Genomic DNA, 287,057 nt, shown 5'->3' on the forward strand with positions numbered 1-287,057 from the left:
TTGTAGCACTACAAAGTCGTGCGACTTTGTAGCACCACACGTGAGGTTTTTTTTGGGGGGGGGGGCTTGAAATATAAGCCCTGCTCTGAAAATAAATCCTAACTGCAGGGGAAAAAAAGTATACTTAACCTAGAAGCACTGTCCGGGGCTTCGCTGCAGCTTCTTCCTGGTCCCTGGCAAAGGTGTTCCTCATGTATTCTGGCCGGGGATTGAAAAATCCCTGCCTCCTGGAAGCGCTGGCTGTGATTGGCTGACACTTAGCCAATCAGAGCCAGCACTCAATAAATGGCTGATTGGTTCATCGAGTGCTGGCTGTGATTGGCTAAGCGTCGGCCAATCAGAGGCAGCGCTTCCAGGAGGCGGAGATTTTTCAATCTCCGTCCAGAAGAGATGAAGGAGAATAGTGTCGGAGAACAGGGAGAAGATGCAGCCGAGCTGACAGCGCTTCTAAGGTGAAGTATACTGTTATTTTTTCCTGGAGCAAGGGCTTAGATTAGAGCTTTGACAGTAGGATTTCCTACTGTCAAAGTTGCATCGCACCGCACGAAAATCACGTTTTCGTGTGATGCGATGCAACAGAGAGGAAGGCTCCATAGGGAAACATGGGCTACAAAACCTCACGAGTCGCGGACATGTCACAGGACCCGCAAGGTTTTTGTGTTGGGATGTCGAATGCCAGGTGCCATCTGCAACCAGCAGGGAGAGGGGGGGAAAGGATGGTGCCATAGCAATTATATTTTTAAAATTTGGATTGAAGATCCTGTATCACGTCGTGACGCCACCGTTCCCACACACCATTAATCTATGCGGCGGATTACAAACACAGAGACTTGTGTGTCGTATCTCGGGTCCTCAGGAATGGTTGAGGCCCAGTAAAACTTTACTTAAGGATAAACTTGAAATAACAGGCAGTTACAGGTATTCACTTGCATAAAATCACAGGCAGAAGCTCGGAGGTTGGGAGGAAATCACAGGAACAATATGGCTCTATAGTCCATGTTATCTATATGTTACCGATCCTGGAAATTTGGTATACTCCGGAGCAGGTAAAAGGTCACTCCACATACACTCTGGCAGACAATTATTGAAGAAAGGCTTAGCCTAGATGCACCCTGCACAACATCCGCGTGGGTGTCACAATTACGTACCTCTGTGTGGTGATCGGTATTATTGTATCTTGACGCCACCGGAACTGGTGGGTGTCCACCAGGGCAAGGCTGTTTGACAGCTAGGTGATGCTCCCTGTTTCTGATTGGCTGGAGGGCTGGCTGCACATCCTCGCCCTAACAGGTCCTGAGCACTGCGGTTTGCAGATGTCCCCTCCTGAGGCGGCTGCCATTCTCCCCGCTATACCTTGCATGAGGTGCGGCGACGGTCCTCCTGCCCCTAATGTCACTGTAGCCTGCGGCACCCTCGTAGTGCACTTCTCCCAGGCACACCAAAGTTATTTAGAGCCCGTCGTCCTGCCCCGATGTCACTGTAGCTGGCAGCACCCTGCCAGCACCATTCTCCCGCCATACCAAAGTAGTTTTGAGGCGGCTGTGATGCTGCCCCCACTGTAACTGTAGCCGGCTACAGCTTTTATGTACTGCGCAGGCCATGTTCCTGCCCCCACTCTTAGCGGTCGCCGCTGCCATTCTCCCCGCTGGAGCTCCTATATGCTGTGGTGAGGCAACCCCGCTCGTGCTGCCACTGTCAGTGAATCTGCTGACCTTGTCCCCGCAGGAGCTCACATGTGTTGTGCTTTGGCCAAGCCTGCCCCGGTGGAGCTCACATGTGCTGTGCTTTGGGCGACCCTGCTCCTGCCCCCACTGTCAGTGTAGCCGCCTCCCTGCCAGCTGCACCGTGACTGTGGGTGACGGCGGCTTCCCATCTCCCCTTAGCTGCCAGGACCTGCAGGGGGAGCACGCCCTGCAGCCAATCACAAAAAGGGGGCATCAGCTGGCTGTCCAACAGCCTTCCCCTGGTGGACACCCACCAGTTCCAGTGGCGTCAACATACAATAATACCGGTGATCGTAAGGGCTTTTATCCACTGGAAGTTTTTTTTTACGCTGTGATGTCGCTGCGTTTTTTTCAATGGGACTTTCTAGTGTTAAAATCGCATTGCACAAAAATCTCAAGTTTGTGCTTTTACGATTTTCGCGCGATGCGATTTTAACATTAGAGAGTCCCATTGAAAAAAACACAGTGATATCGCAGTGTTTAAAAAAAATGCTAGTGGGTAAAAGCCCTAATGGTGGAAGGCCACACAGGAAAAATGATGCCTGTAGTGTGAACGGGTACCTGTTTTAGTGAACTAGGGTAACGCGCTCTCTTGCTCTCTCTCTCTGGAAGGGACTCACTCCTATTACATCCATTCTCCAGACGCTACAGGTAGTCGTTCATCTTCCTTCATCTTTACCAAAATGGAAGCTAAAGGTGCTTCCATGCGGCTTTGTGTAAGCCCTCAGTAGCAGGTAAGATGGAACACTACTGTAAGGGCTCCTACCCACTTGCATTTTTTTAACCCTGCGATATCGCTGCGTTTTTTAACGCAATTGTCAATGGAATTTTCTAATGTTAAAACGCATCGCACAAAAATTACAAAGCACAAACTTGTGATGCGTTTTTAACATTAGAAAGTCCAATTGATAATCGCGTAAAAAAAAATGCAACGTTAAAAAAACGCAAGTGGGTCAGAGCCCTAAAACAGATTGAAGAAGAAGCCCCTTCCCGCTCTCAGACACTCACTTTTGTAACCTCACTTGTACCACATGACACTATAAGATAGATACATTCAGCAGCAGGGCTGACAGGCAATGATTTTATGGGAGTTAACCCTTCAGACGCTGCAGCTGTGCAACACACATACAGAAAATTCACATGACAGTTTTGCACAGTGCATCCACATGAGACAACACATGTATGACATCTATGGAGGGGTCCAGAATGTGGTTCTGGGACACTACACATCTCCTCCAGGTCCTCTACATTTTTGGCTACATAGAGGGGTCGGTCAGGGGCATAACTACAAGGGATGCAGAGGATGCAGTTGCATCCGGGCCTAGGAGCCTTGGGGGACCCATAATGCCTCTCTTCTTTATATAGGGAGCCTAGTACTAGGAAAAAAACATTATATTTGGGGACCCTGTTACAAATTTTGCATTGGGGCTGAGAAGCTTCAGGTTATGCCCCTGGGGTCGGTACTTGGTTAAATGGGCAGTTCTTTTTATAATTGGTCTCCAGTCAGAGCAGTAGAATCCCTGATCACCTCTCAGGTGGAATGCCCACACAATGTATGTGCATTCTGGCCTTAGCTTCATGCGATCAATGCAGTCACACAGGGTACCAGTCATCAGCTTGCGTAGATGACATCGGGAGAACATAGGCTGGGGGCGATCACCCCCCTTTAAGTCCGCCTAGCCAAATGATCTTTTTCTGCTGTACAACATCGTCTTATGGAGCTACATGAATCATCCCCCTCCTGGCTCTGGCTCTTCCCCTCTGATGTTTCGAGGAGCCTATCGGCGATCCCTCAGCATAGTTCTTCTACTGTATTTATGTTATGAGCTTGTTTATAGTACTGTATTTTAACTGTATTCTGAGCTTGGTTCTGGCGCTGCATTCATGTTATAAGCTTTGTTCTAGTGCTGTATTTATGTTAAGAGCCTTAATTTGATGTTGTAATTAGTTGCTAAGCTAGGTTCTACTGTTCTGTTTATGTCCTGAGCACCTTCTGGTATTGTATTTACATATTGATACTGACTTCGGTGCTGTAGTTATGTACTGAGCTTGATTCTGGTGCCGTATTTATGTTATGAGTTTGATTCTTCTACTGTATTTATGTTACAAGATTTGCACTGGTGCTGTATTTATATATTAAGCTGTTCTAGTGCTGTGTTTATGTTATAAGCTTTGTATTGGTGCTATATTTATTCTATGAGCTTGGTTCTGGTACAGTATTTATTCACTGAGCTGTTCTGGTATGGGTATGCTGCTATCTTGCTCCTTTTTGCATTTGCATAATAAGGCAGACTGCTTATCAGTGCAATATATATTTTTCTTAAACCGGGGGGTTTGGAGGAAGCAAAAAACAAAATCTGCATTGAGAGCCATCTATCTTAAGATGGGAACTGTGTATGTGAATAGCACTTTCAGTTTGACCCTATTTCCATTCAATTAGGAAATCTGTGTCTGACTCTGAACCCCACGTATATTTATGATGCAAATACCGTGTGGATCTTTGGAGTAATCTTTTCAGAAGTGTCCTTCCATTTCTTCTTTGCTGGATGATGCGGTATTAGTGTACCTTGACACCACCGGAAGCTAGGGGTTTGACAGCAGGAACGCCCCTCTCACACCCCCAGCTCCCGATTGGGTTAAGGCACACAGGTCCTAGCAGGACAGTGTGCATAAATGCTGGCATGTTACGGCTATAACATGCCAGCATTAAAATGTAATACTGTTAGCCTAACAAGTTATCTTACCCTCACCCTAAGGTCACCCGCTCACAGCATGTCGCCCTCACTGCTTATGTTCCACCGCCAGAACAGTCTGCTCCCTGTTGCATACTGCGCTGCTCACAGCTCCCGCTCTCAGAGGTTCTGCTGCTCCGGCGTGGCTCTCTGCTCTGTTGACGCCGCTCCCCCGCTGACAGCTGGAGCACTAAGCGCTTGTGCTCCGGCGGCGGCACACTGAGATCCCTGCCACCTGGTCCTCCACTGAGAGCTACTGCTCGGCCACCGGGAAAGCCGGCTGAGGTCTGGGGGGAAGCCCGCCCACATGTGCTCCTGCATAGCAGTCTCTGTTCCCACTGTGCCTGCAGTGGCCGTCGGCCGCGGGGAAAGCTGCCTGCAGTTGTGGGGTGAAGGGGGTGGAGAGGCTGACGCTGTGTGCACCTGCATAACTGTCTGTGTCCCCCCAACCATGCTGCGGCCAGTATGTGAAACTCAATGTGGTGCTGCGCCGCTGGGTGCCCTGAAAAAGCCACATCACACTGTATGTCTTTTCCCTGCAGTTTTAGTGGCCTAACAGGACCTATTTGCAGGCTGCTGTGCAGCCAATCAGGTACAGGGAGCGTTACTCCCCTGTCAATCTTGCCTCCACCCAGACTTCCTGGTGGCGTCAAGATACACTAATACCATATGATGCTTCGTGTTGCATTTTGTTTTTGCAGATAGTGAATGGGAGCTGTGGTTGGATTCAGTCCACTATGTATCTGACAAGGTGTGAACATGAATTCATGAATTCAGACTGTATTCTGGGGTCTTGGCTCTGAGCTATCATCTCAGTAATCACACTAAGGGCAATGTGGGCTCTCTGTTTATTGCTGTGCTGATGGAATGCGACGATCTGGCAGGTGTCAATATTGATCCTGGAGGATAATACATCATTTCATCATCTCTGTTATAAGTCTTTCAGATGTATAGAGGCTGGAGAAAGACCAGGAGCAGCAGCCAGCGAGCCAATTAGCATTATCAATATATGCGTTACCAAAATACCCACAATTGAGGCAAAAGGGGGGGAAAGTATAAATCACAATTTTGTAACAAATGTCTCATCTCATTATGAAAATAACCAAATAGTGTTCACAAATGTATCTGATCATGGGTTACAGACAGCTTTATATTTAATAGCTGATGGTTATTATTGGAAACAGTAGCTGAGCTACTATAATCTGAGTGGGGTGCGGAAAGAAACACCATGTTAACAAAAATATTGGGAGCCCCACCAATCCTGTATTGTCAGGTGTAGGCAATATGCAAATTGGATGTGTGAGCATTAGATATAAAGGAGAGGATCACACATCATATCCCAGTACAGAAACCATCAGATGCCCCCAGATGTAGTGCTGACAACGGGGTCTGGTGGTGGGATGTTACCAACAAATCAGTACGGGACATCGCAGCACTCTGGGACCTTCCAGAGTCCACTGTTGGCCATGTTATTGGGAAATGGAAGCCATCTGGTGTGTGTGGTGCAGCCACGTTCAGGGAGACCTCGTAGACTGACAGAACGTGGACAACAAAGCCTTGTACCAGCAGTGAAGACATCATGCACATCGTCTGCCCTCGTCGGGAGGTCTCACAGGACATTGGAACATCCATTAGCACTAGAACCATCCATAGGGAACTGCATGTAAAGGGTTACCATGGACGAGCAGCCAGACAGCATCACAGCACTGAATGCACAGTGGCACCTGTGATGGTGCTTGGAGCGTCGGACTGTAAATGAGTGGAAGCAAGTGTTGTGGCTGAATCACAGTACACTATCTTCCGATCAGATTGGTCCACTTGGGTGTGGGGATATTTCTGATAGGAAGGACTATAACCATTGGTTATAGTGAAGTCTACCCTCATCGACAACGGGTACAGAAACATTCCGGACAATGTGGCATCCCCTACCCTGTGATAATACTTTGGTACAGCTCCGTGTCTCTACCAAAATGACAGAGCACCATGTCATACAACATGCAGTATTGAGGCTTGGTTTGCTTGGTTTTGCAAACTTCATTGGTCAACCCAAAGTCCGGATCTCAATCCCATCAAGCATCATTGGGACGAACTAGAAAGCCATATCTGTGCACACCCAACACACCCATCATCTCCCACATTGCTATCTTAAGCTCTCCTTCAGGAATAGAGGCTACTCCCTCCACACATGTATGTGAATTTGGTGAAATGTGTGCCTAGGAGAGTTACCACAGTCATTGAGGTCAACGGCGGCCCAACACCGAACTGAAAGTAGAAATATCATCCAATTTCATCATCTTCTATGTGCTTCCAATACTTTTGTCAACATAGTGTAACTTTTTGTACATCTGATGACTATATAGAGTCTGTAAATCACCAGAACAAGCTCTGTGCAGTCACTGTACAAGCAAAGGCTGCTGGAAGATTTCAAACCCAACATGTCTGTACCTTTGTTCCCCCACATCTGCAGTTGGGGGCCCTCTCATACACAAGCTCTCTGTGAAATCAGTGGTTTGGCCACCTTTTGTCTCATGTGTCCGGCCATCTTCCAGGACAGTTTATCCTCTTCCTCCTGATGTTTTTGTGTATTTCCTGTCCGTGACATTTTCCTGCTCCATGCTGTGTTATCTGGGAAATCTTTCCCAGTGCCCAGACTCTTTTTGGTTCAGGATCTGCTTGGTGCGGTGCTCCACACTCAAAATGTGTATGCCGGGAGGCCTGACACATAATGACCTCATTTCCTGGCGCAGAGCTGCGCTGCTTTCGTCTTCTGCTGTGTCAGCACCTGCTAAATGTGACGGATGCCTCACTGCTTTATTATCACTTGGAAGGGGAAACGCCAAGCTCCCGAGACCCGGTAACCACATTATACGAGCGGCTGCTGATAAGTCTTTGGCTTTACCCAGAAAGAAACGAGATAGGAAGATGAAACTTTACATTTATTCCACATACTCTCCACTGATGTCAACACAATTCTTACATCAGTATTCCAAGTTCTGTAAGCCTTGCAGAAAGGATTTTGGTTGTGCCTCAAACCAGTGATCCGTATCAGCCATGGCATCAGAAATGGTGTGAAATTTGGTACCCTTGAGGTGTTTCTTTAGGTTTGGAAACAGATGATAGTCGGAGGGAGCTAGATCTTGTGAATAAGGTGGGTGGTCAACCAGCTGGAAGCCTAGCTCCACCAGTTTTGCCGTGGTCGCTTGTGCAGTGTGAGCGGAGGCGTTGTCTTGCAGGAACAAGATTCCTTTGGACAGCTTGCTGCGCCTTTTGGCCTTCAGAACTGCCTTCACTTGGTCCAAAAGTTCAATGTAATACCTTGCATTGATAATGAACTATTTTGAAGGTAGTCCACTAGTGGCACGCCCTTTTTATCCCAGAACGAAAACGCCATCACCTTAGTGGCTGAATTTTGCACCCTGAACTTCTTTGGGTGAGGAGAACCACTGTGCCTCCACTCTTTTGACTGCTCCTTGGTTTCAGGGTCATACAAATAAATACAGGTCTCATCAATAGTGACCAGTCAATCCAGGAAGTTCTTATCAGTCCGGAAACGCTGACAAATGGACCGGGAAGTTTTCACTCGCATGCTTTTCTGATCTCTTGTCAAACATTTGGGGACCCACTTTGCAGATAGCTTCTTCATGTTAAAATGTTCATGGATAATGACACAAACACGTTCACCAGAAATCCCCATGATGTCTGCTATTCCTTTAGCTGAAATTCGCCGATTCTCCATTATGAGTTTGTGCACAGCATCGACGATCTCCAGAACAACAACCTCTCTCGGTCGAATCTTTTCTCACGAGCGGACATGTACTCGAAAATGGCAATACTCGCTCGAGTATTTTGCCTTAACGAGTACGCTTGCTCATCTCTAATTATAACCAGAGACCTCCTGTCCTGTATAATCAAAGCTTTCATGTTCTGTATAACCAGAGCTCTCTAGTACTGTATATACAGACCTCTCCTGTAAAACCAGAGCTCATCTCTGCTATATAACCTGAACTCTCTTGTCATATACACTATAACCAGAGTTTCCTGTATAACCAGAGCTTTGTACATCCAAGTACATCCCTGTATATCTGCGTTTTGCTGTATAAACAGAGCTCTCTTGTCCTTTTTAAGCAGAGCTCTCCGGTTGTGTATATCCAGAGCTCTCCTAGTCCGTATAACCAGAGCTCTTCTGTCATTTATAATCAGAGATGTTCTGTCATTTCTGTCAATCAGAGATATTCTGTCCTGTATACCAGAGCTTTTCTTTATAACAAAAGCTCTCCTATATAACCAGAGCTTTTCTGTCCCATATAACCATAGCTCCAATGTTCTCTATAACCATAGCTCTCTTCTTTTTCTGTATAACCACAGTTCTCTTGTCCCATATAACCATAGCTGTTCTGTAAAACCAGAGCTTTCCTATCCTGTATAACCACAGCGTTCTGGTCCTGCATTACCAGAGCTGTCCTCTATAACCAGTGCTCTCTTCTTCTGTATAACCATAGCTTTCTTGTCCCATATAACCATAGCTGTTCTGTAAAACCAGAGCTTTCCTATCCTGTATAACCACAGCTATCCAGTCCTGTATTACCAGAGCTGTCCTCTATAACCAGTGTTCTCCTGTCCTGTATAACCAGAGCTGTGTTGCTCTGTATAACTAAAGCTGTTCTGTATAACTGGAGCTCTCCTGTATAACCAGAGCTCTCCTGTCGTGTATAGTCAGAGCTTTTCTGTTTGGTATTAGTGTATCATGACGCCACCGGAAGCTAGGGGTTTGATAGGGGGGAACGCCCCTCTCACACCCCCAGCTCCCCATAGGGCTAAGGATGGTAGGTCCTGTTGGCACAGTGTGCCTACATGTCTCATTTCTCTGCATTTCGCCTGAGATTATCAGCTTGAAATGCTGCCACGTTAGCGGTGTAACATGCCAGAATTAACATGTAATAATGTAAGGCTAAAAATTCAACTTACCCTCACCCTAAGGTCCCGCGCTCACAGGTGCCGTCCTCACAGCTACTGGTCCGCTGCCTGCACTCTCAGCTCGGTGTCGGCTGCTCCCCAACTCACTGCTGCTGCCCTCAGTGGTTGCGCTCCGCCGCCGGTACTATGAGATTGCTTGCGACGCCGATAAAGCCGCATCAGGTTGGGGTGGAACGCAACAGTTGTATGCTCGTCCACTCTGTGGGCGACACATAGCACTCTGTTTCCCGCCGATCGTCTGGCCTCCCTGCAGCCACCGCAATGTCAAAGTGACATCGGGTGGGGGTTAGCTCTTCTGAAGCGCCGACAGCGAAGCTGGACAAATCGCTTTGCCACTGTTTTGCCGCAGTGCTACTAGAGTTAGGCGGGTAGTGCCTTGTGCCTCGCTGGGCAGGCAGTGCGCTTGCACTACGGCCTGCTGGAAGTATTCCGTAACTTGTCGTGGGCATCCAGGACCTATTTGGCTGCCTGCTGTGCAGCCAATCAGGTACAGGGGGCGTCACCCCCTGTCAATCTTGACGCCACCAGGAGTTCCTGGTGGCGTCAAGATACACTAATACCTTCCTGTTCTGTATAGCCAGAGCTCTCTTGTCCTGTATATTCAGAGCTCTCCTCTTCTGTATAAGCAGAGCTCTTCTGTCCTATATAAGCAGAGCTTTCCTGTATAACCATAGTTCTTGTCCTGTATAACCAGAACTCCTTTGTATAACCAAAGCTCTCCTGTCTTGTATACCCAAAGCTTTCCTGTTAAACCAGAGTTTTCCTGCCCTGTATATCCAGAGCCCTCCAGTCCTGTAAAACTAGAGCTCGGTATTAGTGTATCTTGATGCCACTGGAAGCTAGTGGTTTGACAGGGAGAACTCCCCTGTCACACCCCCAGCTCCTGATAGGGTCAAGACACGAAGGTCCTAGTAGCACAGTGTACGTTGATGACTGGCTGGCTTGGTGCCTTAGGCTGACGCTTACTTCAATGTTACCGGTGTAAGCTGCCAGCATTAACATGTAATAATGAGAAGTAACCGTTAGGCTAAGACAGCAGGGCAGCCAGTCATCAATGTACACGCTGCAGCAAACATTGTCAACGGAGCGGCCGTCCCCGGCTCCCAGGCGGCCGCCGCCTCAGTGCTGCTCCATGGCAGCCACTCCCCCACTCACCGCAATGTTGCCGCTGGGCACGCATCTGTTCCGCCGGCAGGACGGGCGGCCGGCAGATGACTGCTTTGTCCCGGCAGCTGCCACTGGCTCTCTGTCCCCTGATGGCCGATCCACCTCCTCACCGCTGCAAAAGTACATGCTGCCCATGCTCCGGCGCATGAAGAGCCGACCACCCGTCCCCTCACTGCTGCATTCCGGCTACCGCTGCAGTCTCTGTTTTCTCAGCCGCATGCTCCCCCGCTCATCCAATGGCAACATTGCCGCTGGGCACAAATGTGCTGCTCCACCGGCAGGACAGCCAGCTGCGGGCCAAGCAGATAAGCAGCCAATTACTGACAAGGGGCGTCACCCCACTGTCAATCTTGACTCCACCAGGACTTTCTAGTGGCGTCAAGAAACACTAATACCCTAGAGCTCTCTTGTATAACCAGTGTAGTGGCCTGAAGTCTATATTTCAGGCCCCTCCATAATCGTCATATGTGTCATATCTTTTTTGTAGATGCACTGTGCGAAATCTCTTGTTATGTGTATTGCACAGTTACAGCAAATGAGAGGTTAATGTCTGAATGTGGCTGGGATATGTCTGCAAAAGTATCAATATATGTCCTGTCACGTGGTATGCTAGACACTATAAGTGTTTGCGAGCAAGATGTGGTCTTAGAGCTCCTGTTCTTCAACGGTTGAGTGGGGAGTGGTGTGTCGGCTACATGGGGGTACCTTCAACCCTCATGTGATGAAGTGATGGAGGAAGAGGAGAGGTTTCCTGATATCCCTATCTCAGGAACCTTGTAAGAGTGAGAGCTGAATGGAGAGAGCAGTGATGAGTCCGCCATGGAGAGATCCAAGTGGAGAGATCCTACCCCATCTTCCTCTGGAGAGTTTCCCCTTCCAGGAGTGGTAGCTGACAGATAACGTGGACTGCAGAACCGATATCATCCTGAGTTTCCTCCCTGACCTCGCGTTTACTGTCCTGTCTGCACTGGTGCGTAATTAAGCTGTAATCTGTCAAACTGCAAGTAAAGTTTTGCCAGGCCTTGACCATTCCCAGTGGCTAAGGTACTAAAAGTTAGTTGTGTGCGTGGATTTCCTTTATTTTTCCGCCGAGGGTCATCCTGTAAGTAAGGAACGGTGGTGTCACGCATGGCAAGTCTACTGTCCACCACACGTATGCAGGTGATCACTGCCCCAGCGTTGCCTGGAAGAGGCCTAGCAGTACTTGAGCCGAGCTTGTGTATGTCCCTCCAGGGAGGAGTCTGGTAAAAGCCACCGTGACAAGTGCCAGCTCTACCCTCCCAGCTCGCAGCGCAGGCCTGGTGTCTAGGTGGCAGCTGGGAAGCTGCACCAGCACTTTCCTGCCCTATATAACCAGAGCTCTCCAGTGCTGTATAACCAGAGTTCTGCTGTTCTGTGTAGACAAAGCTCTCCTGCATTGAGTTTTCCTACCCTGTATATTCAGAGCCTTCCTCTTCTGTAAAACCAAAACTCTTCTGTATAACCAGAGCTCTCCTGCCATGTATAACCAGAACTTTTCTCCATAACCAGAGCCCTCCAGCCCTATATAACCATAGCTCTGCTATTCTGTATAACCAGAGCTCTTGTGTCTTTTATTATGACAGCTCTCTTGTGTTGTATTACCAGAGATGTCCTGTATAATTAAAGCTGTCCTGTCCTGTATAACCATAGCTGTCCTATATAATCAGGAGCATCCTCTCTTGTATAATAAGAGTTCCGTGTTGTGTATATCCAGAGTTCTCCTGTCCTGTAAAACCAGAACTCTCCTATCCTGTATAACCAGAGCTCTCTTATCCTGTATAACCAGAGCTCTACTGTCCTGTGTAACCAGAGCTCTCCTGTCCTGTATAACCGAAACTCTCCTGTCCCATATAACCAGAGCTCTCCTATCCTGTATAACCAGAGCTCTACTATATAACCAGAGCTATCCTATCCTATATAGCCAGAGCTCTCCTATCCTGTATAACCAGAGCTCTAGTATATAACCAGAGCTATCCTATATAACCAGAGCTCTCCTATCCTGTATAACCAGAGCTATACGGTGCTGTATAACCAGAGCTCTGGTTATACTGGACAGGAGAGCTCTAGTTATACAGGATAGGAAAGCTCTGGTCATATAGGAGAGCTCTAGTTATACTGGACAGCAGAGCTCTGGTTATACAGGATAGGAGAGCTCTGGTTATACAGGATAGGAGAGTTATGGTTGTATAACAAGAGCTCTCCTGTCCAGTATAACCAGAACTCTCCTATCCTGTATAACCAAAGCTCTCCTTTCCTGTATAACCAAAGCTCTCCTTTCCTGTATAACCAGAGCTCTCCTATCCTGTATAACCAGAGCTCTCCTGTATAACCAGAGCTCTACTATCCTGTATAACCAGAGCTCTGCTGTCCAGTATAGAATTCTACTGTATAACCAGAGCTTTCCTATCCTGTATAACCAGAGCTCTCCTGTCCTGTATAACCAGAGCTCTTCTGTCCTGTGTAACCAAAACTCTCCTGTCCCATATAACCAGAGCTCTCCTATCCTGTATAACCAGAGCTCTACTATATAACCAGAGCTATCCTATCCTATATAGCCAGAGCTCTCCTATCCTGTATAACCAGAGCTCTAGTATATAACCAGAGCTATCCTATATAACCAGAGCTCTCCTATCCTGTATAACCAGAGCTATACGGTGCTGTATAACCAGAGCTCTGGTTATACTGGACAGGAGAGCTCTAGTTATACAGGATAGGAAAGCTCTGGTCATATAGGAGAGCTCTAGTTATACCGGACAGCAGAGCTCTGGTTATGCAGGATAGGAGAGTTATGGTTGTATAACAAGAGCTCTCCTGTCCAGTATAACCAGAACTCTCCTATCCTGTATAACCAAAGCTCTCCTTTCCTGTATAACCAGAGCTCTCCTATCCTGTATAACCAGAGCTCTCCTGTATAACCAGAGCTCTACTATCCTGTATAACCAGAGCTCTGCTGTCCAGTATAGAACTCTACTGTATAACCAGAGCTTTCCTATCCTGTATAACCAAAGCTCTCCTATCCTGTATGACCAGAGCTCTACGGTCCTGTATGACCAGAGCTCTCCTGTCCTGTATAACCAGAACTCTCCTGTTCTGTGTAACCAAAACTCTCCTGTTCTGTGTAACCAAAACTCTCCTGTTCTGTGTAACCAAAACTCTCCTATTCTGTATAACCAGAACTCTCCTATCTTGTATAACCAGAGCTCTCCTGCCCAGTATAACCAGAGCTCTCCTGTATAACCAGAGCTCTCCTATCCTGTATAACCAGAGCTCTCCTGCCCTTTATAACCAGAACTCTCCTGCCCTTTATAACCAGAACTCTCCTATCCTGTATAACCAGAACTCTCCTATCCGGTATAACCAGAACTTTCCTATCCTGTGTAACCAGAACTCTACTATCCTATATAACCAGAGCTCTCCTGTATAACCAGAGCTCTCCTATCCTGTATAACCAAAGCTCTACTGTCCTGTATAACCAGAGCTCTCCTATCCTGTATAACCAGAGCTCTCCTTTCCTGTATAACCAGAGCTCTCCTTTCCTGTATAACCAGAACTCTCCTGTCCTGTATAACTAGAACTCCCCTGTCCTTCATAACCGGAGCTCTCCTATCCTGTATAACCAGAACTCTCCTATCCTGTATAACCAGAGCTCTCCTGTCCTGTATAACCAGAGCTCTCCCATCCTGTATAGCCAGAGCTCTACTGTCCTGCATAACCAGAGCTGTCCTGTATAACCAGAGCTCTACTATCCTGTATAACCAGAGCTCTGCTGTCCAGTATAGAACTCTCCTGTATAACCAGAGCTTTCCTATCCTGTATAACCAGAGCGCTCCTATCCTGTATAACCAGAGCTCTCTTATCCTGTATAACCAGAGCTCTCTTATCCTGTATAACCAGAGCTCTCCTGTCCAGTATAACCAGAGCTCTCCTATTCTGTATAACCAGAACTCTGCTGTTCTGTATAACCAGAACTCTCATATCCTGTATAACCAGAGCACTCCTGTATAACCAGAGCTCTCCTGTCCTTTATAACCAGAGCTCTCCTGTCCCTTATAACCAAAGCTGTTCCTGTATAACCGGAGCTTTCCTATACTGTATAACCAGAGCTCTCCTATCGTGTATAACCAGATCTCCCATCCTGTATAACAAGAGCTCTACTGTCCTGTATATCCAGAGCTCTCCTGTTCTGGATAACCAGAGCTCTCATATCCTGTATAACCAGAACTCTCTTATCATGTATAACCAGAGCTCTCTTATCCTGTATAACCAGAGCTATCCTATCCTATATAACCAGAGCTCTCCTATCCTGTATAACCAGAGCTCTCCTATCCTGTATAACCAGAGCTCTCCTATCCTGTATAACCAGAGCTCTCTTATCCTGTATAACCAGAGCTATCCTATCCTATATAACCAGAGCTCTCCTATCCTGTATAACCAGATCTCCCATCCTGTATAACAAGAGCTCTACTGTCCTGTATATCCAGAGCTCTCCTGTTCTGGATAACCAGAACTCTTCTGTCCTGTATAACCAGAGCTCTCCTATCATGTATAACCAGAGCTCTCCCATCCTGTATAACCAGAATCTCCTGTCATGTATAACCAGAGCTCTCCTATCCTGTATAACCAGAACTCTCCTGTCGTGTATAACCAGAGCTCTCTTGTCCTGTATCACCAGAGCTCTCATATCCTGTATAACCAGAGCTCTCCTATCCTGTATAACCAGAGCTCTCAAATCCTGTATAACCAGAGCTCTCTTATCCTGTATAACCAGAGCTATCCTATCCTATATAACCAGAGCTCTCCTATCCTGTATAACCAGAGCTCTCATATCCTGTATAACCAGAGCTCTCTTATCCTGTATAACCAGAGCTATCCTATCCTATATAACCAGAGCTCTCCTATCCTGTATAACCAGAGCTTTCCAGTCCAGTATAATCAGAACTCTCCTATCCTGTATAACCAGAGCTCTCCCATCCTGTATAATCAGAGCTCTACTGTCCTGTATAACCAGAGCTGTCCTGTATAACCAGAGCTCTCCTATCCTGTATAACCAAAGCTCTCCTATCCTGTATGACCAGAGCTCTACGGTCCTGTATGACCAGAGCTCTCCTGTCCTGTATAACCAGAACTCTCCTGTTCTGTGTAACCAAAACTCTCCTGTTCTGTGTAACCAAAACTCTCCTGTTCTGTGTAACCAAAACTCTCCTATTCTGTATAACCAGAACTCTCCTATCTTGTATAACCAGAGCTCTCCTGCCCAGTATAACCAGAGCTCTCCTGTATAACTAGAGCTCCTATCCTGTATAACCAGAGCTCTCCTGCCCTTTATAACCAGAACTCTCCTATCCTGTATAACCAGAACTCTCCTATCCGGTATAACCAGAACTTTCCTATCCTGTGTAACCAGAACTCTACTATCCTATATGACCAGAGCTCTCCTGTATAACCAGAGCTCTCCTATCCTGTATAACCAAAGCTCTACTGTCCTGTATAACCAGAGCTCTCCTATCCTGTATAACCAGAGCTCTCCTTTCCTGTATAACCAGAACTCTCCTGTCCTGTATAACTAGAACTCCCCTGTCCTTCATAACCAGAGCTCTCCTATCCTGTATAACCAGAGCTCTCCTATCCTGTATAACCAGAGCTCTACTGTCCTGTATAACCAGAACTCTCCTGTCGTGTATAACCAGAGCTCTCCTGTCCTGTATCACCAGAGCTCTCATATCCTGTATAACCAGAGCTCTCCTATCCTGTATAACCAGAGCTCTCAAATCCTGTATAACCAGAACTCTCCTGTCCTGTATAACTAGAACTCCCCTGTCCTTCATAACCAGAGCTCTCCTATCCTGTATAACCAGAGCTCTCCTATCCTGTATAACCAGAGCTCTACTGTCCTGTATAACCAGAGCTCTCCTATCCTGTATAACCAGAGCTCACCTGTATAACCAGAGCTCTCCTATCCTGTATAACCAGAGTTCTCCTGTCCTGTATAACCAGAGCTCTCCCATCCTGTATAACCAGAGCTCTGCTGTCCAGTATAGAACTCTCCTGTATAACCAGAGCTTTCCTATCCTGTATAACCAGAGCTCTCTTATCCTGTATAACCAGAGCTCTCCTGTCCAGTATAACCAGAGCTCTCCTATTCTGTATAACCAGAACTCTGCTGTTCTGTATAACCAGAACTCTCATATCCTGTATAACCAGAACTCTCCTGTATAACCAGAACTCTCCTGTATAACCAGAGCTCTCCTGTCCCTTATAACCAAAGCTGTTCCTGTATAACCAGAGCTCTACTATCCTGTATAACCAGAGCTCTGCTGTCCAGTATAGAACTCTCCTGTATAACCAGAGCTTTCCTATCCTGTATAACCAGAGCTCTCTTATCCTGTATAACCAGAGCTCTCCTGTCCTTTATAACCAGAGCTCTCCTGTCCCTTATAACCAAAGCTGTTCCTGTATAACCGGAGCTTTCCTATACTGTATAACCAGAGCTCTCCTATCCTGTATAACCAGATCTCCCATCCTGTATAACAAGAGCTCTACTGTCCTGTAAATCCAGAGCTCTCCTGTTCTGGATAACCAGAACTCTTCTGTCCTGTATAACCAGAACTCTCCTATCATGTATAACCAGAGCTCTCCCATCCTGTATAACCAGAATCTCCTGTCATGTATAACCAGAGCTCTCCTATCCTGTATAACCAGAACTCTCCTGTCGTGTATAACCAGAGCTCTCCTATCATGTATAACCAGAGCTCTCCTGTCCTGTATCACCAGAGCTCTCATATCCTGTATAACCAGAACTCTCTTATCCTGTATAACCAGAACTCTCTAATCCTGTATAACCAGAGCTCTCATATCCTGTATAACCAGAGCTCTCTTATCCTGTATAACCAGAGCTATCCTATCCTATATAACCAGAGCTCTCCTATCCTGTATAACCAGAGCTCTCCAGTCCAGTATAATCAGAACTCTCCTATCCTGTATAACCAGAGCTCTCCCATCCTGTATAATCAGACCTCTACTGTCCTGTATAACCAGAGCTGTCCTGTATAACCAGAGCTCTCCTATCCTGTATAACCAAAGCTCTCCTATCCTGTATGACCAGAGCTCTCCTGTCCTGTATGACCAGAGCTCTCCTGTTCTGTGTAACTAAAACTCTCCTGTTCTGTGGTACCAAAACTCTCCTATTCTGTATAACCAGAACTCTCCTATCTTGTATAACCAGAGCTCTCCTATCCTGTATAACCACAGCTCTCCTGTATAACCAGAGCTCTCCAGCCCTTTATAACCAGAACTCTCCTATCCTGTTTAACCAGAACTCTCCTATCCGGTATAACCAGAACTTTCCTATCCTGTGTAACCAGAACTCTACTATCCTATATAACCAGAGCTCTCCTGTATAACCAGAGCTCTCCTATCCTGTATAACCAAAGCTCTACTGTCCTGTATAACGAGAGCTCTCCTACCTGTATAACCAGAGCTCTCCTTTCCTGTATAACCAGAACTCTCCTGTCCTTCATAACCAGAGCTCTACTATCCTGTATAACCAGAACTCTCCTATCCTGTATAACCAGAGTTCTCCTGTCCTGTATAACCAGAGCTCTCCTATCCTGTATAACTAGAACTCCCCTGTCCTTCATAACCAGAGCTCTCCTATCCTGTATAACCAGAACTCTCCTATCCTGTATAACCAGAGTTCTCCTGTCCTGTATAATCAGAGCTCTACTGTCCTGTATAACCAGAGCTGTCCTGTATAACCAGAGCTCTCCCATCCTGTATAACCAGAGCTCTGCTGTCCTGCATAACCAGAGCTCTACTATCCTGTATAACTAGAGCTCTGCTGTCCAGTATAGAACTCTCCTGTATAACCAGAGCTTTCCTATCCTGTATAACCAGAGCTCTCTTATCCTGTATAACCAGAGCTCTCTTATCCTGTATAACCAGAGCTCTCCTATTCTGTATAACCAGAACTCTGCTGTGATGTATAACCAGAACTCTCATATCCTGTATAACCAGAGCTCTCCTGTCCTGTATAACCGGAGCTCTCCTATCCTGTATAACCAGATCTCCCATCCTGTATAACCAGAGCTCTCTTATCCTGTATAACCAGAGCTCTCTTATCCTGTATAACCAGAGCTCTCCTATTCTGTATAACCAGAACTCTGCTGTGATGTATAACCAGAACTCTCATATCCTGTATAACCAGAGCTCTCCTGTCCTGTATAACCGGAGCTCTCCTATCCTGTATAACCAGATCTCCCATCCTGTATAACAAGAGCTCTACTGTCCTGTATATCCAGAGCTCTCCTGTTCTGGATAACCAGAACTCTTCTGTCCTGTATAACCAGAACTCTCCTATCATGTATAACCAGAGCTCTCCCATCCTGTATAACCAGAATCTCCTGTCATGTATAACCAGAGCTCTCCTATCCTGTATAACCAGAACTCTCCTGTCGTGTATAACCAGAGCTCTCCTGTCCTGTATCACCAGAGCTCTCATATCCTGTATAACCAGAGCTCTCCTATCCTGTATAACCAGAGCTCTCTTATCCTGTATAACCAGAGCTCTCTTATCCTGTATAACCAGAGCTATCCTATCCTGTATAACCAGAGCTCTCCTATCCTGTATAACCAGAGCTCTCCTATCCTGTATAACCAGAGCTCTACTGTCCTGTATAACCAGAGCTCTACTATCCTGTATAACCAGAGCTCTGCTGTCCAGTATAGAACTCTCCTGTATAACCAGAGCTTTCCTATCCTGTATAACCAGAGCTCTCCTGTCCTGTATAACCAGAGCTCTCCTGTCCTGTGTAACCAAAACTCTCCTGTTCTGTGTAACCAAAACTCTCCTGTTCTGTGTAACCAAAACTCTCCTGTTCTGTGTAACCAAAACTCTCCTGTTCTGTATAACCAGAACTCTCCTATCTTGTATAACGAGAGCTCTCCTGCCCAGTATAACCAGAGCTCTCCTATCCTGTATAACCAGAGCTCTCCTGCCCTTTATAACCAGAACTCTCCTATCCTGTATAACCAGAACTCTCCTATCCGGTATAACCAGAACTTTCCTATCCTGTGTAACCAGAACTCTACTATCCTATATAACCAGAGCTCTCCTATCCTGTATAACCAAAGCTCTACTGTCCTGTATAACCAGAGCTCTCCTATCCTGTATAACCAGAGCTCTCCTATCCTGTATAACCAGAACTCTCCTATCCTGTATAACCAGAACTCTCCTATCCTGTATAACCAGAGCTCTCCTATTCTGTATAACCAGAACTCTCCTATCATGTATAACCAGAGCTCTCCCATCCTGTATAACCAGAATCTCCTGTCGTGTATAACCAGAGCTCTCCTATCCTGTATAACCAGAACTCTCCTGTCCTGGATAACCAGAGCTCTCCTATCCTGTATGACCAGAGCTCTCATATCCTGTATAACCAGAACTCTCTTATCATGTATAACCAGAACTCTCTAATCCTGTATAACCAGAGCTATCCTATCCTATATAACCAAAGCTCTCCTATCCTGTATAAACAGAGCTCTCCAGTCCAGTATAATCAGAACTCTCCTATCCTGTATAACCAGAGCTCTCCCATCCTGTATAATCAGAGCTCTACTGTCCTGTATAACCAGAGCTGTCCTGTATAACCAGAGCTCTCTTATCCTGTATAACCAGAGCTCTCCTGTCCTGTATAAACAGAGCTCTCCTATTCTGTATAACCAGAACTCTGCTGTCTTGTATAACCAGAGCTCTCCTATTCTGTATAACCAGAGCTCTCCTGTCCTGTATAACCAGAGCTGTCCTGTATAACCAGAGCTCTCTTATCCTGTATAACCAGAGCTCTCCTGTCCTGTATAAACAGAGCTCTCCTATTCTGTATAACCAGAACTCTGCTGTCTTGTATAACCAGAGCTCTCCTATTCTGTATAACCAGAGCTCTCCTATCCTGTATAACCAGAGCTCTCATATCCTGTATAACCAGAGTTCTCCTATCCTGTATAACCAGAACTCTCCCATCCTGTATAACCAGAGCTCACCTGTATAACCAGAGCTCTCCTGTCCTGTATAACCAGAACTCTCTTATCATGTATATCCAGAACTCTCTAATCCTGTATAACCAGAGCTATCCTATCCTATATAACCAGAGCTCTCATATCCTGTATAACCAGAGCTATCCTATCCTATATAACCAAAGCTCTCCTATCCTGTATAACCAGAGCTCTCCAGTCCAGTATAATCAGAACTCTCCTATCCTGTATAACCAGAGCTCTCCCATCCTGTATAATCAGAGCTCTACTGTCCTGTATAACCAGAGCTGTCCTGTATAACCAGAGCTCTCTTATCCTGTATAACCAGAGCTCTCCTGTCCTGTATAAACAGAGCTCTCCTATTCTGTATAACCAGAACTCTGCTGTCTTGTATAACCAGAGCTCTCCTATTCTGTATAACCAGAGCTCTCCTGTCCTGTATAAGCAGAACTCTACTGTCCTGTATAACAAGTGCTCTCCTGTATAACCAGAGCTCTCATATCCTGTATAACCAGAGTTCTCCTATCCTGTATAACCAGAACTCTCCCATCCTGTATAACCAGAGCTCACCTGTATAACCAGAGCTCTCCTATCCTGTATAATCAGAGCTCTCCTATCCTGTATAACCAGAATCTCCTATCCTGTATAACCAGAGCTCACCTGTATAACCAGAGCTCTCCTATCCTGTATAACCAGAGCTCTCCTGTATAACCAGAGCTATTCTATCCTGTATAACCAGAGCTCTCCTGTATAACCAGAGCTCTCCTGTCCTGTATAACCAGAGCTCTCCTGTATAACCAGAGCTCCACTGTCCTGTATAACCAGAGCTCCACTGTCTTGTATAATCAGAGTTCTCCTGCCATGACTACAATTTCATTTTTAACTCCTTGGTCACCTGTCAGTGTGCAGGGTGGTGGGGTATGTTGTTTCTGGAGAGGTGCAGTAGAAGGGGTGAGGGACTGTATGAAGCTGCCAGTTCTGTCTACAGGTGGGTAGGAGCAGCTATTACGTGGGCAGCCTCTATGTACCTGAAGGGTACTCTTTGTGTAAGGCAAACTGGCAGTCTCTGTGTATAAGGAGGGCAGTACTGACAGCCTCCGCCACGTATTCGTAGCGGAGGCTGTCAGTATTTAGCAAGGCAGTCTATCTTAGGTGGGCAGTCTCTGTTTATATGGTGGGCAGTGTCTGGATGTAGGTTGGGCTGTCTCTAGCAATCTGTAGGGCTGGCAGTCTCTGGATATTTTCGGTGGGCAGTCTCTGTGCATGTAAGGTGGGAGGTCGCTCTGCGTGAAGGGGCAGTCTCTCTTTAACTCTCTGTGGTGGGCAGTCTCTGGGCATGTGAGGTGGGCAGTCTCTCTTAGGTGGATAGCCTCTCTCTGTGAGGGGTAGTCTCTGGGTATTTCAGGTGGTTAGTCTAACTCTATATTCTGACTAGTCTCTCTGAGGTAAACTGTCTCTGAATATGTGAGGTGGGCAGACTCTCTCTGTTGTGGGCAATCTCTGAGTATGTAGGCTGGGCAATGTCTCTAAAGTGGGCAGTGTCTTTCTTAGAAGTGGGCAGTCTCTCTGTGAGGTGGGCTGTCTCTGGGTATGTAGGGTTGGCCCTCTCTGTGAGGTGGGCTGTCTCTGGGTATGTAGGGTTGGCCGTCTCTGTGAGGTGGGCAGTCTCTGGGTATGTAGGGTGGGCTGCTCTTTTTCAGTGTGGTGGGCAGTCTCTCTGTGATAGGCAGTCTGTGGGTTCGTGGGGTGGGCTTTTTTCTCTCTCTCTGTGAGGTGGGCAGTCTCTGGGTAGATAGGGTGGGCATCTCTCTCTCTCGGTGTGGTGGGCAGTCTCTGGGCATGTAGTGTGGGCAGTCTCTCTCTGTGCGGTGGGCAGTCTCACATATAGGGCAGTCTCCGGGCTCTGCCTCCTCCCCGGTCCCCGGCAGTGTAGATCTCGGCTCCAGCCTCAGCATCTCGTCTCCGGCTCGGCAGGATGATGTGCCCGCTGCTCCCGGCCCTCTGCCTGCTCCACGCCGGCCTCTCCCTGCTCCCCGGGGCCGGAGGCTACAGCTTCCCGCAGCAGCACACGTGAGTAACCCGCAGAGCCTGTACGTTCCCGCTCGGGAGATGCCGTCATGTTACATGGTGTCCATCGTGCGCCCCCTGGCTGCTCCTCACCGGCCCCAGCGACCCCACAGGAGTCCTGTAATGGCCAGACCCAAAATAGCATCACCCTCAGAACCTGCCACCCCCTCCCCAGTACTGAACACCTGACACCCTCCTTCCCAGAACCTGCCAGCTGACATCCTCCTCCCCAGAACCTGCCACCCTCCTCAGACCCTGCCAGCTGACATCCTCCTCTCCAGAACCTGCCAGCCTTCTAAGAACCTGCCACCTTCCTCCCCAGAACCTGCCACCCTTCTAAGAACCTGCCACCCTCCTAAGGACCTGTCACCCTCTTCCCCAGAACCTGCCACCCTCTATCCCAGAACCTGCCACCCTCTATCCCAGAACCTGCCACCCTCTATCCCAGAACCTGCCACCCTCTTCCCCTGAACCTGCCACCCTCTATCCCAGAACCTGCCACCCTCTATCCCAGAACCTGCCACCCTGCCACCCTCTTCCCCAGAACCTGCTACTCTCCTTCGCATTACCTGCCACCTGACTCCTCTGCTCCCCATAACCTACCACCTGACACCCCTCGTCCCCAGAACCTGCCACATCACACTGTCCTCCCCAGAACTTGCCACACTCTCCTCTAGAACCTGCAACCCGATACTTCTCCTTCCCAGAACCTACACCTAATAGCCCTCCTCCCCAGAACCTACACCTGATAGCCCTCCTCCCCAGAACCTACCACCTGATAACCCTCCTCCCCAGAACCTACCACCTGATAGCCCTCCTCCCCAGAACCTACCACCTGATAGCCCTCCTCCCCAGAACTTACCACCTGATAGCCCTCCTCCCCAGAACCCGACACCCCTCCTCACCAGAACCTGCCACCTGACACCCCTCCTCCCCAGAACCTGCCACCTCACACTGTCCTCCCAGAACTTGGCACCCTCTTCCCCAGAACTTGCCACATGACACCCTCCTCCCCAGAATCTGACACCCTGTTCCCCAAACCTGACACCCCTCCTTCGCATAACCTGCCATCTGACACCCCTCCTTCGCATAACCTACTATCTGACACCCCTCGTCCCCAGAACCTACTATCTGACACCCCTCGTCCCCAGAACCTACCATCTGACACCCCTCCTCCCCAGAACCTGACACCCCTCCTCACCAGAATGTACCACCTGACACCCCTCCTCAACAGAATCTGCCTCCTCACACCGTCCTCCCCAGAACTTGCCACCCTCTTCCTCAGAACCTGCCACTTGACACCCTACTGTCTAGAATCTGACACTTTACACCCCCTCTCCAGAATGTGCCACCTGCCACCCTACTCCCCAGAACCTGCCACCCTTTCCATGGAGCCTGACACTCTACTTCACAGTCCTGAACACCTGACAGCCCTACCCCGGAACCTGACACCCTCCTCTACAGAACCTGTCACTAGACATCCCGCGCCACTGAACCTATCATCTGACACCCTCTGCCTACTGTAATACTGAACAGCAGACTCCCTGCCCCCCAGAACCTGCAACACCCAATACCAGTATCCCCCTCCTCGCCAGCACCTGTGGCCTGACGCCCCCCCAGCACCTGTGACGACCCACCTCCTCAGTGTACCTGTGACCCCCCCCCCACCCGGCCCCACTCTCACAAGCTGCAACTGCAGCCCCAACTCTTCCATGACCCCCCTTGACCTATTATCATCCCTACAATAACCTGAACCCCAGCAGCATCTGCCCAACAACCCCAGATGCCCCCAACACCCTGTAATTCCAGCTCCTGTGATTCTACCCTACTATGGCCCCCATTTGTGGTTTCTGACCCTATACCCTCCCCGTCACCCTAATCCTTATATAAAATAATCAGATTCTTCATTGAGACCCCAAGCTAATGTGGCCTCCTCAATCCTTCAGGGCGCCGCTTTATACCATGTGGGCTTCCCCTTCATGTTGCAATTTTAGGGCTCAGGCCTTGTGGGGTTTTTGCCTTCCTCTTGATCAGTAGGGGGCATTAACTTCTCCCTCGCCCTCCACTGATGGACATGCGTCTTTCTGGAGCCACTCTGACACTCCGAGTATGTGACTGTGTGCGGTGCCGTCTTATTTCAAGGTGTCAGGACTTGTTTTGGGTCTTCATCGTCTTTTTCATCCCATCCTGCTGTTATATATATATATATTCATGCCCCATGTACGCAGCGGTGGTCAGTATGTACCCGTGTCTCCACACTGGACCTACTTGATGCGCGGTCTTGGCTCTTGTTGTATTTTGGGGTCATTGATCCAATTCTGGAGGCTCTCGGCTTCTGGTCACTGAGATGGATTATTATAGATGTGGTAGATGTAGCAGAGTCGAACGTGTCCTCAAAGTCTGAGACTGTGATGTTACCAGCAGTCCTATGTAACACTACAGATAAGACACAGTGATATTTCTCTGAGTACCGATAATGTAGTAGATGTGATCAGCAGTCCTATGTAACCCCATAGATAACACAGTGATAACTGAGTACAGATGTAGTAGGTGACTCCACTTACAACTCTGCTACACTGACAGGCTCAGCTCTGCTACATCTGTCTGGCTGTGATGAATACATGTTGGATCTTCGCTGCTCGGATATTTGGCGTCTTTTCTTTGCTGCCATTAAATTTTAAAGCTGGAGTTGATAATTGCTCTGGGAGGGCAGGGGTTACGACGTTACTATGGGAGATGGAGCGGGTAGTGATGCTCTGTGTCTGCACTGGTGTGATGCTCTGCACAGACTCGGTTATGTAACGCCTCAAGTTCTCATTTCCTGGCTGCCATTTTTCCTTGGCTAATAGGGTGACAGGTGTTTCCAGGAGCCGATAAAAAATTGTCCTTCTGGGATGCAGCAGCCGGTTCTCCCTGAGGGAAAGGGCTCATCCCTGACCGGACGCAGCGGCTCCGTGCATCAGGGGTTGGGGGGGATGTGTGCAGCAATGGCGGCTAATTAGAAAAAAAAAGCCCCATAACACTACAAAGGGAAATATTAAAGTCAATTAAGATAATTATCGTCAGACGCTCTCCGGAGGATTGAGACTCCTGCAAAATGTGATAATGGAAGTTTAAGAGAGGAGAGAGACAACAGGAGGAAGAGAGTGTGACAAGGGGGAGAGAGTGCAGAGAGTTGGAGAGGGGGAGAGAGTGCAGAGAGAGGGAGAAAGTGCAGTGAGTGGGAGAAAGCTGGGCAGAGAGGGGGAAAAGATTGGGGAGAGAGTTCGAAGAGAGAGGGAAAGAAGGGGTGGAGAGTGCAGGTATAGAAAGGGGGAGAGAATGCAGAGAGATGGAGAAAGGAAGGAGAGAAAGTGCAGAGAGAGGGATAAAACTAGGGAGAGAGTGCAGAGAAGGGGAGAAAGCAGGGAGAGAGTTCCACGAGAGAGGGGGACAGAGTGCAGGGAGAAATAGAGAGGGAAAGAGTGCAGAGAGAGAGGGGGGGCGAGTTCAGAGTGATAGAGAAAGTGGGAAGACAGTTCTGAGAAGGGGAGAGGGTGCAGAGAGAGGAAGAGAAACGGGGGGGGGGGGGGGGGGAGATGGTGTAGAGAACAGGAGAGAAAGAGGGGAGGGAGTGCAGAGAAAATGAGAAGTAAGAGGGAGAGTGCAGAGAGGCAAAGAAAGAGGAGGGAGATTGTGGAGGGGGAAAGAATGCAGTAAGTGGGATAAAGCTGGGGAAAGATTGCAGAGAGAGTAAGAAAAGAGTGGGAGAGAGTGCAGAGTGAGAAAGGGAGGGGGAGTTCTGAGGAGTAAGAAAGTAGGGGAACAGAGTGCAGTGAGGGGTAGAAAGTGCCAAGAGAGAGGGAGAGAGTGCTAAGAAGGGGAGAGCAAGCTGGGAGAGCGTTCCAAGAGAAGAGGGGAAGGAGGGTGAGAGAGTCCAGGGAGAGGGGAAAAGAGTGCAGCAGAGGGTGTGTGTGTGTGTGTCTGGGGGGGGGGGGGTTCAGACTGGGGGAGAAAGCCTAGAAGAGAGTTTTGTGAAGAGAATAGAGTGCAGAAAAAGAGGGACAGAAAAAAGGGGGAGGGGGTGTAGAAAACAGGAGAGAAAGAGAGGGGAGAGTGCAGAGAGTGAGAAAGGAGGGAGAGATTATTGAGAGAGGGAGAAAGTGGGGGAGTGCAGTGAAGGGGATAAAGGTGGGAAGAGAGGGGGAGAGAAAGAGGGGAAGGGAGTTCTAGGAAGGGAAGAAAGATGGGGTAGAGAGTGCAGAGTGGGGGAGAAAGATGGGGTGAGAATGTAGAGTAGGGAGAGGTGGAGGATGCAAGAACAAGTGAAGAGAGAGCATAGAGAGACAATAGGAGAGGGAGTGCAGGGCTTCACTGATGTGTGATGGACAGTAGAAAACGTGGTGCCCATTACTAGTGAGTGCAGATGGGTAATATCCATGTTGCAGGAGGTGGATGAGCTTTGCTGGGTACGGCCCCTTGTTCAGCACTTATGAGCAAGAGGTGGCATAGAGGAGAGAGTGACCTGCAGTAAATACGGACATTTGGCCCCTGTTGGTGCCACCTGTGATCCTTTCTGAAGATGCGACGTAGAGACAGAGACTGCTGCTACTCTGCAGTATGACTGCTGTGCTGGTGCCCCCTCCCACACCCCAGCTAGGGTCACCCCCCTGCAGCTGCTGCTATGCTACAGGCTCCTGGATATGGCTGATGAAATTAGCAACATTGCCGAGGCATGAGGTCCAGTGAACCTCTCGTGCCTATGGTGGCAGTATATTGGTAGACCATATAGACAATTTTACAAGGTACACACGTCAAGCCTGAGAGTGGTCCCTCATCAGAAGATCACACAACAGAGTGGTGAAGCTGCATGAAAAGAGTCATGCTTGTTACACAGCTCATCCACAGCCAAACGAGGATCCAGTGCTTGTTTGTTGACTGATGCTGTCTGGTTTACATGTGGCAGTGATCAGGAGACTGGACATAGATGTCTATGGGGAGGTGAGGAGGACGAGCTGCTGGAGACACAGAGAGATGTTGCTCATGGCTATAAAGCTGGATTCATAGCTATAATAGTGCTCAGTACTGCTGTAAAATGTCCTGCATACTGCTGCTTCTGTGGATGCGCTACAAAAAGACAGGGGGCAGGATCTCCTCTTCTTTGTGTGTGCTGTGTATGAGAGAGAGATACGGGAACAGCATCCCCTCTTCTCTGTGTGTGCTGTGTATAGGAGAGCTGGAGGAGCAGGATCTCCTCTTCTTTGTGTGTGCTGTGTATGAGAGAGAGATACGGGAACAGCATCCCCTCTTCTCTGTGTGTGCTGTGTATAGGAGAGCTGGAGGAGCAGGATCTCCTCTTCTCTGTATGTGCTGTGTATGAGAGAGAGATACGGGAACAGCATCCCCTCTTCTCTGTGTGTGCTGTGTATAGGAGAGCTGGAGGAGCAGGATCTCCTCTTCTTTGTGTGTGCTGTGTATGAGAGAGAGATACGGGAACAGCATCCCCTCTTCTCTGTGTGTGCTGTGTATAGGAGAGCTGGAGGAGCAGGATCTCCTCTTCTTTGTGTGTGCTGTGTATGAGAGAGAGATACGGGAACAGCATCCCCTCTTCTCTGTGTGTGCTGTGTATAGGAGAGATGGGGGAGCAGGATCTCCTCCCCTCCTCTGTGTGTGCAGTGTATGGCTGCCTGCACACGGGCGGAAATCCCGCGGCGGTATTTCCCGCGGGATTTCCGCCACTGAAAGCCTGCATAGGAGTGCATTACAATACGCACTCCTATGCAGACGGCCGCGGTTTCGCCGCGCGAAATCTCGCACGGCAAACAAACCGCGGCATGTCCTATTTTTGTGCAGGGCTCGCACTCACCCGGCCGCCGGCTCCGGTCTGCGCATGGATCTCCTCTTCTTTGTGTGTGCTGTGTATGAGAGAGAGAGATATGGAAACAGCATCCCCTCTTCTCTGTGTGCACTGTGTATAGGATAGATGGGGGAGCAGGATCTGCTGTTCTCTGTGTGTACTGTATATAGCAGAGATGGGGGAGCAGCATCTCCTCTTCTATTGTGTGTGCTGTGTATAGGAGACATGGGGGAGCAGGATCTGCTCTTTTCTGTGTGTGCTGTGTATAGGAGAGATGGAGGAGCAGGATCTGCTCTTCTCTGTGTGTGCTGTGTATAGGAGAGATGGAGGAGCAGGATCTGCTCTTCTCTGTGTGTACTGTGAACAGCAGAGATGAGGAAGCAGGCTCTCCTCTTCTATTGTGTGTGCTGTCTATAGGAGAGATGGGGAGCAAGATCTTCTCTGTGTGTACTGTGTATAGGAGAGACGGGGGAGCAAGATCTGTGTATAGGAACATGTGATTGTTCCCGATAAGAGAAACCAAGTAATCTTGTAGATACCTTTTAATGGCTAACAAAAATAAATGATGTTAATGCAAGCTGTCTGACTTTTACTCTCATTCCTAATAAAGACATTGTGTATAGGAGAGATGGGGGAGCAGCATCTGCTCCTCTCTGTGTGTGTTGTGTATTAGGAGAGATGGAGGAGCAGGGTCTCCTCTTTTCTGTGTGTGCTGTGTATTGCAAAGATCGGGGAGCAGGGTCTCCTCTTCTCTGTGTGTGCTGTGTATAAGAGAAATGGGGGAGCAGGTACTGCTCTTCTCTGTGTACTGTGTATAGCAGAGATGGGGGAGCAGGATCTGCTCTTCTTCATTTCTGCGGGGAGTCCCTTTGTCACTGGAGACTGTGACAATGCTGTCACAGTGTTCAGTGACAAGGGGACTCCCCCGCGGAGATGAAGAAATCCTCTGCCACAGCTTTCACAGCTGTAGCAAAGGAGCTCAATGTTCTCCGTATGTCAATGGGGCCGCTGCAGCTGCCACAGGCCCTATTGACCACAGGATGCTGTCACATCCAGGGGCTTCACATCCAAGGAATCCCCTGCTGCAGCTGTCACAGCCGCAGCCGGGGATAGCGGGCTGCGCTCTTTTTAAACAGATAAATGTTGCTAGGTGTGGTTTTTCTGCTGTGGCGCCCTCTTCGGTCACGCAAATTTTTGAATGCATCAGTTATGCTTACAAACATTTGCGCGTCAAAACGCCCATGTGACTAAAAAAAAGGCTGCATGTCCTATCTTTTTCATGTTCCCTCAAAACGCATTGCCCATTGTTTTTAATGGGACAGTCAAAGACATCGCATGCTGTACGATGTGCACGCAAGTGTGAGGGGAAACGCCGATCCTATGATGCGCGTGAAACAAGCGCCGGAGGATCGCAAGCTCACAGAAGTGATGCACATCTGTGGGCAAAACACAAGTTGACAAGCGCAATATTGGGCCAGGTTTCTCGTTGATCCCCTCCCTGATGAGGTCCGCTCCGCAGGCATTCATAGCTGGTGAATACAAGCGGCGGTGATAGCTTCATCCATAGTTGTGGGGGCAGAAGCCGATGGGATATCCGGGGTTCAAGGGATCCGCTGGTGCTATAAAGTGAAGAACTATTTGGAGTGGAGTGGTTGCTGGCGAAGGGGCTCCATGTGCTGCTCTGGTGGGTGACAGGCTGTCTACAGAGAGGACAGCGGGGGTCCTGCTCTCTAGTCCTCAATCAATAAATCTGTGTATAACGAGAAGTTCTGGGACTTTCACATAGACTGAGTTTCCATCTGCTTGCTGTCTGGAAATAGAAACATTCATTTTTTACATCACTTGGTCCTGCTTACACAGCTGTTGAATTGTTACAATGTATCAGTGCAGCTAGGAGCCATCAGCCTGGCGTCTTTTTTGTTTGGCTCACCGAGAATTGTCTGCACTGTTACATTGTAACAAATCCTCAGCTGTGTCAGCACGCCTAAATCAGGATTGATGTTCAATATGCTTGCTGTTGAATAACTCCCCTGACTATATTATACATTTATATCGTATGCCATTTTAGTGTGGTAGCACGTTTACCTGCTGCGATCATGTAAAAGCAAAAAAAAGTTACAGTTTCACCTCCCATCACGGATCCGATCTGTGAGAGGAGGTAAAATTACTTACCTAAGGCCTCCAGCAATGTCCCCCAATGGGATCTTTTTCCGCGCACCTCTCCCCAGCTTTGGCGCATGCACTTATCGGCAAAATGGCGGACGCAAGCGCAGAATCTGGGGAGGGCCTGGGAAATGTAAAATCTTCTTGCTTCTGGTTACTAAGGGTAGGTGAGAGCCTGGAGCAGTGACCAAGGCCGTGGTCCCCGGTCACATGATTGCCGTTATCCAACGGATAATAACAATCACGTAAAAGTTAAAAACAGTTAAACTTTAATGCGCCTTTCAGTTTGTTCCCCGTTTTGCAGCCAGAAGATTAGGACCACAATGGGTATATTTATGAACATGGGGCAAACGGGGATATGTATGCTGTACAAAAAAAAACAAACACAAAAACTTATTTTAAAATGACACAATTGTCAAAAAAATGAAAATTATAGTTTTTTTTCCTTCTGCTTTACTTAGATTCATTAAAAAATGTTGGGGTCAAAATACGCAGTACACCCCGAGATGAATTTGTTAAGGGGTCTAGTTTTCAAAATGGGGTCTTTTTTGAGGGTTCTATATAGTTTTGGTGGCTCAAGGGCTCTACAACTGTGCTATGGGGCCTAAATCACCTTCAAGCAAAATGTCTGATCTGAAAGCCACCGGCTGTTCCTTTCGGTTTGGGCCTCATTGTGCATACAGATAGACGATTATGGACACAATGGGTATATTTCTGAACACGGGACAAACAGGGGTATCCATTTGGGGTTGCAAATCCTCATTATCATATGCACTATAGAAAAAAATCCTGTCTCTAAAATTACATATTTGCAAAAATATGACATTTTATTTTTTCTCCTCTAAATGGCATTAACTCCTGAAAAGAAACTCACGACCCCCCTCAGTGAATATATTAGGATGTGTATTTTTTTTAATGGGGTCATTTGTATTGGTATCTATCATTCTGACACCTATGAGCCTTTGCAATCTTGGCTTGGTGTAGGGAAACACAATGTTCTTCAAAATGTTAATAATTATTGTTAAATTTGTACGTCTCCTAAATGGTTAAAAAAAAACTACAGTTTTTGCAATGTGTGTCCAGAATAAAGTAAACAGATGGAAATATATATCTTTATCAAAAATGTGTACAGTATGTTTCCATATATTTGAGATATTGCAGTTGAAAATGTAAAAAAAACCCCACTTTTTCCTCATTTTCCCAATTTGGGTGCTTTTAATAAATATACATACATTTTTAATCGGTCTATTTTTACCACCTAAATGAAGTACAATATGTGGAGAAAAATCAATGTGAGAATCACAGGGATATGCAAAACCTTTACGGAGTTATTCTATGTTAAAGTGACACATGTCAGATTTCCAAAATTTGGCTCCATCACTAAGGCGCAAACAGACTTGGTCACTAAGCAGTTAAGACTAAGAAGGGGCTGCAATCTCTAGTCTGGATGTAAATTTGAATTAAAAGGGGCATTACCTTTAAGGATAAAAAGTGAAAGGGATGGCACATTCTGCAGAAAGACATCGGTACATGCAGCCTGAGGAGAATCTAACGCTCCACTATGCGTATACATATTTTATTCCTCAGTTCCTCTGAAATAACGACGACTTCAAAAAATTTTCCATGCGAACAAGACATAAACACCTGTACCAAATTAACTCGGGCGAAGCCGGCTATATCAGCTAGTTATCTTATATTGCATATCCGCCCAGCGTTCTCGTCCTCAGTTCTCGCAGTAAGATAGCAGCTGATGTAACATTCTTTATCATTCCAAAAGGTAAATGTTCGCCAGCAACCAGTATTGCTCCGCCCACAGCATAGAACTGTATAGTGTGCATTCCATATAAAGTGGTGGTTATCCCATGAATCCCTTTTGTACCATATTGATGCTTCTAATCTGTGCTACTGAGAGCTACTCTAGACAGAATCAGTCCCCTTCCCCCTCTGGCAATTGAAAATACTTTAACCTGCAGGGTCTTCTTCCCCTTCTGACAGCTGACAATACCTATGGGCTTATTCAGACGGGCGTATATCGGTTGGGTTTTAATGCCTGACCGATATACGCTGCCCCTCTCAGCAAGGGGAGGAGGCGGGACGGGGCAGAAGTTAGTGCACTGAGCTCCCGCGCCCTCTCTCTGCACTGTTTGCAATGGGAGGGGCAGGATGGGGGCGGGGCTAAGGGGAGAGTGGTTGAGCATGTGTACCCTGACTGAGCATGTGTGCCCTCCATCATGCAGCTTATTGGGAGGACTGCACATTGCTATACACTGTAAACACCAGGGGGTACTATACTATGGAAGTAAATGTCAGCACTCTATGGTAAAAAGAGACAGTTATTCCATGAAACTCTAATGTACCATATATGTCCATTTGTTCTCCTTGCTGCTATGGGCAGCTTTGAACAGAATTAGTCTTCTTTCCCTTCTGGCAGCTGACAATTTGCTATCCTGCAGAAGGACACTTTTCAACGACACCGTCATGTTCATTGGCTGCCCTGCAGAGGACAGAGGCTCACGATGTGGACAATGACTGAACTTGTGTGTCCTCAAGTTCAGTAGAATGGAAGAAGGCTCATTGCTATACATGGTGATTACCAGGAGACGCAATACTATAGCAGTAAGTCAGGACTCTATGATGAATATGAACCAGCTGTAGTCTCTCCTTATAGCTCACCACAGACACTAGAGTTTAGTGGGCACTCAATCATTGCCAACATGGACAACACGTCCCACCCAAAAACACCCTAAATGGCTGGAACGTCCTATTTTCTTCTGGACGTATCCCGTTATCTTCAGCGCAGTGGTTTCGATGTTGATTTCCTTATAATCATAGCTTCATTTCACAGTCCTGTACTCCAGGAGACAACAATACTCTAACAAGGTCTGTGGAGGCACTTGTGCTTGCACTTCTCCCTCCATGAGGCAATACAACACATCCTCAGATAAGAGATGGCGCACTAGCAGATTCCAAGCAGAAGTGAAGCTTTATTTTCAGTTTCAAGCTAAAAGTGTCCTGGAAGATCAAGAACTTGCAACGTTTTGGCCTACGACGGGTCCTTCCTCAGGCCCTAGTGCAGCACTCTGCTCCTTTCGACACGCAGCTTCACAGCCACTCAAGTCCTATGTTCATGAGGTTCAATCTGCGCAGAATGAGAAGTTCTACAACTTTCTAATAAACTTTGGGGCAGATTCACTAATGTGATGGTGCCTACAGCTGGTCGTAAAATTTGCCAAAACTTTGTGTATTTCTGGCGAATAAAATTTTATCAGATTTTAAACTTAATTATAGAGCAAATGCATCAAAAATAATAATCTGGTGCCTTGCTCGAAAGAGGGGTGTGGGTTAGTATAAAAAGGGGTGTGGCATAAAATATGGCATGCGTCAAAATTGTGGCAACATTTTGGTGGGTGTAAATTAAGCAGGTGCTATACAGCTAGATGAGTGTCTAAGGAGGTGCCAGGTGTTTCATCCAGCGCGAACCACTGTGATAAATTGGCGCATTTTTAGATTACCAGGTCTAAGTTTTACAGAAAATCTCCCCTTTGTGCTCCAATTAATCGCCATTTTCAATATTTCCACTTGATGTCCATGAATAAAATATTCTGGTTTACAAAATTGTAATTTATTAAAAATGAAAATATTAAAATAGTATTCAATAAAATACCAACGCCCTAGAGCAGCAAAGTAACCACACTGACCGCGGCGGGCGCTCGCAGCAGCTCAGCGTTATAAATGTATAATATAGCCGAGGTAGTTATTCAACAGCTGAAAACTAATCCTGATATAACCCTGGTCACACAGCTGAGGGTTTGTTACAATGTAGCAGTACAGATGATCCTCAGTGAGCCAAACACACAAGCGGCAGAAGTCTCTCCTGTCCAGGATGCCTGTGAGGATCAAGATACACCATGTTGACAAAAGTATTGGCCCCCCACCAATCCTAAGGAGAGGATCCCACAGTTAGATCCCAGTACAGAAACCATCAGATGCCCCCAGGTGTAGAGCCGACAATGGGGTCTGGTGATGGGATGTCACCAACCAATCAGTACAGGACATCGTAGCACTTTTGGACCTTCCAGAGTCCACTGTTGGCCATGTTATTGGGAGATGGAAGCCCTCTGGTGTGTGCGGTGCAGCCACGTTCAGGGAGACCTCGTAGACTGACAGAACGTGGACAACGAAGCCTTGTACCAGCTGTGAGGGCATCACACACATCGTCTGCCCTCGTCAGGAGGTCTCACATGCATTAGGGCTCCTACCACTAGCGATATGCTTTCTTGTGATCTGAGAACAAGTTAAAACGTATGATTATGAAACATATCATTCTCAATGGTTTCATACTTATTTGCGATTTTTCACTCAAGCCTAAGAAAAATCTGTGATGTCGCTCATTGTCTTCATAGGGAGTACATAGGGAAGACATCCCGGACTTCTGCCACAACTGTGACAGCTATGGCAGGGGATTCCTTTATCCTCACGATCCGGCAGGGAAATCTTTCATTCTTGCGGGGACTGCGGAGATGAAGGAACCCTCTGCCACAGCTGTTGCAGAAGTCCGCGATGCTATCCCATTGCTTTCAATGGGGCCGATGCTGTCGGGGCCAGAGAGAAGAGCTGGACTGCTCTTCTAGGTGAGTAAAAAAAAAGTTAAACCTTTTTTTACAGCTAGGGCTGATTTTCAGGGAAGGGCTTATATTTCATGCCCTTCCCCGAAAATCATTGCTGCTGGGGTTGCCTGCAAACCACTGCCTTTAATGGGGCAACAGCAGCGCCGGCCCCATTGAAAGCAATGGGATAGCATCGTGGACTTTTGCCAGAGCTGTCACAGCTGTGGCAGAGGATTCCTTCATCACCACGGTCCCCATGGGGATGAAGGAATCCCCTGCCATAGTTGTTACAGCTGTGGCAAAAGTCTTTGATGTACTCCCTGCCACCTACCCCATTGAAAACAATAAGCAATATCACAGATTTTTCTTAGCGCTGCGAGTGAAAAATCACAAATGAGTATGAAACCATTGAAAATCATTGGTTTCATAATCATCGCTCTCGCATCGTAAGAAAACCTATTGCAAGTGGTTAGGAGCCCTTAGCACCAGAACCGTCCATAGAGAACTGCATGTGAAGGGTTACTATGGACGAGCGGCTGCACACATCACAGCAGTGAATGCACAGCGGAGCCTGCGATGGTGCTTGGAGCGTCGGACCGCAAATGAGTGGAAGCAAGTGTTGTGGACGGCTGAATCACAGTACGCCATCTTCTGATCGGATGGCGGCATTTAGGTGTGGCTGTTGTCTGGAGAGCGGTTTCTACGTGACCTCATCGTTCCAACAGTGAAGTTTGGAGGAGGTTCTGTTATGGTGGGGGGGTTTTCTGCTGGGAAGGACTAGGGCCATTGGTTATAGTGATATCCACCCTCAACACCAATGGGTACAGAGACCTTCCGGACAATGTGGCATCATCTACCCTGTGGGTGAACTAGAAAGCCATATTCGTGCACGCCCAACACACCCATTATCCCCCACATCACTATCTGAAGCTCTCCTCCAGGAATGGATGTAAATCCCTCCACACATCTATGGGAATTTGAGGGAAAGCGGCCGAGGAGGGTTACTGCAGTCATTGAGGCCAAAGGCGGTCCAACACTGGACTGAAAAATGGGAATAAAATTGAATTTCCCCACCATCCATGTGCGTCCCAATACTTGTGTCAGCATTCAGTGGATATAAAAAGCCTACACACCCCAGTTACAATACCAGGTTTTGTCTCGTTATCTGTACAATTCCATTTAGGCCGGGTTCACGCGGGGCGGAATTGCCGTGGAATGTCCATGCGGACTTTCTGCATGGAAATTCCACCTGCGTTTTTAATCCCGGGATTAGCCAGCAAAGTGGACGATATTTGGAAAAATCTTGTCCACACACTGCGGCCGATCCGTTGAGGCCAAGCCGCGCTAAAATTGACATGTGCGGAAATCAAAGACGCAGCATGTCAATTCTTCCTCCGTTTCTGCCGCTCTCCCCTCTATGGGGAGAGAGGGCTGCAGCAGAATGCAGGCGGCGAAGCTGCTCCAAAACCTGCAGCTAAAGGCCGCGGGTTTTGAAGCTGCGCTTATCCCACAAGATTTCCGTGTGGTCGTTCCACGAGATTTCTGCAGGATTTCGGTAACAGAGCTGAAATAATGTGGTTGCATACGTGTGAGCACCCTCTTATATCTGGGGATGCCGTAGCCTTCAGTACAATCACATATAAACCCCTGATAACTAGCAGCACTCCGCTGCCTCTATGTACGGGGATTCGGATTTCCCCCATATAACGTTTGGCTCTTCTAGGAGGACTTTCGTGACATTTTCTTAGGCCACCTGCACACATGCAAATGTGATATTGGGCTGTTGAGGTATGTTTGGTGCAGAGCCAACACTGTTCATCACCAGAAGACCCCCATACCGCAGTGAAGATGGTGGGGGCAGCATTATGTGTGGGGCTGTTTATCTGCTGCTGGAACTGGGGCTTTAGTCAAGGTAGAGGGAATTAGTCCTAATGCGCACGGCCGTGATGGGCTCCGCAAGCGGAATACCACAGCAGAGACCGTCACGACGCCCCCCCCCCCCCCCCCCCCCCCCAGAGACCCCATACTTACCTCCGGATCCGCCACCCGACGTCCCGCAAGACGCTCCGGCGCGCATGCGCAGTCGAGCGTATGACGTGCCGGCCGTGCCACATGACACGCCCACTGCGTCATATGACGCAGCTGGTGGTAGGCGAGGAAGCGTTTTCACGCTATCTTCCGCTGTGCTACACAGCGGAAATTAGCGTTACGGACGGCTTCCATTGAGTGCAATGGAAGCCGTCCGCGCGTACACCCATGGCAAATAGAATATGCCACGGGTGAGTACAGAAGAATTCACGGGGCGGAATTCCACAGTGGAATTCCGCACCGTGAGCATTGTGCTATCAGGTTCAATAGAACCTAATAGCTGCGGGGCAATAGAAATCCGCCCGTGGGAATTAGCCCTTATGGACAGTTCCAAATATCAGTCATTATGGCACAAAACCTTCAGGCCTCGAGGAATTTCACCTTTCAGCACAACGACCGAAAGCAGACCTCCAAATCAACCAAAGAATAGCTCCACCAGAAGAAGATCAAAGTTTTGGAATGACCCAGCCAGAGCCCAGAACCGAATCCCACTGAAGATCTGTGGGTTGACCTGAAGAGGGCGCTGCACACGAGATGCCCTCATAATCTGACAAATATGGAGCGCTTTTGCAAGGAAGTGGGCAAAGATTGCCAAGTCAAAATGTGCCATGCTGATAGACCCCTACCCAAAAAGACTGAATGCTGTCATAAAGTCAAAGGGTACATCAACAAAGTATTAGTTTTAGGGGTGCAGATTAATGCAAACACATTATTTTAGCTTCTCTTTTTCCACCCTAGAAGGTTGGTTTTCCGCTGTGATGGTGCAGATAACGGGTCACACTGAAGGGGGAGATAAATCTGTAATGCTTCATGTGCGTTGATTCACACAGCACCGATCACATTAGTGTGTCGCAATTGCGTAACCTGTCAGCGGAAAAAAGAACGCAGCATGTTTCATTTTACCGCAGATATCAGCGACATAGAGCCCATTGTTCTCTATGGTTGTGGATATACGCACAGCCCATAGGTAATTACGTTGTGTGGGCTGCGGGTATCCATGTAATCGCTAAGCAATTTTTTTTTTAATGTGCGTGAAAAACGCATGAAACTTGCTTGTAGAGGAATGCAATGCACAAAATGCATCGCCATATCAGAAAATTCACGTTTGCAACTGGGACGGATATCGCTGTCTGTAAATACAGCATTAGGCCGGAATTACATGGGAGACTGCAGTATCGGTCCAAGAAACTCGGACTGTCATCGCTCTCAATGTTGTCTCAATAGGAAAAATTAAAAAATCGCATCGCAAGCAAGTTTTATGTGAATGCGATTTTTAACTCACCTATGGCAAATATTCGGCGAATGTGCTGCGATATTGCACACAGATCGGACACGCTGTAGTTTGTCCGTCTCGCAGCTTCGCACGTGTAAATAGATCCATGGCTTATATTTTTGTGTGTCTTGCAACGCACAAAGCTCGCACTGTAAAACTGCCCGCATAAATGGGAGTAGGAAAGCGGAATTCACTGGCTGAACGAATCAGTCACATGATGGAATCAAATGGCGCCCATTTAACCATTATGGGGTTCTGGCTGTTTTTGGATGTCCCTCCGGCATTTTACAGGATGAAATAGCGCTGCATTTGGCTCAGCGATGAAATTTCCGAATAGAACCTGCGACCCTGATGTGAACAGACCATGTGACATCCAGCAACTGTGTCCCCCCTGATCCCGGCCTTCGCGGCACAAAGGCTCCTGATCTGCCTGCGAATTCTCAGCCAAAGCTGAAGGCTGAACTGGAGAGGACAGTTTTAACGGTCGCATTGGTGGCGGCAGCGAGCACCGAACTGCCAGGGGCGCAGCCATGTGACCCCATGCTGCGTAGATAAAGGGCTCATTCACACCGCCGTGTTTTCGGTCCATAATACGGTCAACTTTAACCCCATTGACTTGCATTGCATACGTGAAAAAAAAATACCAGCATTTCCCATTTTGGCCCAAAATTGCCTGTGAAAAATTTGCATCAGAATTAAAAATACGCAGTACGAGCGCAAAAATATGTGCAGTTTCAGTCCGTGAAAACGCTACATATTTCCCAACTCGAAAGTGCATACGCCTGTGTTCACGAGCCTGAAGGTGGGGGACGGGGAACGCGTCCTATAAAATGATCTGCTTCGGTGGGACATTTGGCGATATTCTAGGTAAAGCTGCGCCCTTACATCGGGGGGAGGGATCCGCGGAGCCGCCGTTCCACAGATTTAGGGCCGGCCGAGGGGCAGAAGCCCTCATTCGCATGCAGGTCTCGTGTCTTGCCCATAACACTCATCCTTGGCCCCGGGGTTCGGGGGACTCGGTCTTAGATATATGTCTTGAGCCGGCAATTTGATCCTTAATTCGGGGAGGACGGCGGTGGCGGCGATTCTACAATCCAGAGATGATATGTGTCCTTCTGAGCCGGAATGTTCCTCTCCTGTAATAAAGCCCTTCACAAATAGGCAGCTTTTGCGGCGCATTGTTCCCCCGGCAAATTGTTTCTCTCTCTTGTGCCCGGGCTGAAGGTTTAATGACATTACTGGGGCAGCGTCGCGGTGACATTAACGGGGACGGGAGGGAGAAATGTTTTTATGGATTGCAGATGCATTTGGCGATTGTGTATGTGACTTGCGCTGACAGGCGGCACATTTTAACATCACAAGTAATAATAGGGGAGACTGGTCCGTCGCCCCCTCCCCCATCACCTGAGCCCAGGAGAAGGTGGGGGTGCAGGGGCACAAGCTACAGCCAAAAGCTACAACCTTCTGTTCTGCATCCCAGTAATTTTCTCGACTGCGGTAGATATCCTGACCCCCGCGAGATAAGAGTAGGCTGGAGCCATATTGGTGCCAATTAAAAATTGCCCTGTAAGTAGCGGCCTTAAAACGTTCCTCTCCGAGAGATAACAAAGGGCCTTTGTATCACGAAAATAAGAAATGGCCTCTATTATTCGCTGATTCTAATGCTCTTGTTTTTTCCTTCCATCTTAATGTTAACCTGTTTAGTGCCACAACCAGGGCTTAATGGAAGATGTAGCAGAGCCGAAGTTATCATTTCACTCTTTGAAGTTGTATTGGTAATGTAGTGCAGACAATGTTCACCTGCAGTCTTATGTAACAGAAAATAGAGTACATATAATCTGTGGGTATGACCTGCAGTCCTATGTAACATCACAGATAACACAGTAATAACTCTCTGGGGGCAAATAATGTAGTCAGTATCACCTGTAGTCCTATGTAACACCCCAGGTAACATAGTGGTAACTCTCTGTGTTACAGGTAATGTAATAGATGTTATCACAGTCCTATGTAACACCCCAGAAAGCAGAGTGATAACTCTCTGAGAACAGATAATGTAGTAGATGTGACCTGCAGTCCTATGTAACACCCCAGAAAGCACAGAGATAAGTCTGAGTACAGATAGGCCCCCTGCATACGGGCAGAAATTCCGTGGCGGGATTTCCCTCAGAATTTCCGCCCGTGCCCGCCTGCATAGGATTGCATTACAAAACGCAATCCTATGCAGACGGCCGCAATTTCTCCGCGTGAAAATACACGCGAAAAAACAAATCACAGCATGTTCTATTTCTGTGCGGGTCTCACAGAGGCCCGCACAGAAATATCACTCCCGGCGCGTCAACTCCGCTATGCGCACGCACCAGCTGGGCGGCAGCCGGCACATCACAGAGCCGGAGCCGCGGGAGCAGGTGAGAGCCGCACTGGTCGCTGCAGGGGCGCGGGTCGGATCCCACAGCGAGAATTCTCGCAGGGGATCTGACCCGGCAGTCTGCAGGCAGCTATAATGTAGTGGATGTGACATGCAGTCCTATGTAACACCTCAGATAATAAGTGATAACTTTCTGAATACAGATAATGTAGTAGATATAAGTTGCAGTCCTATGTAACACCTCAGATAATAAGTGATAACCCTCTGAATACAGACAATGTAGTAGATGTGACTCGCAGTCCTATGTAACAAGTGATAACTCACTGAGAACAGATAGTGTAGATGTGACCTGCAGTCCCATGTAACACCCCAGATAACACATTGGAGTATATTTACTGATAGTGGTAGAGATGTGTCTAGCTTGTGATCATTGCTTCTCTATGTCATTACTGTGAGTTGTGCCCCATGGCAACCTCAGCTCTACTACATCCGTGTAACATTTGACAAAGTATCAAAGACCTGGATGGACTACAACTCCCAGAATGCACTTTATAGTCCTTTCTTTTGCAGATGGTTGGACTTTCTTTAGCCGCTTCTTGATGGTCTTGTCACTCAGCGCTGCGCGGTTTTCATGCGGCGGCGGGGTAGTAGGGAGACGCAGTTGTCAGGTGTCTTTATTAGCCAGAAAGAGCATTTTATTACCGGATTAAGTGGCCCTTGCTCAGGAGCCGTGGACGGCGGGCTCTGCGGCGGGAGAGATAAAGCAGGAGACTGGCGCAGGATTCAGGCCGCCATACGCTTTAGTGGGCTATTAAACGGGAAGCGGCTCCAGTTTATGGCTCGGATGGCGGAGGGCGCAGGTGGGGGAGGGCTCCACCGATACAATTTCATTTCTCTTTTATCTCCTTAGTCTGCTGAATTATAATGTACAGCCGAACAACACGTTCTGCGCTGCGCATATTAAGAGACACATGGTGGTGCCGACCTGCTAGTACAACTGCGCACTGTGATGCCGTTTGATCTCTGCAGCAACAAAGTCACCGCTACACGACTCGTCAAACAGAAAGGTTTGCTCAGGATGTTACACATCCACGACTGGAGGTGCCGCAACGTCGGACCACAGGGGGCTGGCGGGAATTTGGCCCTCAGGGACTGAGAGTGGTGTGAATCTGGATCCCAGGGGCTATGGATGGCTTGATGGATCCCAGGGGCTATCAATGGCTCGATGTTGGACCCCAGGGGCTGTGGGGGACTCAATGTTGGACTCCAAGGTCTCTTGGAGGCTTGATGTTGGACTTGAGGGGCTCTGGGTGGCTTGATGTTGGACTTTAGGGGTTCTGGGTAGTTCGATGTTGGACTTCAGGAGCTCTGGGGGGCTCGATGTTGGACTCCCCGGGGGGTGTGGAGTGATACTTGATCCCAGGGGCTCTGTTGGAACGATTTCTAACGCTAGGGGCTCAGGGTGGAGCAGCGCTGCATGCCAGATGCTTGTGATTTGAGCAACATACATAAGAGGTCCGCAAGATGGCATTTTGTACAAAAGATTCTGTCGGTAGGTTTCGTTTGAGGTGTTCCAGACGGTGGCATAGTGTATGGCGGACCTTCTATTGGTAAGGATTGGCTGAGGCGGTCCAGAGGGTGGCTCAGTTTACAGTGAAGCTTCTATTGGTAGAGATCAGATGAGGCGGTCTGGAGAATAGCATAGTGTACATTGGGCATTCTGTTGATAGGATTTGTGTGAGGTGGGCCCTCTTACTGTAGGGATTGTCAGTAGGGATCGTGGGAAGTGGTCCAGAGGGGGGCATAGTGTTCATCAGGGTTTCTGTTGGTAGGAATCGTGTGAGGCGGTCTTGAGGGTGGAATAGTGTACATGGTGTCAGTAGGGGTTGTGTGAGGCGGTCTTGAGGGTGGAATAGTGTACATGGTATCGGTAGGGATTGTGTGAGGCGGTCTTGAGGGTGGCATAGTGTTCATCAGGGCTTCTTTCGGTAGGGATTGTGTGAGGCAGTCTTGAGGGTGGCATAATGTTCATCAGGGCTTCTTTCGGTAGGGATCGTGTGAGGCGGTCTTGAGAGTGGCATAGTGTTCATCAGGGCTTCTTTCGGTAGGGATCGTGTGAGGCGGTCTTGAGAGTGGCATAGTGTTCATCAGGGCTTCTTTCGGTAGGGATCGTGTGAGGCGGTCTTGAGGGTGGCATAGTGCACATGGTGTCAGTAGGGGTTGTGTATGGTGGTTCAAAGTGCGGCATAGGGTTCTGTGGCCATATGCTCGGAGCTGGTAGCCCAGCTTCTCTTTTTGGCTGTGGACTGATGTAGCGATGATCTGTGATGTGACCCGGCTCAGTGTTGGCACCTCCCTGGCAGTGTGATATGGAGGACAGAGGACAAGCAGTGCCAGAGTCTAATAGAGATTTCCTTAAAAGCTTTGTGCTGATGGTGACGGGGTGATACGTTATCTCTTCAGGTGCCCGCTGGACGAGCAGTGTCAGGCTGGAGAGTGGCAGCCATTGCTCCCTGCTAATTGAGTGCAGCGCGGCTCCCTCTTAGCATTCCTGCCACCTGTGCTGCGCACGCCGGAGAAAAACAAGACACAGGCAGAATGCAGAGAGTGACTGTCTACTCCGCTCCTTACATGGCTGCCACCTCGTCTCTCCTGACCTTGTGAGTCCTGAGCCGTTCCAAGCTGCAAGTCACAAGCGATGGAGACCCCAAATACTACTCCCAATGTAAACAGATCCATGGGGTGTAGGCTCTGTTATAAGAGCGGGCGACCAGGAGCTTACAGCATGTATTGCCCTTGTGTGAGGCCTCCTTGGAGAGGAGTGGGGTTGCTTTTAGGTTCCTCAAATGCCTGCAGACACAGATAGCTTATCCGGTGTCTTGGGAAGGGGTGACCACTTGTCCTTGGTTCTGGGGTTTAGGAAATATCTTGGGGACCCTCTCTTTTCTCCAAAAGGCTGATGTTTGATGTAAATTCTTAATATCCCACAGTGCACCACAGCAATGCATATAATCTACAGACACTGAACCAGCAGAGAGTGGATCTTGAGAGTTAACAGGAATGCAGCAGAATGGCAAAGACCTGTTGTAACAGGTGCAGAGTAGTGTGCATGATTGTACTACTCCAAGAAGTCTATTATAAACACTACATACCCCGCCATGGGGCCATGCAGAATCTGAACCAGCAGGGAGTAGATCTTGAGAGCTGACCGTAATCTAGCAGAATGGTAAAGACCTGATGTAACTGGTGCAAAGTAGTGTGCATGATTGTACTACTCCAAGAAGCCCATTATAAACACTACATGCCACACCATTGGGGCATGCAGAATCTGAACCAACAGGGAGTAGAGCTGGAGAGCTAACAGGAATCTAGCAGAATGGTGAAGACCTGATGTAATGTGTGCAAAGTAGTGTGCATGATTGTACTACTCTAAGAAGCCTATTATAAATGCTACATACCACACCATGGGGGCATACAGAATCTGAACTAGCAGGGAGCAGATCCTGAGAGCTAACAGGAATCTAGCAGAATGGTGAAGACCTGATGTAACCCGTGCAAAGTAGTGTGCATGATTGTACTACTCCAAGAAGCCTATTATAAATCCTACATACCACACCATGGGGTCATGCAGAATCTGAACCAACAGGGAGTAGAGCTGGAGAGCTAACAGGAATCTAGCAGAATGGTGAAGACCTGATGTAACAGGTGCAAAGTAGTGTGCATGATTGTACTACTCCAAGAAGTCTATTATAAACACTACATACCCCACCATGGGGGTATACAGAATCTGAACCAGCAGGGAGCAGATCCTGAGAGCTAACAGGAATCCAGCAGAATGGTGAAGACCTAATGTAATTGGTGCAGAGTAGTGTGCAGGATTGTACTACTCCAAGAAGACCCTTATAAACGTTACATACCACACGATGGGGGCATGCAGAATCTGAACCAGCAGGGAGCAGATCCTGAGAGCTAACAGGAATCTAGCAGAATAGTGAAGACCTGATGTAACCTGTGCAAAGTAGTGTGCAGGATTGTACTACTCCAAGAAGCCTATTATTAACACTACATCACCCACCATTGTGTGTACAGAATCTGGACTACTAAAGGGCAGTGATGACGTCCTGCAAGTGGGCGCTAAGACTGAGTTCACATACATCGGTTGCATCTGGCCATTTGTTTTATGCCAGAGCCAGACACAGGTGATGCTGAATTGGTGTATTTTGTACACCAGTCCAGCATCCACAACACAAAATGCATGCAATGTGCAGGGAGGCATCCAGCGTCAAACCCGTTGCGTCAGATGCCACGAACGTTCCCATAGGAAACTGTTTCACTACAATGCCGTTGGGCAAGAACATCGGACAGCCAGATAAATGGGAATCAGGTGATGTGCAACCACTGCTTTGCATGTTACCGGACTGTGAGACGCAATCAGTAGAGGATTTGTGAAGTTACTCAGTACTATCCAGAGATGTCCAGTTTTTCACCAGCACCCCCACCAACCATGAGAACAGCGGTGCCAGAGGAGAAGCGGCTGCATGTGTGATCAGCTCCATTCATATCAATAGCAGATAAGGCAACAGCTGAGGATCCACTGTGGCTTCACACAGTATACAGCTCACAAGCCTCGTGTACGCAGATGGGGCGGTTGTGGTGCTGCTAAACTACACGCGCTTTTTGCCGCAGCTTCCTCATATGGTTTGTGCAGTGAAAACTGCAGTAATTCCTATTAACCCTTTAATGACCAGCCAATTTTCACTATTGCATTGTAAAAGACATATAACATGTTGAGATAACTGTATGAGGACTCTTTTATTGGGGGACGAATACAAGGGAGGGTGGGGGGAATTGAAAAGAGGTCCAGAAATTTTGCAATGGTTTTTGGATTTTCATTTTACAGCGTTCATCATTGTGTAAAAATATCATGACAACTTTCTTATCTGGATCCACAGGATCGCTGTGATGCCAAGTTTACAGGGTTTGAATTTTTTAGTACTTTTGCACAATAAAAACATGTTTTTAAAAAAAAAAACAATTGACTCTGTATCGCCGTATTTTAAGACCCATTGCATTCTTACTTTTCTGACAACTGTGAGGGCTTGTTTTTTTGCGGGAAGAGTTGTAGTTTTTAATGGTACTGGTTTGAAATACTTAGAACTTTTAAATTGCTTTTTATTATGGTTTTTTGGGAGGCGAACCAAAAAAAAAGAGCAATTCTGGCCTTAATTTTAAAATGAATATTGTTACAGTGTTCACCACGCGCAATAAATAACTTATAAATAATACCTAAGAATTTTTTGGGGTATTTTATCCATTTGAGGGCGCATTCGGACGACCGTATATCGGCTGGGTATTCATGCTGGCCGATATATGGCATCTCTCTTTGCAGGGGGAGGAGGCTGGAAGAGCCAGGAGCAGTGATCTGAGCTCCCGCCGCCTCTCTGCCTCCTCTCCATCCTCTCTCCACTCCTCTGCACTATTTGCTAAGAGAGGGGCCGTGCGGGGCTAAGTGTCGGGAATTAGCTGCGCCCCCACCCCGTCTTTCCTCATTGAAAATAGTGCAGGGGAGTGGAGAGGGGGCGGGAGCTCAGCACTGCTCCCGGCTCTTCCAGCCTCCCCCCCTGCAGAGAGAGACGGCGTATATCGGCCGGCGTGAATACCCGGCCAATATACGGTCGTCTGAATGCGCCCTAAAATAGGTTTTTGTGGGAAAAATGCATTTGTTTTTAAACTGGATTTTACTTTCAATTAAACTTTGTATGAAACTTTTTTTGAGACTATTTTGGATTTGAAGATGTGGTTGTTCTATCGCTTGGATAGTACACTGCATTATTTATGTAGTGCATTCTACTAAGCCTTTGACAGCAGCCTGTTGGACTCTGCTGGAGGCGGGTCCTAATAGACTGAGTTACATGGCAGACATGGAGGCCTTTGTCAGGCTTCTGGCTGCCATGGGAACCCATTGGTACCTTGCAATCTTACCACGGGGCGCTGATGGATGACAGGAAGAGTTCACTCACCCTGTCATCTGCTTACATGCTCCAAACTTTTGATTGTGGCACGTAAGGGGTTAAACTGCCAGTATATGAGGTTTCTAGCAGTTGGAGCAGGAGCCTGGCTGTCTGTAGTTAGTCAAGCCACCACCTTAAAAAGATGTATGTGCAGGTTTAAAGCCCATTAGTGAGTTCAGCAAAAATGCGTATTGCGGTCACAAAGGGGTTAAAAACATGTGGGTTTTGGTGCAGTTTTAACCGAACTGTCTGAAAACATCCTTACGGTCTTCGGGTCTGTCTGTACATCATAGCACAGCGGCCCGTAGAGGAGATCTACACTGTTCATGCCCCTCAGAGCCCCCGAATCAGACAAATCTCCCCGTAGCTCCCTCTCCAATCAAAGACCCCTCGTCCGGAGAATTAGCCGCCGCTGATAATCCTTCGTCTCGGACTCTTGTGCCTTTTGTGGCCGCTTTCTTGTCCGCTATCTCTCGGATCTTAAAGAGGACCTCATTTCATAACAAGGTCCTTGATTTTCTTTTCAGCTCAGAAGTAGGTTAATTTCGGAACACCGCGTCTCGGCTTTATCTCAGCCTCTGCAGAACTTTCTTCGCACTCTTCTCGTCCTCTCCCTTCCGCCCCCCCCTCTCCTGCTTTTCCCTCTTGACAATTGGAGCTGCGGACAGATGAAAGCTGCATTCACTCTGCTGTCCTGGTCCATAAACCGCTAATCAGGTTCACAAGATCACTATCGCGTGCTGCGAACGCTGCGCTCCCCCTCGTTCTGCGCTCCCCCTTCTATGATATGAGCTGAGGGGTCATACATGGGTTAATGGAAACCTGGCTTAAGCCAAGAGCAGACTGGCAGCCTCTATACCCCGAGGACTGTTCACGGAATGTGGGCACAGAACATAAACCCTCCGTACAACGCCGAACTGGCACGTCTATAGGATTATGCAGGATGCCGCCAGCGCCATATACATAGTATTATATACCTATATAGTAATAAATCATTTACTAAGAGGTACATTGTAGCTGGCAGAGAGAGCGGACAGCAGAAACATACAATGTACTGGCAGCAGGAACCATCCACATGTCAGACGTAATGATATTAGATAGATTAAGTGGTATATATTCTGAATATCACTCCCATCATGCCTCAAAATGAAGCACAGATTCTCCATTCTCCTCTGGTCATTGTCAGCCCCTGCCGAATAATGTACTTCACCTGAAATCTGTAATACTGCCCCCTATGTACAAGATTATAACTACTATAATACTCCCACCGCATATAAGAATATACCTACTATAATGCTACTCCTATGTATAAACATATAACTACTATAATACTGCCCCCTATATACACGAATATAACTACTATAATACTGCCTCCTATGTACAATAATATAAGTACTATAATACAGCCCTCTATGTACAAGAATATAACTACTATAATACTGCCTACTATGTGCAAGAATAGAACTACTATAATACTGCTTCCTATGTACAAGAATATAACTACTATAATACTGCCCCTATGTACAAGACTATAACTACTATAATACTGCCTCCTATGTACAAGAATATAACTACTATAATACTGCCCCCTATGTACAAGAATATAACTACTATAATACTGCCTCCTATGTACAAGAATATAACTACTATAATTCTGCCCACTATCTACAAGAATAGAACTGCTATAATACTGCCCTCTATGTACAAGCATATAACTACTATAACATTGCCTCCTATGTACAAGAATATAACTACTATAATACTGTCCACTATGTACAAGAGTATAACTATTATAATACTGCTCCCTATGTACAAGAATATAACTACTATAATACTGCCTCCTTTATATATAGAATATAATTACTATAATACTGCCCCCTATGTACAATAGTATAACTACTATAATACTGCTTCCTATGTACAAGAATATAACTACTATAATACTGCCCCCTATGTGCAAGAATATAACTACTATAATACTGCCCCCTATGTGCAAGAATATAACTACTATAATACTGCCTCCTATGTAAAAGAATATAACTACTATAATACTGCCCACTATCTACAAGAATATAACTACTATAATACTGCCCTCTATGTATAAGAAAAAAAACTACTATAATACTACCTCCTATGTACAAGAATAGAACTACTATAATACTGCTCCCCATGTAAAAGAATATAACTACTATAATACTGCTCCCTATGTACAAGAATATAACTGCTATAATATTGCTCCCTATGTACAAGAATATAACTACTATAATATTGCCTCCTATGTACAAGAATAGAACTACTATAATACTGCCCACTATCTACAGGAATATAACTACTATAATACGTGCTCTATGTACAAGAATATAACTACTATAATACTGCCCCTATGTACAAGAATATAACTACTATAATACTGCCCCTATGTACAAGAATATAACTACTATAATACTGCCCCCTATGTGCAAGAGTATAACTACTATAATACTGCCCCCTATGTGCAAGAATATAACTACTATAATACTGCCTCCTATGTAAAAGAATATAACTACTATAATACTGCCCACTATCTACAAGAATAGAACTACTATAATACTGCCCTCTTTGTACAAGAATAGAACTACTATAATACTGCCCCCTATGTACAAGAATAGAACTACTATAATACTGCCTCCTATATACAAGAATATAACTACTATAATACTGCTCCTATGTACAAGAATATAACTACTATAATACTGCTCCTATGTACAAGAATATAACTACTATAATACTGCCCCCTATGTACAAGAATATAACTACTATAATACTGCCTCCTATGTAAAAGAATATAACTACTATAATACTGCCCACTATCTACAAGAATAGAACTACTATAATACTGCCCTCTTTGTACAAGAATAGAACTACTATAATACTGCCCTCTTTGTACAAGAATAGAACTACTATAATACTGCCCCTATGTACAAGAATAGAACTACTATAATACTGCCTCCTATATACAAGAATATAACTACTATAATACTGCTCCTATGTACAAGAATATAACTACTATAATACTGCCCCCTATGTACAAGAATATAACTACTATAATACTGCTCCTATGTAGAAGAATATAACTACTATAATACTGCCCCCTATGTACAAGAATAGAATTACTATAATACTGTCCCCTATGTACAAGAATATAACTACTATAATACTGCTCCCTATGTACAAGAATATAACTGCTATAATATTGCTCACTATGTACAAGAATATAACTACTATAATATTGCCTCCTATGTACAAGAATAGAACTACTATAATACTGCCCAATATCTACAGGAATATAACTACTATAATACGTGCTCTATGTACAAGAATATAACTACTATAATACTGCCCCTATGTACAAGAATATAACTACTATAATACTGCCCCCTATGTGCAAGAATATAACTACTATAATACTGACCCCTATGTGCAAGAATATAACTACTATAATACTGCCTCCTATGTAAAAGAATATAACTACTATAATACTGCCCACTATCTACAAGAATAGAACTACTATAATACTGCTCCCTATGTACAAGTGTATAACTACTATAATACTACCCCCTATGTACAAGAATATAACTACTATAATACTGCCTCCTATGTACAAGACTATAACTACTATAATACTGCCCCCTATATACAAGAATAGAACTACTATAATACTGCCCTCTTTGTACAAGAATAGAACTACTATAATACTGCCCCCTATGTACAAGAATAGAACTACTATAATACTGCCTCCTATATACAAGAATAGAACTACTATAATACTGCTCCTATGTACAAGAATATAACTACTATAATACTGCCCCCCTACGTACAAGAATATAACTACTATAATACTGCTCCTATGTACAAGAATATAACTACTATAATACTGCCCTATATGTATAAGAATACAAACTACTATAATACTGCCTCCTATGTACAAGAATATAACTACTATAATACTGCCCCCTGTGTACAAGAATAGAATTACTATAATACTGTCCCCTATGTACAAGAATATAACTACTATAATACTGCTCCCCATGTAAAAGAATATAACTACTATAATACTGCTCCCTATGTACAAGAATATAACTGCTATAATATTGCTCCCTATGTACAAGAATATAACTACTATAATATTGCCTCCTATGTACAAGAATAGAACTACTATAATACTGCTCCTATGTACAAGAATATAAGTACTATAATAGTGCCCACTATCTACAAGAATATAACTACTATAATACTGTCCCCCTATGTACAAGAATATAACTACTATAATACTGCCCCTCTATGTACAAGAATAGAACTACTATAATACTGCCCCCTACGTACAAGAATAGAACTACTATAATACTGCCCCCTATGTACAAGAAAAGAACTACCATAATATTGCTCCCTATGTACAAGAATATATCTACTATAATACTGCCCCCTATGTACAAATATATAACTACTATAATACTGCCTCCTATGTACAAGAATATAACTACTATAATACTTCCCCCAACGTACAAGAATATAACTACTATAATACTTCCCCCATCGTACAAGAATATAACTACTATAATACTGCCTCCTATGTACAAGAATATAGCTATTATAATACTGCTCCTTATGTACAAGACTATAACTACTATAATACTGCCCCTACATACAAGAATAGAACTACTATAATACTGCCCCCTATGTACAAGAATATAACTACTATAATACTGCTCCTATGTACAAGAATATTACTACTAGAATACTGCCCACTATCTACAAGAATATAACTACTATAATACTGCCCCTATGTACAAGAATATAACTACTCGAATAGTGTCCCCCTATGTACAAGAATACAACTACTATAATACTGCCCCCTATGTACAAGAATATAACTACTATAATACTGCCCCCTATGTACAAGAATATAACTACTATAATACTGCCCCCTTATGTACAAGAATGTAACTACTATAATACTGCCCCCTATGTACAAGAATATAACTACTATAATTCTGCTCCCTATGTACAAGAATATAACTACTATAATACTGCCCCCTTATGTACAGGAATAGTACTACTGTGCTGCTGCCTCCCATAATATCACATAGTGCACAGTGTACGCTGTGTTGTTTTGCGGGGTTCTGGGGGTCGTTGTACTTTGCACAGCGGTCAGTCGTTACATTGTCTGAATGACATTTGATAACGCCGTCTGCGTTTTTGTGCAGAATTACTTTCATTGATTGTAATGCGGATAATGAAGAGCGATAAGAATCCATTGTGGCTAATCCTCAGGACTCTGATCGGCTGCGCACTAGTGAAGATTGGCGCAGTCCACACACTGGCAGCTGCCATGTTGACCCATCCAGCTATATAGGACACGTATTGCCCAGGACAATAGTGCAGTAAATTTTCTGGTCGTACGCATTAAGAGCTGATAATGGAGAGCGTCGCTCACGTCGTCCTGTTATTCCTCGCGGTCGGGATCTGTTAACACTTTCTCATTTCAGCCTCGTGCGGATTCGACGTCTGATACATGAAATGATCTCTGTACAGGGAGCGATAATTACTCCGCAAATTGCTGTAATGTGTCAGTGGTATGAAAGAGCCTGATGAAGCTGCAGAGCATCGCGCCACGTGTTACTATGAGATACCCCCTGGTTATATATAGGATATCTACGTAAATCTTCATCTTCCTCTGTCGGACGTCACTTAGGGTGCGTTTACACCGGCGATTTTCATGTGAATGCAATATTGGCTCGAAAAACTAGGAACAATATCGCGATTGCATAGGTGTGATTGTCATCGAGGGGAAAACACATCGCAGCACTAGCGATTCTCTCACATATATATATATATATAGATATATATATATAGATATATATATATATAGATATATAGATATATATATATATATGTGATCCTATAGCGAAGAATATGCGATATCGCCCCAAAATAGGACATGCTGCAATTTCGCAGCAAAAATCGCAGGAAAAATCGCATTTCCAAACGCCTCCATTAAAAACAATGTCTTCTTTTCCCACGCAATTTCTGTAGCATGGTATGGAAGAGCGTTTTTTTTCCTGCCCACGAGCAGAAATCAGTTGCGATTTTCCGTTCACAGGAAAAAATCTCTGCATTCTCTATTTTCAAGTGGATTCCGTGCGGACGACTTCCATTGAAATCAATGGAAGCCTTTCAACGTACAGCGCTTCCGCAATCATCATTGCGGAAAGGTCGTGGGATCCACGTCATTGCTTAGCGACGGCGCGGCATAATTTATACTGCGCATGTACGCCGCACACCTGCAGTACAGAAGAGTGTGGACAGGTACGCAGGGGTCACCTGCTAGCACAGGGTCGGATACCGCTGCGGGATCCCACATGCGGAATGCAACCCGTCTGTGTACAGCCGGCCTAAGTGTCTACTGATCCGCTCCAGTTATATCCAAAGCTGCAGTCGCAATTCTGCTACACTTCTGTTAGCTCTCAGGGTGCAACACCTCCCATCTGACTACTATATCTTTCTGCTTCACTGTTTGTATCGAGCATTGTCTGTTGCGCTGCATTGTGGGAGATGCAGTGGTTACATCTTGCGTCATATCTTCCAAAGTTCTGTGCCTCTATTGATAGTTCCTAACAGAATTGTGAATGCAGCTCCAGATGTGACTGGAGTATAAATATTTTACATCTGAAAAGTAGAGCAAAAAGCATTAAACTATAATTAGTAGTAAAGGAAAGGACTACCACCCCCATCCACTGCCCTTTATGGATATTTATTAGTAGATCCTTTGGCCATTCTCACATGACCAGATTTGTATTGTGGATTCCGCAATTGTCGTCTGTACGTACGGGCTGCGGGTACCTGCGTCATGGCGGGAAATACACCTGTGTGCCTCCGCAGTTACTTGCCGCTCGCAGGCTCACTGGCCGGGCTCGCCGCATGTGTGATGTTAGCCGCTCGTGTGAGCCCGGCATTGTGCGCAGTGCTTTGCGATAGTATTCGCTCCCTTCCAGATGTCCCTTAATTGCATCTCTTCCAATATTAAACCTGATGAATATAACATCGTGCCTGAACTATCACTGCAATACTCTAATGTTCTCCAACCCCCATATTACCCACGTGCAAAAGTAAGTGCCCCCTACAGATAACATCTGGTTACTCAACCACTAGCAGCGAGTCCCATCCTAGATAGCCTTGCACATTCTTGTCTTATTTTTCAGCAATTTGGTAGAAAACTCTCCTATTGTTTCCTATTGGAGAGCGAAAAATCGCATCGCGCTCACGAGTTCAGTAGAATTTTTTTAAAATATTTTTTTTATTGAAAAAAATTCCATATTCAGCGATTTTCTTGTAAATCGCATCGCTCTCATATAGAAAATTGCTATTTTAGAAGCACAGGAGCGGTCCGCGTATCGCACATATCGCACTCGCCTTTGTAAACCCAACCTTCTGTTTCCAGATCGGGAATGGGTCAGTGTGACATAGACCGTAATAGAGGCCATCTAGGAGGGCGTGAATACTTTTGCGCTGTACATATCTGACCCAGTATACTAAGGGAATATTTAGCTTTCCGGTGACCGTCGTGCTTGATAGGATCAATAAGCACAGAACTTGGGGGTTTTCATTGATTATTGATCAATTATAGACGTCAGGAGATGCGGGATATCTGTAGACAGTGAATATCGTGTGACTGCAGCGCGGGCGAGGGGGCGCCTGTACTTGTCTCTTGGTGGGGGGGGCACCTGGGCCCTTCTCTGGGGGGACATACTACCGGTATTTAGGACGCAACTGATACGTAAACGGTTTTAAACTCCCAGCTGTTCCCACATGAGATGCAAATATTTACACGCCCTGCTATCTGCAGTCACATTACATAGCAGCGCTGGGGCCCTGCTTACCCCTCAGTCCAAAAATAACGACTTGCGTCCCGCCAGGAAAGAGGGCTGCGTGACAATTGGTAGCGTTTTTGGCTCGTTTTTCGCACCTAGCTCCAGTCTCTGGCCCAGTAATGTTAGGCAAGCACATGGCGGTCTAACACCCTTAGGGCTCATTCACGTGGGTGTAATTTGCACCGCGTATTACGCACGCTTATACTGTGCGCATAATATGTGGTGAACAGTCAGTGAAAATAAATGGATTTACATTGGTCCATTCACACCTGCGTATACTCATATGCTACGCAGGTGTGAATGTGTAAGAAAAGTTGCAACATGCTCTATTTTATCATATATTACACGCGTAAGAGCCCTATTGTTCTCTATGGGTGCGTATAATACGCAATATCCGCAAGTACTAGCGTAGCAGTTGCGCTTTTCACGTTGTTGGAAACATGCTAATGAATTTAAAGAAAACAAGGAAGAACATCATTCTGGGCTGTTTTCCCTGCTTGCGTTGTTTTTTGCGGGCGTAACATAGGTATGTGCACAAAAAAACATGCAGACGCGATCTTACACAGGGAAAATTGAACAATACGTATGTCAAACGCTGCGATGTTTACACGGCACTTTACACATACACCCGTGTAAATGAGCCCTAAGGCTATGGATACATGGCCGGTTTCGCTATGGGTTGGACACGGAATCTACACTGATTCTATGCGGATTCCGCATCAGATCCGGGTCATAAAGCGTATTAAAGGGCTTTTCCAGGACATTACAATATCAGATTTTTGTCCCTCCCTCGCTCACGCAGCGGATTTTGCGACGCATTTAAAGCAGAATTCCGCTGATTCTGCATGAAATCCTAAGTTTTCCATTGACTTTGACATCCGCCTGCGGAAATAGAGAGGAACACCTCTTTACGTGGATTCTACATCCTGAGACTCGCATGTGGATTGGCCAGCTGTAAACCGTGATATCCCTATGCAGAGTCGCGGTAAATGCAATTGTCAATCCATAGTTTATCCGCCAACGCCAGCACGGGGTTTTGAGGCAGAACAATCCACCATGTGAATGGCGCCAATAATCCGCAGCAGAAATTCAAGATTGAACCTCAGAATTCTGCAGCGGATTTGCATGTGTATCCACGTGCGGATTTGAAAAAACGTGTCAAGAGACTAAAAAAAAAACGCAACCCGAAGTGTTGTCCAATGGCCCTGATATCGTATTAAGCAGTCCGATAGGCTGCAGCGTGGCGGCAGGGAAAGGGTTACACTCCCCGCGGTCCTGCGGCAGTTCATAGCTTATTGATTGGGTATTAAGTTGTGTAGCGGTGGGATGTTGACACGAGCGGCTGTTAATGGTCTGCGGCGGATCGTTGTCTGTCTGATTGCGACACCCCCCCAGCTCCCCACACTTTAACCATTTCCTCTCCGGCTGCCACCAGTAGATCGTTCTCTCTCACCGCGCGGAGCTCCACGTATGTAAAGCCGGCAGTTCTATATTTGCAGGCAGCACGCGGCGCTTATTTATTTATAGCATACGGCGCCATACATCACTGTGACACGCTGTGCTCTCTATACATTCGTCGTATCTCTATGGCGTCCGCGGTAGATCTCAACCATCTCATATTCTCTCCTTCAGTCGGTGGAGCTGGACGCGGCTTATTATAATGATTATTCTTGGCCGCGTGGCGAGGACTCATTTGTTTTCCGAGCTGTTGCTTTGTTTCCCATTATGCGCTGCCCTTTCTGAGTGGTGACGCTTTCGGAATGTGGAGTGGCAGCGGCCGGGGTGGGCGGGGAACAAATCAGAGCACTTTTCGGATCGGGTTTTGGTTCTTAAAGATGTCGCCTTCTAGATCTTGGCGTTTTTAGTAGTAAAGGTAGTAACGAACATATATATTCGTCCGGTTCTCTTATGAATTGCGCAGAATTTATGAATTATTGAATCAACTGATTTCATGGGGTTTTTGGCAAATATCGAACAGAAACTTTTAGAATTCGCTTAACTTATTGTATTCTATGGATCGCTAAATTGGACATATGAGGGGAAGGGTCCCGGGATCGGCTGTAGAGAATCAAACGTATACAGGAAAACTAGACGATTGGGGGCAGTACGCTCCAGAAGAGACCCAATGCTGTGTGTCCTATTTGTAGAGGGGCTTCTCTCATTGTGGCGGACTCTACCGCCATAGATGCCACATCACGGTAATGCTTAAATGTTTCTGCTTTCCTCTGGCAATGACAGTTGATCATTGGAGGGGTCCCCATTATCAGCTCGCTTCAAAGGGGCTCTCAGGGACTATAAGGGTACAGCCACACAGGACCGCCAATAACCCAGCTAGCGTGCACTTTTACTGAAAGTCTGTGTTTTCAGATTAATTGGTGCACGGGTAAAACCGCCAAATCGTGGTCATCAACAACCGTTTATTTTAGAAATCAATTTAACACCGCTTACTGGCTGCATCTCGGAGATGTCGGACCTGAACATTGATGACCAAGCCTGAGAGTAAGAAGGTGAGAAAGGAAAAACTACTGGGGCGCAGCGCAACCTTCTAAGTATGGAGAGAAGCTGGGAGTCAAAAATGTAAACCCGACTTCTCTTTGTATTAGTAATACCATTTCACTGAAAATAAGACTGACCCCGAAAATAAACCCTAGCATGATTTTTCAGGATTTTTGAGGGTGCAGAATAATTTTTCAGGATTTTTGAGAATGCTTGAAATATAAGCTCTGCTCCAAAATTAAGCCCTAGTTACAATTAAAGGGGTTGTCCCGCGCCGAAACGGGTTGTTTTTTTTTTTCAACCCCCCCCCCCCGGTCGGCGCGAGACAACCCCGATGCAGGGAGGTAAAGAAAGCTTACCGGAGCGCTTACCTTAATCCCCGCGCTCCGGTGACTTCAATACTTACCGCTGAAGATGGCCGCCGGGATCCTCTGTCTCCGTGGACCGCAGCTCTTCTGTGCGGTCCATTGCCGATTCCAGCCTCCTGATTGGCTGGAATCGGCACGTGACGGGGCGGAGCTACACGGAGCCTGCATTCTGCACGAGCGGCTCCATAGAAGACTGCAGAAGACCCGGACTGCGCAAGCGCGGCTAATTTGGCCATCGGAGGGCGAAAATTAGTCGGCACCATGGAGACGAGGACGCCAGCAACGGAGCAGGTAAGTATAAAACTTTTTATAACTTCTGTATGGCTCATAATTAATGCACAATGTATATTACAAAGTGCATTAATATGGCCATACAGAAGTGCATACCCCCACTTGCTGCCGCGGGACAACCCCTTTAATAAAAAAGCCAATTTAAATAGTAATAGTGTCCAGGCAGCTTTATATGTAAAAAAGTGAAATCTTTTGGAGCAAAAATTAATATAAGACACTGCCTTATTTTTGGGGAAACTGGGTAGGAGCGCAATAGACATGTTTGGAGGCAACAGTCCACTTCTTCGGTAATGCTGGAGGTGGAAATATAGGCTCAAGGTGGAGACTGAGTGAAGCTTGCTACTCTGCCCGCGCTGTAACGCCACCGCCTCCACTTGTGGTTTTCTCCTCTAATCCTCACGGAGGCCCTGCCTGTGTGGCAGTAATGCCAGAGTCCTCACATGTGTGTCCTGGATCCTGAGATGTCTTGGAGACTCACATTTGAGGACTCCGGTATTACTGTTGCGCAGGCATATACCCTTCCCCAGCATTACTGGAACGTACCTTAGAGGTCTGAGGAACACCCATGGCATTACTGCTGCACGGGCATGTCCTAGTCACCGGTATTACTGCTGTGCGTGAACGTACCTAAGAGGTCTCAGGGATGCAATTGTGAGGATTCTGGAATTACTTTTGCGCAGACACGTCCCCTTCCCCGGTACTACTGCTGCACAGGCTTTTACCTGAGGGGTCTGAGGAAAACCCGTGTGAGGACTCCGGCATTACTGCTGCATGGACACTGACTGACCTGAGAGGTCTTATGTTTATATGCGGACTCGGGCATCACTTCCAGTATTACTGAGGAAGAGGATTGTTGCCTCGAAACGTTTTAGATTAATACATGTCACAGGTTTACATTTCTGACTCCATGCTTCTCTTCATGTTTAGATGGTTGTGCGTTACCCCAGTATTTCCTTCTTCGCCTTCTAGTCCTACCCTCCAGCCCCCCATAGCGTGGTGTATTTCTAGGCTGGCAGCACCTTCCATTACCCATATTGCGCTCCCTTTTTTTTACGAAAGTACCACACGTGGTACTTCACATCAAAACCATTTCTAGGTGCGCTCCACCCTCTTTTCGCTGCACAGATTCTAGCCATAGTCTTCTTTCATACGGAGCGCTAAATTGTTCCCACGAGCGAACGATGACAGTTTGCACGTTTGCTCTTGCAATCCGTTTACACAAGCAGATAAATTGTTCGGAAATGCATTCACAATTGTGTTCGCATATCATTCAGTCATTCATATTCACTATAGTGGTGAATGGGAACGACTCAACGACCGCTGCTAACACACAGAAAAGAGCGAACAATTATATTTACGCCTGTATGAAATGAACAACGAATGAGAAGTGAATGAATTCTCATTCGTCACTCCGTCCTTGGCCGTGTTTACACTGAACGATTATTGTTTAAATTCGCAATATCCGATGACCATTTTGTGTAAAATGGCTCTTAGAATTGTCCATAAATGTGTAGTTAGTGAGGGTCCGACGGTTGTCATAATGAAGGGTCCGTATCATCTAAATGGTCTAAAAGACAAAACAAAAACGGTTTTTGTTGCCCATCGTAACCAATCATGTGGCAACTTTAATTTTTTAAGAGCGTTATGAAAAATGAAAGTTGCGCTCTGATTGGCTGCTATGGGCACTATGAGAAATGAAAGCTGTGCTGTGATTGGTTGCTATGGGCACTATGAGAAATGAAAGCTGTGCTGTGATTGGTTGCTATGGGCACTATGAGAAATGAAAGCTGTGCTGTGATTGGTTGCTATGGGCACTATGAGAAATGAAAGCTGTGCTGTGATTGGTTGCTATGGGCACTATGAGAAATGAAATCTGTGCTGTGATTGGTTGCTATGGGCACTATGAGAAATGAAAGCTGTGCTGTGATTGGTTGCTATGGGCACTATGAGAAATGAAAGCTGTGCTGTGATTGGTTGCTATGGGCACTATGAGAAATGAAATCTGTGCTGTGATTGGTTGCTATGGGCACTATGAGAAATAAAAACTGTGCTGTGATTGGTTGCTATGGGCACTATGAGAAATGAAATCTGTGCTGTGATTGGTTGCTATGGGCACTATGAGAAATGAAAGCTGTGCTGTGATTGGTTGCTATGGGCACTATGAGAAATGAAATCTGTGCTGTGATTGGTTGCTATGGGCACTATGAGAAATGAAAGCTGTGCTGTGATTGGTTGCTATGGGCACTATGAGAAATAAAAGCTAATATTTGATAGGTCGCTATGTGAAATGAAAGCTGCATTGTGATTGGTGGCTATGGTCTCTATGAGAAATTGAAACTGTGATGTCATTGGTTTCTAAGAGCACTATGAGAAATTAAAGCTGTCATGCGACTGGTTGCTATGGGCAAAAAGAACCAACCTTTTCTTTAAGACGATATTATAAATCTTCCCTTATGGCATCTGGGAAAGCTGAATGCTGAGCTGTAATTGACATTGTTAGTCATCATCCAGCTTTCCGAAGAACAGATCTAACCAAGTAACATCCGATAAAACTAACTGGACACAACGGACGATAAGTTACTGAAATATGAGAAAAAAATTCCTTTCCATGGCGGAGGAGGGGAGGTAAATTCAGCCAAGAGTCTTGTGTCTGCCATCACCTTCTATATATAGCAGAGACTGAGCGGACACCGCTGTCCCCGACACCCGGCTCTGGAGGTGACAGCGTCCCATCACCCGCTTTATCCCATTGATAGGAGACTAAATAGAAAGTGTCGCTGCTGTGAGGACGGATCATGTGGGGACAAATCACGGCGGCTGCTTCACATAGATGGCATCCTCTCAGCCGGATACCAAGGCAGTGAAGCCACATGTAGAAGCTGGTGCCCGCGGGCCAATCGAACACAAACGAGGTGGCATCACTAGTCCGTAATATCTAGTACTGCGCCATAGTGTGACAGGAAAGAGGGAAAGGGAGGGGGAGACGTGGACGGAGAAAATGATCCAAGAGATCCGCACACCTTATACTACCGTAACAGCTATTCATTTATTACTGCTGACAACCAGCCTGTATATCATGTCTGAGAGGTAGTCACAACCACGCCCCCTTGTGATGACATGACTGATATATTTATGTGTGATCAGACATGAGATCCGCCCACCTTATACTGCAGTAACATCATCTATTACTGCTGACAGCCAGCCTGTATATCATGTCTGAGAGGTAGTCACAACCACGCCCCCTTGGGATGACATGACTGATATATTTATGTGTGATCAGACATGAGATCCGCCCACCTTATACTGCAGTAACATCATCTATTACTGCTGACAGCCAGCCTGTATATCATGTCTGAGAGGTAGTCACAGCCACGCCCCCTGGTGATGACATCACTGATATAATTACGTATGATCACACATGAGATCCGCCCACCTTATACTGCAGTAACATCATCTATTACTGCTGACATCCAGCATGTATATCATGTATGCCAGCATGTATATCATGTATGAGAGGTAGTCACAGCCCCGCCCCCTGGTGAAGACATCAGTAATATAAGTACATGTGATCAGACACCTTATCTTACAGCAAAAGCTAATAATCTCTTACTGCTAACAATCAGCCTGTATATGATGTCTGAGAGGTAGTCACAGCCCCGCCCCTGCTGATGACATCATATACCAAGTGTATATATGTACATATCTCTCCTTTATCTGCATGCTCTTATGTATCTGTCTCTTAGGTGATGTGTTGGCTGTAACGTTGAGGAATATATATATTATGTATACATTCGGAGCTCAGCTTAGGTACACAGGGAGATTCTGGGGTGCGGTTGCCATGGTGAAGGAGCGGTTTGGACGAGGCCTGGTCATCGCTGGTTTTTGATCTGCACGTGTTTTGTCAGGTTCCCATTTTGCTGTTATCCTGAGGTAATAAATGCCGGAGGAGGCCGGGGATGTGAGATTGCCTAAAGCTGTGCGGTGAGAGCGGACGACCACGTAACAAGCCGCCGCCATCTGCAGAGCAGTTTCCCTAAAAGGCTGATGCTGGGGGTTATTCACTGCATGACACAGCCATGGCAGCCGCACACATACATACAGCACAGCGGCCGCTCAGGACTGTGTAGGCCTCTTCAGGGTCCGTAATGTTGTGACCCCAAATCTAGACTGTTCTACTCTCCATATGTCCTGTGGCCCCAGCCGAATAACCTGCGATAGTTGGGGGCCCGTTGTTTCCCATTACACCTCCTGGTAGATTGTCTTCTAACATATACCACGTCCCTCTATATTACTGATGTAATCCCTCACCTCGTTTTACTGGTATGTATCCGTCGCCCTAAATGACTTGTGTATCCATCACCTCATATTACTGGAGTACCCGTCTGACAACCAGCCAGATATCATAGGATGAATGCGGAGCTGCTGTCGTATAATACACATTTGAGTGGTTGATGATGGGAGTTGTGATTCAGCAGTGGGAATACAGATCACAGGAGCCCAAAGGTTCTCAGTAAGAGCACCATTTCTGGGCAAGCTGGATGACATCACTTAAAGGGGTCAATCAATAACTCCTGTATTACTGGGGCATACGTCACATCCCTATTACTGGTGTATTCATCAGCTCTGTATTACCAGCGTATTTGTCACTGGCTTATTGGTGTATGCATCATCTCTATATTACTAGTGTATGCATCACCTCTATATTACAAGTGTATGAATCACCTCTATATTACTGGTGTATCCATCACCTCCTTATTACTGGTGTATCCATCGCCTCCTTATTACTGGTATATCCATCACCTCTATGTTACCAGTGTATCCATCACCTCTACATTACCAGTGTATCCATCACTTCTATCTTACCGGTGTGTCTATCCGCTCCACATTACCGATGTATCTGCCTCACCTCCACATTACTGGTATATCTGCCTCACCTCCACATTACTGGTGTATCTGCCTCACCTCCATATTATAGGTGTATCTGCCTCACCTCCATATTATAGGTGTATCTCCCTCACCTCCACATTACCGGTGTATCTGCCTCACCTCCACATTGCCGGTGTATCTGCCTCACCTCCACATTACTGGTGTATCTCCCTCGCCTCCACATTACCGGTGTATTGTGCTAGATCATATTTTCTCCAGCAGGCTTCGGGGTATTTCTGTAGCTTCCAAATTGTATAGTGTGCACACATCATCGACCAGATCAGACACAAATGCTGGTCTAAACCGGGAGAGTCTCTACAATGTGTAGAGCCTCAGGCTTTTTATTATAACACATAACACCTGCCCTTTAATGGGCGTGCAACAGATTACATCAGTAACATATAAGATTCTCATTTGTCGGATCATATAGAATCTTCCGCCTCTCTGCCCACCCTTCCTCAAGTCCGATGTAGCTTGGACTTTGTCTTCTTAGCATGCAGGCAACCTTAAGGAATTCCTGTGTACGTGACAACTCATTGTTTAAATAACTTCAGTGTGGGGGGTGGAAGAGGGCTAGGAAAACACTCAGTATTGAATACAGGTATGCGTATAACACTATGACCTTTAACTCTTAGAGGCTGCTTGTGCAACTTTATGTACTCAGCTAACATTACACCACACATCTTTCACCATGCCATTGTCCAACAAATACCATGATGAGATTGTGTGGCCATTAACCTCCACAAAGTTAAAAGTCATTACAATAGCATAATACATTTGGTTTATACAAATCAATAGACATTTTATACTAACTAATTATCATGTCTATCACAATCCCCCCTTAAAATGTCTATCCTCTAACTCTTCCCGTCAAATTTTCACAGTTCTCTGCGTGTGAGCCTATAATCGGAGCGCATTGAAGGTTCGTTTTAGAGTCTTCAAGGGGGTGTAGGACTTGTCCACTCCTTCTGGGGATGCATCCAGCGAACTCATTGTGGGAGTAGCTTTTCCAGCATCAGTTTCACAGGTCTCTCTGACACAGGGGATAACACAGCAGACTAGAACAGAAAAGGTAATCCTCAGTTCACATACAACAGCGACGCCCGTCTGTGCCAGGATCCTTTACCACCCGCTCATCCATGGCGAGTGCTGGTCCCAAAGGTTAGCTCTTTTTAGTTAGTGCGGTCAGCTTCTTAATGGCAACTGCGTCTTTACCTGCGGGTCACGTGTCGTCTGGGATGTAGGTACAACAAGTCTCCCCTATCATCTTACAGACACTCCCCTTTTTAGCCAAAATCATATCTAAGGGCCATTCTATTTTGAAAAGTTATAGTCGAGGTAGGTCCTATTGGTCGACTAGTCCCTAGGCGTCTCTAGTATAATTTATAAACCGCTGCTAATTATAATAAACATAATTAATCCAGTCAACATTTTATTTACCCTAATGATCAGGAAAATGGACTCGAATCTAGTTTTAACTTGGTCTCTAATTTTTAAAACTTGTAAGGTACCCCCCTTGGCTATCCTATGACGTCAATGTACACGTGTAGACCACAACTACTACCAGGGGTCTCTCTTCTCGCTCTAGTATAATGTTACAATACTAGTAGTGTGCACAGGTACGCATGGCCTGGGACTCCCTAATCTTCACCCACACCAATGTCCCTTCTGGAGATAGCCCAGATGGTGGACACGTCCAGGCCGCCTGCACTGACCCTACACTACCTAGTGACAAGACTGGAAGGAACCGCCGTACCTATGCGGAAAACAAGGATAGACCAACATGACAGGATAACCACAAAACACAGACTGAGTTGGATCGAGATAAATTAACTATTGGGGGTAACCTCATTATCCTCAATGCTGTCTGACAGGATGTGGAGGAGCATAAGGGCTTTACTAAGGCACACTCCCCTGTCCAATTACCCTCCAGGCGGGTCCTCTACCTCATGTCTCCACAAAGCCAGTAAACGTCTCCTAAGGACTGGACCTGATTCTGCATCCATTCCCCTCCTATCGTACCATAGGAGGAGCAATACCCGTTAGTGAGTTCCCCAAGAATCTCCCTCCACCCTGCCTATTTGCCTGGCAGGTGTAGTTTCCAGGGTAGTCAGTAATACTCTCTCCGGTGCAAAACACTTAAGTAGTTATAGAGTATTCCTTCTTCCACTTCTCACAAGCAGTGTAATTAGCGGAAATGTTCGTGAAGAGACTTATAAACCACTCTTCAGCATCTACCGGGAGATTTAGGGGGACCATCCCCGAGTGTAGTCGGGCACTACTGCACACGCAACAGTTAGACTTGTTGCTCCTGTTAGCATTATACCTCATCAACTCCAACCAGAGATTCTGGTCAGAGTAGCCAGTCGCTACTGTCAAGGTGTCCACAAAGGTAGGGTCGGCTATGATCATCATGTTCGTCAAGGTCTTTATCTTACGGCGGAGGGGGTTAATTATGGGCACGGGACTAAATGAAGGCTTCCATTCGGGTGCATCTACCATATCCCTTATTTTAAACTTCCCTAAGGGATCTGTCCTCCCGTACCGGTATGTCCCCAGACTGTACGTCCCCCCTGTCCCCCGGGCTTGGATCTCCCATGGTTAGTGTAAAAAACGCATTAAAACCAAGCAACATACTAAGTTCAGCCTTCCAATACCTGCTGTCCTTATTATTCTCAAGGAGGGTTATACGACTAATTAGGGATTTCCCGCTCTTATCTTTCTTATTTAAGGCACTTCGCGGTTTATAGGACTAGTCTGTTCCTGCGTTCCATCCCACTGATCCCCAATAACGGCAGTCTTCTCCCCAGACATTATCAGTGGCGCAAACATATTGTATTCCCCGGGTATATAAGTCATATAACCAGCTGGACTGAGCTAAATCTGGCCTACGGTGGGATCTTGCGCCTAGACACGGGACCACAGTACAATAGTCGAAGGAATATGCGGCTACTTGAGCATTGGACGAGTTATACCAGAAGGTAACCATACCCTCATATTCTTCCGACTAAGGATTCCAGTTGCCACCCTCCTCTCTCACTAGCCCTAACCAGAGTAATGTCCTTGGCACAACTAAGACTGGTCTCCCGGATCTGAAGCTTTCTTACAGTATGAAGCATGGATCCATGTAAGTCTTTCGGCTAGTTTCACAGCTGTGGCAGTAATCAGAAGCACTTGGTAGGGACCATCAAATCGGGGCTCAAGAGGGTGCTTCATGAGGAACTTCTTGACGCACACCCAATCCCCAGGCTGCAAGATATGTGTCCCAGTGTCTGCCTCTGAGTCTGGAAGAGAACACCTGTGCATAGACTTTGGTTAGTTCTTTAACAACGGAAATCACATACTTAGTCAACACATCAGATTGTAATTGTAACTACTGAGGATAGTAACGACCTAGCCTTGGGGCTAGCCCAAACAATCTCGTAGGGAGATAATGTATGATCCCCCCTGGGTTCATATCTAACACTGAATAGGGCTATTGGATGACAGTCTTTCCAAAGTGGCGTCATTTTTAAGTATCTTACTTTTTAGCGTGCCACTACGTCTCTCCACCTTTCCACTACTCTAAAGGTGGTAGAGTATGTAAAAGGCCTGGGATACACCCAGAGCAGACATGACATGTTACATTCACCTGCGAAGTTTGTACCTCTGTCTGACTCTGAATCACTTCTGGTACCCCATATTCACAGTTTACCTTGTTCATGAGCTTCTTTGCGGTTACCTACTTGTTTGCCTTGGTAACAGGGTCGGCCTCCAACCTGCAAAGACATCAACGACAACAAGCACGTATTCATACTTCCCAACAAGTGGGAGCTGAACGTAGTCAATTTGCAATCCCTGAAATGGGTAGAGTGGGCCCGGCAAGTGTGATGTGGCAAATTTACTTCTGCCCTGACTCACCTATGGCATAGATCATGCTAAACTGGACAAATGATGCAGCAGCTACAGAGAACCCAGAAGTCGCCCATCCTCTTTCAAGCGTCGTCGTCATTGCTGCTTTACTAGGTGGGTCTTTCCGTCCATCAGCTGGGCCATCATGGGATACAGGAACTGTGGTGGGCAAGTGCTGTTGACTGTTCACCATAAACGGTCCTGTTTCTGCTGCTCCCATATTAGTCCATTTATTCTTTCCTTCCTTGCTGGCTTGTAACTGTAAAAGTCTTTAGCATATCAAAGTCCACGTTTTTGTCAATGTCCAAAGTTTTTACCACTGACTCATGCTGTCAGTACCTTTCTTCTTTCTTCCACGGCTTGAGGGCCGCTGCCTTTGCTGCGCTGTTGGCGAGGGTGTCGTCTCTCGCTTCTCCAGTGTAGGAATCTGTGCAAACTCTCAGCTTTGTCAGGTAGAGGTAGGGCCTCCATGAGACTCTGCACCGCTGCACCATTCTCAATTGGTTGTCCTGCTAAAGTAAAAACTGTCTGGCCTTCCATATTGGGCCGTAATCATGAGCTATGTCAAATGCATACCAGGAGTCAGTGTAAAGGATTGCCGTCTTACCTCTCGCCACTCTACTCGCCTCAGTGAGGGCCTTCAATTCCACTTCTTGTGCTGAGACATGCGGAGGCAGAGCTTCTGCTTCTAGGACATCTTGTTGTGTGACCACTGCATATCCGATGTGGAGTCGTCAATCCTCACCCTGGTACCATCTGCAAAAAGCTCAACATATACATTATCAATAGAGGTTCCGGTACCTGCAGTTTCTTACTGTATTAGTACTAGATAATCGTGTTGATGTTCTATTTCACATGGCTCAGGATCTTGTAGCACAAAATCATTTATTTCCTTTTTATCTTATTTCATTCATTTATTTATTTATTTTTTTAAACCCAATAGCTGATCTACAACACCTAGATCATCTATGACCCAGATCACCTATGCCTCCCCCCTTTGTGAACCGGAATACTCAATGGAAAAAAGAGTAATTGCGTTCAAACTAGTACAAGTTGAAAAAGGAAACCAAGATGCACAAAAACAAGCACTTTGTAGGTCAAGGTGACATTGTATGCAGCGAAGTCTGAGCGAAAATATCCTTTAGATTTTTTTTTCCAGTTAGCATTTTTTAACACAAGGGGGTGCAACACAAGTAAAATTTTACGTCACCCAGTGTAATAGTATTTCAGGGAATGTCCAGCGTTTAACTTTCACTCTCCTGTCGGAATATAATTATAGCTTCAGTGTAGACTGACACTAGAATATACAAAAGACTTAAGGAAAACTAAAGAATACGGATGAATTAACATCCTACTCTGGGCAATTCAGTCCCTCTTTCTCACATAAAAAGTAAAATTACTTCATCAAATTGCGTGAAAAAGTTTGCTGGGTGACTATAGGGAAATTATTCCATCTGTAGGAGCCTTCCATAACATCATGTGTCTGAACATCCATTGGAGAAGCAGGCAGTGGAAAACGGAGCCCCTGGGAACACACCATGAGAAGGCGTCCCCTGTCAAGGATCGCTTGCCTCTGTCCCCCATGCATCAACTCCAATCTTCCATACACTATAAACCAGCTTAGTCGTCTACTATGTCCCAAGCTGCATCTTCACAAAGGTTTGTTTCCCTGAACTTATCACACATCCAAAGTGGCCACATCTTGGAGTGCAACAAAGTCCAGTCAAACAAGACCTTACTTCAGACAATCATGAGGTTAGCACTGGATACAGTGGCATTGGGGAATGTAGGCCTCCCAAGTGCAGCAAAATGGCCGCCAGAGGCAGAAAGGGGCGGGGCTACAAATCTCCCAGGTGAGGCAAGATGGCTGCCGGAGGAGGAAGGGGCGGGGCTTAGTCCTATCCCGGATTGGAATGGCCAGAAGTAACGTCACACACCCTGAAAGTGAGCACATGGGGGGAAGTAACTTCAGGGTGGGGGCAGGGCTCACCACATTTGCTGCAGAGTCACACTATGTGGGGTTTTAAACATTGCAAGTGCGGCCGCCATTACAGGGAGGGGCTGTAGTCAACACAAAGGCATTACATTGTTCATAAGCAATACACATCCCCCACTACACGCTTTCCCCTCTTGAATCTCTTTCCTACATTATACCACCTCCTAGCAAAAACTAGCTAAAACACCTTTCTTTCTGCTGGGCTTCCTGCTCATCTTCTGAAAACTTTCTACAGTCTATCTTACCATACTCATTTCTGCCACTTTTCCTGATCCTTTTCTTTGTAAAACGTTTCTACATGTTTTGCATATTCCAAAACATCCTGTACTGATCCCTCATTCTATTCTGCCTGCTTATTCTATCCTATTTGAACTTTCTAGACAAAGTAAAACTCCTTTACTAAATTCCACCTCTTATATCCCTCGTATATCACAATGCACATTAACACTACAAAACACAAGACAAAGGGAACAGAAGGGTTAATTGGGAAATGCTTTCAGTGGCTTAACTCCAGTCCACTCTCTTATCAGTAACCCTCCCCCAATAACAAACACTGCACATTAATTCTATAATACCGAACAGACGGGATTACTGGAGAATACCCACAACAGCTCAAGGTATATATCTCACCTACCTTTGCAACAACCCACCCTCTACTAGTAATCCCCAACAGCACTCCCTGCACACAATCTGGACAGGACATTTAGCTATACACAGAAACTGACGATTATTTTCAATGACCAAGACCTCAACAATATCTGGAGACTTCTGCCGTCACACCACGGCTATAATTCCCGCGTATATACCTTTCCACATATGAGAACATAACACGCTCAATCATACAGGTGCATACGCGTATCATAAATTTTCCTAACCTCACACTAGTTACCTAGGAGTAAGTGTCTCTCTCTGGCGTGTTCCCTCAGACTTAAACAGCCAAGTCCGCCCTTCTGACACATTAACCCTCACAGAATTTATCTCTTGGTCTTGTATACACAATCTTTAACCGTCTCAGACATATCATACCCAGCATACAGAATACCCCTTAGGCAGGTTAAAACGGTGTTTTTTTCCGAGTAGAAAGAACTATATTACCTGCCTTTCATTGATTTATCACTCTGGATCAGAAACAGGCAGATTAGCAGTTAGAAATCAGCTCACATCGGTAGATTTACATAAAACAATCTTACCGTGTTCTGTAGATTTTCGGACCCCTGAGTTCTGCGTGCTATCTGCCGATCTCTGTATTTTTCCAGAATGAAAGAAATCAAAAATCTCTACTCAGCCAACCCAGGGACGCCAGTTTGTGCTAAATCATATTTTCTCCAGCAGGCTTCGGGGTATTTCTGTAGCTTCCAAATTGTATAGTGTGCACACATCATCGACCAGATCAGACACAAATGCTGGTCTAAACCGGGAGAGTCTCTACAATGTGTAGAGCCTCAGGCTTTTTATTATAACACATAACACCTGCCATTTAATGGGCGTGCAACAGATTACATCAGTAACATATAAGATTCTCATTTGTCGGATCATATAGAATATCCCGCCTCTCTGCCCACCCTTCCTCAAGTCCGATGTAGCTTGGACTTTGTCTTCTTAGCATGCAGGCAACCTTAAGGAATTCCTGTGTACGTGACAACTCATTGTTTAAATAACTTCAGTGTGGGGGGTGGAAGAGGGCTAGGAAAACACTCAGTATTGAATACAGGTATGCGTATAACACTATGACCTTTAACTCTTAGAGGCTGCTTGTGCAACTTTATGTACTCAGCTAACATTACACCACACATCTTTCACCATGCCATTGTCCAACAAATACCATGATGAGATTGTGTGGCCATTAACCTCCACAAAGTTAAAAGGCATTACAATAGCATAATACATTTGGTTTATACAAATCAATAGACATTTTATACTAATTAATTATCATGTCTATCACAGTATCTCCCTCGCCTCCACATTACTGGTGTATCTGCCTCACCTCCACGTTACCAATGTATGTCCCTCACCTCCACGTTACCGGTGTATCTGCTTCACCTCCAAATTACCAGTGCATCTCCTTCACCTCTACATTACCGGTGTATCTCCCTCGCCTCCACATTACAGGTGTATCTCCCTCGCCTCAACATTACCGGTGTATCTGCCTCACCTCCACGTTACCAATGTATGTCCCTCACCTCCACATTACTGGTGTATCTGCCTCGCCTCCACGTTACCGGTGTATCTCCCGCACTTCCACATTACTGGTGTATCTCACCCCCACATTCCCAGTGTATCTGCCTCACCTCCACATTACCGATGTATTTGCCTCACCTCCACATTATAGGTGAATCTGCCTCACCTCCACATTACAGGTCTATCTACCTCACCTCCACATTACAGGTGTATCTGCCTCGCCTCCAACTTACCGATGTATCTGCCTCACCTCCACATTCCAGCTGTATCTGCCTCGCCTCCACATTACCGGTGTATCTCCCTCGACTCCACATTACCGGTGTATCTTTCTCGCCTCCACATTACCGGTGTATCTCCCTCACCTCCACGTTACAGGTGTATCTCCCTTGCCTCCACAGTACCGATGTATCTGCCTCACCTCCACATTACCGATGTGTCTCTCTCGGCTCCACATTAACGGTGTATCTCCCTCGCCTCCACATTACAGGTGTATCTCCCTCGCCTCCACATTACAGGTGTATCTCCCTCGCCTCCACATTACAGGTGTATCTCCCTCGCCTCCACATTACCGATGTATCTGCCTCGCCTCCATGTTACCGGTGTATCTCCCTCACCTCCACATTACCGGTGTATCTCCCTCACCTCCACATTACCGGTGCATCTTTCTGTTTCGTATTGTAAGTGTATCTGCTGCATACCATCAGCCTAGACCACCATCCTATTTTTGCCTTTGCGGACTCCTGCGGTTCTGGGGTTTAACGTTGCTGTATTTTAGGCCATAAAATCAGTAAACTGTTCGTGTGTCACAACCGGACAGAATTCTGGACGCCACAACCTAAAATGTGTGGAAATGCTGTAAAATGTAACGAGGTCACCGCTGAATATAGGAATGAGGGCGAACCGCCGCTGCTGAGGGAAGGGGGATGGGACGAATCCGGGACAGCAGGCTTCGGCCCATTCTCACCGGATTGCGCCTCTGGTCGGATTTCATTGTTTTTTTCCCCGCTTTCCTTACAATAAGGAGGGAAGAGACCCTGACAGGAACTTAGTGGGAGAAGAATTCCAGAGGCCATTAAACCGGGTAATTTATATGGCTGCCGATTGTGCGCCTGGGGAAATATATTTCACAGGTAATTTCCAATCTGTCGGCCTGTGAAGGAAGCCATTATTCTAACTAAAAAAGAGATCATGATGTCACGAGCGCCATTAACCCTTTCAGGGTCGGTGCCTCCCAGCACATGCCTGGTTAACGGAGGCACTGCCGCGGCGCACGGCTGGAGAATATCATGGATCTGGGAAGGCCGGAGGGTCTGACAACCATATCATAGGATGAATGCACAGCTGCTTTCATATCATACATAGTTGAATGGTTGATGATGGGAGCTGTTGTTCAGCTCACAGGAACCTGACCGTTCTCAGTAAACGCGCCATATCGATTGTTTCTGTGGGAACGCTGGGCGACAACATGGCTGCCATTGTAGCTGCCACAAAGGCTCCATGCCTACATCCTCTCTCCTCTACTACATACCAGATCTGCCAACCAGAACTATTGTAAAGCTGGGTGACAACCAAGATGGCCAACATAAGGCTTCTGCGGCTATATCCCTGCTCCTGTTTTACTATAGGCCACTCAGGCCTATGCTAAGTGATAGCCAACATGGCCGCCACAAAGGCTTTGGGGCTACATTCCACCTCCTGTACTACAGGCCATATCTGCCACTCAGGACTATTGTGAAGCTATGTGACAACCAACATGGCCGCCACAAGGGGTCTGTGCCTCAAGATGACTAGAAACCCGGGTAACAACAAACATGGCCGCCACAAGAGTTTTGGGACTACATTGCTACATCTATACTACAGGCCAGATCTTCCATTCAGGACAACTAACATGGCTGCCTCAAGAGCAGCAGGGCTATATCCCCAGTCCTCTACTACAGACCACATCTACCATTCAGGACTGTTGTAAAGCTGGGTGTCAGTCAGTTTTCTCAGAGTCCTCTTGCCATTTTGGGTAACAGGAAAGATGTGAAACCGTTGCTGGGAGCAGAAAGGCGGCCATATTGGCTGTCACCCTTGTGTGAGCTGCAATAGTGTTGGTTGTCACCCAGCTTTCTGATAGTAATGGTGAAACGACCAATAGAGACCTGACATGCTTGGACATGCTGGAGCTTGTAGTCCTACACTAATGAGAATGTCGGTGTGCCTCATCCTATCCTTATATCTGTATCACCCCCGCCTGTTTTTCACAGTGGATTCTAAGGGTTAATCTCATTACACGGTCCCTCCGTTGAGTGATGGAGACACGATGGGGACGCTGCCCTGTGGCGCAGATGCCGCCATTACATGCTGATAATACCGTATTGATTGAGTCGGATGTCCTAGTTTACATTGATAAAGAAGGCGCGCGGGGGACAGGTCCTGTGCTTAGTGTTTAATGACGGTGACTGCCGCCACCATTAATAGCACTTCATTATTAGCCGCGTGTTACGGCTCGCACCGGTACAGTCATTTATCATCGCCGCTCGTGACGCTTACATGATGGACGAGTTTTATGCTTTATTGATTATTATGTAAAAATATCAAATACTCTAAATGGGGAGATGCAGGTCTGTCTCCTGATTGGCTACGCTGAACGTTCCCTTCAATCATCTGTAAATAACGCAAAATGGTTGCGTGTTTGTTTTACTTGTGCGTACAAAAGTACAGTAAAACATGCACTTACATGTACAAGTATGCAGCGGCCATTGCATCAATGTGCCTACACCCGTGTGACACCCGTCATAGGGCTTCATCACATGATAGTGTTTGCGCTGGTATATGCGCACGCAAAATGTGCCCGCGCAAGGCACGTAATAGAACCCACTGAGTCCAATGAGCTTGTTCTGATTACCGTGTTTTGCGCGGAAAAAAAGGAAGACCTGATTCTCAATGGTTTCATATTCATTTGCGATGTTTTCACTCAAGCATCACAGCGCTAAGAAACCTCTGCGCTATCACCCATTGTTTTCAAAGGGGCCGGGGGCAGCAGCACTGGCCCCATTGAAAACATAGGGAGTACATCGCACTCCCCTGACACAGCTGTGATAGCTATGGCGGGGGATTCCTTCATCTCCATGGGGACCACACAGGGATGAAGGAATCCCCTGCCATAGCTGTCATAGCTCTGGCAGAGGTCCATGATGCTATCCCATTGCTTTCCCTGCAGCGATGATTTTCGGGGTGAGGGGTTGAAATATTAGACCTACCCTGAAAATCATCCATAGCCGTAAAAAAAAAAAAATGTAAAAAAAAACAATTAACTCACCTAGAAAAGCCGTCAGGCTCTTCTTTTCATTCGTCCCCGTCAGTCTTCATCTGTCTTCTGGTGGCCGGGGATTGAAAAATGATTGGTCACAGAGCTCAGCCAATCAGAGGCAGCGCTCAGCCATTCAGTGTGTAAAAAAGCAGAATTCTGAAACTAATTATTTTCAATTGTTTACCTCACATTAGCAACGTTTTCACTGACGCGATGTTGCGAGAGAAAAAAAATCGCGGCATGCCCTATCTTCTTTTTTTTTTTTTTAATCTCCTGTGTTTCCATATGGAGTCTCCTTTTCATCGCAGCGCAAAGCACAATTTGCGATTTTTGTGCAGTGCGTTTTTAACATTAGAAAGTCCTATTAAGTTTTGCGATAAAAAAAAAAAACGCACGATTTTATTGTAGGTGGCAGCAATGCCAGATTATTCTCAAGAAAAAGCATCGCTACCGGTCAAAAATCACGGGAACAAAGACGCAATTTTGCCACCTGTGTGAAACTAGCCTTAGATGTCCTTGTTGCTCATAACAGCCAATCACAATTACCTCAGCAGCTTGAGAAATGGAACGCTGCGCTGTGATTGGTTGCTATGGGAAACAAGGACCGTCTTACTGTCAAGACAGTTTTGCTAAATGAGGCTGTGGATCCGCTTGTGGATATGAGGGTTTCACACTGGGAAGAATCTTTGTAATTACCCTACAGGGCAGAATCTTTGCCTTGGGTGAAGCCAACGCCAACTATGTATACACCATTCACTGACAACAGGCAGAGGTCTTGGAAATAGTGAGGAATTCAAACACAAAAGGTGAAATAAACTTAGTCCATCATAAAGTTTGCCCATGTGTGGCCAGTCAAAAAGTCGCACATTTGTGACTTTAATACCAGAAAATTGGCATAAGTCAGTGCGTAAATTTTCTCCAAAGTGTGTTACCATGTTGCAAAACTTTGTACTGTGATGGTGCCTTATGAAAGTGTAAGACTTCTTTAAACTTTAAAGGGGTTGTCCAGTTGCAAACTATTGTTGGGCCTATCAACAGTAGATCAGTCTGGGCTTTGTCATCTCCACTTACCAGCTGTGCGCTGGGCCAATGCGCTCATACAATGACCTGATTTCTGCAGGACACAGACAGCTCTGTTCCCACTGCAGTGGCCAGACTTGGTATTGCAAATTTTTCACTTAAAAGGAAACTTTGTCTGTATTACCAAGCTTGGCCACTGCATTGGGAACAGAGGTGTCTGCTTCATGCACAAATGGAGGGGCCTGCCGAACAGCTGATCCCTACCAGATCTACTCTTGATGTTTACAAGTGGACAACCCCTTTAACCCTTACCTTTTATGTGACCCCTTTGCTTCTTACTGACCCCTCCTATTCTCTCTTGCAGGATGCAGTACTGGGCAACGCGGCTGGAGCGAGAATTTCACCAGGTTATGAGGAACTTCGCAGGTTCTCAGCAGTTACAGGGGGTAAGTACTACTGACCCATCAGGTTATCTCCGCCATTAGCCGTAAGGTCTGTGTGTTGGATTCCTTGGTCTGGGGACTCCGCATCACAACTGTGACTGAATTGTCAGATGTAGTCGGCGTTCTTTCTTTCCATACATCATCTGTCCAATTGGATTGTACTGTGAAGGATTGACTCCTGTGAATACGAATATCTCCAAATATCTCCTCTCTAGTTACATCATCATAATAATATATTGTGGATTTGGCGATTTTTTTATTTATTTTTTTTCTCGTCCCAGACATACGTGCGCTATTGTATGCTGCGCTTTTATCATGTTACATCACTGCTGCGCAACTACTCCCTGTACTGTGTAGCTCCCTGATAATCCATAAAGACTGGGCGTAGTGATATCAGGGTGGCAACCAATATGGCCGCCATTATAGTTCCTAATGCAGTTGTCATTCAGATGTCTTATTTTTTTCCTTTTCATCATACTACTAGATCTATTCGCCATCCGGGGTCCGGGAAAGCTGGATGTCACCTTCCCTCCTCCTCCGTGTCTCTCGCAGTGACGCCCACCTCTCCCCATTTAGGAGAAACATATGTTGTGGCTCTTAATGAATTTGCATAATGAGGCCGCCTCTCATGAATAATGTATATGCGTCCTGCCTGCGGTGGCCTCCTCCGGATAGTGTCACACTGTCACTGATACATTGTTTATTATTTTAATTAAGAGCAGCGTCTTAATGTCGCATCAGGAGGAGCCAGCCTGGCGCTATCTTGCTGATGAGCTATTCTCGTATCTGCTGTGAGCACGACAGCCGCGTACCGCTTATCTGCTCGACGGCTGGAAAAACCTGATTTTAGAAATGTACTCACTAAATTTACATTATCAATCTCGTACGGTGACTGAGGACGGGCGCACAATTGCCGTTTGTGCGTGTTGCGCCCAGGAGGTTCGGGTGCAACTTCCATTGGACAGCACATAGAAAACTGTATGATACACAGATGGCTCACGCATTGACATGTATTTGCATGTCCTAACCCTCGTTTTTTTTTTGCGAAGACCATTGAGCAACCATCAGTTTGCATAGTCCCATAGGCTATAATAGGTGCGCGTACTGTCTGTGAATAAAAATGGACCACACACGGACCCAAATACGCCTGTGTGTGGAGGCCCAAGCGTGATTTTACATCTGGGTCAGTTTTTATTTTCCATTTTTAATAAAAATGGAAGCAAGCTGATTAATAGCGGAACCCATAGAGAGCAATACATATTTTTGCTTTCACACGGGTTTCCATTTGAGTCCGTTTCGTTTGCTTTCTGTTTTTTTGGGGGTTTTTTTAGTGAAAATAATTGCTGCTTACAGCACTTTTTTCCCCAAAAACCTGAAACCGAATGCAAAGCATCTCTCCGTTTTTTCTTCTTGTTTGCATTGAAGTCTATGGCAGGCATAAGTAAGCAAACGTAAAGCCATAATTTGTTTCTGTCTGTCTTCCGTTTTGAATGGCGTTGTATCACAATTGCAGGCTATCCCCTCTCTACAGGGGTAACTTAACGATTGGTGGGGGGTCTCACCCCTGAGATCCCTGCCAATCTTGAAAATAAGGGTTCTGTGTCCCCAATTCTTATTGCGGGATTACTGCTTGCCCCACAATAAGCAGGAGACTGGAGCCTTGGTCGTGCAAGCGCACTAGTGTGCCATTCACTTCAGTGGGACCTCAGAAATATCCGTTTGGCTATTTCCATGAGCCCCATTGAAATGAGTGGAATGAAAGCTTTTCCAGCGCTACAGTGATGTCACTGCGGAAAAAGAAGCAACCCCCGCAGTGCAAGCAGAGCGGGACACGGGAGACCTGTTCTGCAGATCGGCAGGGGTATCAGCGGAGAGACCCCCATCGATCAGCAAGTTATCCCCTATCCTAAGGATATCCTGTAGATAGGACATAACTTGCAATTGTGGTACAGGTCCTTTAAGCAGACATGCACAGACAGGACTGGAGAACATGCATCAGGTGAACAGAGGAGGAGGGAGAAGCCTGCGGACCGACAAGTTAAAAAAACGGATCCATTTAAAGCTGACAAAAAGCGTATTGTAAACTGAAGTCAAACTGATCATCTTTTATATTTACGGAGCTGAGTTGTAGAATTAAAACGAGATAAGCGTTTCCCTTTTCCATCCCCATTCATTTAAATGGATTTTCAGAAAAACGGAAAGTGACCGGAAGCAAACTGAAAACTTTCCTTTTTTAAAAGACCATTTAAATAAATGGGGAAAAAAAACAGAAATATTAATTTTCATTTTAATTTAGCTTTTCTGCTCCAAAAAGGGACAGAGAGAGATAGAATTACAACTGACAGTCCTAACGGAAAAGCGATCGCACGCTTAGGATTATAGCAGGGGAACTACAAGTCTCAGAGATCACTAAGTGCAGCTGTCTCGCCTCCCTTCTGGTATGCAGCATCCTCCAAAAAAAACTGCATCGGTATTTGAGAAAGTAGGGTGACAACCAATATGGCTTTCGCTACAGCCCCCACATGGGTTGGCGACCAGCTTTTCGAGATTCAAATAATTTCATATGGGAAAGCCGGGTGCGGTGGCCATATTGTCACCCACAACCAGATGTGCGGAGTCTCTCCGTGCGGGATAACATTTGCTACAAGGATATGGTATACCATGGTGGTTCAGGATCCGCAGGATTCTTATAGCGAGGGCGTATATAGAGAACCGTAAAGGTTGTTTTAGTTGGCGCTGAAGTGCATATCTTGGTGCATCCCGACAGCAGCTGGGGAGGTGAGAGGTCAGCGCTGGGCGCATTCTGTGGAGCAATCAGGGAACATTATGCGCGGCGGAGAGAGGCCATTTTGGGAGAGGTTAAATGATAGCAGCACTTACAGGGAGTAATGCAGCCGTGTAGTTCTATTAAATCATGCGGGGTGGAATAATTTAGATGTTTCCCTCATATTCCCCCTCCCCCTTTCCAGCTTTGTGATTCGGAGAGCCGGTTCCAGCTATTGATGGTGCTGGTAGCATCGTATACGGCTTTCCACAAACACCCAGCACTCGTTCCACTAATGACATGCAAATGAGATGCTAATGTGTCTGCAATAAGTTATGTGGAGCGGCTTCTGACAAATGAATGTGGCTGGGACCTGTCCCCCCGGGTGGTGATTAATGTGCGCCAGGCGCTGCTAGCGGATTTTTTTTGGCAATCTGCGCCGTCCTTTGGGCTGCGAGCTTCCTCAAGACAGTGGCGGATCTTGATTGGATTTCTTGTCCCTGGAGGTGACACTTGTGGGTGACAGAGGCCGGGGAGGAGGCGGCCGCTTAATACTGTTATTAGCATTAAATCACTCGTTCTGCATCGTCCCCAGGGCGAGCGCTCTGCACTGATGGGCAAGTGACACAGCTCCGGGTGTCCAGAGATGAGTGAGTGGACTGAGAGCGCAGGAAATTGTCCCACCTGCCGTAATGCGGATACAAAATCCATAAACGACCTGACACAATGCACCGCACAGCAAATATATGCTTATTACTGCGAGATGCGGAGAAGGCGGCGTGGAGCTGATCTGTACAAATTCAGGAATTCTACACACAGAGGAGCAGATTTATCTACCCAGTGCAAGTCTAAGTCTCCCAATTCTAGAACTGATTTATGAAATGTTGATTTGACATTTTTATGCTTTAATTTTAGTCAATTTTGATAATTGATGAGATCACATAAAAAAATGTTCTTTTTCAGCCAACTTATCTATACTTAGAATGAAGTAGGATATGACTACTATAATACTGCCCACTATCTACAAGAATAGAACTACTCGAATAGTGTCCCCCTATGTACAAGAATATAACTACAATAATACTGCCCCCTATGTACAAGAATATAACTACTATAATACTGCCCCCTGTGTACAAGAATATAACTACTATAATACTGCCCCCTATGTACAAGAATACAACTACTGTGATACTGCTCCCTATGTATAAGAATATAACTACTATAATACTGCCCCCCATGTACAAGAATATAACTACTATAATACTGCCACTTAAGTACAAGAATATAACTACTATAATACTGCTCCCTATGTACAAGAATATAACTACTATAATACTGCCACTTAAGTACAAGAATATAACTACTATAATACTGCTCCCTATGTACAAGAATATAACTACTATAATACTGCCACTTAAGTACAAGAATATAACTACTATAATACTGCTCCCTATGTACACGAATATAACTACTATAATACTACCCCCTATGTAGAAGACTATAACTACTATAATACTGCCTCCTATGTACAAGAATATAACAACTATAATACTGCCTCCTATGTACAAGAACGTAACTACTATAGTACTGCTCCTATGTACAAGACTATAACTACTATAATACTGCCCCTATGTACAAGAATATAACTACTACAATACTGCCCCCTATGTACAAGAATATAACTACTATAATACTGCCTCCTATGTACAAGAATATAACAACTATAATACTGCCTCCTATGTACAAGAACGTAACTACTATAGTACTGCTCCTATGTACAAGACTATAACTACTATAATACTGCCCCTATGTACAAGAATATAACTACTACAATACTGCCCCCTATGTACAAGAATATAACTACTATAATACTGCCCCTATGTACAAGAATTTAACTACTATAATACTGCCCCCTATGTACAAGAATATAACTACTATAATACTGCTCCTATGTACAAGAATATACCTACTATAATACTGCCCCTATGTACAAGAGTATACCTACTATAATACTGCCCCCGTGTACAAGAATATACCTACTATAATACTGCCCCTATGTACAAGATTATACCTACTGTAATTCTGCTCCTATGTACAAAAATATAACTACTATAATACTGCTGTTACGCCTGTCAGCTCATTGTTATGTTTGCCAGCACACTTTGTTCTGTCCAGACGAGACAGGGTTAACAGCTCCTGTGCCTTCCAGTCAGGTTAATTACCCTGCTTGGTGTCTGAGAAGTGTGCTTGTGATTGACAGGTCTATCTACCTATCGGCTCCTCCCGCTTCCCTATAATATCCAGCTCTTGCTGCCTGGGAGTTGCCGATTATTGTTCACGTGCAGTTTTGCAGTGTCCTCTGTGTAGCCCGGTACTCTGACCTGCTAGTAGTCTGGCCTTGGTACCTTGTGCCTTTCCCTCAGTGTGCTAGCCAGTCTGCCTTTATTTTTATCCTGCTTCTGTCAGCTTGTCTGCTAGCCCTCGCTGTTATCAGCCAGGGTTTCCAGTCTGCGTCGTTTGGTATCCTGCTTCTGTCAGCTTGTCCGTTTGACCTTGTTATTGTCTGCTTTGCTTTCTGTTATCAGCCAGGCTTTTCCATCTGCCTCTGTCCTGTTTGTATTGTTCGTGTTGGTTAGTGTCATCTGCCTTTCCTGTCGGTGCTAGTGGGTAGTAGTCTCTTGCATAAGTAGAGCATCCCCCTGCCTGTCCCCCCTAGGAAGTGTAGGGTCAGAGTTGGCGGCCTGGACGTGTCCACCATCAGGGCTATCTCGAGGAAGGGACAGTGGCGTGCGTGAAGTTTAGGGAGCCCCGCGCCGTGAGTACCTAGGTAGCCCACTAGTATCGTAACAACTGCCCTCTATGTATAAGAATATAACTACTATAATACTGCCCCGTATGTACAAGACTATAACTACTATAATACTGCCCCCTATGTACAAGACTATAACTACTATAATACTGCCCCCTATGTACAAGACTATAACTACTATAATACTGCCCCCTATGTACAAGAATATAACTACTATAATACTGCCCCCTATGTACAAGAATATAACTACTATAATACTGCCTCCTATGTACAAGAATGTAACTACTATAATACTGCCTGCTATGTACAAGAATATAACTACTATAATACTGCCTCCAATGTACAAGAATATAACTACTATAATACTGCCTCCAATGTACAAGAATATAACTACTATAATACTGCCTCCAATGTACAAGAATATAACTACTATAATACTGCTCCCTATGTACAAGAATACAACTACTATAATACTTCCCCCTATGTACAAGAATATAACTACAATAATACTGCCTCCATGTACAAGAATATAACTGCAATAATACTGCCTCCAATGTACAAGAATATAACTACTATAATACTGCCCCCTATGTACAAGAATATAACTACTATAATACTGCCCCCTATATACAAGAATATAACTACTATAATACTGCTCCTGTGTACAAGAATATAAGTACTATAATACTGCTCCCGATTTACAAGAATATAACTACTATAATACTGCCTCCAATGTACAAGAATATAACTACTATAATACTGCCCCGTATGTACAAGACTATAACTACTATAATACTGCCCCCTATGTACAAGACTATAACTACTATAATACTGCCCCCTATGTACAAGACTATAACTACTATAATACTGCCCCCTATGTACAAGAATATAACTACTATAATACTGCCCCCTATGTACAAGAATATAACTACTATAATACTGCCTCCTATGTACAAGAATGTAACTACTATAATACTGCCTGCTATGTACAAGAATATAACTACTATAATACTGCCTTCAATGTACAAGAATATAACTACTATAATACTGCCTCCAATGTACAAGAATATAACTACTATAATACTGCCCCGTATGTACAAGACTATAACTACTATAATACTGCCCCCTATGTACAAGACTAAAACTACTATAATACTGCCCCCTATGTACAAGACTATAACTACTATAATACTGCCCCCTATGTACAAGAATATAACTACTATAATACTGCTCCCTATGTACAAGAATACAACTACTATAATACTTCCCCCTATGTACAAGAATATAACTACAATAATACTGCCCCCATGTACAAGAATATAACTGCAATAATACTGCCTCCAATGTACAAGAATATAACTACTATAATACTGCCCCCCATGTACAAGAATATAACTACTATAATACTGCCTCCTATGTACAAGTATATAACTATTATAATACTGCCTCCTATGTACAAGAATATAACTACTATAATACTGCCCCTATGTACAATAATAGAACTACTATAATATTGTCCCCTATGTACAGGAATATAACTACTAAAAGACTGCCTCTATGTACAATAATATAACTACTATAATACTGCCTCCTATGTACAAGAATATAACTACTATAATATTGTCCCCTATGTACAAGAATATAACTACTATAATACTGCCCTGTATGTACAAGAATATAACTACTATAATATTGTCCCCTATGTACAAGAATATAACTACTATAATACTGTCCCTATGTACAAGAATATAACTACCAAAATATTACCCCCTATGTACAAGAATATAACTAATATAATACTGCCTTCTATGTACAAGAATATAACTGCAATAATACTGCCTCCTATGTACAAGAATATAAGTACTATAATACTGTCCCCTATGTTCAAGAATATAACTACTATAATACTGCCTCCTATGTACAAGAATATAACTACTATAATAATGCCCCCTATGTACAAGAATATAACTACTATAATACTGCCCCCTATGTACAAGAATATAACTACTATAATACTGCCTCCTATGTACAAGTATATAACTATTATAATACTGCCTCCTATGTACAAGAATATAACTACTATAATACTGCCCCTATGTACAATAATAGAACTACTATAATACTGCCCCCTATGTACAAGAATATAACTACTATAATACTGCCTCCTATGTACAAGTATATAACTATTATAATACTGCCTCCTATGTACAAGAATATAACTACTATAATACTGCCCCTATGTACAATAATAGAACTACTATAATATTGTCCCCTATGTACAGGAATATAACTACTAAAAGACTGCCTCTATGTACAATAATATAACTACTATAATACTGCCTCCTATGTACAAGAATATAACTACTATAATATTGTCCCCTATGTACAAGAATATAACTACTATAATACTGCCCTGTATGTACAAGAATATAACTACTATAATACTGCCCCCTATGTACAAGAATATAACTGCTATAATACTGCCCCTATGTACAAGAATATAACTGCTATAATACGGACCCCTATGTACAAGAATGTGACTGTTATAATATGGCTCCTATGGATTACAGTAAGGTTATACACATGGGAGACTGTTTGCTTCTTCTCTGGTCCGTACATGATGACAGTCGGTTGTGGATGTCACGCTGTCTAGCGGTTAGCATGCATCTCGCCATCTCTGTGTTGGGTGTATGTTCCCCTCTGTCATGTTGCGGGGCTGTGTGTGTGTAACGTGTCCAGACACTGGCAGTTTTCTCGTAATGCCGTGGGTCTGAGCGGACACACCATTAATCAGGCTGGCTGCACACTGTGATTGGCTGATAAGCTTCACATCTTGGACAGATTGAGGCGCTCGGCGAGATAACGGAGTATTTCTGTGAACTGTATCTCGTCACATCTCATTGTCCTCATAGGGTTAATCTACAGCACCTCAGGTTGGATTTGTAGGTATTGCAGCCTATATAGTTCATTAACTGCTGCTACATTCCGGGGTAGATACACTGCGACTGGCATCTGGTCCGATAATAAGGACCATGGTTAATCTCTTAAAGCAACAGCAGGAAATATAATGCTCGGCATCAGCGCTGAAACATTATGACGAGTGATATCAGCGGACATTCCTGTACATTGGGCCTCATCCGTGTGGTCTCTGTGCTGCGGCTACTGCATGACTACTGGATGTGGTCATCTGGATGGGAAGCCACAGGGATGCCAGGTCACCTGGAGACCTGACTAATAGGGGAGAGGTTTGCTCAAGGCTTCATTCACACCGGCGATGCATTTTTACGCTGTCTGTGGAGAGCCCCGATCGAGTCCTGAGATTAATTAGTGTTTACTCGTCCATTCACACGGGTGTATTGCGTGAAAAATACACTGCAGCGTGGAATTCCGTCGGTTGGCAGAAATCCTCAGAATGCTTAAATAGAGCCCCCTAACTTTTTTCAGCTCCCATAAAAATCTATGGGAGCTTCCAGTGTTTTTCGTCAAAAGATGGGTCAAGAGCGATCTTTTGATGCAGCATGAAAAATCATGTTTGATTTCACGTTTTGACAATGCAATTTTTTTTCCACGCGCCCAAAAATCGCCCATGTGAATGAATCCAATGCTTCACATGTGCGCGATTTGGTTGATGTTTTATCGCTGCTAAATAGCTAGGTAAGAACCCCCCGTGTGAATGAGGCCTAACGCTGTTTCCATTCCTTACCTGTTTCAAGAGCTCTGCTTGCTGTCAGTCTGGGTTTATTCACACAAACAAGATTATTGCAGATTTTTCTTGCGATGCGATACACACAAAACTCATGAATGGATTTATTCACATGCTGCGAGGAAAACAAATCACAGCATGTTCTATATTTGTGCGTTTTTTCGGAACGCATTGCCCCTGGTTTTCAATGAGACCTTTCCCATTGCAGACCATTGTAAGCGGTCGCTATCTTTTCACGTGTGGCGATGCAGATTTTAAGCTGAGGGTTTGTTACAATGTACATTGCAGACAAACTTCTGTGAGATAAACACATGAGCAGCAGCACAGATCTCTGTTGTCCTGATAGTTTGTTACAATGTATCAGTGCAGGTAACATGTACACTATCAGCCTGGAGTCCAGGATGTTGCAATGTATCAGTGTGGAGTCCAGGATGTTACAATGTATCAGTGCAGGTAACATGTATCAGTGTGGAGTCTGGGATGTTACAATGTATCAGTGCAGGTAACATGTATTAGTGTGGAGTCCGGGATGTTACTATGTATCAGTGCAGGTAACATGTATCAGTGTGGAGTCCAGGATGTTACAATGTATCAGTGCAGGTAACGTGTATCAGTGTGGAGTCCGGGATGTTACAATGTATCAGTGCAGGTAACATGTATCAGTGTGGAGTCTGGGATGTTACAATGTATCAGTGCAGGTAACATGTATCAGTGTGGAGTCGGGATGTTACAATGTATCAGTGCAGGTAATATGTATCAGTGTGGAGTCTGGGATGTTACAATGTATCAGTGCAGGTAACATGTATCAGTGTGGAGTCTGGGATGTTACAATGTATCAGTGCAGGTAACATGTATCAGTGTGGAGTCTGGCATGTTACAATGTATCAGTGCAGGTAACATGTATCAGTGTGGAGTCTGGGATGTTACAATGTATCAGTGCAGGTAACATGTATCAGTGTGGAGTCCAGGATGTTACAATGTATCAGTGCAGGTAACATGTATCAGTGTGGAGTCCGGGATGTTACAATGTATCAGTGCAGGTAACATGTATCAGTGTGGAGTCCGGGATGTTACAATGTATCAGTGCAGATAACATGTATCAGTGTGGAGTCCGGGATGTTACAATGTATCAGTGCAGGTAACATGTATCAGTGTGGAGTCTGAGATGTTACAATGTATCAGTGCAGGTAACGTATCGGTGTGGAGTCCGGGATGTTACAATGTATCAGTGCAGGTAACATGTATCAGTCTGGAGTCCAGAATGTTTCAATGTATCAGTGCAGGTAACAGGTATCAGTGTGGAGTCCAGGATGTTACAATGTATCAGTGCAGGTAACATGTATCAGTGTGGAGTCCGGGATGTTACAATGTATCAGTGCAGGTAACAGGTATCAGTGTGGAGTCCGGGATGTTACAATGTATCAGTGCAGGTAACATGTATCAGTGTGGAGTCCAGGAGGTTACAATGTATCAGTGCAGGTAACATGTATCAGTGTGGAGTCCAGGATGTTACAATGTATCAGTGCAGGTAACATGTATCAGTGTGTAGTCCGGGATGTTACAGTGTAGCAGTGTGGAGTCCGGGATGTTACAATGTATCAGTGCAGGTAACATGTATCAGTGTGGAGTCCAGGATGTTACAATGTATCAGTGCAGGTAACATGTATCAGTGTGGAGTCTGGGATGTTACAATGTATCAGTGCAGGTAACATGTATCAGTGTGGAGTCGGGATGTTACAATGTATCAGTGCAGGTAACATGTATCAGTGTGGAGTCCAGGATGTTACAATGTATCAGTGCAGGTAACATGTATCAGTGTGGAGTCTGGGATGTTACAATGTATCAGTGCAGGTAACATGTATTAGTGTGGAGTCCGGGATGTTACTATGTATCAGTGCAGGTAACATGTATCAGTGTGGAGTCCAGGATGTTACAATGTATCAGTGCAGGTAACGTGTATCAGTGTGGAGTCCGGGATGTTACAATGTATCAGTGCAGGTAACATGTATCAGTGTGGAGTCTGGGATGTTACAATGTATCAGTGCAGGTAACATGTATCAGTGTGGAGTCCGGGATGTTACAATGTATCAGTGCAGGTAACATGTATCAGTGTGGAGTCCGGGATGTTACAATGTATCAGTGCAGATAACATGTATCAGTGTGGAGTCCGGGATGTTACAATGTATCAGTGCAGGTAACATGTATCAGTGTGGAGTCTGAGATGTTACAATGTATCAGTGCAGGTAACGTATCAGTGTGGAGTCCGGGATGTTACAATGTATCAGTGCAGGTAACATGTATCAGTCTGGAGTCCAGAATGTTTCAATGTATCAGTGCAGGTAACAGGTATCAGTGTGGAGTCCAGGATGTTACAATGTATCAGTGCAGGTAACATGTATCAGTGTGGAGTCCGGGATGTTACAATGTATCAGTGCAGGTAACAGGTATCAGTGTGGAGTCCGGGATGTTACAATGTATCAGTGCAGGTAACATGTATCAGTGTGGAGTCCAGGAGGTTACAATGTATCAGTGCAGGTAACATGTATCAGTGTGGAGTCCAGGATGTTACAATGTATCAGTGCAGGTAACATGTATCAGTGTGTAGTCCGGGATGTTACAGTGTAGCAGTGTGGAGTCCGGGATGTTACAATGTATCAGTGCAGGTAACATGTATCAGTGTGGAGTCCAGGATGTTACAATGTATCAGTGCAGGTAACATGTATCAGTGTGGAGTCTGGGATGTTACAATGTATCAGTGCAGGTAACATGTATCAGTGTGGAGTCGGGATGTTACAATGTATCAGTGCAGGTAATATGTATCAGTGTGGAGTCTGGGATGTTACAATGTATCAGTGCAGGTAACATGTATCAGTGTGGAGTCTGGGATGTTACAATGTATCAGTGCAGGTAACATGTATCAGTGTGGAGTCTGGCATGTTACAATGTATCAGTGCAGGTAACATGTATCAGTGTGGAGTCTGGGATGTTACAATGTATCAGTGCAGGTAACATGTATCAGTGTGGAGTCCAGGATGTTACAATGTATCAGTGCAGGTAACATGTATCAGTGTGGAGTCCGGGATGTTACAATGTATCAGTGCAGGTAACATGTATCAGTGTGGAGTCCGGGATGTTACAATGTATCAGTGCAGATAACATGTATCAGTGTGGAGTCCGGGATGTTACAATGTATCAGTGCAGGTAACATGTATCAGTGTGGAGTCTGAGATGTTACAATGTATCAGTGCAGGTAACGTATCAGTGTGGAGTCCGGGATGTTACAATGTATCAGTGCAGGTAACATGTATCAGTCTGGAGTCCAGGATGTTACAATGTATCAGTGCAGGTAACATGTATCAGTGTGGAGTCCGGGATGTTACAATGTATCAGTGCAGGTAACAGGTATCAGTGTGGAGTCCGGGATGTTACAATGTATCAGTGCAGGTAACATGTATCAGTGTGGAGTCCAGGAGGTTACAATGTATCAGTGCAGGTAACATGTATCAGTGTGGAGTCCAGGATGTTACAATGTATCAGTGCAGGTAACATGTATCAGTGTGTAGTCCGGGATGTTACAGTGTAGCAGTGTGGAGTCCGGGATGTTACAATGTATCAGTGCAGGTAACATGTATCAGTGTGGAGTCCAGGATGTTACAATGTATCAGTGCAGGTAACATGTATCAGTGTGGAGTCTGGGATGTTACAATGTATCAGTGCAGGTAACATGTATCAGTGTGGAGTCCAGGATGTTACAATGTATCAGTGCAGGTAACATGTATCAGTGTGGAGTCTGGGATGTTACAATGTATCAGTGCAGGTAACATGTATCAGTGTGGAGTCGGGATGTTACAATGTATCAGTGCAGGTAATATGTATCAGTGTGGAGTCTGGGATGTTACAATGTATCAGTGCAGGTAACATGTATCAGTGTGGAGTCTGGGATGTTACAATGTATCAGTGCAGGTAACATGTATCAGTGTGGAGTCTGGCATGTTACAATGTATCAGTGCAGGTAACATGTATCAGTGTGGAGTCTGGGATGTTACAATGTATCAGTGCAGGTAACATGTATCAGTGTGGAGTCCAGGATGTTACAATGTATCAGTGCAGGTAACATGTATCAGTGTGGAGTCCGGGATGTTACAATGTATCAGTGCAGGTAACATGTATCAGTGTGGAGTCCGGGATGTTACAATGTATCAGTGCAGATAACATGTATCAGTGTGGAGTCCGGGATGTTACAATGTATCAGTGCAGGTAACATGTATCAGTGTGGAGTCTGAGATGTTACAATGTATCAGTGCAGGTAACGTATCAGTGTGGAGTCCGGGATGTTACAATGTATCAGTGCAGGTAACATGTATCAGTCTGGAGTCCAGGATGTTACAATGTATCAGTGCAGGTAACATGTATCAGTGTGGAGTCCGGGATGTTACAATGTATCAGTGCAGGTAACAGGTATCAGTGTGGAGTCCGGGATGTTACAATGTATCAGTGCAGGTAACATGTATCAGTGTGGAGTCCAGGAGGTTACAATGTATCAGTGCAGGTAACATGTATCAGTGTGGAGTCCAGGATGTTACAATGTATCAGTGCAGGTAACATGTATCAGTGTGTAGTCCGGGATGTTACAGTGTAGCAGTGTGGAGTCCGGGATGTTACAATGTATCAGTGCAGGTAACATGTATCAGTGTGGAGTCCAGGATGTTACAATGTATCAGTGCAGGTAACATGTATCAGTGTGGAGTCTGGGATGTTACAATGTATCAGTGCAGGTAACATGTATCAGTGTGGAGTCCGGGATGTTACAATGTATCAGTGCAGGTAACATGTATCAGTGTGGAGTCTGGGATGTTACAATGTATCAGTGCAGGTAACATGTATCAGTGTGGAGTCCAGGATGTTACAATGTATCAGTGCAGGTAACATGTATCAGTGTGGAGTCCAGGATGTTACAATGTATCAGTGCAGGTAACATGTATCAGTGTGGAGTCTGGGATGTTACAATGTATCAGTGCACGTAACATGTATCAGTGTGGAGTCCAGGATGTTACAATGTATCAGTGCAGGTAACATGTATCAGTGTGGAGTCCAGGATGTTACAATGTATCAGTGCAGGTAACATGTATCAGTGTGGAGTCCGGGATGTTACAATGTATCAGTGCAGGTAACATGTATCAGTGTGGAGTCCGGGATGTTACACTGTATCAGTGCAGGTAACGTGTATCAGTGTGGAGTCCGGGATGTTACAATGTATCAGTGCAGGTAACATGCATCAGTGTGGAGTCCAGGATGTTACAATGTATCAGTGCAGGTAACATGTATCAGTGTGGAGTCCGGGATGTTACAATGTATCAGTGCAGGTAACATGTATCAGTGTGGAGTCCGGGATGTTACAATGTATCAGTGCAGGTAACATGTATCAGTGTGGAGTCCGGGATGTTACAATGTATCAGTGCAGGTAACATGTACCAGTGTAGAGTCTGGGATGTTACTATGTGTCAGTGCAGGTAACATGTATCAGTGTGGAGTCTGGGATGTTACTATGTATCAGTGCAGGTAACATGTATCAGTGTGGAGTCCGGGGATGTTACAATGTATCAGTGCAGGTAACATGTATCAGTGTGGAGTCTGGGATGTTACTATGTATCAGTGCAGGTAACATGTATCAGTCTGGAGTCCGGGATGTTACAATGTATCAGTGCAGGTAACATGTATCAGTGTGGAGTCCGGGATGTTACAATGTATCAGTGCAGGTAACATGTATCAGTGTGGAGTCTGGGATGTTACTATGTATCAGTGCAGGTAACATGTATCAGTGTGGAGTCCGGGGATGTTACAATGTATCAGTGCAGGCATCATGTATCAGGCCTCAGTCACACGGGCGATTTTTCGCGTGATTTGCGGATCACATAACGGATGCGCTCCAAAAAATCGCGTGATCGAGGCCAGCGTCACGGCTGAAAAAAACGCTGCTAGCAGCATTTATCAGCCGAAAGGGCTCGGTCACACAAGCGCTGCCCGCTATCCTCTGCCACAGCTGTGCCACAGCTGTGGCAGAGAAGAAGGATGTTCGCCCAGTGAATTCAATGGAGCCGGCAATACAGCCAGCTCCATTGAAAGCAATGGGCTGCTGGCAAGCGCTGTATTAATTTTCGGGGAAGGGCTTAAAATATAAGCCCTTCCCTGAAAACCATGCAAAAAAAGTGTTAAAAATCAACAAAAAATATATACTCACCGTTTTGCAGCTGCCGGAGTTCAGCCGCGTCCAGCCGGCAGTTCTCCTGAACTGCTTTCTGTAGTATTCAGCAGGCGGAGATTTAAAATCCCTGCCTGCTGAATGGGATGTCTCTGATTGGCTGAGGGCTGTGACCAATCAGAGGCAGCTCTCAACTGTCATATAATAGCTGAGAGCTGCCTCTGATTGGTCACAGTGCTCAGCCAATCAGAGGCAGCACTCCCTCACCCATTCATATATTCATGAATAGGTGAGTGAGAGCTGCCTCTGATTGGCTGAGGGCTGTGACCAATCAGAGGCAGCCCATTCAGCAGGCGGGGATTTTAAATCCCCGCCTGCTGAATACTACAGAAAGCAGTTCAGGAGAACTGCCGGCTGGATGTGGCTAAACTCCGGCAGCTGCAAAAAGGTGAGTATATTTTTTTTTTTTACACTTTTTTGCATGGTTTTCAGGGAAGGGCTTGTATTTTAAGCCCTTTCCTGAAAATTAATACAGTGCTTTCCGGCAGCCCATTGCTTTCAATGGGAGAACATTGTTCTTCTCTGCCACAGCTGTAGCAGAGGAGAACAATCTTTAGTATATGTTCTCAATGGGGTCTGCGCTGCTGCCGCCAGCCCCGTGAGCGCATATACAAGGACACCGATTTGCACAGAACGCAGTTACATGCGTTCTGCGAATCGGTGTGTCATATAATCATCGGCACATCTGCATCAAAAATGGCCATATGACCGATCCCATTGCTATGCAAGCGCGTCTGCAAATCGGACCAAAAAACGCCCGTGTGACTGAGCCCTCAGTGTTGAGTCCGGGATGTTACAATGTATCAGTGCAGGTAACATGTATCAGTGTGGAGTCCGGGATGTTACAGTATATCAGTGCAGGTAACATGTATCAGTGTGGAGTCCAGGATGTTACAGTATATCAGTGCAGGTAACATGTATCAGTGTGGAGTCCGGGATGTTACAATGTATCAGTGCAGGTAACATGTATCAGTGTGGAGTCCAGGATGTTACAGTATATCAGTGCAGGTAACATGTATCAGTGTGGAGTCCGGGATGTTACAATGTATCAGTGCAGGTAACATGTATCAGTGTGGAGTCCAGGATGTTACAATGTATCAGTGCAGGTAACATGTATCAGTCTGGAGTCCGGGATGTTGCAATGTATCAGTGCAGGTAACATGTATCAGTGTGGAGTCCAGGATGTTACAATGTATCAGTGCAGGTAACATGTATCAGTGTGGAGTCCGGGATGTTACAATGTATCAGTGCAGGCAACATGTATCGGTGTGGAGTCCGGGATGTTACAATGTATCAGTGCAGGTAACATGTATCAGTGTGGAGTCCAGGATGTTACAATGTATCAGTGCAGGTAACATGTATCAGTGTGGAGTCCGGGATGTTACAATGTATCAGTGCAGGTAACATGTATCAGTGTGGAGTCCAGGATGTTACAATGTATCAGTGCAGGTAACATGCATCAGTGTGGAGTCCGGGATGTTACAATGTATCAGTGCAGGCAACATGTATCAGTGTGGAGTCCGGCATGTTACAATGTATCAGTGCAGGTAACGTGTCAGTATGGAGTCGGGATGTTACAATGTATCAGTGTAGGTAACATGTATCAGTGTGGAGTCCGGGATGTTACAATGTATCAGTGCAGGTAGCATGTATCAGTGTGGGATGTTACAATGTATCAGTGCAGGTAACATGTATCAGTGTGGAGTCCGGGATGTTACAGTGTATCAGTGCAGGTAACATGTATCAGTGTGGAGTCCGGGATGTTACAATGTATCAGTGCAGGTAACATGTATCAGTGTGGAGTCCGGGATGTTACAATGTATCAGTGCAGGTAGCATGTATCAGTGTGGAGTCCGGGATGTTACAGTGTATCAGTGCAGGTAACATGTATCAGTGTGGAGTCCGGGATGTTACAATGTATCAGTGCAGGTAACATGTATCAGCGTGGGATGTTACAATGTATCAGTGCAGGTAACATGTATCAGTCTGGAGTCCAGGATGTTACAATGTATCAGTGCAGGTAACATGTATCAGTGTGGAGTCCAGGATGTTACATTGTATCAGTGCAGGTAACATGTATCAGTGTGGAGTCCGGGATGTTACAATGTATCAGTGCAGGTAACATGTATCAGTGTGGAGTCCGGGATGTTACAATGTATCAGTGCAGGTAACATGTATCAGTGTGGGATGTTACAATGTATCAGTGCAGGTAACATGTATCAGTGTGGAGTCCAGGATGTTACAATGCATCAGTGCAGGTAACATGTATCAGTGTGGAGTCCGGGATGTTACAATGTACCAGTGCAGGTAACATGTATCAGTGTGGAGTCCGGGATGTTACAATGTATCAGTGCAGGTAACATGTATCAGTGTGGAGTCTGGGATGTTACAATGTATCAGTGCAGGTAACGTGTATCCGTGTGGGATGTTACAATGTATCAGTGCAGGTAACATGTATCAGTGTGGAGTCCGGGATGTTACAATGTATCAGTGCAGGTAACATGTATCAGTGTGGGATGTTACAATGTATCAGTGCAGGTAACATGTATCAGTGGGGAGTCCAGGATGTTACAATGTATCAGTGCAGGTAACATGTATCAGTGTGGAGTCCGGGATGTTACAATGTATCAGTGCAGGTAACATGTATCAGTGTGGAGTCCAGGATGTTACAATGTATCAGTGCAGGTAACGTGTTTCAGTGTGGAGTCCGGGATGTTACAATGTATCAGTGCAGGTAACATGTATCAGTGTGGAGTCCGGGATGTTACAATGTATCAGTGCAGGTAACATGTATCAGTGTGGAGTCTGGGATGTTACTATGTATCAGTGCAGGTAACATGTATCAGTGTGGAGTCCGGGGATGTTACAATGTATCAGTGCAGGTAACATGTATCAGTGTGGGATGTTACAATGTATCAGTGCAGGTAACATGTATCAGTGTGGAGTCTGGGATGTTACAATGTATCAGTGCAGGTAACATGTATCAGTGTGGAGTCCGGGATGTTACAATGTATCAGTGCAGGTAACATGTATCAGTGTGGAGTCCAGGATGTTACATTGTATCAGTGCAGGTAACATGTATCAGTGTGGAGTCCGGGATGTTACAATGTATCAGTGCAGGTAACATGTATCAGTGTGGAGTCCGGGATGTTACAATGTATCAGTGCAGGTAACATGTATCAGTGTGGGATGTTACAATGTATCAGTGCAGGTAACATGTATCAGTGTGGAGTCCAGGATGTTACAATGCATCAGTGCAGGTAACATGTATCAGTGTGGAGTCCGGGATGTTACAATGTACCAGTGCAGGTAACATGTATCAGTGTGGAGTCCGGGATGTTACAATGTATCAGTGCAGGTAACATGTATCAGTGTGGAGTCTGGGATGTTACAATGTATCAGTGCAGGTAACGTGTATCCGTGTGGGATGTTACAATGTATCAGTGCAGGTAACATGTATCAGTGTGGAGTCCGGGATGTTACAATGTATCAGTGCAGGTAACATGTATCAGTGGGGAGTCCAGGATGTTACAATGTATCAGTGCAGGTAACATGTATCAGTGTGGAGTCCGGGATGTTACAATGTATCAGTGCAGGTAACATGTATCAGTGTGGAGTCCAGGATGTTACAATGTATCAGTGCAGGTAACATGTATCAGTGTGGAGTCCGGGATGTTACAATGTATCAGTGCAGGTAACATGTATCAGTGTGGAGTCCAGGATGTTACAATGTATCAGTGCAGGTAACGTGTTTCAGTGTGGAGTCCGGGATGTTACAATGTATCAGTGCAGGTAACATGTATCAGTGTGGAGTCCGGGATGTTACAATGTATCAGTGCAGGTAACATGTATCAGTGTGGAGTCTGGGATGTTACTATGTATCAGTGCAGGTAACATGTATCAGTGTGGAGTCCGGGGATGTTACAATGTATCAGTGCAGGCATCATGTATCAGGCCTCAGTCACACGGGCGATTTTTCGCGTGATTTGCGGATCACATAACGGATGCGCTCCAAAAAATCGCGTGATCGAGGCCAGCGTCACGGCTGAAAAAAACGCTGCTAGCAGCATTTATCAGCCGAAAGGGCTCGGTCACACAAGCGCTGCCCGCTATCCTCTGCCACAGCTGTGCCACAGCTGTGGCAGAGAAGAAGGATGTTCGCCCAGTGAATTCAATGGAGCCGGCAATACAGCCAGCTCCATTGAAAGCAATGGGTTGCTGGCAAGCGCTGTATTAATTTTCGGGGAAGGGCTTAAAATATAAGCCCTTCCCTGAAAACCATGCAAAAAAAGTGTTAAAAATCAACAAAAAATATATACTCACCGTTTTGCAGCTGCCGGAGTTCAGCCGCGTCCAGCCGGCAGTTCTCCTGAACTGCTTTCTGTAGTATTCAGCAGGCGGAGATTTAAAATCCCTGCCTGCTGAATGGGATGTCTCTGATTGGCTGAGGGCTGTGACCAATCAGAGGCAGCTCTCAACTGTCATATAATAGCTGAGAGCTGCCTCTGATTGGTCACAGTGCTCAGCCAATCAGAGGCAGCACTCCCTCACCCATTCATATATTCATGAATAGGTGAGTGAGAGCTGCCTCTGATTGGCTGAGGGCTGTGACCAATCAGAGGCAGCCCATTCAGCAGGCGGGGATTTTAAATCCCCGCCTGCTGAATACTACAGAAAGCAGTTCAGGAGAACTGCCGGCTGGATGTGGCTGAACTCCGGCAGCTGCAAAAAGGTGAGTATATATATTTTTTTTTTACACTTTTTTGCATGGTTTTCAGGGAAGGGCTTGTATTTTAAGCCCTTTCCTGAAAATTAATACAGTGCTTTCCGGCAGCCCATTGCTTTCAATGGGAGAACATTGTTCTTCTCTGCCACAGCTGTAGCAGAGGAGAACAATCTTTAGTATATGTTCTCAATGGGGTCTGCGCTGCTGCCGCCAGCCCCGTGAGCGCATATACAAGGACACCGATTTGCACAGAACGCAGTTACATGCGTTCTGCGAATCGGTGTGTCATATAATCATCGGCACATCTGCATCAAAAATGGCCATATGACCGATCCCATTGCTATGCAAGCGCGTCTGCAAATCGGACCAAAAAACGCCCGTGTGACTGAGCCCTCAGTGTTGAGTCCGGGATGTTACAATGTATCAGTGCAGGTAACATGTATCAGTGTGGAGTCCGGGATGTTACAATGTATCAGTGCAGGTAACATGTATCAGTGTGGAGTCCAGGATGTTACAATGTATCAGTGCAGGTAACATGTATCAGTGTGGAGTCCGGGATGTTACAGTATATCAGTGCAGGTAACATGTATCAGTGTGGAGTCCAGGATGTTACAGTATATCAGTGCAGGTAACATGTATCAGTGTGGAGTCCGGGATGTTACAATGTATCAGTGCAGGTAACATGTATCAGTGTGGAGTCCGGGATGTTACAGTGTATCAGTGCAGGTAACATGTATCGGTGTGGAGTCCGGGATGTTACAATGTATCAGTGTAGGTAACATGCATCAGTGTGGAGTCCGGGATGTTACAATGTATCAGTGCAGGTAACGTGTATCAGTGTGGAGTCCAGGATGTTACAATGTATCAGTGCAGGTAACATGTATCAGTGTGGAGTCCGGGATGTTACAATGTATCAGTGCAGGTAACATGTATCAGTGTGGAGTCCAGGATGTTACAATGTATCAGTGCAGGTAACATGTATCAGTGTGGAGTCCAGGATGTTACAATGTATCAGTGCAGGTAACATGTATCAGTGTGGAGTCCGGGATGTTACAGTGTATCAGTGCAGGTAACATGTATCGGTGTGGAGTCCGGGATGTTACAATGTATCAGTGCAGGTAACATGTATCAGTGTGGAGTCCGGGATGTTACAATGTATCAGTGCAGGCAACATGTATCGGTGTGGAGTCCGGGATGTTACAATGTATCAGTGCAGGTAACATGTATCAGTGTGGAGTCCGGGGATGTTACAATGTATCAGTGCAGGTAACATGTATCAGTCTGGAGTCCAGGATGTTACAATGTATCAGTGCAGGTAACATGTATCAGTGTGGAGTCCAGGATGTTACAATGTATCAGTGCAGGTAACATGCATCAGTGTGGAGTCCGGGATGTTACAATGTATCAGTGCAGGCAACATGTATCAGTGTGGAGTCCGGCATGTTACAATGTATCAGTGCAGGTAACGTGTCAGTATGGAGTCGGGATGTTACAATGTATCAGTGTAGGTAACATGTATCAGTGTGGAGTCCGGGATGTTACAGTGTATCAGTGCAGGTAACATGTATCAGTGTGGAGTCCGGGATGTTACAATGTATCAGTGCAGGTAACATGTATCAGCGTGGGATGTTACAATGTATCAGTGCAGGTAACATGTATCAGTGTGGAGTCCGGGATGTTACACTGTATCAGTGCAGGTAACATGTATCAGTGTGGAGTCCAGGATGTTACAATGTATCAGTGCAGGTAACATGTATCAGTGTGGAGTCCAGGATGTTACATTGTATCAGTGCAGGTAACATGTATCAGTGTGGAGTCCGGGATGTTACAATGTATCAGTGCAGGTAACATGTATCAGTGTGGAGTCCGGGATGTTACAATGTATCAGTGCAGGTAACATGTATCAGTGTGGGATGTTACAATGTATCAGTGCAGGTAACATGTATCAGTGTGGAGTCCAGGATGTTACAATGTATCAGTGCAGGTAACACGTATCAGTGTGGAGTCCAGGATGTTACAATGTATCAGTGCAGGTAACATGTATCAGTGTGGAGTCCGGGATGTTACAATGTATCAGTGCAGGTAACATGTATCAGTGTGGAGTCCGGGATGTTACAATGCATCAGTGCAGGTAACATGTGTCAGTGTGGGATGTTACAATGTATCAGTGCAGGTAACATGTATCAGTGTGGAGTCCAGGATGTTACAATGCATCAGTGCAGGTAACATGTATCAGTGTGGAGTCCGGGATGTTACAATGTACCAGTGCAGGTAACATGTATCAGTGTGGAGTCCGGGATGTTACAATGTATCAGTGCAGGTAACATGTATCAGTGTGGAGTCTGGGATGTTACAATGTATCAGTGCAGGTAACATGTATCAGTGTGGAGTCCGGGATGTTACAATGTATCAGTGCAGGTAACATGTATCAGTGTGGGATGTTACAATGTATCAGTGCAGGTAACATGTATCAGTGTGGAGTCCGGGATGTTACAATGTATCAGTGCAGGTAACGTGTATCCGTGTGGGATGTTACAATGTATCAGTGCAGGTAACATGTATCAGTGTGGAGTCCGGGATGTTACAATGTATCAGTGCAGGTAACATGTATCAGTGTGGGATGTTACAATGTATCAGTGCAGGTAACATGTATCAGTGGGGAGTCCAGGATGTTACAATGTATCAGTGCAGGTAACATGTATCAGTGTGGAGTCCAGGATGTTACAATGTATCAGTGCAGGTAACATGTATCAGTGTGGGATGTTACAATGTATCAGTGCAGGTAACATGTATCAGTCTGTAGTCCGGGATGTTACACTGTATCAGTGCAGGTAACATGTATCAGTGTGGAGTCCAGGATGTTACAATGTATCAGTGCAGGTAACATGTATCAGTGTGGAGTCCAGGATGTTACAATGTATCAGTGCAGGTAACGTGTATCAGTGTGGAGTCTGGGATGTTACAATGTATCAGTGCAGGTAACATGTATCATTGTGGGATGTTACAATGTATCAGTGCAGGTAACATGTATCAGTGTGGAGTCCAGGATGTTACAATGTATCAGTGCAGGTAACATGTATCAGTGTGTAGAGCGGGATGTTACAATGTATCAGTGCAGGTAACATGTATCAGTATGGAGTCCGGGATGTTACAATGTATCAGTGCAGATAACATGTATCAGTGTGGAGTCTGGGATGTTACAATGTATCAGTGCAGGTAACATGTATCAGTGTGGAGTCTGGGATGTTACAATGTATCAGTGCAGGTAACATGTATCAGTGTGGAGTCTGGGATGTTACAATGTATCAGTGCAGGTAACATGTATCAGTGTGGAGTCCGGGATGTTATAATGTATCAGTGCAGGTAACATGTATCAGTGTGGAGTCTGGGATGTTACAATGTATCAGTGCAGGTAACATGTATCAGTGTGGAGTTCCCTTCTACACTGGATACAGTTGTAAGGCCATATTTATATGGGCGAATATCACACAGGCGTATATATAAAACTCGCATGTGAAAATAACACATTAACTTAAATACGTTTGTGTACATGAGCGATTTTTCTCTCGGACTGATGCTTTGAGAGATAAAAATTGTAGGTTGTCCTGTTTTTGGGAGTTTCTGTCCAGGAATCACCCGTTTGTTTCTATAGGAGGAACAAAAAATAATCGCAGCACCCTCACATGTTAGTGTGAGTTTCACGTGACTGCTATGCGAATCGTGTACTTTTACTATTCAAACCACATTTGATTTTCACATTCGTTAATCACATGTGCAGCTATGAGATGCGATGAGGATTTTCTTGCAAAAAGCATTGCAATCGCAGGAAAAGAAATCACTGTTTAAAAGTGCGACATCTCCGGATTGCCAGGATAAGCATGGCCTACGGGCGCTTTCGCACGAGATAAAATATGGCGCAGATCTCTGCGCAGTATTTCCTCATGCAGAAAAATCCACACCAAAATCCGCCCGTCTAACGTACTTAATTTGATGCGTAATTTGTGTGACGGCACACTAACAAACCCTTAGGCGTAAGCAGTAGTAGGATCTGTTCCCACAGCGGATTTCGCCACGGAATCTACAGCAAATCCACATCACTGAATGGGAATCTACGCCGTAGTCTTTACAGCGTGAAATCCGTGACATGTTACTACTTCAGGGTAAAGTCACATATAGTGGAATTGGTTTTCCGCATCAAATTCTGCATCAAAATCCAAACATTAGGGACATTCACACAGCAGAATTATCCACCAATTTTTCAGCTTGAATTCCGCCTCTAAAAACCGTGGTTTAATCCGTGTCTTTCAGCCGCAGTTCTTGCCATGGATCTGCATGCAGATTCAGCCCCGTCAATGTGGGAGATCCGCGTACGAAATTATGATATGGAAAATAACATTTCTGCATCAAGAAGTGACATGTCAGTCGGTGATGCGCAAACAAGCGGAAACACGTCGGAATTCCGCACATGAATTTTACCCATTGACTGAGCTAAATCAGCATGCAGATCCGCAACAACAAATCGCGGCGGCAAGACGTGGTTTTTACAGGTGGAACTCATGCAGAAAATTCCGTGGTAAATTCTGCCATGTAAATGTACCCTGGAGGTGCCTCACATGTGGCGGAATTGGCACGGAAAATGTGCATCAAAACCCACAGCACAAGGGCTTATTTACACAGGCCAGAAAATTGCACGGGTTCTGTGCATCTGCGGGACTCGTACAACTCGTATTGATCCGTTGTTTCCAATGAGTTGATTTACTCGTGTAACTTAAGACGCTGGCGCACCGCCAGGAGCACGGATGGGTGCAGGTACACCGTAAGCAGCAATGGAAGGAAAACTCCGCCACTTCTGTGGATTGCAGAGTAAAAACATGCTGTTTGAAACGTGTGAGCGCAATTTTGGAAGATGGTTTTATTTGTTAAAGAAATGGAACATCAGGCAGACTAAGTAATGGCGTTGGCCAAGCCTTTTTCCTTAAAGAAAACCAACATCAAGCCTTTCTGGTTTCAGTAAGGCCTCATGTCCCCGGCTGTATCGGTAAAAGTCTTGGGGCCCCCCCCCGCAGTGGTTTACGGTGTTTGTAAATAGCAGATCTGCACATGTGCGTATCCACACACTCATGCGCACTGTGACTTTTTTTTTTAATTCCCCGCTTTGTTTCTTTGCACGGTTTCGTATGTATTGCGTCTGGACAGCGTTTCATACGCTGCCTATACGAATGTATAGGTACCACGCTGTGCGGTACGCAGAGCATGCTGCGATCTATTTTTCATATCTACATGCACACGCTTGCATGGATCATTGACAGTCCATTAACTCCATTCATCGTGTATCACGCGGTTGTGCAACGCATGCGTAATACATGGTGAAAAAACACCTGTGCGCATGAGCCCTGAGAGTCTGATTGGCGTCGGCCCTTTTTCGGTATTTAGACCACAGTCTATTTTGATACCGAATACATCAGAAACAAAGTAATACATCAAACGATTTGACATCACTGTGGCGTAAATGGCTCTCTACTAGAGATGAGCGAGCGTACTCGGAAAAGCACTACTCGCTCGAGTAATTTGCTTTATCCGAGTATCGCTGTGCTCGTCCCTGAAGATTCGGGTGCCGCTGCGGCTGACAGGTGAGTCGCAGCGGGGAGCAGGGGAGAGCGGGCGGGAGAGAGGGAGAGAAAGATCTCCCCTCCGTTCCTCCCCGCTCTCCCCTGCAGCTCCCCGCTCCGTGCCGGCACCCGAATCTTCAGGGACGAGCACAGCGATACTCGGATAAAGAAAATTACTCGAGCGAGCAGTGCTTTTCAGAGTACGCTTGCTCATCTCTACGCTCTACATCTAGAGGAAAGAAGGTTTCTACACCGACATAGAAGGGGGTTCTTTATGGTAAGAGCAGTGAGACTATGGAACTCTCGGCTTGAGGTAGTGGTGATGGGGAACTCGATAAAGGAGTATAAGAGGAGCCTGGAGTGAAATATTATTACATGTTATGTCACTGATTACTTCAGAAGGTATTGGTGATCCGGAGATTATTCTGATTGCCAGACTGGAATCGGGAAGCAGTTTTTCCTCTTAAATCTGGAAAATTGGATTTCACCTTGTGTTTTTTTTATGCCTTACTCTGGATCAACATTGGGGGGTAATAGGCTCAAATGGTTGGCCAGAGGCCTTTTTTTGGCCCACCAATCTATGTTACAGTTTTATGCGTGAAAAATGCATACGAAATTCACGTATTTAGTAATGTCGTTTACTCGCAAAACGCATAGCACTTGCAGTGAAAATCAAATTTTTACAAGCACGATATTGATCTGACTTTCTCACAGATATCATGCTTGTCCGTGTAAATACAGCCTTACTGCGGATTTTGACCCAGAACCACAACACACTTCACCACTTCAATTAAAAGGGTGGAAACTGCTGCGGATCTGCATGAAAAACTGCGCCAAAATCCGCTGTCAGTGAACATTCCCTGATGCATCAGGTTTTGCGCTCACATAGTATCCCCCCTTTAGAGTAATCTGCGTACGATTTTTTATGGCAGCCCTGAATGCAAATCTGTGGCATAAATATGCCGTTAAACGCGAGGAATTGTCAAGATTTGCCTTTGAAATCCGTATCCGTTTTTTTCCGCTGCGCAATCTTGTGTGAATGTACTCTTAGATCTGATGATCTTTCCTTCATTGGGAGCAAGCAGAGATCTTAAATATGATAACCCAGCGTGACAGAGACAAAGCGCGCCTCCGGCTGCGGACTGGTTCGCTGGAGCGGCTGCTCAGGTTATCCTAGTTTTCGGTGATGATGAGGGTTCTGCTCTCCAGAGGGCTCCTGCTGTGTCCGGGGTCAGTGCGGACGTCTGCCGGTCGCGGACACTAATTCTTTCAGTCTTTTCACCGCTGCTGGATTTGTCGCTGCCTGATGGTGAAATGAGCTGAAATAAACGGACAATGAAGCCATAATTGGAGTCGAGGAAGGTAAATGGGCAAAGAGGCCCCATAAACTCTGCCCGCCAGTTCTTGACCCGTGCCATTAGCACATCAGTCTGCTCCAGCACATGGCAGCGTGAAGACGCAGATCACTTCCTGATCATTGGCACTCAGCATGGCGCAGAGAGGCTGGTGCACGCCGGCTCCTTCCTCTCACGTGACCTGCAGGTGGGCAGCTAAATTTAACTAGCAGCTACTAATTTAGGGCCCATAAATAGCAGATCTTGGATTAGTGCGAGGCGTGCAAAATCCGAGCGACCACTTCAGCGCTGGAACCCGAGGAGAAAAAATGTGCCTATTATCCCCCGCAGGCGCAGTGTCAGGGTGATAGTCATCCTAGCAACTGACTGCAGACGTAACGCCGAGGAACAGCTGCCACATACAGAGAGGGGGCTATTCATATCCTGCTGGCTGAGGGCTGCCAGGGTGGGGACTACAAGTCTCAGCATGCCCAGCAGGCTCCCTTCACACCCCGTTTTCGTAGCGGGAAAATTTGCTGGTGGAGCTCAAGTTCTCAACGTGTCGCGAAAACTCCCTTGATGTAACCTTCTAGTGACACAAGTTTCACGGTGCAGCGTATGACAGGAGCTTTATAGATACACGGGACGCCATATTTCTCAGTGCATTTCTGCAAGAAAAATGGCGTAACACTTTAGGGTATCCACGTTTAATTTTCTCCGTATGTATTCGCCCTTGTAGTCCGCAGTAGAAATCTGTTGCCAAGATTCGTATTTCTGCCACCAGTTGGCACTTGCATGTAAAGTTAGCCCTTTCCAATGAGGCAAATTCGCATGTGGATTTTCCGACGCAGAACTCGCATCAACAAGTGTTGTTAATATTGGCGCGGCTTTGCTGTACAATGCGGGGACCATATTTGGTCGTGGATGCCGCTGTGGAATTTATCCTCATAAGCCCTCTTTTGTATACTTTTATCTTCACTTTCCTTTTACATGGCGATTATCAGGGGACAATTACTCCGTTGAGCGTCTTCACAACTCAGACAGATGATGGAAAGGACGTAAAACGCATCTCGCGTCTCCTAGTAACCGATGGGAACATCGTGAGGTACGCCAGCGCTCTCCAACAACTTGCTCTAGGGGACGGGTGGAGTTGTAGTATCACAACTGCAGGTCTGAGTATCCAGAAACGGGTCATGGCCAAACCGTTTTCTGAACCTCCTGCAGTCACATGATTCATGGTGACGGTCGTAGCATGTGAAATTTGCCATTCAAGCTGGAGAAAGGCTGACTGCCTGCGTTGTAGCAGCGGGCCGACCATTGACATCTCAGCTCTTCTGTGGCTTATATCTGCGTTCAGATCCTGGTTGTCCATCTAACAGCGTGTGGGCCGGACGCCGCGGCGCTCCAATTTTTTTTTGTCTCCCCAGCGTCCCAGAACTCATTATGATAATTAGGCCGAAAACTAGAACAGCAGATGAGGACTCCTCAGAATCCCATATCCAGGCACAGGCCGCCTTGAAAGCCGCTGGGGACTCATCCGCGGTCCTGAGGATCAATCCCATGATGGTGGGGGTTGGGAAGGGACAACCTGTTGACGATCTACGCCCTCCCATCGTATGTTTTGCTCTCTATTCTCTGTGATTCTACATAGTCATCTTGTTATCAGATCATTCAATATGGCAGCCAATTCAAACAAATGCTCCCAGAATAATTTGACTCGATTACAGTTTGGGCTCAAGTCACTAATTGTTTTCCCACCGCTTACAGATTGATAGGCCATTGTACCTTCTTACGGCTCCTTCCCACCGTCTCATTTTTTGCCGTTTTAAAACTTATGAAAAAATGCATTTTAAATGTTTTTTTCACATGTTTTTACAACGTTTTTAATTCCCTCTTTGTGGCATCCTGGGTTTTTTGACGTGTCTGGGTGTTTTCAGACACGGCAGAATATTCCACCATGGACAATCTGTTTGGGATTTTAAAGCAGAGTGGGTGTGAATTCACAAGGAAGTCATTCAGATTTTGGCGCGGACCAGAATTTACTACCATGTGTGAAACATCCAGTATTGAGAAGCCTTCGGGAAAAAAATACGCCATACCCAGAGCATACAGCATTTCAGGAAAAGTCATAAAACTTTCACAAACCAAAAACCCGTATGTAGTGCGTGTTTTGACCCTTCTGCGTGTTTTCTCTGTGCATAAATGCGTAGCACGTAAAGACATATGCAGATTGGACCTAGTTTTCATGTGCAAAGCAGTGAATTTTCAGGTTGAAATCGACGGCTTCTATTCAGTACGTATTATAGCCTCATTCGCACAAGCGCTTTTGCACGGCTAAGTTAGCCAATCAATAAAATCGCGACCAATAAGATCAATGGTTTCTCATGTGTTCATTCAGATGAATGAATACATTAGAATCAGACCGAAAAATATTGAGCGAATGAAATCAGCGAATGAAATTTCCTGCTGTCGAAAAATGTCGGTCTTGCCCTATCTTTGGATTGAAAAACGCGGGAGCCTCCATAGACTCCTATGGGAGCTGCAAAAAAAGAGAGGGGGAGGGAGTTTAGCTGCGTGCAATGCCAGAAATAGATGACAGGTGCCTCTATTTAAGTCATTTGGAGGATTTCTGGTGACCGAGGGAATTCCAATAAGAAGGGCATTTTTTGGCAAAAAACGCCTAAAAAGGACTTGTTTGCGGCAAATCATCCATTCACATGATTTTCAGCAGCAATGTTGGCGATTTTATTGCGCAGCTAACTTTGGCACAATATTAACGCTCGTGTAAATGAGGCCTGTGTAAAAGGTACACAGCATAAAATACACCTGCGTGAATGACCCCTAAATCCCATCGAAAGGGGCTAATCTATCTGCACGTCTGCGCAACAACATGTGCAAACTGTGGCAGAAAATGGCGGATTTTAAGGTATATTACATGGCCTAAATATCAACATAGACACAAGACAAGAGACTCCGTGAAAAACATTACTTTTTCTTAAAAACGCAGCGTTTGAAACCAGCCTTACACATCTACAGCGGGCCACGGAAAAGTATCTTGGCACCCCACTCAAGGCTGACAGAAAATCTGTTGCCCCTAGCAACCAATTACAGCGCAGCTTTCATGTCTTATACTGCTGAGGTAAAATGAAAGCTGCGCTGTGATTGGTTGCTAGGGGTGACAGATTTTCTTTCAGCTTTGAGTGCGGTTGCGGGACACCTTTCTTTGGCGCATCCTATGTAAGCGCTTAGGCGTTTTCTTTTCGTAGGTACAGGGTCGCAAAGTGCAGCTGAACACCTGATCCGATTCTTGACCGAGGAGCTTGCAGTCAGTCGTGGAACACGGCTCTTTTCGAGACGATTTTTCAGTTTCTGTACGTGAAATGATTTGTTTCTTGGGCGACATCCGCGCGACTATTAAGCACCAGGAAATCATCTAAAGGGACGTTTCAGCCAGGGATTAAGCAGTAGCAGGTTGGCCGCGCCTGGCATTGCCCCGCTGACCTTTGGCGGGTAGGAGAGATAAGGGAATTTGCCCAGCTGTGTTTAAGCCGGCCGCTGCTCGCTGCAAATACTTTGCATTTTGTATGTAATCTCGTGTGCAAGGAGGCTTGTCATTAGGCTGCACAATCTTCATCCTGCTCGACAGCAGCGGCGGCCATGTTTTTTTAATCTCAGCGATGATGGTTTGTGACCCCGCTTCTGTGGCGGCAGCTTGCTGCGTTTCATAATGCAGAGCGGGTACTTATTACACAGCCATAAAATTGCATTGTTTTCAATCTCGTTAGCGGTGAATGCCGGCGCGCTATTTTATTTTCTTCTAGGTCGCCTTAATGTGAAGCGATGAATCTGAGTCTCCCCGTTGCCGCAGCTGCACGGATCGGGGTAGAAGGCATCTGCAGCTTGCTGGGCTCGCACGTCGCCCGTCTCCAGGAGAGGAGGTGGGCGGCTGCTGACAGTCATAGGAATGAGGAGATTTTTTTCGCCTTCTGCAGAGTGTTACTATAAAGAGACGGCAGCGTGTGGCGGGCGTGTGCCAGCCAGGAGAGGGGGGGCACATAATTAGGCAGCAGATTAGTGGCACCTAGGTTAATACACTCATCATTAACGCCGACACTTAACAGACTAGAAAGCCATGAGATTGACTGCAGCGCGTCTCTCCTTCCTCCTCTTCCATCAGGTAGTGTTCAGGGATTACTGCGTCCTCAGGATCTCACAGATCACATCAGGGGCGCAAAAATGGCAAACCCGTAACAAAGCGTTTAACTGGGCCGCACTCCACCGAGGCGGGCTGCAGGCGCGTCTTCAGAACATGAAAAGCTGATGATTATTTTGGGCTCACACGGCCGTAAGCGTAAAACCATGTGGGGGTCCCGCTGTGGGGAGCCGGCCATGACCCTGCGTACTGCCGCGTATAGTGGTGAATTTGTACTCCGCATGACCGCGTACTCACACACACCGTCCTGCGCAGTACTATGTTTTTTTCTTGTTTAGATTTCTTGCACCATCGCTTAGTGATAACGCGTATACCCGCCGCCATACACAATGTTATTGCGTAAGGGCGCAGGTATATACGCGCCCATAGAGAGCAACGGGCCCTATCTCGTGTATATGCGTTCTATTTTGTGCTTACGTATTACGCAATTCCGACATGCTAATGTGAGCGGAACTAGATAAAGCAAGGTAATTGATTGCCTGCGAGTTACCGCCTATCAGACGGGCGTACAGAGCCTGCATAATACGTGGTAAATATACGACTGTGTGAGCCAGGCCTAAGGGATAATGCACATAGCCATGTCACAGTACAGGGAGAATACACACAGTGATGTCCCGGTACACAGAGAATGCACACAGTGATGTCACAGTATAGAAAGAATGCACACAGTGATGTCACAGTACAGGGAAAATGCATACAGTGATGTCACCGTATAGGGAGAATGCACAGAGTGATGTCACAGTATACAGAAAATGCACACAGTGATGTCACAGTACAGGGATAATGCACACAGTGATGTCACGGTACAGGGATAATGCACACAGTGATGTCACGGTACAGGGATAATGCACACAGTGATGTCACGGTACAGGGATAATGCACACAGTGATGTCACGGTACAGGGATAATGCACACAGTGATGTCACGGTACAGGGATAATGCACACAGTGATGTCACGGTACAGGGATAATGCACACAGTGATGTCACGGTACAGAGAGAATGCACACAGTGATGTCACGGTACAGAGAGAATGCACACAGTGATGTCACAGATGGAGAATGCACACGTCTGCTTCCCTGGCAGTAAGGGCTCTCTCACACGAGCAGTTTTTTACAGCGTACCGCGGGCGTATCTCCCACGCAGGAGCATACAGCAAGTATGCAATGACACACATATTTGCTATGTGTCAACAATCCTCATACGCTATCTTGGCATGTGCAATCTTTTTTCCGCGCTGTGTGTGAGAGGCACAATTGAAAGTCAGTGTAAAGAATGGTACCACGTATTACGTATGCTTGCGTAATATGCAGTAGCATACGCTCCTGTGAGAGAGCCCTATACCCATGGATCACATCATGGGTACCGGGACCAGTTACATGGTGACTAATATCTATGAGTATATCAACCATGAACCTACGGATGGAGTGGAGACTTCCCTGCTGTCTATGAGGGCGGGGGAGGGGAAGTGACAACTGCTCTGGGCACCTCTCCAGTAGTTTGGAGCCGACCTTGTTCTCCGTTTTCCTGATGCGTGGATTTGCCCCCCCAGGTGGATGAACCTCAGGGTGGGCTTGTCCTTGTGACTGCTGGGATAACAGGGGATCAGTGTTCGCGCCTCCTTTGTGCAGGATAATTAGGTTCAGTCTCAGCGTGTGAAATATTGATCACCATTAATTATTCAGTGAGAGAAGATGGAGAGAAAAGGGAAACCTCGGAGCAGGAGGGCGGGAGAAGGATCCAGTGACTGATCTCAGGACACGGCGTAAGGGGCCACACACGTGCTTTACGGCGCCTCCACGTGTCCGCTGGTCTCAGCTTGGAGAAGCCAGTCATCAGTTTGGCGCGGCTTCAGTACATTTTGGCAGGACGATAAATTTTTTTCTTTTTTTCGGGACCAAAAATCAATGAGCAGCCTTCTGTAAAAGAAAAACATCAATGGCCACCGGCGCGGACGTTATCAATACGCATTTTTTGTTTCATTCCCCGTAGGCTTGAATTGGGTTTCCTGTCCAAGTAAATAAAGCATAATCACCGTATAATGAAGCGTTCTGTGCGGCTGCATTCAATTGGTGTTATTTGCTGCAGAATTTGCGCCAATACCACATCTAATCTGCGTGCCTTAAAGGTGAGTTCAAACATGGCGGAAAAACACAACCCAGATTGCAACTGACTTCCGTGACGAACACGCGGCAAAATCTGAAGGGTGAATTTCACAGTGCAATCCGCCGCATTCTTGTTTTTTCGTACAGTCTCAAGAGCTTTGAATGGAAACAAACCCTCACAGCTGAAGGTTTGTTACAATGTGTCGGTGCAGACAATTTTCTGTGAGGTGAGCACAGCAGCAGCACAGATCTCTTCTTTCCTGATAGTTTGTTACAATGTATCAGTCTGGGGTCCGCAGAGGATTGTCTACACTGGATACATTGTAGCAAACCCTCAGCTGTTAGAAGTATGAGCTCAGAAAGGGGTTTTCCATCTGTTGATGTAAACAACAAATGTTTCCAGTCACTGACAGCAAGCAGAGATCTTGAAAAAGGCAAGGAGCTGAAGCAGTAAGGAATATTAGGAAGTTGTAGGACTTTTTTTTTTAGAATAAGTTTTAAAAAGTTGAATTAAACAATAAAACCGTAAGAACGCCGCAGAAAATGGCGATTCAGCTGACAGACATGACGGGAAATAACAGGATAGAAAAAGACGGTTGTCGCTGGAGATGTGGTGAGGCCGACGAGACGTCGGGATCAGTGAGAAGGAAGAGGGAAGAGCGCTGACAGGAACATGGAAGGTAGGATGGAGCGGGCACGCGTTGTCGGTTGTCAGGTGCAATTAGGCAGCGGACACGTAGACGGGCACAGCGGCTACAAGAGCCTGGGTCACGAGGAGAGCAGCAGGTGTCCGCAGTCAGGAGGAAGATGGAGACGTCCGCTGTCAACTGAGGAGGAAACTGGACAGTGACAGGGCTGTGGGGAGGGAAGGGTTAATGGGAGAGCAAGAAAGAGGGGGGGGGGGCGCAGTAAGGTCGGAGCCCAGTGTGTGAGGGGTGCAGAGCCATGAAAAGCAACCAATCACAGCGCTGCTTTCACTTTCAAAAGGGCCTCTGAAAAAATGAGAGCAGAACCTGATTGGCTGCTTAGGGCGACTGCTCTGCCCTATACCTGTCGTATATAACTAGCTGCCTGTTGTATAGGGCGGCCATGGAAAAGAAAATCTGTCACCCATAGCAACCAATCACAGCCCAGCTTTCATTGCTTATACTGCTGAGGTAAAATGAAAGCTGTGCTGTGATTGGTTGCTAGGGGCAACACAGATTTTCTCTTAGACATCTTTCATAAGAGTGCGGTGCCGGAGTAGTCTGTCGTGCACTCTTCCTGTATCTAGCTGTATTTATATCGGTCCAGTATAACTAGCTGTCTCTTAGATCTCTCATATACTGGGTCAGAGCCAGAATACTTGTCCTATATAACTGGCTGTCTCTTAAATCTTTTATATATTCTGTCTAACTAGCTGTCTCTTATTTCCATTCTATATAACCAGCTGTCTCTTATCTCTCACTCATCGTATATAACTAGCTGTCTCTTATATTGGCCCTTTATAACTATCTGTTTCTTATTGCTCTCATATACCTGTCCTGTCTAACTAGCTGTCTCTTAGCTCTTTTATACACGCATCCTATATAACTCGTTCTCCCTTATACCTGTCTTATATAACCAACTGTCTCTTATCTCACTCATCGTATATAACTAGCTGTCTCTTATATATTTCATATACCCTTAATATATAACTTGCTGTCTCATATCTCTCATATACCCTTCCTATATAACTAGCTGTCTCATATCTCTCCTATACCCTTCCTATATAACTAGCTGTCTCATATCTCTCATATACTCTTCCTATATAACTAGCTGTCTCATATCTCTCATATACCCTTCCTATATAACTAGCTGTCTCATATATCTCATATACCCTTCCTATATAACTAGCTGTCTCATATCTCTCATATACCCTTCCTATATAACTAGCTGTCTCATATCTCTCATATACCCTTCCTATATAACTCGCTCCCTCTTATACCTGTCTTATATCTCTCTCACTCATCGTATATAGCTATCTGTCTCCTATACCTCTCATATACCCTTCCTATATGACCTGCTGTCTCTTATATCTCTCATATACTCTTCATATATAACTAGCTGTCTCATATCTCTCATATACTCTTCCTATATAACTCGCTGTCTCTTATACCTGTCTTATATAACCAACTGTCTCTTATCTCTCTCACTCATCGTATATAGCTAGCTGTCTCTAATACCTCTCATATACGCTTCCTATATGACTTGCTGTCTCTTATATCTCTCATATACCCTTCCTATATGACCTGCTGTCTCTTATATCTCCCATATACCCTTCCTATATGACCTGCTGTCTCTTATATCTCCCATATACCCTTCCTATATGACCTGCTGTCTCTAATACCTCTCATATACGCTTCCTATATGACCTGCTGTCTCTTATATCTTTCATATACCCTTCCTATATGACCTGCTGTCTCTCATATACCCTTCCTATATGACTTGCTGTCTCTTATATCTCTCATATACCCTTCCTATATGACTTGCTGTCTCTTCTCCCCCTCACACATCGGTCCTGTATCATTATCCGTCTCCTATAACCGTCTCATGTGTCACTCTCTGTCTCTTCTGCCACGTCTTGTCCTTCTCTGTATACTTTGTGCCCGCTGGTAGCCCGGGGTCTGCCCCCTGTGCAGCTGGTGAGGACGCTGGTCTATTCTTAGCCCATTTGTTGGTGCGTCTTGTAGATGTCTGAACGTGGCTTGAAGTGGTGTGTGCTTGTCTTATCTGCAGGTTGTGGCGGCGGGGGCGCAGGAGCTCGCACTTCTCTCACTAATCTAATTCATCCAATGGGGCAGAGGAAAAAAATGTAATTTATTTTCTAATTATTCCTTGTCTGGCGGAGCCGCGTGTTACCGGAGTGTCGCTATTTAAAATATTTATCTCCGCGGTGCGTGGTCTGCCCAGGGCCCGTGGCACACGACGGATGGATGGGGAGGAGAGCGGCTCTTTGACGTCTGTGTGTACATACAATTATTTTTCATCGGGATGTCTCTCTCCCTGTCGGAGCCAACACTCGTCTGTCATATCCAGCGCGGCGATGCCGGAATCATAGGGCTGCAGGTGTTATTCACAGTCATGGATCGTCGCCCAGCTTTCCTAAAGCCCTGATTGGCAAATTGCTGTAGTTACGCAGCAGTTACTTCTCGTGAGTTCTTACAGGGGGCATTCGCTTTTTTTTTTTTATATCCCATTAACGTGATGGAGCGCGCTCACTCAGCTACACTCCGCCAAAAGCGGCAACAGGGACCCTCATGTTATAATGGGGGGAGGGAGGGGTCAAATCTGCTGACATATCACTACATAGCCAGGTAGATTTACCAATCAGGGACTCAGATTAGCTGGGTGACCACTACTGTACTGGTGGCCATATTGGTTGTCTTTACTGTTGACCCGACGAACCATTCAGGAGTCTAGGAAAGCAGGGTGAGGACCACCGTGGGAGCTGCAATCTCGTACAGAGCTGCAACCACTTTTCAATAGGTAGATGTATGGTTCTTATGTTTAGGAAAGCTGGATGATGACCGCTGAGGGGGCTGTGCTGGTGGCCATATTGGTTGTCATTCAGTTGGCACAACCTTTTCCGATGTCATTTTAGGAAAGCTGAATGTCGTCCATCTTGGTCACACAGTACATTGCTATATGGCTCTGGAGTTCAGAAGTCTAGGAAAGCTGGGTGACAGTGATGTGACAGTGTTTATACTGGTTGTCATCCAGCTTTCCGAGTAATAAGTGTAACTTTCAGGGGTACGCTGGGACTATCTCAGGATAGGTCTTAAATATTTCATTGGTGGGAGTCCACCACCAATTAGCTGATCTCCGGGCCCACTGTCAGTACAGACAGCACAGCAAGCAGATGGCGCTATCCTGTTGCAGTGGTACGGGTTGGTATTGCAGTAATTAGAATGGAAGCTGCACCTGCAGTACCCATGTGGGCCACTACAGTTTTGACAGCGCTATCTGCTTCCAGCTCTGTCCACACAGCGGGCCTGGGGATTGGCTGATCAGCGGGGATTCTGAACGTTGGATTTCCAACAATCAACTATGGATGACCCATAATAAAAGTCTCTGAAAACCCTGTTAAAACTGACCAGCGCAGAATGGACCTCATTGACTTTGATGCTGTCCGGCATTTATGAAGTGGAGCAGCGTGCTGCGCAATTTCCTCCAGAATTCTCAGATTGATCTGCGCTGGAGGCCCAGAACTGAACCCCGGGCGGAGATGTGAATGAACAGCGGTAATACCCATGTGACGGTGGCAGATGTCTATGTATGGGGGCTCCGGATACTTTGGGGGGGCGCTGCTTGTATCGGCAGATAAGAACTTTGTGGCTGTTTAAAAAGTTCCATTGCGTCCAAAAAAATAAAACAATTAAAACCTTTTTCCCATCGCCGACGCTTCTGAGGTCATGGAACAGTGTAATTAAATATAACCCGGGCGTACGGCGTCTCCGCATAGAAGGAAATGGGGTCTCAGTTATAAAGAGCAGTCGCATGGCGCTCGGCGACGACTAAACGCCGCTCTGCCTCTCATCCCGCTTACCCTCGGCTTTATCCTATTTATAGTTTAGTTTATTGGCTTCTTGACTTCTGGAGACGTTTCTTCTCTGAATATTAATGACCCCCCCCCCCCCCTTCGCATCGCCCCCCGCTATCCAGTCTGCTAAGCGCTAATCTGTCCAACCTGAGGATCCTGGGACACGAGTGCGGGATGCAGTGTGGAACGGCGGAAAATTACCTGCTCCTTGTCTGTGTGCACAGATTTCATGTGTGGGAGGGGAGGGCGAGCGGCGGTGGCGGCGGAGGGGCGACACAGCCTGGATTACACAGGCCACCTCCTCTCTGCAGCCTGGCTGTATGTGCCGATATAGTACTGTTAGCGAAGAGCGTTTCCATTTGACCATTGCGCCAATTCTCCAAGCTATAGAATAAAATGAGCAAGTTGACCAATTGTTCGCCAAAACCACAAATCCGCTGCCCATTCTAATGGCGGAATGATGGTCTGCGCTAGGATTTCCAGGATACCTTCTTTCATCAGTGGCGCTTTCTAGGAATGTAACTGCGGTGTATGGGGGAGCTGGCCGTATGCCGCTATGGAGGGTTGCGCTAGATTTGCATCCAGGCGCAGAAGGAGTATCAGAATCTTATACTTGGTTTTGCGTGTTTTGGTAAAGATGAATAAATTAAGCTGCCATTACTCTCCACCATTCCCAAAACCAGTTTGTGGTTTCCTCCCAGTTGGATACTACGTAACCAGTTTGTGTTTTGTTACTTTAAGGCCTCATTCACATTGTTATATTTTTACGCTGTCCGAAAACCGAAACAATGAAGAATAGTCGCGATCAAGTCCCGAGATTAATTCGCGTTTTCTTGGTCATTCACACGGACTTATCACGTGAAAAATACGCTGCAGCGTGGAATTCCATTGGTCGGCAGAAATCCTTAGCCTAGGGTCACACGGGGCGGATTGCCGTCGGAAATCTCGCGGTTTGGCCGCAGCAAAAACCGCGAGATCTCCGCCGGCAGAGCCGCCGCGGTTTAAGCCGCGGCGGCTTTGAAGCGGTCCGGCCGCTTGCTCTTCCGTTGCGGCCGGCGCTCCCATAGAGGAGAGCGCGGCCGCAGCGGAATGAAAAAAAGAATGAGCATGCTGCTTCTTTTGAAACTGCGGCTGCGGCCGCCGCAGCCGCGGTTTCAACCGGATTTACCGCAGCGGATTAGCCGTCCCGTGTGGACGAGATTTCTGAGAAACCTCGTCCACATGGCTGGCTAATCCCGGGCTTAGCGGCCGCGGGCGGTTTTGCCGCGGGCGGATCTGCTGCGGCAAAACCGCGGCAAATCCGCCCTGTGTGACCCCAGCCAACGGACGCAGGTAAACTCCCTCCCTTTGTTTTCAGCTCGCATAGGAGTCTATGGGAGCTTCAAGCGTTTTTCGATCAAGACCTATCTTTTGACGGTGTGTGAAACATCAGCAACCGAAAACCAGCGCCAATTTCACGTTTTGATGGTGCGATTTTTTTTTATTTTTTATTTTTTTTCCACATACCTGAAAATCTCCCGTGTGAAGGAATGCATCGGAATCCAGTACTTCACGGCAGTAATTTCCGAACAACGTTTTAAATAGCTGCGTAAAAACGTTCGTGTGAATGAAGGTTTAAACAAAGGAAGTGAAGGGATCCCTGCATGTTGTACGAGCCGCTGCGGTGGGTGCAGAACGCTCGCCTCAACTCTACAAATTAGAGTGTCTGAGGCGGACAGAGCTCGCACGGAACATGAACTCATTCATTTGAATGGGTTCATTCACATGAGCGATTTTTCACTCAGACCAATGGTCCGAGTTTGAAAAATCGCTGCACGTCCTATTTTGTGCAAGTCCCACACAAGGATGGGACATGTACTGTGTGGTCTCCCGTATATCACACAGTATACGGACGGGCCTCACACAGTATACGGACGGGCCTCACACAGTATACGGACGGGCCTCACACAGTATACGGACGGGCCTCACACAGTATACGGACGGGCCTCACACAGTATACGGACGGACCTCACACAGTATACGGACGGACCTCACACAGTATACGGACGGACCTCACACAGTATACGGACGGACCTCACACAGTATACGGACGGACCTCACACAGTATACGGAAGGACCTCACACAGTATACGGATGGACCTCACACAGTATACGGACCTCACATCACACAGTATACGGACCTCACACAGTATACGGACGGACCTCACACAGTATACGGATGGACCTCACACAGTATACGGATGGACCTCACACAGTATACGGACCTCACATCACACAGTATACGGACCTCACACAGTATACGGACGGACCTCACACAGTATACGTTCGAACATCACACAGTATACGGACGGACCTCACACAGTATACGGACCTCACATCTTATACGGACCTCACATCACACAGTATACGGACGGACCTCACACAGTATACGGACGGACCTCACACAGTATACGTTCGAACATCACACAGTATACGGACGGACCTCACACAGTATACGGACCTCACATCTTATACGGACCTCACATCACACAGTATACGGACGGACCTCACACAGTATACGTTCGAACATCACACAGTATACGGACGGACCTCACACAGTATACGGACGGACCTCACACTGTATACGGACGGACCTCACACTGTATACGGACCTCACACAGTATACGGACGGACCTCATACAGTATACGGACGGACATCACATAGTATACGTACCTCACATCACACAGTATACGGACGGACGTCACACGGTATACGGACGTACGTCACACGGTATACGGACGTACGTCACACGGTATACGGACGGACGTCACACGGTATACGGACGGACGTCACACGGTATACGGACGGACGTCACACGGTGTACGGACGGACGTCACACGGTGGACGGACGGACCTCACACGGTGGACGGACGGACCTCACACGGTATACGGACGGACCTCACACGGTATACGGACGGACCTCACACGGTATACGGACGGACCTCACACAGTGTCCGTGCGCTATGCGATGCAAGTTGTGCCTGAGACTCTCCGGAGCCGCCCGCTCTCGGCCGTGTAAATACGTAACGCTCTCCTCACAGCTGCATTCGTGTTACTGGATCCTTCTACAATCCCATTAACCAATTAAAAAGCCGACGCCAGATAGGAAGTAAGGTTCTAGTTCGGGTTCATTCCCAGGCGAGTTTACCGTTTCAGTGACCGAACTGTTAAAGTGAATGCGGCGATTTACAAGGGTCACTTTTATCACGGACCGAGGGTTTGTGTTACAATATTGCAGCATGTCCTGTTTTGGTGCGTCTTCATGCAACACAATCATAATGCGCGCGTGTGACATTTGCGCGCTCCTTTTTTCACGTACCTGTTAACTTTACTGGAAGTTTTAAATAACTACAATTGGGTCACCTTACGTTTTTTTTCTGATGCGCATGGAAAATGCATGAAGTTCTCGCATTAAGGGCTTATTCAGATGAGTAAAAAGCATGCGGCTGTTAGAACCAACGCTTTCCTATAGGAGCGCGCAGATGAAGGAATCTCAGCGTTCCCATAGGAAACCATTGGTTCTAATAGCCGCATGTTTTTTCAGCGTGTGATTCTTGTGCGCCTAGATGCCCGTGTGAAAGAGCCCTTAATCACGCTGGCGAGTGCGGTTTTGGTACGCTGTGAGCGTACATGCATTGTACATACGTTTTTGTTTTGTTTTTAGATTTTTTTACGCGGAAGTGTCATTCGTTATTCACATACATGGGTGTGAGAATTGCGCCATAATAAGACATACTGCAAATTTTTTCACACGGACAATCAGTCCATGAGAAAAATCGCACATGCGAATACGCACATTGACTTGAATGGATCTGCGTTCTCTCAGTTTCTGACTCGGACGCTAAAACTCTCCATGGGAATAAGTCCTAATAAATCTCGCACTCGCCTGTGTGAATAAGGCGGATGCGTTCAAAGACCGAGGCGCTCGCTTGTTTATACCCATTAGCATCCGGTTTAACGGATCCTGTATTTTACTGTAAAGCATTTTCTTTCTAGTTTCCCTCTAAGCCTGCGAAGAAGAAAAGCTGATGGATGCAGACGGAAGGCTTTCCATTCCATTTCCATCAGACAGATCTGATCGGAGACCAATTAAAGCCGTATTTACACGCCTGAGAATAACCCGCGAGTTCTGTGCGATTGCGCGACACACAGAAGTCCCGCATTCTAATAACTCATTATCCTAAATGTGAATATTTCCTTACATCGGCGATTTGCCTTTAGCATCGATGCTGCGAGATAAAAAAATCGCAGCATGTTCTATGCACTATTTTCTATGGGGACCAAAAAAATCGCATCACAACGCGCCTGCCAACGTCCGTTTCTCAATGGCGATGCAAAACATTTTTTATTAAAACCATATTGCATCACTACTATAAAACTGCGATCCGTGAATGGGAAACATCACATCACAAAGCTTGCAAATGCCATGCGATGTCTTTCAAGGGCCCATTGAAAGTAATGGGCGCTGGAACGCCCAAAAATGGAATATGCGAGGACAACATCATGTGACTACATCTATTCAAAGGAATGGATTTAATATTCACCAGAGTGTTGTTTGCATTGCGCAAGAATGTCACTCATGTGAATAAGCCCCAGAGTGCCCACCGAGGGCTCATTCACACCCACTTTCGGCTTTCCTGCACAATTCTGCCTTTTTGCTTCCTTTTTGGGAGCAGAAATTTTAAATTAAGCCTTTCAAGTTTTTCCCGATTGCTTTCAAACTGAAGGCTTTCACAGTCCATTCGCTTCTGTTCCGTTCGCTTTCCGTTATTTTACAGGATCTAGTAGTGCAGTCTACAGTGCCAGCCAAAATAGCAGAAACCTAAAGGTGCCTTTACAAACGGCGATTAATGCCCAAATTCTCACTGGAAACAGCGAATTCGGGCAATAATCGTCCCGTCTACATGCGGCCGCAGACAGCCACGAGAAACTGAATGTAAGAATCCAACTGTGAACTGTTCCTTTTTTGATGGAATCACTGAGCAGATCTGTAAAAAAAATCCCCCCAAACGTCCATCCAGCGTCTATTAGTGCGTTCTGCGCAGTTATTGTACACCGATCCATTAATATTGGACCATAAACACAGAAGTCAACGGGACATTAAGTGGAAAGGTTTGCCTCGGTTTTTGTGTCATTACGACGTAACAAAAAAGCGTAAACCATGAACGCGGATGTGAACAGAGGCTTAGATCACAAGCTCCGCTGTCAAGAGCCCAGCTGCCTGCTCCGGAGTCTCTTACTAAGGATGATGCTAATAACCGCGGCTTCTTCGCTTCAGGAAGTCCATGTCACATTTTTACCGATTTGCAGAATGTTTCTTCTTCCTGACACAAGTGAATGTGACCTAATTTTTAGTGACGGCTGCCGGGAGAGGTCCGCGGCCGCGCCATATATACCTACCATTAGATTTACATCTACACGCTCAATGTAGATGCCTATACAGAGTGATGGGGGGAGGATTCTGTGTATTTCGGGCAACCATTCCTGCTCCTTTATGTACGCGCTGCCTCGCATTTCATGGTAGCGGCTGTATGTAGAACACAATATAGACACTAGAGGCTGTATATAGAATGGAGGGGGTATATATCAACCAAATACCTTAAAGTACGCACCGCCTCACACTTCATTGATAGTAGGGGCTGTATATAGAATGGAGGGGGTATATATCAACCAAATACCTTAATGTACGCACAGCCTCACACTTCATTGATAGTAGGGACTGTAGATAGAATGAAGGGGCATATATCAACCAAATACCTTTTTGTATTCGCTGCCTCACACTTCATGTACAGTAGAGGCTTTACACATGAAATAAAGGATATATATGAACTGAATATATTTTTGTACTTGCTGCCTCACACTTGACTGACAATTGGAGCTGTATATAAATTGGAGGGGGTATGTATACATTACCTCATGCCTGGCTAACAGTAAGGGCCGTATATATAAAAGAGGAGTATCTGCCACCTCATGCTTAGCTGACCGTTATAGCAATATACAGAATGGAGGGAGGTATATGAACAGAATACCTCTCTGTGGCACACAAAGCAGTGTGTATATATCATACGGGGCAGATGGGCACCATGTATAGTCTACCAGTAACAGAGCGGTTAGCTGAGCATTGTGGGATATTTCGGCTCTGGTTGCAGATGTGTATGTGTTGGTAACGCTGCGATAGTGTGCTGTGACCTGTAGTTCCACCAATACTGCAGAGCTGTAGGTGTCGTGGTATTGCTGAGAGTTGTAGTTCCATTGCATTGCACATGCTATGGGTTTTGAAATATAATGGGCCTCATCGTTCTATGTCATCTCTTAGGCGTTGTGATACTTGTAGTTCCACAGGCACTGGCGGAGCCCGGGCTGCACACAGCAGAGGATATCACCGCACACATAGATCTGCAGCAGAAGCTGTCAAGTGGAAGGCATAGGAAATGTGACACGTTACAGCTCATTTAGCGGCTAAGTCCCTGACCGGCACGCCGTCTAAATGATCTGTCTAGTTCACACAGCAGAGACGCTAATCTGCGACTGACGTCTTTCCAGTGTTTCTGTGTGCAAAGGAAGCGTTCTGAGTGCGCCATTGATATATGTAGCGGATGTGAGGAGCGAACACGCAGAACGATGGCGCACGGATAATATACCCATCATCTGCATGTTCAGGACCCTAGCTGCTCTCTTACACTGAGGACCCATGCCGGGTGAAAACCACTAATGGATTGTGTCAGTCTTCACTGCAGTTCTGGCATTCCATTCATGACCCAGGAAACTCAAGTAGAACAGAGCTCTAGGTCTTGTCTACATTAGGGAGCTTGGTAAAGCAGGGAATTCTGGGAGCACAGTGTCACCACGGCTGCTGCTGGAAGAAATCTTTACCCTTTACCTTATGACAATGTTTGCACATGGGCCGGTGTATAACGAGGGCCACATTGGGGGCCAAGAGCTAGAACCCAACACAGCAGCTTCTACATACTGACTGTATGTTCTTTACATATGCCCCAACAACATACTGCTAGGTTAATTGGCTCCCTATGAAACTAACCGGGTATGTGTGCTAGTGCCCAAAGGCAGCACGACAGGTGGCACCGACTGATATTACCATCCTGTTTGAAGTCTTTGAAGTGATGTAAAATACATTATATAAATCAGGTAAGAGGTAGATGGAGCCTTTTACATGCTGTAGTACAGTCACTGTGTACATACATTACTTATCCTATATTATACTCCAGAGCGGCACTCACTATTCTGCTGATGGAGTCACTGTGTACATACGTTACTTATCCTATACTGATCCTGTGTTCCATCCTATATTATACTCCAGAGCTGCACTCACTATTCTGCTGGTGAGGTCACTGTGTATATACATTACTTATCCTGTACTGATCCTGAGTTCCATCCTATATTATACTCCAGAGCTGCAATCACTATTCTGCTGGTGAGGTCACTGTGTATATACATTACTTATCCTGTACTAATCCTGAGTTACATCCTGTATTACACTCCAGAGCTGCACTCGCTATTCTGCTGGTGGAGCCACTGTGTACATACATTACTTATCCTGTTCTGATCCTGAGTTACGTCTTGTATTATACTCCACAGCTGCACTCACTATTCTGCTGGTGGAGTCACTGTGTACATACATCACTTATCCTGTACTGATACTGAGTTACGTCTTGTATTATACTCCAGAGCTGCACTAATTCTTTGTAGGCTTCAAATCTGCAATCTCCCAGCATTCCCTGCTTGTTCAGGTTCCATACAGAGCTTGCTTGTGCTTTGCATTCTGCACTAAATCTCTAGTTATCACACATCTCCAGTGCTGAGAACCTTCTATATGTGAATGATATCAGCCTCTCCTCTTCACATGCTGCAGCACTGATATAAGCTGCGGACTATTGAGAGTTACCGGCCCTTTAAGAGCACGTTGTCCCCTTCCAGCTCGGCAATGCTTGTAGCTCAGGAGAAGGAGGAGTGAAGACTCGCTGATTAATTAGACACATCAAAGCCTTGAGTTAATTAGTCAGCAGCTTGTTTCCTGAGTGCCAGATCACTGCGCTGCGGATATTCAGCCGGATTGTGATGGAGTGTTAGCTCCTGCGCTCCATCGGTATTTGCCTACTGGAGCAATTAAGAGCCAAGTGCCTGGTTCATGGTGGCGGAGATAGGGGGGCAGTACTGGCATGGAAGCCCCGGAGTGTGCAGCGGTAGTATCTGGAGGATGTGCTGAGTGCAGCACTTTGGTTTGCCCAAGGCCCACCATGATGCCGCTTTAAATCACGTCACACAGATTCGCCCTATATATATATACCGGGTTATTACTAATGATCTTCCCGATGTGAAGCCCGCAGAAGTGACATTTAATGACACTCAGATACAGAGATATTATATCAATGGGAACAGAAACTCTAAAAGTTTTTTGCATAACATCAAAAATGTTTCCCCCTCAGAGGTGTCAGTGCGGCCCCCTTTGTCACTGCACACACATGGAGCCTGTAGTCAAGTTCCTGCCGTACACCTTGTAGCGGATCACCACTGACTGATGCAATGGCTTCTGGGATGCCGCGGATCATGGTGGGTGCTAAGGGGGCCATGTAGACTCTAACACCCCCCAGGGACACAAATCACAAGGTGTAAGGTCCGGGAACGTGGGGGCCAAGGAAGATGTTCACCATCGTCACCACCGGCACGGCCGATCCATCTGTGTGGTAGTCGCCGCTCACTTCTGACTTCATTCTGACAATGGGGAGGGGCCGTCCTGTTGGGATTTCCTGTTTGAGGTGCGGCAGATGCCATATCTGTAGGATGTTCAGGTACGAAATCCCTGGGATTCTTTCCTCATGGAGAATAAAGGGGCCGGACACTTTCCTTCAGGTTAAAGCGCAAAACACATTCACCTTGGGGCAGTCGCACATATGCTCCACATGTAGACCGGAGGCACATATGCGCGACTCCCGCAGTTTGTGAGGCTTGACACACGTGAGAACCGTTACTCTCCTCCATCTGCATGTGAGGAGGCTAGAATAAAGCTTTTGTTTTTCACTTCATATGTATGACTGCTGGAAGAAATGTTGTGTTTTGGAAGCAGAATCCCCCACACGGTCGGCTGCGGGACGTCCAATGCTCTGCTTCCTCTGATAATGGATTTCGGAGGGCTTTGTGCGACTCTTACACGGACGCGCTCCGCTATTTCCACACTTACTGGTGGACGGCCGGATGATTTTCGCTTACAGATGCAATCTTTTCCTTAAAATTGGAGTACAACTTATTAATTGTGCGCGCTGGGAGGAGCCTCACCAAACTTTATTCGAAATTGACGTTGCACGCTAATAACAGACCAGTAGACGTGAAAATCAAGGACACAAAAACGCTCTCCTGTCTTCGTTGGCAGCCATTTTGTCTCATATTCCCTTAGCAACAACTGTGGCAGAATAAATCCTTTTGGGCTTTATTTAGCAAAACTGTCTGACAGTAAGACGTCCTTGTTGCCCATAGCAACCAATCATAGAGCAACTTTCATTTTACCTCAGCAGCTTCAGAAATGAAAGCCGTGCTGTGATTGGTTGCTGTAGACAACACGGACGTCTTACTGTCAGACAGTTTTGTTAAATGAAAATCTTAGAGTTTCTGTTTCCATAGATATCAAATTTCTGCATCTGCATGTCATTAAAGATGAGTTATGAGGGGTCACACATCGGGAAGATCATGTGTAACAACTCGGTATGTATAAGCACATACAAGGGGCCACGGAAACGTAGGCCGGCACCACACTCTTATGAAAGCTGTCTGAAAGAAAATCTGGCTTTGTTGCCCATAGCAACCAATCACAGCGCAGCTTTCAGGTTACCTCAGTGGTACAAGGAATGAAAGCCGCGCTGTGATTGGTTGCTACGGGCAACACGGACGTCTTACTGTCAGACAGTTTTGCTAAATGAAAATTTTTGAGTTTCTGTTCCCATTGATATCGCACTTCTGCATCTGAGTGTCATTAAATGTGGGTTATGATGCTTTGTAATAACCCTGTATATCCCAGCTGATCCAGCATATATGGCCGCCATCTGTGTCACCTGTAGGGGGGTCATGTGCCACAGAAAATGGCGCTATATGTGCTATACTTCTTACATATTAGGTAGAATGTTACAAATGAGTCGCAACCCCAACAGAGGCGTTTGTCATGTTCAGTTTGTTGTACCTGGGCGCCATTTTGTTTTTGGCGTCCATAAGTGGCTAGTCATTTTCGTACATATGTTGCTATCCTGCCGCTTCCTAGCTACCCCATTTTTTTAAATGTTTCCAGTAAAATACACTATCTGCATTTCCAGCGCCATTTTCCTGTCACAGTTTGACGTATGAGCCGTGTTTTTCATCGCCTATCATCTGCTTTCGCCTTTGATTGTTCACTGTTAAGGATTTCTCGCCGCCGCTGTCCTGTAGTTGAGAGAAGATTCATTGCACTGGGAGATTGGATGGCCATGTCCTGATCTCTGGGGTCCCGGACCGTCATCGCTCAGTCCTGACAGCTGCGTAGAGTCCAGTAAATCTGTGTCTGACCATGGCGAAAGGGGGAGCCGCAGCAGGAACGGCGCTCGGCGGTCGCTGTTTATGATATTAAATATAAACTGACTTACAAAGAAACAAAGATGAAGAGATCTATGGAGAGAGTGAGCTATTGTCCTCAGTTATCAGGAAATTTAAACGCAACTCACATCACGCACCGTATAACACTGCAGTAATAGACACCGTAGGATACTAGTATAGTGTCTGCAGGTTAGATCAGAACAGGAGCAGCTTATATTAGTCACTTATATGATGTCTCTGGAGGTTATATCAGTACTACAGAGTTATAAGTTGAGTGGCTTATATCAGTCACTTGTGATACAAATGTCTCTGGAGGTTATATCGGTATTGGAGTGTTATAAGAGGAGCAGCTGATATTCATCACATATATGATGTAATGTCTCTGGAGGGTATATCAGCACTAAAGCGTTATAAGTGGAGCTGCTGATATCACATACAGTAGATGATGTAAATGTCTCTGGAGCTTATATACGGTAAGTACTGTAGTGTTATAAGATGAGAGGCTGATATTACATATATGATGCAATTGTCTCTGGAGGTTATATCAGTGCTGGAGTGCTATAAAATGAGAGAATGATATCGCATATATGATGTAAATGTCTCTGGAGGTTATATCCGTACTGAAGAGTTATCATAGAAGCTGCTGAAATCGGTCACATATATGATGTAATGTCTCTGGAGGTTCTCTCTGGAGTGTTGTAAGAGAAGCTGCTGCTATCAGTCACATTGTATATAATGTCAATGTCTCTGGGGGTTATATCAGTATTGGAGCGTTATAAGATGAGCTGCTGATATCACATATATGACGTAATGTCTGGTGGTTATATCAGTACTGCAGTGTTATAAGAGGAGAGGCTGATATCACATATATGATGTCTGTGGAGGTTATATCAGTGCTAGAATGTTATAAGAAGAGTGGCTGATATCAGTCACATAAATTATGTAATGTCTCTGGTGGTTATATCAGTACTGGAGCGTTATAAGAGGAGCTGCTGATATCACATATATGATGTCTGTGGCGGTTATATTAGTACTGGAGCATTATAAGAGTAGCAGCTGATATCACATATATGATGTAATGTCTCTGGAGGTTATTATCAGTACTGGAGTGTTATAAGAGGAGCGTCTGATATCATTTTTTGATGTAATGTCTCTGGTGGTTATATCAGTACTGGAGTGTTATAACAGGAGCATCTGATATCACATATATGATGTAATGTCTCTGGAGGTTATTATCAGTACTGGAGTGTTATAAGAGGAGTGTCTGATATCACATATATGATGTAATGTCTCTTGTTATATCAGTGCTGGAGTGCTATAACAGGAGCCACTGATATCACATATATGATGTAAGGTGTCTGGTGGTTATATCAGTACTGGAGTGTTATACGGAGCAGATATCATCACATATATGATGTAATGTCTTTGGTTATATGAGTGCTGGAGTGTTATAAGGAGCAGCTGATATCACATATATGATGTAAGGTCTCTAGTGGTTATATCAGTACTGGAGTGTTATACGGAGCAGATGATATCACATATATGATGTAATGTCTTTGGTTATATGAGTGCTGGAGTGTTATAAGGAGCAGCTGATATCACATATATGATGTAAGGTCTCTAGTGGTTATATCAGTACTGGAGTGTTATACGGAGCAGATGATATCACATATATGATGTAAGGTCTCTGGTGGTTATATCAGTACTGGAGTGTTATACGGAGCAGATGATATCACATATATGATGTAAGGTCTCTGGTGGTTATATCAGTACTGGAGTGTTATACGGAGCAGATGATATCACATATATGATGTAATGTCTTTGTTTATATAAGTGCTGGAGTGCTGTCATCATTGGCAGGCTGAGGGTTGTAGTCCAGCTCCCGCTTCCTTACAGTGACTGCTGTATCTCCCGCCTCGGCTATCTGCGGAGGATACAGTCCGTCTCTTCCCTAATAGGCCCGTTCATCTTTCTCAGAAGGATATTTCCCCGTGTCCGGCCCCCACGCCTCAGGACGCCATGTGAAATCAATACTCGGCTTATAGGAAAGGAAATCACCTCCATCTTCTATCCATCTTCGGCAGTTACCGCCGCCACCACCACGAAGATCAGACACCGAACAAGTTCAGTCAGGACCAGAGTCAAAGTTAAATCTGTGACCAGAAAAGCGGGGTGACAACCAATATGGCCGCGATCACAGCTTGCGTCTGTGCGCTGCCCAGCTCTGCGGTGTTAGTGGCGCAGTACCAAGTGGGGAGCAGGCAGTGCCCGGCGCAGCACACTGGATTATCGAAATGACCAGCAATGTACAATGATGGGTGCTCTGGAGGAGGCTGCTGCACTCCACATGGGTACCGGGTGGCACGTCTCACATCTCATTTACTTATCAAAAGCCACAGAGGAGCCGCGCCGCCTGTCATCAAATTAGCCGCACGTTAGCGCTGGTTATCAGGCAGGTAATGACGGATGAAGCGGCCGCTATACTCTGATCACGTGACCGATGCCCCCGGGAAGCAGGCACATCTAGAGCTCCAAGTGATACATTCTCTCCGGGAGGTATGAATGGCACTGCATGTTATAATGGCGTGTTCCTGAGTGCAGACATCATCGTGCCACTTCACCCAAACGCAAAGAAATCTGTCTGGCCAAATGTACCTCAGCAGACGGTGAATATAGTGGTCATTTGATCCGTTCACATGTCTAGTAATGACAGATCGCGGCTTCCTCCGCCCACAACGGGAAGTAGGGCTCACTCACACGGGTGTATGATGTCTGTGCTAGGACCCCGTTGATTTACATTGGCCCTTTCAGATCTGCGTTTTTCACACGTGTGATAATAGATACAGCATGTGCTATTTTGGTGCATATTACACACCACTATAGTCTGTAACTGCACATGCGTAAAATGTAGCCAAAACATGCTAAATGTAGCGCTGGACACTGGAAAGTCCTCAGCCATTGAGCAGGCCTTAAAATCCCCATCCCACTCCAAAGTACTGATCGCCCCCATGTGGATTTATCCAGACTATCCTCTATCAGCTACACACCGCAGTGCCGCAAATCTTTCTCCCATTGTGTGCTAATGCTGTTCACAGCTGAAGGTTTGTTACAACGCATGTCAAGATTGACAGGGGAGTGACGCCCCCTGTAGCTGATTGGCTGCACTGAGTGTTGGGCTGCAGGTCCTGCAAGGCCACTAGAGCTTCAGAGCTAAAGCATACAGTGGTCGCCGGCGCAAACCCCAGGGAGAAAGTGGTTTACCTGGTGGCGGCGGCACTGAAGTGCCAACATCGCCCCCCCCCCCCCCCCCCCCCCCCCCTCACAGTCCAAAGGGTGTGCGGCGTCGGCAAAAGGAAGTCCTACAGCTTCACCGGGACCGGTCGTCACACTCCAGTAATGTGGCCAGCGGAATAAAGCTCACAGCCTCTGGCGAGGAGACAGACAACGCCAAGGAGAGGTGAGCTTGCGGCAGCGTAGCCCTCGTGCCACAAATGGCGGGCGGGACGAAGCACAGAGGCTGCAGCATCTGCATACACTTGTCCCAGCGCTGCAGCCTTAGCCTGACCCTTACTACAGTTCTTTGGCTGACATTATCACATGTAAATGCTGCCATGTTACATCGCTAACATGGCAGCATTTACAGGTAATACTGTAACCCTCAGGCTAAGGCTGCAGCGCTGGGACAAATGTATGCACACTATGCTGCTAGGACCTTTGTGCCTTCACCCTATTGGGAGCTGGGGATGTGAGAGGTGCGTTCCTCCTGTCAAACTCCTAGCTTCCGGTGGCTTCAAGATACACTAATACCCAGTGTACCCAATCTAGAGATGTGATGTTGTCATCCTGGACTCTAGACTGATGCCGCAGATAAGCCCGTGTGAGGCAGGCCTTAGGGCTCCCTTAGCATAATCTATTTGCTCTATAAACGAGATTGATTCATTGTAATGCACTTTTTGCACACGCATATGTACATTTGTGTGCAGCAGACAAAGACGCCCTGAATTAAATGGCTATTAAGCATAATGAGGTCCAGATGTGTTCTTTCCCCCGCAGCATATTGCACATTTGCGCACCTCCGATAGACTTCTATGGGGAAGTGAAAATAGAGCAGGTCCTATTTTTTTGCACATGCAATAATGGGAGATGTGTACAAACCCCGTTGATGTCAATAGGTTCTATCTTCTGCGTATTGCGCATGCAGAAACGCACACATACGCCCGTGTGACAGAGCCTTTAACATGGAATCTACACGGATTCTGTATGAATTCACCATGTGAACATAACCGTACAGAACGTTTCATTATACTGTGATTACGCTTTATTTACTCACACTGATACATTGTATCAATCTGGAGTCCACAGAGGGTTGTCTAGACTGGGTACATTGTAACAAACACTCAGCTGTGAGAAGATGTCTGATTAGAACAACTTTTTAGCCTCTGCATGTAAATAGAACACTCTCTATTCATTGACAGCAAGCAGAGATCTGGTGCAGAGATGAAACCAAGGATACCAGGAAGCTGTCGGGTTCTGCATCCCTTATAGAGGCAGATTCCTGCTCAGTGACTACCTCTGCTGTCGCTGTGATGGTGGCCATATTGGTTGCCTCAAGGGGCACTGAAGTTGGCACCTAGCATTCCTGGACGTCTGGATGGCAAATCTTTCTCATCATAGGATAATCCGACTTGGACTGTATCATCGCATGACTAGGAAATTCAGTAAATTTGGAAAGGCACCCGCCATGGCCAAGTTGGTTGTCACTCAGCTCTGCCACAAGGAGCACAGAGGTTGGCACCCACCCTTACTCAATATCTGTTAGGCATATCTTCCTCATTATGTAATAATCCGTCCACATTGGTATCACCATACACCTAGGCAGATTTACCGCTCAATAACCTTGGAAAGCTGGGTACCGGCCCATCACCTTGGAAAGCTGGGTATCGGCTGTCACTGGACTTTCTCAGGAACAGATTTAAACGTGAAGCGGCTCATGAGGCAGATGGAGACGACTCGGGATTTGGTGATCTCTGGGGTTCACAATATGGCGGTCAAGTCTGCGCTCAGGCCCCCTCCCTCTCACTGTCTGCAAACAATATGTTCCGGCCCCGATGAGTCGTCCGCGGGAGATAAACCCATTAAATGAATATATTTATCGCCGGGAGAATTTGTGCAAATCTCGTCCGTACGAAGCAATCCTCTTAGATGAAGCCATGATAACAGATTAAAAGTAAACAAGCATGACCCCCGCGGCTGAGCCGGCCCGCCACGCAACCAGGGGGATTACTGCATGGCCGAGGCAGGGGAACTACCACTCCCAGCATCTCTCCATAGCGGGCTTTAGCTCCGGTGAATAGACAGACTCTGGGCTTCATTTATCAAACCGTCTCACAGTAAGGTTACATTCACACGGGCGAGCGCGATATCGGGAGAGAGACTCGGCGCAACATCCAGGCCTCGCATCACTTCTGTGCGCTAAAAGGTAGGTCTTGTCCTATCTGTGCACTGCAGAACGCAGGAGGCTCCATAGACGAAAAACGGAGGGAAGGGCGTATACACACTGACAGCTGCCTCTAGGGGAGGCATTTAAAAGTCATTGAAGTGGTTCTGCCGTCCGAGGGATTTCGTGGCTGCAGCGTTGTTTCACCGCAGCCAGCCTTGTGAATAGTCAATAACATTGTGAATAGCCATGACTTGGCTATTCTTCGTTCATGCGATTTTTGGCCAAGGTAGCCGCGATTTTTTAGCTTGGCTCACTTTGTCGAGAAATGACGCTTGTGTGAAAGAGGCTGAGGCCGGCTTCAGATGAGCGAGGGTTGTGCGTTGCACAAATCTCCCACGCATATGAACCGCATTTTGGTGTGGATTTGCTGCAGCGTCCGCATCCAGTCCACATCGTAGTGTGTCCCATTCTCTCTATCCACTATGGCGCAAATTGTAAAACCTCATCACAAAGACAAGTGAAACGTCATTTCTTGACTTGGATTTCATGTTGGCTTTTTTTAATGAGGCGTGCGGACCCGCAGCAGAGAAATGCCGATCCACTGGGGGAATTCGTCTTCGGGTCTGTTCACACGCTGATTTGCTGCAGACTTTGGCGCAGATCTGCTGCAGATTTTTACCATTTTCATTGAATTCAAATTGAAGGGTTGAAATCTGCTGCAGATCTGCACCAAAATCCCCAGCCACATGTGACCGCGACCCTCGATGCGCTGATTTCCATTGAAATCTACATCCATTTTCCCTCCCCCTGTACATTGGCGGACGTGCGTCACAAGATATATGCTGTATGGTGAATCTGCCGGTATTGCGGTGCACTATGAGACCTCACTCAGGAGTCATCTTGATCCTCCGCCTCGCCATATCATATATTGATGCTGTGATAGAGGCGTCGCTCAGCCGCTCTCTCTCCCTCCCCGTTTTAGCGCCTCTCGCCCCGTGTGTGCAATGTTCCTGTGATCTCCAGCTGTCCGGGGTCAGTTATGAAGCAATTAATTCCCGTGCAGAGCGCTGCAGATTGTAGCTTGAAACCGCGCTTTATTATCCACCGCGGCTGGGAAGCTGTAATTTCAACCATTTTCCAGCCTCATAATTTCTGTCTCTAAGTGGAGGGATGGCGAGACGTGGGGTTTTGGGGTCCTGATGCCCACCCATGTTTCCCGCTGTTTTTTTGGCATTTGATAAACCTGACATGAGCGGGGTGGGGGGTGGGAAGGGAGGCAGAAGGTACCTGCAGCCCCTCCTGTGCCGGCATCATGCCCAACTCCATGAAGGCTTGCTCTAGTCACTGCAAAGGCTGCGTCTACATGCAGATTTCTGACCTAAAGGTATAGCTGCATATTCATGGCACAGGGCAAAATCTGTAGCTGCATCTGGCGCTTCAGGGCCCCCTCTCCCCCTTGTGCTACCTCTGGCACCTCATGCCCTCTTCTATAATGCACCTTTGGACCCCCTTACCATGTGTTACCTCTGGCACCTTTGGACCCCCTTACCATGCGTTACCTCTGGCACCTCCAGGCCCCCCTTAGCATGTACTACCTCTGGCACCTCAAGGCCCCCCTTAGCATGTACTACCTCTGGACCCCCTTACCATGTGTTACCTCTGGCACCTCCAGGCCCCCCTTAGCATGTACTACCTCTGGACCCCCTCTACCATGTGTTACCTCTGGCACATCCAGGCCACCTTTACCATTTGTTACCTCTGGCACCTCCAGGCCCCCCTCTACCATGAACTACAACTGGCAGCATTTCATACGCTGCCCATACAGAAGTATAGGGCTCACACTGCGTGGTACATAGAGAAATAGAGCGAGCTGCCATCTTTTTCTAGCACTTGCCTCACGCAGTGTCTAGCCGCTCCTGTGACCGGATCAATGAAAGTCCTTTTACTTTCATTGACTCCATTCATCGCATGTCACGCTGCCGTAATATGCGCGAAAATCACAGCGGTGTGAATGAGCCCTTACAGTGACGTCTATGCTGCCATAGACACATATGTCTTCCAACCTCCCCTTCACCCCTTCATAGACGCAATACGCCTTTTTACTAACTCAGTAATAGGCATAAACCTGCCCATTCATCTTTTTATGGTGGTAGCTTGGATGACTCCAGACAGCCGGGCTCCTGCTCTAACCTCAACCTCAGATCCTGGCAGTATAACCCTTTACATGCCACAATCAATAGCTACTGCAGCCTGTAAGCAGATAACGGGGGGAATGGGTTCTTTCTGTCACCCATTGGCACCCCATAGTGCCATTGCCAACGCACCAATGGGCTCCCATGGCAGTCAAAAACCTGACAAAGGCCTCCATGTCTGCCATGTAACTCAGCTTATTAGGCTTCGCCTCCAGTCTCATAGGCTGCTGTCATAGGTTTAGTAGAATGCATTACCTAAGTAATGCAGTGTATTATCCTAGCGATTGAACAATCACATCTTCAAGTCCTTTGCAGTCCGAGAAAATTGTGCGAGATTAGTGTGTTGCAACACGCACAAATATGAACACGATTTTTGTATGAGTGGTGTTTTCCCGCATGTCACCGCGATGCGATGTGGGAAACATGTTCTGTCTGGTGGCGTGATCTCGCATCGCCGGCCCCGTTGAAAGCAATGGGAGAACTTTGCGATCCTCTGCTGCGGCAGTGTCCCTTCATCCCAGTGATGCCAGGCTGTTTTCCAATGAATACGCCAGGACTTTCACACGGTTAGCTGGTGCGATATGGGGGCGGGCGTCTCAGCCCCATACCATGCTCGCCATGTGAAGTTAGCCTCAGGGACTAAAAAATAGTGTCAAAAAAGTTCAGTAAAGTTTCATTAAAAGGATAAAAATCCAATTTAAAAAATACACTTATTTCCCCCCACAAAAACCCATTTTCAATCAATAACAACTCTTCCTGCTAAAAACAAGCTCTTTCAGCGCTCCGCTAATGGGAAACGAAAAATGTTCTGCAGCGATGCAGATTCAATTGTTTTTCTCTAAAAACATGTTTTTATTGTGGAAAAGTAGTTAAAATATCTGTCAAATTGGTATGGCAGCGACCGTGCTGATCCAGATAAGGAGGTTATCATGGGATTTGTTTCCATCCCCCCAAATGCTGTACCTTATACTGCACATTACATGCACCCCAGAGTGCTGCCCTATACGTATACAACTCACCCCCCTCATATGGCCATGCCAACCAGTTCTGGCTCTGGCAATGCAACAGTGCTTGTCACTAAGGGGTTAACCCCCATCAAATTTGGATCCTTCAGTGACTGCGGCAATCATGTGATCACATTTACAATCATTAATTGTGATGTCACAAAGTTGCGGAACCGAAGTCACTAAGTCACCCTGGCCTAAAATTGCAGCGGACTTGTAGACGGGTCCATTCTGAGGAATATGGGGGAGGGGGCGGTGATGAGAAAAGATGGGAGACTACTTCAGTCCTGATGACTTCTGTGAAATGTTTCTTCCGGCCGTTCAGCCGCAGCTATTAATATTCTGCCCGCTTTTGTGCCGTCTGACCCAGTGAAAAATCATTTTCTTCTGCTCATTAATTGCAGCAAGTATGTTAATAAGGTGACCACCTGTACCCTCCTGCTGGCCCTGCATCCCGTACCGTGGCATGGAGGTGGGCGCCGCTCCACGCTGCGGCTCTCCCCATTCTCTCCTCATGTGATCATGCAGAACAAATGCACTAATTATATTGAGCGCAGGTGCGGTGCCCACAGGGGCTGTGCCATCTTCCCATCTCTACAGGGATGACAAATGCCAACTACCCGCTCATCACATAATCTATACATTTATCATTCAGGCTGTGACGGTAACATACACGTGGTCTGAGCAGCCCCCACACCGGATGCAATAGGGAGCAGTATATACTAATGTGTGTGTGTGTGTGTGTAATATATATATAATGACACTTGCACGTATACTCCAGTTACATTCAAAGCTCATCTCTCTGCAGTCAGCATTAGGGGGAGCTCACTATATGCAGAGATATACAGTCACCACTAGGGGGAGCTCACTGTATCTAGATTTGTACAGCCACCGCTAGAGGGAGCTCACTACATACAGATATATATACAACTACCACTAGGAGAAGCTCACTGTATACTGATATATTCAGCCACCACTAGGGGGAGCTACCTGGATACAGATGCATACATGCAGTCACCATTTGGCCCTCATGTCCAATGGCACGCATGGATTCTGAGTGCAGAATCCCACCGTGGATTTCTGCCGTGCCCGCAGACATGAGGCAAAAAATACATGTCCAGACTCGGCGCGGTCCTCTTTCGTCGCAGCCAGATCTTATTTCTTCTGCACGGCAGATGCGTTCAGCACGCCGGCTGACATGCCGCGCACATGCGCTGTGCCTTTTTAAAAAAAATCTCCTGCTTTCCCCGGACTTACGGCACGTCCGTAGTGTCAGCTGCGGGTGTGCCGCAAACCGGACGGCTTCCATTGACTACAATAGAAGCCATCCTTGTGGGATCTGCAGAGAAATAGAGCATGCCCTGCAGATGCCAAATGATAGTATATGGGCATATTGAACTGCAGATCATCCATGCGGGAGACCCACGCGGATTCTGCAATTCAATTATACCCGTGGACATGAGGCCTTAGGGGGAGTTCACTGCATACTTATGTATATATAGTTATATTAATGTGTATATGTATATGTGTGTGTGTGTATGTATATAATGGCAACCTCAAACGGAATGGGCGGGCTAAAATACAAAGGGAGGTTATCAAAGTTGGGGTTATTTCATTTAGAGAACAGATAGCTGAGGGGCGACCTAATAGTTATGTATAAATATATAAGGGGACAATACAGAGATCTCTCCCATCATTTTATTCCCAGGACTGTGACTGTAACAAGGGGGCGCCCTCTATGTCTGGAGGAAAGAAGGTTTCTACACCAACATAGAAGGGGGTTCTTTACTGTAAGAGCAGTGAGACTATGGGACTCTCTGCCTGAGGACGTGGTTGGAATTATTGTATCTTGTCACCACCGGAAGTGTGGGTGGTGACAAGATAGTTGGTGCTTGACAGGGGGTGACGTCCTCTGTTCCTGATAGGATGCTCTGTGAGTTGGACTCACAGCAGGTCCTGGTACTCAGCACAGCAGTGTACTCATGTTAGTATACCGATTGTGCTGCAGGATCCCAGCAGCGCAGCATTAAAAACTGGACTCTCGTTACCAAAGGCGCTGTCACTCTCGCCGGCGGTGGACTCCTGTTACCCAAGCCGCTATCAGTCTCTCTGGCGGTGGACTTTGCTTAGCTAAGGCGTGGCCCCGCCGTGACTATACGCGGCAGACTCCTACCAGCAGCGCTGCAAGTACTCTGACTCTGCTTAGCGGGGCCGCTCTCACAGTCCCCCGCGTCAGTGTCGCCTGTAGTGTGACAGCTGCACTGGGGCTGCATGAAGGTGATCGCCTCCGCTCCCTTGTAGGCAGCCCGCTGTCACTGTCTGTGGCACCTCTTTTCTCCCAGCTTTGTTCCCATGAAGTTCTTCGGCAAGGACGAAGCGGATAGCTGTTGCTCCGCACAGTGATCAGTGGAGTACTTTGTCGCCAACACAGTAATTCCTCCCCCCCACATAAAGAAACTGTCTGCTCCCTGGCAAAACACTGCTGTGAATTGTGCCTTTGCCAGGACGGTTAGGGTTAGGGATGTTTAGGTGTTAGGCTTAGATAACTTCTTGGGTAACATGGAAGCCTAACACTAACCATGCACTCAAGGCAAAATACACTACACAGTCTGCTGCTAGGACCTTTAGCAAGTCACCAATCAGGAGCTAGGGGTGTGACAGGGGCGTTCCAGCATCCAAACCCTGTAAAACCTCTAGCTTCCTGGTGGTGACAAGATACAATAATACTGACGTGGTGATGGTGAATTCAATAAAAGTGTACTAGAGGAGCCTGGATGCATTTCTTGAGCGATACAGTATTACATGTTATAGTCACTGGTTACACCAGGAGGATCGGTGATCCGGGGATTATTTTGAATGTCAGATTGGAGTCAAAAAGGATTTTTTTTCTTTTAAATGAGGAAAATTGGCTTCTACCTCATTGGTTTTTTTTTGCCTTTGTCAGGATCAACATTGGGGGAGAAATAGGCTGAACCAAGTGCTCATTTTTTTCAGCCTAACATACTATATTACTACATATAGACTCCACTAGAAGGAGCTCTCTATATACAGATCTATACAGCCACCACTATGGGGAACTTACTGTATACAGATCTTTACAGCTACTGCTAGGGGAACATCACTGTACACAGCTACATACAGTCATCACTAGAGGGAGCTCACTATATACAGCCACCACTAGCGGGAGCTCACTGTATACATATATATATACAGCCACCACTAGAGTGTGCTCACTGTATACAGATATATACAGCCACCACTAAGGGAAATTCATTGTATACAGATATATACAGCCACCAATAAGGGGAGCTCACTGTATGCAGATATATACAGTCACCAATAAAGGGAGCTCACTGTATGCAGATATATACAGTCACCACTAGAAGAAGCTCACTGTATACAGATATATACAGCCATCACTAAGGAAAATTCATTGTTTACAGATTTATACAGCCACCACTAGGGGGAGCTCACTGTATATAGATCCATACAGTCCCAACTTAGTTCTTTTGTATATAAACAAGAATGCTCTGACTCGCTGACAGCAAGCAGAAATGGTAAAAAACATAAAAATAAAGTATATTAGAAGGTTGCAGACCGTTTCATTACAAATCAAGTAGTCTTTAGTTACAGATTATGGGACAGTTTTTTTAAAAATACATCTTCCTGTAGATAGTAAATTAGGCGCCATTTTTCTGGAACATAAAGCTTCCGTCAGCTGTTCTATCAGGAGGGGCAGTTTGGTAATTGGGGGGGAGCACTCTCCTCACCTACGCTTCTTTTTAACCAGTTGGGATCTCTGGTCTTTGGGGCATCAGACATACAGAAATTAGCGATGGAGCAGCTTTGGTTCTGAAATGGCATTGTGTTCCTGTGGTACCGCAGGTTGGGGGGGTGGGGTCTTTGATACTTGATATGAGAAGTGGGTTGTCGCTAATATGAAGGGCTGACATTGGGGCATGACTGTCACTGACATCCATTTACTGATAATCCAGAGCACCAGGAGTCATCACATTACATAGTTATCTTCATAGGAAAGTTGGGTGGTAACGAATATGGTTGCCCATTATTGTTACCCAGCTTTCCCAGAATCCTAAAGGGGAACATGTCATGTTGAAAGTTCTCACCAATCTGTACCCAGCAGGAAGGAACTGAGAAACTGAGCTGAGTGATATATAATCTTTGTGGGAAAGTTTTCTGCTCACTCTGGGTTTTGGAGTCCAGTGGGCGGTCCTACGGGGAGGAACCGCCCACTGGACTCCTTAACCCACAGCCAGCAGATATTTTGATCAGTTATAATAACTCTTTTCCTACAAACCTATTTACCAGTCTGCCTAGCTCCTCCGGCCCTGTAACATAATGGCCACAGATTGGACCGCGTTTTCAGCATGACTTGTTTCCTTTAAAAGACCTTTCCGCTATTAAAAGTGAGTAGGTAAGCTTTGAAAATAAAGACAAGAAAGTACTCCACCGTTAAATGTCCCCCAGCTGAAGTGCGGCCGCTCCGGTCCAGTCTGATGCCAGTAATTGCTGCAGCAGTCGCTCGCCGTTCATGCGGACAGTGATAGGCTGGAGCCGTCGCATGAATGATGAATAGCAGGTGACCGATGGAGCAGCTTCCAGCATCGCAGTGTACCGGAGCAGCAGCGCCAGGGAGGATTTAAGAAGGGAGTACAGGTTTGGGTTTGTTTTCTCTTTTTTTCTGCCAATTAACTTTTTTTGTTGTTGTTTTAATGTCAGAAAACCCCTTTAAATCCTCGCAGCTCCAGAATGTAAATCTACATCCTGTAGAGAAGGGTTCCCACAAATAGATGTCCAATGGATGGCACCAGCTCAGAAGCAATAAAAGTGCTCACAAAATGCCACATATACCCCAAAATAGTACCAAGACTACAGCTTGTCACACGAAATACAAAACCTCAGACCTCCATCCATGGAAAAATAAACTAAAAACTCTGGGAATCTGGATGCAGCGATGCAGGAAACAGAAGATTTTTCTTCTGCACAATAGAAACCCCCTTATTATGTTATTTATGCCGCATGACTAACCTGCTTAAAAAACCAACGGTAGAATTATTGTGTTTTTTTTCTCCTCGCCCTCCAAAAAAATGTATACAATACATTATATTGTACCAATAAAAGGTACAGCTCGCCACGCAGAAGAGAGCGCTCATACGGCCAGAATGGCAGAAAAATACTAGTTATGGCTTCTGATAAGTTGTAGATGGAAATCCCCCCCCAAAATGTCCTTAGGTCCTAAATAGGTTGTCACTAAGGGGTTAAAGGGGTGGGCTCATGACAAACCTTTATGGCATATCTACAGGATACCCACCTCTGGGACCTGCAGCTATCTCAAAAACTGCCCCCCAATAGTCACTGGGTATCTTATTATCTATAGAATGCCCCACAATAACCATCAGGCGTTGTATAGATAATGAGGTGATTATTGGGGGTGTTCTGTAGATAATCCACCTGGTGACTATTGGGGGGCATCTATAGATAAGCTGACCTGTGATTATTGGTGCATCATTCTGTAGATAATAAGCCGCCCAGTGATTATTAGTGGGACGTTCTGTAGGTAATGAGCTACCTGGTGATTATTGGGGGGACATTCTATAGGCAATGAGCCACCGTGTGATTATTGGGGGACGTTCTATTGATATGATAAGCCACCCGGTGACTATTGGGCGGCGGCAGTGACAATAAACCAGAAGTGACATCCATGAATCAGAAGCCTCCACTCTTCCTCGTCTTTCCCGCCGCGTCTCGTCTCAGAACGTCCCTTAAAATTTCCGGGAGTAATTGCCTCCATAAAAGCTGACAGATGTTCCGGAATAATAAATCGCAGCCGTGATGTGAGGTGCATGCTGGGGAGCGATGCTCTGCAGACCTCCGGGGAGGACGACGCCACAGATCGATGCCTTCCCTCCTCAGCATCTTGGAGTAATTGAGAGATTTGGGAATTAGAGATGCGTAGTGGGAGGAGCTTCAGGAACGCTGGATATGACAGGTGACTCCGTGGTATATACAGGATAACGTGCTCCCTATTACAGGCACTAATGGCTTCTGAGTGTGGAGCTGAGCGCTAATAGGCTTTATAATGGGGCAGAGATGTGACTGGTGGAATATATTTTGTTTTGGCGCCACCTAGACAAAAAAAAAGTTGCTTTAGAGTAAAACTAAGTCTGACATGTTTTCAGCACACCAATCATGACCTCTTATTCCTGGAAGTCTTAGTAAGCTGCCTCCACAGCCGTGCTTGCACTGAACTGGAATTACATGAGATTTCTCTGCTCTAGTCCTATCCGGAGCTGCGCTCACAATTCTGCTGTTACTTTCCATCTTGCACACTATTCACATGCAGAGCTGCACTCAAAATTCTGCTGTTGCTTTTATGTTGTACACTCCAACCACATCCTGAGCTGCACTCACAATTCTGCTTTTATGTCCTCTTATACTCCAGTCACAGCCAGAGCTGCTCTCGCAATTCTGCCATTGCTTTATGTCGTACACTGCAACCACATCCTCAGCTGTACTCGCAATTCTACTCTTTTGCACCATGTCTTATACCCCAGTCACATCCAGAGCTGCTCTCACAACTTTGCTCTTGCAGCATGTCTTGCACTCCAGTCACATACAGAGCTGCACTCACAATTCTGCTCTTACATCATCTTATTCTCCAGTCACATCCAGAGCTGCACTCACAATTCTGCTCTTGCATTATGTCTTACACTCCAGTTATATCCAGAGCTGCAGTTACACTTCTGTTCTTGCATCTTTTCACCACCAGAGCTTTATTCCTGGGTCAGCTGGTTTCCTATGAGCTCACAGGCCGTCGGACGCTCGATCTGCTACAGCTCTCTATTGGTTCATGTTCTGAAGTGCTACATTCTGGGAGATAAGTGGCGGGGATGCGGGCATGGCCTTTGCCCTGGATGCCAACAAGTCAGGGCTGGAGCAGTGAACTGAAACTGTGCTACCACTTTGTCCGAGAACACTCCAACTCCCGTTGTGCAATGCAGCAGCCAGCTGTCCTCTTGTCTGTATATATGACTCCTATGTGACTCTTTACTGGTCTTTGCTTGTGGGGGTCTCTATAAGGCCCTACTTATAGAGACCCCCGATATTGCGCTCTTAGACCCGCGATTTCTGTAATAAAATCACATCGCGGTTCATGCAATTTTCGCATGTGTGGAAATTGCATGTAGTTTAAATGGGAATAAATTACAAATGGCGTCGCAGTGGCGTATACATGCGGGGTTCATGCGAGCGCGACGTGATTTTTAACTCGCCTGTTGCGAATAGCGACTGGGTTTTATGCAATCTCACAGAAACGTAGAACATACTGCAGTTTTTCCATCTCGCAGCGTCGCTGCGGTCACACATGTACGGAACCCGTGGAAAGCAGTGGATTCTATTTCCGTGCGAGTTTTGTGCGTCTCGCATGGGAACATCTACTGTGTAAATAGACCCTAAGGGCTAACGCAGCCTCTGCAGCTGCGGACCCCCGCTGTCCCCACACTAGTGCATGGACTCTGCTGCGGCTCGGATCTCCCTGACTCAGCATACGGAAATCTGATTTAATATCTGCGGTTGTCAGATGCCGACTCAGCACAGCGCTGCGACATAGTGAGAGCTCAATCCCCTTCCCATAATCTTCTGGCGGTCAGCGATGAGTGCCGCAGCTGCGAGAGTCCGGAGGGAGCAGCAGAAAAAAGCAGCTGAACTCAGCAAAGCCAGGACTAGAGATGTACAGTGACGGGGAAGGGGAACAATATGGGGGCGTCATGGTGGGGAGCAGTGTAACATCTTATTTAAAGGGCCAGTTCAGTCATATGCGAATGGCCTTTCACCACTGTATGAGGCGTTCTGCAATTTTCTAATAGACTTTGTGTTTCAATTCCTCACCATTTTCAGGATCTCTGCTTGCTGTCAGTGAAAAGATATAATCACTTCCTTACATCCAGAAGCTAAAAGTCTGCTCTGACCTGATGAGTTTGTTACAATGTATCAGTGTTGGTTAAATGTACCTGCCTGGGCTGCTTAGATCATTACATCCGTTCCTGGGAAAGCCAAAGTGGCAACCAATATGGCCGCCATTATAAGGGGCGGTCACTCGGCTTTCCTAGAGCCTTGACTGCTAAATCTGTATATGTAGAGATGCATTGCTTGCGCCATTTGTGATGTCATCTAGGTGATGCCCGCCTTCCTGATGATTGTCTTTCTTCATTTCTGGCAGCTCTACAGAGAAAAGCGGAATCTCTTCGAGGTGAAGGAGAACGTTCCCCGCAAGCTGGTGGAGAAAGTGGCGGGCGACATCGAAACGCTGCTCGCTAAAAAAGTGCGAGCTCTGAAGGTGAGTGACCCACCGCTACAATGTGGACTGCTGTCAGCCATGTAAACATCTGTTTGGGGGTGTGGCTTAACTGGTTGCACGTGTGCGCCGTGTTTATAGAACGAACACGCGTGTAATTTTCCTCCCAAGAGATCACTATCAGGCGCACATGGCGGTCCAAGAAGCAGATGTCATGAATTTAGAGGAAGTCCAGGAAAAATTGCGCCATTTTTGCCACTAGAAAAATGCTATTTTTTAAACGTGCCCCAGGTGAGTTTGCCGGAGACGTCCCCAGAAGAGCAGGAGGACCCGGGGGACGTGATTACAGACACTGTGTAGCTCTTCCCGCAGTCATAATGCACGTCCGCCATAGAATGGCGCACATCCAGGGCTGATCTCATCTCGTTAGGAGGATTGTTAATGACGTCGGAGATTCTGTTTGTTGTTTCTTGGATCAATTGTTTGGGGACATTAAGAACGATTCAATTACCAGACTTATGTTGGGCGTTGTAATAAGCTGCGATAAGCCGGAGCGCGGCGAACCTCCGAGAGCGCTCTATCTGCGCCCGCCATCTATAGACTTCTCAGTGCGAACACAAGTGTAAAAAGGAAATCGCGGTGTTCAGAAAATTCCTAGAGGAAGCATTTAAAGGCGAACTAATCAAAACAATCATCCTCTTCCCAGTCTGACATGGCTGATAACAGGCAGCAGTAGATCCTATCCATCTGTCCTACAGTCAGCCTCTCCCCAGCCTGACATGGCTGATAACAGTAAGCAGTAGATTGTATTCCCCTGTCCTGCAGTCAGATTCATCCTGCAATGGCTGATAACAGGGAGCAGTAGATTGTACCCCCCTGTCCTGCAGTCAGCCTCTCCCCAGCCTAAAGGTCCATTTGGACACAACGATTATCGCCCAAAATTCGCTCAAATGCCGTCTTTTGAGCGATAATCGTTGTGTGTAACTGCACTAACATCGTGAAGTTTTCATTATGCCGTCGCTCAGTGGATTCACAGCGGGATACAGCTGATACTATTGTTTCAGCTGTATCCCGCTCTCTGAACACAGCTGGGTAGGAAGAAGAGAGTGGTCCAGCTCTATTCTCCATACCCTGCACGGAGCGCTCGGCTGTATAACAGCCAGGTGCTCCGTGCAGAGAACAGCTGGATGCAGAAGACAAGCGGGCATCCTCCGCCCGGAGCGCATGGTGAGCGGGCAACGTTTGAGCGATCATCTTACACTGTAAATGACAGCAATTATTGCTCAAAAGACATCTTTTGAGCGATAATCGTTGTGTCTAAATGGGGTTGTCCCGCGGCAGCAAGTGGGTCTATACACTTCTGTATGGCCATATTAATGCACTTTGTAATGTACATTGTGCATTAATTATGAGCCATACAGAAGTTATAAGAAGTTTTTCACTTACCTGCTCCGTTGCTAGCGTCCTCGTTTCCATGGAGCCCGTCTAATTTTCGGCGTCTAATGGCCAAATTAGACGCGCTTGCGCAGTCCGGGTCTTCTTCTTTTCTCAATGGGGCCGCTCGTGCAGGATGCCGGCTCCGTGTAGCTCCGCCCCGTCACGTGCCGATTCCAGCCAATCAGGAGGCTGGAATCGGCAATGGACCGCACAGAAGCCCTGCGGTCCACCGAGTGAGAAGATCCCCGCGGCCATCTTCATCAGGTAAGTAAGAAGTCACCGGAGCGCGGGGATTCAGGTAAGCGCTGTGCAGTTTTTTTTTTAAGTCCCTGCATCGGGGTTGTCTCACGCCGAACGGGGGGGGGGGGTTGAAAAAAAAAACAAAACAGGGGGTAATAGGTTGTGCTCACCGGTCCTGCAGTCAGTGTCTCTTTAGCCTGATATGACTGATAACAGAGAACAATAGATTGTATTCTCCTATCATACAGTCTCCCTTATCCTCCAATGGCTGATAACAGGGAACAAAAGATTGTCTTCCCCACCCTGCAGTCAACCTCTCCTCAGCATGAAATGGCAGATAACAGGAAGTTATAGCTTGTGTTGTCCTGTCCTACAGTTAGTCTCATCCTCCAATGGCTGATAACAGAGAACAATAAATTGTAATCAGCTGGCTGATGTAATCCCCCTGCTTTGGATATTTTGCTGTAGATTTAGCGGCCTCCTCGGTTTCGGCTCTGCTGCTCCGCCCCCCCCCCCTCAGGTCTCTTCTGCTCCGCTGGCTCCAGCGCTCCATCCATACCAGCGTTTTCTTTTCTCATTAGATTTCAAATGGGACGCAACGAGACAAATCCACCCGTGAAATACAGCGGCGAAAGGTCTCCTGACGGCTACGTCCCCTGTGTATTCCAGCCTGGAGCTGAGCGCCCAGTGTGTCATGTGACCTACACTATTCTGTAGGTAGCGAGATATACAAGACGAAAAGCAACACGCAGCGTAATGGCGCACAGCGCTCTCTCACACATCCACCGTTTTCATGCGCCACTTTGGATTTGCTGCAGTTCTCAATAGTTTTTATGCCATTTCCAGATATTGTATGCAGAACATAGAGACGAGTCGCTAACGCAAGGCACTGCTCAGAGGTGGAGCCTGATACTGGAAGCCTCTGATTGTATTTTTTCTTAAGACCCCGCCCCTGAGGAGCTGTCATAGAGGACTCTCTCTGTATCACTTTTGCATGGAGCGTTTCTTTACCCCATTCCCTCCCCAGGACGTAAATGTAAGTCCTGCCTGGGAAGTGGTTCCTGAAAATGGAAGTACACTTACATCTTATGGATGGTACCGGTGCAGTCTGAGCGCACGGCATCAGGAGCCTGACAGCTGCCTACTACAGTTAACTCCTTACATATCGCGATCAATGTTGGTTGCTGCCTGATTAACGCTGTAAAAATACTAACAAAAAATGTTTTCTTCCTGCCCGCCCCAAAAATTAAAGTCCTACAATACCTTATATGTACCCAAAAGTGGTGGCAATAAAAAAACTACAGCTCGCCACGCAAAAAACAGCCCTCTAACGGCCGCGCCAACGGAAAAATAAAAGTTATGGCTTTTGAAAAGTACTGATAAAAATTCTCAAAAAATCGTTGAGTCCTTAAGTCAAAACTAGCCAGCGTCATTAAGGGTTTAAGAGTCTGTTAAGAATGTCTTGCTTGTACAATATCATGTGCTGCTGTAGAACTACAAGTCGCAGGTGACTGCTTGGGGTCCATTGCACTATAAACTTCTCATCCCAATTGTTCTGTTTCCTCCCACAATTCCCTGCACTACAGCAACGTCAGAGGAGCCAATAGCTCAGTTTATCCTGAGCCTGCTGGTTGATGAACGGAATGCTAAAGCTACAGTGCAGACTGACACACAGGTGGAGTAGAGGATCTAGGCGGCTGTGCATTACAACCTCTATCTATCTATATATAATGACGGCATCCCAGGCTAGAGAGCGTGATATCTCAGAAATATCTGTCTAGAGAATGTCTCCGTTCTTGGCTCCTCCGCATTGCGGGCACCAGGCTGTTGTGGTCATGGTGCTGGTTGGCATCAGCGGGTGGCATCATCTGTATAGACTGATGCTCGAGTGCGTTAGATCAGTGGGGCTCTGTGCTGGGTCAGGTCGCTCTCCTGCGCCTCATTACCCCGGCGTCCGTCACCGATCAGCGGCGTCTGATCTCAATCACTCGCCGCTGACAGGTTTAATTGGATTAAAAATGTAGCAGTAAAGCAGATTAGCCAACGAAGACGTTAATCCCCGGGGGGGAGGGGCCCTGACCGCGGCGTGGTTGACGACTGCGATCATTATGATAATACACAGAATGTTTATAACTACCATCAACAACAATGGCATAATGGTTACCGGACATGTGGCGTGTTCACAGAGATGGCTGGAAGCGCCAAACAATTTGCAAATTACATGTTCGCGCCATTTTTGCAGACACTTACATGGCGTATCCAGCTCGAGCTGTTGCTGCTGACTGGAGGGAAGATGGCGGACATGATGCAGTACGGTGTTCACACGGGGCAGACTTTACTCCGACTGAAGATTCGATCCATCATCTGTGGCCGTTTCTGCGTGTGACTTGTATCAGGAAATCGCCCAACTTGCAGTTACATAATAAACTATTATTTGAAGTGGCCGCCATAAACTCCGCTGATGCCACTAAGGGGCGCTATCGGCACAATCCTATCCATCCTCGTTCAAGAATTACGCATTATTATATATTTACTTCGTTAGTATATTTTGAATACCGTGAATTGTTTATGTCCTTCATCTGCCCTGATTTATTCATCTGTGAAATGTCCCCATGACAACACTTCCTGGCAATTCATAGTTATTGTTGGGACATCAGGCCTTACAGCATCCAATCACAATCCTAGGTTTAATTTTCTAGCTCAGAGGAAGCATTAAACGAAGAGACCTATACTAAAACACACCTTGAGTTTTAGACCTCAAAAGAGCTGGTGTCCCCATGACAATTCTTTCTTCCCCTGAGTCCTGATAGGCCAGTGTGGATATAGGGAGAGTGGGCCTCCTCTGAGACTTGATTGTTTGCTATGAGACCACAGAGGAGGTTCTGTGCCTGTGTCCCCATGACAACACTTCCTGGCAACTCCGGTTATCATTGGGACACTGGGCTTCATCACAGCCAATCAGAATCCTGCTTTTACTTTTATAGCACTGAGGAAGCAATGAATGATGAGATCTGTACTAAATTTCACCTTGAGTTAGGCCACAGCTTCTATGTCTCTATGACAGCTCTTCCTGCCCCTGAGTTCTGACAGCTGAGTGTTGATACAGGGAGACTGGGCCTGGTAGTTCAGGCTTATCATTGGGGCGCCAAGCCTTATAGCAGCCAAATATAATTCAGCTTTCAGTTTTCTAGTACTTATGAAGCAATGAAAGATGAGGTCTGCAAATCACACCTCCTGTTAGTCCACAGAAGAGACAGTGTCCCCATGACAACTCTTCCTGCCTCTAAGTTCTGACAGCACAGTGTTGATATAAGGAGACTTGGTCTCATCTGAGATCTGATTGTTTGCTATGAGACCACAGAAGAGCTTTTTCTGCCTGTGCCCCCGTGACAACCCTTCCTGGTAACTCAGGTAGCATTGGGGCAGTAGGCCTTTTGGAAGCCAATTAGAATTTAGCTTTCAGTTTTTCTAGTACATATGAAGCAATGAAAGATGAGTTCTGTATTAAATGTCACCTTGAGTTAGACCACAGAACAGCTTCTGTGCCTGTGTCCCCATGACAATTCTTCTGTCTTCTGAGTTTTAACAGCTCAGTGTTAAATAGACATTGGGTGCCATAGCAAGGAATCAGATCTCGGGTGAGGCCCAGTCTCCCTATGGCAACACTGAGCTGTCAAAACTCAAGAACAGGAAGAGCTGTCATAGGGGCAAGGGCACATTAGCTCTTCTGAGGTCTACCTCAATTTAGGATTCAGTACAGATCTCGCCTTTCATTGCTTCATCTCTGCTGGGAAACTCAGAGCTGGATTCTGATTGGCTGCTATGACATTCGATGCCCCAATGACTAATCTGCCAAGAAGTGTTGTCATGGAAGCACAGGCTCTAAGTCGTGGTGCAACTCAAAATCACACTTTTCATGGCTTCATCTGTGCTAGAAAATTTAAAGGTGCATTCTGATTAGCTGCTATGAGGTCTGATACCCCAATGATAGCTCTAACCTGCCAAGAAGTGTTGTCATGGGGACACAGTCTTTACGTCAAGGTAGGATTTAGCAGAGATTTCATCTTTCATCACTTTCTCTGTGCTGGAAAATTGAAAGCTGCTTTTTAATTTGCTGCTGTTAGATGTAGTGCCACAATAATAACCTTAAGCTGCCAGGAAGTGTTGTCGTGGGGACACAGGGTCTAAGTAAAGATAGGATCTAATATGGCTCTTTCTTCTATCCGGAGCTCCTCTTTAACATCAGATTCTCCCTAGCTTTCTTCATTCCCGTGTCTGGCAGTTTCCGTGTTCTCAGCGGTCCGGCATGCTGCCTGTGACTGATTGACATTGACATTTGGTGGTGCCGTGCGCCCCCTTCCCCCCCTCCCCCCAGCACACACTTGATGGGTTTTGTGCAGCAGTTTTACCCCCCTGAAGCGAATGAATGGCGGCCGGCGCACAAATCCTTTGCAAAACTCCAAAGGCGGAGAGTTCAGTAAATCCTCTCAGGTCTAATCTGCGCGGGGTAATTAATAATGACAATGCGCCCCCTCCCCCGCTCGCTAATTACCCGTTAGGAGCTTTGTTTTAATTATAATTTTAATTCTTCAAATCCAGACGCGTTTTATTTATTTGTATTGTTTTGTGTCGGAGCCGCGTGTTTGTAGTGAGGAGCAGGCGGGAGACAGATACCAGAGACGCGGCGGGCGCAGCGGACGACCGACTCACTCTCATGTTTATGTTTTCATTTTCCTTCTCTGCAGACTTTTATTTTTTGCGCTTTCTTTTTAAAGGGCCGGCGTTTGTAAATAACTCAATCCTCGTGTGGGGAAGTTCTGCAACTTACTAATAAACTTTTGTTTCAGTTCCTCGGGATTTCCAGGACCTCTGCTTGCTGTCAGTTAATAGAGAGCATTTTATGGAAATTTTGTCCTGATGTACTGCTGCTCACCGCTGAGTGTTTGTTACAGTGTATTAGTCTTGATAATCCTCTGTGGACTTCAGACTGATACATGTTACCTGCACTGATACATTGTAACAAATCAGGATAGGAGAGGATTGTATAGACCAGGGGTACTCAACTACGTGACTGGGGTCTGATTCCGGACTGGGGTGCTATGTGACTGGACCTGCCATCAGGATCGGAAGTGAGGAAGACTCCGGAGGGGTAAGTACATATACATGTCTGGTCAGAAGGTCTGAATGAGTTTGGGGTTCTGGTCTGGGGTCTTAATGAGCTTTGGAGGTCCAGTCTGGGTCCTAAACATGTTTTGGGTCTGGTGTCTGAATGGGTTTAGTCGTCTGGGCTCTGAATGAGTTTAGTGGGTCCTGTCTGGGCTCTGGCCGAGTTTAGGATTCCTGTCTTGGCTCTGAACAAGTTTAGGGGTCCTGTCTGAGCTTTGAATTAGTTAAGGGGTCCTATCTGGGCACTAAATCAGTTTAAGGGTTCCTCTCTAGGCTCAGAGCGAATTTAGGGGGTCCTGTTTGAGCTTTGAATTAGTTTAAAGGTCCAGTCTGGGCACTTAATGAGTTTAACGGGTTCTGTCTGGGGTCTTACCTTGCCAGTTGGGTCTGGCAGCCTGAATGAGTTTAGGGGTCCATCTAGGGTTCAGACAAGTTTAGGGGTCCGGGGTCCTACTTTTGGGGTCTGGTCTTCTCATGAACAACTTATAAATCTTGATCTTCTACAAAGCTTGTAAAACATTAACAAGATGCCATCTTACCTGTTGGTGCCCACCTGACCACTCCCCCCCCCCCTCCTCCCCGGGTACATGAACCTTTACCGAAATTAGTTGAGTATCGCTGGTCAGACTGAATTCATAGTAACAAACCCTCAGCTATGAACAGTATTGGGTAGCTGTAGGATTTTAGCCTCTGAAGGTTTAGGCAGCAAGCAGAGATCTTGGACATGCGGAGGAAGAGTAATACAAAGTATATCAGGAAGCGGCACCTTCCTGGTTTCCTGTCATTTTGGAGGCGGTACCCTGGGTATCCAAGTCCCAGCTGTCGATGGCGCATTGACAGCCGCGGCCTTCTTTGGAGTTCCCAATAAATGTCCTTGGTGAATCTCGGGGTAGTGACCACGCTTCCTGCCTACCTTGTGTCATCGTGTCACCTTGCGTTTCCTCCTCACTTCCTCTCTTTTCGCTCTCTCCATCTTCTACAGTTTTTCACCTCTGTTCCGCTTTTCTGGCGCCCAGTTATCCCATCGTCGCTCTCCTGGCAGCGCCTGTTGTCACGCGTCAGGAGGTGACGACTTCATTCCCCGCTCAGGTCTCTGGTGCAGCTCCTGTTCCCCCACTTCTGCCACATTCAGCGTTGCCCCCCCACCATCTGTGCCTCCCCCGCTGCCCCCACGGGATCCGCTCCGGCCGGGTGAATGTCTTTTTAGGATCCATTATTGTGCATTAGCCGGTCTTGACCTATAATTTCTGTTTCTTGGAGAGTGAAGTGATGCTCCGAGAGCCAATTAGGAGTGAATGCTGAGGGCGAGGCAGCACTGCCAGGGCATTTCTGCTCCAAATGCTTCTGGTGATTGCAGTCCTCTGCATCCCCCTCCTCCCCCGCTGACAGTATTAATAGTGTAGTCCCCGGCTGCCCCATGGAGGGTGTACCACAGTGCGGTGCCGAGTGCCCAGTGCGCAGGTGCGATCACAGCTCCTTCTCTGCACGGATGATGGGTTTTGCAATATTATACTATAGTGCAGTATCCGGGTGGTGTAGTGCGTAATAGTGCCAAAAGTCCTGGGATAGCGGTATGTAAATTGATGATGAAGTGACGCTACCTCAGGCGATGCTCAGGAACGCCCTCACCTGTATACGTGGTGTGTGAGGGTGAACACTGGTCAACGCGCTGATGGCGAGGCAAAGTGAATTATCGGACTAGACATGATAGTGGCGCCAGACGGACGGGTCATTCCATTTTTCAAAGTTGTTCGGGCATTTACCATTTCTCGCTCCACAGTGGGACGTGTGTACCAGGAGGCATCACCACCCACAGGCCACCACATGGTCGACGGCGTCTGGCTAGATTTTTTGTGTGAACAGAAAATCCCGCAGGTCAGCGCAGCGGTCTTCAGCTTCCATGGGATATGGGAGCAGAAGACCCACCAGAGCGCCTCTGTTATTACTACCACACAGGGCATCACTGGGGCTGTTAAGCTGGCTCACTGGACCCTACAGGACCAGCAACATGTGGCGTGCTCTGAGGAATCACGGTACCAATAGTTTTGGCCTGATGGTAAGGTTCATGTTTGGCGCAGATCCCATGAAGCCACAGACCCCAGTTGTCAACCAGGCACTGTGCAGGCTGGTGGTGGCTCCATACTGGTGTGGGAGGTGGTTTTTATGGCATGGGTTAGGTCAACGGGCCCTCCTAAAAACTTTATTGACCGGTGCCCGTTACATTTCACTGCTTGGTGACCATTTGCAGCCCCTGATAGACATGTTCCCTACAATGATGGCACATTCCAGCAGGATAATGTACCATCGGGCCCAAGTTGTCCAGAATTGGTTGGAGGAGCATCCTGAAGAGTTCCTATGAAGGGTGCCGCCGGCACGTTCAACCAACATGAGCCCAATCCAGCATTTATAGGATGTGGTGGAGAGGCCCATTCACCCCCAAGATCCTGCACCCACAAATACCCCGGAGCTGTGGGGGTATCCAGATGACTCAACATCCCTCCAGACTTCTGTCCATTTGTGCAATGAATACCACATTAAGTTGCTGCACATCATTAGGCTGGAGTGCGTTCTCCACGGTATTAGTTCCTGTCCCATGACTTTTGGCACGTCCGTGTATTATCATCCATAGATTGCTGGGTTCATCGGTGGCATTTGAGACTTGACATGGATATTAGACATGAAGCCCATCATCCCACAGGACTACTGACCTGACTGAGGTATGAGGCAGCTGATGCCTCACCTTGAAGTGGGATAAAGTGCGCTCTTATGTGTCATGCTGAGACAATGACCGACTTTACGTTGGGTCCAATGGAGGCTGAAGAGGATCTTGATGTGGCGCGTTGCCTCATTTGCTGTCTGGCGGTGCGGCCAATTGTCTAACGCATTGAGTCGAGAGGTTCTAAGCGGCTCCTGCTGGTCTCTTTCTTGTCCCTCCAACTCGTGCATCCATTGTTTTCCTCCAGGAGAGGATTTCCTATGTCCAGACTGTGGCAGCGCAATTTCCCATCCTCCCCAGCACTCCAATCATTTCCGTCAGTGCTTTCTCTATGAACCACCCAGCAGTTGTTTTTGGAGGTGAATAAAGGGTTAATATTATGTCGTTTTGGCGCCGTCTGCTTTCTCGTGCCCATAGCGCAGGCTCTGCGTGGTTGGTCTTCGCTGTTACATGGGGTAGTCGGTATGGAGCTGATAACACTTCCCTGCTGGCTGCCAAGTTATCTCTTTGCCAAATGCTTGTCTCACTGGGAGTCCGGGCACTAAATGTGCCAGACGCGGGAGGAGGGCACCTTTCCATGGGTTTACCCACAATACCGTCTGGTGCAGCGGTGAGTGAGATTGTGTATATGTCAACACCATCTGCTATAGCATCTTGAGGAAGAGAACGTGGAGAGCGGGGAGGAGGGGGGGACCAGGGAAACTTTAGACAGTCGGAACCAGCCATGGGACCGCATTGTATGCGGCACACGATGCCACTGAAGAGATGGGGGGCATGCACTGGTCACAAATCTCATCGCCCAGTAATTTAGAAGATGTAGGAGGGGGATTATAGGTGCAGGACTGAGTGACAATGATGGGGGTAGTAGTCTCACGATGTTCAGAACACAAGAAGTAAGTGACCGGAGATGTCAGGTGACTATATAGAGACATGTAGGGAGAGATGATGGGGAGGTGGTCTGATAGCAGAGGTATGGACATAGAAGACTGTGTGGGACTTAGCGGCTGTGGGACTTAAAGAGGCCGTGCATTAATGAAGCCAAATTACGGCATCATGAAAAGTTCTACAACACGGATGGAAGCTTAATCATTGCATAAATAAATAGTTTTACAACTTTTTATTATACTTTCTGTTTCTGTGGCAAGTGCAGGGAAGGGGAGGAGGTGAGCTTTGACCTTCACATATTTAGTAATATGGGAGAGTGTTAAGGGCATACTCTGTGACCTGTGCAGGGAGAGGAGGGAATGAGCCACAGGGCTCCAGATAGCAACCGAATTGCTAGCCAAGGGACCTAGGATTTGCTGATGGCGACTTGAATTTACATCCTCATCTCTATTGGCGACTAGCTCCGCTGGCGCTGTCCCGCAGCTGCACTTACAGGGGAAAAAAATCAATTTCCAGTATTTTAACAGCAGGAAGGGACAGACCTGAAGTACTACAAATGGGGGAAGAAGTCAATCCGCAGCGGGGAGTCGTGTTCCAACCAATCAGTGTTATGCACCCAGACCACCAATCAGCATTCATCTAGTAACAGATGGCTCCGCCCACCCTGGTTCCTCCTGGGCTGTATCTGTGAGTTCGGCCTGTTCTGTGACAGAAGAGGTCAGATCCATATTGAGAGGAGGAACTGCATGCAGGCTGCGGGGTCGGGGACCTCTCACGCGGGACGCAATCACACTGCAGGACGCAGCCGTGGGATTACATACCACAAGCTGCAGGTCTGACTGTGGATTTTGATGCAGAATTGCAGGCAGGTTTTAAGCAGTTTTTAATTTTGTATTAAAATCCACAGGTAGCCGGCGGAGTTTGGTGCAGAATTTAATTTCGGCTTTCAGTGCGTAGTGCGGCCTATTTCGTCCTGTGTGGACGGTCCTTTGGCGTTCTGGACATTCGCCATCCTTACTACATTTGTAAAGATTTGTATGTCAAAATAAATTTATATTGCGTGTAGATATATATGTTATGTTATATCTCAAGAGGGTCAAATATACGGGGGTGGGTTATATGTATTCTGTTTAACCTCTTCTGACCTGTGTTGTCAGAGGGAAGGCATTCAGTGAGATCCCGGTCCTTGCTGATCTGTGCTTTAACCCCTTGCTGATCTCGGCTGTTTACAGAAAAAAAGGGTCTCCCTCTAAGGGCCCTTTTACACGGGCCGATAAATCGCTTAGATTCCAGTGTAAATGCCCCAACTGAACTATGAGCAAGAATTCATTCACTTCTCGTTCGGCATTCAGTTTCTGCATAAAGAAAACTGCACAACAGACCGATCACTTATGAACGACTCACTGCTTATTGTGAATGGAGGCGGGAGGGCCAGAACAATCCCCGGCTCCGTTCTGGCTTCATTCACTAGCAATCGTCGCCTGACAGGTCGTCCCTTGTAAAAGCACCATAACACTCCATGGCCACCATATGAATCAGTCACAGGGTGTCAGTGACTGCTATGGTAGCCCCGGACCTAACACTGCCCCCCTACGTCTGCCAACTTAGCACTTCTGGCGGGGCCTAATAAGATGCCCATCTGCATTATGTTGACGAGCCTAATACACTGCAATACAGAGGTATGGCAATGTATTATAAAAGGAATGAAAAACAAAATCACTCAGTCAAGGTCCCTCATGGGATAAAAAAAAAGTTTAATTAAATGTTAAATGTATTGAAAACAAGAACCCCCTTCTTTCCTACCTTGGGGCGCATTCACATGTAGCAGAAATGCTGCTGATTTTCCGCAGTATTAAAAACCATATCGATTCCGCATGATTTCAATCTGCACAAAAGTGTCCTCTCCCCTTGGAACGCCCCACACAATACCAGTCCCAAAGCCCGGCCCACACCGTCACCCCGCACCGCTAATTAGAGCCGCTGCTGCTCTTTAGAGGATGCCATTAGCAGTGTGGGGTGACCGTGAGCGATGGGCTTTGGCGATGGGACTGGTAGCTCATGAGGCACTTCAAAGTGAGAGGACGCTCTTCTGCAGGCTGAATACGCTGTGCCAATCTCCTATAGACGGTCAGGTTGCCCCTCACACAAATGAAAATATGTGCAAGAAAAATCACAGCATGTTCTATCTCGTCAGGTAATACACGCCAAGATAGTACATGGCGATGGGCGGAGCGCAGCAAGTGCGCAATGTCAGTGCGTACTCACTGTATGAGCCCGGCCTGAGTATAAAGAAACCCCTGGTATAGCCCTGTCCATAATGGCCTGAACTATAGTCTCATTATCTAAGGACTCCCTCACACCAGCGTAATACGCGGTTCCAATGCCCATTGATTTCTATTGGGCCACTCGCACCTGGGGTTTTTGGCACGTATTCGGCACCAGTATAGGCACTGGGCATTTAACATTCGCAGACCCACATGGTGAATCCAGTAACAAGAAAAATAAATGACAAAACAGATTTTCTTACTTGTCGTACCCCCCAAAAATGAATAAAAAGCAATAAAACAGTTGTAGGTACCAATAAAAACTACAACTCCTCCTGTAAATAACAAGTCCTCGCACAGCTCGGTCCCAGAATGTGGGGACATCATATTTTTAAAACTTTTTTTTATCTTGAAATAACAAAAACTGTATAAATTTAGTATCGCCATGATCATACCGACCTGCGAAACAAAGCCAACATATCATACCGGCCAGCGAACAGTGTGAACTAGAGAACGCCGGTAGATGATGACTGGGAGGGCTCTGGATGAGGAGTATTACACTGGGGGGCGCTCTACATGTGGATATACAGCTTACAGTAGAATGCTGCTCGTTTTTGTTATTTTAACATTAAAGGGCATCGGCCATCAAGTTTTTACAATGTCATCCACGATAAACCTTTAACAGCGCTGCTGATGAGATTTCCTTACCGCTAATTAGTTTTGCAGTTCATGCCCGGTACCTTTACAATCCGCTCTTGAAGTTTTCCCGCGCTGGATTAAAATAAATTGAAGACAGTCAGATTTCCCCCTCAGCGCTGCAGCGGGCACAACTCTGTTCTTCATTGGCATGCATACTCTCCTCCGCTGTAATCCTGCGCAGGCGCCGTAGCAAACCCCACCCCACTGCAGCTCTCCCTTACTTCCTGAGACTGCAGCGGGGTACTGCGCATGCGCCTTGAGGATTGTTACTCCTACAGTCATCTGACCTCAGACACAGAGGGAGTAACAATCCTCAAGGTGCATGCGTGGTATGTTGCTGCAGGTACAGATAGAAAAGGTTAGCTGCAGGTGCGGGTGGGGTTTGCTATGCGGGATTACAACGAAGAGAAATCAGTATATATGCCAATCATGATCAGGGGTGTGCCCGATGCGTCGATGAGGGAGAAATCTGACTCTTCAGCACATTAGTATACAGCACGGAAAACTTCAAGGAGCGGATTATGAAGGTATCGGGTCACGGATTACAGAACCAAATAGTGATAAGAAAATCCCGTTAGCAGTGCAGTTAAGGGTTTATCGGGGATCACATTGTACAAACTTGGTGACGGGTTCCCTTTTAAGTATGACTATTATTAAATTTGACAACTAAATATTTCATTTGGCTCCTAAATTTTGCAGTGTATGAGCCAATGGCTCCTAATTAATTTTTTTCTTTTTTAGCCTGGAGCCCTGAGCTGTGACTGTCACCTATTGTCTTCTATGGGAGAGTGTTGTAGAGAACATGCGCTTTGATCTGTGCAGGGAAGGAGAGGAGGTGATCTGTGACTAGCTCCTATTGTGAATGGTGGATCCTGTGTTATCTATATACAGGTGTAATCCTACCTGTGATGAGAATAGGAGGATTGCTGAGAAGTCTTCTACAGAACAGGAAGTGTCGGACTATTATTAGGCCTAGTGGTCAGTGTGAGATTTTAGTTTTTTTAATCTATATATAATATCAAAATGATATCAAAAAAATTTAAAATATTGCCAATATAAGAACCTGATTGATACAAGAGTTTGTTTCCTGGTGACGTATAATTTGGGTAGTTCTTCTCAGATGATAACTTTCGTATCACATGACATGATGGAGTGCTCCTTTAAGGAGACACATGATGGAGGATTTGCACAGGATGGATGGTGCTCAGATCTTGGAGGGTTTCTGCTGAGATCTTCTCACTCCACGATTATCTTGTACTCACCTCCTTTTCTTCGTCCCACACTTTTTGATGTTTTTTTTCCCCATACTGTTGGAGCAGAGGATTCTGGGAGTCATGTATATGAGCTAATTGAAGCGGTAGTGCTGGTGGGGGTCTGAGTGCTACAAATCACTGTATTTATTGTGTCACCAGAGTGGGGGTCTTAATATGGTGGTGAGTAATCTGCAGACGTATTAAAGAGCTGTTAACCCACTCTGTGCCGGGGATGCCTGGACAACTGCCACCAGAGAGGTGCTGCAAATAACTGCAGAGCCTGGTGCAGGCTCAGACTGTAGACCGGGGTACCCCTAGTGTGTCCTGAGCAAGGAGTCCTTATATACACCACCCCCACAGCCATATACTGGGGACTGCATGGAGGGCACCATGACTACACAGACTATTGAGTCACTGGAGAGCAGCGGTGACATCACTGGATGGGTGGCATTCTCAATCACTAACAAATAGCCGTAACATTACTGGGAAGATGGCTATCTATTCACTAGAGAGCAGTGGTGTCATTATTAGGATTGCCACCCATCCAACCACTAAAGAGTAGCCGTAACATCACCGAGAAAGCCGCCTATCCATTCACTAGAGGGCAACGGTGACATCACTGAGACTGTAGCCTATCCATCCACAAGAGATCGCTGGTGACCTCACTGAGAATGCAGTCTAACGAATCACTAGAGAACAGCAGGGACATCACTGAGAATACAGTCTAACCAATCGCTAGAGAGTGGCGGTGACACCACTGAGAGTGCTGCCTATCCAATTATTAAAGAGTAGCAGTAACATTACTGGGAAGCCACCTATCCATTCACTAGAGAGCAGCCGTAACATCACTGAGACTGTAGCCTATCCAATCACTAGAAAGCATCAGTGACATCACTGAGAATGCAGTCTATCCATCCACAAGAGAGCGCTGGTGACTTCACTGAGAATGCAGTCTAATGAATCACTAGAGAACAGTGGTGACATCACAGAGAATACAGCCTAACCAATCACTAGAGTGTTGGTGACCTCACTGAGAATGCTGCCCATCCAACTATTAAAGAGTAGCAGTAACATTACTGGGAAGCCACCTATCCATTCACTAGAGAGCATCAGTGACATCAGCCTATCCATGCTCTAGGGAGGTTGGCGACATCACTGAGGATTCCACGAAACCATTAAATAAAGAGCAGCAGTGACATCACGGAGAATGACATCTAACCAATCACTAAAGAGCGCCGATGACATCACTAAGAATGCAGTCTATCCATGCACTAGAGAGCAGCGGAGACATCACCGAGAATGCCGCTTATCCGTTTTATATTTTCCTTTTGTTTCCGTCTTATTATCAGACGTCTTATCTTTTCGCCTCCTCTGCGGTTTAGCGAGAACATAAGTTACTCTCTGGCTCCTCCACCCGGCGTCCCTTCTTTTCGTTGAGTCCTATGAAGTGACATTTCTATTTCCGGAGTTTCGGGCTCACAGCGGGATGAGCCTCATTACTGCAGCTGGCGCTGACATCTCCTGCGAGGATCATGATGGGGATAGTTGTTCCTCCCCTTCTATAGAACCCCAGTCACGTATAGGAATATTGTAGCAGCGGAGGGGACGTGGATGACAGTCTGTCACTAACATGTCACCATCGCTGGTCCGGCCCCCTCCTTCTTAGTGACAGGGATTTCTGGGTAATTCTGCGATACGGAGGGGAAGTTTTGTCTGCACTATGGAGCAATTATGCGACAATTAGACGTCAGTCACGTCTGAAAGGAGCTAATTTGTCCCTTTGTCACTTAATGAAGCTCGTGAGTCATAATGTCACTAAGCGAAAGACAAGCGTCGTGCTGTGTACTCATCTAACGCCTGCCTAATCATGTCAGCTCCGTGGAGTGTCAGCTTCGTGGACGAGGGCTCTCCCCGTACTGGGGATTTCTGGGTGACAATGGAGATTTACTACTTTTTGGGTCACTGATGCCGCTGATTAACAGTGAGATAAAGTCATGAGCCCGAGGTGTGCGGACGCAGCTGGTGGCATCGGCAGGTGGACGAGGAGTGTGGTGACAGCTGGTGTTGGGTGGCACAGGTGTCTGAGGAGAGAGTGACAGGTGTTAGTCACTGAGCGCCACAGTTGCCAGTGCCAGCCGATGACCTATTTGGAAAGGAAGGTGTCTGCTCACTTGTGTAATGTGACACATCGTTGGTATGGAGGGTGGCGCTCCCAGAAATGATTGATACAGGTGTGGTTGGCAGTGATAACATATAACCTGTAGTGCTCGGGCAACGTACATGGCATCCCTATAAATGGTTGGTAAAAATGGAAGGCCGTTATTAGAGCTAGTGACTGACAGGAAGTTACTGCTGGCAATGGCAAGGTGGCACAAGTAGTACAATGTGTTAGGGTGGCTATGGCATTACATTATGCCATGGTGACTCACGCATTATGTTGTGTCAAGTTGGTATCTGTATTACATTGTATCAAGGTGGTAAAAGCATTACAATGTGTCACGTTGACATAAGAATTCCAGTGTTAGGGTGGCACAGGCATTACAATGTGTCAGGGTGGCACAGGAAAATGACAATGTATCAGGGTGGTAGGGAAAGTCCAGTGTTAGGCTGGCACATGCATTTCATTGTGTCAGGGTGTCATAGGCAAAGTTTAGTGTTTCAGCGTGGTGCTGTATTCTAGTGTTTCAGGGTGGCAGTGCATTGGCATTACATAGTGTCAGGGTAGCATAGGTATTAGATTGTGTCAGGGTGGCACAGGCAAATTACAGTGTTTTAGGGTTGCACAGGTATTTTGGTATGTCAGGGTGCCACAGGTATTATACAGTGTAAGGATGGCAGAGTATTCCAGCGTGTTAGGGTGGCATCGGCATTGCATTCTCTCAGGGTGGCACAGTATTTCAGTATGTTAGATGACAGGCATTACAATGTGTCAGGTTAGAATAATCATTACATTGTGCAATGTGTCAGTGTGGCACAGGCATTGCAATGTGCCAGGTAGGTACAGGCATTACTGTTTGTCAGGGTAGCATGGGCATTGCAATGTGTCAGGATTTTATCAGCATTACATTGAGTCAAGGTTTTACAGACACATTATACTGTTTTGGGGTGGCATCGGCATTACATAATCAGGATGGCACCACACCTCTGTGGTAGGTGACAATAACCTAGTGCTAGACTGACACTTGTCTCTGGCACGGACAGATTGGCATGAGGATGGCACTGAGCTGCCAGTGACAGGGTGCCAGCCCTGAGAGACAAGCTACATCTGATAGAGTGAGTGGGTTAATGATTCCAGCCTTGCACCCATCCCTGCTTGTCTGATCTCTTTTCTTCTTGCTGCTGCTTGGATCGAAGCGGTCCGACCCCTCGGCACAATAGGCACGGAGCGGAGTGAGATATCGATCCGATGGGGGTTATTGTGTCACTATTGCTGCTCTTTTGGAAATGGGAAGATAATTACAAGATCAGAGGAGCTTCACTGAATGGAAACACATTAGACTGTGTGAAGGTGAAGGGCACTGGCGGGCATCGTGCGCGGTCACAGACACATTCCAGTGTGTGCACTTCTCCTGCCATCATGTCTATGGGGTGATGTATGCGTATGACTGGTGACTGTCAGTCAATGACGCCTAAGGGTACGTTCACATGTAGCGGCAAATACGCAGCATTTTCACATCATTTTGACTCTGACTCAGTCGCCAATCCGCAGGTGAATTCAGCGTACATATAACGCTCCTCTCACCTCTGCCAACACCAAGGAGGCAGCGCACACCGTCAGCCGCTACTGAGCGCCGCCAGTCAGGTAATGCGGCTGTAAGCTTCCCCCGGTGACAGGCAGCCCCCTTCCACATCACCTGACTGGCGGCGCTCAGTAGCGGTTTCCGGGTGACGGCGTGCGCTGCGCTCTTGGTGCACACTGAAATCCGCATCTGAATCCAAGTCAAAATCCTCACCAATGGTGCGGATTTTGGCGCGGTTTTTGATACGGAAATGCTGCGGATTTTGCCGTGGCGGAATATCCGCAGCATTTCCACTACGTGTGAACGTGGATAATCTCAAGGTCATCCGCCATTCACATCTGCGCCGCGGCTCCAGCTGATCTCCATTGTTTAAAGCCGAACAAGAAAATACCGGAAGCACCAGATCCGGCACATGCCTGAGCGAAATGGCCCTGACGGACGCCGCAGACTAGAATGGGTGCCCGTGGCTTCTGGCATGCCAACCGACATTATGGATGAAATAGTGCAGTCTGCTTCGCTGCCTCATGCGGGACTCTGCCAGGTCTGTGCCAGAGCCTGCAATGCAGATGTGTACGGGCATTCATCCCTCCAACTCCACGTCCAGGCTGCTCGGCGCATTCACACACGCGTATACAGCTTCGGTCCGTGAAATACATAGCGTTTTCCGGGCCAAAACTATGCGTATTTGGACCTTATTGTGTTTTGGTTTTTGTGTGCGCATATTCAATGCGGTTTTCCTGCTCACAAAAAACTGCAACAAGATCACATTGATTTCTCCTGCCGTAAATACGCAGTAAATACACGTATCGTACATATTTACACGATCCCACTGACTTTAATGCACAATTCCAGTCCATAATATGGACCAAAATAGGACTTGCCGCTATTTTTTTTTTCTTCTCCGTATTACTCGCGTAAAAGATCCACGCATAATACGATGAGTGAATACGCCCGTGCGAATAAGCCTTTACATTGTACTAAACTGTAAAGAACTAAACTGGATACATAGTAACAAACGGCATCTCTTGAAGGGGTTGTCCAATCAGAGTCAAATCAGAGTCAAAAGGGTTAAAACCATAAAACAAGCGGTACTTACCCGTCCTCAACCTTGCCGATCCAGCGCTCCAGCCCCGCGATCACTCTGGTCTCTATTGACAGCAGAAGTCAGGTGACCGCTGCCTGCCAATCAGAGCCCATAGCGGCGCCGCCCGTTCTCCTTATGACACATCCCGGACGCCACGTTGCTAGGAATTCAGAATAGTGACGCTGAAGCCTCTGATTGGCAGGCAACAGTCACCTGACTTCCATTGTCAACAGCCACCAGAGGAATTGTGGGGCTGCAGCGCTGGATTGCTGGGCGCAGAATGCTGTTTTAACCCTATTGGCTCTGATTTGAAAAAGTTAATTCTAACTGGACAACCCCTTTAACAGTATTGGGTTTGTCCAGGTTTTCACTAATGTTTCCATTCACTGACAGCAATTATGTATGAGGCCGTGTATCTGAGTCAGGTGACCATCTCGAATACCACGTCTTCGGTACAGGGGGTCACATTTACGGCGCCATGAAATATCTTTAGACCCGAGCGCAGAGAATCGGGCTGTGTGTAACGTCCCTACAAAGGACCCCATTAGCCCTTCTTCCCTGTAACCTCTCATTACCCGGCGGCCCCTCTCCCTACTATAAATCTCATTGAGTTGCGCCGCGGACGTCTGAAGTGGCGGCTCGGATGCTGCGAGGTATAATTTGCTATTAGAGTTAATTAGAGGTAACGGCTCTGTGCCGTAATGTGCCGCCTGGTCATCGTCCCTGTCGCGGGGCACCTTGTTCACCTGCTCGTCCTCCCTTCCCCCGTTTTGTGTGCTCGCGGTGATGGAGTCCCTCTTTCAGGGCCTGGGGGGGGGGTACTCTCGGGGCACTCTGGGTAATTGCATGCAAATTGCTGTACGCCAGCAGTAGCCGGCCTAGCTAACGGGCTGCACAGGCTGATTGCCTCTCTGACAATTTGCATAACATTAGGAGAGATTTTCTCGCTAACATTGAAGTGTTTTTTGTTAGAGGTCACCCCTGGCTAATTACATACCCGCGTGATCACCGAGTCACGGCTGTACCCCCCTGTGTACGCACGCACATACATGTAATAAGATCTGCACGCACCGAACATGTTAGAGCCCATTCATATGTTTTACTGCCAGCACACAGACCCGCTGAATTATTGGGTATGCAGAGGGGCGCTCTTTATATGGACCCATTAAAAAATCGCGGCATATCCTATTTTTGGATACAATGTGGCTCCCCGTCGCTGCATCCCAGGGGTGTCCGTCTAATAAAGGCATGTGTCTGCGGAGCTCTGGCTTCATGCTCAGTCCCAGCGATACAAAATATCCTATTTTGGTCCGTATTCGGCTTATTTTGGCGCTAAGGACGCAATGATTTTTGGGGGATCTTCATCTCCACTTTTCAAAAGCCATAGTGTTTTTCATTTTGTTGTCGACACGGTCCCATGGGGGCTGGATGTTTGTGTGGCGAGCTGCAGTTTTTATCGGTAGCATTTTGGGGTACATAATGTGTATTGTATAACTTTTAGTCATTTTTTTACGATGGCTGGGAGAAAAAAAACATCAGTTCTGCCCTTATGGTTTTCTTGGTTTTTGTCTTAACGTTAATGATGCAGCATAAATGCGGGTCGGTACTTTTACGACAATACCAAAATTATAGATTTTTTTTTTTTAAAGTTTTTACACTTTTGCACTATAAAAACCCGAGTTTTTTGGGCGGGGGGAAATATATTTTTTGCATCGCTGCATTCACAGTCCCACCATTTGTGTATGCCTCCATGGACGGAGCTCCTTGATGACCTGTTTATTGAGTGATGAGCTGCAGTTTCTATTGGTACCATTTTGGGATGCTTTTTATCACTTTTATTGTGGGAGGCAAAGTGAACAAAAAAGCCATTTGGCTCTTTTTTTGCCTTTTCTTTTTCTACAGCATTTGCCATACAGGTTAAGGGCTTTTTCACACAAGCGTAGGCGATTTTCAGACGGCAGTGTCACGAAAATCGCGTGAATGAGAGGCAGCTGTAACCAAGTCATGGCTGCATCTTCCGTTTGTGCAGCCGTTCAGACGGCCCGGGTCCGGCGAGTATAAATGGCGACCCATTGGCCCTTTGCGATTACATGGCCATCATCAGTCCCCCCGAAATAAGTGATAATTGAAGTAATGCAATGTTTTTGCAGAGCGATCATAGCATCCCAGGCTCAAGTCCCATACAAGTATATCAAAAAATAGATAACAATGGTAAAAAAAACAATAGTAAGAAAAACCCTTTTTCGCTCATTTCGCTTCCCAAAAAGGCAATAACAGTAATAAAATATGTACCCCAAAATGGAACCAATAAGAACTACAAAAAACCCATTTCATGGCCATGTCGACTGAAAAACAAAAAAGTTTTGGCTTTTGAAAAGTGGAGTTGAAAGTCCCTCAAAAAGCGTCATGTCCTTAGACCAAAATAAAGGGTTAATGCAGACAATAAGCAACTTTGCTTCACTCCTATATAAGATGCGCTGGAGCAAAAACACGGTTGCAAAATATGCAGACCCTATAGTAAAAGTGATGTCCCCTGACTGATGGAAGCGATACGGCTGGTGAAGGTGATGAGGCACGGGGCGCACGTCTAGTAATAGTACATATTATGGTAACGCCAGACAGTGCTGCTCACATCGCACCCGACCCTCCGAGGTCACCCCGTGCTGTGGCGTTATGGTAGGCGTTGTACCTTCTGTTCCCATAATATCGCCCACACCCCGAAGCAACCAGATTCCAACTCAGCCCAGGTAATGACATATATACATTCCGCCGCAGCGCGTATCTAAGCAACCATTGTACATGCCACCGCACAAAATCTCCACTGAGACCGGAGTATAAAGCATCGCAGGTCCTGACTGATACAACAGAACAATAGCGTCACGTCACCCGTAATTCATCTGGACTCTTCTACGGATTGTGTCTGATCCCGAGTATCATGGGAGCCAAAATACGTCAATTATATTCATAGGAGGAAGAGCTATTCTTCTATTACTGCTGACAACCAGCCCGTATGTCATGTCTGAGAGGTAGTCACTGCTCCGCCCCCTGGTGATGACATCACTGATATAATTACCTGTGATCAGACATGAGATCCGCACACCTTATACTAGAGGAAAGGCTGATTTACACGCAACGATTAACACTCTAAATTTGTTCAAATGACTGCTTTTGAGCGATAGCCGTTGTGTGTAAATGTGTGCCCAGCGTGCACTTACCGCGCACTCTTTGTCCATCGCTGAGTTCAGCTCAGCATAAAATCCGTCAACCCTGATAAGAGGGACTGCATGCTGTGTTCTTCGCGGGCAGCGCTGATAGCATTGTATACATCCTGCTGCCCACAGCAGAGCAAAAGTGATGCATTTAGAGAACAGACCACCTGCTGTTCTCTAAATACACACAAATGAAGCTAGTTAGCTACTAATGGGCTGATTGTAGCCAATGCAAAATGATCCCTCAAAACTGTCAGTTTCTGACAAAATTTGATCTATCATCTTTGCGTGTAAATGGGGCTTTACTGCTATTTATCTATTACTGCTGACAACCAGCCTGTCTGGGAGGTAGTCACAGCCCCGCCCCCTGGTGATGACATCACTTATCATGTATCTTCTATCCCTGTGTTGTGTATCACAGTTGGATCCCGCCATCTTTCACTCTGTTATACCCAGGTACTGCCCCACCTCTCTATCGGATCCCACCTTCGGTTGTGTTCAGGGTCCGGGCTCCATGTTGGCGTTTTCTGCTTCCTGAGCTTTTCCGTGCGCTCTGACGGTGCCTGGAGTTTAATCAGAGCTAATCAGAAAATTATGAGATGCTGATTGCTGATTAGACTCCTAATGTTAATATAGTCAAGGAGACTCTCATGTGGGATATTTTGGGAGTCGGGTCCCTGTGGGATCCAACACAGGACAGGACACGAGACGCCAAATCCCCCGCGACAGGACTCACCTTGGGGGGCAGCTGGAGGCAGCGGTGTATAGTGTGCTGTGGGGGTCCAAACTGCTTGCGTTATCTTTTGGTCGTGATCAGCCGGCAGCTCCCATAGGCTTCTATGAGAGCTACCAGCAAAGGGAGGGGGAGGGAGTTTAGCAGCGTCTAGCACTACTAAACTACGTCAGCTGGCGCTATTGAGACAGTGGAAGGATTTTTGAAGATTTCTCCCTGTCGAAGGAATTCCAGGCTGCGGTGTATGTACGCCATACCCAGCTGTGAGAATGAGCGAGAAAATGCTTTTTCTCGTTCATGCCATTTTTGGACACAATGCAGACGAACGAGAATTGCGCGCTTTTTTTTTTGTTCAGTTTCAGCGGCATAAAATCCAGCGCCGGCTCGGTCACTTAATATGCAGTTTAAACACTAATCGCTCACCGAGGAATGTGAAACACTGAATGACACGTGAGTGAAAACTGCGTACTTCTCAATTAAAATAATGCAGTCTAAGCAGGCTCCCGGGCGCGGGCGAGCTGGCGATGACATCACTGCCTTATTCACTTGGGCGAAGGAGAATCGGGAGAATCTCGTTCTGTCTAAGAGCGCCATTAGTCGTAGCAGGGGAAAGAAACCAAGACATTGTATTTAAAAGCACTAATTACAAACACCTGAACATAATTAGCTGGTCACATGATGACATGGCGAGGAACGTCACCCACAGAAACAAACTACCGTAATCCAAATACAACATATAGAAGTTTCCAGAACTGCGTCATGTACCAAAAACAATATAAAAGATAAGGAATGGGGTGCAGAAGATGAGATACTGATCCTTTGGTACATGACGCAGTTCTGGAAACTTCTATATGTTGTATTTGGATTACGGTAGTTTGTTTCTGTGGGTGACGTTCCTCGCCATGTCATCATGTGACCAGCTAATTATGTTCAGGTGTTTGTAATTAGTGCTTTTAAATACAATGTGTCGGTTTCTTTCCCCTGCTACGACTAATAGCGCTCTTAGACAGAACGCATTTTTACGTTCATGCTGTAAAATTGCTTGAATGACGAATTGCCGCGATCGAGTCCTGATCTTAATTAGAGTATTTTATTTTCTGCCGTTCAGACGGCCGGCTGCTGCGTATCAGCAAAAAGACCTGCTGCTGCGCGGAAATCCGTCGATCGGCGAAAATCCTCGGAATGACTATGCTTAAACAGAGGCAGCTGTCTTCTTTTTCCAGTGTTTGACCTTGTAGGGTACAGTTTGTTGTAGCGTATAGGGTATATTGGGTGGCTGCATCATGTGACTTTATGGTGTGGGTGGCTGCACTATGTTGGGTGTGGGTTGTTGTAACGTTTAAGATATGCTGGATGACTTTTTTATGCAAGGTGTGGTTTGTTGTACCGCGTAGGGTATGTTGGCTGGCTGTACTATGTTGGGTGTGGTTTGTTGCAGCGTATAGGGTATGTTGGCTGGCTGTACTATGTTGGGTGTGGTTTGTTGTAGCGTATAGGGTATGTTGGCTGGCTGTACTATGTTGGGTGTGGTTTGTTGTAGCGTATAGGGAATGTTGGGTGGCTGTTACATTGTTGGCTGTGGTTTGTTGTAGCGTATAGGGTATGTTGGGTGGCTGTAACATTGTTGGCTGTGGTTTGTTGTTTTTAGGGAATGTTGGGTGGCTGTACTATGCCGGGTGTGGTTTGTTGTAGCGTATAGGGTATATTGGGTGGCTGTACCATGTCGGATGTGGTTTGTTGTAGAGTATAGGGAATGTTGTCTGGCTGTACTATGTTGTGTTTTGTTGTGTTTAGGGTATGTTGAGTGGCTCTACAATGTTGGGTGTGGTTTGCTGTAGCGTATAGGGTATGTTGGCTGGCTGTACTATGTTGGGTGTGTTTTGTTGCGTTTATGGTATGTTGAGTGGCTGTACTATGTTGGGTGTGGTTTTTTGTAGCGTATAGGGTATATGGGGGGCTGTACTATGCCGGATGTGGTTTGTTGTAGAGTATAGGGAATGTTGGGTGGCTGTACCATGTTGGGTGTGGTTTGTTGTTTTTAGGGTATGTTGGGTGGCTGCACTATGTTGGGTGTGGTTTGTTGTAGTGTATAGGGTATGTTAAGTGGCTGTACTATGTCGGGTGTGGTTTGTTGTAGAGTATATGGAATGTTGGCTTGCTGTACTATGTTGGGTGTGTTGTGTTGCTTTTAGGGTATGTTGGGTGGCTGTACTATACCATGTGTGGTTTGTTGTAGCGTATAGGGTATGTTGGGTGGCTGTACCATGTCGAGTGTGGTTTATTGTGGTATATAGGGTATGTTGGGTGGCTGTACTATTTCGAATGTGGTTTGTTGTAGCATATAGGGTATGTTGGGTGGCTGTACTATGTTGTAGTTTGTTGTAGCGTATAGGATATGTGGGGGGGGGGGCTTTATTATGCCGTGTGTGGTTTGTTGTAGCTTATAGGGTATGGTGGGTGGCTGTGCCATGTTGGGTGTGGTTTGTTGTAGAGTATAGGGAATGTTGGGTGGCTGTACTATGTCGGATGTGGTTTGTTGTAGCATATAGGGTATGTTGGGTGGCTGTAACATTGTTGGGTGTGGTTTGTTGTTTTTAGGGTATGTTGGGTGGCTGTACTATGCCAGGTGTGGTTTTTTGTAGCGTATAGGGTATGTTGGGTGGCTGTACCATGTCGGGTGTGGTTTGTTGTAGCGTATAGGGTATTTTGTGTGGTTGTACCATGACGGGAGTGGTTTGTGGTACCATATTTTGTTGATGGCCTTATTTATTGCAGTGACAGGTTGTATACCGTGTATACACAGTGAGTGGTCCCATGTCCCATAGCACCGTATCGCCTCCAAGTACAGGCAGTGGAGATGCCAGTGCTGTCTGGGCAGCTGAAACCCACCACCAATGTCTGTAATTAGCTCTGCCCACATCAGTATCTTTCCCTGTTGTGTTGGGTGACAGATCCAGAGCCAACGCAGAACAACAATCATAGATTCCTTTCCATCTGTAGTCTGCCAATACCTCTGCCCATGGAGGTGCCCCTCCTCTTACCGCTGTCCACAGATACGTCCATACCGCTGCCCATGCATGTACCCATAGCAATGCCAATCATAGTCTTTCTCATTGCACTGCCCATATAAGTGCCCACAGTGCTCCGCACGGACTATAACCAATAACCTGCCCAATTTGATTTGCATGTTGCTGAGATCTGCCTGGCGTATTCGGAGGTGCCAGCATTGCTGCTTCTATCTGTGGGGGCACGGTACAGGGGAGGGGTACAATTACTCCATGGAAAGGTCTGATTCCTACAACCTGAGATTAGTTTTTGCCGTTTTCTCCGTGACCTTTTTCCCTTTAAATAAAATCTATTGTATTAATTTTTCCATCAGCGCGGCGACCGGAACACGGGAGATTGGGCTGGAAAAGGTCACATTCTGTGTAGCTGCAGAAACGCCAGCGACTTGATAGTTTGCGCCCGCGGCTGTTTGTATGATTTATTTTCTTTTTATTTATATATTTGGATTAAGAATATTATCTGCGCTGCTCCATGTACGGTCTGCAGAGCGCCGCGCGCCTCCACCTCGCTGTGTTAAGTCTGCTAACCCCTCACTGATCTCTTCTAAATGCTTTAATACAGCCGCAGAGCCAGAGATGAGGAGACGCGTGACGCCAGGCCGGAGCCGTGTGCCTGGAATGGAGAAGAACACGCGCCAACACTGCAGCACCATGTTATGCATGGAGATAATGGAGTAGATGTGACCTGCAGTCCTATGTAACACGATAGATAAAACACAGTGATAACACTTTAAGTACAAAATGATGTGGTAGATGTAACCTGCAGTCCTATGTAACACCAGAGATTACATGTACAGAGTGTAGTACGGGTGACTGTACCGTTTGGTTGTAAGTTCTTTGGCAGTGGAAGGGTTACCACTCCCATCAGTCACTGGAAGCTCCCGCTGCGCTCCGCCACTTATTACGCCCACAGAATATCCGCCTTTCAGGTAGAGCTTTTACTGTGCAGTTATTATATGAAACGCGCACACTGAGCATTCTCATTTATGTGCAACATGCTGCAGGGACGCTTGATGCACGCGACTATGTGTATGAATATCTGGGAGCACACAGGGAGGGTTGATGGATGCATGGAGGGTTGATGGATGGATGATGGATGGAGAGCTGATCTATGGACAGTTGATGGATGCATAGAGGGTTGATGGATGGATGGACAGTTGATGGAAGGATGGAAGGTGGATGGATGGACAGTTGACGAATGGACAATTGATGGGATGCATGGAGGGTTGATGGATGGATGTAGAGTTGATATATGGACAATTGATGGATGCATGGAGGGTGGATGGATGGACAGTTGACGAATGGACAGTTGATGGGATGCATGGAGGGTTGATAGATGGATGTAGAGTTGATATATGGACAGTTGATGGAAGCATGGAGGGTTGATGGAAGCATGGAGGGTTGATGGATGCATGGAGGGTTGATGGATGCATGGAGGGTTGATGGATGCATGGAGGGTTGATGGATGCATGGAGGGTTGATGGATGCATGGAGGGTTGATGGATGCATGGAGGGTTGATGGGTGGATGATGGATGGAGAGCTGATGGATGGACAGTTGATGGATACATAGAGGGTTTATGGAAGGATGGAGGGTGGATGGATAGACAGTTGACAAATGGACAATTGATGGGATGCATGGAGGGTTGATGGATGGATGTAGAGTTGATGTATGGACAATTAATGGATGCATGGAGGGTGGATGGATGGACAGTTGATGGAAGCATGGAGGGCGGATGGAAGCATGGAGGGCGGATGGAAGCATGGAGGGCGGATGGAAGCATGGAGGGCGGATGGATGCTTGGAGGGCGGATGGATGCTTGGAGGGCGGATGGATGCTTGGAGGGCGGATGGATGCTTGGAGGGCGGATGGATGCTTGGAGGGCGGATGGATGCTTGGAGGGCGGATGGATGCTTGGAGGGCGGATGGATGCTTGGAGGGCGGATGGATGCTTGGGGGGCTGATGGATGCTTGGGGGGCTGATGGATGCATGGAGGGCTTATGGATGCATGGAGGGCTTATGGATGCATGGAGGGCTGATGGATGCATGGAGGGCTGATGGATGCATGGAGGGCTGATGGATGCATGGAGGGCTTGAAGGATGGATGGACGGATGAGTGGATGGACGGGTGATGCATTGACAAATGCTTGATAGAGGGTTGATGGATGCATGCATGGGTGATGGATAGATGGAGGGTTGATGGATGGAGATTTGATGTGCGATTGATGGATGGAGGATGGGTGGATGGACAGTCGATGGATGAATGGAGGGTTGATGGATTGAAATTGGATGGGTGGGTGAACAGTCAATGGAGGGTTGATGGATGGACAGTTGATAGAGGATGGATGGACAGTTGATGGATGATGGATCTTTTCATACAGTGTTAGCCTGATGTAATTTTTTAAAATTTCTGTTCTACTCGAATACATGACTTCAAGCCTGTAGACTATGCTGGGAGTTGTAGTCCAGTTTCACCATGTGACTGTGTGATGATGATACATGGAGGATAGTGAGGCAGTGTTGCTCATTATTATGAGTATGTTTTATACAGATAAGCTGTGAGTTATGGGGGCTATGGACACACAGGGTGGTCTTAATCTGTGGCACAGATTTGAATTGCTTTTAGCCCCCATGTAAAGCTGTTGCAGCTGCTGTATCATCACTGATGATAACCGCATGAATTCTTCATGTTCTGCAGCGCCCCAATATCTGGAGGCACCAATGAATCATGTTCATCTTGGGATTCTTTGTTCTTTAATAGAATGCCAGAACTTCAGTGAAGACTGACATAGAGGGAGCATTGGAGATGTCACTAAAGAACAATGCAGATATATATTCCATTCAGGGTACTTGGAAAGCTGGATGACATTCCCTGTGGGTATAGTCGTAGCTGCCATAAGTGATTATCACACAGCATCTTTTTCATTATATCTCCAGCTCATGCTTAGATTTGAGCGGAGACGCCGCTGCCCGCTCTAAGATGTCGATTTTTTTTAGGGTGTAAAGGCCATAACTGACTATGGCGGCAGGGGGGCTGTTGTGGGTGTGATGTCTTCTAACATTGTGTCGCTCTGTTGTACTGATAACATCTTGTGGCTCTTGTCTTGCAGAGATTGGCACGCGCTGCAGAGGAGTTCCAGAAGAATCACCGCTGGCAGGATAACATCAGGGTGAGTGTTGTCTCCGTGCCCGGTCCTCCCTCACCACCCTTGTGTTTAGCTTCTCTGTCTGCACGCGGCAGGAGCCACAGACGTCTCCACGCCCACCGGAATGTATGTGAGTGCGGTTTATAGATATGGTTATATGCAGGGAGATAGGGATAATGCCATCATCTTCTAGATACTTCATCCAGTGTGGCACAGTGGGCATTGGATGTTGTCAGGCACTCTGCTCCACACCTGCCTGCACCTCCCACCCCGATCACATCTTCCTGAGTGCTCCTGAGGAGCTGATCTCTGGTCCGTCCCCTTCTTGCTGTATCTTCTCTGTTACCCCTGGACATCGCTTTTCTTCTGTTGTTCCTAGCTGCCTCCACTTATTCACCTTCTTTTCTGCTATTGCTATCTTTCTTCCTCTTCATTCATGATCCCATTATTCCTTGTCCTCCTCTTCATTTTTCTTCTCTTCTCCTTTTTCTTTACTGTTTTCGTCCCATCCCTCTTCTTTTTCAATCCGTTCCTTCACTTTCCTTTCTTCATCTTCCTCTTCATCTTTTTCACATTTTCCTCCCCTGCAGTTCTCTTCTTCTCCTATTTCTTCTCATTCTTCCCCTTCCTTCTCTTTTTTCCCCCTTCCTCCTATTTTTTCCCCTTCCTCCTCTTTTCTCCCCTTCCTCCTATTTTTTTCCCTTCTTACCCTTTTTTTCACCTTCCTCTTCTTTTTCTCATTTTTCTTTTTTTTCTCTTTTTCATATTCACATTCTGCTGCTTCTTTCTCCTTCCCCTGCTTCTCCCTTTATCCTTTCTTCTTCATTTTCTTCTCATTCTTCTCCTCTGTTCTTTTCTCCTTTTTCCTCTTCTTCACCTTTTTGTCTTTATCTTCTTCTTTTTCAAGTCTTAGTCTTTTATTTCATTTTTCTGCATCTTCTTCTAATTCATCTTAACTGTCCTCCTAATTCTTCTCCTTTTTTTCTACTTCACTTTATTATCCTTCCTTCTCTTTTTCTTTATCTTTCACCTTGTCTCTTTCTTATTCTTCCTCAACACTTTGTCCTTACTCATCCTTTTGTTCTCTTACTTCTTTCTCTTTCCCTCTCCTCTCCTTCACCTTCTGGTTCATTTTCTTCGCCTTCCTCTTCTTTCTACTTCCTCCTCATCTTCACTTACTCCTCCTCTTTATTTTCTTCTTCTTCCTCCTTTTCTCTCTTTTTTTCTCCCCCTCCTTCTCTTTTTCCTTCCTCCTTTTCTTCTTTCTCCTTCCTCCTGTTCTTCTTCTGTTTTCCCTTCTTTCTATTCACCTTCTGCTACTTCTCTCTCCTTTTCTCTTTCCTTTCCTTTTCATTTTTCTTCTTCTCCTTCCTCTTTTTTTCTATTCCTCTTTTCCTTCTTCCTTCCTCCAATTTTTCTAATTTCTCTTCATTCCCTTAGTTTTTTTCTTCTCCTCCATATTATCTTCTGTCTCCTCTTGTTCTCCTCTTCCTTTTCTCCTTCTGCTACTTCTCTCTCCATTTCTTCTACTTCTCACTTTTCTTCTTACCTTTCCTCCTCTTCTTCCTCTTTCGTTTTGTTTCTGCCCCTTCCCTTTTCCTTTCTTCTCCTCCTCTGTTCTCCTCTTCTTCTACTTGTTTCTCTTATGTTTCTCCTTCCTCACCCCTTCCATCCTCCTCTTATTTTTCCTCTCATCATTCCTTTATTTCCCCCCTCATTCCTCTGGCTTGCCGGTGAATCTCTCCTCTGCTCTCCTTGGTCCCTGCCAGAGCTAATGAAAGTGAATGAGGTAATTTGGATCAGATTGTCATTGCCCAGTGTCGGCGCTCGGACATAATAAGAAGCAGGAGGTGAGGAGAGCTGCTGCTACAGTGTAACAGCTGCAGCTATATAGGGTCCTGCATCACCGGAGAGTGGATGGAGGAGAGGAAGAGAGAAAATCTGCAGTAGCTGATAATATGCAGAGGTCACAGAGATGGTTGGAGTCTTGTCGGTCTCCTCCGCACATGTATGAGGGAAGAGGGCGGCTGGTGGATATCGGGTGAAGGGCGAGTGGTCTCAGCCAATGAGTCTTTAAAGCGTATCTTACAGACTAACCCTCTGTATATTATTGAGTAGCAATACTGACCTGCATTAACCTTGAGGTCTTATCCTCCAGTCACATTTAAAGCTGCAAGCACAATTCTGTTGGCATTCAAGTTGCAAGGACTCACTTCCTGCTGCTCCCTTCAGGCACAGTGTCTGGAGAAATAACTGCATCTTATGTAGAGTAGCAGAGTACCGGGCATTATAAAATCTCAAGATTCCAAGCAGAAGTCAGCAGATTTGTGAATGCAGCTCTGGGTGTGACTGGAGTACATTGGCCATTTTAATCAGCAGAAGACTGCAGATGCACTCTACGTTTCAGGTAGATGAAAGATATAAAACCATGTTCAGAGTTGCGCTGTGGTAACCGCATCCTTCAGGTCATCGTAAGCTAGAATCTCACTATTCAAGATGGACACTAGTCACACACAGAGCTGCTGCGTAATTCCCATTACCTTGTACCGTGCTCGTCTCTGGCTTTACACACATTTGAATTCTCTCTCTGCGGGATTCGTGTTCCTGCACTAATCTCATAATAACGCATGTTCCCGGAGTCTGAGCGCCTTCTCTCGTCCTCACAATGGAGCAGCCATTTCCATCCAGCCAGTGCAGGGTTAAAGATTAGTGAAATCCGCGCTCCGTAAACATGTCTGCCTAGAACAATGGCTTATTGCTGGAACTGATAAATTACTGCCAATTAGTTACCCTCCCAATTATGAGGATCTATCTGCCAATGTCTGCTGTCCACACATCAATATAAAGTGCTTAATAAGCGTGTGCGACTGGAACACACATACGTCTCACTGGCAGACCGCGCAAAAACAGAATGAATGGAAATTGTAGCGGTCGCTGTACATTAATATTCAGTGCGCACACCGCCAGTACAAGGGTCATTAACGAGAGACCAACTGGGGTCTTATAATAATCTCATCACAGCACATATCATGCCTTTTACTATACTCCAGTCACACCCAAAGCTGCATTCTACAGGCTGCTACTAGGAATCCATCAGCACTGTGCTGACAGACCCCACTGCCCCATAAAGGACCAAAATGTATGTATGGAAAATATGAAAGGAGGGCGGCAGCGTGACCTTCTACCACAGATGGGTAACATTGTCCGCTTCAGCTACCACATTTCTACCAGTTACTACGCTAGCGATGTGCCGCAGTGTGCGCTGCGGAATATGGCGCAAATAACAGCACTTTCCCAGGGAGCGCTGTACGCCATTATATTAGTGAACAAGCATATTAACGGTCCACTTATTGGGGGCTATGCTCAGGTGAGGGTCCGAGCTGAACATTACAGGAAAGATGGTGTCTCGTTAACGTTTCGCAACATTGTAAAAACGTATACATCAAGATTTATTTTTTGCTAGTAATAAAACCTGATTAGACCATTAAATTCAGACACCCCCCCCCCCACCCCAGAGCAGACCCCTCAAGTCATTCAGACCTCCCAGAGCAGACCTCTCAAGTCATTCAGACCTCCCAGAGCAGACCCCTCAACTCATTCAGACCTCCCAGACAACATCCCTAAATTCATAGAGACATCAGAATTCATTCAGACCCTTGACAAGCTGGCTGACCTCATTGAGACCCCTGAGCTCATTCAGAGCCCCAGACCAGACCCCTGAACTCATTTAGACACCAGACCAGACTCCTAAACTCCTACAGACCTGTAGATCAGACCCCTGAACTCATTCAGAACCAAATACCAGACTACTGAACTCATTCAGACCCCAGATCAGACTCCTAAAATGAATCAGGCAATAGACCAGCCCCTAAAATTAGTCATATTCCCCCCATATGAGACCCCTAAACTCAATCATACCCTAGAAGAGAAAAAAAAAGGAAAAAGACATACCATTCTCATCGCCAGCACTTAAAACACAATGCCACTGGCCAGGATCAAACCCCAGGGTGCCAGGCCCTGACAGTAGTTTCGCTAGATGCATTGGGAGATACATTGCCCTCCTCCAGTACAGTCTAGGAGGTCTAGATACCTGGCGTCCCCCATCCAGATTTGGAGTGCCTCAGTTTGCCACTTTAATACCCCTCTTCTAAATAGACACTGAAGCAGCAGGGAGTGCAGGTAGATGTAGGGTCATTTAGCATGAAAGTTAACAACAAGCCAGCGGAATTGTGAATGCAGCTTCGGATGTAAATAGAGTATATGTTCTCTGTGCTGGGGCTTGTAGTGCCTCAACAACTTAATATTACAAAGGAAGCTATGCAAGTAGAAAACCAAATGTTCACTGCCAGGGATGCCATGGCATGAGTGCCCCCCTTGCCCTGCTTTGGCTGTGTAGGGCACGATTGGAGCAGTCATTTCATAGTTGGCTTGGCAGGCCGCCGTGCCCTCCCTCGCCAGCTCTGATTGAGGCTTCATCCAGATGTCCTGTGCCCCCTCCTCCACTGATCATAATGCAGATCCTGCCAGTACCGTCCCTGTGTTTTCTCATTGCCCAGTGCAGACAGATGGCCAAGAGGTGTTATGTGCGACACAGCCCAGAGCCGTATACTCACCTCCCGCCTCCTGTCGCCCCCTCTCTGATTGCACCCCCCTGCATCACTGCTCACTGATTGCTTCAAGGTTGTTAAGAAGGGGATAGAGCGCGGTCTCCTGCCCCCCTGGGTGCCCGTGTGTTCTGCGGGGAACACGTGTGTATTTTACGTAGATGACCACAGATCCGTTATCCGAGCGCGCCTTGTGGAAAACACTCATTTCTACCTACAAGCCTCATTCTCATCCTCTAGGAAGACATGGGCTATGTTTACGTCTTGAGCCGCCAAATGAGCGGTTTATTTTAATGATTACGGCGGTACCGAAGTCGTCTCTCCGTGACCGGCTCTAAGAAAGATCCCTGCTCTGCTGTCCCTGTTTACTCTTTGTGAAAACGTTTCACTTGTCATTACCCTTCCTCCATTGTGAAAGCTTCATAAACTGCGTACGTGCAACAGAAGGCGCCGCCGGTGTGTATCTACACAGAGAGACTTGAGACATACTTGTTTTCTTTACTCTTATACTCTAGTTACATCCAAAGCTGAACTTACACTTCTTCACTTCTCCTCTTGGCTTTGAAGTGGCCGTTTACACCAAGAGCTTCAGCGGATTACATATCTTTAGAGCGATCAGGTCTTCATTTTCTTCATACAGAGCTCCAAATTGCCTGCACAGACTAAAGGTTTATTCACACGGGCGTATTTGCGCAGCGTATTACCTGCACAAGTTTATGCCGTGAATAGAACCTATTTATTTTAATGGGTTCGTTCACTTGAGCATATTTTTTCAGTTGATGAAAAAATATGCGGCATGACCTATCTTGATGCATATTATGTAACAGAAGCTCATTGAAATCAATGCGCGTGCATAAATATACACGTAATATCACATTCGCTGCGTATTTACACACAAATCAGAGTGCTCATAAATACACTGCATATTTAAAAAGAAAACCTCAAGGAAACAGCATATTTCAGCCCATAAATACACTGCGTATTCATGGACCGAAATACGCATACGCCCGTGTGAATGCACCCATATAGTTACATGTTAAAACTGCCTACCTGTAGCCACCACTAGGGGGAGCTCCTAGTATACAGATGTATACAGCCACCATTGGGAAGCTCACCACATACTGATAAATACAGCCACCTCTAGGGGGAGTTCAAACATCCTGTGACAGTTTGTTAAATTTGTTGCATATTGTGCCAGGGAAATACAAAAAAGCGAAGCAAAAGCAGACTTGAATTGTGCTTCTTAGGATAAATCAGCCTACAAACTGCAAAATAATGAAAAAGTTGCAAATTGCACCTAAAAAGGTGTAAACCAAATAATAAATCACTCCTATGTCCGATGCAGGAGATTTGCACCTCTGTATCCGGTAAATTGAGCTCCGGCCATTATAAGGATCAGCATATTGTTGTGAACTTATTTAGGTTTAAAGAAAAAAAACAGTGGTAGTCGTGGCTGGACATTACCTTTAAGACTCTTAGTGGCTCACTGTCTTGTTTGAAGTAGCTCCTGGGTTTCCAGCAATGGTGACACTACAACTCCCATAATGCAGTGTGAGGTCTCACCTGAGTTGTTAGAGGTGTCAATCAACACTATAGTGACAAACTCCAGCTGACAGAACTGTGAATGCAGCTCTGAAGGTGACTAGAGCACAAGACGTGGTGTAACAGCAGAGTTAAAAATGAAACGGTGTGCTGTCAAAATCATGTGAGAGACCACAATCCTGATTCTCCCACTGATCCGTTCTGGGGTCACCTGTGTTGACCTTTTATGAGAAGTTCCCCCTGGTTTGATGCTCCCTCCAAAGTCTCGGCAGTGCATTGGGCACCGTGTCCAGACAGTTGGCTACGGAGAGCAGATGGCGCCTGTCTGGATGGATGTCCAAGGCTCACAGAATGACGGGGGTGTGCGGTCTGACATCGACGCAGCTTAGGAGCATTTTCCTTTGTACTGTGCACTGCGCCAATCTGTAGAGAAAAATACAGATGGAAGTTTGTAACCATCGTTGGGTGACCTGTGCCGGCAGGACTGTCACATGACTTTCATGCCAGTTTTCCTTTTTTTACCTCTTACAAGTCAGTGATCACAATTTCCTTCAGTTCTGTGCGGTGCGACCAACGTGCGTGTCCTAATAACGAGAGTCTAAGCATTCACCTTCAGATCTCGGACGTGACCTACATTGCTCAGGGTTCAGGCACGTTCTGATCCTAATGATCTGCACTACGGGATGCCATCACATGACTGGCAGCCGCAGGCTCCTTGTGGGGTAAATCTATGTCATTATGATTCCATCTGATGGAATGTTCTGTCCTGGGGATGTGACAATCATATAATTAGACTTTGGCCGATGTTACTGCAGAGTAGTGACAGGTTGATGCCGAACAGCAGCAAACCTAACAAAAAATAAAAAGTATATGAACCCCTCCAGGATGAGATTGCCCATAATTATGTGTCCACTGAGTCAGAATATAACTACTATAATACTGCCCTCCATATACTAGAATATAGCTACTATAATGCTGCCCCTACGTACAAGAATAAAACTACTATAATACTGCCCCCTATGTACAAGAATACAACTACTATAATACTGCCTTCTATATACAAGAATACAACTGCTATAATACTGCCTCCTATGTACAGGAATATAACTACTATAATACTGCCCTCTATGTACAAGAATATAACAACTATAATACTGCCCCCTATGTACAAGAATATAACTACTATAATACTGCTCCCTATATACAAGAATACAACTACTATAATACTGCCCCCTATATACAAGAATACAACTACTATAATACTGCCTCCTATGTACAGGAATATAACTACTATAATACTGCCTCCTATGTACAAGAAGATAATTACTATAATACTGCCCCCTATGTACAAGAATAGAACTACTATAATACTGCCTCCTATATACAAGAATATAACTACTATAAAACTGTCCCCCTATGTACTAGAATATAACTACTATAATACTGTTCCTATGTACAAGGATATAACTACTATAATACTGCCCCCTATGTACAAGAATATAACTACTATAATACTGCCCCCTTTGTACAAGAATATAACTACTGTAATACTGCCTCCTATGTACAAGAATATAACTACTATAATACTGCTCCTATGTACAACAATATAACTACTATAATACTGCCCCCTATGTACAAGAATTAAACTACTATAATATTGCCCCAATGTACAACAATATAACTACAATAATACTGCCCCCTATGTACAAGAATATAACTACTGTAATACTGCCCCCTATGTACAAGAATATAACTACTGTAATACTGCCCCCTATGTACAAGAATATAACTACTATAATACTGCCCCCTATGTACAAGAATATAACTACTATAATACTGCCCCCTATGTACAAGAATATAACTACTATAATACTGCCCCCTATGTACAAGAATATAACTACTATAATACTGCCCCCTATGTACAAGAATATAACTACTATAATACTGCCCCCTATGTACAAGAATATAACTATTATAATACTGCTGCCTATGTACAAGAATATAATTACTATAATACTACTCCCCATGTACAAGAATATAACTACTATAATACTACCTCCTATGTACAAGAATATAACTCCTATAATACCTCTCCCTATGTAGAAGAATATAATTACTATAATACTGCCTCCTATGTACAAGAATATAATTACTATAATACTGCCCCCTATGTACAAGAATATAACTACTATAATACTGCCCCCTATGTACAAGAATATAACTACTATAATACTGCCTCCTATGTACAAGAATATAACTACTATAATATTGCCCCAATGTACAAGAATATAACTACTATAATATTGCCCCAATGTACAACAATATAACTACTATAATACTGCCCCTATGTACAAGAATATAACTACTATAATACTGCCCCCTATGTACAACAATATAACTACTATAATACTGCCTCCTATGTACAAGAATATAACTACTATAATACTGCCGCCTTATGTACAAGAATATAACTACTATAATACTGCCCCCTATGTACAAGAATATAACTACTATAATACTGCCCCCTATGTACAAGAATATAACTACTATAATACTGCCCCCTATGTACAAGAATATAACTACTATAATACTGCCCCCTATGTACACGAATATAACTACTATAATACTGCTCCTATGTACAAGAATATAACTACTATAATACTGCTCCTATGTACAAGAATATAACTACTATAATACTGCCCCCTATGTACAAGAATATAACTACTATAATACTGCCTCCTATGTACAAGAATATAACTACTATAATACTGCCGCCTTATGTACAAGAATATAACTACTATAATACTGCTCCTATGTACAAGAATATAACTACTATAATACTGCCCACATGTACAAGAATATAACTACTATAATACTGCCCCCTATGTACAAGAATATAACTACTATAATACTGCCCCCTATGTACAAGAATATAACTACTATAATACTGCCCCCTATACTAGATCATGTGATGTTTGTTATTCTCAAGAGTTTCTATATTCTAGTGAAGATTATTATTTGTGCCGTGTTCTTATTATTCCCCTTTAAGAAGTATTTGCCCCCTCCTCTCGTGATCCCGTGGCTGTAAATCTTTGCCATTCTCCATACAGAAATGTAAATATCCCGCGGCGGCCGCTTCCATATTTGCTTTCCTGACCGCCTGAGTAATGTGCAATTGCGCAAATTTAACTTTCCAGTAAGCAAAGTGCGGTCGCTCAAGAAAAGAATTTGTCAGCCTCGTCCTTGGCGATGACCTTGGGGCCGAGTTCACCTGGAAGTTGGTAGCAGGGAGCGCGGAGCGTGTGATTTGCAGTCTGAGCGAGTGTGCGGCGTGAGGTGCGTCGCTCTCAGATACACAGCGCACGTGCTCGGGGAGAGGCGCACGGCGAGGTTTTTCTGCTGGTTAATAGGTTTGTGTGTTGACGAATGATCTTCATCAAATGAGAGTCTTTATAATGTTTGATATAATGTCAGGTTTCATTACGCTGCGGGGCGAGGAGAGGAGAGGGGGGAGGGGAGGAGGGGGAGACGGTGCACGAATAGGGGGATGAATGACTGGAATAGCAATGGAATGGAGAGACAGAGATGAAGCGAGACTCTGCAGCCTGGAAGACGCGATGATCTGTTACTGTCAGCGCACGGACGAACGCCGTTATAGAAATATGTCTGCGTTGCGTCCATTGGGGGGGGTGTTATATCATCAGTGGTATGGTTCAGGGTAAGGGTCCTCGTTCCAGCCCCTCTCCTCCACTCACTGGTGCGGATACATTGTAACAACACAGGAGGAGGGGAACAATGGCAAGGAGCTTTCAGCAGCACAGAGGATGTCAGGAGATGAGAGTGTTGCTCCTTTGGGAGGACACAGACTAAGGCCATATTTACATGGGCGCGACACCCTGTCCGTGCGATGTGCGAGACGCTGCACATTGTCAGTTCTATGCTTGTATTTTGGTCGTATGAAAATAGGATCTGCCTCAGTTTCCCCCCCCTTACACTATCGGTGCGAGAGGAAAATCGCCCATGTAAATTAACACATTGAACACAAGGGGTTAATACAATGCTCAAAGTCACAGAACTCGCAGTCTATCCTCAGCCCTAAGGCTCCATTCACACAAGCGTGCTTATATGGCTAATTTAGCCGCAATAAAAAATTGCGACCATGGACGATTATTAGCCACATAAAAACGTCTGCTCGGAGAGGATAGGACTTGAGCAGCCAAATACGCCGGGCGATGTTTTGACATGTCCGGATAAGATAGGCCTTGCTCTATCGATTGGCCGCGATCAGCTGGCGGCTCCCATAGGCTTTTATGAGAGCTGCCAGCAAAGGGAGGGGGAGAGAGTTTAACAGCGGCTAGCACTACTAAACTACATCAGCTGGCTCTATGTAGACAGTAGAAGGATTTTTGAAGATTACTCCCAATGGAAGTAATTCCGGGCTGCATATTGCGGGTGTATATACGCCGTACTCGGCTGTGAGAATAAGCGAGAAAATGCTTTTTCTCGTTCATGCCATTTTCAGACACAATGCGGGCGGCCGAAAATCGTAACGCTTGTGTGAAAGAGGCCTAAAAGTCACATACTGCAAGAAGCACAGAGGATGTCAGGAGAGGAGACTGACAATTTAATGGGAGGTCACAGGCTGAGACTGGCATAGAGGAAGGAACGCAGTCCAGGCAGCACAGAGGATTTCAGGAGAGCAATGTGCTAATCTTGGGGGGTTGGATGAGTGTTTCATAGTGCATGGGGGGGGGGGGGGGGGTCCCCAGCAGCACAGATAAGTGTACTGGTCTTATGGAGGTCCCAGGCTGAGTTACATAGTGGTGACATTGAGGTCCCCCAGCAGCACAGAGTATTTCAGAACTATTGGAGTAAGTTTCTTACATCACCTCTTTCCCCTCCATTTCTCTCATCTTTTATAGGAAGGAGATATTGAATATTACGACTCCAAGGCGGACACAGAATACGTGAGTACCCCGGCGCCTCCTGCTGATCTGCGGTGCCGTGTCGCCCCCTGTTCTGCGCTCACTGTCTCTTCCTGTTTTCAGGACGACCCTGAGGGCGAGGAGGAAACCCACGAGCCGGCAAACTCCCTGAAACTGGAATTCTCCGATGATCCTAACTTTAAGACTAAAGTGAATTACTCGTACACGGCGGTGCAGATCCCGACCGACATCTACAAGGGCTGTGAGTATCCAGCACGGTGTAATGATAGCCGCTAGGGCATGCTGGGAGTTGTGGTTTGCTAACAGCCAGAGGGTGGCAGGCTGTAGTTTACTATCCCACCAGCAGTAACAAACTGACCCTGCGAACAGGAGCATCGTGAAAAATGGTGGCAATTTTCTAATACACTTTGGCAATTTCTTGCTGCGTCCACCTTCCCTACACAGCGTGTAACGTGACAAAATGTATCTAATACATGCGTAGTATGGATTTAATCATTTGCATGCATTTCGCACCGATGAAGGGAAACGGCACGTGGCAAGAAAAAAATCCAATTATTTAGTCACGTTAAACCGACCGACAAAATTCACGCCGGCTCAATACAGGAACACCTTGCGCAAAACTCTTGTAACTTATTAAAAAGTTGGAACTGATAAATGTGCTGTACGCCGATTAAGCCACACCCCTTAAAATTGCTGGACCAGGCGTAAACCGGAATGAAACAGGCGCAAAAATATAATGGATCAGGTCAAAACTAGAAAAAGAATAAAAATGGCGCAAAGCAAATGCTCAATCAGCTGCTTTGTGTTTCAGTCGTTCCCATTTCCAAGATGTATGCTTGCTGTCATTGAATGGGAACCATTTATAACCTTTCATCATTCATATCTTAAAGGGGTTGCACCACCAAAGATTGCAGGATAGGAAATGAATGTCTGATAACACTTCCTGCTGACCCCGGTCCCCCCATATGCAGACCCCTGCTTATCCTGGTCACCCCGATGTGGAACCCTGCTGACCACAGTCTCTCCTATGCAGACTTCTACTTACCTCGGTCACCACTATGCAAAACCCTGCTGACCCTACTCCCCCCCCTCCTGCTGAGCCTGGTCACTCCAATGCAAAGCCCTGCTGACCCTACCACCCCCGCTGAGCCTGGTCACTCCAATGCAAAGCCCTGCTGACCCCGGTCACCCCTATGCAGACTTCTGCAGTCCCTTGCTAACCTTACTCACTTCTATGCAGACAATCGTTACCCCTATGCAGACTCTTGCTGACCCCTGTCACCCATATGCAGACCCCTGCTTATCCTGGTCACCCTGATGTGGACCCCTGCTGACCACAGTCCCCCCTATGCAGACTTCTACTGACCTCGGTCACCATTATGCAAACCCCTGATGACCCCACTCACCCCTCTGCTGAGCCTGGTCACCCGAATGTAGAGCCCTGCTGACCCCGGTCACCCCTATGCAGACTCCTGCAGTCCCTTGCTGACCCTAATTGCCTCTATGCAGACCCCGGTCTCCACTATGCAGATCCCTGCTGAGTCTAGTCACCCCTATGACAAGCCCTGCTGACCCCAGGCACTCCTATGCAGACACATGCTGACCCTGGTCACCCCTATGCTGACCCCTCTCTTTGCTATCCCATTTCTCCGCAGCTACTGTCATCCTGAATGAGTTGAACTGGACGGACGCCTTAGAAAATGTCTTCATCCAGAATCGCCAGGAGGACCCCACGTTGCTGTGGCAGGTGTTTGGCAGCGCCACCGGTGTGACCCGATACTATCCAGGTAAGAGCTGCGATGTGTAACCTGTGATCAAATCCATCCACCAGACCTGACAGCTGATTGGTGGATAGATTCATGTATAGCTGGGGAAGTATGGAGGGGACTCTAACTGCTGTCTGTAACTGCAGCCACCCCATGGAGGGCGCCCAGCAAGATCGACCTGTATGACGTCCGCAGGAGGCCGTGGTGAGTACAGCTGGGCCATCACATGTCATCCCTACTAATAGATTGTGTTTCATTACCACACTTTTTCCAATACGTCTGCTTCATGTCAGTGAATGGAAACATTTGGGTATGTGCACACAGGCGTATTCCACTTCAGAGAAGTCCAGCATGAACCTGCTTCATAGACTGCATAAGGCCGCCTGCACACGAGCGTTCCGGATTCCGCTAGCGGATTTTCACGCGCGTATGGTACCTAAATGTGCTTGCGGATAGGTGCGGATGCGTGAAAAATCCCGCGCGGATATACGCGGATGTGTTGCGGAAAAAAACGCGCAGAAAAACTAGCAGACACCCCTTATTATAAACCCAACCCCTAGAGAACTGCCCATTCCTTGGAAAACAGCTTAAAAACCAACACCCAGACTCCGTTTTGTCCCTCTTGCTTGTGCGAGCACCGTTAAATTATTCTGGCAACATGCTTTCACCCGGTGAGCAGATGTCTTTGTGGGCATGGTTGATCCATGTAACTTTTTTCAGGCGCTTCTCCAGCGTGACTTTATTTCAGTCACTGCAAAAAAATTCACAAGAGGAATTCATTACTACAGATTTTGCATTCTTACATCCTGCATTGGCAAGAAATACTACCTATCTCCCTCTACAAATTTGCCTGTGAAGCTCTGCTGTGTGTTGGGACGCCTCCTACAGTTCCTACTTCCTGTAGTCATAGCAACCAGTGACTCCATCTGCAGCTGCACTGCGGATGTACTGCGTGAAAAAACGCACCCATTCACTTGTATTGGAGGCTTCACACGCAGAATCCGACCCAAATTAGAACAGGTCGCAGATTTTTTCACGCGCGTGAAAAAACGCGATACAAATCTGTCCGCCTGGGGACAACTGCGGATCCTCATAGGAGTATATTGGCTGCGGTCTGGGGCAGATAATGTGCCTAAAATAACGCGCTGGAAATTCCGTTCGTGTACAGGCACCCTAAGTCACGGATTTCTGCTCCATATTTCCACATATACCGTGTTTCCCTGAAAATAATACACTGTATTATATCAATTTTTGCCCCACAAGAGGCACTAGGTCTTATTTTCGGGAATGTCTTGTTATACTGACCTAGCAGCTTTGGTCCAGGTGTCTCCAGCTGTTTTCCAGAGCTCCGTTGTGGTTCCAGCAGTCCTTGGCAGCCAACAAAAGATCACTTCCTGGTTATTCGATTTATAAATCCCAGCTCCACAAAGCGATGGCTGTGATTGGTTCATTGAGTGCTGTTTTGATTGGCTGAGCCGTGCTCGAGAACCAATCACAGCCATAGCGTTGTGGATGCGAGACTTATGAATTGGCTGAACCGCGGCTCAACCAATTCATAAATTCCGCTTCAATAATGTGATGGCTATTGATTGGCTCTTCGAGCGCCGTGGCTCAGCCAGTCAATACAGCGCTCGAGGAACCAATTTTTTTTTCATGTAATGTAACTAGGGCTTATTTTTGGGATAAGGCTTCTATTTCAAGCCTCCTCGAAAATCCTGAAAAATCAGGCTAAGGCTTATTTTCGGGGTAGGTCTTATTTCCGGGGGAAAAGGGTAGTTGCAACTAACCCAAACGCAGAAAAAGCCTATTTCACTTGAGCAGATCCACGTGTGGCTTCTGAGTCAAGAAGAGACGTCATTTCTTTTAGCCACGACACAGATTTGAAATCTGCATGCTAAAAAATCTGCGCCATAGTTGATTCAAATAAATGAAATAAATAAATTTTTTTGTGCAAATTTGATGTAGAATTATTGCAGATTGCACATCAAAATTGCTGAAAAGTCCACTGTGTGAACATGAACTTTTTCGAAAACCCATCCTGACCTAATGCTTTGCACAGCTGAGGGCTTGTTACAATGTATCCAGTCCAGACAATCCTCTGTGAGGTGAACACATCAGCAGCACAAAGCTCTCTCCTGTGGCGATAGTTTGTTGCAATGTATTCATGCAGGCAACTTGTATGAGTGTGGGGTCCTGGGATGTTTACATCCAGAGGGTTGTCTGCACTACATACATTGCACGGACCCCTTAAGACCCATTTACACGGAACGATGATCGCTCAAACGGTAGTTTGGGTGACAGCTTTGAGCGATCATCTTTGCATAACTAAGTAGCTAATTCGCTACTAAAGAGTTAATGCAGGCGGAGCGGGATACCGCCACGATAGCTCCGAGAACAAAGCAGCTGTTTTGAATATGTAAACAGCTGCATTGTTCTCTGAGCTTTCAGCTGGTGTCTCGCTGAGCACTGCCAGCGGGATACCAGCTCAAAGAATGCTATCAGCGCCGCCTACTGAGAAAATCAGTGTGCGACGCTGATAAGAGTCACCAGTAAATTCTAGCTCGCTAGAAATCACCAATGAACAAATAGTGCGTGAACGTGAGCGATAATCGTTGTGTCTAAATGGGCCTTTACCTGTGAGCAGGAGGAGGTCTGAGCCGTTTATGCAACCTATGTATGTAAAGCAGAATGTTTCCATTTACTGACAGCAAGCAGAGGTTTCTGGTCCTGAATTCAAATGCAACGTACATTAGGAAGCTATCATACTTTTTATATTATACGTGATCGGGCTTATCATGTATTTATGGCGTCACTTGTCAGGCGTCCCGGCTGTAGGAGGACATTAGAGTGTTTGTGCTGCCTAGTTGATACATTTGTTGCAGTGTTGTCTCTGTAGCCACACCCCTTTCCTTTAGAAAATGGCACAATGTCCTGATAGATTTGTCCAGGTGTCCTACAGTAGATGCCCGTCCCTCCGTGTGACTACCACTCTCTTCATCTGTCTCTGTCAGCCACTTGCTGTCTCTCCCGCCTCTGTCTGTGACTCTCACCCTTATCTCTCTCTCCGTTGGCCGCTCACTGTCTTGTCTCTATCACATGCCTGTTTATGACTCTCACTCTATGGCTGATCACTGTCTCTTTCCTCCTTCCTGTCTCTGTGACAATCACTCTCATCAACGGTTGGACGCTCACTGTCTCTTCCCTCTTTCCTGTCTCTGTGACTATCACTCTCATCATCTGTTGGACGCTCACTGTCTCTTCCCTCTCTCCTGTCTCTGTGACTATCACTCATCATCTGTCAGACACTTGCTGTCTCTTCCCTCTTTCTTGTCTCTGTAGCTATCACTCTCATCATCTGTCAGACATTTGCTGTCTCTTCCCTCTTTCTTATCTCTGTGACTATCACTCTCATCAACTGTTGGACGCTCGCTGTCTCTTCCCTTTTTCCTGTCTCTGTGACTGTCACTCTCATCATCTGTTGGGCGCTCGCTGTCTCTTCCCTCTCTCCTACTTCTATCTGACTCTCATACTTATCGTCTCTCTGTCGGCCTCTTGCTGTCTTTTCTCTCTATCCCATCTGTTTGTGACTCTCCCTCTCATCGTCTGTCTGTCAGCTGCTTGCTTTCTCTCCCCTCTCTGCCACCTCTGTCTGTGACTATCATCTCACCATCTGTCTCCCTCGGCTGCTTGCTGTCTCTTCCCTCTCTCCCATCTCTCGCTGCTTCTATCATACTTATTGTCGGAGACTCGCACTCTCCTCAGTCTTTTCTGCATGCGCCCGTGACCGTCTGTCTCTGTCTGTGACTACCACTCTCATTGCCTGTCTGTGACTACCACTCTCATTGCCTGTCTCTGTCTGTGACTACCACTCTCATTGCCTGTCTCTGTCTGTGACTACCACTCTCATTGCCTGTCTCTGTCTGTGACTACCACTCTCATTGCCTGTCTCTGTCTGTGACTACCACTCTCATTGCCTGTCTCTGTCTGTGACTACCACTCTCATTGCCTGTCTCTGTCTGTGACTACCACTCTCATTGCCTGTCTGTGACTACCACTCTCATTGCCTGTCTGTGACTACCACTCTCATTGCCTGTCTGTGACTACCACTCTCATTGCCTGTCTGTGACTACCACTCTCATTGCCTGTCTGTGACTACCACTCTCATCGTCTGTCTCTGTGACTTCTATCATCTGTCGGCTGCTCTGTCTGTTTCCTCTCTCCTGTCTCTGTTTGTGACTATCACTGTCATTGTCTGTCTCTGTCTGTGACTGTCTCATCGTCTGTCGGCCGCTCGCTGTCTCTTCCCTCTCTCCCACCTCTGAGCACCCCTGTCCAATTTTCATTTCACGCATCATCGCCGCTGGAAAATGCCTCCAATAACAACGCAGGCACCTGGAGGCGCTCGTGTGTACATTGTTATGTATATGTTCTGCCGCGCCGTCTTCGTGTTTTTATTAGAAGAGTGCGATTAAGTTAATAAACACTTAGCGATGTTTGTCGGGGGAGGGGTGTAAGACAGATGAGTGGCGCCAATGTGGCAGAAATTGTGCTAAGTTCGCCATCGTTATCATCTGACAAACACTGACTGAAGGGGCGTGGCTTAAGAACCTCGATATTCGGAGGTGTCCCCTATCCACACCCTGTAAATGGCTGCATGTGCGACGGACGTACACGATGCTGCACATTATATCGGGAATGTAGCGGTTATTGCCATTTTTACAACAGCATAACAAACGATCGCAGTAATATAGATACGTGACGCCAAACAATCAGAAGAGATTTACAGAAGGTTGTACCGCGGAATCATTATACGGTTATTCCGGCCGTGTTATTGCATCCGTCCCGGGGGAGTCACAGTTATAATTAGGCTGTTTTACATCTTAGTCGCTGCGAATCTCGCCTTAAAGTGAGACTTACCCCGCCGTCCGTGTTCTGCACAGGTGCAATCACTGTTAGCTGTGTTAGGGTATGCTTATATGTAGCGAACACGGTGCAGATTTTCCGACGCAGAAAATTCCGTGGCGAGATCCGGAGCTTTTCCGAATAAGGGAGAGTCAAAATCCTAACCATCGGCGCGTGATTTAAATAGAAATCCGTTGCGTTTCCACAGCGGATTTCAGCAGCCACAGCGCTCCCCCTCACCTCCAAAGTCTTTGCACTGTCAGCGCTTCCTTCACCCGGCGGCCTCTAATGATTGTAGCGCTGCTGGTTCGGTGATTTCTATTTCAATTACGCACCAATGATGTGTCTCTTATGCGCAAATGTTCTGAATCTTGCCATGGAATTTTCCGCAACGGAAAATCCGCAGCATTTTTGCTACATGTAAACATACGCTTAGCTCCAGACCTCAGGATCACTGGCCCTTTAAGACCTCATCATGTGGTTTCCGTAATTCTAAACGATCGTCTTTGTATCATTATGTGATCTGTGTCTTTCAGGTACATCCAGGGAGCGTCCTCGCCGAAAGACATGGTGATCATAGTGGATGTGTAAGTAACAGAGCCGTCGTCCCACAAAAGGATTAGTGTGACCTCAGCGAGACCATGTTATATCAGTGATGTCATCAGCAGGGGGCGGGGCTGTGACTACCTCTTAGATATGGTATACAGGCTGGTTCTCAGCAGTAATAGATGATGTTACTGTAGTATAAGGGCCACGGATCTCCTGCCTGATCACAATGTAACGCGGCCATGATGTATTGGGGTTGATGTATTTGGGGTGGAGTTGCCCTTTAACATGAGTATGACATCACTGGACTTGTGTTATCATCTGGAAGAATTCCATTGATTTGTTATAAAAGTGATGTTTTTGTTGCGCTGCTCTAAAGTGTCGCTCCTTGCCCCCCCCTTACCCCATGTCATTTCCATGCAGCGTGAATGTCAGGCGTTAACCCCCGGAGCAGACACTCTTCGGCGCTGCGTCCGCTCACCTTCACATATTTCTTTCTGAATCAATTCATCTGTCAATTCCGGTGAGCGGTTGGGTGTCACAACAATCGGCAGCACGCGCCAATAATGTATAAACATCCTGACAGGCCTCACCGCTAAATTATAACGTGCGGCTGCGTAATGTCAGATCCGGAGCGCGGCGGCTGGAATGTAATGAGGCTTTTGTCGTTCAGCTGAGTAATAACGCCGTCATGTAGCGACCGCCATTATAAACTCACCGATGCTGAGTCACTACTGATGATATACACAAGTCAACTCATCATTCGTAGCGACTGCGTCCTCCCACAATTCCATGCGTTGCACTATGTGGGAGGAGCCTATAGCTCTTGGGCCTTTTGGTTGATGAATAGAATGCCAGTGCTACAGTGGAGACTGACACCTACACAGGGAGAGTAATTGAGTCTTATACGTGCTGCATATATACCACTGTGTACGATGCCTGTATACCATTCAGTAGGTGACTATATATGTGTTTACAGAAGCGGCAGTGTGAGCGGTCTCACCCTGAAGCTTATGAAGACGTCGGTCATGGAGATGTTAGATACTCTGTCTGACGATGACTATGTGACTGTGGCTTCAGTAAGTGTCCCCACATTCTCTGCAGATTATCGCATCCCGCATGATGTGCTGCAGGCGGAGTGCAGCTGTATATGGTGCTAAAGTGACTGCATACATCATCAGAATATGCTTTGTCCGCAGTTTCATGAGAAGGCGGAGCCTGTGTCCTGCTTCCGGCAGCTGGTCCAGGCCAATGTGAGGAATAAAAAGGTGATCAAAGAAGCCGTGCAGGACATGGTGGCGCGAGGAACGACGGACTACAAGGCCGGGTTTGAATACGCCTTCAGCCAGCTACAGAATGTGAGTTACAGAAACAAAAAATATGCAGCTTTTCAATTCACCAGAAACCATTGAGGTCCAGGGTACCGCAGACATGACACTGATCGGTACAGAGTATCACGATCACCAGCAGGTGTCACTGTGATGTGCAGTACTCTACTATCACCAGCAGGTGTCACTATCACGTGCAGTACATCACGATGACCAGCAAGTGTCACTGTCATGTGCAGTATGTCTCTATAACCAGCAGGTGTCCCTATAACCAGCAGGTGTCTCTATCACCAGCAAGTGTCACTATCACTAGCAGGTGTCACTATCATGTGCAGTACATTACTATCACCAGCAGGTGTCACTATCATGTGCAGTACATTATTATCACTAGCCGGTGTCACTATCATGTGCAGTACATTACTATTGTCAGCAGGTGTCACTATCATGTGCAGTACATTACTATCACCAGCAGGTGTCACTATCATGTGCAGTACATTATTATCACTAGCCGGTGTCACTATCATGTGCAGTACATTACTATTGTCAGCAGGTGTCACTATCATGTGCAGTACATTACTATCACCAGCAGGTGTCACTGTCACATGCAGTACATCACGATCACCAGCACGTGTCACTGTCATGTGCAGTATGCCTCTAAAACCAGTAGGTGTCATTATCATGTGCAGTACCTTACGATCTCCAGCAGGTGTCACTATCACTAGCAGGTGTCACTATGATGTGCAGTGCATCCCTATCAGTAGCAGGTGTCATTATCACCAGCATGTGTCACTGTCATGTGTAGTAGATCACTATCACCAGCAAGTGTCACTAACATGTGCAGTATGTCACTATCACCAGCAGGTGTCACTATCACCAGTAGGTGTCACTATCATCAGCAAGTGTCACTATTGTGTGTAGTACATCACTATCACCAGCAAGTGTCACTATCGTGTGCAGTACATCCCTATCACCAGCAAGTGTCACTAACGTGCAGTATGTCACTATCACCAGCAGGTGTCACTATCGTGTGCAGTACATCACTATCACCAGCATGTGTCACTGTCATGTGTAGTAGATCACTATCAGCAGCAGGTGTCCCTATCACCAGCAAGTGTCACTATCACGTGTAGTACATCACTATCACCAGCAAGTGTCACTATCGTGTGCAGTACCTCACTATCATCAGCAAGTGTCACTATCGTGTGCAGTACATCACTATCACCAGCAGGTTTCACTATCAAGTGCAGTACATGACTATCACCAGCAGGTGTCCCTATCACCAGCAAGTGTCACTATCATGTGCAGTAGATCACTATCACCAGCAGGTTTCACTATCATGTGCAGTGCATGACTATCACCAGCAGGTGTCGCTGTCATGTGCAGTAGATCCCTATCACCAGCATGTTTCACTATCATGTGCAGTGCATCACTATCACCAGCAGGTGTCACTGTCATGTGCAGTGCATCACTATCACCAGCAGGTGTCACTGTCATGTGCAGTAGAGATGAGCGAGCACCAAAATGCTCGGGTGCTCGTTACTCGGAACGAACTTTTCGCGATGCTCGAGGGTTCGTTTCGAATAACGAACCCCATTGAAGTCAATGAGCGACCCGAGCATTTTTGTATTTCGCCAATGCTCGCTAAGGTTTTCATGTGTCAAAATCTGGGCAATTCAAGAAAGTGATGGGAACGACACAGCAACGGATAGGGCAGGCGAGGGGCTACATGTTGGGCTGCATCTCAAGTTCACAGGTCCCACTATTAAGCCACAATAGCAGCAAGAGTGGGCCCCCCCCCCCTCCCAACAATTTTTACTTCTGAAAAGCCCTCATTAGCATGGCATACCTTAGCTAAGCACCACACTAGCTACAACAAAGCACAATCGCTGCCTGCATGACACTCCGCTGCCACTTCTCCTGGGTTACATGCTGACCAACCACCCCCCCTCCCCCCCACAGCGCACACCAAAGTGTCCCTGCGCAGCCTTCAGCTGCCCTCATGCCACACCACCCTCATGTCTATTTAGAAGTGCGTCTGCCATGAGGAGGAACCGCAGGCACACACTGCAGAGGGGTTGGCACGGCTAGGCAGCGACCCTCTTTAAAAGGGGCGGGGCGATAGCCCACAATGCTGTACAGAAGCAATGAGAAATCCAATCCTGTGCCACCGCCATCAGGAGCTGCACACGTGGGCATAGCAATGGGGAACCTATGTGCCACACACTATTCATTCTGTCAAGGTGTCTGCATGCCCCAGTCAGACTGGTAATATGTACCTTAACAGTAACCGCGTTGGTGGTAATGTGGTGGTGACTGCGGACCTAGTAGCGCGGTTTTATTTTGTTGGTTTTCGGAATGTGGCCAGGATTAAGTGGGCCGTGGCGGGGGGATGGTGGGGGGGCTCTCTTGTAGTGTCGGTAAAGGTGAAATTCTTGGACTGCCACCAGACGAACCAATGCAAAGGCATTTGCCAAGAATGTTTTCCCTGTTGGAGGAGGAGGGGGATGTTTTTGAGGCACTACGTGTCCTCTCCACGTGTCCGTGGTTATATGCACCTTAACAGTAACCACGTTGGTGGTAATGTGGTGGTGACTGCGGACCTAGTAGCGCGGTTTTATGTTGTTGGTTTTCGGAATGCGGCCAGGATTAAGTGGGCCGTGGCGGGGGGATGGTGGGGGGGCTCTCTTGTAGTGTCGGTAAAGGTGAAATTCTTGGACTGCCACCAGACGAACCAATGCAAAGGCATTTGCCAAGAATGTTTTCCCTGTTGGAGGAGGAGGGGGATGTTTTTGAGGCACTACGTGTCCGTGATTATATGCACCTTAACAGTAACCGCGTTGGTGGGAAATGGCCTCGCCGCCATCATGTCTTTGGGAAGCCTCTGTTTCCACACCCCAGAGACATACCATTAGCAGCGGTATAGGCAGAGCCCATAATTCGTAACATTTCAGCCGTAGCATTAGGACAGGCCCCACTAACATATCACTAGCAGCATTATAGCGGGAGCACAGTCTTCGTTCCATGTCAGCAATAGTAGCACTCAAGACAGGCCCCAGTAACAATTCCGAAGCAGCAGTATAGTGGGAACGCAGTCTTCGTTCCATGTCAGCAATAGTAGCACTCAAGACAGGCCCCAGTAACAATTCCGAAGCAGCAGTATAGCGGGAGCGCAGTCTTCGTTCCATGTCAGCAATAGTAGCACTCAAGACAGGCCCCAGTAACAATTCTGAAGCAGCAGTATAGTGGGAGCGCAGTCTTAGTTCCATTTCAGTAGCTGCAGTATAGCCAAGGCCCAAGTTACATTTATGTAGCTAAAGTGTAGGCCAACCCCACACACACTTCTGTACCATGAGTGCAGGCGAAGAACATACAAATTGCTATGATTACACTGTAGGCGAGGGCCCCAAAACATTGGTGTACCAACAGTACTAATGTACCTCAGTAAAAATTGGCCATGCCCAACCAAGATGGCAGGTGAAACCCATTAATCGCTTTGGTTAATGTGGCTTAAGTGGTAACTAGGCCTGGAGGCAGCCCAGTTTAACGAAAAATTGGTTCAAGTTAAAGTTTCAACGCTTTTAAGAGCATTGAAACATATAAAAATTGTTTAGAAAAATTAGATGAGTGAGCCTTGTGGCCCTAAGAAAAATTGCCCGCTCAGCGTGATTACGTGAGGTTTCAGGAGGAGGAGCAGGAGGAGGATGAGGAATATTAGACACAGATTGATGAAGCAGAAATGTCCCCGTTTTGGATGGTGAGAGAGAACGTAGCTTCCATCCGCGGGTGCAGCCTACGTATTGCTTACGTATCGCTGCTGTCCGCTGGTGGAGAACAGAAGTCTGGCGAAATCCAGCCTTTGTTCATCTTGATGAGTGTTAGCCTGTCGGCACTGTCGGTTGACAGGCGGGTACGCTTATCTGTGATGATTCCCCCAGCCACACTAAACACCCTCTCCGACAAGACGCTAGCCGCAGGACAAGCAAGCACCTCCAGGGCATACAGCGCTAGTTCAGGCCACGTGTCCAGCTTCGACACCCAGTAGTTGTAGGGGGCAGAGGCGTCACCGAGGATGGTCGTGCGATCGGCTACGTACTCCCTCACCATCCTTTTACAGTGGTCCCGCCGACTCAGCCTTGACTGGGGAGCGGTGACACAGTCTTGCTGGGGAGCCATAAAGCTGGCAAAGGCCCTTAAAGACTGTTGCACTGCCTGGGCTGTACATGCTGCTCGATCTACGCACCTCTCCTGCTACCTGGCCCTCGGAACTGCGCCTTCTGCCACTACCGCTGTCGGATGGGAATTTTACCATCAGCTTGTCCGCCAGGGTCCTGTGGTATAGCAACACTCTCGAACCCCTTTCCTCTTCGGGAATGAGAGTGGAAAGGTTCTCCTTATAGCGTGGGTCGAGCAGTGTGTACACCCAGTAATCCGTAGTGGCCAGAATGCGTTGAGTGCGAGGGTCACGAGAAAGGCATCCTAACATGAAGTCAGCCATGTGTGCCAGGGTACCTGTACGCAACACATGGCTGTCCGCACTAGGAAGATCACTTTCAGGATCCTCCTCCTCCTCCTCCTCCTCCTCCTCCTCAGGCCATACACGCTGAAATGATGACAGGCAAGCAGCATGGGTACGGTCAGCAGTGGGCCAAGCTGTCTCTTCCCCCTCCTCCTCATCCTCCTCATGCTCCTCCTCCTCCTCCTCCTGAACGCGCTGAGATATAGACAGGAGGGTGCTCTGACTATCCAGCGACATACTGTCTTCCCCCGGCTCGGTTTCCGAGCGCAAAGCGGCTGCCTTTATGGTTTGCAGGGAAGTTCTCAAGATGCATAGCAGAGGAATGGTGACGCTAATGATTGCAGCATCGCCGCTCACCACCTGGGTAGACTGCTCAAAGTTTCGAAGGACCTGGCAGATGTCTGCCAACCAGGCCCACTCTTCTGAAAAGAATTGAGGAGGCTGACTCCCACTGCGCCGCCCATGTTGGAGTTGGTATTCCACTATAGCTCTACGCTGCTCATAGAGCCTGGCCAACATGTGGAGCGTAGAGTTCCACCGTGTGGGCACGTCGCACAGCAGTCGGTGCACTGGCAGATTAAAGCGATGTTGCAGGGTGCGCAGGGTGGCAGCGTCCGTGTGGGACTTGCGGAAATGTGCGCAGAGCCGGCGCACCTTTACGAGCAGGTCTGACAAGCGTGGGTAGCTTTTCAGAAAGCGCTGAACCACCAAATTAAAGACGTGGGCCAGGCATGGCACGTGCGTGAGGCTGCAGAGCCGCCACCAGGTTACAGCCGTTGTCACACACGACCATGCCCGGTTGGAGGCTCAGCGGCGCAAGCCAACGGTCGGTCTGCTCTGTCAGACCCTGCAGCAGTTCGTGGGCCGTGTGCCTCCTATCTCCTAAGCTGAGTAGTTTCAGCACGGCCTGCTGACGCTTGCCCACCGCTGTGCTGTCACGCTGCGCGACACCGACTGCTGGCGACGTCCTGCTGCTGCTGACACATCTAGATTGCGAGACAGAGGTTGAGGAGGAGGAGGAGGGTGCTTTAGTGGAGGAAGCATACACCCCCGCAGATACCACCACCGAGCTGGGGCCCGCAATTCTGGGGGTGGGTAGGACGTGAGCGGTCCCAGGCTCTGACTCTGTCCCAGCCTCCACTAAATTCACCCAATGTGCCGTCAGGGAGATGTAGTGGCCCTGCCCGCCTGTGCTTGTCCACGTGTCCGTAGTTAAGTGGACCTTGCCACTAACCGCATTGGTGAGGGCGCGTACAATGTTGCGGGAGACGTGGTCGTGCAGGCCTGGGACGGCACATCGGGAAAAGTAGTGGCGACTGGGAACTGAGTAGCGCGGGGCCGCCGCCGCCATCATAGCTTTAAAGGACTCCGTTTCCACAACCCTATACGGCAGCATCTCAAGGCTGATAAATTTGGCTATGTGGACGGTTAACGATTGAGCGTGCGGGTGCGTGGCGGCGTACTTGCGCTCCAACAGTTGCGCTAGCGACGGCTGGACGGTGCGGTGCGAGACATTGCTGGATTGGGCCGAGGACAGCGGAGGTGAGGGTGTGGGTGCAGGCCATGAGACGGTTGTGCCTGTGTCCTGAGAGGGGGGTTATATCTCAGTGGCAGGTTGGGGCACAGGGGGAGAGGCAGCGGTGCAAACCGGAGGCGGTGAACGGCCTTCGTCCCACCTTGTGGGGTGCTTGGCCATCATATGTCTGCGCATGCTGGTGGTGGTCAGGCTGTTGGTGGTGGCTCCCCGGCTGATCTTGGCGCGACAAAGGTTGCACACCACTGTTCGTCGGTCGTCAGGCGTCTCTGTGAAAAACTGCCAGACCTTAGAGCACCTCGGCCTCTGCAGGGTGGCATGGCGCGAGGGGGCGCTTTGGGAAACACTTGGTGGATTATTCGGTCTGGCCCTGCCTCTACCCCTGGCCACCGCACTGCCTCTTGCAACCTGCCCTGCTGCTGCCCTTGCCTCCCCCTCTGAAGACCTGTCCTGTGTAGGCGTTGCACACCAGGTGGGGTCAGTCACCTCATCGTCCTGCTGCTCTTCCTCCGAATCCTCTGTGCGCTGCTCCCTCGGACTTACTGCCCTTACTACTACCTCACTGCAAGACAACTGTGTCTCATCGTCATCGTCCTCCTCACCCACTGAAAGGTCTTGAGACAGTTGCCGGAAGTCCCCAGCCTCATCCCCCGGACCCTGGGAACTTTCCAATGGTTGGGCATCAGTGACGATAAACTCCTCTGGTGGTAGAGGAACCACTGCTGCCCAATCTGAGCAGGGGCCCGAGAAAAGTTCCTGGGAGTGTTCCCGCTCCTGAGCATGTGTCATTGTAGTGGAGTGAGGAGGCTGGGAGGAAGAAGGAGCAGCAGACAGAGGATTTGGATTTGCAGCAGTGGACGGCGCAGAACTGTGGCTGGACGATAGGTTGCTCGAAGCACTTTCTGCCATCCAGGACAGGACCTGCTCACACTGCTCATTTTCTAATAAAGGTCTCCCGCGTGGACCCATTAATTGGGCGATGAATGTGGGGACGCCAGAAACGTGCCTCTCTCCTAATCGCGCAGCAGTCGGCTGCGACACACCTGGATCAGGAGCTCGGTCTGTGCCCACACCCTCACTTGGCCCTCCGCGTCCTCGGCCACGTCCACGTCCTCTGGGCTTACCCCTACCCCTCAGCATGCTGTATTACCAGTGATTTGATTTCCCAGGCAGGAAATAAATTGGCGCAAGCCTGCAGGCCAAATATAATTTTTTCGCAAATTTGCAAAGGGAGGGCACCACTGCGGATATTCAATGAACAATACGTTTAATATCTGTGGTGTGGCCCTGAAAAAGTGTCACACAACTTTAGTGTAGCAGAGTTATTAACTCTGGCAGAGCAGGTATTTGCCAGTCAGGAAAGACAATGGCGCAAGCCTGCAGTAAACCGTAGCTGGTTGCGTTTGATTTTTGTACGTTCTCCACGCAGCACACACGTACACAGAGACCTTAGGACTGACACAGGCAGGCCAAATATAATTTTTTTGCAAATTTGCAAAGGGAGGGCCCCACTGCGGATATTCAATGAACAATAACTGTGTTGTGGCCCTGCCTACACAATTCTGTCCCTGTAGTATCAATGGAGGGTGCAATGCTCTGCACAGACGATTTTTTGAAGAAAAAAAAAATGCAACACTGCTAACAGCAGCCAGCACAGTACTGCACACGGATAGAAGTGGCCCTAGAAAGGACCGTTGAGGTTCTTGAAGGCTACACTCACTCCTAACACTCTCCCTGCCTAAGCACCACTTCTGTCCCTAATGCCGGGTGCAATGCTCTGCACTGCCGATTTTGAGAGAGAAAAAAAAAATTTCCACTGCTAACAGCAGCCTGCACACACGTAGATGTGGCTCTAAGAAGGACCGTTGGGGTTCTTGAAGCCTACACTCACTACAAACACTCTCCCTACAGCAACTCCAATAGAACAGCACTTTCCCTCACTAACTCACACGGCATCTGAGCCGAGCCGCGGGAGGGGCCGACTTTTATACTCGGGTGACATCTGATCGCCCCAGCCACTCACTGCAGGGGGGTGGTATAGGGCTTGAACGTCACAGGGGGAAGTTGAAATGCCTTCCCTGTCTTTCAATTGGCCAGAAAAGCGCGCTAACGTCTCAGAGAGGAAACTGAAAGTAACCGGAACACCGCGTGGTACTCGTTACGAGTAACGAGCATCCCGAACACCGTAATATTCGCACGAATATCAAGCTCGGACGAACACGTTCACTCATCTGTAATGTGCAGTAGATCACTATCACCAGCAGTTGTCACTATCATGTGCAGTACATCACTATCTCCAGCAGGTGTCACTATCACCAGCAGTTGTCACTATCATGTGCAGTGCATCACTATCACAAGCAGGTTTCACTATCACCAGCAGGTGTCACTATCATGTGCAGTACATCACTATCACCAGCAGTTGTCACTATCACCAGCAGGTGTCACTATCATGTGCAGTACATTACTATTACCAGCAGGTGTCACAGTCATGTGTAGTACATCACTATCACCAACAGGTGTCACACGCATTTCTCTATCTACTTATTGCAGACAAACGTCACTCGTGCAAACTGTAATAAGATGATAATGATGTTCACGGATGGCGGCGAGGATCGGGTACAGGACGTCTTCGAGAAATACAACTGGCCAAACAAGACAGTGAGTGTCCTGAAGCAGTTACGTATATTATAAGACACTCCGTACTGCATGTATCTCAGAGCGCTGTTGTACATTCTCCCCTCCGCAGGTTCGCGTTTTCACATTCTCGGTTGGACAGCACAATTATGATGTCACACCCCTTCAGTGGATGGCGTGTGCCAACAAGGGTGAGTGTGCCACCGGCTGGGTGATACAATATGGCATCTCCTACGTGCGTCTCATCGCACCATCTTCATTTTTGCAGGATACTATTTTGAAATCCCATCTATTGGAGCGATTCGCATAAACACTCAGGTACGGAGGGAGCGTCATGTTACGGGGATACTTGGGGGCTCAGGGTGTCTCAGTACATTTGCCTCCTGTTTTGGGTGCCTCCTTTCTGTTTATCGTGATGTGTGATCTTTGGGTTTTCTCTTGTTTTCGGGGCGACTCAGGAATATCTCGATGTTCTGGGGCGTCCGATGGTTCTGGCTGGAAATGAAGCAAAGCAAGTTCAATGGACGAATGTCTACCAGGATGCGCTGGTGAGGAGCGCGCCACCTCCTGGACTGGATGAGAACTGCACTGATGTGCTCCAGGGTGTTCCTTCTCACCCTCGCTCTGCCCCTGCTCGCCGTTTCTCACTTTCGCTCTTCTCCACAGGGCCTGGGTCTGGTGGTGACCGGGACGCTGCCTGTATTCAACCTGACTGCTTCTGCACCCGACGAGGCAGGATCCCCCAGCAAGGTGAGGAGCCCTGAGTGGAGCGTGTATGGCACGCTTATGTCACCCCTACTCACCTTTTTTTCTTTTAACGTAAATAATCCATCATTGTGCGCTGCTCAGCCTCATAATACACCTGCATACAGGTTAGAACTCAGACTGATACATAGTTCCAAATCCCCTGCATACACATACAGTAGACACAACATTCAGTGTGCCCCGAGCCACCACTAGGTGGACCTCACTGTATATGTACAGATATATACAGCCACCACTAGGGGGGACCTCACTGTATACAGATATATACAGCCACCACTAGGGGAGCTAACTATATACAGATCTATACAGCCACCACTAGGGGAGCTAACTATATACAGATATATACAGCCACCACTTGGGAAGCTAACTATATACAGATATATACAGCCACCACTAGGTGGACCTCACTGTATACAGATATGTACAGCCACCACTAGGTGGACCTCACTGTATACAGATATGTACAGCCACCACTAGGGGAGCTCACTATATACAGATATATACAGCCACCACTAGGTGGACCTCACTGTATACAGATATGTACAGCCACCACTAGGGGAGCTAACTATATACAGATATATACAGCCACCACTTGGGAAGCTAACTATATACAGGTATATACAGCCACCACTAGGTGGACCTCACTGTATACAGATATGTACAGCCACTACTAGGGGAGCTCACTGTATATAGATATACACAGCCACCATTAGGCAGACCTCACTATATACAGATATATATAGCCACCACTAGGGGAGCTCACTGTATACAGATATATACAGCCACCACTAGGTAGACCTCACTGTATACAGATATATACAGCCACCACTAGGCAGACCTCACTGTATACAGATATATACAGTCACCACTAGAGGGAGCTCACTGTATACAGATATATACAGTCATCACTAGGAGTAGCTCACTACATACAGATAAATATATTCACCACTAGGATGAGCTCTCTGTATATAGAACTATACAGCTGCCATTGATCTCAGTAATGCACATTGATTTCCATTTCTCTGTGCCTCTCCGATGCAGAGTCTGTACTCAGACCAGTATCACATGTAGCACTGCTGTCCTCCGATATGTCAGGGGGCTCTTTGGCCCAGTTATGTTCTTGGATCCAGACGCATCACTAAAAGCTGCTGTGGAGCCCTAACCTAGGTCGAAGTCCTCAGTGTTAAATGCTGGATGACAGAATGTAGCAAGCGTCCAGCACCTTCCATGTCACCCTGAATGATGTCACCTGTCACCAAGGGTGAGGCACCCAGGATAAGTTTACCTGTCCCATATGACCCAGGATAATGTCAATTGTCACCCTGGATGAGGTCACCCAAAATGATGTCACCTGTTACCCTGGATGACCTCTGATCCAGGATGAGTTCATCTGTGACCCAGGATGATAGCACGTGTGACCCTGTCACCTGTCACCCTGGATGAGGTCACCTAGTAGCCAGGATGAGGTCACTCAGGGTGATGTCATCTGTCACCCTGAATGAGGAACCCACAATGTTACCTGCCATCCAGAAAGACGTCACCTATCACCCAGGATGATATCACCTGTCAACCATGAGGCACTTACATATGACCCAGGATGATGTCACCCAGGATGAGGTCAACTATCAACTAGGATGAGGTCACCTGTCACCTAGAATGATTTCACCTGTCACCCAGGATGATGTCACTGATCTGCAACGTTGACCTCCATTTTTCATGTTTCTTTACGCCCACAGAGCCGACAGAACCAGCTCATCCTGGGTGTTATGGGCATAGACATCGCCTTGGAAGATATCCAGAAATTGATGCCACGGTACAGTGTAAGTAGTGGTAAAGGGGTACATGGTAAGGGCTTCTTTTGAGCCAGTGATTCCGGGATTGTTGTATCTTGCTGTTTTGGGGGTTTTCCCAGGTGTTATTTCCGGGTTCTCTCTCCACAGTTGGGGGCCAATGGTTACATGTTCGCCATTGATTTGAACGGCTATGTCCTGCTCCATCCCAACCTGAAGCCACAAGTAAGATTCTGCAGCTGTGTCTCTCTAGTAAAAGGGCCTTGCTTAAGTATTTACAGCCAGTAGTTCTTAGCATCTGTATTTATACAATGGAGACCTCTCCTTCAACTCAGTGCCATTTTTGCCTTCTCCTCCTGTTAGGTCATTAACTTCCAGGAGCCGGTGACCCTGGATTTCCTGGATGCGGAGCTAGAAGATGAGAATAAGGAGGAGGTGGGTGCCAGCTCCTGGGCGTCTGGTCGCTGCGCTCTCCTGTTTTTTATTTATCACTTCTGCGTCTTTTACCAGATCCGAAGGAGAATGATTGATGGGTTAGAAGGTCACCAGTACATCCGGACGCTGGTGAAATCACTGGATGAGGTAGGATGTGGGCATAGGGACTGGCAATGGCGGGAGATTGGTAAATGTTGGGCACCATGGATTGGTAATGGTGGGAACTGGAAGACTGGTGAGGGTGGGCACTGGGGACTGGTAATGATGTGACGGTAGTGGTGGGAGTTGGGGACTGGTAATGGTGGGTGCCAGGAACTCGTAATAGTGGGAGTCAGGGAAAAACTGGCAAGTGGTGGATGCTGGAAACTGGTGATGGTGGGAGTGCCAGGGACTGGTGATGATGGCAGCTGGGGGGAGACTGATGATATAGTAACATAGTATGTAAGGCTGAATGAAGACATTGTCCATCTAGTCCAGCCTGTCTATCCTACCATGTTGATCCAGAGGAAGGCAAATGACAATCAGACTGTTCCCTGGATCAACCCCTAATAGTTCCTACCTGCCTATATATCCGGATTGACACTTCTCCTAATATTTATATCCTGTAATATCCTTCTTCTCCAGAAAGACATCAAGTCCCCTTTTAAACTCCTCTATGGATTTTGCCATCACCACTTCCTCCGGTAGAGAGTTCCACAGTCTCACTGCTCTTACAGTAAAGAATCCCCTTCTATGTTGGTGATGAAACCTACTTTCCTCTAATCGTAGCGGATGTCCTCTTGTTACCGTCATGGTCCTGGGTGTAAACAGATCGCGGGAAAGATCCATGTGTTGTCCCCTCATGTACTTATACATGGTTATTTGGTCGCCTCTTAACCTTCTTTTTTCTAGAGTAAATAGTCCCAATTTGGATAGCCTCTCTGGGTATTCCAGTCCCGTCATTCCATGTATTAGTTTAGTTGCCCTTCTTTGAACCCCCTCCAATACCGTAACATCTTTCCTGAGCACCGGTGTCCAGAATTGTACGCAGTATTCCATGTGAGGCCTGACAAGTGCCTTATATAATGGAAGGATGATGTTCTCGTCCTTCGCCCCTATACCTCTTTTAATGCACCCCAAGACTTTATTTGCCTTTGCAGCAGCTGACTGGCATTGGTTACTCCAGTTTAGTCTATTATCCACTAATACCCCCAGATCCTTTTCCATATCACTTTTCCCTAGTGGTACCCCATTAAGTGAGTATTTGTAACATCCGTTTCTCCTGCCCATGTGCATAGTCTTACATTTTTCAACATTGAACTTCATTTGCCATTTTCCTGCCCAAGCCCCCAGCTTGTCCAGGTCCGTTTGCAGCCGCACATTGTCCTCCGTTGTATTAATTATATTGTATTGATGGTGGTAGCTGGGTACTGGTAATGATGTACTGATGGGAATCAGGGAGGGTGATGGTCAGTACTGGTGACTGAGATGGTGGTAAACTAGTGATTGGTGTGTGTCGGGAACTAGTGATGGTGGGAGTGGGGGCTGGTGTGTCTGTGTAACGGGGACTGGTGTGATGGTGGGAGACTGGTGACAGCGGGCACTTGGGGTGAAGGAAGTAAGTTGCCATATTGATCTATTGTTTTACCAACAGAGATACATTGATGAGACAGAGCGAACTTACACCTACGCCCCGATACACAGCACTAATTACAGGTAAGCTAGGTGCAAACTCATAGGGGCCACATCATTGTTGCAGATGTCACAATGTTCTGGGGTCTACAACTGTTCACACAGATCTAGTAAAACGCCAGAATACACCACACTCCCATAATGCCTTTCTCTACTCAGGTCCAGTATGCTGCTGCCATCTTGTGGACAAGTGTAGGAACAGCACAAGGCCCTGAGGCAGCTGATAGTTATAATGTTGTCATCACTATTTGTATATTAATGTGGAGGGGGGTGGTATAATCTATAATCTAGAAGCTTCTAACATGTCCAGAGATCAGCGGCTTCAAGTCTATATGATCTGCATGGTTCAGATATACAAAGTATAGGAACATGATCACCAGGAAATTGCCAGTATATATAAGCCCTGGAGTCACAGCTGCCTGCTATCCAATATGGCTTCTCCAGAGCCCTGAACTGCCTGGTTATGTCATATCCAATATGGCTGCCTCCGGAGAGGCTATGGAGTTTGTCACCAGGCTTCTCTAGCTGCATGGATATACTGCAGCCTGGCAGAACTAGAGAAAGCTGAATGACCCCCTATTGGTGATGTGGTAGCGGTTCTATTGGGCATTCCCAGCTAATTGTTCCCACAGAGTGCAGGATGTAGCAGAGTGCAGTGTGCACAGTGAGGTGTAGTATGTGGCTGTTCTGAACCTCTAGTAACATTTTCTCTTTTCCTCTCCCCTTGTCCCTTGTCCGCCCCCATTATCCGGCTTCTCTGCCATTTTCCTCCTCTTCATTACTCTTCCCCTAACACCTTCTGTCACCCGTCCCCCATTCTTTCCCTTCCTCTCCTTTTCTCCTGGCAGCCTTGGTCTGGTGTTGCCTCTGTACAGCTCCTATTACCTCCGCGCTAATCTGAGTGATCAGATCCTCCAGGTGCAGTGTAAGTTTCCCCTTTGCTTGTGTGTCTCCCAGTGAGTCCCTTTCTCCTGTCCCCCAGCTCACGCCTGCCCCCCGGCCATCCCCCGGATTTGTCATTGTTGAGGGGGGACATGTCTGGGGGTGAGGGCAGAAGTTGGCAGCATGCAGAGCCTGGCAGACACTCGCTGCCCGGGAGGTGTGTGCATGAGACTTCTCTGTTCATCTGAATCATAATGAATGTCTTTCAGTTTGATTCATTCAGATTTATCTCTGAATCAGATGCTGCTTCTGTCTCTTCTGCTGTCTCTTCCTCTGTCAACAGCACTCTCTTACACGCTACCTCTCTGACAAGCACTCTTGCACATCTCTTTTTATGTCACCAGCACTCTCTACACACTACCTTTTCTGACCCGCACTCTCTTACATTCAGTCCCCAGTTCACTCTCCTTACCAGCATTCTTATACATTCTTTCTCCTGCAGCAGCACTTTCACACTCTCACTTCCTCTCTCTTCTTTTTTACTAGTTCTGCTCCTCTATTCTCTATATATCTGCTCCTTTCTCTCTTCCTCTCTCTTTTTTCCTTCATTTTCTTTTTTACTCTCTCTTTTCCTCTTCCTTTCTTTACGTCCTTCCTGTCTTCTTCTCCTTCCTTCCTTTCTCCTTCTTTCCTCTTTCCTTCCTTTCTCTCTCCTTCTTTCCTAGGATACTAAAGGAAGCAGCAGAGGTAATTGCTGAACCACTTGCTGTAATCTTTGAAAATTCCTGGAGAACAGGAGAAGTCCTAGAAGATTGGAGAAGGGCACATGTTGTCCCTATCTTCAAAAAAGGGATAAGGTGGACCCAGGAAACTACAGGCCTGTAAGCCTGACTTCTATACTGGGAAACCTCTTTGAAGAAATTATTAAGCAGCATGTATGCAAGTACTTGGATGAGAATGGAGTAATTAATCAGAGCCAGCATGGGTTTGTATCAAACCAGTTATGCCAGACTAATCTAATTTCCTTCTGTGACAGAATCACGGACTGGGTTGATCAGGGCAATGTGGTAGATATACTCTATCTTTACTTTAGTAAAGTATTTGACAAAGTATCTCACACCATACTTATTTACGAAATGAACAAATATAGAATTGACAAGGCAGCTGTTAGGTGGATTCACAACTGGCTGAGTGATCGTACTCAGAGTGGTCATAAATGGCTGCACATCCAAGTGGAAGAAGGTATCAAGTGGGGTACCACAAGGCTCTGTCCTAGGCCCAGTGTTGTTCACCATTTTTATAAAGAATCTAAAGCAGGGGATTGAGGGGAAACTGATCAAATTTGCAGACGACACAAGGCTAGAAGGGATAACTAACACTGGGGAAGAGAGGGAGAGTATTTTAAAAAGATCTAGAAAAGCTTGAACAGTGGGCAGCAACTAACAGAATGGTATTTAACAAGGAGAAATGCAAAGTCTTACATCTGGGCCAGAAAAATGAAAAAAGCACATACAGAATTGGAGAAACTGGTCTGAGCAGCAGAAGATGTGAAAAAGACTTGGATATACTAATAGATCTGAATATGAGTCAACAATGTGATGCAGCAGCCAAAAAAGGCAAACACAATTCTGGGATGTATTAAGAGAAGCATAGAGTCTAGATCACTCGAGGTAATTATCTACTCTTCCTTGGTCAGACCTCATCTGGAATACTGTGACCAGTTCTGGGCACCCCAATTTAAAAAAGACCTCCACACACCGGAGGAAGTTGGGAGAAGAGCTACCTGGATGGTGAGCGCTCTGCAAACCATGTTCTATGGGGAACAGTTAAACGGTATAGGAATGTTTAGCTTTCAAAAAAAAAGGCTGAGAAGAGACATAAAATTAGGCTGCCTACAACTATCTGAAGGGCTGTCACAGTGCAGAGGGATCAGCCCTCTTCTCATTTGCACAAGGAAAGACTAGAAGCAATAAGGAGAAAGGGAGGAGACAGATTTGATATTAGAAAAAACTTTCTAACAGTGAGCGTGATCAATGAGTGGAACAAGGTACCACGGGAGGTGGTGAGTTCTCCTTCAATGGAAGTGTGCAAACACAGTCTGGACAAATATCTGTCTGGGATGATTTAGTGATCCTGCATTGAGCAGGGCGTTGGACCCGATGATTCTATTCTATTCTCTTTTTCTCCTTCCTTCCTGTCCATACTTTTTCTCTCCTTCCTTCCTATTTTCCTCCTTTCTTCTTTCCTATTTTCTTCCTTCCTTTTTTTCTCTTCTTCCTTCCATGATCTCTTTTTCTCTTCTATTCTTCTCCTTTCTATTTTACCTCTATTCTTCCTCTATTTGTCTTTCTTTCCTCTTTTTCTTTACTTTCTTCATTGCCCTCTTTCTCTCTTCTATTCTTCTCTCCCCTTCCTTCTTCTCCTTCCTTTTTACCTCTTTTCCACCCCTTTTTCTCCCCTTTCTTCATTGCCCTATTTATCACTTCTATTCCTCTCTTTTCTTTCCTCCTTTAATATTTTCCTTGCTTCCTCCCTTCTTTCTTTGCTCGCTTCTTCCCTTCTTTGCTTCCTCCTTTCCTTCCCTTCTTTCTTTCCTCTACTTCCTTCCTTCCTCTTTTTCCTTCCATCCTCTCCTTCCACCTTTGTTTCCTCCTTACCTTCTTTCCTTGCTTTGTTTTCTGATTTTCTTGCTTCCTCCTTTCCTTTCCTCTGTTTACTCCTCCTTCCTTTGTTTCCTCATTGCTTCTTCTTTTGCTTCTTTCTTTCCTTGCTTCCTCCTCTCCTTCCTCCTTTTCTCTCTTTCCTTCCTTCCCTCTCCTCCCTTCATTCTCTCTTCCCTTCCTTCCTCTCCTTCTTATCTTCCTGCCTTCCTCTTCTTCCTTCCACCTTAGTTCCCTCCTTTCCTTTCCTATCCTTCCTTCTTTCCCTTCCTTTCTCCTTCCCATACTTCCTCCTTTTCTCTTTTTTGTACCCTTCTTTCCTCTTCTTCCTTCCTTGTGCTCTTTCTCTCTTCTCTTCCTTCCTCATTTCCTTTCTCTTTTTTCTGTCTTTCTCTCTAACTTCCTTCTTTACTCCCTCTTTTGCTCTTCTTCCTATCCTTCCTTTCTCTTTCCTTCCTTTTCTCTTCTCATCCTCCTTCGTTCATTCTTCCTTTTTTCCCCCTCTCCTTTTTTCTTTTTCTCTGTCTATCTTTCCCTCCTTCCTTTCTTTACTTCCTCTTTCTCTCTTTACTTCCTCTCTTTTTTTCTTCTTTCTCCTCCTCCTCTTTCTAGTTCTCTCCATTTCTCGTTTGCTGCTTATGTTTCATGGTGTTTCTTGCAAGATTTCTTTTCTGTTTTGGTTTCAGTACAATTATGAGATACAATATTTTTATTCAATCCGCTCTTGAATAAAATATTGTTTGTAATGCCTCCTCCTTTCCACCCGTTCCTCCTTCTTTTTCTTTTGTGTTCTTTTTCTTTGTGTTGTTTTTCTGCCTCTCTGGTGGATTTTCACAGATCCAAACAAGAAAACTAAGGGCAAGTATATTCCAGCAATAGATCTTCCTGCCCCCCCACAACCCACCACCCGCCTGCCTGCCCGTCACCCTGCCCGTAATGCCTACTACCACCTCACAGAACCTGTCACTCCTCCTCCTGTCTGTACCCTCCTGTCACTCCCCCAGAACCCCCCTGTGTGACCACCGCCTGGGATGAAGTGGGACCCTCGTCCATCTCCCCCTCCTGCATCCGTCCTCCATATATTACTGCCTTCTCTGATCCCCTTAGTCTCATGTGGCAGCGACATATATATATATTCATGGCAATATATATATAAAAAATGTGTGTGCACATGACGGCAGCTGGTTCTAGACCCAGTCTTGCTATGATGATTAAGGGGTTAAATCGGGCACGTAATGGTCAATCCCTCTTGCTCCTTACTCTTCTCTGATCTCCTCTCTCTTCCCAGATGTCTCGCCTCTTTTCTTTTCTTGTTTCCTTCCATCGCCCTTCTGTATGTCGCCCTCCTGTCTCCTTGTAAGTTCCCCCCATTTCCCTTAGCCATCACCCCTTCTTTCCGCACCGTCGTCTTCTTACCCATCCCCACTGGGTGTCTCTTTCACTTCACCCCTCATCTGCCTTGCTGCCTCTCCTTGTACGGCCACTTGCGATGGAGTTGTGGCCTTCATCTAGTTCTCATGAATGGGTATTAGTTTTGGTAACACCCGTCTTCCCTGTTCCTCTCACTCCTTCCACCTTCTTTTTTTCAGCACAAGCTGGGAGGGGACCGTGCTGAGCGATGTGTAGACCATACATGGGATCGTTGGATTTTGGGGGGTCGGGGGGTCTTCATTCAGTCACTTTGCACCTTGTCTGGACCAGCACGGACCCCTGCAGCTTCTGCCCGATTCCCGGTGATCCTGTATTGGCGATGCTGATGAAACAATGGTAGTGTTCTGTAATCTGACTCTGACTCCCCCCCCCCCACTCCTCTCATCGCTTGCCCCTCCCCCACCTTGACCTCTATTAGAAGGTAACAGTCCAATCAGTTGTGTGTTTCCAGGCCACCCCACAGCTGTGCACCCCAGTGCATCATGGGTGGTAAATTTGTGGCAACTTCATACCAAAAAGAATAATCGACTTACAAAAATGTATCCAACATTTGCATGAGTGGCCATGCAAAATCCTTGATTCCAATCTGAACCAGTTACCATGGGCATGACTTACCAGTGGTGCCCGCATCTATGAGAAGTATGACATTGTGCCTCCCCGATCCCCCACAATGCACTGTGCCTCCTGTCTGGGTGGCTCGTATGCTTGGACTGACTTGCTGGGTATCTCAGTGTGGCTTTGTAGGTGCCTGACCACAGTATTTCTGTGCTCCCCGAATGGTCCAATTGAAGTTAACACCCGATGCATGTCTAATGGGCACTTACTAAGATCCAAGGGAACCAGCCACCTGCCAGCTTAGTAACGAATCACTACTGTATTGTACACACACCCAACTACACAGTGAATGTAGCACACAATGATGAACCATGACTGCCGCAGCCTAAAGGTAAGTTATCTTCATTCCAGGGAAGGAGCAAAAACTCTGACCGCTACTGCAGCCAATCACAAACTCAAAAAGCAACTGAACCCCATGTTTTAGTTTATATATAGAGTGAGTCTTAATTAACAGCGGAATCACTGTGTACATATATTACATTGTTCATCCTGTATTATACTCCAGAGCTGCACTCACTATTCTGCTGGTGGAGTCACTGTGTACATACATTACTTGTCCTGTACTGCTCCTGAGTTACATCCTGCATTGTACTTCAGAGCTGCACTCACTATTCTGCTGGTGGAATTGTGCAAAGGTTTTAGGCAGATGTGGAAAAAACGCTGCAGAGTAAGAATGCTTTCACAAATAAAAGCGTCATTAATAGTTTATTTTTGTGAATTAACTAAATGCAAAGTGACTGAGCAAGAGAGAAATGTAATCCCAGCAGTATTTGGTGTGATCGCCCTTTACCTTCAGAACAGAAGCAGTTTCTAGGGAAACTTGCACACAGGTTTTGAAGGAACTCGGCAGGGAGGTTGTTCCAGACATCTTGAAGGACTAAGCACAGATCTTCTGTGGATGTCAGCTTGCTGAGATCCTTCTTTCTCTTCATGTAATCCCAGAGAGACTGGATGATGCTGAGATCAGGGCTCTGTGGGGCCACATCATCACTTCCAGGACTCCTTGTTCTTTACACTGAAAATAGTTCTTAATGACATTGGCTGGATGTTTGTGGTTGTTGTCTTGCTACAAAATAAATTTAAAACAATCAGATGCCTCCCTGATGGTATTGCATGATGGATAAGCATCTGCCTGTATTTCTCAGCATTGAGGACACCATTAATCCTGACCAAGTCCACAATTGGAGAAATGCAGCCCCAAACTTGCCAGGACCCTTCGCCATGCCTTACAGTTGCACATAGACACTCATTATGGTACCGCTCTCCAGCCCTTCAGCTGGCTGAAGCTACAGAATAGGGAGTGCAGCTGTGGAATATAATACAGCATGTAATTCAGGATCAGTACAGGATAAGTAATGTATATACACAGTGACTCCACCAGCAGAATAGCGAGTGCAGCTCTGGAGTATAATACAGCATGTAACTCAGGATCAGTACAGGATAAGTAATATATGTACACAGTGACTCCACCAGCAGAATAGTAAGTGCAGCTCTGGAGTATAATACAGCATGTAACTCAGGATCAGTACAGGATAAGTACAGGATAAGTAATGTATGTACACAGTGACTCCACCAGCAGAATAGTGAGTGCAGCTCTGCAGTATAATACAGGATGTAACTCAGGATCAGTACAGGATAAGTAATGTATGTACACAGTGACTCCACCAGCAGAATAGCGAGTGCAGCTCTGGAGTATAATACAGGATGTAACTCAGGATCAGTACAGGATAAGCGATGTATGTACACAGTGACTCCACCAGCAGAATAGCGAGTGCAGCTCTGGAGTATAATACAGGATGTAACTCAGGATCAGTACAAGATAAGCGATGTATGTACACAGTGACTCCACCAGCAGAATAGTGAGTGCAGCTCTGTAGTATAATACAGGATGTAACTCAGGATCAGTACAGGATAAGTAATGTATGTACACTGTGACTCCGCCAGCAGAATAGTGAGTGCAGCTCTGGAGTATAATACAGGATGTAACTCAGGATCAGTACAAGATAAGTAATGTCTTCGCTTCTTTTATAGACTCATTCTGTATGTACACTGAGACTTATAGGCATGCAGGTCCCTTTATTTCTTGAATGTACTGCAAGCATAAGAACACTAGGGGCGCTGTACTCGTGGGCGCATTACCCATATATAGCTGGATGCACCTTGTGCTGCTCTGTGTTCTGTGGGATCTGTAAACCTGCACACATTTACATTAATCACATGAATCTTTTTTGCTTTACTAGAGCCACAGATACTTTTAGATAAAACCTCCCAGAATTTTGTCAGGTAATCGAAATATAAAAGTCTGCAGTTCTCTACACCTCACCAAAGCAGCAGTCACAACCCCCTAGGAAGTTTATGGAAGTGACACACAAGGCAGATCATGCATCTACTATATGGCCCTTGGGTAGGGGGGGCCCTGGTTGGTCCCATCCCATTTGTTGTTATGCGGTGACAAACTGAACAGACATGACAGAGAAGAAGTGATCTGAGGGTCATATTAAGGGGCTTTGAGAGGGAGACAAACATAATGTGGGGCTCACTGATCTTTGCTATGGAGCCCCCTCTCTTCTTTGAACCCCATTACAGGTTATATGTAAAGTGACACATTATGACGCACTGGTCTCAGCTCCACCAGTGTTGTGCAGATGATAGTAAAATTAAAGGTGTTGTCCAGAGTTAGAAGAACATGGCTGCTTTCTTCCAAACACAGCGCCATCCTTGTCTGTAGGTTGTGTCTGGTATTGCAGCTCAGCTTCCATTCACTTCAGTCCATACACAACCCTATGGAAAAGGGTGGCACTGTGTTTGGAAGAAAGCATCCATATTTTTCTAACCCTGAACAACCCCTTTAAGGATATAGTACAGCAGGAGTTTGGCATCACATGACAGATGTACCGATAGGAATGACACCTTCTCCTTGGTCTGAACCTTGTTCCACTGTGGATATAACACACAGCTTACAGGAACTGCATCTCCCAACTTTTAGTATGGTCAGAGGGACACTTACGGCTCGTTGCATGAAAGTCACGATCCTAGTGGGACAGAAGATAATTCCCTGTAGTTACACTGAAGGACACTGGGCGGCGCTGTGGAGATCACTAGATGAATGGACCCAGCAGCACATTCAGCTTTCCCAGTTTGCATTTCAGGTTTGGTGCTGAACTTACTCCATACACCATCATCCCAGCCGCAGCACTCTGTGACTCTCCAACCACAAGTCCCAGCATGCCTTGTCAGACTCAATCGGAGAGCCGCAAGTGGCTTACCTCTATTGTTAAGACACCTGAGCTCATCCCTCAACACTTGAGCTATTCTTCCTCCTTCTCTCCACGTCATTGGCTTCCATTGTTTCACCTGATGGTTGTGGCCGGATCCAGCTCGTCTCATACATCCATGCAGAGCAGATCCTAGTGCCCGGCCCGTAGCGAGGGTTCCCCTACATGCCACCATTGCAGGAGCAACTCCGTAAGCCCACACACAGGGGATGACCCCTCTGTGGACAGGAAGCGTCGCTCCTCTCACTTGCTGGATAATTCTTTTTATTTGTTACAGATTTTGAGTCTCTGATGCCGAACACCTTTGAGTCTGAAGGTCGAGTGTTCTTGGCTCCCAGGTAATGTATCCGTCCCGGTGAATCTTGTCGGATCCTCTTAAGTGTTTCTTCCTTGTGGCTTCAGTTCTTCTTTACCCTCTCAATCTATCATTTGTACATGAAGGCAGCCATACTGTCACTTTAAATGCAAATAAGGGAAGTAGAGCTCTATCCCCAATACTCCTTATGCAAATTATATATCTCTTCCATCTCCCTTATTTGCATATTACCCAGAGGAGCATGAATGGCCTTATAAGTCTCCTCACTCTAGTTGCTCCTCCTAAAGAGAGAAGATAGCGTTGCTGACCAAATACTCCTTAGAAACAGGTAGAGTCCTGCTACCCTTCTCAGCCACATGACCTGTTCACCTGCATCCTTCAGGGGGGGGGTTAGCTTCTTCCCCTTTGATTGGCTGCAGACCTTTCTATTGGGTTCAGTTATTCAGCCATAATGTAAGGCACCCGTCCCAGTGCCCCTGGCTCATCACTCCTGATGATGCTTCTTGTCTTGCTGTTCTGTCTTCTCCACCTCTTGTGTTCTCCGGTCTAACCTTCTATTTCCTCCTGGTTTCCACCGTCATTGGTCGCTCGCAGGCAGTACTGCCAGGACTTAGAACAGTCAGAAAACAACACCGAGTTCTTGTTGAATTTCATTTCACTCATGGAAAAAGTGACACCAGACTCCAAGCAGTGTGAGTACTGTAGAGGGACACTGTAGAGAGATGATGATAGTGGAGACTGATGTGTGATGGACATTGGTGGAGGCTGATATGGTGGGTGATGATGGTGAAGGCTGATGCAGGTGGTGATGTTGGTGGAGGTTAATTATGTGGGTGATGTCATGATGGTGGAGGCTGATGCATAGAGGGTGATGATGGCAGAGCTGATGTATGATGATAATGGTGGAAGCTGATGGTGTGCGTTATGGTCATGATGATTAGGGCTGATTTGTGATGGATGATGGTGTAGTGGATGATGGTGGAGGCTGGTGTCGTGGGGGGAGACAGATATTGGCGGAAGCTGATGTGTGGTGTGTAATGGTGGATGATCATGGAGTAGGTAATGGCGGAGACTGAAGTGAGGTGAGTGATGATTGTTGAGGCTGATGGGATGGGTTATTGTCATGATGATGCACGCTGATGTGTGGCAGATGATGATGTAGGGGATAATGGTAGAGGCTAATGTGGTGGGTGGAGGCTGATATGGAGGATGTTAGTGGAAGCTGTTGTAATGTGTGATGATGGTGGAGGCTGATGTGTGATGAAAAATTACCTTATTGTTCTCCTCTGCAGGTGACAGCTTCCTCCTCCATAACCTGATCTTGGATACAGGCATCACGCGGGATCTGGCCGACCGTGTCTGGAAGGATAAGGACCTTCTTACGTAAGGAAATACAACATGTCTGAGTTTACTCACCAGGCAGCACCCTAAAGTACAGACACCCCTAGTCATAGAGGTCAGCAGAGGATTGTGGGTGATAGATCTTGTGGATCAGCCCAGATCTAGAAAACAAACAATAAGAAATGGGCAGCAGATATGGCATAACATTAGGTTCAATTTCCCCCACCCAACCCCCAACATGACAAGGATCACCCACAGCCTGTGGTTTACCTGAGCTCGCGGAATAACATCCCACTGTGACATAGATAAGGCCTCCAAAAGCTTCATACTCTGCTCATCCTCTTCACAGGTACGGGCTCCTCGCCGTCTTTGCTGCTACAGATGGAGGCATCACCCGAGTCTTCCCCAACAAGTGAGTGTCTGCGGCTGCCTGGGAATGTCACATTGTGAAAACTCGTGAATTTTGAATTCGCACTTCAAGACAATATTCTTAGCTGGAGTTCTGCACCTCGAAGAAGCCCTCACAGCAGGAATGTTACGCCTAAGGAGCCACAGAGACTGCAGCGTCTCTGTTATGCCTTCTTGTTCTGTCTTCCCCGCTTTCCTTCACATTATCTCTGCTCTCTTGCTAACTTCATCGTTGTTCTTTTTCTCTCACTCATGTTGTCTTTGTGTCTTCAGGGCTGCAGATGACTGGATGGAGGACATGGAGCCTCATAATTCCACATTTTACAGAAGAAGTCTTGACAACAAGGGCTATATATTCCGAGCACCTTATAGAGACCGTAAGTTATGACCATCATTGGAGGAGAAGAACATAGAAGGTGAGGATGAGTGCAAGGAATAGAGGAGGAGGTGTGGGTAAGTGTGAGACGTAAAGGAGGAGGTGAGCATGAGTGTGAGGAGTAGAGGATGAGTGTGAGGAGTAGAGGATGAGTGTGAGGAGTAGAGGATGAGTGTGAGGAGTGGAGGATGAGTGTGAGGGGTAGAGGAGGAAGTGAGGGTGAGTGAGGAGGTGACGAGAAATAGAGGCGAGGATTAATGTGAGAAGTGGAGGAGGAGGTGAGGATTAGTGTGAGGAGTAGAGGAGGTGGCGAGAAATTGAAGAAGTAAGGATGAGTGTGAGATGTAAAGGTGGAGGTGAGGATGAGTGTGAAGAGTGGAGGAGGAGGTGAGGATGAGTGTGAGGTGAGGGATAAAGGAGGAGGTGAGGAGTAGAGGGAGAAGGTGAGGGATAAAGGAGGAGGTGAGGAGTCTGGGAAATACAAGACATAATCCCTTGTTGTCTCATGTCAGCTGGTTACCGACCATCAGATCTGGAGAATAACACTGTGGGGATCCTGGTGAGCACGGCTGTGGACCTGGAGATTGATGGCAGGAAACTTAAACCTGCAGGTGATCTAAGCGGCTGAGACAGTGGGGGGGCGCTTTGTGTAACCTATTATTATGCATGTTACAGTGGATTGGAAAAGTCTTAAGAGCCTTTCGATTTTTTACATTGTGTTATGTTGTGGCGTTGAGCAATTAGCCCATTAAGAACCAAGCATTGTTCGTTTACAGCATGTGGTCCTGGCCTTTATTCCCAGCTGATTAAAGCTACTGCTATGTAACAGGAGTAGGTCAGGTCCTCAGCTGTTTGTGACAGCTGATGACCTGGAGGAGAAGGCAGAAGCATTTTTTAAACTGCTTCTGCCTTTTCTTTTGCAGACTACATAGCCTGCTCAGTGAGCACTATGTTGTGAATGGAGAAAGTGGAAGTGTCACTTCCGCTATTTGATCCAGCAATCACATGACTGCCGGGTGCCCCCTGCTACAGCAGAGCTGCAGGGTCTTAGCAGACCCATATCAGCTCTGTTAAAGTGTACTGTCACACTAGGGGGATGTTTTTTCCTGTATCTGGAGCTCCTATGGATGCTCCAGTTACAGTAGAAAATTGTTTTTTAGTTTTTTTTTGTCTTTTTTTACAATGTGAATGACCAGGAGACGTCTTATGACGTCATTCCAACCAGAGGAGCAACAGAAGCGCTAAAGCTAAGTGCTATTTCAGTCCATCTCCAAGTGTGCGTGGCTGACATAACCGTATTGTGGTCTAAGTATTGGGATTAGTGACTTTGAAAAAGTCACTTGCATTTAATTACTGTTTAGTATATGCAAAAATTCAAATAAATACTTTCATTTAATCTATCTGTACGATCCCCATTTAGAATGTGCTCCATAATATACCCAGGACTGTGACGGTAACAAGGAGGCGCCCTCTGCGTCTAGAGAAAGGAGGTTTCTACACCGACATAGAAGGGGGTTCTTTACTGTAAGAGCAGTGAGACTATGGAACTCTCTGCCTGAAGATGCGGCGATGACAAATTCTATAAAAGAGTATAAGAGGGGCCTGCATGTTTTTCTTGAGCGATACAATGTTATAATCATTACTAACTTCAGAAGGGTCAGTGATCCAGGGATTATTTTGATTGCCAAATTGGAGTCAGGAAGGAATTTTTTCCTTTAAATTAGGAAAATTGGCTTCTTCCTCATTAGGGTTTTTTTCCTTCCTCTTATGCCTTAAAGGACATATGGTTTTTTTTCAGCCTTAGGCCTTGTTTACACGAGCGTTGTTTTGCATGTGCGTGTGTGCGCACAAATCTGCGCGTCCACGCACATTCCAAAACATGCGTGAAAGAAGCTGCGTGCCTATTGCCGTTAATGGGGCCCCCCACCGCCGCTGCTGCCGGCTGCCCCATTGAAAGCAATAGATGTCGGCACCCCCTGCTGTGACTTTCAGAGAAGGGCTTTAACCCCTTCCCTCCCCATGACGTAAGGGTATGTCATGGGAGCGGGGTACTTCCCGCAAAATGACATACCCGTACGTCATAGGGATAGCGCGAGATCATAGCAGATCTCACGCTATCCTGAAGTGGGAGACGGCTGTCACAAGTAGCCGGCCTCCCGCTGCGACAGCAGTAAATCACGGCAGGGAAAGGGTTCACAGAGGGAGCGCGCTCCCTTTGTGACTTCAGCCGTCTCTCGCGATAACATCGCGAGAGCCCGGCTGGTTGCTATGGCAAGAGGACGCCAGATATGCTATAATAAGCGATAAGGCATGGCAGGAGAGAAGTCATTACTGCTGCAGTGTTAAGTCCCTCAGAGGGACACAGATGGTGTAACAATAAGAGCAAAATAAAGTACAAAAAATAAAAATTTAAAAAAAAATGTTAAAAAAACCTTTTTTTAATGCTTTTTCTCATATTAGCATAAAAAAATTAAAACAAAAAATCCCACATATTTGGTATCAACGCGTCCATAACGACGTGTACAATAAATTGAACACACATTTTATCCTGCACGGCAAAAAGCGTTAAAAGAAACACTAAAAAACTGAGACAAAATGCTAATTTTTAGCATTTTGCCTCCCAAAAAACGCAATAAAATTGATTTAAAAACGTATATACCCCCAAAATGGTACCAATAAAACCTACAGCTCGTCTTGCAAAAAATAAGCCCTCAGAGAGCTCCGTCCATGGAAAAATAAAAAAGTTATAGGACTTTGAATGCAGTGACCTTAGAAAAAAATTATAATTTAAAAAAAAGGAGTTTTATTGTGGAAAAGTGAAAAAACCTAAAAAAAATATAAGAATTTTGGTATCGTTGTAACTGTACCGGCCCACAGAAAAAATGTAGTGTGTCATTTACGCTGCATAATTAACGCTTTAAAAAAAAAAAATCTCTGGCAGAATTGATGCGTTTTCTCTCCCTACGCATATGTACACAAATGGTACCAATAAAAACTACAATTCGTCACGCAAAAAACAAGCCCTTATACGGCCGCATCGACGAAAAAATAAAAAAGTTATGGCTTTTGAAAAATGGACATGAAAAAATACCAAAAATCATTTGGTCCTCAACGCCAAAATAGGCCATGTCCTTAAGGGGTTACATAAAAGCCCCTCCCTGAAAATCATTTAAGATTTGAAATTCCTGACTGCTGAAAGGGCTGCGTTTGATTGGCTGAGTACTCAGCCAATCATAGGCAGCGCTCAGCCATTCATTGATTGACAGCTGAGCGCTGCCTGTGATTAATCACAGCGCTCAGCCAATCACAGGCGGCGCTCGGCCATTTATTGAATTCAGTGAATGGACGAGTGGAGAAATATAATATTGGTAGCTGAAGAAGAAAAAAATAGGGCCGTAAAACCATCACATGGGTAGAATCCCTAAAAAGTGTCTGGACCTTTTGGACGAAAGCAACCTGGTCTTTAAAGGGTTAAAAAGAGTTCAAGTTTTTCCCCATCATTCTGCAATCAGTACCCCATAATGACAAAGTGACAACTGAATTTTGGAAAGCTTTGTAAATGTTTTTAAAATAAAAAGCTACCATTTTGCATTGACATAAGTATTCACACCCCTTGGTATGACACTTGACATTTAGCTCTGGGGGCCTCCTATTTCTCTTGATCCTCTCTGAGATGTTTCTACATCTTGATTGGACATTATGTTTAAAGAGTACCACCCCCCTGCCTTCACATAAGGTCTTACAGCACACAATGCATATCAGAGCCAACACCAATACATGAGGAGGAAAGAACTGCCTGCAGAGCTCAGAGACAGGATTGTGTGGAGGCACAGGTCTGGAGAAGGCGATAAAAACATCTCTGTTGCGCTGAAAGTTCCCAAGAGCCCAGCGGCCTCCATAATTATTACATGGAAGAACAACAACCAGGACTCTTCCTAGAGCTGCCGACCCACCAAACTAAGGCTGGTCTCACACAGGCAGAATCCGCAATCGGCGTCCACGCGGAGGATCCGCAGCAAAGCGCGCACACTGAAAAGCATGTAAAATTGCTTTTCGCTCACATTCACGGATACGAATTGCGTATTCCACGAGTGAAGGAAAAATCGCAGCATGCTCGGTTTTGCTGCGGACTCTGCCCAGACGGCCTCTATTGCAGTAAATGGAGGCTGCCGGACCCGCAGCCCATACGCAATTAATATTATGTATGGACCGTGGGTAGCTGCATCATCGCTTAGTGACACCGTGGGAAACAAATATTTAAAAAAAAACTGTACTGCAAATGACTGACAGCGAGCTGCCGCGGTCATCCGCAATACAGGAAAATTCAGGTATGCAGAGTCGCCGACTGGGATAAATAGCCGGAATCAACTGCAGGCCTCCCGCATGCGGAATCTGACCTGTTAGTGTGAGCCAGGCCTAAGGGGGAGAAGGACATTGGTAGGAGAGGCGACCAAGAACCCAATAGTCTCTCTGACTGAGCACCAAAGATCCTGTGTGCAGATTGGAGAAACTTCCAGAAGGTCAACCATCACTGCAGCTTCCACCAATCTGGGCTTTATGGCAGAGCGGCCAGAAAGAAGCCTCTCCTTAGTAAGACGCATGAAAGCCGCCTGGAGTTACCAAAAAGCATCTAAAGGGCCCTCAGACAGCGAGAAACAAGATTTTCGGTCTGCAGGAAACCAGGCGCCGCTCATCACCTGCCCAATACCATCTTTACACTGAAGCCTGGTGGTGGCAGCATCATGCTGGAGGAGGGGAGACCGGTCAGGGCTGATGGAAAGTTGAGTGGAGCAAAGTACAGAGATAATGGAAACCTGATCCAGAGCGCAGGGAACCTCAGACTGGGCAGAAGGGTCACCTTCCAACAAGACAATGACCCTAAGTGCACAGCCAGGACAACCCAGGAGGGGCTTAGGGACAACTCTGTGAATGTCCTTGGGTGGCCCAGCCAGAGCCCTGAACCCAATGGAACATCTCTGGAGAGACCTGAAAATGGCCATCCACAGACGGCCAAGTAAGAAAATCCCCAAATCCAGGTGTGCAAACCTTGTGGCATCATACCCAAGAAGACCGGAGGCTGGAGTCACTGCCAAGGGTGCTTTACCTAAATACTAAATGTTTCTCCCATTCTGTTGTCACTTTGTCATTACAGGGTACTGAGTGCAGAATGAGGGGGAGAAACTTGAATATTTTCAAATTTGCACAAGACCACAACATAATTAAATGTAAAAAAAAAAAGCTAAACAGTCTGGAGCCTTTCCGGACCGGCTGTATAACTGCACAGGATCCTCCTCATCGTTTCCCCATTTCTTTCCACTAGTTGTCGGAGTGAAGTTGGATCTTGAGGCTTGGGTGGAAAAGTTCAAAATTCTGGCCAGCAACCATTCTGAGGGAAACCCTCAAGGACCCCGTAAGGTGAGCCGCCCCATCACCCCCCACATTCAGTGCAGGTCTGCTGCGTCTTATCCCACCAGCCACACATTCTTATCAGTGTCTTGTAGATGACACAACTGAAGCATCTTCTCCTGTTTCCAACAGCAATGCAGTCCTTCCAGCAGCTGCGAGATGGATTGCGACATCAACAGTGAGGTAAGTGGCCTCTGCCCACGACCACAGCATCAACACACCCAGAACCCACTTTTTTACCAGTATGGCTCCCCAAAGAGATCCAGTTTGGGGTTTTTCCAGTGCCCCATCACCAGCGAAACCTTCCTCCCTGTGTAGACTATAGACAATATGTCTCTTCTCTGCAGGATTTACTCTGCGTTCTCATTGATGACGGCGGATTCCTTGTTATGTCCAACCAGCAAGACCACTGGGCTCAGGTAATGTATGTACACTGTAACTGCACCAGCAGAATAGTGAGTGCAGCTCTGGGGTATAATACAGGATGTAACTCAGGATCAGTACAGGATAAGTAATGTATGTACACAGTAACTCCATCAGCAGAATAGTGAGTGCAGCTCTGGAGTATAATACAGGATGGAACTCAGGATCAGTACGGGATAAGTAATGTATGTACACAGTGACCCCGACAGCAGAATAGTGAGTGCAGCTCTGGAGTATGAGACAGGATGTAACTCAGGATCAGTACAGGATAAGTAATGTATGTATACAGTGACCCCACCAGCAGAATAGTGAGTGCAGCTCTGGAGTATAATACAGAATACGTAATATATGTGTACAGTGGCTGAAGATTACCGTATTTTTTGCTTTATAAGACGCACTTTTTCCGCCTCCAAAGCGGGGGGGGAAAGTTCCTGCGTCTTATAAAGCGAATGTGGCGAAAATTCGTTCCGATCGCCATTATTAGCGCGGTCGTGAATTTAACGCGCGGACGTGATTTATTTGGCGCGATTGCGCGTTAAATTCGCGATCGCGTGAACAAATGTGCGATCAGTTAGAAGATTTCTCTCCTCCTGTAAAAAAAAAAATCAGTACTCACCTCCCCCGGCAGAGCATTGCTTTCTGGACGCAGGGCTTGAAATCCCCTCCTCCAGAAAGCTAATACTGTGATTCACTAACACACGCCATCAGCCAATCACAGCCATTCAATGACATCATTGAATGGCTGTGATTGGCTAACACACGTGCGCCTTCAGCCAATCACAGTATTAGCTTTCTGGAGGTGGGGATTTCAAGCCCTGCGTCCAGAAAGCAATGCTCTGCCGGGGACCAGGAGGGAGCGACAGCCTGCAGCAGCGCCGCAGAACGCCGGGGGAGGTGAGTACTGATTTTTTTCCCCTATTTTCCCGCTCTAAAACGGGGGTGCGTCTTATAGACCGGTGCGTCTTATAAGGCGAAAAATACGGTATATCAGTTTATCGGCTTTATTACGGTGTGGTGTACAGATGACATACGGATAAGGTCGTCGCTGTGTCTTACATTTGTGGTCCTACAGTCCCACACAAAACCGACTAAATACATGCACAATTGGTGCGTTGGATAAGCATCCTGATTGGCGCAGTGTGGGTGTGTTGTCACGACGGCAGCGCTGCTGATACATAAATATACGAGGATAATTGCCCTTTCATGGAGCATTTGTGTCTGTAATTGCCGCATGAAAGCTCCAGGAATTCAGAAATCAGGTATTTTGAGAAGCAGAAGGAACGAAGGGAAAACACGGCTGTAAGTACCTCATTAGGAGGACGGTTAGCGCAGAGAATGCTAAGCAGGTTGTAGCGAGAACCCGCAGTGCTGCCGGGACTGCTGCTCTGTTATCAGCCATTTCAGGGTATGGAGAAGCGGATTCTAGGAGGTGACTATAATCTATTGTCCCCCTCATCTCATTAACCCTATGTGTTTATTGTAGGTGGGGAAGTTCTTCAGCGAGGTGGATCCCAACCTCATGTCTGCTCTGTATAACAGCTCGTTCTTCACCAGGAAGGAGTCCTATGACTACCAGTCATTATGCGCCCCTAAAACCGAAAGCAACAAAGGCGCGGCCCCCAGAGGGATTTTTGTGGTAAGTGTTGTTAGCAAGGACTGAGACCACAAGAGCTTCAGATCTCACTGACCACAAGGGGCGCTATTCAAGTGCAGCTATGAATAATATTGTTTCCTATCCTTCAGTCACATCCAGAGCTGCATTCACAATTCTGCTTGGCTTCCTTTAACTCTGACTTCATATCTCAGTGCCTGCACAGGACTTGCTGCACAGGAGGTGTAGCAACAAAAATTGCAGAGTATTTTGGGAACTGACGAATCTGTTAGGGGACATTTATGTGAATGCAGCTCTAGATGTGACTAGAGTAAAAAAAAAACCTATGCGAATTTACTCTTCTTCATCTCTTCACCAGCCGACTATTGCTGATATGCTGAATCTGGCCTGGTTGTCCTCTGCCGCCGCCTGGTGAGTGAGATACATGCGCTCCAGCTTTCCCGTCTCTGTCCACATTTCCCAGAAGCCTCTGCCTTGTATAATCTGCATCTTATAATCGACTCTCCACAGGTCACTATTGCAGCATCTGTTCGTCAGTCTGATGTATACCAGCTGGATGCAGGCAGGTAAGAGCCTGGGAGGTCTTCTAATAAGTCCTGCGATGATATGCATGATAAAACAGAGTGGAGTAGGGGTGCCATGGCGGCAGGAATGCTGCTGGATATTGGCCCTATTTGCTCCTTTCCAATTTTATCTGGAAACAGTCAGTAAGCTGCTGTTGGTGCATCTTGGTGCATTAACCCCTTCCCGCCCCAGGACGTAAACTTACTTTGGTTCGGGGTCTGAAGCTAAGCCCGCACCATCCACACTGGGAGCCTATTATTAGCGATAATAATATTGCAGTACAGAAGTATTACAATGCATTATAGCATCACAGGTTCAAATCCCCTACAGGGACATAAAAATTGTAAAATAAAAGGGGGGGGGAACACATGTAAAAACTTTTTTTGCACACTTTCCCTCCTTCATTTAAATGTTAAAAAAATGTAAAAACTCACCTTTTTGGTATTGTCGCTTCTGTATTGGCCCAAACAATAAATTTAACACACATTGTATGCTGCGTGGCAAACGCTATGAAAGGAAGCTGAGCCGAAATGCTTTTCTGTTAATTTCACCTGCAAAAAAACGCAAAAAGAGCTCTTTCACATGACAGTATTTTTCATCAGTATTTTGTGAGCCAAAACCAGGTGTGGAGAGAAAGTATAATGGAAAGATTTGCATTTCTTGCGGATTTTGGACCCAGTCCTGGTTTTGGCTGACAAAATACTGATGTGTGAATAAGCCCTTAGGCCCCCTGTCCACAGGCGTTGCAGTATCCCGTGGTGGATCTCCGCCACCCGGGAGCAGGAGCCTGCAGGCGGATCTCTGCGGTCAGTCTATCTGACAGGCTGATCGCAGTGAATCGCAGGAATTCGCAGCATGCTGAGAATTGCCGGTCGCAAGTGAAGACTCGCAATGATTCTCCGTTCGTGGACAGGGGGGCTGCGCTTTCCATGGCAACGCTATGGAAAGCTTCAGCCTGCGTGATTCGGCTATGTAAATTGACGGCGGAATCAGGGCTGTGAACAGGGGGCCTAAAAGTGATTAAAAAACATATTTACCTCAAAATGGCTTGTCACGCCAAGAAAACAAGCCCCCACGGAAAAATAAAAAACTTGTGGGACTCTGAATGCAACGATGCTATAAAAAAAAATCCCACGCCTCCAAAAAAATTGTTTTTGTTGTGCAAAAGTGGAAAAAACGAAAAAAATATATATAATTTTGGGATTGTCGTAATCATAGCAACTCCCAGAACAGATTTTTCACGCCATTTATGCTACATGATTAACATTGTTATTAAAAAAAAGCCCTAAAACAATGGCAGAATTAAGGTTTTTTTTTTCTCCCTGCGCTCCCCCCAAAAATAATTAAATGTATACAATTTATTATATGTACCCCAAAAATAATAGCAATAACTATAGTTCGTCACGCAAAAAACAAGCCCTCATATGACATCTGTTGCACTGGCTAGGCTCCGCCCACTCATCCCCTTTTCCGTTTCTCCGCAGAGGATATCATGGCTGAGAACATGGAGCACCGAGAAGCCAGTTGCATCATGAAGCAGACCCAGTATTATTTCAACAGCCTCAACGCCACCTACTCGGCGGTCATTGATTGTGGACCCTGCTCCCGGTCAGTTGGGTTCAGCAGTGGGGAATATGCGGTAGTTAGTAAGGGTTAATTAACCGCTGCATCGTTATCTCTTTCTCTCCTTGGACAGATATTTCCACGCACAGAGACTTTCAAACACAAACCTCCTCTTCGTGGTGGCTGAGACGATGATCTGCAGTCAGTGCGACTCCATGAAGCTGGACCAGGCAGAGATGCGCTGTATCCTTCCGGTGGTGGTGATTTGGGGGAGGGAGGGATATAGAGCAGCCATATGGACAAGGGTAGGGTGGCCCAATCCAAAGCGGTAGACTGGTACAGCTAAGAGCTGATAACAGTGTACTGGCGCAGATTCCAGGTGATAGTGCTTCCATATTTACTGACAGCAAGCAGAGATCTTGGAAATGCTGAGAAATTGAAATACAAAGTGTATTAGGAAGTGGCAGATTCTCCTGGGGTTGGAGCAGTCTGGACAGTAGTGTGAGGTGTCACTCAGCGTTCCTGGCGGACTAAAGAGACTCTCTTGATGTTTCCTCTGGAGTACCATTTTGTGTAACCTGTTGTATGTTGCGGCACCTTAACTCCTGGTCACAGCTGAGGGTCCGGAGCAGTGTGAGCTGGTGGAGATGCCCCGGTATCGTAAAGGTCCTCATGTCTGCTTTGACTACAACACAATGGTACTTGTCTGCTTAGTCTACATAGCACAGGTGACATACAGATGTAGCAGAGCTGAATCTGTCTAATTACTACAGATAATGCAGTAATTGTGACCTGCAGTCCCATGTAACACCACCGATAGTACAGATAATAGAATAGGTGTAACCTGCAATCCTTTGTAATGGTCCTTTTACACGAGGCAAACTACGCTCGTCTCAGTGATGCTCACTACTGTGCTTACAACACAGGCCCGAGTATCACGGGCATCACTCACAGCGTTGCTCGAATGGAGGCAGAGCGGGCCGAGGAGCGCTCTCCCATCACCTGCCTCCATTCACAGTAAGCAGACGGTTGTTCAGAAGTGAACGACTGCTGTTTACACTGAACGGCACGTCCTGGAGTTTTCTGCAGGCAGAAATTGAACACCTGAACAATTCTCGTTCAGCCGCTGCATGCGTTCACACAGGACGATTATCATCCAGATTGCGGCGGGAGCCTGAACAATAATAGTTTCCTGTAAAAGGACTATAAGGCCTCATGCCCCCGGGGAAAATCAGGTCCGCTGCGGATGCAGTGCGGATGAGCTTAAATTCCTTTTTTTTTTCATGCGGGAGATCAATTGAGCTATGAGCTCCCGCACACGTGATCCGCACTTAAATGGAGCATGTCACGTTTTTTTTCACGCGCATGAAATTTTAAAATCACTTTAAAATACCATCCGCGGCTATTTATCTACCCGCAGGTGGTCAATGCATTCCAATGGGAAATTTTAGGTGCAGATCATGCACGCAGGTGATCTGCTGCGGATTGTAAATTTTATTTTCCCCGTGGACATGTGGCCTAACAGTACAGAAAGCACAGATAATACAATAGCTGAGACCTGCAGTCCTATGAAACACCACGAATAGCACAGATAATGCAACAGGTGTGACCTACAGTCCTATGTAATAGTACAGGTAGGATTGGCCAAATGTTGTCCCTATCTTCAAAAAAGGGACAAAGGTCGATCCAGGAAACTACAGTCCTGTGAGCCTGACTTTTATACCGGGAAAGATCTTTGAACAAATTATTAAACAGCATGTATGCAAGTACTTGGATAAAAATGGAGTAATTAACCAGAGCGAGCATGGGTTTGTAACAAACAAGTCATGCCAGACTAATCTAATTTCCTTCTATTACAGAATCACTGACTGGGTTGATCAGGGAAATGCGGTGGATATAGAATATCTTGACTTTAGTAAAGCATTTGACAGAGTCTTGGGTGGCGCAGAGTGTTAAGGCAGCAGAATTGCAGTCCTAAGCTCTCGCTCATGACCTGAAGTTTGCGAGCTCAATCCCTGCGTGGTTCAGGTAGCTGGCTCAAGGTTGACTCAGCCTTCCATCCTTTCGAGGTCGGTAAAATGAGTACTCAGCTTTCTGGGGGGTAATAAATAAAGTGCTGAGGAATAAGTTGGCACTATACAAATAACAACAAGATTTATTTAAGCATCTCATATTGAAAAAATATGGGATTGACAAGGCAGCTGTTAGGTGGATTCACAACTGGCTGAGTGATCATACTCAAAGAGTGGTCATAAATGACTGCACATCCAAGTGGAAGAATGTATCAAGTAGGGCACCACAAGGCTCTGTCCTAGGCCCAGTGTTGTTCAACATTTTTATAAATGATCTGGAAGAGGGAATTGAGGGGAAACTGATAAAATTTGCTGATGACTCAAAGCTAGAAGGGATAGCTAACACTAGGGAAGAGAGAGAGAGGATTAAAAAAGATCTTGAACAGTGAGTGGCGACTAACAGAATGGTATTTAACAAGGAGAAATACAAAGTCCTACATCCGAGCAAGAAAAATGAAAAAAGCACATACAGAATGGGAGGAATTGGGCAAGCAGCAGCACATGTGAAAAAGACTTGGGTATACTAATAGATCACAGAATGAACATGAGTCAACAATGTGATGCAGCAGCCAAAAAGGCAAACACAATTCTGGGATGTATTAAGAGAAGCATAGAGGTCATGACGTGAGGTCATTATCCCCCTCTACTCTTTCATAGTTAGACCTCATCTGGAATACTGTGTCCAGTTCTGGGCACCCCACTTTAAAAAAGACATAGACAAGCTGGAGCAAGTTCAGAGAACAGCTACCAAGATGGTGAGCGGTCTGCAAATCATGTCCTATGAGGAACAGTTAAAGGATCTGGGAATGTTTAGCTTGCAAAAAAGAAGGCTGAGAGGAGACTTAATAGCTGTCTACAAATGTCTGAAGGGTTGTCACAGAGCAGAGGGATCAGCCCTATTCTCATTTGCACAAGGAAAGACTAGAAGCAATGGGATGAAACTGAAAGCGAGGAGACACAAATTAGATATTAGAAAAAACTTTCTGACAGTGAGGGGGATGAATGAGTGGAACAGGTTACCACAGGAGGTGGTGAGTTTTCCTTCAATGGAAGTGTTCAAACAAAGACTGGACAAATATCTGTCTGGGATCATTTAGTAAATCCTGCACTGAGCAGGGGGTTGGACCAGATGACCCTGGAGGTTCCTTCCAACTCTACCATACTATAATTGCAGGTCACACCTCGTGCATGATCAATGCTATCCATGGTGTTAAGGGCCATTTAACCCAGACGAACGAAATTGCGCGGTAATCGTTACATCTAAGTGCAAATACATTGTGCACTGTTCGTTTACTTGGTTCGTTTGTCGCTCAGTTTCAAGCAGCATAATGATCATTCCTGCTTCGCTCACTTCTAAACATTCTCCACTCAGTGTTTCAGTAGAATGTGAAGCGAGGGGTGAGCGATACTCAGCGGTCATCTGCTGGTTTAAACGTTTTGCACGAGCGCTAACAACTGGCGGTGACATCACCCGCTCAGCCAACAGTCGTCTCGTGTAAATGGGACATTACAGAGAACTGCAGGTCTCACCTATTTGCATTATCTGTACTAATCTATAGTGTTACGTAGTGCGGTCCTATATAACACTACAGATAGTGCAGTAGGTGTGACCTGCAGTCCTATGTAACACCATGGATAGTACAGGTAATGTAGTAGGCATGACCTGCAGTCCTATGTAACACTACAGTGTGCACAGATAATGTAGTAAATATGACCTGCAGTCCTATGTAACAGCACGTTATCTCTTGGCTTGGCTCTGCTACATCTGTACATTGTCGCTCTGCAGTGGATTTTCCTCTCACTCTCGACTCTTCCGTCTTGCAGGAGGATACCTCAGACTGTGGTCGCGGCTCCATGTTCCGGCCGTCTTGGCTCCTGTTGGCATTTCTTCAGCTGCTGCTCCTGCTGGGCGGCTGCACCTCGTCCTCCGTGGGCCGGGGCCTCTAGATGTGCCCCGCTTCCTCCCTCCTTCCTGAGGCCACTTCTTGTTTAGTGACGTGGTTACCATGACAAACAGGCGAGCGCCTCTCTTGCGCGTTGGGTTGAGTTACCACGACAACCACCACTTGATTTGGATGATTTTACGGCAACAACAAGGAGACCTTTTAGTGTCATCAGGAGTTACCATGGCAACCAGGAAAAAAAAACCATCATGCAGCGTAGCAGCACTTACCCCATGAGCGGGAGGAGCCATGGCAGCTCCGAGGATTTCCTGTTTCCTGTTCATCTGTCTCCATGGTTCCTGTCTGTTCACCTGAGTTTCTGTCTTATCAGTTGTGGGGTCACTTGGTCAGCGGCTCTTTGACGTCCTCGTCCATTTCTACAGCTACTGTAATGAGCAGGAGCACTAGTGATGATGTCATATCTACCCAGGGCGATGATGTCATATTTGTCCACAGTGATGATGTCATATCTACCCATAGTGTTTATATCATATATACTCAGGGTGATGATGTCATAGCTTTCCTTGGTGATGTCATACACCCATGAAGATGTCATTTCTTCCAGGGTGACAGTCATGTCTGTCCACAGTGATGAGGTCATATCTACTACACCTGATAATGATGGTGTCATATCTACTCATGGTGTTGAAATCACTGCTATGCTTGATGATGTCATACACCTATGATGATTATATCCTCTCCACCAGGGTGCCAGTCATATCTATCCACAGCGATGATGTCATATCTTCCCAAGGTGATGATTTTATAGCTACCCAAAGTAGTGATATCATATATACTCAAGAGTGAGGACATGGCTTTCAGAGTGACAGTCATGTCTGCCCTGAGTGATGTCATATCTACTCATAGTGATGATATCATATATACAGAGTGATAATATAATTTCTACCAGGGTGACAGTCATTGCAAGCCACGATGATATTGTTATCTGCATGGTGATCTATCTATGGTGATGAGGTCATATCTACCCATGGTGGGTGAAATCACATTTATTCTTGGTGATAATGGCACATCTCCCCAGATTGATATCACAGATATCATTGGTGATGTCACTGCTGTTCTTGGTGATTATGTCAGATCTCTCCTCGGTAATGTCACCGCTATTTCTGCTGATGTCATAGCTTGCTATGGTGATGTCACTGATATATTCTTGGTGATGATGTCACATCTCCCCAGGATGAAGTCACTGTTATTCTTGGTGATGTCACTACTATTCTAGGTCATCTTTTCATGGCTTTTCATATCATTGTCATATACAATGGAGTTGGAGTTTTTCTCACGTTGGGGGAGGGGGTATCGGGGCAAATAGCATTCAGAAAAAAAAAGAATAGTGACTTTTGTGAGATTTCCGTCCGCCCCTTTAAGTATCTCAGAGCATTTTGCTTTCCCACTTTTTGATAGCTTGCGACGCTCCTTCCTGCAGGACTGCAGCCTCCGGGCTCTTACAGTTCTGCAGGCTATTAAGTGCCAAAGCTGCGATTTCCTTTCACCCTCTGGTCCTGGGGACAACAAGCTCCGCCCCTGCGGTCAGATGACTCTTCCTATTCTACGACTTTGCACCAAAGAATCAGGTTTATGACGTTTTGATGCTGTCACCAACACATTGGGCGATGCAGAAGCCCTAACTATCACTCGCCAGTTACTGTCTCTTTAAGAAAGCCCCGACTTTAGCCAATGGATGGCGTGTAGCTCGCATAATCCAGCTTTCCACTTGTGTAGACGCTGCGAGGCTGCTGAAATACTTAGTACCAGCTGTGAGAATCCCAGGACAGAGCACAATCATGTCATAAGCACAGGGGACCTGCAACCCCCCAAAAACCGCGCACAAAACTGTCACACTGTGTGTACGAGGCACAAGTACTGTCATGCCACCACAAGGGGAGGGGTCATACTCTTGCTCCGCCCTTTAGCCACATGGCGATCGTTTATGATTTCTGCTGAGCCAGCGTCGTGTAACCAGATCCGTGACTCCAGTATTAAGGGCAGAATTACACAACACCCCACAATTCTAACAGCCACGAAAACTCTTATCTGCGCCATTTCTGTTTCGGCAAAAGCTGCTGCCAGTCTATGCCTATTCTGTACACCTGTCACCAGCTTTCCCAGGCTCCTGAATGGCATATCAGTCCTGTTCCCCATGTTGTCCACGCCAGGGGTTTTGGAAAGCTGGGTGACATCTGTAGGTGCTGTAATAGCAGCCATATGGGATACTACCGGCGTTCCCAGAATGGATACATTTATAGGGGGTGTTACGTACGATATGGGGGGACCCAATCTGAGGACTTTGCTCCTTTCGTTGCCTTTCTGGCGTCCATCCTCATCCACGTCTCATTCATGCCGCCATCTTGCTTGTTGTCCACCTCCAGTGATGAGACCTCCCTGTAGCTCTGGATACCGCCAAATGTGGGGGAGGGGAGGTGCCCCCCCACTCTGCCAAGAGACGCCACAGGCCGGAGCTCGGGGATGGGGGGAGGGTCGGTGGGGACCCCTAAATGGTCATTTTCTTTGCTTGTAGCTTCGCTGTGTGTTTGGATCTTGTTTTGGGGGTGGGTGATGTGTGCGCCAGGCGTCCGTCCGCTCGCGTTTCTAGTCCGATCCTCCATTGCAGAACGAGAGAGCTATAAATAGGTATAAATATCTATAAATATTATATATATCCCGTACGCGGCGCGAGGTCATCGACTTCTCCTCATCAGTTAGTGGCTTTTATCCGGTGACTGGAGCAAAAGTTTATTTATTTATTTGTACAGAAAAAAGTTCCACAAGTGACAGAAAGTTTGTACGATTCGTGCGTGATTCCTGTAAAATATTTTCAAATGGTTTATTACAAAGACTCAGTTAATAAATAATGTGCATATTTTCACTTCATCTCGGCCTCTTTCTTGAGTCCCACACTTTTTTTCCCACGTCAAACGTGATATAAGTGTACATGACAACACTTCCGGTCCCTGTGCGCTGGCTCCCCACTATTACCCTAGTGCGCCCGCTGAGCTCTTATTTGTGCACTCTGATTGGTGTTGTGAGGCTCTGCTACAGTCCTGGGGCTGGAAGTGTTATCGTGGGGATACAGACAAAGATGTTCTTCTTACAGGGGGTCCGTAAGGTCAACCTGTAACAATTCTTAAAGGGGTTTTCCTAATGCTTGCTGGCAGTGGGAGGCTGCACAGTATATAAAGAAAAATGAACACAGTGTTTCCCCACATGAACACTGCATCCCATACAAGGCTTGACAGGAACACCATCAGTGACGTCCCATAAACCTGCCGGGGGCTTCGACATTAGAAGCCCATGTAACAGGGTTACGGGCCGTCACCAGGCCTTTTGGTCAGATGCTGCGGCGCTGGAGCAGCAGTCCGGCACCACGGCAAGTATATTATTTTTATATAGTTTTGAGCATGGGGGCCCCAAAACTATATATATATATATATATATATATATATATATATATATAAAAGTAATACATCCTCTTTAACAAAGAGCTAAGATACTGTTTCCCTAGAAAGTTACAGTGTACAGGGACAAAAAGAGTTGTCATAGGGACACAAATAAACAAGCCCTTCTTGGTAATAAGCTATTATTCTGTTCTCCTATCAGCTTCCAGAACACAGGGGTAGGAAGGGTTGTCATAGAAACACAAAGAAGTCTCTTCTCTTATGAGATTCTAGAGTACTGGGACAAGAAGTGTTACCATGAGGACACAAAGACGTTCTTCTCACAGGTGGACTGTAAGATCACCCTGCAATAATTCTCCAAAAAGGGGCCAGATACTACTCTGATTCTCTATGAGGTTTTGGAGCACAGGGGCAGGAAGTGTTGTCACAGGAACACAAGACAAAGAAGCTTTTCTCAGAATAAAAACAAAGTACTCTGTTCCTGTATCAGTTTCCAGAGCACAGGGGTAGGAAGGCTGGTCCTAAGGATAAAGACAAGGAAGCTTTTCTCCAGAATACGATTCTACTGTCTTCCTTTATGAGTATCAAAAGTACTGGGGTAGGAAGGGTTACCATGAGGACACAGACAAAGAAGCTCTTCTCTTTGGTGGCTTGTAAGATCAACCTCCAATATTTTTTTAACAAAGAGATAAGATACTACAGTACTCTGTTTTCCTAGGTGGTTTGGGGACAGGGGTAAGAAGTGTTGTCATAGGGACACGAAGAAAGAAGCTCTTCTTGGAAATAAGATATTACTCTGTTCCCATATCAGCTTCAGAGCCTATAAACCTCCAGTACACAGCAGTAGTGTTGTCATAGGGACAGCAGCCTGTAAGGCCAGCCAACCTATGAGAAGACAATGCTCTCTTCCCCTTTGAGCTTCCAGAGCATTGGGGCAGAAAATGTTGTCATAGGGACACAAAGCATCTGTTCTTAGGAATTCGCTAATACTCTGCGTCCTGTAAATGCTTTCAGAGCACAGTAGTAGGAAGTATTGTCATAGGGACCTGTAAGGTCAACCTGTGCCAATTCTGAATATGGGGATAAGATACTACTGTTTCTATATGTGTGGCCAGAGCACAGAGTCACAAAGTGTTACTATGAGAACACAAAGAAATTCCTAGGAATAAGATATTATTCTGTTACCCAATGAGCTTCCAGCGAAGTGTTGTCAAAGGGATATAAGTCTTTTCCCTGGTGGCCATAGTTGAACTTCTATTGTAGGTAAAATGTTTGAAGAGATGCTGTCCTGGAGGACCTCAAGGGAAAAAGCTGTATAACTCCGTATCAGCATGCGTTAATGAGAGATCGCTCCTGTCAAACCCACCTGATCAGCTTCTACAAGGAGGTAAGTTCTAGACTGCAATGGGGAGCGTCAAAGTGTTTGATACTGTGCCGTATAAAAGGTTGGTATATAAAATGAGAATGTGTAAGGGGGTAACTAACAGGTCAGTGATAGAAAGCAGAGGGTGGGTATAAATGGTACATACTCTACTTTTACTATACCTTTACTTTTTGGGTACCTCAGGGGTTAGTATTGGAGAGGTCACCGTTACTAGTGGGGTACCATAGGGGGCAGTATTGGGCCCTATTCTTTTTAATGTATTTATTAATGACCTGATAGAAGGACTGTGCAGTAAAATATCAATATTTGCAGATGTTACAAAACTATGTAAAGATATTAAAGGGGTTGTCCCGCGCCGAAACGTTTTTTTTTTGTTTTTTTTTTAACACCCCCCCCCCCCCCCCCCCCCCCCCCCCCGTTCGGCGCGAGACAACCCCGATGCAGGGGTTAAAAAAACAAACAGCACAGCGCTTACCTGAATCCCGGCGGTCCGGCGTCTTCTTACTTACCCGGTGAAGATGGCCGCCGGGGTCTGCTCCCTCCGTGGACCGCAGCTCTTCTGTGCGGTCCATTGCCGATTCCAGCCTCCTGATTGGCTGGAATCGGCACGTGACGGGGCGGAGCTACACGGAGCCGGCATTCTGCACGAGCGGCTCCATTGAATACAGCAGAAGACCCGGACTGCGCAAGCGCGGCTAATTTGGCCATCGGAGGCCGAAAATTAGTCGGCACCATGGAGACGAGGACGCCAGCAACGGAGCAGGTAAGTATAAAACTTTTGATAACTTCTGTATGGCTCATAATTAATGCACAATGTACATTACAAAGTGCATTATTATGGCCATACAGAAGTGTATAGACCCACTTGCTGCTGCGGGACAACCCCTTTGACACAAGAGAGGACGCAAAGTTACAAGAGGATCTGGATAAGCTGGAGCTTCGGCAGAAAAGTGGCAAATGAGGTATAACATTGATAAATGTGAGGTTTTGCACATGGGCAGAGGAAATACATGTCACCATTACACACTAAATAGGAAACCACAGGGAAACACTGACATGGACAAGGACTTGGGGATTTTAGTTAACTGTAAGCTTTACTGGAGCAACCAGTGTCAGGCAGCTGCTGCCAAGGCAAATAGGATCATGGGGTGAATCAAAAAAAGTCTAGGGGCACATGATTGGAACATTGTTCTTCCTGTTTGCAAGTCAGTGGTCAGACCACACATGAATATTGTGCACAGTTTTGGGTATTGCTGGTAAAATAAAAAGCGACCTGGTGGTGAACCGGCTTTCGCTCCTCTTAGGTTCTGCAGACTCCTGGCTGAGGCTTCTTTCCCACGAGCGTATATTTGCCGCCGTTTTCACGGCCGGCCGATATACGCTACGTTGGGAGAGATAAAACTGGTGAACTTTTGATTTGTGCGCCCGTTCAGACGGCATGGGTCCCGGCGCATATAACCTGAGACTACCATGCCATCGCCCCTTTCCCCTCCCTCCCCATCGCAGGCTCACCTCTGCTCTCCTCCGCGCTCGTTTTTTGCAATAGATTGGGTCGGGGGGCGAAACAAAGTGCTGGCCCGCCTCCTCCCATTGCTGGCTATGGGCAAGGGGCGGGAAGAGGGCAGGAGCTTAGCTTTGCCCACATCCCACCCCTTGTCCGCGGCCAGCAATAAGAGGAAGTGGAACAGGCTGGCGATAAGTTCCTCCCCCTCCCTTTGCAAAGAGCCAGCGGGGAGAAGAGCAGAGGGAAGGAGTTTAGCAGCTATGCTGCTAAACTGCCTTTGGCCGCTGCTATGGGCTTCCATAGGGGTCCATGCAGCGGCCGACGTATTCTGGCTCAAAAGATAGTTTCGGGACTATCTTTTGGGGCCAATGTAAAAACGCCCAGTGCTATATTGGCTTGGCTGGGCGCTTTTACGTCTCAGCAATACGGCCATCAAAAAATCAGATCAGAACGCGCCTCATGTAATTATATGGTCATCATAAATGTGGAAGGTGAAAACAGACTCACCTGGTGCTCGAAGGGTTAACCCTGTCACAGGAAACAACCCTCTGGCACCTGTTGTCCACGTCGGCTTAGAGAAGTTTCTTTGTGTCCGGTATCCCCTTGGAATCCAATGCATCAGATCACAGCGTATATCGGCCGGACGCGAAAACGGACAGCTGATATACGCTAGTGGGAAAGAGCCCTAAGGCCGTAGTCTCAGGTTGCCTTGTGGAAATGGTGCCCCTGTCTGTGACTCGAATGGTGTGCAGGCCTGCCATGGCCTGTGAGCACTATGATTAGCAATAATGCGTTGAAGTACAGAAGTACTGCAATGTATTATCATAGCATCACAGATTCAAGTTCCCTACAGAGATATATAAAAATACAGATATAATATTGTAGTAAAAAAAAAAAAACGCTTTCCCTTTTTTGTTTAAAAACACAATTTGGTATTGTTGCATCTGTAACAACTCGTTCCGTGAATTGAACAAACGTTTTATTCTGCACAGCAAACGCTATATTTATATTTTTTTAAAAACTGTTAAAATGCTTTTTTTTGATTAATTTTGCCTCCCAAAAGAAATTTTATAGAAGTGATCAAAAGAGCCATATGTACCCCAAAATACTCAATATTAATGGCCAGTAAAAAATAACACAGGTCTGCAAAAAAAACTTTTTTAAAAATTGTTTTGATTTTGTTAAATCATCTTTATGTAGTTTTTTGCACAGATTTCAAAAATGACGGGTTTTTTTCTATCACGTAAGGCTTGCCTACAAAATAAAGTTGAAGTATTTGGAAAAAATACAAAAAACTGAAAATTTTTTGTTTTTATTATTTTAACATGAAGTAATAGGAAAAAAAAAAACAGCAATACCTAGCTAAAATAAGCATAATAGTGATATGTGTTGCAAAGTTATTATAAGTCTTTGTAAAAACGTTTTCTTTTTCCATCAAAGCTTCTTTTGGTACTTTTTCGGCTGTGTTCTTGTGAATTTTGCCTTTTTAACATCCAACAGTAGTCTGCCATCATGTTGACATTCCATCGACCTTGGTATCTGCGCTCCATTTCTTTTAGATCTTGATGGAAACGTTCTCCTTGTTCCTCACTTACAGCCCCAAGATTTTCTGGAAAGTAGTCCAGATGTGAGTGAAGGAAATGCAGCCCAAGATTTTGTAGTTTTGTAACAATTCAGCAACCAAAGTTTTGTAGTTTGGGTCTTTTTTATTTCCAAGAAAGCCTGTTACAACAAGTTTAAATGAATTCCAGGCATTTTTTTCTTCCATTTCCATTTTAGTGACAAAGATTTTATATTTTAAAAGTTTTCTTATGTCAGGCCCAACAAAGACTCCCTCTTTGTTGACCTAGTAACATGGAAATAACTTTCAAATCCCCACAAATGGTCCATTTATGGTCAGAGTAGCTGAGCTTATTAAGAACAAACCCAAGATTTCCGTAGCATTCTTTCAAATGGACTGAGTATCCAACAGGCACAGAAGCATATTGGTTACCATTGTGAAGAAGTATGGCTTTCAAACTCCTTTTTGACGAATCTATGAAAAGTCTCCATTCCTCTGGGTCATACGTTATGTTGAACATTTCCATGATTCCAGGTACATTGTTGCAGAAAACTAGTTCACCCTCTTGTGTAAAAAAAGGGACAAATTCCTTTTCTCTAAGTCGATACCATGAAAATGAAACACCGGAGGCTAACATATGTCTTTCTTAAAGTCTAGACCCTAACACTTCAGCTGAATCCTTTGGTAGGCCCAGATCTCATACTAAATCGTTCAAGTCTGATTGAGAGAAAAGTTCAGGGTCATTGGTACCTGGATCATAGCTGTCATCATTATCGCTGCTACTATGTGACATTTGGTCTAAATCGTCTAAAATACTGTCCAGGGTATCCGCAGGTGAAGGAATAGGCAAGTCAGGTCCATGAGGAACAGGGGGAATAGCCGAACGTATGTTGGTTGGGTATGAAATGTCCTTCCTGTTTTTTAAATTGAAACCTTGCACTGAACAAGAACAAAAATAACAGTCATCACTGTGATTTTTAGGCTCTCTCCAAACCATGGGTACTCCAAAACGAAATGATTTCTTCTTACCTTGAAACCATTGTCTCAGTTCTTCAACACACACAGAACACACTATATGGGGAGCCCAAGATTTATCTTGGTCCCCTAATTTCATACCAAAGTATGCAAAATACACCTTCTGAACAAAATTAGAAATGTTCCTTTGTTGCTTCCTGATAGTATAAGACCCACAAATATAACAGAAACAGTTAGGAGAGTTGACACATCTTCTAGTAGCCATTTCTTCTAAATACCGTATCACTAAACTGTTTGATGCGTACACCACAGTGGCTGGCTCCACACTGAGTCACTGACTGCAGTCAAGGTCACACCTAGCAGACAGTTTAGATTCGTTGTCGTACGCGTACCAAACCTGAAAAACCCTGAAAATAAGAAAATTTCAGGTGAAATTTGTGACTTATCTAGGGGTGATGGAATTTTTTCACTATTTTTACCGTAATCAGCACAAAAAATACTGTTAAACACACTAATTAAATATGCTACAATTTTTTAATCGCAGACCTGTGTAATTGTTAGGTGAGAGCTGGCCAGGTAGGAACCCCACAGTATCTAGTATGTCACCCACTCCCTCTCTTTTTTGCTCCAGCCACCAATGCTGACTTTACAACTGTCACTTCAGTCATTGTGCTGAGCAGAAAGGGGGCAGCAGAGAATGAGTAGACAACAGGAATGATCTGTGATACTCCTGGCTGTGCCAAGGGAGGGCAATGTGGACTTTTCTTCATGTTATTTGCCCACTTGTCAACCAGGGAACATATTTGGTCTCCGATTGTCACATATGGGGTTTTCCCTCCCTCAAGAAAAGCATAAGAAAATGAACATGATAAGGGTTAATTTAATTTTGTTTCTGAAGTAACATAACATAAGGAGCGGAACTTAGAAGTTCCTTATTTCAGTCAGGACCTTGCACCAGATAACGAACTAAGTAGTGATAAGTTTCCTTTCTGACAGTTTGTGGCGGGCCTACTGACCGTTTGTGGCCGGCCTACTGACCGTTTGTGGTCGGATGCACCCGAACCACAGCAGATGTGTTTCCTTTCTGAGATACGTTGGTTTCCCAAGAATGGAATGTGCTAATATTCTGTTTCAGTCACCTGATTAAGTAATTCTTCAAAGTTGCACCCTGCGTGGGCAACGGCCTATATAAACTGTGTGTTTCTCCCAATAAAGTAGAACTCATTCTGATTCACATGCTGTGTGTATCGTGGATTCTTATGGTTCTCCTCGAGTACTCGTTATAAACTTTCCTTTGAATTTGGACTCAGGCAACATCCGCACTGGTCTCCGTTTAGAGCCCCACAAACACTTACTCATCTAATCACTCCTCCACACTGTCTAACCTCACTGATACCGCAGTCACTATTGACTGTGGCATTTTACCGATTTTTATGGAAGGAAGTTTTTTTCCTCTTACACAACTGCTTTAAATATTAAAAAATAAATAAAATTAAAATCTGCATGTAAATGGTATCTCCACATCCATAACAACACATTCATCCAGCACGGCAGACTATGTTAAAAAATCTAACTTATAAAGTGCCAAAATAGCCATTTTCTGTTCATCTCAGTGCTGTTCCCTCCACCAGTGGACTTAAGGGGGAGCCATGGAGTCACGTGTGTCTGCCCCCTCATAGTTATGCACAAGCTAGGACTGGATTCATCTGCTAACATGTGGAGCCTCTCTGATTACAGCACAGGAGCTGTGAGAGCCGCAGGAAAGAGCTGCTGACAAGGAGGCCAGTGCTGCGCTGCAAGTGTGGAGAAGTAAGGGGAGCCAACCAGACAGATGCTTACTATGAGGTGGAGGAAGAAAATACAAGGGAAGTGAGAGGATAACTCCGGTAGAAAGGACACTGGAGGGAGGAAGATATGATATGGGGAAAGGGGGGTTGGGGGGGCGGTAATAATATCTGAGCTGAAGTCTATACGTGTAGTAAAAAAAAGTATTTGCAAAGTTGCTTTACTTTCCATTTTTAATGCACAGAGAATTAGTAGATGTTAATAATAGACAATATTAATAACAGTGACCTTTAAAGGCACTTTGGGTATTTTTTCTATGGATGACCCATTGTCAAGTGAGGTCATCAATAGGTGGTCAGCAGGGATTCACCACTTGGAATCCCTGCCGATCAGATGGCCCCCAGCACTGCTGTCAGTACGGAAGGTGCAGAATCAGATCATGCTGTCCGCAGCGCAGTGGCCTAGTTTGGTATTGCACTAACTTCAATGGGAGCTGCGCTTGCAGAACAAAGCCAGGCCTCTGCAATGTGGATGTTGCGATTTCCTTCCTGCGAGGCTAGGTAGCCTGAGGCTGATGCACTCCAGTAGAACAGGCCATCGCAGTTTTTTGCCAGGAGCGTGCGCTGATCCACTTTTTTTTGCAAGTCAAATCAGCGCTTCTTATATGGAGCAATCGGCAATACCATATGTGCCCGAATGACCGTTAGTACGATTGTCTGTCCCCCAAGACAGTCTTCACACACCATGAAAACGCTGCAGAATTTCTGCTGCCGGAAGCGTTCCGGAAAGTCACAGCATGTAGAGTACCAGATGTGTGGTAGAGATTTCTAGGGTCTTTCACATGCTGCAGAAAATTTAGAAAAACGCTGCGGATTCTAAATCTTGACATACACTGACACATCCACAATTAAAAACATTGACAAATCCTCACCATTTAGGTGTGGATTTTGCCTCCGCAGATTAAAAGCATATTTGCTGCAGGTTTACTGCTGCAGAAATCCCGCAGCAGATAAGTGTTATGTTCAGGCGCAGCTGAGTACTAGAGCCTTCATGCCCGCCTGTATCACATCCTGTGTCCAAGCTAAAGGTGGTACAACAGGGTACAAGAGCCTCCATTACCCCGTTCGTATCACATCTTGTATCCAAGCTAGAGGCGGTACAACAGGGTATAATGCACCCACTGATTTCAATGGGGCCTCACAATTGTCTTTCGAACACAGCATTTTCTATCGCTGCGATTTTCGATCGCTGTCTGCTCTATTTTGCCTCATTTCACACTTTTTATTTCCAATAGATTTTTATTAAAGTGTTAGCAGATATCCACTTTTACATTTTCAGTAACATACAAATAACTAGTACATATACAAAGTCTCTGCAAATCATTACACTTGTTATTTTAGTTTTTTCCAAACCTAAATGCGGAGTGGGTGTGGGGAGGGGGGGAGGGAGAGGGATAGGAGGCAAGGTTAAGGTAGGTGGGTAGGTGAAAGGCACTATACGTGTAATTTGCTTCTTAGTTTAAAGCTATTTCTTGTTATTATCCGGGCTCTTCTTAGTTCGATGCTCATAGTTGCGTCTGGTATTGGTGTGACAGTAGTCCTTTTCTTATTCCGTCCAGCCAGGGTTGCCATGTTTTCCTGTAATTACGTATTCTGTCTTGTTTGGTCGCATACAGTTTCTCAAATGAACAATGCTCAGATACCATGTCAATAAGTTTATTCAAAGTAGGAGTATTAGTGGATTTCCACTCTTTGACAATCAGTAGTTTAACACTGAGGAGAATGTGTGCTATCAACTTCCTATTATGGGGTGGTATTTTTTCTAGTTCTAGTAGTAGTATAGCTGTCTGTGGTCCGAGCGTGGTTCTCAATCCTAATAGTCGATTAATCATTGCTAGTACCGAATTCCATAATGGACGTATATATGAACATTCCCATAGTAGGTGCAGTAGGGATCCTGCCTTTCCACATCCTTTCCAACATAGTTCTGAAGTGTTCGGAAAGAGTGATGCTAATTTCAATGGAGAGTAGTACCATCTTGTCAGTACTTTCTGGTGGACTTCTAGTAACCTAGAGCTGACTGTGCATTTGTGGGCTCTTCTACAAGATTTGGCCCAATATTCCATATCATAGGATGTCTTTAGGTCCCTCTCCCAGTTGAGTATGTGGATTTTTTTTTTGTTTATTTGTGTCTCCCTTAGCTTCTCCATTAAGTACCTCGTACCAAAATTTTAATTTCGTTTTTGGGGTTTCTTGAGTAAAAAAGAATTTGTGTAGGTATGTGGGTACTAATAATGTGGGGATTTTGTTGTCCATCAGGAAGCTTTTAATTTGTCTGTATTGGAAAAGGTTATCTCTGGTTAGGTTTTTCTTTTTACACAGACTGTCAAAGCGCATTAATTTGGAGTTCTCTTGAATACCTGAAATTAGTTCAATCCCTTTTCTTTTCCAGTCAGTGAGTGTTAAGTTTGGTATTAGTAGTTCTAATATGTCAATGGGGAGGGCTACCTGACTTCTCGGTTGGTGGGATCTAGTGATTTTTAGGGTGTGTTTCCAGGTTTCAATTGATGTTCTGATTGCTAAGTATTTTGGAGTCTTTATTTTTGGGTCTATTGCGTTTGCCAGCAGTGTTGTGCGAAGGTTTCTGCCGCCTCCCAGGTGTTTCTCTATTTCTGGCCAGCTGGTGTTATTTTGGGGTTGGCACCACATTCTCAATTGTTGTAGTATAGTTGCTTTGTGGTATGCTGAGAGGTTGAGGACCCCCATTCCTTCTCACTCTTTTGAGGAGTATAATATTGCTGCTGCCACTCTCGGTTTTTTATTTTGCCATATGAATGACATCATTTGTTTTTGGAGGCTTTTAATCATTTTTTGGGGTAGGGGGCAGGTCATATTCCTGAAAATATAGAGGACCTTTAGTAGTGCCATGTGGCGTTCAGTAAGTCTAGTTGCTCTTTGTTAATGGTTGGGAGTTTGATATTGTTTAAAAACTCTCCAATGCTTTTTTCGTTGGGTTGGGTCACCGTCGGGTCATCTTTCAAATTGTAGAGTTTGGCATAAAATTTATTGAATACTTCTGCTATGTCTTTTGGGTTGTGTATTTTATGCTCAGATCCTATTTCTTTTATATATGGAATTTTTGCTTTAATTCTTGCTTGTTTAACTCTGCGTGCCATGTAACTGGTAAATTTATTGTTATTTGTGTAGTAGGTTGTTTTGTATGTTCTGATCTGTTTTTCGTGTAGTAGTAAAAGCAGGTCTCTTAGTTGTTGTCTGGTGTTGAGTAATTTTTTGTGTAGTGTGTCTGTCGATGTTTTTTGGATTTCCGTTTCCAAGTTTTTTAGTTGTGTGAGTAGGTTGTCAAGAGTTTTTGCTTTTTCCTTTTAATAGCGGGAGCCTTGTTGAATTAGCATGCCTCTAATGACTGACTTGTGTGCGTTCCATAGTACAAATGGGTTCGTATTAGGGAGGTCATTAAATGTAAAATATTCCTTAATGGCTTCAGAAATTTGTTTTTTGTATGGGTCAGCTTTCATCAGAAACAAGTTATTTCTCCATATTTTTGGAGTGTTTGTTGATTGTGATAATCTCATGGTCAGGAAAACTGGTGCGTGATCTGACCAAGAGGTTATTCCGATTGAGGCATCTTTTACCTTTGGCAATAGGAAGAAGTCCACCAAGATCATATCGATCCTGGTGAACGTTCTATGCCTTGTCGAGTAGAATGTAAATTCTTTTGCATTTGCGTTGATACATCTGTATGAATCATACATCTCCTCCTTCAAAAGCCAAGGTGCCAACGTGGGTGATGCCATTCTTTTATTATTAGTGTCAATACTTCTATCGTGGATTAAATTAAAGTCACCACATAATAAAAGCTGGCCTTTTTTAATTTTGTTAATTTTCTTCATCAGCCTGTTAAGAAAGCGTATCTGAGCATTATTCGGAACATATACGTTAACTAATGTTACTAAAAAGCCATTCAATTCACAAATCAGTATTACATATCTACCATTCATGTCCGTTGTCGATTCAACCAGCTTGAAGTCCACCGAGTCTTTGATCGCTATTAGTACCCCTGCCTTCTTCTTTTCTGTGCAAGACATGTATATCTTGGGAAATTTTGGATGTGTAAATTTTGGGTGTTTTTCTTTTATGAAGTGAGTCTCTTGTAAGCATATAATGTCCGTTTTTGCTGCTAATGCGTCCTTCCAAAGAGAAGACCTTTTGTGTGGAGAATTGAGGCCTTTTACATTGTATGACATAATCTTCACATTCATAGCGGTGGAGTGTTTGGATGCTTTCCTTTCAGCTTTTTAAATTTAGAGCCTGGATTTTTCAGGTTGTTCTTTTCAGAGGAAGAATTTCCTGTTCGTTTCTTCTTGTTGTATTCCTTTTGTTTTGGCTTTGGTGCCTTAGATGTGTTGTGCCTTTGGTGTGGGGGAAGGTAATAGGGTGTAAACTGGTCCCCTAACCAAGCGGGGAATAAAATAGTAAACAAAGGTAAAGTGAGAGATTCTCTCGTTCGGCTTTCAGGCGTCTTCCGAGAGAACATCACTTATTGTTTGGGGGGTAAACAAGTCCAGCCTTTACGAGAATTCAGGCCCTCTTTAACACATAAACAGGATATCATGGAGGGTTCTTAATTCTTCCTGTGGTCGCTCTCTGTCCGAGGATTGGGGAGCCCACCAGAGGTTCTTTTGAAGTTTCTTTTTTTGTTTTTTGTTTTTGTTTATTTTCAGCCTTTAGGTGCTTCATTCCATTCTGGATCAAGATGTTTCAGGGTGTTGGCCCTTTCTGCATGTATATTCCATTTTTTAAGTAATTGGAAGCCTTCCTCTGGATTCTGTATTAAGTAGGTATTTCCGTCTTTGTTTATAATTAGTTTGGGCGGGAAGCCCCATTTGTAGAGTATCTTGTTGTCTCGAAGGGCTAGAGTGATTTCACGGAATTTCTTTCTTGCTTGAATCGTCGTTTGTGAGAGGTCTGTGAAGAGCTTTATTTGGTTGTATGGTGTTGGTAAGGATGCATTCTTTCTAGTTTCGTATAGGAGTCTTTCTTTGACGTGAAAGAAGTGAATCCTTACGATGACATCTCTGGGGAGGTGGTTTGGCACTGACTTAGGTCGGGGTAGTCTGTGCGCCCTGTCGATTGTTCTTTCCTCCCCCGTCGAGTCAGGTAGTAGGCATTTTATAAATTGTTGGATGTAGTTTTTTACCTCTGAGATCGAGACTGTTTCTTCTATCCCTCTTATTTTCAAGTTATTTCGTCTACTTCGATCCTCCATGTCCGCCATTTTATTTTTTAGTGCTTCCAGCTCTTCTGCTACACTGTAATGCGCGGCTATGAGCTCGTTGTGTGACGTCGCTATTTCTGCCATTTTGCCCTCAATGTGATCCACTCTGTTGCCTATTTCTGTCACTGATGAGTTTAATGAGGCTGACATGGAAGACAAGTCCTTTTGCAGGGTTTCTCTAAGAGCTATTATCATGCCTTTTATAAATATTTCAGATGCTGGTTGTTCTGAGCATTGCATGTTCAGGATAGTATCAGCAGGGTTATTTTCTTCTGGGTCTATGTTCCCCTGCCTTTCCTGGGTTAGCAAGTTCTGGGATCCTTGGGTGTAGTTTTGATCTAATTGCTCTGTTGCTGTGTGATTTAAGTGTTGTGGATGAGTGGCGGGAGATCTGCTTGTCAGCCTCGCAGCAGGCGCCATTTTGGGTGCCCCTGCTTGCGCCTCCTTCCCTTTCCCTGGAGCTGGATTTCTCCTTGCTGCTGTAGTTAGGGGCTTTGAGGGCAGAGGTATGGGAGAGGGTCCTTTACCTTTTTGTGGGACGTTACTCTGCTCCTCCGTTTCGTCCATCGTCCCCCCCTCTCGCTCACCGGCTGCCCGCTTCGCTCCCCCACAGTCCGTCTCCTCTCCTCCGCTCGGCCGGGCGGCAAAGAAGTTGGTGAGACGCTGCGGTCCTGTCTTCACCCTCCGCTTTGTAGCCATCGTTGGTGAGTGCTATCGATAATTCCTCCTCTTGAATCTCCCTTTACTGTCGCTTGGGGTTGCTTTGAGAGCCGGTTCTCACGGAGCTCAGAGAACTGCGACTTCTCCGGTCTCCATCCAGGCCACGCCCCCCCCCCCCCCCCATTTCACACTTTTTAACGCACCTCTTCACCCATCACAATGATGGGGTATGGTGAAAACTGCAGTAGAATCATTGCAAAACGCTGCGATCAAAATCGCAGCATTTGCTGACGCTGTGTGTGAGAGTGGCCTTAGTCTGTGTGGACATTTTTGCATCACAATGTTATGTCTATGGTGCTTGAATTCCGCATCAGGTAATATCCGCACGTCTTTACTTCAAAAGCGCAAGATTAAATTCTGCATCTGAAAAGCTTTCGGCTGATGAATTAAGGACATCTGCAGGTAAAAAAACACAAGAAATCCCCCAAGAAGTTCCACAGAATACATTCCACTATTAAAAACCTACCAAAATCTGCATCTGCCCGGCGTCCTGCAGACAATTCTGTTCTGCGTGTAAAGTGTGCATTTACATGGCTGAGAAAATCATGGGAGCTTTTTGCATTGCGAGACACACAAACTTTGCACAAAAATACAACCCATTATCTCAGGTGCGTACCTAAAGGCTCAGGGGCCCGGGTGCAAAAGTTCAGCTTGGGCCCCCCCCCCCCCCACCCCGGGCCTCCACCCCACACACCCCCGTACCCATACCTAGATCGTGCTGCATACATGATCTGTCCCTTGACGTAATTTTTCCAAACACGACGCATTTCCTGCACTACATGAAGATTTGTTTGTAGCCCCGCAGGCCACTCTCACACACATCGCTTTTTACCGCTATTAGCACAACGCCCCGAGTGCCATACTAACCGCGGTACAACACTCCCATAGATTTTAATGAGCTTACTCAAATCTGCGCTGGAACGCGGTGTTTCTAACGCTGTGATTTTCGAGAGCTGTCTGTTCTGGTCCTGCATTTTTGTGGTTTTTAACACACCTCCTCACCCATCACAATGATGGGGTGCATTGAAGAGTGCTGTCACACGCTGTAACCTGTGTTCGAAAACGCTGCTCGAAATTCCGGTAAAAATGCCACGATTTCAAGATGCGTTTTCTGAACACGTGTGCGAGCGGCCTTAGGGGGGGTCATGTTTTTGTTGCACTTTAGAACCACAATTAAGACACATAAAAAAACTGCATGCAGTATTTAAAGACCACGTACGGTATTAGGGTGACTGCCCACTAGAGTTTTTTTTTTTCACGGCGAAACTCGCAGCGTTTTTTTTTTTTGCAGGGGTCTATGGGACTTGTAATGTTAAAATCACGATCGCACAAAACCGCAATTTCGCGGTAAATTGCGATTTTGCGCGATCGCTATTTTAACATTACAAGTCCCATAGACCCCTGCAGAAAAACACAAACGCTGCGAATTTTGCCGTGAAAAAAAACTGTAGTGGGCAGTCACCCTAAAGGAGCAGCAGACACTATTAATAACCGCATGCGGTTTTGATGCGTTTTTTAATTGCGTGTAAAGGGTGCAAATAAATTCAGTAAATCGAGATGGAGATGTATAACTTATACCAGAGAGAAAGAGAGCTAGACAGATAGATATGAGATAGGTAGATAGATAGGTAGATAGATAGGTAGATAGGTAGATAGGTAGGTAGATAGATAGGTAGATAGATAGATAGATAGATAGATAGATAGATAGATAGATAGATAGATAGATAGATAGATAGATAGATAGATAGATATGAGATTGGTAGATATGAGATAGATAGATAGATAGATAGATAGATATGAGATAGATATGAGATAGATAGATAGATATGAGATAGATAGATATGAGATTGGTAGATATGAGATAGATAGATAGATATATATGAGATTGGTAGATATGAGATAGATAGATAGAAGATAGATAGATAGAAGATAGATAGATAGAGAGAGATATGAGATAGATAGAGAGATATGAGATAGAGAGATATGAGATAGATATGAGATAGATAGATATGGGATAGATAGATATGGGATAGATAGATAGATAGATAGATAGATAGATAGATAGATAGATAGATAGATAGATAGATAGATATGGGATAGATAGATATTGGATAGATAGATATGGGATAGATAGATAGATAGAGGATAGTAAGATAGATATGAGAGAGATAGATAGATAGATAGATAGATAGATAGATAGATAGATAGATAGATAGATAGATAGATAGATAGATAGATAGATAGATAGATAGATATGAGATAGATAGAGGATAGTAAGATAGATATGAGAGAGAGAGACAGAGAGAGATAGATAGATATGAGATAAATAGATGTGAGATAGATAGATAGATAGATAGATAGATAGATAGATATGAGATAGATAGATAGATATAAGATTGGTAGATATGAGATAGATAGATGAGATAGATAGATATGAGATAGATAGATAGGAGATAGATAGATAGGAGATAGATAGATAGGAGATAGATAGATAGGAGATAGATAGATAGGAGATAGATAGATAGATAGATAGAGGATAGTAAGATAGATATGAGATAGATAGATAGAGGATAGATAGATAGATATGAGAGAGATAGATAGATAGATATGAGATAGATAGAGAAGATATGAGATAGATAGATATGAGATAGATAGACAGATATGAGATAGATAGATATGAGATAGATAGATAGATAGATATGAGATAGATAGATAGATAGATATGAGATAGATAGAGAGATAGATAGATAGATAGATATGAGATAGATAGATAGATATGAGATAGATATGAGATAGATATGAGATAGATAGATAGATATGAGATAGATAGATATGAGATAGATAGATAGATAGATAGATATGAGATAGATAGATAGATATGAGATAGATAGATAGATATGAGATAGATAGAGAGATAGATAGATAGATATGAGATAGATATGAGATAGATAGATAGATAGATATGAGATAGATAGATATGAGATAGATAGATATGAGATAGATGGATAGATAGATATGAGATAGATAGATATGAGATTGATGGTGATAGGGATAAATCCATGTTACGTTAATATGCTGTGGGGCTCCAAATCAGAGGTGGTTATGGCAGCCACCATGAGAAAGCAATAGACACAGGCATCACGGTCGTGTCTTAGAGCAATCTGAGTTTATTGTGTACTTTGTCTTTCTTATACAAAAAATAGTAGGCGTATCAGAGGTTGAACTGCTTTACAGAGGTCGACCTGTTTTACTGGTACATAATTTTGTCTTCTCTATAAACAATGCTTTATTTGTTTGTATGTAGACATCGTGTCTGGTACCCTGATTATCATCACACTCTACATTAACAAAGCATTCCATACAACCTTTTGATCAGTGTAACGAGATAAACAAGCTCTTGGAGACATGATGGACATTTAAGATTACACCTCTACTTAATTAAGTACTAGCCTAAATGTACAAGCATTTTAGCAGAGCTTTTTATAGGACACAGAATAGAGTGTACAATTTAGGCCTACAGCCTCCGGAAACGTATAAAGATACATACATATATACATTAATATGTTCATAACCCTCACAATCCCCCATTTGAAACAGTCCATCTTGAAAAGAGCCTTTGTAGTGGTACTATCAAGGGTGCTAAGCCACCCCCGCCGGTCTTTCTATCCTCTTCGCCGGATCCCCACTGTTGTTGCTCTTTTACGTATGACTGTTTTAACGATATCGTAGAGGGGGCGATTCCAGATAATTTGCTTGTCTCCGTATCCCACAGAATGTCCATAAATTGCAAACACTCAAAAGAATGAACAAAAGAAACAGTATTAGTAAAGGGTGAAACATAAAATCCATCATCTTTCCTGCAATAGGTGACCATTCAGTAAAAATATCATACCAGTTATACTCTGTGTCTACCTGGATCTTAGTACCTAGGCTGACTAGGTTATCTCCTACCCATACATTTTCCTAATTCCATAAGGGAGAGGTTAGTAACATCCAAATGCTTTTAAAGGTGTTCAGTATCTATCATTAGTCTTACAATTCTACCCAAGGATACTGTCAGAGTTGACATAGGGATAGCATCTGGGTACCAGTAGTACTTTATTGCAGCTTCAGCATCTGGCAAAAAGGTGTAAGTTTCTGTAAATCTATGTATCACCGATATGTTCTGTATACCTCCAGACAATGGAGTGGTGAGATTATACATACTGGTGGTTCCAGTTCGGTTGGCAACAAAGAACATATACATTGGGGGCCAACTTCCATCAGCATATAGAAGAAGCAGGTAACACCGTCCAATCACATATGCTGATTGAAGGCTGCAGGAAACATGGCTCATATGCGGCTGTACTCCGTCCGCATACTAGGCCATCCAGTGTTTCTTCACAGTTCTCTATACCATGGGTTTTATTTTCACTATAAATCATCATACCTGTGAACTTGGGCAACCAATATTGTAAAGCATATAGAGGCGGTCCGAACACCACAGGTAGTACTACAGACTTACACATCAGGCTTGTGTCCTTTACATCATAAAATCATTTCCCCAGTGCTATACTCATCAGAGCATTCTACACCATCAGCCCCGGGCCGTATCCAGGATGCTACTGGAATTACATTATTGAGAATATTTCTCCACAATTTTTCATTATTTGTCATCACATCTGACCGCTTTGTCCCTCTCGTGAATCATATATACATATTGCAGGCTACATTGTGTATAGTTCATGAATTTACTCATATTTACAAACAAATCCTTTTAAACCGCAAAACCAGATTAAAAAGCGTTAATACATCCTTATCATATCCTAATGCAAGACATCGGGGGAGGAACAAGGAAGGCATGCATTGTGCCTGAACATTTATCAATCTAGAAACATCCTGTCCTACCCCAGCCATTTTATTCTTCATCACCTCTAAATCTATAGAGTTCAGAACCCCTACACCTGTACCAATTCCCCCTAATAGGGTATCATACCATTTTCGTTTTCCTCTGGTGCAGGGTTTCATTGCCTAAAGAGAAATATTATAATGCAATATGGTTTTCTGGCTCTTTGTGGATGATAAGGGGTGTCAAATGCCTGGGAGTTACCCAGGGCAGACATGAAGTGTTGCATTATTTCACCTGTGAAATGTGTACCTCTATCTGACTCGATTACCTCTGGTACCCCGTATCTGCAGATTACCTTATTCATGAGCTTCTTTTCGGTTACCTGCTCATTTACTTTTGTAACAGGGTACGCCTCCAACCTGAAAAACATCAACAACAAGCACATATTCATACTTCCCAACACGTGGGAGCTGAATGTTGTCAATTTGCAATCCCTGAAATGGGTAGAGTGGTCCTGGCAAGTGCCTTTGTGGTCAATTTACTTCTACCCTGTTGCTTACGGCATAGCTCATGCAAAACTGGACAAATGATGTAGCAGCTACAAAGAACCCAGGGGGCAACCCTTTCTCTCTCAAGCGTAGGTAACATAGCTGCCTTCGATAGGTGAGTCTTTCCATGGATCAGCTGGGCCATCATGGGGTACAGGGATCGTGGTAGGCAAGTTACTGACTGTTTGCCATACGCCACCCTGTTCTACTGCTCTCATATTAGTCCATTTATCTTTTTCTCCTTTGCTGGCTTGTGACTGTAATGTCTTTAGTACATCAATGTTCAAGTTTTTATCAAAGTCCAAATCATAGTCTCTGACTTGTGCGGTCAGTATCTTCTTTTCTTCTTTCTTCCACGGCTTGAGGGCCGCTGTCTGCGCTGAAGTCTGCTAGGGCGTTGCCTTTTGCTTCTGCACTGTTGGCTTTAGTATGAGCTTTCACCTTCAGGATTGCTACTTTGTCTGGTAGGAGTAGGGCTTTCATAAGGTTCTGTACTGCTACACCATTCTCAATGGGTTGTCCTACAGAAGTTTAAAAATGTCTGGCCTTCCATATTGGGCCGTAACCATGATCTATGCCGAATACATACCAGGAGTCAGTGTAAATGGTTACCTTCTGTCACTCTACACGCCTCAGTGAGGGCCTTCAGTTCCGCTTCTTGTGCTGAGACATGCGGAGGCATTCTGCTTTTAGAGATCTTGTTGTGTGAACACTGCATATCTGGTGTGGAGTTGTCAATCACCCTGGTACCATCTATAAAATACAACTCAAAATATGTATTAACAAGGGGTTTCAATAACTCTTTAAAACTTAAACTTTTCTTGTTGCATCAATGCTAGACAATCATGCTGATATTCTATTCCAAATAGATCACGTTCTTATTTGCAAAAAATTTTTAAAAATAGCTGATCTGTAATACATAGATCACCTATGCATCCCCCTCCCCCTCCCCCATTTGAAACAGGATACTCGATTGGAAGAAGAGTAGCCGGGTTCACCATTGAAAAGAAATATTAAAGGGGGGGGCATGTGCAAAGCACAAATCAACCTTATTTGACGAGCTAGAGACAGGTGTTTAGGTTGTACTTGAGTGAGTATACTCTGGATGTCATGAGGGGTGAGAACCACTAGGGGGTAGTCCAGGACCAACTCAGAAGATTTGTCAACCATTGCTTGTACTGCTGCTACCGCACGGACACAGGAGGGGGCTCCTCGGGCTACCGGATCCAATCTCATGGAGTAATACCCAAGTGACCGTGGACGTCCTCCATGTTTTTGCGTCAATACTGCTGTCGCATGAAAGGCCAGGGACGGCAGTATGAGACAAGTCCCAAAAAGGTGCGAAGCTTTGGCAGCAGAAGAAGATACAGAAATGGCTTGAACTGCAGCCCTGCGTCGTTCTGTGAGATGTCTGCCTTCTTGAGCTAGACAACAACCTTTTGTTTACAAAGCTGTAATTTTTCCTTTTTAAGCCTTGCAGCCATTTTCTGCTAAAAAAATTTTTAGAAGAGAAATGGGTGCAGATTGACATGTTTTCATATCCTCAGCACAAAGCTGGAAAGTCATTAACATATTGCAACAGCACAGTCCCCTCAGGCGGAGTCCAAGCCTGCAGGACAGTTACATAAATGCCCTTTTGTCTGAAAAAGGGCCGGAGATTCAGACTGTCTCCACTCTGGCTTATTATCTATGACCTTAGGGATTCCAATAGACCTTCTACAAAGGCCATACTAAGTATATGTTTGCCCATCTTTTCTATGCCCCTATACCCCAGATCTGACTAATGTTGTTGAAGGCGGGCATAGAATTGTTTTACACTTTCTTCCTTCTCTTTGTGTGATATTAGAAAGAGACAAGGAGGATTCTCTCAAATTTTTTTTTTTTTTTTCTTTTTCCCCAATGTTTCAGACAAATTAAAAATATTTGACCACTTCTCAATTCTCTATGTTTAATTTTATCCCAATCTGTGCCACAATAGTCTTTCACATAATTTTAGATTATCGTTCCCGCTGCCTTCCCTGTTTTACATCTGCTCCTATTCCACCCTCCGCTCCCTGCATCTCTTTCTTGTCCTCATGCTTCCACTCACTAGCCTTGGATCTAGTGAGCATAGGCATAACCGGTTTGCACCGAGGAGCTCCGCAAGCAGGGCAGCTCTCTCTCCAATCCGGGTTCTGTTGTCCACAATGCCAGCAGGTCCATCCCTCCAGTCCAATGTTTGACCTTGGAGTGGATGACTTGGCATAGGGTGGGGAGGAGACGGTTGGAATTGAGATGAAGGAGGGGGTGAAGATGGAAGAGGGAACTAACCCGACAATGAGAGAACATCTTTGAATTCTTTTCTCATTTCATTTTCAGCTACTGAACAGTATATATATATATAATACAACATACTTCCTGTATAGCCAAATATAACCAATTCTTAATTCAGATTTCTTTGCAAAGACAAGTAGGTCTTCTAAAGCCCAGTACTCCACCCTTTGAAATTTATCTTATCTTCTATAGAACACAGAAACTTGTCCAGACAGATAGCTGTATAACTGGTTCCACTGCCTGTGACTATCTTCCTGGGCTGTCTATTTAAGATTAACCCAGAATGTAATACACTTGCCCCCCCACCTTACAAAACTGCAAATTCACACTCACTAAGGGGGGTTTTATTCATTCCTATACGGACTGATAATATGTGAAGTAGAAATTGGGATTGTATTTACTGTACACCAGACTTCCAATAATGAGCGAATTATGTATAGATAAGAAAAACTCTTAGTACCGCGGTTTTTACACAATTTGCTCAGAATAGGCTACCCAATGACAAACACAATACAACTTATGCCCATTTCTACCCACATACTGATATTCACCACACTGCGACCACTCAGCGGCCAATATATTATAGGGGGCTTTATTCCACCCTGGCATAATTAACAATTCATCGGACACTTCTTTGTTCTTAGCTACCGACATTTTCGTACTATTTCGGATTTTCTTAAACAGCGACATTTTCACACTATGCCAGATTATCACAAGAAATTCTTCAACTATCAGTTTATCAAAATTTTCCTTTAAAACAAACTAGTGTATTACTCTCTGCGTAATCCTGTTCACAGCGCTATTAATGTATTGCTGCAAGGAGCAAGACTTAGTTCAAATTACGCTTTAAAGAGAGTTAGACACTATAAAAGGTTCATACTGTAGTTGATTGGGACCCTAATAAGTGGGATGGGGACCAATATTCATTTGCCAATTTCTTTAGCTATCTTCCGCACCTTATCCTCTTTACCAGCAGTATGGACAATGGCTGGCGGTTTATGTACACCAAGAGGCTTATTGTTTTTATTCTTTCACACACATAAAACGATTGTTTGTTTCACTATTTTCTTATGCAGTCTTCCATACCTTATCCTCTTTACCAGCAGTATGGACAATGGCTGGCGGTTTATGTACACCAAGAGGCTTATTATTTTTATTATTATTTTCTTTATACACTCTTCAAATAAAATACTGTTGTTCATTGAAGATGAATTACACTTTAAATAGAACTTTTGTTATTAATTTGACTAAAGTACTTATCAGGTGTTTCAAGTACACAATTATCTCATATTAATATCTTAATTCAATAATATTCAAATTAACACAACCCAATATTTTTGAATTCCACATATTCCACGAATCTGTATATACATATATACACTGTGGTAATCCTGGGCTATTATCTCACACAACTAGTCTCAGGAATAAAATTAGATGCCCCTCCTTTGGTCACTCCATTTGTTCAAGTGAGAGACTTAACATGGAGTCTAAGAGTGACCTTCACTCTATACATTACCACAATATACATATATATACACCAACATCCACTTAAAATGGAGACACACTTTTCACCTAGGCTGGACTGTGTGTAGGGTGGAGCAAGACCTGTTCCTATTGTTCTTCCCTCCCATCTCCTTACATCACCTAGCTCCACCCCCTGTGGTCTGGCTCAGCATTTGGTCATTTTTGCTTCATTTCGTTTCTGGTTACCGGACAGTATACACCATATAACACAGTCTAACTCTCATACAGGTCCTTCCATTTATACACACACATAAAGACAAAAACATTTGCATGTCAGTTACTAACGTGTCAGTACTTTTTTAAGTGTCAGTACTTCCTCACTTGTCTAAAAGTGTCGGTACTTCCCAACCCTGCTTATTTCCCCCCGTCTCAACTACTTCTCTTATACCTATAAGAGGCTCCCATCAGGGATTTTATCCCCTGAAAATTTTAGGCTTCCCTGGTACAATTTATACCATGCCTTTCAGAGATCGGCAAGCGGGTTTCATATTCTGTACTTCCTCACATTCTGTACACTGACCATGCAAAGTAACAAATAAAGACAATAACAGTTAAACACCCGCACAGCATATTCAGCCCACCATATGAATTCTTAAAAAGCTTGAAGATTTATAAGAGGCATGCACTTCTTACCCCTCGGACAGGAAAGGAGCAGCCAGGAAGCACGGATAGATTGTGGCAAGATAAAACCTTACCTTACTGCGCAGTTTTTGTCAATCCGTGGTTCCGAGTGGCTCCTTATCCCATCTGGGTCCGGGGGGGTTCGAGGTGTAGGTGGTCCTCTTGTTCCATCAAGCCCCGCGATCGGGCGCCAATTACTGATAGGGATAAATCCATGTTACGTTAATATGCTGTGGGGCTCCAAATCAGAGGTGGTTATGGCAGCCACCATGAGAAAGCAATAGACACAGACATCACGGTCGTGTCTTAGAGCAATCTGAGTTTATTGTGTACTTTGTCTTTCTTATACAAAAAATAGTAGGCGTATCAGAGGTTGAACTGCTTTACAGAGGTCGACCTGTTTTACTGGCACATAATTTTGTCTTCTCTATAAACAATGCTTTATTTGTTTGTATGTAGACATCGTGTCTGGTACCCTGATTATCATCACACTCTACATTAACAAAGCATTCCATACAACCTTTTGATCAGTGTAACGAGATAAACAAGCTCTTGGAGACATGATGGACATTTAAGATTACACCTCTACTTAATTAAGTACTAGCCTAAATGTACAAGCATTTTAGCAGAGCTTTTTATAGGACACAGAATAGAGTGTACAATTTAGGCCTACAGCCTCCGGAAACGTATAAAGATACATACATATATACATTAATATGTTCATAACCCTCACAATGGATAGATAGATATGAGATTGATGGATAGATAGATATGAGATAGATGGATAGATAGATATGAGATAGATGGATAGATAGATATGAGATAGATAGATAGATAGATATGAGATAGATAGAGGAGGGAGGGAGACAGATACACACACATATATACACTTACCACAGGGCTCGGTCCACTTCTCCATGTGACAGCAGCAGCAGGAGAGGTAAACTCAGAAGCTTCCCCGTTCAGCAGGAAGCAGGAGGGGGCAGCACATGATCACTGTGCCCTGCCGCCCCATGTGACCTCCTCCCCTGCCGTCCCATGTGACCTCCTCCCTCCTCCCCTGCCGGCCCATGTGAGTACCTCCCTGCTTTTCCTCTTGGGCTGGCTGTTCTGACTGCCGCATCATGCGGGGGAAAGAACGGCCAGCCATTAATGCACTGAATGTGCATGGGGGTATGGCGGAGGGCGGCCCCGGGGCCCCCAGAGCTCACGGGCCGGGTCGCCATGGCGACCCCAGCGCCCCCTGACGCTACGCCTATGCATTATCTGCAATCTACACTGGAGATTGTTCTCTTCTAGTGACGATTCGCAGCATGTTTTATGTTCATGCGAGTCTCGCACAAGACGTATAGCACAGGTCAATGTGCGGTGTTCAGCACATGGAGGAGTGTTGGCGTGCTGTCCAATGTGAGTTGCGGCCAAGAATTTTTTGAATCACCCGTGTGCAAGTAGCCTTACTGTAGTGGCCCAGAACATATATTCTTGGCCCTCCCCATAAATGTCATGCATGTAATGTCTTGTGTAGATGCACAGTGCAGAAACTGTCCTGTCATTTGTTATGTGCATTGCACAGCTGCAATGGATGAAGAGTTAATGTCTGTGAATGTATCCATCTCATGTCATGTGGTATGTTTGGAGTCTATAAATATAAGTGATTGTGTGTGATAAGGAGTTCTTCTTCAGAGATTGTTCATCAGGATTTCTTCTGAGTGCCAGCCACTTGAGGGTACCTTCAACCCTCGTGTGGTGAAGAGGATGGAAGAGGAAAAAAAGTATCTTCAGGACATCAATGCGAAGAGCCAGCAGCGAGTCAGGAGAGAGTGTGAGACAGTAAGTACAAAGGTGAGTCCAGACCACCGTGCAGAGGTACTGTGTCCAGAGATTATCTGTGAAGATTCTGCCGCTTTCCTTTTTCCAGGAGCGGTCCTGGACAGATAACTAGGACTGTTGGGCCGGGGTCATCCTGAGTATACCCCTTCCAGGAATGGTTCCTTACAAGTCCTAAGGATTGTAGGACCAGCATCATCTTGAGTTCTTCCCAGACCGTCTCCCTCTGTGCTGCCTGCATCAGTGTAGCATTGTACCTTTGTGAAGTGTTCCAGTTACTAAAGTAACATTTTCCCATGCTCTGACCGTTCCCAGGGACTGAGGTACTAAAAAGTTAACAGTGTGTGGACTCTGCTTATTACTGCCGATGTCCTATATCGGTGGAAAAGGAACAGTGGCGTCACCCGTGACAACCTCAAAATCTCAGTAAATGTTTATTGGCCATCCCTATCCTAGGGGTGTCCGGAAGCGGCCTAGTGGCACTTGGGCTGAGGTCGCATGTAGCCTTCTGGGAAGGAGACTGTTGAGTGCCGCTGTGACCGTGACAGTTTTACCCTCCCAGCTCCTCCGCGTGGGCCTCGTGTCCCGAGTAGACCCACTAGGTCACCACATTATGGCACATTTCAAGCACAATATTTGACCGATTGCAATATTGCTAGATATCGCGTGTGAAAAGAATACATTGCTTTCAACGTGTTTATGGACTTGAGCGTTTTTTCTCTCGGACCGATAGTCTGAAATTTCTTATGACAGCTAAAGAGTTACATTGCACCCGCATGTAGATGCAATTTTCATGAGAGTGCAATGCGATTTTTTTCTATAGAAACACCACGTAATTTTTATGTGCATGAAAATCGCATGTTGCAGCGATGCAATGAAATGCATTTTTCTCACAAAACGCATTGCACTCGCAGCAAGAATCACAGGTTTGCAAGTGCGATATCAGTCCGCGTTTCTTGGAACGACATCACAATCGCCTGTGTGAATGCGCCGTTATTCACAAGGTGCAATTAGAGCTGCACACAGTTTTTCCAGCTGTTTTTGATGAATTTTTCGACTGCATCGGAAACTGCAGCGAATCACGACACAACTATATGCGATTTTTCTCGTGCGGTTTTGATCACCTCAATTGCACTGTAACAATCCAGCCTCAGGGCTCATTCACACAGGCGGACTTGTGACCCGTATTACGCAGGTAATACAGGCAGCATAAGCCCCATTGATTTGCATCAGGATATTCAGACCTGCGATTTCTTGAATGTATTTTATGTGCATGAAAAAAAAAATTGCAGCATTTAAGTCCGTATATAAAATACACAGTAAATTTGTGCAGTTTCGGTACGTGAAAACGGTGCGATTTTCACACACCAACACTGCTTCTGCCCGTGTGAGTGAGCCCTCATTGTTGTGACACAAGCAGCTTTCAGACATGAGGTCTGTACTTGGCGAGATACACAGAAATCACACGTGAAAAGAACCCATTATTTTACATGGATTTACGTGGCTGATTTTTCTCACGTGTCTTATTTTTGGGGCGATTTTGCCCATTATTTTCTATGGGAGCCAAAAAAAAATCATACATGCAATTTTCATGAAAAACGTGTGAAAATCACATGTGCAGCGATTTCACGCATTTTTCTCACAAAACATATCACATTTGCATAATTAATCTCTCCTGTATACTAAGGCTTCTTTCACACAGGCGAGTGCGATATCCGGCCGAGAAATGCGGTACGATATATTGTGATCGTCAACGTGCGTTTTACGCACGGATGCGAGGCGTTTTTCATGCAAAAACGCCTTGCATATCTTCTCTGAAATTCTGATCCTCCGACGCTTGATTTTAATGGGGAACATCGCACCTCGTGCAGCATGCAATGCGTTTTGACTGTCCCATTGAAAACAATGGGTGATGGGTTCCGTGCGAAACAAAAAAAACAGGAGATGCAGTGATTTTTTCTAACATCGCAGCATCGCCCATATGTATGACTCCATTCAAAGGGATGGAGTCTCGCAACGCACAAAACTTGCGAAGATTCACGCTCGTATGAATATAGCCCAACAGAGGAATAAGGATATCATCCATTATTTCTTATGGGAAGCAAAAATCGCAGATGCCATGTATGAGCGCAATGCAATTTTTGCCATTAACCCTTTCCAATCCACTGTCTGACCTCTGAAGACATTATGATTTAAGGCTGTACAGCTCTGATGTTGGAACACATCCGTCGGGGTTCTCTTACTATATATTGACAGCCTCTCTGCTGTTGGAGCCTATCCAACGTGTCACCTCATGCAGTACTGGCTTTAGCCAGCAGATAGCACCGTTGCATAACGGCAGCAAAAGAGTAAGCCCCCTAGGAAAACCAGGATACAAATTGGATTGAAAAGGGTTAAGGCTACCTTCACACCGGCGAGCACGGTATCACCTTGAGTTTCTCACAGCGATTTTGCATATATGCTAATGCGATGTTTTTTCCTGGAAAATAATATTTTCTCGCATGATAGGCTACAACAGGTGTTGCTAATATTCAAAATGCACGTAGATAACAAGTTTGTGCGCAGCGATGTAATCCGAGGCTCCTTAGAGAAACATGGGTGAGAAAAAATAGCAAAACACAGACAGATAAGCCATGCAGCGATGTCCAAACTTTGTCACATCGCAGATGGGAATGAAGTCGTTGACAAGCATGGGTTTCATAATTCTGCATTTTTTCGCACGCACGTATCGTTAAAAAATTTCCCTATTTTCTCGCCTGAGTGAAGGCAGCCTAAAAGTGCTGGAGCAACGTATGATTTTTTTCACGCTTGTGTGAAACTTGCACGTACAGCGATGCGATGCATTTTTCTTGCAAAACGCATCATACTCCCAGAAAAGCTGCACCTTTGCAAGCGCAATATCGCTTCGGGTTTCTCGGACCAATATGGTACCCGCCAGTGTAAATGCGGCCTTTTGCGGTTCTTGTATGACTTTACGGATCTTCTCTGTAGAAATGTATTACCAGCAGATTCCTCCCTCCCCCCCCCGACCAGCAATCATCTCGCCGCCCCTCTTTACGTATAGATAAAGCCAAGGCGCTGGTTACTATGGTAACCAATCACTGTGCGCTGCCAATTTAAATGAAGCTCTACAGTTACCCCGCGTTCCCCTCACCTCATGATTAAAAAAGTGAAAACAAACAATAACATCCGAGCGCGAGTCACAATGTGTCACAATAGCGCAAATGTAATTAATCATCATTAGGGGACTTGCTGCAGGAGATACACGTAACGACGAGGTAACACTACATCTCCCGCAATGCGGTGCACCAGAGAGCAGTACACTGTGCAAACATCAGCTACACCGGTAGAAGGGTGTCTGTGAGTACAGCTGCCAAGTGAGAGGTAGAAAATTCTTTCAGCTCTGGAGGTGACCTGAGTATAAGACATGATGTAAAAGCAGAAGTTTGAATGCAGCTCTGGAGATGATTGAAGTATATGGCTCTGTATGTGACTAGAGTATGAGGTAGGATGAAACAGCAGAATAGTGATTGCAGCTCTGGATGTCACTGAAGTATCAGGTATGATTAGACAGTAAAACTGTAAATGCAGCTCTAGATGTGGCTGCAGTATAAGATCAAAGCTTTAACCACTTCCCTTAAGGAGGACCTATCTGGTCACTCATTCAGCATATGCTTTGCAGGCTCTACCTCCCTTTCTCTTTGGCCCTCGGCTGCCTCCTCTTCTCCATCTACACAGCCCCTATTGGACAAACCATCAGGAGATTTGGCCTCCAATATCATCTCTATGCTGATGACACCCAGCTATACACCTCTTCCCGGGACATCACAGCGACATTCCTCCAGAACGCCAGCAACTGTCTGTCATCTGTCTCTAAGCAATTATCGCTCAAAATTGATTCACACGATGGCTTTTGAGCGATAATTGTTGCATGTAAACACTTCCATCTTTCACTCTTCAGCTGAATGATGATGTTTAGGTTAGCATAAAATCCATTGTTCAGCCGAAGAGAAATAGCAGAGACTGCATGCTGTGTTCTCCATGGGAGCACCTGATTACATTGCAGTCAGCTGACAGCCAGCAGCAGCCCATGCAAAGACAATGCAGCTGACTGCAAAGTCCAGAGCACCTGCTGGGATTCGCAAACAGCTGTTGGAGGCTCATTTGCATGCAAATGAAGCTGATAAAGTACTAATGGTCATTAGTGCCCATTAGTACTTTATGCAAAACTATCACTGGAACTGTCAATCTTTCAATCCTTTGAAAGATTTTCTCTGTGTGTAAATGAGCCTTAACAATATGTCCTCTCTCTACCGAAAAATGTAATTCTCAAAAACTGACCTACTGGTGTTTCCGCTCTCTACTAACCGACCTCATCCTGACATCTACATCTCAGTGTGTGGCACTACCATAACTCCCAGACTGCACGCCCACTGTCTTGGGGTTATATTTTACTCTGATCTCTCCTTTACCCCCAACAACCAATCTCTTGCCCAAACATGTCAGCTGCACCTCAAGAAAATCACAAGAATCCGCCCTTTTCTCACCGTGAACATGCTAAAAACGCTCACTGTTGCTGTCATCAGCTCTCCGCCCAATAACTGCAACTCGCTGCTGAGTGGCCTCCTCCACGCCGGACCCCCTCCAATCCATCCTGAATGCAGCAGCCAGGCTCATCTTCCCGTCCAGCCACTACTCGGACACCTCTACCCTGTGCCAGTCAATGCACTGGAAGCCCGGCAAATACAGAATTGAATTTAAACTCACTACCCTCATCCACAATGCCCTCCACAGCACCACCCTGCCCTACATTGTTTCCCTCATCTCAATCCACCACCTAGTGTGTGCTAATGAAATCAGATTAAGCACTCCTTTAACTCGAAAGTCTCATTCTCGCCTTTAAGATTTCTCTAGAGCAGCACCAGTCCTCTGGAACGCGCTACCCAAACTATCCGGGCAATCCCTGACACACTAAACTTCAGGCATGCTCTAAAAACGCACCTCTTCAGGGAGGCATACCACATCTCCTAAACCAAACCCCTCTGTACTCCACCTGATAACATGCTTCCTGTCCTAGTGACTGCAATCCCTGCTAGCCGCAATCAACTGCCCCTTGCAGTCATACCAATTAAGCCACTATACGGCTTAAGTCTGACCATTGTCTATGTGTATAGCATCCCACACTCTCCATCTCACCATACCAGGCACATCTCCAGCCCCTTAACCTGCTGTTATTTGTAGTATGTAAGCTTGTTGGAGCAGGACCCTCACCCCTACTGTTTCTATCAATCGATTATTACATGTAACTGTGGTTTTGTTTCTGTTCCCCCGGTCTTGTAAGTGCTGCGGAATATGTTGGCGCTATATATTACATTGTCATTTTTAGTGCTGATATATTATCATTGGGGGTAAGCTTCAAGCAACTGTACATACACTCCTTGTCAAAAACAATCCCACCCCTAGAAGTTGTTGTCCTTCTGCTGCAAAACTCGTCCTGCAGTTACATCTCAGGCAAATATGCAAATGATTAGAGTTGTGGTGTGATTAGATTAATCAGATGATCGGTCTTGCCACCTTAGGCTCTAAAGCTGGTTCCCCCCTTAACCTATAAAAGGCTCTCGGAGGTTCCTTGTGTGTAGTGACCTCTTCTTCTGCGTGTATAGAGCTTGTTGGCCACTATCCGCCTCTACGATACAGAGAAGATATGTCACCCGTTACCAGAGTCTGAGAGGGGCGCATTATTTGGATGGGAGAAGCTGGATGGTCGTATCAATGAATTGTCCCCCACTGGGCAGTTCTGTCCAGACTGTTAGGAGGTGTTTGGACCAGTGGATGGGTGGGGGCACACAAAGCGACTGGGCTCAGGATGCCCCCGACAGACCACCAGTAGAGAGGATAGTCTGATCGTCCAACAAGCACCAGCAGCTCCAACTGTTTCATTGTCCGCCATCCAGATACAGGTGATGCCATCGTTACACCCCTGTGTCTGTCTGAACCATTTCCAGGCACTTGACTGAAGGATATTTGGTCTCATGGCACCCCTTACGGGTTGTCTTCAGTGATGAATCCAAGTTTAGTTTAGGCACGGACGACGATCGTGTTCGTGTCTGGAGGTATCCCCGCCTGCATCACATCATGTCCACCCATATCACATCTTGTTTCCAAGGTAGAGGCAGCCCAATAGGGTACTAGAAGCTCCATGCCCACCCGTATCACATCTCGTATCAAGGCTAGAGGCGGTACAACAGGGTACTAGAGCCTCCATTCCAGCCTGTATCACATCTTGTATCCAAGCTATAGGTGGTACAACAGGGTACTAGAGCCTCCATGCCTGCATGTATCACATGAATTCAAGATAGAGGCAGTGTAACAAGGTACTAGAGACTTCATGCCCACCCATATCACATCTTGTATCCAAGCTAGAGGACATGCAACAGGGCACTGGAGCCTCTATGCCCGCCTGTATCACATCAGGTATCCAAGCTAGAGGCCTTACATCAGGATACTAGAGCCTCCATGCCCAACTATATCACATCTTGGATCCAAGATAAAGGCTGTACAACAGGGTAATACAGCCTCTATGCCCCCGTATTACATCTTGTATCCAAGCTAGAGGCAGGACAACAGGGTACTAGAGCCTCCATGACCGCTGTATCACATCTTGTATCCAAGCTAGAGGTGGTACAACAGGGTACTAGAGCCTCCATGCCCACCCATATCACATCTTGTATCCAAGCTAAAGGGGGTACAAAAGGAGACTGCAGCCTCTATGCCTGCTTTAGCGGTTTTAGGCACTGGGTTGGAGCCTCAGGTGTAATAGCTGTGGTCTGGAGTGTAATCCGGGACGAGCCAGGAGTCAGCAACGGGAGGTCTCGGTTTGCAGTACAAATGGATGACGCAGGTAACAGTCAGATGGAAAGCTAGAAATCGATATCAGGAGGTCTTCTCACAATAGCAGAGGGGCAGGCAGAAGTGAAGCTTGGTCAATCAATGCTCAGGAGCAGAATAATCAAGCACTGAGGGAGTGGCAGGGCCAGGCTTTTATATGGAGTACAATCAAGGAACAGGGAGGAGCCCATCGGGAACCAGGAGCAGCAGCTAGGGGCAAGAACAAGGTTATGCAAGGGAGCTTGTCCAGCAAGCTGGTTTGCTCACTGGGGAGAGACATTGACTGGAGCATAGGTGGTCGTGGGTTTGATCCCTGACACCTACCGCATCCAAGCTAGAGGCAGTACTAGAGCCTCCCTTCAAGTGGTTACAATCACACTATGAAAGTTTCCTTCCATTCCAACAACTTCCGGACAGTACATTTGACCATGTACTTTTGCAGGGGGAAGTGGTATTACACGCACCTATAGAATTGAACAGTGTAATACAAGACTGCACTAAGTCCAGAGCAGGGGCCACTCTCTGTACTAATAGTTGGGGTGACCTAGATGGGGGACATAGAAGTTTCAGCCGCCTGCAGTATTTCCCCATATTCTGTCCTCAGGGCAATGATGGTGTTTGGGGTCTGTCAAAGGAGACCAGTGCGAATGTTGCCTGAGTCCAAATTCAAAGGAGAATTATAATGAGTACTCATAGGTGAGAACCATAATAAGCCACTACACACACACAGTCTAGTGAATCAGAATGAGTTCTACTTTATTGTTGAACAATTGCTAGTTTTTATGCAAGATGAAAAGAAGGCGTTTCCAAATGTTACCTGATACTAAGTTTCGAACTACTTTGCTGACCAAGTCCTCATTCCAACAGATTACAATATGGCTGTAAATCAAAAGCCTTCTAAACAAAAGGTATCAGCAAAACTGTGTGAAGTGGACATCAAACTGTTACATATGATCATAAAGATTGACTCCATACTGTCTGAGTACGTACTTAATTACACCTCTTCCCAGACCAGGATGTAATCTTAAAAGTCCATCAACAATTTGCACATCAAAAGAGGGGGCATTGTTTCTAGTTTGCACATAAAACTGGTTTAGCCACCTACTTAGTATTCAATAAATTCTTGTCAAGAAGTTCAGAATTGTGATCAAAATGGCTGAATGAAATCTAATTAATCATACATTTGGTATTTTAAAATCATCATCCAAATAAACGCTTGAATATACCTTTTTATATATGATTCTATATCCAAGTTCTATTAGCAACTTCCGGAATGTTTTACATATTTTTCATTTCCATAATACATAACAATATACAACCAAATAACTAATGTCACATTTATTACACTGTTTCCTTATCTTTCTTATGTTGGGTTATTTAAAAAATAGGATTAACCCCTAACAATGGTGACATTTTCGGGCTGCAGAGAGACTGTGACCCACATACAGAATGATACTTGTCATCACCCCCAGCAGCAGCTGCCACAAATCTCCGCAGCAGCATCCTACAATCTGAAGACTGTAAGGCAGCATAGTGGAGCACAGCTCCGTATTAATGCCAGGTAATGATGTTCAATCAGACATTATGGGTGGGAAAGTATGGGGGCACCACCATCAGCCATGTGGTCTATATTATAAAAGCTCCACAAACTACAGGAAGAAGTGGAGGAACAGAGAGTTCTACTGCCCCCTGGTGCACAAAGCATGACTGCAACAAACTACTACCTCATGTATATAATTATACTAGCTGATATACCCGGCCTCGCTGGAGTTAATTTGATGTGTTTATGTATTGTTTGCACGGAAAATGTTATGAAGTCGTGATTACTTCAGAGGAACCGAGGAATAAAATATGTATACACATAGTGGAGCGTTAGATTCTCCTCAGGCTGCATGTATGGATGTCCCTCTGCAGAATGCGCCACCCCTCCCACTCTCCTCATTTAGGACCTAAAGAATGCTTGCGTCAAATTTAACGCTTGTACTACACGAGAAGTTACATTACTTAGGGGTGCACTTACTCTTGCACTTAGCATAGAATAATCGAGTTGTGACCCCTTTACTTTTCCTATGTAGGACCTAAAAAATGATCGTGCCAAATTTCATGTTTGCATGACACCGGGAAGTTAGACAATTAGATTAGGTACATTACACAGGGGTGCCAATACTTTTGCACTTAGTAGTGAATTTTCGAGTTATGACCCCTTTAATTTTACTATTTAAGACCTAAAGAATGATCATACCAAATTTCATGTTTGTATGACATCGGGAGGTTGGAGAATTAGTGGCGAGTCAGTCAGTCAGTGAGGGCTTTCACCTTTATATATATATATATATATATATATATATATATATATACACACATACACACACACATACAGCTGGTTTAACCCCTTAGTGACCAAGCCTATTTGCGTCTTAATGACCAGGCCAAATTTTGGAAATTTGTGTCACTTTAACATAGACTAACTCCATAAAAGATTTGCATATTTAAGTAATTCTAACATTGTTTTTTGTTACATATTGTACTTCATTTAGGTTGTAAAAATAGACCGAATTTGTGTATATTTATTAAAAGCGCCAAAATTAGGAAAAGTTTGAAACAATTGACATTTTTTCACATTTTCAACTGCAATAACTCAAATATGTGAAAACATACTGTACAAATGTTTGATAAGATATATATTTTCCATCTGTTTACTTTATTCTGGATCAGAAGCGGTTTCATGTTTCCTTAAGGAGAGCACCCAAAAAGTGTGTGGGGACACCTAAAAGATAAGTAAGGAGACTTATAAGGCAATTCTCCTCTAGGAAATTTATGATGAGGGGCAAACACCCCGAAACAGACTGTCTATGCATGGTTTCTGGCTTGGTTTAATATTCCCAGTCATTGTGGACTTTTTTATGGTCACTTTGAATGGAAGGAATGCTGCCATCCAATAGATGGCGCTGTAGAGGTATTTTTCCATCTTTATTCTGGAAGTACATTGGAAAAACGAATTGATTATTATTAACTTTTTGAGGAACACTTTGTTTTCCTGCACCAAGCCAAGATTGTAAAGGCTCATAGGTGTCAGAATGATGGATACCCTCACAAATGACCCCATTTCAAAAACTACATCCCTTACTATATTCACTGAGGGGGTCAGGAGTATTTTGACCCCACAGTTTCTTTTCAGGACTTAATGCAATTTAGAGGAGAAAAAATAAAATATCATATTTTTGCAAATATGTCATTTTAAAGACAGTTTTCTCTCCATAGTGCACATGATAATGAGGATTTGCACCCTAAAATGGATACCCCTGTTTGTCCCGTGTCCAGAAACATATTCGTTGTGGCCCTAATCTTCTGTCCGTATGCACAACGGGGCCCAAACCGAAAGGAGCAGCGGGTGGTTTTCAGAACAGACATTTTGCTTAAAGGCGTTTTAAGCCCCATTGCCCACTTGTAGAGCCCTTAAAGGGGTTGTCCCGCGGCAGTAAGTGGGGTCATACACTTCTGTATGGCCATATTAATGCACTTTGTAATATACATCGTGCATTAAATATGAGCCATACAGAAATTATATACTCACCTTCCCTGCGCTGCCGTCCCCGTCTCCATGGTGCCGTCTAATTTCAGCGTCTAATCGCCCGATTAGACGCACTTGCGCAGAAGGGTCTTCTCCCTTCTGGTCGGTCCGGGCACGAGCAGCGTTCTGACTCCGCCCCTTCTACGCGTCATCGCGTAGCTCCGCCCCATCACGTGTGCCGATTCCAGCCAATCAGAAGGCTGGAATCGGCACACGTGATGGGGCGGAGCTACGCGATGATGTGTAGAGGGGGCGGAGCCAGAACGCCGCTCGTGCCCGGACCGACCAGAAGGGAGAAGACCCTTCTGCGCAAGTGCGTCTAATCGGGCGATTAGACGCCGAAATTAGACGGCACCATGGAGACGGGGACGCCAGCGCAGGGAAGGTGAGTATATAACTTCTGTATGGCTCATATTTAATGCACGATGTATATTACAAAGTGCATTAATATGGCCATACAGAAGTGTATAACCCCACTTGCTGCCGCGGGACAACCCCTTTAAGCGGCCAAAACTATGGAGAACCCCCACAAATGATCCCATTTTGAAAACTAGACCCCTTAACGAATTAATCTAGGGATGTACTGCGTATTGTGACCCCACAGTTTTTGAATGAATCTAATCAATGTGGCCCTAATCTTATGTCCGTATGCACAATGGGGCACAAACCGAAAGGAGCATTAAACTTCAACAGTTTTTTAACTTTTACGTCATCGCCATTATCCATTGGATAATGGCGATCATGTGACCAGGGACCACTCAGCGCAGCCCTCGGTCACTGCTCCAGGCTCTCGGAGATTTTACATTCCTTGGCCCCTCCCCAACTTCTGCGCTTGTGTATGCCATTTTGCCAACGGGTGCATGCGGGAGCTGGGGAAAGGTTTGTGGAGAAGGATCCCATCAGGGGACATCGCTGGAGGCCCTAGGTAAGTAATTTCACCTCTGCTCACGGATCGAATCCGTGATGGGAGATGAAACTTTATGAAATCTCCAGGCTCTCGGCTGTTTGGTAGCCAGGATCAGGGAGATTTTAAATTACCTGGGCAATCTGCGGCTATCACAAATGCGTCTGCCATTTTGCGCAGAAGACATGGTACGGTCCGCGGATAAATTTCTGATATGATGCAGGAGGGGAGATGAAACTTAAACTTTTGCTTACTTTACATGATCGCAGTCATCCATTGGATAACAGCAATCATATGACCATGAACCGCATACAGCGGTCCCCAGTAACATCTCCCTGCTCTTGACTACTCATGCTAGCCATGAGCAAGGAGATTTTAAATCTCCTGGTCTCCCAGGCCTTCTGTGCATGCGCCCAACATTCTATGTATGGCACGCATGCGCAGAAGATGGCGTCAGGTCCTGGAAGAACCAGAACGCCGCATGACATTGTGGAAGATGGAGGCGAGTAGATTTAGCTCCCCTTATGGATCCAAAACTTTAGTTAACTTTTTGTTTACTTTCATGCAATCACATGACTGGGGGTCTCATAATGCAGCTGCCGCCCTGACAGAACCAAGCAGTCGGCTACCTCTGGCAGCTGATAGCAAGGAGCTGTCACGTCCACAGCCCCCGTGGCTTTAAGCCCCAGGGCTGCTGTGTTTTTACGGCCCTGGGGATTTAAGCTCAGCAAGCCAGGATGTAAAAATACTATAGGCCGGTCACGAAGGGGATAAGGTATGAATTCTTCGAGACATTCTACACCCCGTGTTCTTGTAGCTGTCCAATAGATCACTATGGATACATAGTCATTGTCTTTTCTGTTGCCTAAAAAGCCATACACCGTTGCTTTGAAAGAGGACCAAAGGCTAATTCGAGATTTGTGAGTTACTATCAAAGGTTGGATCTTTCAGTAATCTTCTGATCTGTGGACCAACAAATAAGCCCTCTTTTAGCTTTCCGTCGCTCAGTTTGGGAAATATTTCTTTCAAATGATTGAATGCTTGATCTTCTTTACCAAGAGCTTTTATGAAGTTCTTCATCAGGCCCAACTTGATATGAAGCGGAGGCAAACTGACTTTACTCAGCACAACCAATGGAGTATTCTTCACATTTTCTCTTCCAGTTCTATATGATTTCCTCACAGGCCATTCCTTGATTTTGTACTGGTTGTTGGTATCTTGGCTGTCCCATAAGCATAAAAAACAGTATTTTGTGAACCCACCATGTAAACCTGTAAGCAGTGCTACAACTTGTAAATCACAGCATATCTGCCACTCGTGATCTTTATATGTGATTGCCTCCAGTATCAAAGCCATGCTTTCATATGTTCGCTAATGCCTACTGCATCGGCCAAAGGCAATGAGGGAGTTGGTTACCATTATACAATAGAACTGCTTTTAAGCTGGTTGTAATGGAATCAATTAATAGTCGCCAGTCCTGTGGGTTATGCTGAACACCCAGCTCCATCATCAGACCATTCACATGTATACATACAAACACACACTGAATTCTGCACATCACAATATTCAGATAAACGGCTACTGCTACATCTAAAAGTTGAAATCTTTGTCCCTTCAGCTCCAAAAGTTCAATTGTTTCAATCTAGAAGCCAATAGTTCAGCTCTCTCTTTAGAAAGTTCCAAAATCAAGGACCAAATCACTTAGTTCCTTCTGTTCTATGAGGTGAGGCGATCCGTCATGAGGTTCAGGGTTGGACTCTTCTTCAGGTGGTACATCTTCTGATTAGCTCTCCTCCGATAGGTCCGATGCTTTGCAGGTTACGGACAGGAATAGGCAGGCTTCCCCATGAGGCACAGGTTTATCCACTGAAGACACTGGTTTTACTGGAATGTCCTGCAATATTTGTGAGGCAGAAATAACAATCGGCATGATTAGCTGGCTCACACCAAATCATTGGAACAGCAAACGGCGGGGCTCGGCGCTCTCCGATCAGTTGGAGTAGTGATGCAGGTGATGTAAGAGGTATACAGTTTTTATCCTGATCCCCGAGAGCACAAAATCCAGTTTATAAGCTTCCTTAAAGGGGTTGTCCCGCGAAACAAAGTGGGGGTATACACTTCTGTATGGCCATATTAATGCACTTTGTAATGTACATTGTGCATTAAATATGAGCCATACAGAAGTTATTCACTTACCTGCTCCGTTGCTGGCGTCCTCGTCTCCATGGTGCCGTCTAATTTTCAGCGTCTAATCGCCTGATTAGACGCGCTTGCGCAGTCCGGTCTTCTCCGTGTTGAATGGGGCTGCTCGTGCTGCTCGTAGCTCCGCCCTGTCACGTGTGCCGATTCCAGCCAATCAGGAGGCTGGAATCGGCAATGGACCGCACAGAAGACCTGCGGTCCACCGAGGGTGAAGATCCCGGCGGCCATCTTCGCAAGGTAAGTAAGAAGTCACCGGAGCGCGGGGATTCGGGTAAGTACTATCCGTTTTTTTTTTTCAACACATGCATCGGGTTTGTCTCGCGCCGAACGGGGGGGGGCTATTGAAAAAAAAAAAACCGTTTCGGCGCGGGACAACCCCTTTAAGTAAATCAGTGATTAGCTCTTCTTACCCTGTTTCCCTGAAAATAAGACATAGCATGATTTTCCAGAATTTTTGAGGATGCAAAATGATTTTTCAGGCTTTTCGAGAATGCTTGAAATATAAGCCCTACTCCAAAATTAAGCCCTGCTAACAGTTAATTTAAAAAGTCAATTTAAATAGTGTCCAGGCAGCTATACATGTTAAAAAAGTTAAAACCTTTTGAACAAAAATTAATATAAGGCACTGTCTTATTTTCAGGGAAACACGGTAGTACTAACTATAACACCTCATGCCCACGGCCGGTGAAATCTCACAGCGGAATCAGACCCGGCGCTCCCCCAAGACCACATACTCACCTCTCCGAATACGTGGCGAGAGTCTATGCTGGCGCACATGCGCAGTGAAGCATGATGCACCAGCGCTGGGCGTTGACGCAATTTCCAGCAATACTTCCGCTGTGCAATGGAAGCCGTCTGCGCGAATTTCCATGATGAATAGGACATGCTGCGATTCTCCTCCGCAAGCAGAAAATCGCAGTTGATCCCAGCCGTCTGCATGAGCCCTAACCCTAATACATCAGAATGTTTCACTAGCTCAAAAAGGAAACACAAAAAACACAAAGTGAGGTAACAGAAAGTCAAAAAATAACAATGAAGAGAAGTGCTTCATGCAGGTTACAACATGCACTAAACAGCATGACCTCTATACGCTAATGCCGGTAACCTTCCCGCACAACTACAATGTTCTGCCATCTAGTTGCCATTTTTAGAACTTCATCCGCTGTGTATTACATCCAAATAATGAGTTTATCACAGTCACGGAGGTAATTTTATATACATAATTCACCAGAAAAGAAAAGCACAAATAACACAAAAACTTTTATAAAAAAATTCAAAAAAAACCTACATTACATAAAACCTTACGTGATACATCATTTCTAAAGGCACATTCTGATTCACAGCCAAAAATCCATAAGAATTGATGTATCACACACCAGATGCAAAAAGGCTGTTGACTAGTGTTATATATATACAGCTGGTATAAGTTATACATTCTGTATATAGTGATATGCACCATGCTGGTGTAACCTGGGTATCTCCTGTATGTAATTATATATGTAAAGGTGGTATAAGTTATACATCTGTACATCGTGATAAGGAGTGGGCTGGCATAACCAGCGTATCTGATATATATATATATATATATATATATATATATATATATATAGTATAAGTTATACATTCTGTATATAGTGATTACCACTATGCTGGTATAACCCGGGTATCTCCTGTATTTATTTATATATGTATAGCTGGTATAAGTTATAAATTTTGTATATAGTGATATGGGCCATGCTGATATAACCTGGGGATCTCCTTATATAATATATCCACAGCTGGTATGTTATACATCTCCTGTATTTAGTGATATAGAGCATGCTGGTATAACCTGGGGATCTCCTATATATAATTATATATGTACAGCTGGTATGATCTCCTGTATATAGTGATTTGTACCATGCTGGTATAACCTGGGTATCTCCTGTATATATTTATATATGTATAGCTGGTATAAGTTATACATCTCCTGAATATAATGGACGCCATATCCACTGGTGAGGTACAGGGTATAACGGGGGCCTGGGGCCCCTTGGATTTTCCATGTACAGACATCATAGAGGAGACATATGTGAATGATGAGCAACTTCACACACTGATTGACTTTCTCTTAAAAGGTTTACTGGCACATAAAAAAAAATATTTTTAGTTTTACAGAAGTGTGGAAAAAAAACAGAAAGCCATAAAATCGCCTGCTTTATCGATGCCCCATGCAGTGCTGGACCCCCATCTGCCGCTGCTCAGCACTTGGAAGAAGCGGGTGGTCACTCACAAGTTGTGCATCATGTACATGGGCACTCAGCCAATCACAGGCTGTGCATCGTGTACATGAGCACTCAGCCAATTACGGGCTGTGCATCGTGTACATGAGCACTCAGCCAATTACGGGCTGTGCATCGTGTACATGAGCACTCAGCCAATCACGGGCTGTGCATCGTGTACATGAGCACTCAGCCAATCACGGGCTGTGCATCGTGTACATGAGCACTCAGCCAATCACGGGCTGTGCATCGTGTACATGAGCACTCAGCCAATCACGGGCTGTGCATCGTGTACATGAGCACTCAGCCAATCGCGGGCTGTGCATCGTGTACATGAGCACTCAGCCAATCGCGGGCTGTGCATCGTGTACATGAGCACTCAGCCAATCGCGGGCTGTGCATCGTGTACATGAGCACTCAGCCAATCGCGGGCTGTGCATCGTGTACATGAGCACTCAGCCAATCGCGGGCTGTGCATCGTGTACATGAGCACTCAGCCAATCGCGGGCTGTGCATCGTGTACATGAGCACTCAGCCAATCGCGGGCTGTGCATCGTGTACATGAGCACTCAGCCAATCGCGGGCTGTGCATCGTGTACATGAGCACTCAGCCAATCGCGGGCTGTGCATCGTGTACATGAGCACTCAGCCAATCGCGGGCTGTGCATCGTGTACATGAGCACTCAGCCAATCGCGGGCTGTGCATCGTGTACATGAGCACTCAGCCAATCGCGGGCTGTGCATCGTGTACATGAGCACTCAGCCAATCGCGGGCTGTGCATCGTGTACATGAGCACTCAGCCAATCACGGGCTGTGCATCGTGTACATGAGCACTCAGCCAATCACAGGCTGTGCATCGTGTACATGAGCACTCAGCCAATCACAGGCTGTGCATCGTGTACATGAGCACTCAGCCAATCACGGGCTGTGCATCGTGTACATGAGCACTCAGCCAATCGCGGGCTGTGCATCGTGTACATGAGCACTCAGCCAATCGCGGGCTGTGCATCGTGTACATGAGCACTCAGCCAATCGCGGGCTGTGCATCGTGTACATGAGCACTCAGCCAATCGCGGGCTGTGCATCGTGTACATGAGCACTCAGCCAATCACGGGCTGTGCATCGTGTACATGAGCACTCAGCCAATCACAGGCTGTGCATCGTGTACATGAGCACTCAGCCAATCACAGGCTGTGCATCGTGTACATGAGCACTCAGCCAATCACGGGCTGTGCATCGTGTACATGAGCACTCAGCCAATCGCGGGCTGTGCATCGTGTACATGAGCACTCAGCCAATCGCGGGCTGTGGATCATGTACATGAGCACTCAGCCAATCACGGGCTGTGGATCATGTACATGAGCACTCAGCCAATCACGGGCTGTGCATCGTGTACATGAGCACTCAGCCAATCACAGGCTGTGCATCGTGTACATGGGCACTCAGCCAATCACGGGCTGTGCATCGTGTACATGAGCACTCAGCCAATCACGGGCTGTGCATCGTGTACATGAGCACTCAGCCAATCACAGGCTGTGCATCGTGTACATGAGCACTCAGCCAATCACAGGCTGTGCATCGTGTACATGAGCACTCAGCCAATCACAGTCCTTAGCAGTGACTCTTCTTGGGCCACTGAAGCCTGTGATTGGCTGAGCAGTCACATACATAATGTATGACACCAAGGCTCCAGCTCTGGATGAAGCTGCAGTGTTATGTTATTTTATATCTTTCTAAGCCACTGGTTCCAGAAAGCCCCATTAAAGGCATCTTCCAGTTTTAAGTAAACAGCCATAAGCCTCAGGTCTTCACTGCATGGAGCCTCTCAGCTTGCTGTCAGTGAATGGAAGGACTTTGTCTCCCTGCCTTGACCTCCCTGTTCATCTATAGCACCGCCGCCATCACCACAGTTCCCATACTACCCCAGAGGCCGGGACTTCTGCACTGCACATACACACACTTCCAACATGGCCGCTCATCGGGACTTCACCTCCCAGAGGTCTGTGCGGCCGAGGCGGCGCATGCGTGCTGCCTGTTTGTGCGCTGCGCGGCTGGTGACGTTGTGGGGTGGAAGTGTCCGGCCTCCCCGTACAGCCCGGAACCGGAGAGAGGCGGAGAGCGGGGTCAGGACCGGCTTCTCGGGGACTCCCTATAGGGGGCAGCTGGTATTGGGGACTCTCTATAGGGGCCGGGCCCTTCAGTGTCAGCTTGTGTTGTGGTCCCTCTATCGGGGCAGTTTAATTAGGGGGTCACTCTGTAGGGGTGGGCAGTGTGGGATACTGTATAGGGGACAGTTTCTATAGGTCTTGGTCAATCCCTGTTATTAGTCCGATTACTTTATAGTGTGTGAGATTTCTATAGGGGACACAGTGACCAATCATAGTCACCTTGCCTATAGGGAAGGCTAGATTCTATAGGTGACAGTGACATATCTATGGTCGCCTTCCCTGTAGGGAGTTATTGATTTCTATAGGTGACGTTGACAGTTCCTACAGACACCTACCCTATAGAAGGTTAGTACTTTCCATAGGTGGCAGTGACATATCCATGGTCGCCTTCCCTGTAGGGGGTTATTAGTTTCTATAGGTGACGCTGACAGTTCCTACGGACACCTACCCTATAGAAGGTTAGTACTTTCCATAAGTGGCAGTGACATATCTATTGTTGCCTTCCCTGTAGGGGTTATTAGTTTCCATAGGTGATACACTGACCGATCCTTTAGTCAGCCTCCCTGTAGGAGGTTAGTTGTTTCTATAGGGGACACACCACAGATCCTATAGTTCCCTTCCCTATAGGGGGATATAGTTCACTCACTTGCTAGGATACTCTCTCTCTCTACCACACGTAGTGACAGATCATATAGTAACGTTCACTATAGGGGGATCCTAGTTTCTATAGGTGACACAGTGACAGATCCCATAGTCGCCTTCCCTCTGGGGGATATTTGTTTACAGAGGTACTAGAATACTCACTGTATACTACAGTGATATTTGCCTTTCCTATAGGGGATACAGTGACAGTTCCTATAGTTACCTTTGCTGTGCAGGGGGATCCCACTTTCTATAGGGGACACAGTGACATAATCAGTTGTTCCCTATAAGGGACACAGTGACAGATTCGCTAATTACATTCTCTAGGAGGAGCAGAATTAATACTTTCCATACTGGCATTGTCTATAGGGGAGGGCGCTGTCTATAGGCCCCACACACGTTTCATGTAGGTCTTGAGGTCAGAGTTACACCAGATTTTGGGGTGTAGGGGTCAGGGGGGACAAAGTGACCTCAGGGTTTAGGGATTGAGGTAGCCACCATGCTGCGATCCATCCCTGCCAACCGCCTGGTATTGGCGCTATCCGGCAGCAGCGTGCTGGTGAAGTGCCTATGGGGGGTGGTCGCCCTCCTCTACCTGCTCTCCTTCTGGGTGGACACCGCTCATGTCCTGGCCGTCACCCCTGGACTGCTGCTGCCCCCCAACCTGTGGCTGTGGACTTTGGTGACGCACGGACTGGTGGAGCTGCACCTATGGGACGTCCTGGCTAATCTGCTGCTCACCCTGGGGGCCGGGCGCCGGCTGGAGCCGCTGTGGGGGGCGCCGGAGCTGCTCCTGTTCTATGGAGTGGTCAGCCTGTCTGTGGGCATCCTGAGCTCCCTCTTCTTCCTGGTGGCATACGCTGCCACCTCCGATCTGCACTTCCTGTTCTCCGCCCGGGTCCATGGGTTTCCTGCCTTTGCAGGCGCCGTCCTGGTGGCGCATAAACAGACTATTGGAGATGGACTGGTGGAGCCTCAACGCTGGGTGCGGCTCCTACCTCAGCTGGCACTGTTGGGGGTCACCGCACTGACAGTGGGTGGGCTGATCCCAGGTCAGGTGCTGGTGGGCTACAGTCTGGGGCTGCTGTCCGGCTGGGTGTACCTGCGCTTCTACCAGAGACACAGCCGCGGACGAGGAGACATGTCCGATCACTTCTCCTTCGCCAGCTTCTTCCCGGCGCCCCTGCAGCCCGCTGCTGCTCTTCTAGGAACCCTCACACATGCCAGCCTGGTGAAATTACGACTCTGCCCGCGAGCTGTCAAGAGATATGACGTGGGGGCACCATCCTCCATCACCATCAGCTTACCGGGCACTGACCCCCAAGACGCAGAACGGAGGAGGTAAAGTGCGCTGGGGAGGAGTCTAATAATGTTTTATTACTTTTCAAAATGTCTGCTTGTGTCAGTGAATGGAAGCCTGTCTAGGTATACTCAGGCGCAAAAGCCATACAGATGTAATACTTCTCACAGCTGAGGGTTTGTTACTTTGTATTCAGTCTAGACAATCCTGGACTCCTGACTCATACATTGTATCATTGGTATCTTTTCAGCCTGGTCTGGCTATGGGAAAGTTGGGTGATGGCCACCATTACCTTACAGGGGCTGCAGATCCAGCTTCCCCAGAGTTCTCAATGGCTGATAATGGAGTGTGGGGGGCATGGAACGGCGGTCATAATGGTTGTCACCACCCAGCTTTCCTTCCGTCGGACAGAAGAGGCCGCTCTCCATCGCTGTGGAGTTCTGCCAGCGTGAAGTCCCCTCTGCTGGTGGCGCCTCGGGGTGTCTGCTTCACGGTTGGGATGATCTTTTCTTGTGCATGAGGCCGTTCTGCTGGTGATTAATAGGGTTTGTCAGCGCCCCCTCGGGCATTTCCTGGCCCGTAAGAGAAAGTCCCATTATGGGGGGGCTGGATGGACACCCCCGGACAGAAGGAGTAAAAAGACCTTACAAGAAAGCATCTGCCTGCGGCTGCCCCATTAATGCAGCCACTGCGCAAAGACTCTTGGCTTTACTACATGTTAGTGCTGGGGTAGATGCGTTTAAAGGCGAAGTAATAAAGATTCTCCACTGGCATATAAACATACATCACATTGTAAGAAAACATCAGCCAGACCCTCACCCGATCACAAGGGGGGCTCGATGTATTTTTCCTTCACTGACACTAGGCAGAGATCTTGAAGATGTGAAACAGTTTTGTGGGGAATTTGCGGAACTATGTTTAATTTTACATAAGAATGGACACCGGCCCTTTAAGTGCAGGAGTTTTTGCAGTAATTGAGAAGTCAGCGGTGCAGATTTTTGTGATAGGGTCTTTTTACGCAGGAGCAGAAGAGCCCAAGAGTTATCCCAGCGATGATCACTCAGTGAATGGAGGCGGAGCATCCGGGGAACATTCTGGCCTCCAATCACAATAAACAGGAAGTCGTTCATAGAGGAGCGACTGCCTGTTTACACGGGCCGATTGTCGTTTGGTTTTTATTCTTGTACGATACGAATTAATTGTTCGGATCATCCAGGCATTTCCAGTGAACGATTGACGTGATCCCGCCAGAATCTGAACGATTACACTGTGCAACACAATTTTTGTAGCAGATAGGTGGCTTAGGGCCGATGTATTGTATTTTTTGGAAATTCTCACTATACAATGAATCCACTCGGCTCGCTATTAACATGCTTAATAAAAAAAAAACAACAAAAGTGATTGTGCAACTATTTCACAATCACTGTTATACACCGCGCGATGACTGAACACTATAAGGGTAGGTTTATGTTACATATAGGGTATGTCTCCACTTAGCATAAGCACTGCGGATCCTCCACCAGTAAGGTGTAACTAATGAACTTTGTTTACAGGTCATTGGTTAGACCGAATAAAAGAATCAAAATCCTAAAACAAAAATACATGTTTGGTATCGCTGCGTCCGTAAAAGTCTGATCTATCAATATAATACGTTATTTACCCCAGATGTCGAACACCACCCGAAAAAATTTAAGAACGTCAGAAAGGCACTTTTTTGGTCAGTCTGTCTCCAAAAAAAAAATGCAACAAAAAGTCGTATGTATTCCAATATGGCACAAACTATAGCACGTTCCGCAAGAAATGAGGGTGCGTTTACAGCGGCGACCGATATCGAACTCTCAAACACACGATTTTTCAGTTAGTGCGATGCTGTAAGAAAAGCAATGCTTTGAAACAAGACAGATTGCGTCATTTTATGTGCGATTTCACTTGCGTGAAAAAGTTGAGTGTTACAATAAAAAAAAAGCATCACACTCCTGCAGATCACCGCGCATGCGCTTTTTTTTTTTTTTTTTAAGATCCCATAGAAAAGAATGGACGGTACTTTGCAAGGAATCGCCCAAAAATAGGACATGCAGTAATTTTCTATCATCGGTCATGTGGATAAACAAATAAGTAGGTTCTTTTCGCACACAAGTTCTGTCCACATTGTAATTGGACGGAACTTATGCATGAAAATTTCCCTCCCAACTCTCCTAGAGGTTTCCCCCTGTTCTCGCCCAGCTCTGACTTCTCTCATCTCCTCTGCAGGCAGCTGGCCCTGAAAGCGCTGAATGAGCGGTTGAAGCGGGTAGAAGACCAGACATCATGGCCGAACATGGAAGAGGAAGAAGACGATGACGATGCATCACATGAGACGTCCTTCAGCAGCGGCGGTAAAGTGGATTCTCCAGCCGCTCAGGAGACGAGTGCAGCAACACCCATCGTATAACCCGCCTGCGGACACTGTCCACTATCGGCCAGCCGTGATCCAGCACATGTCCTGCTGGTCTGGAGGAGCAGAACACGGAAACACTACATGTCGTCTCCCGTAGGGTCTTCACCCTCACTGTTGGTATTGTTTGCACGGTGGACCCCCTGGGACTTGTCCGCCGTCTAACAGCTCTGCTCCCACTACACTTCACCTCCTAGCCAAGCCCGCTCCACGCTACAGACTGCACCTCCCCGCCTCCCCTACTCCGTACCCTCTGCCCTCCAGTAACACTAGCAGCAGGGATCGGGCAGCACTTTTATGTGGGATGTGCCATCACTATCGAGGACCCCTCCTCTCCTATTTCTGTGTGCCTGGGGACAGAAAGCCCAAATAGAGGAGGAGTTGTTGGAGACGTCTCGGGTTGCTCTGCATCGGGGGTGGAGATCGGCTGGACCTTGGGAAAGAACTTTTTTTTTTCTCTCAGAGAAAATCGTATTTGGGTCTGGGGTGTAAATGTTCATATTTTTCTGTCTGGATTAAACTTTTTTGGAAGTTATGTGTGTGTGTCTGACCCCCCTCCTGGAGTAACATGCGGCTCATTCACTTCATGGATACGGTGCTCACCAGTGCCAAATCCGTCAGTACAGGGCAGCAATGGGGGTCCGTAGGAACTACATTGTATGCAGGACCATCCAGATCCTGAGGAGGGAAGGTAGCATTCATGGGGAAGTAGCCAGATGAGAGAAACAGTGATGTATGGGCAGTGGGTCTGTGTTACATCCTGTATCATGCTTCAGAGCTGCACTCACTGTTCTGCAAGTGGAGTCACATACATTACTAAAGACCCTTTGACACAGGATGATTATCATTAAAAAAAATCTTTCAAACAAGTAAACGATAATTGTTAAGACTAAACATGAGCCAACGACCAAACAACAAATGATCAATCTTCACTTTTCATTTGTCGTTCGTGTTATGCAGTGAGTGCAGCTCTGGAGTATAATACAAAATATAACTCAGGATCAGTACAGAATAAGTAATGTATGTACACAGTGACTCCAACAGCAGAATAGTGAGAGTACAGCTCTGGAGTATAATTCAGAATATATGTACACAGTGACTCCACCAGCAGAATAGTGAGTGCAGCTCTGGAGTATAATACAGGATGTAACTCAGGATCAGTACAGGATAAGTAATGTATGTACACAGTGACTCCACCAGCAGAATAGTGAGTGCAGCTCTGGAGTATAATACAGGATGTAACTCAGGATCAGTACAGGATAAGTAATGTATGCACGCAGTGACTCCACCAGCAGAATAGTGAGTGCAGCTCTGGAGTATAATACAGGATGTAACTCAGGATCAGTACAGGATAAGTAATGTATGTACGCAGTGACTCCACCAGCAGAATAGTGAGTGCAGCTCTGGAGTATAATACAGGATGAGTCATGTATGTACACAGTAACTCTACTAAATGAATTCTGCGGGATTTGAATTTTGGATGCAGCTTTGAGTGTGACTAGAGTATATGAACTAAGCCTCTTGGCCACTTGTTCAGTCACAGCACTTCTTTGAAGTTCCCTGCAAATGGGCGGAGGCCTGCAGGTGTGCGCTCTACTCCTGTAGTGATGCGGAATCTCGCCCTTACAGTTCACACATTCCAGCCCCATTTGCCTCAGAGGAATTAGACAGATTTACATTCCAGCTTTGTGCTGCACCCAATCTCATCATTGCTTCATACTATATGTGTCATCGTATACCTTGAAACAGAAGTCTTGGACAGAAAAGTATACAGTCTTTAGCCCCTTAATGCTGCAGGACATAAGTTTACGTCTTGGCAGGGGGTTGCTTACGTCCTGTAGCTAGTGCGGCTCAGAAGCAGAGCCCGCAGCAGGGCAGACTGTTATTAATAGCCGGCTTCCCACTGCAACAGCGGGGATAGATGAGAACAGCGACCCCCACTGTTAACCCCATACAAGTCGTGATCTATATTGATAGTGGCATGTAAAGCGCTTACAGGGGATGCGCTCCCTCTGTGATGTAATCGAGAAAGGCCGATGAGTTGCCATGGCAACCGAACGACATACTGGGGTCCTGAATTGCCATTGCTTTTGTAAGCATTAGGCCACTTCCATACAGGTGACAGCGATATCGCTGCTATGTACGCACGGTTTTGTAGCGTCAGTGATACTTTTTTTTCTTGGAAAAAATGTGTCGTGGCTGCTTGCAATTTCTTACAAAAAGGTAATAGGACATTCTAATGTTAAAAATATCGTATTGCACAAAAATTGCAAGTCTGTGCAATGCGATAATGAGGCTCCATAGGAAAACATGGGCTACAAAAAAAAAATTTGCAAATCTCGGCTGTATAGAACATGCTGCGATTTTGTAGTCTCCAAATAGAGCAGCCTACAAAACATCGCTCCTGTGGAAGAACCCTCAGGAAAGCATGGGCTCTACATACTTGTGATTTGTCGCATTGCGAGAAAATCGCCCGTGTGCAAGTGGCCTTAGGCCTCTTTCACACGGGCTACAAAACGCATGTATGTGAAGCTCATGGTGTCCAATGGGTTCTTTCAGATGAGATGTTTTGTGGCCTAAAAGAACCCATAGGAAACCACGGACTTCACATACATGTGTTAGTAGCGATGATTTTGTAGCTTGTGTGAAAGAGGCCTAAAGGCATTGCTGTACAGAGGCCTGCCATGTATTATCAGAGTGATCATATTTATGGTCCCCTACAGTGTCCTAAAAATGGGTTAAAAAAATGTATAAATATACTTTTAGTGCAATGTTCCCTACTTGCATAAAAAAAAAATCCCAAATATTTGGTATCATAGTACGTAAGGACCTGGGTATTATTGTATCTTGACGCCACCAGGAAGTCCTGGTGGAGCCAAAATTGACAGGGGGGGGGGGGGGGGGGGGGTAACGCTGGGTCCTGGAAGCCCACTAAGGAATCGCTGCTGGAAGGGGTATCCCTGGTGGCGGACCATAAGCGGAGAGTGGCCAAGCATTGGCAGCTGTGAGTGGCCGTCAGTGGGCACACGGGCGGCACAGAGCTGACAGCCGCCTGCAGCACTGAGGCGGCGGCCGGCCGTGTACCACAAGCGCACAGTGGCCCAACATTGCCAGCTGGCAGCACTGAGGCCGCAGGCGGGCAGCTTTCCTGGCGGCGGAGCACAAGTGGTAAGGGCGGCAGCTGGGAGCAGGGGAGCTGACAGCCTGCTGCCGATCACACTCATTGCTACAGTCTGCATTGATTTGTGCGTTCCCTGCAGGCTTAGGGAGAGGGTAATATTTCTTCGTAGGCTTACATTATTAGATGTTAATGCTGCCATCATACAGTGGTAACATGGCAGCATTTACAGCTCATAATCTAAGCCTACGAAGACAACTAAGGCTGCAGGGCAGGCACAAATCAATCCACACTGTGCTACTAGGACCTTCCAGCCTTGACCCTATCGAGAGCTGGGGGTGTGAGAGGGGCGTTCCTCCTGTCAAACCCCTAGCTTCCGGTGGCATCAATATACAATTATGCCATGACCTGGACAATAAATTGAACACACGATTTATCCTGCACAACAAAAACTTAAGTGCTTATTTTCTTCATTTTGCCTCCCTAAAACCACAATAGAAGTGATAAAAAAGCTGTATGTACCTCAAAATGGTACCAATGAAAACTACAGCTTCTCAAGTAAAAAAAACAAGCCCTCATACGGCCGTGTCAACGGAAAAAAAAAAAGTTATGGCTTTTGAAATGTGGAGATGAAAATCGCCAAAAAATTGTTGCGTCCTTTAGGCCGAAATAGGCCATGTCCTTAAGGGGTTAAAGGGCCACTGGTGATTTTTCTTTTTTTTGTTAATTCATTCATTATGCAGCAGTACATATAAGTGAACTAGTGTTACCAGGTCAGTTATTCCTTTCTGCCTCTTTCTCCTCAGATGGTCATGTGTTCTCAGTTCTGACAGCTTATGTCAGTTACTCCGTTTGTGTGATGGATCTATCACAGAAGCTTCCTAGAGGGGCACACAGACACTCCTATTACAGTTAGTGAGAATGATCACACAGGTATAATAGAGGAGATCACAGCTCACCCCCCTGACTGTATAGTTATGCTCTGTACTTCATTTAGGTGGCTGTAGAAGGTAATATTAAACTGTCTCCCAGCAGGCAGAAATGTTATAGCCTCTGGCGAATGCTGTGCTGATGGGATTGATGTGAAAGTGAAAGCAAAAAGGTCACCATCAAGATGGTTCCTGATAAGTATCAGACAAGGAGCTGTACTGTAGGGAAGTGACTGCAATACACAGAGGAGACCTCCACAATGTGAGGGGGCAGAGATGGAAAAATGCATTTTCGCTGGAGTGGCCCTTTAACTACTCCTGGACTGCTGAACGACTATAAACATCCTGTGGTTGAGAGAGATGTAAGTGGGCTCAGGTGAATACTCAGCAGCTGTTTCTGACAGGCGCCGGAATCTGCTGTGTTGTGGCAGTTAACTGTTTAGGTGCCACGGTGCTTCCAACTGAATTTTTACGCAACCCCCGCAGTGTGATCAAAGGGTGCCTATGGGCTAGCACAGCAGCCCAGAGCCTACTGAAGGCTCTCTTGGCCTCCACACATAGATGCCTATCAAGCCCTAATGCACTTGAAAGGCAACATTAAAAATCATGATCGCCAGCTCAAGTTCCCACAGGAGACTAAAAGTGCAAAAAACGTAATAAAGTTTTTTGAGCAGTTTTTAAAAATATTAAAACGTTAATATTAATACAAAAGAGGTCAGTGTGCGGCTACAAACGGACCTGGATAAGCTGGGGGCTTGGGCAGAAAAATGGCAAATGAAGTTCAATATTAATAAATGTAAGGTTATACACATGGGCAGCAAAAATGGATGCCACCAACATACACTAAATGGGGTACCGCTAGGGAAAAAAGAAATGGAAAAAGACCTGGGGGTACTAGTGGATTGTAGACTAAACTGGAGTAACCAATGCCAGTCAGCTGCTGCAAAGGCACATAAAGTCTTGGGGTGCATTAAAAGAGGTATAGGGGCGAGGGACAAGAACATTATCCTCGCACTATATAAGGCACTTGTCAGACCTCACATGGAATATTGCGCACAATTCTGGTCACCGGTGCTCAGGAAAGATGTCACAGTGCTTGAAGGGGTTCAAAGAAGGGCAACTAAACTAATACATGGAATGACGAGACTGGAATACCCAGAGAGGCTATCAAAATTAGGATTATTCACCCTGGAGAAAAGACTGTTAAAGGGGTTGTCCCGCGGCAGCAAGTGGGTCTATACACTTCTGTACGGCCATATTAATGCACTTTGTAATGTACATTGTGCATTAATTATGAGCCATACAGAAGTTATCAAAAGTTATTCACTTACCTGTTCCGTTGCTAGCGTCCTCGTCTCCATGGTTGCCGTCTAATTTTCGCCGTCTAATGGCCAAATTAGACGCGCTTGCGCAGTCCGGGTCTTCTGCTTTCTCAATGGGGCTCCGTGTAGCTCCGCCCCGTCACGTGCCAATTCCAGCCAATCAGGAGGCTGGAATCGGCAATGGACCGCACAGAAGCCCTGCGGTCCACCGAGGGAGAAGATGCCGGCGGCCATCTTCACCGGGTAAGTAAGAAGTCACCGGAGTGCGGGGATTAAGGTAAGCGCTGTCCGGTGTTCTTTTTTAACCCCTGCATCGGGGTTGTCTCGCGCCGAACGGGGGGGGGGGGGTTTGAAAAAAAAAACCCCCGTTTCGGAGCGGGACAACCCCTTTAAGGGGCGACAAATAACCATGTATAAGTACATGAGGGGACAATACAAGAATCTCTCCCATGATCTGTTTATACCAAGGACAGCAACGGTAACAAGAGGGCATCCGCTACGATTAGAGGAAAGCAGGTTTCATCACCAACACAGAAAGGGGTTCTTTACTGTAAGAGCAGTGAGACTGTATCTATCTAGAGCGCTATGATATTACAGGATATAGATATTAGGTGACCAGCGGGGTTCTTGATCCGGCTCTTAGAGTTAGGTAGGAAGTCAAACGTTGATTCGGGGATTATTCTGACTGCCATTATGGAGTTGAGAAGGACTTTTTTCCTCCAAATGAGCTAAATTGGCATCTGCCTCGTTTTTCTTTTGCCTTCCTCTGGACCAACAAGGGAGGTGTGTGTCAAAACAGGCTGAGGGCTTATTCTGACATCAGTATATCGGCTGGGTTTTCACACCCAGCCGATATACGGTGTCCCTCTCTGCAGGAGAAGGAGGCGGGCCTGGCCGAGAGCACAAGCCCCTGCTAGTATCTGCAATAAGAGATTGTTTCAAAAAAAAAAATAATTAAAAAAAAAAAAAAAATCACAATATTTATTGCACGCGGTGGAGGCCGTAAAAAAAAAAAGATGGGATGCCGTTAAAAACATAGGGAGTACCAGCCCAATTAAAAACATTTAGCACTATCGGAGCGTTTTCTTTGCACTGCGAGGCATGTGTTTTCACTCGGTCTCACAGCGCAAGAAGAAAAAAAAAAAAATTGGGGGTAGGCACCCTTATGTCTTTGTACATTTTTTTTCTCTCACCTCTGTGATTCCATTTTTGTATCCAGGCTAGAGGCAGCCTAATAGGGTACTAGAGCCTCCATGCCCTCCTGCATCACATGTTGTATTCAAGATGAAGGCGTTACAACAAGGTACTAGAGCCTCCATGTCCGCCCGTATCACATCTTGTATCTAAGCTAGAGGCGGTACAACAAGGTACTAGAGCCTCCATTACCCCGTTCGTATCACATCTTGTATCCAAGCTAGAGGCGGTACAACAAGGTACTAGAGCCTCCATGTCCGCCCGTATCACATCTTGTATCTAAGCTAGAGGCGGTACAACAAAGTACTAGAGTCTCCATGCCTGCCTGTATCACATCTTGTATCCAAGCTAGAGGTGGTACAACAGGGTCCTAGAGTCTCCATGCCTGCCCGTATCACATCTTGTATCCAAGCTAGAGGCGGTACAAACAGGGTACCAGAGCCTCTATGCCTTCCTGCATCACATCTTGTATCCAAGATAAGGGCGGTTCAACAGGGTACTACAGCCTCCATGCCAGCCCGTATCACATCTTGTATCTAAGGTAGAGGCAGTACAACAAGGGGCTACAGCCTCCATGCCTGACCGTATCACATCTTGTATCCAAGAAAGGCGGTACAACAGGGTACTGGAGCCTCCATGCCCGACTGTATCACATCTTGTATGCAAGCAAGGCAGTACAATAGGGTACTAGAGCTTTGGGCCCACCCGTATCACATCTTGTATCTAAGCTAGGGGCAGTACAACAGGGTACTGGAGCCTCCCATCAAGGGGTCAGTTTTCCACACTGACTGACCCTTTTGCTCCGATATTGTAATTA

At 46.0% G+C, this 287,057-nt stretch overlaps 2 protein-coding genes across 3 annotated transcripts; both read left to right on the top strand.

Annotated features, from left to right (window-relative positions):
- The first annotated feature begins 22,447 nt into the window (after positions 1–22,447).
- Positions 22,448–231,897, top strand: CACNA2D2 (calcium voltage-gated channel auxiliary subunit alpha2delta 2). 2 transcript variants are annotated; one of them, XM_066596905.1, is made up of 39 exons: positions 22,448–22,714; positions 75,787–75,868; positions 141,434–141,550; positions 171,110–171,169; positions 182,214–182,258; positions 182,340–182,478; positions 183,893–184,024; positions 184,150–184,207; positions 189,442–189,492; positions 190,431–190,530; positions 190,651–190,809; positions 199,380–199,487; positions 199,576–199,654; positions 199,732–199,781; positions 199,922–200,011; positions 200,130–200,213; positions 201,965–202,048; positions 202,169–202,243; positions 202,382–202,453; positions 202,529–202,600; positions 204,087–204,148; positions 204,973–205,049; positions 208,504–208,524; positions 213,265–213,325; positions 213,898–213,995; positions 214,596–214,686; positions 214,994–215,056; positions 215,326–215,429; positions 215,941–216,039; positions 220,749–220,843; positions 220,967–221,017; positions 221,182–221,253; positions 222,741–222,893; positions 223,228–223,280; positions 223,380–223,435; positions 224,918–225,041; positions 225,130–225,239; positions 225,612–225,694; positions 228,893–231,897. In XM_066596905.1, the coding sequence occupies exons 1-39, from the start codon at positions 22,620–22,622 to the stop codon at positions 229,013–229,015; spliced, it is 3,348 nt and encodes a 1,115-aa protein (XP_066453002.1). In that variant the 5' UTR covers positions 22,448–22,619; the 3' UTR covers positions 229,016–231,897. The 2 variants fall into 2 exon arrangements, with proteins under 2 accessions (XP_066453002.1, XP_066453003.1); XM_066596906.1 differs by lacking the exon at positions 208,504–208,524.
- Positions 231,898–275,177: 43,280 nt separating this feature from the next.
- On the top strand, positions 275,178–280,212 carry TMEM115 (transmembrane protein 115). Its single transcript, XM_066596908.1, has 2 exons — positions 275,178–277,284; positions 279,494–280,212. Exons 1-2 carry the CDS (start codon positions 276,443–276,445, stop codon positions 279,672–279,674), a joined length of 1,023 nt encoding a protein of 340 aa, XP_066453005.1. The 5' UTR covers positions 275,178–276,442; the 3' UTR covers positions 279,675–280,212.
- The last annotated feature ends 6,845 nt before the right edge of the window (positions 280,213–287,057 follow it).

The sequence above is a fragment of the Eleutherodactylus coqui genome, chromosome 3 (assembly GCF_035609145.1).
Source record: "Eleutherodactylus coqui strain aEleCoq1 chromosome 3, aEleCoq1.hap1, whole genome shotgun sequence".
Taxonomy (NCBI): Eukaryota; Metazoa; Chordata; class Amphibia; order Anura; family Eleutherodactylidae; genus Eleutherodactylus; species Eleutherodactylus coqui.

Coding starts and splice junctions, on each gene's coding strand:
- CACNA2D2 (XM_066596905.1), top strand. CDS start 22,620: ATGATGTGCCCGCTGCTCCCGGCCCTCTGCCTGCTCCACGCCGGCCTC. Junction 189,493..190,430: donor ATGGTGATCATAGTGGATGT/GTAAGTAACAGA, acceptor ATGTGTTTACAG/AAGCGGCAGTGTGAGCGGTC. Junction 216,040..220,748: donor CAGGAAACTTAAACCTGCAG/GTGATCTAAGCG, acceptor TCTTTCCACTAG/TTGTCGGAGTGAAGTTGGAT.
- TMEM115 (XM_066596908.1), top strand. CDS start 276,443: ATGCTGCGATCCATCCCTGCCAACCGCCTGGTATTGGCGCTATCCGGC. Junction 277,285..279,493: donor CAAGACGCAGAACGGAGGAG/GTAAAGTGCGCT, acceptor TCTCCTCTGCAG/GCAGCTGGCCCTGAAAGCGC.